Source organism: Bos taurus, chromosome 21 (assembly GCF_002263795.3).
Source record: "Bos taurus isolate L1 Dominette 01449 registration number 42190680 breed Hereford chromosome 21, ARS-UCD2.0, whole genome shotgun sequence".
Classification (NCBI taxonomy): Eukaryota; Metazoa; Chordata; class Mammalia; order Artiodactyla; family Bovidae; genus Bos; species Bos taurus.
The window spans coordinates 61132957-61421314 of record NC_037348.1 but is presented as its reverse complement, the minus strand read 5'-3'; the positions used below and the strand labels follow the sequence as shown (position 1 = coordinate 61421314).

General features: G+C 41.4%; 5 protein-coding genes and 1 pseudogene across 20 annotated transcripts; 2 read left to right on the top strand and 4 right to left on the bottom strand.

Annotated features, from left to right (window-relative positions):
• Window positions 1–9454: 9454 nt before the first annotated feature.
• PAPOLA (poly(A) polymerase alpha) lies at window positions 9455–62914 on the bottom strand. 8 transcript variants are annotated; one of them, XM_005222128.5, is made up of 22 exons: window positions 62691–62914; window positions 48212–48397; window positions 47743–47809; window positions 44893–44974; window positions 43041–43150; window positions 42537–42590; window positions 39650–39761; window positions 38911–39000; window positions 38682–38820; window positions 36762–36834; window positions 35305–35425; window positions 34269–34353; window positions 29677–29730; window positions 29030–29149; window positions 27801–27910; window positions 25267–25388; window positions 22155–22297; window positions 19728–19828; window positions 19310–19530; window positions 15561–15623; window positions 13630–13704; window positions 9455–11609 (listed from the first exon to the last, which is right to left on the bottom strand). In XM_005222128.5, exons 1-22 carry the CDS (start codon window positions 62696–62698, stop codon window positions 11514–11516), a joined length of 2232 nt encoding a protein of 743 aa, XP_005222185.1. In that variant the 5' UTR covers window positions 62699–62914; the 3' UTR covers window positions 9455–11513.
• A 15717-nt stretch (window positions 62915–78631) lies between these two features.
• On the bottom strand, window positions 78632–146818 carry AK7 (adenylate kinase 7). The gene is made up of 18 exons (NM_001104972.3): window positions 146666–146818; window positions 138629–138817; window positions 130953–131061; window positions 122019–122113; window positions 114060–114170; window positions 109702–109782; window positions 108139–108227; window positions 106047–106137; window positions 104283–104360; window positions 102648–102797; window positions 99516–99644; window positions 98185–98317; window positions 91080–91208; window positions 90778–90846; window positions 86548–86745; window positions 81763–81983; window positions 79412–79570; window positions 78632–78879 (listed from the first exon to the last, which is right to left on the bottom strand). The coding sequence occupies exons 1-18, from the start codon at window positions 146768–146770 to the stop codon at window positions 78841–78843; spliced, it is 2175 nt and encodes a 724-aa protein (NP_001098442.3). The 5' UTR covers window positions 146771–146818; the 3' UTR covers window positions 78632–78840.
• Window positions 82268–86546, top strand: LOC107131626 (small ribosomal subunit protein eS19-like; annotated as a pseudogene).
• Window positions 146819–150098: 3280 nt separating the features above from the next.
• On the bottom strand, window positions 150099–172824 carry GSKIP (GSK3B interacting protein). 3 transcript variants are annotated; one of them, XM_059879176.1, is made up of 4 exons: window positions 172058–172083; window positions 162099–162253; window positions 156679–156937; window positions 150099–151990 (listed from the first exon to the last, which is right to left on the bottom strand). In XM_059879176.1, exons 3-4 carry the CDS (start codon window positions 156934–156936, stop codon window positions 151829–151831), a joined length of 420 nt encoding a protein of 139 aa, XP_059735159.1. In that variant the 5' UTR covers window position 156937; window positions 162099–162253; window positions 172058–172083; the 3' UTR covers window positions 150099–151828. The 3 variants fall into 3 exon arrangements, with proteins under 3 accessions (XP_059735159.1, XP_005222300.1, NP_001071524.1); XM_005222243.5 differs by lacking the exons at window positions 162099–162253; window positions 172058–172083 and adding an exon at window positions 172731–172824; NM_001078056.1 differs by lacking the exon at window positions 162099–162253 and having other exon boundaries at window positions 150105–151990; window positions 172058–172080.
• ATG2B (autophagy related 2B) lies at window positions 172285–253758 on the top strand. 7 transcript variants are annotated; one of them, XM_024981789.2, is made up of 44 exons: window positions 172285–172893; window positions 180746–180908; window positions 184251–184403; window positions 185098–185200; window positions 188562–188724; window positions 189513–189692; window positions 195096–195192; window positions 195688–195873; window positions 196868–197022; window positions 197113–197218; window positions 197928–198189; window positions 199427–199577; window positions 200279–200371; window positions 200510–200698; window positions 202096–202369; window positions 203720–203822; window positions 208032–208227; window positions 208518–208660; window positions 213217–213363; window positions 214378–214535; window positions 214928–215100; window positions 215558–215708; window positions 216905–217104; window positions 217667–217747; window positions 218947–219053; window positions 219209–219301; window positions 219850–219920; window positions 220855–220931; window positions 221195–221365; window positions 222100–222117; window positions 223935–224076; window positions 226309–226511; window positions 227255–227481; window positions 228314–228422; window positions 229345–229539; window positions 231511–231612; window positions 239241–239319; window positions 240395–240602; window positions 243559–243628; window positions 243927–244009; window positions 244623–244744; window positions 245333–245487; window positions 246128–246277; window positions 248809–253758. In XM_024981789.2, exons 1-44 carry the CDS (start codon window positions 172732–172734, stop codon window positions 249037–249039), a joined length of 6402 nt encoding a protein of 2133 aa, XP_024837557.1. In that variant the 5' UTR covers window positions 172285–172731; the 3' UTR covers window positions 249040–253758. The 7 variants fall into 7 exon arrangements, with proteins under 7 accessions (XP_024837557.1, XP_024837558.1, XP_005222257.1 ...); XM_024981790.2 differs by lacking the exon at window positions 213217–213363; XM_005222200.5 differs by lacking the exon at window positions 222100–222117 and having other exon boundaries at window positions 221195–221359.
• Window positions 253759–270913: 17155 nt separating this feature from the next.
• Window positions 270914–282359, bottom strand: BDKRB1 (bradykinin receptor B1). The gene is made up of 2 exons (NM_001109999.1): window positions 282298–282359; window positions 270914–271982 (listed from the first exon to the last, which is right to left on the bottom strand). The coding sequence occupies exon 2, from the start codon at window positions 271970–271972 to the stop codon at window positions 270914–270916; it is 1059 nt and encodes a 352-aa protein (NP_001103469.1). The 5' UTR covers window positions 271973–271982; window positions 282298–282359.
• Window positions 282360–288358: the final 5999 nt, after the last annotated feature.

Here is a 288358-nt window from a genome sequence, read left to right as displayed (position 1 = left end):
CTTAATAAAGACTTGTAAACATTCCACTTAGCAAAGCTGAGCTCCCACAGTGAAGGATGTCAAGGACTGAAAGGCTTTCTGGGGGAGGACCCAGCAGAGACGTGGGCCCCTGTCTTCCTAGGTGATGTCACAGCCCCCACACAAGTGTTGGAAGGGAAAGGGCACATGGCTCACAGCCTCCGCTGGCCTCGGTGACAGATCACAAGCCTGGTGAACTTGTTTCAGGGACCTGGGACCCAGAGCAGCCACGAGAGAAGCGCTACCAACTAGTGCAGACCTGGGGGGTCGTGGGCAAGTGGAGGTGGCCGGGCTGGGAACAGTGACAGTCTGACTGCAGGGGTAGTGGCTCTGACTCCGTGCTGAGCCCCAGCGCAAGGAACAAACAGGTTCAGTCAAGACCACGGGATTTGGAAGATAATCCTTCGTGGGGCTGAAAGGGCCGTATGAGGTGGGGGTCCATAGAGCCCATCTTACAGGGCAGGGTGGTCTGCCCCCAAACACCCACAACAGGCAGGAGGAGAGTGTCCTGAGCTGTAGCCACAGAGTAGGGGTGAGCAAAATGGAAGGCTGGACCCTGGATCTGGAATGAAACGTGGAGCCAGGGCCAGGGGATGGCAGTGGGAGGGCCCGAGGTGCCCCAGCGTAGGCTGGTCACTGGCAAAGGGCTGTTCCTCCTGGCCGCCCACAGACGGTGAGGTCTGCAAGCAGAGGCAGTGGTCTGGAGGCAGGGTCATGGACAAGGCCAAGGGGGACTGGACGCGGCTGTGTTCTTTCGGTTTGTGCCCCAACCGCCACGTAGGGTATAACCCCCTCAGAGCTTGGACCGGGTTGTGGTCATGCTGAAATGTTCATGTCCCTGAGGTCCCTTCACGGCAGAGCTTCGATGTCCCCTTCTGGTTCCCGACTGACCAGCCCTGGCTCCACCTGCAACACCAACTCCCCTGCTGTTTCACCATCACGCCAAGACGCTTCTCTCAACCCCAGCTCCTGCTCACCCGGCGTGAGGAACTCTGGGACCGTCCTCACTCTGCTGCTTCAGAAAACTGTTGTCCCCTCTTGCTCTGCACCTCTCAACTGCCGCTGCCTCACTGGAAACCTGTCCACTATGAGAAAGGGCTCCTGCTATTTTGGAAGCACTGGGTTGTCTCCCTTCAGGGCCTTCTAGTGTGACCTGTGACCCGTTTGTTTTGCTGGCCATCCTTATTCCCTGTGAACGACAAGCTTGCCTAACCACAGGGGCTGTTATAATGCCATTTTTGTTGACCACAGATACCCAGGGCCTCTACACAGCTGTTGAATGAATGAGTCAGTGTCTCAAAGCAGAAAGAGCCTGGGCTTTGGAACCAGACAGGTTGCACCCATACTGGCTCCACTGCTGCTTAACTGTGACAGAGTTGTCACTGTGGCTAAGGGCGACACCCAGGAGGGCCCCAGAGCGCCCAGCACAATACAGACACTCAGCGAGTCTCAGCTACTGCAGACTCTAGGTACTCTGCTGTCTTAGCTTTAAAAAAAAAAAAAAAGCAAGAAATCACCTTCATATGGAAAATTAACATTTCTTAAAAAAAATCCTAAATTTAGACAAGCTAATTGTCAAGCGGTGTGAATGAACTAGCCACAGCCTGAACCTCCCCAGCACTAATAAATACCCCTTCACTTCCTCTAGACTCTTCCAAGTTCATCTCCCGCTGCAGACTGTCTTTGCAGATTTCCATCCCTCTCACTTCCAGGAGGCCAGCTGTAAGGACATCCAGATAGCAGAAAATGCATTTGAGCTGTTCTGAAATGAGAAGCCTAGGCAAAAAAAAAAAAAAAAAAGAGGTAATAACCCTGCTTTCCAATAGCCAAAGAAACATACTAAAAAGCAAGTGTCAAGTGGGAAAACACAAGGGCCTATTTCAGGATCAAGTCCTTAGAATAAAGCAAGTTTGCAAGGCGTTTCTCAAACTAAGCCTGGCCTCATCTGTAAATGGCGGCGCCATCTGCCATGTCGGGACCGACCTCATAGGGTGTTCTTACGACGACACCTACTGCTTGACACCAGACACTGTCCCAAAGATTGCCCAGGTCCGCTGTTTGAACCCTCCGGCAGGACCACCGGCATGCTGTGTCCCTCTGAAGCTGTGCTCTGCACTTCTCTTGGCACTCAGGCAGAGAACATTTTCTGATGAAGAGACCAGTCTGCCCCCCTTCCCACATTAATTAGAAGAAAGGAAGACAAGAAAGAGGGCTTTGCCTGACTCCAGACTTTCTCCTTTCTCTGGTCCTGCCCATTTCCTATCAGGAAGACAGCTTTGGGAATTAGGAGGGGTGGGGTCTGTCAGATATTCCTGTGCTGTCTGCAGTTGGCCTCTGTGCCCGCCTTCTACCAAATTCAAATTAGGTTTAACAAATCCTTAAAAACCTGTTTCTCTAGACATGTTATTTACTCGTTAATCCATGTTAAATTCCAAAAACAAATAAAAGAAAGAATTATGTTTTACTTGGAAGCTGAAAAGAAAGCTTTAAACAACTTGCCCAGGGTCACCAAGCTCTGGTGGACAGGACAGGATTAGTACTTCCTGAGGACCTGGGCTTTTCGTTTTCGCCACAAGACCTGGGGCTTTTTCTTTTGTTTCACCTTCAGCACCAAATATTCACCACAGGCAATGGCTTCAGAAGCATCAAGGCTCAAGATCTGATGTTGCCTTGAGTACAATTCAATTGCAAGGCCATGTTCTGGCAATATTCAACTTATAAATCAGAGGGAAACTACTTATGACCATCCTTTCCTTCCCCTCCCATTATTATAGGAAGCTTCGGTGAGGAACGTTCAGGCTGCTCACAGCTAAACAGATACAAAATTTCAAGAAACTAACTGGTGACAGTATTTGGCTCAAGTAACGATTTACAAACAAAATCCAGATGATTTTGATCTCCAAACAAAAATCAGATTGACCTGACACAAAGTTTAACAGACTCTCGCATTTAACCCTTTCTGACGTGGATTTCCTAAACCCTACCTTGGACCAAAGCTCAAACTGCCCTAAGCCATTTGGCTAAGAACTAAAATTGTCAAAACTTTAAGGCCAATTGAGTGTTGCTGAGTAAATGTTTAAGTGCAGCAATCTGACTGCACCTCTCCCAAACAGGCATTCTTTATGCTACCAGCACAGAAAAGCTGTTAGTTAAATGTTTCAATTCAGCTACATGATAAAACGGCAGTCAATTCGGATGTCTTAATGAATAGCTTTGCTGAAGACTGTTCCCTAGCATGTCACAAGCCTGTCACAGATGATCCAGTATCTTATGAGATTCAATTCCTAAACCAGGGACTAGGCACCTCTACCACAATGCCACTTTCACAAACGGCAGCTCAAGTCTTCTACTGAACCAGAAGCCTACATCTCATGTCTTACTCTCCATGAGGCTCCGCCTTCCAGTTGGCTCTGGTGTCTGGTCATGTCTCAAACACCAGGTGGGATTCTCCCTACCCTGTCTTCTCTTCATGAAAACCAGTATGAAAGGTTTCAAATAAAATACCACTCAAGTCAGAGCCCCTGACATGCTTTAACTTCTAATCCTTTACTCATGGAAGCTCCACTGACGTCAACAAACCAAAAATCACAAGAACTTAAAATAATTCTGAATGACATTTTCCTACCAGCCATTACTAATAAAAAATTAACTCACTAGGATACAAATCCCATGAAGCCAGCAAGTTAAAAGTCTGACCTAGAGTTCCCTGGTAGCTCAGCTGGTAAAGAATCTGCCTAGAATGCAGGAGACCCTGGTTCGATTCCTGGGTCAGTAAGATCCCCTGGAGAAGGGAAGAGCTACCCACTCCAGTATTCTGACCTGGAGAATCCCTTAGCAGAGGAGCCTGGCAGGCCATATTCCATGAGGCCTTGCAAAGAGTTGGGTCAGAGAGAATTTGAAAACATTACTGAATAGACAAGAGGAAAGGGGACATTATTTTAAGTTTCTGACCTCACCTTATTATAGATTTACTTCCCCTTTATCTCAACTGCATTATCCTTTTTAAAAACTACACTGTTAGCCATTTCAAAGGTCTAAGCTATTTCAAACTCTTCTGGAAATACAGTAAAATTTTCAACCTCTCCCACAGCCTGTTTGCTTAACAACAATCAAATCCAAAACTCTTCATAAAAGTACTACAAGGCTGGGACTTCCCTGGTGGTCCAGCGTTTAAGCATCCACCCTCCACCGTGGCAGACGTAAGTTCAATTCCTGGTCGGGAAACTGAGATCCCGCATGCCACAGAGCGACTAAGCCCGCGGGACTCCAACTAGAGAGCCTGTGTGTTTCAACTACTGAGCTGGCGCACTCCAGAGCCCGTGCTGTGACAAAAGACCCCAAGTAACAAAATGACGGGACAAAGACCCAGTGCAGCCAAACCAGTGAAAATGAAAAACAAGAGCTCTGAATTTAAAATTTTTTTAGTCTTGGCCAGACTACAAGGCCAAGAAGCTGATGATGGCAAACACTAGGATTCCCCATAGCTCGCCTTTCTTCTAGCCACCATAGCGTCTATTTTACAGATTTCAGTTTACAGGGCTGTGATCAGAACCAACCCTGGGAAGTCTGGCCAATGAACCTTCTTGGGAGATCCAGGGGACACCAAGAACAAACCTGGCAATGAGAGAACAGGCTCTCAGACACCCTGTGGTTCAAGAAGGCTCGCTGTATCAAGGGCCCTGCAAACACCCATCGTATTTCCTCCCAAATCAAGTCCAACAGAACAAACATGCAGGAATCCATTTTGAAGGAAGTACAGATCGGTCAGAACCTGCTTCTAAAGATAACAGTAAGATTACTGAAGATCACTTAGAGGGGTGGGGTGGGAGGTGGGAGGGAGGGGACATATGTATATTTATGGCTGATCCATGATGATGTATGGCAGAAATCAACACAATAATTGTAATTATCTAATTAAAAATAAATTAAAAAAAAAAAGAAAAAGATGGCTGCAGATTAAGGAATCACTGTGAGCCCAATCTAAAATTTTAACTACTGCCTTGCAAAGGCAAGGATGAAAGAGGGACTCCTCCCTCCGTGGAAGTGGATGAGCCTGTCATGAGTACAATGAACTAGATGCCCCGTTAGGTTCCTTCTCTGAGATCTTATCAACACATTGAAAAAAAAAATGAAAGCCTTGTGACAGATACACATACTTCGAATTCAACCGTTGACTGGCACAGGCAAAAACCATACTTGCAAAATTAACTTTTTCAAAAATTTTCATTGTCAAGAAACTAAACTATCCACATTTTGGGTCATTTATTTAACAAGACAAAGGCCACAACAATACAAAAGAGAAGTCTGTCCAAAACAGTCACATATTCAGGAAAACTAAAACAGAAGACATGTAACCTAGGATGATTTCAAAAATCATCAGCAGAATCTCTATCTTTAAAGGAGTGTTATAGAGTAACAAAAATTCTCATGGACTCTCAAGGAGACCACACAAAACAGAAAACAGCATAACCAAATACCACTCACTCAAACTTATTAGAAGTGATAGATGAAAGATATATACAATTATAATCACTATGACCAAGATACTTAACATCCCATAACCAATACTTAATGCAGCCAGTGCTTATTCTCAAGACCGTCAGAGACTTGACTCCCTTAAGACTTCAAGGACTTAGGCTTTCTGTAAGAACCTTAACATTTTCTAAATAAAACCTAATTTTACCAAATCAGATTAGAATGAATTATGAGTGCTTTTAAGAGTTTGCAAAGATAATTATTTTATAGTTGGGAAGTGTGTAACATTCACAAATATATTTGTCCTGAACATGCCACAAACATAGATTAAAAATGGAAATGTGAAACCAAGGCTAAATTAAAGAGCTGCAGTAACCTAGGAGTACACTAACGCTCCTTCTAATAGTCTTGGCATAGGGTCCAGGCACGGTCGGCTCGCCGCTGGGGGCGGCTTTCTTGGCTGTGAAGGCAGATCATGCCCTCTGTCACTCATGGGGAGTAGTTCTGCCCAACTGTCTCTTCTCGACAACTTTATCATCAATCTCTTTATTAACAGCTCCACTGCAGTCAGAAAACGCAAACAAGGACCAGTCTTCATGCCAGATTTCTGGAAATCACACAGCACCAGGCAGCACACAGTGTGAAAGTTTGTAAGGAGGGTGTTGTGCCAAGAGAAAGACAGCATCCATGAGGAATAAGCACAAAGCTGGGACATTTTACATTATTATATTAAAATACACTACCCACTTTCTTATGCCTAAAATCCTGAAAAGAACCTACTCAATATCCACGTTTGTGTACAGGGACTGGAAAGGGGCACAGTAGTGATGTAAGATCACTTTACTTCCCAGAGATAACTTTGCTATTCTGCCTTTCCATAAAATTGATAACCCCTTATATATCATGATTAGAAAACATACAGGGCTGAGACAAATGTCTGCAATGACCTGAATGAAACTCATAAAACTGACATTTTTGAACTTAAAACACGTATTTGGGGACGGAAATCTGCTGAATCAAAAAATAGCACTAATTAACGGAAGTGTTGCTAAACAGCTTATTTGTAAGAGACTTTATATATACTTTTTTTTAACTGGGTCATAATCACATGATTAATATGAAATTTAACACACCCAAGTTAAGTAAAAACTGAGTATAATGTCTGGTAGTTCTAAATATTGAGATGCATGGTACTTAGACTAAGTGATACTTCATCACTGCAAGTATTAATTACATGACACTCAGCCCACGACATAAACCCACCAAAGATCAGGATTTACCTTTAATGATTTTCCCTTTTAATCTGTTTTACATTTCAATCTATTGACAAAATTGTTTGAAAAATATTCTAGATCTATAAGTAAAACAAATTTTTATGTTTTTAAGATTCTGATACTACAACTGAATTTACACTGTTCTAAATAATGCATTTTGCTATAGTGTGTCTTAGGTAAATTGTCTTAGGGCTGTGATGTTTGTGCTCAGGTAGAAAAGGACCTGAGTGTTAAGTTCAAGGCAGGGTCAATCAGCTCTGGGGCTTCTAGAACTGTTTATTCTGTAAAGTTGAAACAAAACCAACAAACTCTTTCCCTGGTCAATTCTGGGACCCATTAAGAAAGACTGTGAAAGACTTAACATAAATCCATTCTTCCCACTAAAAAATAAAAATAACACGTGTAAACAAAAACTCTAAGCTGGGTGGCAAGGAGGAAACTATTTTTGATAAGGCATTATCTTGTACCTTGGGAATATCATAGTAAAAAATATAAAGCTTTGATTGGAGCACACACACCGACTGTTCTGTTCTTCATTTCACCTATTAGTGAAATTTGAAGAGATCCAAAACAGGAAAAAAGTGACTACATAGCCTTATTTACATTCTTGTAAAGTATGATTATTTTCAACATCAACATTTTAAGTATTAGGTGGCTAAACTCGATGAACTCTAAACAAAACTGTGCCCACTGTAGATGTGGTCTGCAGCTATCTGAAAACATGAAGCATTTAAAAAGATGACCAAAGTACAATTACAGTCACAAGCTTTCACACAAACGTGAGCTTTCTGAAACAGGAACTTGTGCACAACCGCAACTCTACCCGTTCAAGCAATGTCCTACGAACTGAGACGGGACTAGGAAAGGAACAATGTACTTAAAATTCCATCCCTTTCAGCAAATGTGTATGGTCTGATCAGCTGTAATGAATTTCCCAGAACATTAAGACAAAAGCATGTCTCTAAGGAAGAAAAGCTGAAGTTGAAATGACTTTCTAAGTATTTGAAATCATTTCTAGAATTAAGTACATAAAATCACTTCTGCAATACACGGCTCAGAACTACTGATGCCATCGTTCTTGGTGCCAGAAGCTACATAAAATGTCACAAGAATTTTTAAACTGACAAGTACGGAGAAAGGATGAATAAATCGATTTTACAAATGAGAAACATATTACACATAATTAAACAGACCACTTGTCTCCGTATGACTGAAGGTCATGTTTATTACAGAACACACAATTCCCCCGCCCAAGTTCAGGTCTGCAATTCAGACAGCATCCATTTGTGATTTTGGTTTGAAGAAAAGCTAATAGAAAAGAAATAAAGTGGAGAAGTTTTTTAAAAAAGCAAAACATACAATTCAGGGTAAAAGGCAATTAATTTTCCTTGTACTATTCTTTTATTTTAAAATAGGCCAAAGTATATCCAAAGGACTGTTCAATGCCTTTTTAGGTAAACAGTTTTATCTTTTTGCTTAAGTGCACTGAAGTGCACTAACAGTTAATATTTCCAGGGCTTGGTCTAAAGTTTGTGTATATTAATGATTTATCCTTTCATATATCAATTACTACTTGGAGCTGCTGATCATTTATTGCCACCTTGAGTGCAGCCAGAATTAATACTATGCAGAGCTCTAAAACATTTTTCTGTGTGGAGAAAAAAAACAGAGGTATTAATTAGAAAAATACAAACTTTATTCCAGAATATACTCAGAACCACAAAACACATTTTCAATGATCATTTTACTAATTCAGCAAGATGCATGAAATGTCAAAAGGCTATGTGGGTGATAAAACTCACAAAGTTGCGATATCCACTTCCATGTTAGGTGTCTTATCAAAGTAGGTATGGTAAGCTCTATTCTGTAGGTGTTAACAATGGAGTCAAGGGTAATTTTTAACAAGTTTCTCTTTAACTGAATAGACCCAAAAGTTAAATGTTCCTTAATAAAAGGTTATTCCACACTGCATGTATTATTTTTACATATAGTAAAGGTATTAGAATCTGGAGTTTCAGGGATGAAAATATGCACAACTGCACATCCTTGAAATAATTTAACATAAGGATGTCAATCCCTCCACTCAAAGCATCTAAGATAACCATACCCAAAAGCTGACCATCACATGCACACAGAATTCATTCCTAATCCATAAATTATGTATGCCTTGTTGACCATTTAAAGATTTACGAAAAGTAGAATCTGATCTGTGTTTAATAAAATGAGAAACGCAGGCTCCTCAATTCACTGAATAACAACAGTGCCACCTGCTGACATTGGAGATAAAGCAGCAGCTGCTCCGAAAACCACCAGCTTTGAAAGGAAGCACAGCAGCGGCACGTACACTGCTGACTACATGGAATAAATACAAAGAAAAGAGATGGTGTCTGTACAAACGGAGACAGTATTTTGGAGGATGGGTCAGCTGAAAATTAATTATCAAGTACTATATTCATGTTTTCCTCCCTAATGATCAATTATATGAAAAACAAATACCTGATGTGAGATGTCAATTATTAGGCTGCTACTAATGGCAAAAATTAATCAGATATAGAGCTTTCTAAAAGTAACCAAAATTAAATTCTTCAGCAAATCTTCATTTAGAGCTATACTCTAACTTACAAGTAGCAATAATGGTATCACTGAAAAAACAAAAAAATAGTCAGTCAAAAGAAACCAGCCAACTGTGGGATTGTGCTGTTTTTTTTTTTTTTATTGTGTTTTCAATGGAGAAATACATCATCTGTTTACAAAATAGCTCTTGAAAAATACAAGGAGTACAGATACTATAAAACAAAGCAAACTCCAGTCATGAGACACTACGTACATCATGCGAAAGCAACAGTCTGATCTCCAGGTTATGAAAACTAGAATTAAAAAGTCACTACACAGAAAAGGTCCAAGTTCCCAGCTTGGCAAAACTTGGGTGCAGTTACATGAAACGTTTAATAAACTGAATTCTTTTTCCCCAATGTGTAAACAAAATGACAAGACTAAATCTGTGCCTGGCAATTTCGATCTAACTCTGAAGCTACACAAAACACACAGACACCTTGTAGACTTCACCTGTTAGTCTGACCATCTTATCTTCTTAGGCGGTGGGAGGAAGGGCAAGCTGACTGTGCAGAGCAAAGATGCGGGAAGTAGGAATACTGTATACTAGACATTACAAAGTATGGTGAAAAGAAAGCCTCAATTAATGCATAGCCTAAGGGGGAAAAGACTACACTCCAACTTTGGAAAATTAATTTAGAGGGAACAGGGAAGAGTTTAAGTAATTGCAGTTTAACATGAAAAATGCACATGTGATAGAATGGAGCACAATGGAGGATCATAAAACATGCTCACCAGAAAAATGTTAGGTTTGTTTTGTCCAGATTCAGAAAGAATAAGTTTATCAACATCTGGCTTCCCTCGTATATTTGTGAAGATGAATGCTCTGCGGCGTAATTATGAGGAATTATTTACTGATAGGATAAAACAAAATGGAAAAAGGAGTAGAGAGCTGACTAGACGTCAAGTGCTTGCTAGAAATGATTTTTAAATATTTCTGCATGTAAAATTTACTGACAAGTTTTGGTCAACCATTTAAAAATAAAAATTAGTTTAAAATTCTTGGAGAAAATGCGTTTTTGCCCACGTTTAATATTGAAGATCAACTCTACTATAGACAGGAGTTCTGTGGAGTGTACAAAATTCCTCATATTTAGAGATCAAACGGCCATCCAAGATAGATACCATGTTTCACAGGCATTATTTGTAGTCACCCTAAAGTTTCAGCCATGGGACAAAAATTTAGTGTTCTGTGCCATACAGCCACAGAGTCACTGGTTTCACATCATGGCTTAAGAAAATACTGGCATTTTGTTTTTTTTTATGAAAGAAGTCCTACCTTACACATACAAGCAAAAGGGGTGGGGGAGGGAAGAAGAGGGAAGGAGCAAAAAGCTTGGTTTCAAAGACAACAGATTGAAGGCAAAAGAATATGGAGCTTTAAAAAGCTCAAAGAAAAATATTCGCTGGCTGATCGCTGATTTGTATGCACTCTAAACAATTCTATAAATAAAACCCAATATCATCTCTTAATCATGACCCCATCAAAACGAAGTATTTCCTAATTATTCTTTCAATGTCAAATATATACCCTAGTGTTGACATTTCATTTTTAAAGGTTACAGCTACCTCAGAGGGACTGACCTAGATGTACTCTTATCCTTTCTCTGAAGCATAACAGTACATCACTGCGCAACGGCATCCGATTTAAAGACTAATGGTAAAGGAAATGCTTCAGGAAAAAATGAAAATCCATCAAGCTGAAAATCTAAAATTATTTCTACTTTCTAATAATAATAATAAAAAATACATAAAAGTGCATCATCAGAATAAAGAATTCTTATGCCAGTTTGTATTGCAAATTTTCCAAACAATGCAGCAAACATAAACCCAGTTCAGATGTCAATTATGAATACAAATATAGCTTGAGGTTGTTTTTTTTTTTTTAAAGGCAGTAATTTTTTGAAATAGTTAATGCAACTGTTGCTAACACAATAATAATAGTACTCCTGGCTTCACATACTAACCTGGACTTCCGATCAAGTGCTGATTAGCCCAGTAAGGGAGGTCACAAAAAAACCCTCAATCCACTTTCAGTCACGTCTAGTCTTGCACCCTCCGTTCTCCTTTTTTAGCATTTGAAGACAACAGGTTGAGTTGGCAGACACTGTTTCTGGACCCCTGAGGTTGTTTTTACCGATTCAATCTCAGTTTTATTGAATTCTTGATAACAGGAATAGGGTTTGCAGGGAGAGCAGGGATATCAGAAAGGTCTGTACTGGATGTTTTCTGAGAATAAAAGCAAAGAACACAACACTGTTCAAAGTACTGTAACTTATCAATGAGATTGATTTTTCACTGCTCTACTTCCTAAGAAATGGAGAGGACCTTCTCAAAAGAATTAAAATCTTAAAAACACTCTAAAATGTTGTTAAAATGGAGCACAAAAAAACATGACTATTACTACAAAATTGTTTTAACACTTGTAGAAATTTTCAAATAAGGAACAATATTTTGCTAACATTTTAAGCAATATACAAAAACTAAGTAAGTTCAAAAACAGCTTTAATAAACACAGTCCTCCAAACAATAACCTATCATACACTTACTAAGTTCATGTTAAGTTAGAGCACTAACAGTCATATATTAACTGGCACTGGAGCACCACCATGTGGAAGAATACTTAAAGTTCACTTTACACACAGGAGCAGCAGTAGCAGTTAACAGTGAATGTATTATTTTCTGACTCTGTCAATTAAAATTTAAATCTACTGAGCAACAATTTGATTTATTCAAAATTTAGGGTGGCTTTATTATGTTAAAAACAATTACTCACAAAGCCTTTTTTAACAACAACAACAAAAAAAGATGGCATTTTTAATTGTTTTATTATGGAAAATTCCAAACATACACAGAAGTAGAGCCTTATATAATGAATGCTCGTGTATTCATTACCGACTTCATCAAAGCCAATCCACTGTTCTCCCACCTTTACTCCCAGATTATTCTGAAGCAAATCCCAGAGAGCCTATCATTTCTTCTGTAAATATTTCAAGTTTATCTCAAAGATTCATTGTTAGACACAGTCACAACATTAATACCTCCCTTCTATCACCAAATAAAGAGATTTAAAAAATTTTTTTTAATCGACATAACTTTTTATATTATATATATAACCTGGTGATTTTTCTCTCAACGGTTCTAGGGATCTTTTCATTACAAAGAAAATTCTAATTCCTTATAAAAATATCTAAAAGGCAAACACCCAAGGGTATGAATCACTAGAGGAATGAAGTCAACAAAACAAACTATGAAAACAGTTCCCTAGAGATTAATGTGGCTAACCTAAATGCATGCAGTCACAATCACAGAACTGAATTTTGATAAATAAGTTTGTCTGTGTATCAGTATCAAGTACAACACTTCCTAATGTTGTTGGAATTACTCCACGCCACCCCACAAAATTTTTATTAGCTAAAGGCTATGAAAATAAAACATTTCAGAAAGTAATCATAGCATTTATATATCAAGAGGAACTATGAAGGTTAACAGCCAGCAAAAACTCATCTTAAAATTATCACATTAAAATAACTCTGAGCCACAAAGCAGCGTAGTTCCACTGTCTCGTCAGTCCCGCAGCGTCACTGGCAGTAGCTTTGTGGAAGTTAACCAGTTTAATGTCTACTTAAAGGAAGTATTTACTTTATGTCAGAGCCTGACTTAGACTTTGGAGTATATTCAGTTTAAAAGGATTCGAGAAGAAAACAATTATTTCACAAACAAAATGAAGGTTCACAAATTAATGAAAAGAGTCCAAGTGTCTACTGTACACAAGGTACTGTCACAGCAGAATTTCTAGGACAAATGAAAAAATAGCTTTAAAGAACTATGCATTACACTAAATAAATAACTGAAAAGCAGAGGTGAAAAGTGAAGCAGAAACACATTTTGAAAATAAAACATTTGAAAAGCAATCCATGAAGAAGGATTTTAAGTTCTAATTTAAAGTTCACTCTCTGACTTATAACAAAACCTCCAGGTGAAGACGGCATATTGTGCAGTGAGGATTTAAATGATCTGCAATGTCAAATAATATAAAAAGGGGATGAGTTAGCATCCTGACTGTGCAAAAGAATGGTTTCATCACAACCAGTGCTCCACCTCTGAATACTATAAATATATTTGTAGGTGAGCACTTACTTTCAGAAAGATAATTTCAATAAACTTCTGATGTGGTCACTTTAATTCATTATACGACACTAATCTTAACAACATTTATAAAGTTCCCCTTGCTTTTTGCACTTAGTACCTGAGAGGCCAACAGAGAAGTCGCTGTCTGAATGGTTTCTGATTGAGTTGTACTTGTCTCTGTATCAAGTTGTTCCTGTGAGACAAAGAGGACGGGGGAGGAAAGAGACTTAAAAAAATGATAAAAGAACATAACTGGGTTTGGTGGTTAATAAAAAAGACAAATTGGAAGACAGGAGGGATCAAGAGAAAGATGTGACTACATTACAAAACCATCTATCACATCAAATGGTTAATCATCAAAAGAAAAAAACAAACCTCATAGGTTATTTATTTAACCATTTCAGATACACATGAATTTCTATTTGCCTACGTAAACTTTATAAGGCATGGTCAAAATATCTCATGACTTTCCAACCAACTTCAACCTGGACATTTTAAACAAGCACTTATTAAAGACACATATATGCATATTATGAAATGTTGCCTGGACAATAATTAACAGAGTATAAACCCAAGCTCAGCTTAAGCTATGTGAATAAAATAAAACCAATTCAGTATTATTAAATTAAATTACCCAGAAGCACAAAACTGTTCTAAGGCCTTTAATTAAAAGAAGAAAATGTCTCTAAAACAGTCCTCCTTCCTTTTGGTTTCTATTCCCCTTCTCAATAACCAATGCACTGATTCTATTTGAAAATCATCAGAAAATACAGGGTGAACTGTGTCATTCTACTGCCCTAGCCTTTTTCAAAGCAGTGCACAAAAAATAACAGAGATATGCACATGTAAGTGAAAATAAACATACAAAAATGTGAATTTCTGTAAAATATATACAATAATAAAACTACAAAACACCAAATTTCTCCTGTGACACTGAAAACGTTAACACCGGAGTAGAAATGGGAGAGCGCAGTCTCTCTGCAGCATAACCTCAGCAACACATACTGACTTTAAAACATCTGTTTCTCCCAGGAATTCCTTTCATTAATTTATCCTAATAAAATGAACAGAAATGGATGGCAGGTATTTAGCTACAGTCAACACTGTAGAAAAGGGCCAAGTTCCCTTTTTTAACAGAAACAATTGCTAACAATAGGCAACTAGTTGAATAAAATAAGGTTTAAAGCCTTAAAATAGCATTCAATGCAGCTATAAGTAGTATCTGCAGATGACGCAATGGCATAACTATTTTTCTGCTTTACAGAGTGAGTAAAGATTTGAAAGCAGAAGGCACTGGTATATGTAGGCACAAACAAAACCTATAGACACCAAAATAATATTTGCTAACATATCGATCTGGATAATATGCGGGTAAGGAGGAAGATTTGCAGTTTTTCTACAACTAGGAGAAAAAAGTTAAAAGCCTCCAGTACACTTCAATTTCTGAAAAAAATTATATTCAAAATCTAATACTTGGCTACACCAGTCTTTCCCATCCCATCTACCTTGATTCAAGCCCCCTGCATCCCAGGTTCTAGCCAGAGCTGTGTGCCAAAAACTGGCTCTGTAAATATACCACACTCTCACCTCAAGAGTGAGATGCCCTTCTCATCTTGTACTACCCTAAACCCTATGAATCCTTCAAGGATCACTCCAAATACTGTGTTCTCCCTTCTGTGATGTCTTTATTATTTCTGCAGTCTTGCCTCTCATCACCATCAACTGCTTTCATTTTAATGTAATCAACCACATCTACCTCTTACCTTCTCTACTTAAATACAAGTTCCAATACAGGCAGGAACATCTCACTATTCTATTCCATTTAGTGCGCACCAGATACCCCCACATCTAGGAGGACTTCACACACTTGAGGAATTCAATTTCGATGCCATAAATGAGTATTAAAAAGGAACAAACACATCTCTAAACACAATACTGAAAACAACCTAAAGCCTATAGAACAAAATACAGTGCAGTACTCTGAAGACATTTCTATCGCATCTTCTGTACTCTTAACTGTTTATGAATTCTGAGGCTAAATTAGTATACCTTTGTTTCTGTTTTATCATGTCCACTCAAAGCAAGACAGTTAGCATCTTCACTTGTTTCATCCTGTTTTTAAAAAAAAAAAGCTTTATTCTCTAAAACGAAAATTTAGATTGTTCTTTGCCAATGACTTATAAAAATTTTTAAAGTATAAAATAATTAACCTGTAAGATCAAGTTTGTCCTTAAAATAGATTACTGGTTTGCTTAAATTTTTTTTTCATGTTAACAAATTAGGCTTTAAAAAGAACATGAGGAACACTGTCATTGTTAATCAGTCATCGACAGAAGTATATTCCCCAAACTATGGAATTCATAAAACACTTTACTTGTAAGGAAGAGAAAAAAGAGCTCACTGATCAAACATAGGAACTTGGAATACTATCACCTCCTTTTTGGGAGATTCATATATATTAGTACATAAAAGGTTCTGAGAAGCTCTAGAAAGACTATCTCTTTTTAACTTTCCCAAACTTAATTTAACCACAGAATCCCCTTGGCTTAGTGTTTAACATATTGGAGGAGGCCTGAAAAATATTCTCTTCAGGTCTTTTTTTCCTCCCTAATTTACTGTAATTCTATTTAAAACAATTTATTTTTGGTAAAGAGGAGAAATGAGAAACCAAAAATGGCTGTACTTTCTCACTCCTGTAGTGAGTGACTTGGAATAAACATCACTTTCCTAAGAAAAACAATTTTGACCCTAACTTCTCTGCTCTCCTTAGTAGGCAGAAATAAAATTTATTTGTAAATGTGGCTTTAAAACAAGACATAAGAAACACAGCTAACTTACAAAGTAGAAAGGATTTAACACCAGTATCAACCCATTCCCTTGAGGACTTGATTTGTATCCTGCAAACATACAAACTTAAAAAATAGTAACTTAAGTCACAACTGAGAAAATTTCAATACCTGACTGGCTATGTGACACTATAGAATTATTATTACTTTCAGTAAATATAAGATAGGTGTATACATATATATGTATACATACATATACACACACGTTATCAGTATATTTACCAATATAAAATCACACACAAATATTTACGATTGAAATGACATGCTTGGGATTTGCTTCATAACAATGGGAAAAAGAGTAGATTTGTAGATGAAACAAGACTGGCCCTGAGTTGTTGACTGTTAAAAGCTTAAGTAACACAAACATAGCTTGTTCATTACAATTTCGTATATGTTTGAAATTTTCCATAACTTAAAAAAATTATATATATACATATATACACACATATATACACACAAAGCATTTAGCCATAGAATTCAGGTGATAAGGCAAACTTTTTCTATATTTATTTTACATTTCTACCAAAAAGATTTAGCATATGATAAAAATTAAGCAAAAAGCAAAACTAAATTACCTGACGATACCTAAAATATCTGTACACGTGTTAGTATATTATTGAGTAGGCCAGTGTTTGATTCCGGTTTACTCAAACCTCTAATACTAAGGACTCATTAACAAATAATGAAACACCTAGTAGGAGACCTTCAAAAATCAAAGCATTTGTAACAGACTTTTTCACCTTTAGCACCATGACATTTAGGCCTGAGTTCTAATCCTTACTCTGACTTTCATTAGTTTTATAAATGGGAAAGTTATTGAACCTCAAGCTCCTCTTCTGGGAAAGGAGATGATCTATGAGAAAACCTAAAATTCTAAGATCCATTCATTATCTTAAAATTCTACTTCTGTTAGTCAACTCCAAGAAGTTGTCCTAAGTAAGATGCAAACTGTGAGAAAATACATAGAACAAAAAATTATAAGGGGGAGAGGGCAGCGATGAATCTGTATTTCTAAAGATACTTAAAAAAAATCAATCAAGGATCTTACTTACAGAGTTGAATAAACAAAAACTACTAAAAAAAATCAATGACACAATCACAGGCATTTGAGTGCTCACTAGATATCTGACTGCTCATCTTTTTCTAGGTAGACTTTTTTTCCTTATACTTTCTTTCCTGTAATTATTACCTTTTAGATACATGATTTTAAAAATACTAATGAAATAATATGACTGAAGTCTGAGTTTTGCATCTAAATAATCCAAGTACAGGCGAAATGGAAAGCGAAAAGAATTAAGGGTACAGGGACTGTCTGAATTCACTACACCTGAAATTGCATGATGGGTACTCTTGTATATATTTGAAGTCTTATTTAAAAATTAAATGATCTCTTGTGTGTATTTATATTTTTCTATATGAAGTTAAAAAATTCTATATTCCTATTGCCTCTCTAAACTAGACGTGAAACAAGAGTATTTCCTACCAAGGTAAGCACAAATGGAATTTTAAGTATTGTGCTGATACATATTTTGGAACTCTTACAGGGAAAGGAATTAGGCCATTAACATGAAGCAACAGAATGATAGGTATCTAGAGTTATGCTTACACATACCTTACAGGCACAAAGAAACATGAATTGTGAAATGCTTTGACAACTCCAAACAAGCACCACTAGACAGAAAGTGGTATTACGTCAAAACTACATTCTTAGGTTGCTGCACAACAGTATCAGGTAGAACCGGGGTCTTTAATAAAAACATTAGTAGGTCTAATTCTTGGAGAGTCTAATTCAGTATATTTGGAGGAAGCCCTAAAATCTGTATTTTAAAAAGCAAAATCAAAACAACAAAATCTGAAAAACTGAGGCTGAAAATCAACTTGCCTTGAGATAATTACAGAGACAGATGTGTTTCAGAATACATGGTACCAAACATGATATACTATACCCATTTTTCATTCTCATTTAGCATTGTCAGAGTGACAAAATTCATTAAATTATTCATATTTAGTTAACAGTGACTGTTTCCAAAAAATCTAAACCAAAAGGATTCAGATTAAGCTTGGAATAACACTTTTAGAGACAATAATCTTTCACCATTAAAAATCAAATCACTATATAAGAGCCCTCCTTTCTTGCCACCGTTCTAAAGAAACTTTCATGTAACGAGGAGGTTCCTAAATAACAAGTTATCAGCCAAAAATCTTAACAAAATTGTTGTCTTGGGCTGTCATCTCTGGGACAATGGTGAATGCCTCATTAACAGGAAAACACAGTAATAGTGATTCCAGGAAACAATGAAAGTATGTTACAAGGCTACTTCTATTTTAAGATAAACACCAAAATCAATGTACACTTTTAGCAGTTTTCCTAAAACTATCTGAGACTTTGACGAGGTAAACTAACCACTATGAAAAGTGGAAGTACTATTAGAAAATTTCCTAAAGGGCTGGAGGATATAATCACAATCATTCAAGGTACCAAAACTAATCTAATATGGCAACTTATGGCCAGGCATTCAGTAAGAATTCCCTGAGAACCTCTCAGTGACCCTTTGATACCAAGTACAGTGCAGAAGCTCCAAAACTCCACCTGGAATACAGAATATAGAAGCAGAAAATTGTCTGCAAAGGGGCTGCTGAAGAACTGGTACATGTGAAAGACACAGTCATCAGAGAGCAATATGTGAAGATGACATGCAAACCCAGGCTCAGGTGCGTCATAGCCTAGGCATGCCGCAGAAGTTTAAACAGGAAACACAGCTTTATGCAAGAGTTAGTTACTGAAAAGAGTGGGAAAGCGTAAAAGAGCAAACTACAGCACTGAAGCACCATCTAAAATGACCGAAAAGCTTTCCTCCTCGCTGCTTCTGAATCTGGGCTCACAAGGTTTTCTCCCACTGGATATTAAAACAGGCAAGGTAGTTATTCTCAAGACTGACTAAATATAGATACCTCTTCTGTTTTGGTTTTCTTGGGGCTCTCTTCTTTATGAGGTGAGGATGTCCTCTTGACTCCTACTATAGGATTAGGTATCTTTGCTGCTGCATTTCCTGAAGGTCTTGGTGGTGGGTTTACCAAACGTGTTGAGGAAACAACTCTGGAGACCGTAGGCTTTGGTGGTGATGAAATGGCTGGTTGTGTGGCAGTTTGAGGAATGCTTTCACTCGATGTACCTAAGTAGTAAGTATATAAATACACAAGCGCTAAATTACAGAACACCAAGTTACAAGTTTTTTATTTTAAGTCTACAAGGGAAAAAAAAAAAATGGTATTAAAAAACTAAATTCAAACTACTTAACAAAGCCATTTTTCAAAATGAAGGCCAAAACCAAATATAATGTAAGTATTTCCTTATCTGGCATCTCCTTACCCCCTGAGCTTTCACTGGAATTTATTTGTGGCAGAGAAACTTCAGTAGCCTGTATGTTGGTCACAGATGCTGCTGTTACAGCTGGAGCAGGACTGTTTCTGCTAAAAATGGGGAACAAAAATTAAAAAGTGAAAAAGAGCAAATAGAGATAAATAAAACTCTAACAAAATCTAATATGTGAAGTTATTTTTAAAGTAAATGATTGATTCTTTTATTTCTCATACATATGTATACATCAGTAACTAACTTTGACCAAATATAATCAACAATCAAAAGCACAGAAACATTTTAACGCAGTGCTGCTCAACAGAATTTCTGTAACTATGATCTATGTCTACCCTAACCAGTATGGTAACCACTATACACAGGCAGCTACTCTGCACTGAAATACAGCAAATGGGAAACAAAATATTTGATTTCATTTAACATTAATTAAAGTGGCACATACAGCCAATGACTACCATATTAGAAGAGCTAAAAAAAAGACCTGTTCTTGTTTGATTTAGGGTAACTGACTTAAATGATTTGGGGTATAAAAAAATGCCATCAAAAGCTGTAAAACAAGAAAATGGTCTGAGAAATAAGATTCGATGTGCAAAACCTAAGGGTTCATGAAATCCTAAAAGGCCATCCAGTGGTCCAGATAAACAACAAAAGATCCCAAAACCCAATCTCTCCTTCAGTGTTCTGGATCCCACTCACCCTTTGTCTCAGGAAACTCAAATCACCCCTCCTTCACTCTCCTATCTCTAACTTTTCTCTCTCAAATAAATCCTGGATCTCTTGTGGTTATTCACTCTCCTTCCACTGGAACTTACACTCTCCAACTGCTGAATGCCACGTCAAGGTGGGCAAAACTAGAGGACTTGGATTTTTGATGCTTACAAGACATGCACAAGCAGCGAGAGCAGTCAGCTTATTAAAGTTTTGAGCTCTCTGGTACATGGGAGGACATGAAGTCAAGGGAGTGGGTGATGCCACACCCTCAAAGCGAATACGGAGAAGGCACACAGGACCAAAAGAGAGCCCTGAAAAGGCACAAGCATCTAATGATTAAACAGAAAAGAAAAACAGAACCACCACAGATGCAAGAGAAAACCTGAAATAAAACAGCAAAGGACAGTACATAATAAATAGTTGAGCAAAGATCTATTTTACATACATGTGAAAAAACTCAAAGTACACAAAGGTTTTTATACAACTTCTGAAATTCTTACTAAAATTTTTGCTTCTTCACTCAAAAAACAAAACAAAAAAAAAACCAGATGAAACCATTAAAAATACAAATGTGGACGTTAATGCTGTACGAATGCAGAATTGCTTTAAAACTGCAAGATTTAAGGACCAGGTTGATGCCCAAAGACTTCAGATTATGTATGACTGGCCTAAAAACACATCACACATTCAAAGCCAAAGAGAAAAAAACTAAATCCCCATCATCTATTGCACCTTGGCATTTTCTATTTCATGCTAATCCAAAAATTCACCCCAATCTGCATCTTTGCCACTGGCTATTATTTAACAATATACCTTAACAATTTAATTTTTAAAACTCCTCTTTTCAAAAAAATAATATGTAACATGCATTTAGAACAGTGTTCCTGGTTTAAGTATCAACTCACTAAACAAAGTGATCAATGTAACCATCACAATTTACAATACCAGCAGCCCCCTCAAAATCTACAATAAACAGCTCACTTTGAAAATACAGTAGTATAGCCATTAAAAAAAAATCTGCAATGATACACTATGAAGATTCACAGAAGTTAAACATAAATATGGCTTTTTCGCTCTAATTTTTGCCACCACAGCCATGTTTTTTCTTCAAGATAAAAATGTTCAGCTGCTTTGTGAAAGATGCTCAGTCATGTCTGACCCTTTGCGACCCCATGGACTATACAGTCCATGGAATTCTCCAGGCCAGAATACTGGAGTGGGCAGCCGTTCTGTTCTCCAAGGGGATCTTCCCAACCCAGGGATCGAACCCAGGTCTCCCGAATTGCAGGCAGATTCTTTACCAGCTAAGCCAAGAGGGAAGCCCAAAAATACTGGAGTTGGCAGCCATTCCCTTCTCTAAGGGGATCTTCCCGATCCAGGAATTGAACCGGGGTCTCCTGCATTGCGGAGGATTCTTTACCAACTGAGCTATCAGGAAAGCTGCTTTACATGCTCTTAAAGAGACAATTCTTCAAAAGAAATTTCCACTAAAAAAAGCGCACACAAATCTTCTCTGGAAGATCTCCAGTATTTTCAGATATTTACTCCCTGCTACATAGGTGATAAGCATCTCCAGGACAGAAATGTGATTGCGTCCCTCTTTCTGGTTCTCCTTAGCACACCGTGTAGTTCACCACAGGCAGTAGGTATTTCAACTTAAGAAACTGGTTATTCAAACAGCCACTCCACTTCCTTTCCCTTTTTCCTTACCCCTGAGAGCTGCCAGAACTGTTCAACGGACTGGTCTTCATAGCACTAGTAGGTGAAGGCACAGACATGCTGTTGTCACTGTCCATAGACAAGTCGAGGCTGCTATCATTCAGAGGTGTCAACTTGACGCCTTCTGTTGAATGCTGCAATTAATACAGTATTTAGTCAATTATACCTTTATGTTATCCAGATCTCTGAAACAGGAACATCTTTTACTTAACAGATAAATGACTTCTACTGAAAAGCACAAATCAATAAGGTTAGGATAACCAGAAGTGTCATGCCAAAATATAAAAGGCAGATTTGGGACACATACTTTGACTTCTTGGGGTCCTCGATTTAACTACAGTTCCTTGGGGGGTGGGGGGGAGGAGGAATGATATATATTAAACATACACACCATGTAAGACACACCTCAAATTAAAAAGGACTTTAATATGAAAATACAGGTAACTTAAGTCATAGGACTATAAACACACACACGTCAACAGTAAAAGATGATAGCAACAATGAATATCTCTGGTTAGTGGGATTAGAAGTAATTTTTTGTTTATAGAGTTCAAATTGTTCTACAACAAAGATAAAAAATGTGTTGATTCTTTAAAAAATTATCAAGTAGTACAGTTCAGTGCCTATTCCTAGTTATTTGTACAAGCCTCTCTGAAAAGCAAGAGATTGCCAAAGCTCTATCTGCAACTTAGGATTTTAACATGGTATATTTAATAGTATAAATTATCCTGTTAAAATAAAACCAAAAATAATTTCCTGAAAACTTAATGACCACATGTAAATCCAAATGTTGGTCCTGACTCTTAACAAAGTACTCAAAAACAGTTACTCATTGCAGGAAAACCAAAAGCTAAAAAGCTATAAACAGTACTAAGGGATAAAAGTTGATTTTAAATTAACTTAAAGTTTCTGTTTCTGCAATCAGCACTATTATAACATCAAATTCATTTCATTTTTTTCAGAACACTTTTAGTTTGTGTTCACTCACCTACAGAAACATTTTAATGGAAGTAATTTGCATTATTAAAAAAAACCCATACCCCATATGTACGTACGTGCCTGTGTGTGTGTACAATGCATGTATACCACTCCAATTCCCAAATGACAAGATAACCTAGAGTGAATGCCTCAGAGATACCACTTGTGTATATTATAGATCAATAATGACCAAGTGGGGAAGATGAGATTTAACCATCATCAAAGAAATACCAACCAGACACTTAGTATTTGTAATATAATCTGGATAAATGGTCACAAAATTGAAAGCACCCCGAAAAAGCAGGTCACAAAAGAGTAGGTATCATTAAAAACCTCTTAAAAAATGCACATGATCTGTGGTTACATACATGCACTAAGAGTCTGTATAGATATACACTAAAATATTGAGACAGGTGAAATCGGCAGTGAGATTATGGTTAAACTCTATGTGATACAATTTTTGGACAAAATAAATGTCTGATCACTAATGATACATTTTATAATCTAGAAGATTTTATCTAGGTACTATCTTAAGTAATAGAATAAAAAATTAATTTACTTTAATTACAATCTAGTTGTTCCAAATATAACACTGCCATGTAAACAGGAATTCTAAAAGTCTTTAATCTGAATTAAAGGTTTTAGTTCAGTTTTTAAAGGTTCAGGAAAACCTAATTACCTCCTTTATAAATATTTCTATTTCACTAAAATGGCTAAGCATGGAAGAACATAATCTAATAATGCACATTCATTTCTAAAAACACATAAAATGTTTATATATTTTCGTATGCAGTAAACACACATGCAAGTATAGTTGCTTAAACCCATCAATAATGTGACACCAAGGTACAATCAGAAGACAAACTTTTATTTTAAAAATTAAATAATTTAATGATAAATTATATGCTAACTTTACGAAAAAAATAATAAGCTCAATAATAGGAAATACATTTTGTCATGTTCTAGATTTGATAATTCATGAGAAGTAATAAATAAGTGTGTAGAAAGGCTTTAATATAATGCTATTTTAAAAAATGAAATATACTTTTATGCATTTTACACCTAAAAAAATAGTACCTCTATGTTATGAATGATGATGATGGTGGTGGTAACAGAAACAAATCTGAGGATTACTAGTTTTACAGGTTTAGGTACATTTTATCCTCACAGATTACATAATAAGGTAGGTAAAATTACCACAGTTCTAAGGCAAATCAAGAACATGATATTTATACACAACTTGCCCAAGTCTCACAGCTAGGAGGCAGTGGAACCTGAACTTGAACTGTGTGTAATTTCATCCCTTTCTTCCCAATCCCAGGCCCAGATAATAAACCACCATCCGGAACGCAACAGTCCTTATCCTCTAACACATCCTTTTATTTTGTATTGTATCTTAAAAAATATATTGCAAACCTATATATATATATATATATATATATGTGAATATCTGTACTTTTAACCCAACATATGTACCTCGAGCTCACGTATTTTCACTGCTGTATTTCATTTTAAAAATAAGACACTTTGGAAACCACTTAAAGTAAAAACGTTATTTCTGCACTAAAATTTTAATAACTATAATAAATCCAAATAAGAAAAACATGGCTAACAAAAGTTATCCAACAGGAAGCATCAACAACAGAAGAACATACTACAAAACATTACATCTGGTTACCACTGCCAGTCATCTTATAATAACTTCTAATTTTTAAATAATACACATGTGTAATTCTTATAAAATACAATCATTTTCATTTAAAAAGTCATATAATTTACTTGATCTACATATTATGTAATTTAACTTTCTTTACTTTTCAAAGGAAAGTACATACTAATGTGTGATGTTAAATTGATAAGAAGAGATTTCTGAAGAGAACACAAATATATATATAAAATAATGCTGTGAAGTACTTCAACTAATCTGAAGTCTAAAGGAAGTTATGTGAAAGAAACTGACTAGGAGCAAAGTTTCACGTAACGTAATTTCCCCATATAAGAGATTTTCAAAATGCTGTGATCTATATTTCAAATACAACTTACTGAGCCTAAATTCTGAAATACTGATAGGCTGGACACATAAAACACTGATTAGTAATGCCTTCTAAGTACTTTCTAAATTTACCTTTTTCTTTTTCTGAAGCACATGACTAGGCAGTAGTTGATGGAGTTGCTTTCTTTTTACATGCATCGCAGCAATTTTCATGTCCACCTCAAACATCTTGCTGTTTATTGCTTGCCTATAAACTATACAAATTAGGAAATTGTTACAAGCAAAAGAACATGCAATAAAGGCAGTTAAACTCATTCAGGAGAAGCTATTCTCAAGTAGGAACCCGTTCTTCGTTAATACTGCCTATCAGTAAAATTATCTGGTCAAAATGTCATCTCTGATCTGACATAATTCATTGCCTGAGCAAACTCTAATAAATGTCTTTTACCACAAGGTATACATAATGAATAAAAAGAGACTATATTAATTCTTCCAGTGTATTAACTCTTAGAGTAATAAGAGTTAACTCCTCAAGGAGTGACAATTGGGGAAAAGGGGTTTCTTAAATTCATACTTATTTATGCTGCCGCTGCTGCTGCTAAGTCGCTTAAGTCGTGTCCGACTCTGTGCAACCCCAGAGACGACAGCCCACCAGGCTCCCCCATCCCTGGGATTCTATTTATGCTAGCAATATATAAAATTCTAGACCAAGTATGTAACAACTGCAACAAAACAAAAGTCAGAAGGTACCCAAATGGAAAATATCATATGTTCTTGACATGGGGAATATAGCAGGAAATAAGAGACCAAAAAAACCTCAAACTTCATTCTAGTGGAGAATAAAATATAATGTATATTTCATATCAGATGGGTGATAAGTGCTATGGAGGAAAAAACTGAGTAGGGGAAGAAGACAGGAAGCTTAGCAGGGAAACAGATTACATGTGAGTGGAGACTCACATGAAAGTTGGTAAATAAGCTCAGAGTACCCTGTGGGATCCTTTCTAGGAAGCGCAAACACTAAGAACAAAAGGTCCTGAGCATGCTTGGGATGTTTGAGGAATGACAAAAAGGCCATGGGGAGAAGGGAAAGTAGAAGATCCATAAGCCCTTATCTGTAATCCTAAAGTCCCCAAAGACAAATTCTGATCTGAACTATTTGTACCTATACTGTATGTAAATATTATATAGAAATATTACTGTCTTTGACTATAGAATGTTGCTCCCCACTGGAAATATTACTTTATTACTTTCCTGACCTCAAGACACATGGATAAAGGATTCTGAACTTATTATAAGTTTTATATATAAAGAAATTATATATATGTGTACACAATCACAAAGAAATGAGGTCAAAGTCATAATGGGAAGACTAGGTCACATAAAGGCTTGCAAACCACAGTAAGGATATGGACTGATTCAGAGGGAGATGGGTACGCTTTTAGTAGGTGAGACATGATTTAGCTTAGTATCATCTGGATGCTGACTGAGAACAGATGAAGGGCAGAATAAGAAAATTACAACAATGGCAGTGATCCAAAAGACCAGTGATAAGAGGCTTGGGTAAAAGCAGGAGAAATAGCAAATAGTACCAAGAATCTCAATGTACTCTGAAAATAGGGACAAGATTTTTTTTTTTTAATAGATTAATACCAAGTATGGGGAAAACAGGATTCAAAGACTGTAAGATTTCTAACTTGAGCAACTGTAAATTCACAGCTGCCAGATCTCATTTCTCACCTGAGATTAAAAAGATTTAATGCTAAAGTAGACAAGGGCAAGAACTTGAGCTTTCAACATGTTACATTTGTTTTGTCAGAAAATCCCACAAAGTATTCCATTAAAATGTTTCAAGATACAGGACAACCAAATATTTCTTTCCCCAATATTTCTTTAATATGCTATAAAATCTTGATGGAGCATAAGTACAAAGTGTGATAAGCAGTTCAACAAGGTATAATGCACAAAATAAATTTTCTAGTCCAAGTATCTCTACATGATTTGTTACTTCTGTAGAGCCTTAGCTTCTGCTAACTACTTCTAGTAGTAAGGTTTTAGTTAAACCATACTACCTTGTATCTCAGGTCAATCCAAAATGTAACTCATACTGTATTCCCTAGTCATGAACTGGAGAAGGAAACGGCAACCACTCCAGTATTCTTGCCTAGAGATTCCTCATGGGCAGAGCCTAGAGGGCTATAGGCCACGGGGCCGCAGAGTCGGACACAACTGAGCGACTAAGCACTTTCATGAATTAAAACTTGAGTCTATAATTCACAGGATAAATAATCTCATTTCACCAAAGTTTAGCTCCAAAATTTTCTAAGGTTCAGGACTATTAAGGCAATCAGACACAGACTCAGTCTTTTAAGAGAATCAAATACCCAGGCTATTTCTAATTTCATAAAGTAATCACACACAACTTAAATTTAAAGTGGTTCAACTGTTTCATTTTAGGTATACCACAAAAGAAAAAAATTATTTAATATATTAGACATTACTGAAACTAATACCTAATCCAAAAATATTAAGGTTATTTTGATGATCACTGTAAAATATTCCCAAGTAATTACAAATTCCCAAGTTATTACAAATTCTACTATGGTATACATGAAGATGATTCAAATATGCAAGTATATGTTTTGATTATCCAAGGAGAAATATACCTGTATCTGTGAAAGACTGAATATCATAGGTGAGATCAACACTGAGATTTTCAGAGTTTTCTGTTTTTTTAAACACTAACCCAATCACCCACATCGTGCGAAATTCTTCCCTGTAAAATAAAGAGTATTATAATAATTTATAAGGATTTCATGAAAACAGTTATCAATGTGCTTCACAACCCAATGTACATGGAAAAACTCAGAATACAAATACACAAGCAAACTAAGTTATAAACCAAATTCCATCAAAACTCAAATTCCTCCTCTACATCTGCCCTCTGTATTTCTACTGTTTTATAAAAAACTGGAGTCCTACGACAAATATCCTCTTCATTATCTATGTACTAACAGCCAGTGTTTTTAATGATCAAAAGTACCAAAGGCACTTCCAAGAAAGTTACATAAATTAATGACATTTTAGAAAAATCTGAAACAAAACTAGTCTAGATATAAAAATTTAACTAGACCTTAATATATAATTCCTGAAACTTTTAAAACTCAACTGAAAAGGTAGCATGAAGTCTGACCACAGCATAACAACAAGAATAATGGGTGATTCAGCTACTTTTGAACATTTAATGATACATCTATTGAACGGATCGGTCTTTTTAATGATTAAGATTGCAGCAACAAAAAAAATGTATAAAAAACTCAAATGGCAACTCTTTTACATGAATGCAAAAGAAATTCATCTATAAAAACAGTAATAGCTATTCTATTACACCACCAACTTAAGTGATCTATTTACCAATATTTTTCAATCTTTAGTACTATATCTTGAAAAAAAAGCTATTAAAACTTCCCTCGCCCACCAAATAAAGTGGTTATAGGCAAAGCAGAATTTCATATGCTTAATAAAACTGCAACAATCAAACTGGAAATTGACCTATAAAAGATTCTTAAAATAAAGTGAGGCAGCTTTTAGTAACTTATGTTTTTAAATTCCCAGAATCCACCACAAAGCAAATTTTTGCAAGGTCAAATCAAAGCATTTTCTCTTTGTAAAAAAAATAAAAAAGCAAAGATTGATGTTTGATACAGCAGCTATTCTAAAAACCACTCTACAAAAAGGGGAGAAGGTATATTGCTAAAGTGAAGAACTGGAACTCACTGGTCTGACCCTGATGTGCTCAAAAGAATAGTGACTCGAGTTATTAAAAACTGCCTATAAAACTTCCATGAGCAAAAGCTGAAAAGATGGGGAATCCAGATTTTAAAGAATTGCTTACTTGTCGGGATTTTCTTTGGGTGCTGGAAATGACTGGGGATTCACATGAGCCAGTGTAATAAACTCATTCTTCTCCAAACTTCCAACCAGGATTCGGATTTTTGATTCCACCAAGCCCACCCTGAACAAATGTCACTCATTATTAATGGAAATTATTTTTTAATTAAAAAATAAAACAAAATGCACAAAGTCAAGTAAGTTTGTATAAAGCTATAATATGAAGATAACTTGAATACACGAGGGCAGTTCAAATGTCTCAACTCCCATAGATAAAATTAAAACCTTATGTTCTAGCTCAAAAATAATGAAGTAAAAACCGCAAGAAAAAAATCAAGTCACATTTCAAACAAGGAAGGTTACAAAAGACATCCCCAGAAATATTTACAGACAAAAATCAGTAAACTAAAAGAAAGCACTTTAAATACAGTTAAGAAATAATACATGGATCTCTATAAGAAAAAAAAAAAAAAGTTGTATATGGATCTCCAAATTTCTATACTTCCATTAAAACTTCCATTTAAGTAGTAAAGCTGTATTTATGAACAAAATCAAACTTGATGTTTTAAGGACTTCCATCTCCTACTGTGTTCTGGGGCTATCTGATTCGTTCTGAAGTATTTTTTTTGTTTTGTAAAGTCTTTTACTCACCATTCTAGGCGTTGTTTTTCAGTTGGTGCACTTGCTAGAAGTACAATATAATGCCTTTGAAGATAAAGACAACATGCTATTTATTTCATTTAAGTGCTTTGTGCTGGATATTAACACCATAATGTAATAAGCTTTGTGACAGTTATAGATCAATTCAGCAAGAGAGAATTGCAATTTCAGTTTGCACATAAAATCATAAACACTAAATTCCACAAGTTTAGCAACTACTGGGCAAGTTTAATTCTTCTGTAAAAGAAAGTAATTTTATGAAAAATTACCCCCAAAGCAGCTTAATTCAAAAACATTGACTAAACATCACTGATAATTTGGTTCAATGATTCTAGTGGAGTGCCTTATCTTTAAAGAGCCACCTCACTAAAATATAACCCATTAAAGCAAAATTGCTTTGATGGAAATAAAGCACCAAGGCTTTAGCCACAAAAGCAGGATCACTAAATATACACATACTACATCAATAATTTCAAAAATAGTATCCAATACATTATGCTTTTTAATTCAAATTAAAAGGTAGCAAAAAGTAAACAATACTTAAGTCATGCCTCATCATTTTTTTCAAACAACACTATGAATTTCTATAACAAAGAAGCAGACATCATTAACATGAGAGTAACAAAGTAATATGATTTCTATGTGGAATTCAATACCATTCAAATTGGAACAAAATCAAGTTTTCATTTCAGAAAACATGATCATGACCAAGTATCTATTTTCAAATGTTTTTGAAACAAACTATTTAAATCTAAAGTATAACTCAACTTCATAAGACTGAAAAAAAAGAAAATTCAATTCAATGTACTTTTCTACAAAATCCATTAAAATGGTGACAGAAGTTAAACTTCTCACCCAGAAACTTTACCTCAAAAAGCAAACTGACATCATTACTGAATCCAGATACTAGTTGGAAAAGTCAAGAGTATGACCACAATTTTAAATAAACTTGATGTAGAAACTTAAGGTTAACAGAGATAATACACATAAATATGAAAACATGCAGAGAGAAAAGTAAATATGCAGTCCAACTCCAGAGACCAATACTTTCTTTCCTTCACCAGTTTAATTTGTTCAGCAATTATTTAGAGCAAACCAAACATACGAAACACACACAGATGGCCCAAATAAATAGAAGTCAAAAGTCACATAAAAGCACTAAGAGCTCATGCATTTTACGTATACAGAAAATTCTCTTAGGGCCCTACATGCTCTTGTAAGTCAAACAAAACCCTAATAAGCTCAGTAACCTGAGTTCGTTTCCTGGGAGTTTGAGAATGGACAACAAACTTTATGGAGGGGGGCGGGGGTGGCGGGGAGGCAGGGGTATGGAGAAAAATTGAAAAGTATAACAACTTGTAACAGGAGAAGACAAAGTATAAAAAGCAGGCATGCACACAAAAACTCAAGAAGACAAAGTTGTCCGGGTTCACCTATTAGGACAAAACTCAGATCTCCAAATCACTCTAGCACCACACTAGTGAAATAGACGCTCTTAATGACCATCTGAGTCTTTAACAAAAGCTTAAATGATACACAGTGTTTTCTATTTATGGCAAAATATAAAGTTCACTTGAACATAATCTTGTTGGCAATTAAAAGTTTAAAGTTCTAAAGCTTAGAGAGTTCAACTTTGGTTCTTACTGAAAGCCAATGGGCCAGGGCAGGGGAGGGGTCTACTCTGCACATGGTTTACAATAAAGGCATCTGTTTAAATATAGCTGAAAGTGTTAAACCACCAACAAGTATGTACGCTGAAGTTAAATGTTCTTGACTCAGCCACATTTAAGCAAATATGAAGTGGGAGGTATAAAACACAGTAATAGAAATAATCTGCCATTAATAAGTTTCCTATCAGAGCACAGAGACTAAAAATAGCTCCAAACTTAGACTATATTTAATTTTGTTGCTGCTTCAAAAAATACTATCCTCTATTTCACAATGTCATGATTGTGCTTCAGGTACTAAAATGGAAAAATGCAAAAATGATTAACTTCTCCCCAGATTTAAAGATTATCAGTTTTCAATTAAAACCTAACTATAAAAACCTACCACATACTGAATTAAAACCTCTTTAAAAACACTTAATTTAGTTGTTCTTATTACCTCACAACTATTCATCCCCCCAAAAGCATTTTTTTAGGTAGGTTTCCTGGCCATTTCATCACATGAACATTTTCCCTGGGTAGGTAACAACTCCAGACATTATACCGAAAATCTAATTTATCTCTTTAGCAAAAATCCTTGCAGTTCCATCTTCAAGTAACTCAGGTTCAAGAAATTATAGAGTTCATTGCTCTTAAAGCTTTTAACACGTTCTGAGGTTAAATTATTCTATACATACAGACTCCTTGAAATGATAAATTATTAGTCTTATTCTTGAGAACATTTAGTTTTTTTCCCCTAATACCTTTCCTTCCTTGTTTCCTAAGGAAACTGAACATCTGAAGTAAGTCTTCACACTTCCTATGTCAATAGTGATTTACTTTACTGCTGGTTACTTATGTCAGCTTGAGTATCTTTAACGGTAGAACATGAAAAGTATTTTCTTAAGACTGTAAAATTCCACAAGGCAATGTTATCCCTTTTCCACAAGCTTTCTAAGACAACTGAAAATTTCCTTCCTGGTTTTCTCCCTTCCAAGAAAGGTAGGCAGGTAGACCACAGATGACTTAGAATCCTATACATAACAAACACAACACTTTCAGGATATACTTGAATAAGCTTAACCAACTTTGACAAGAAAAAACTAAGCGGTTCAATTCAGTTGAACAGCTAATCTTTGGAGTATTTCATATAATATAGTAAAAGAAAAATTCAAACCTGGGAATACTCAGTCTAATGATAACAATTACGAATTTTTTAAGAGGAAAATTTTTGAGAAAAATTAAGACATAAGTGAATTTGGTATAGGTAAAATCAGCTGCTTGTTGTCATTTTTTCAAATCTTTTTTCCCAGGACTCACAGCTGAAATTATCTGATACAATTTCCTCTATTTGTTGCTGCATCCTCATTTCTATGTTTCAAGTTGCTTTTAATAACCTAAAATAATTTGTTCCAAGAGAATTCAGTAAAGATAATCAGTCAACAGACCACACCTTACATGTACTATTTGGCACACGTTTTGAAGGATAACCTAAAAGTTTTAAAAGAAAGATTAAACAAGTGTCAAAACACACACACACACACACACACACCCTTCCAAGTTCTAGTAATACAAATTTAAATAGATGACAATATCAAGATTTGTTCAGCTTCAACACTAACCTTTCTTAAAGTGAAAAAAGAGAAAGAAACCACTTAAGTACGTACTTAGAAGAACTTCATTCTACCCACTTCTCATTCCTACAAGAAAATGGGACAAAAAGAAGAATCTATCTAGCTTCATCTTGGAGTTTCAGGGATTAAGAGATGCTGATACTTCTACAAGATCAGTTTCTTTATTCTCTTTACAAGTAATCATGTGCTCTCTCATGCCAGTTTTTAAAGTATCAAAATATGTTTATTAGTTTAAATGTTCAAAGGTACTTGCTCAACAGTGGTTAAAATAAAAAACGATGCAAACTTGTCCGCCAAATGGAAAAGCACAACTTATGGGGAATAGTAAACAAGAACATTCAATGTTACGCTATTTAAAATTTTTACTGACAATGCAGTGCTCCCAGAACACAACAATTAAGCTGGCTCCATTATTGCTTTTTCATGCAAAAGATACAGAAACAAAACACAGAGACATCATGAAGGTCATCATTCTTATTTTTAATTGGGGAAATAGCATAAAGCAATCTTGCTTAGGTTATTACAAAACACAATCCAACATAAGATCAAATGGTCAGGAAAGTTTCAGGCATTAAAGAAAAAAAATTTTTTTAAGTGGGACTTTGGCAAGTTTTCAGCTCAGGGCAAATAAAAGTGCAAGTCCATTTTTTTTTAAAGTCAGATTTATTATAACTTACAGTTTTCATCAAAACCAACACAATCAGGCTATTAACCTATACTGAAGTATTAAATCATTATATTAAAACCATTAGTAAAAAATATGACACCCACTGCGAGTCCATGAAAATATTTGTAGAAATACTTGAGGGGCTTTATGAACAGTAAGGGGAAATGGTAGGCCAATCATGTGCTGTAACGACTGCAAACATTTTGCTGACTACATATATTGACATATTATTAGCTCTGCCTGTGTTATAGAAAATCTTAAGAATAAGCTTCCAGAACTGGATGAAAATAATTACTTAGAAGAGAATATTAACTACAGATTTTAACAGTTCACTCCTTTGCCAAATTATACAGATTTAGAGTTTTGGTGATGACTAGCAAACCCTCAGAACTGATGTTGCTACAAATGCAGAAATTCGGTTACATCAGGCAGCAAAACTGTAGGGACTACACTGTACCTTGACAAAATAATAGTATGTTTTCTAAAACAGTATGCCCTTTGTAACAAGAAGAAAACTTGTATACATGTTTAAAGCAAAATTCAAACTACATTAGTCTAGCAAGAGATGTCACATATGCTACCATTAAAATCAATACTTAAGAGAGCAACATGTCCGACATGCCTTAAAATACATACTTGTACTTTTGAAAGAAGTTTGGAGCTTCAAAAAGTTTGGACCACTCTGCCTTACTCAGCAAAATTTCATCTGTGATAGCAAGACCTAAATTAAAAACATATTAAAATATTTGCATGCTTCAGTCTAAGAATCTAGAATTTTAAAGATCTTTTAAACATACCACATGCATTCATTATAATCCTAAAATCATAATTTTAACAGCAATTTTAGTCTACAGACTCTACAGCATAAAGATTCTTACATACGTCCACTCTTTTCAAAAACAAAAAAAGCTGGAGAACTTGAGATTCAGGTTTCTGGAAAATTGCCATTACTTTAAAATGCCATGCTCATAGAATGCCTCTCTCCTAAAACTGAAGCACTTGAGTTACCCAAGAAAAAAAAAATTTTTTTCCATAGACTTTCCTGCCCTTCTAAAAAAATTTCCTGTAAAAGGACAGTAACATCTTCCCATGAAGAGCCCCTTTAGACTACAAAAACAACTTTACAAATCTGAGTTTGAAGTTGGTAGTCATACAGCTGATTCTATTTCCTTGACTTGTGTCAAATTAAACAATCCAGTTCAAGCTACTTCCCTCAAAGATCATTTACCATAGCTACTCCTTCAAATTAGCAATACTCATAGGATTCAGAAGTTTAGAGGTTATTCTAAAACAGTGGGCAGTGTGGCCAAAATCCTACTCAAAGCTTTTTCCAAGTATACAGCCTGCTAAAAGCCTCTCATGTCAATCAATGGAGAGAAACTGATACTATTTAAAATTTCACATGGCAATAGTATGGCACTAAATCATAAAAGGCCCAGCTAAGGACACAGCTTTAAATGTTAAATCTTCCAATATATAATTAAGAGTAAATTGCTTAAAAGAAATTAAACTGAGTTTTTCAAGTTAATTCTCAAATATAATCTGTACTTAATAACACCAGAATCCACTTTGGTGAATGCTTTCTTCCATTTAATTGAATACCCGATTACTGGGTGAACAATGGTATGTAAATCCTTCCTGTATAAAGGAGAGCATAAGGATAAACACTTACCTTGTTTAAACTCCTCAACCATGACCATCCGTGTTGAAACGGACACATTGTACGTGGAGTTCTGTTGTGGGTATGCTGGTGTAATTATAGGCATAAGATGGTACCTATCACTGGGGTTTACCTACATACAACAACAGCCAATCAGTTTCTTCAAGTACATAGTCAACAGATACTTGGACTTTTTACCCCTTGTTAAACTGAACCAATGATTAAATTTTATTTCATTCATAGCTGGAGTTGAGAAAGAAAAACCATGTAAAGAGACTTTTTTTTTAAGGAATTCTTTACAGAAACTGTGACTTGGTCTTAACTAATGGGTTGTTTCAATCATTTGGGCATGACTACTCTGGTGACTGTACTAGAAACAGTGAGCCTGTTGAGCAAAATAAAGGTTCTAACTGGCACCTACTGATGTTTAGTTTTTCTTTTGTCAACAACAGAAATAGGGATGCACACACAATTACATTTTTGAGAAACGTCACATTACAGCATGTTCTGTGTAAAATGAATTTTAAACAAGCTGGAAACTTAAGTCTTTAATATACCCTTAACTTATCAGGAGTAGCTTATTAACACAGGGTACAACTACATTATCCATGTTGGTATCATTTTAAAAGATAACAAAACAATTTAATAACTATTAATCTTAATCCATATAACTAATGACGAAAGTGGCATTTTTTAACAGAAAAAATTGTAAATTCATATCCTTCCCAAATTAAATTGTCTTGAGGTTTGGAAAACCTGAAAATATACAACCTGATGTCATTAACAAGGCTTAAAACTGAAAATATTTTTGATACTATAATGAAAAAATAAACAGTGTAGATAAACAGAATTTTATAAACCTAGAAAGCCTTACAAACCTAAATTTCTTTTATCCATTAATAAAGTGCATGTTGTTAACATTTAAACTGAGTTAGCAGTGAAGGTCATAACTTCCAAAAAAGCAGAATGGAGGCTCCTCTTCAGCCCAACCATGCTTTTGTAATCTGATTTCGCCAAACCAATTTTTACAATTATATCATAGTAATTGAAGTGATATTGCTTAGACGTTATCTGTCATGATTAAACATTAAGCAACAGTTTTCCTACAATAACCCAATTTTAACAGAATATTTAGATCGAACAAAAAAAAATACAGGGATTTTTAGTATCCTTTTATTATTATTTTTTTAAGCACAAATGCCCACACAACTTTGACTTACAAGGTAGTTCTATATATAAATTGTTAGTGACTTTGATATTATAAACTACGTACAATTAAATGTGGTTCCAGGGTACATAATTATGCTTCTCACACCAGAGGACAATTCTAGTTGAGATTAAAAAGAAAGTGTGATACGAACATGTCCACTCATACGTAACAGAATGGGAAGTCTCCCTCAGTTTATGCAGATGACTTCTACTTGTTATTGCACAGTGCGAATTTGTAGGGGAAAAAATAATACACTAACCCTTGGGTCCCATACAGGCAAATTAAGATTGCATTCTTCAGGCTGTTTCAATAGGACTGGATTTGGCCATTCCCTGTTTAAAAAGATTGTAGCACTTGATAAGACTATTGGATATTACCATCTACACGTATTTTGCTAAACATACAGCATTTGTGAATGTGATTCTTCTTCATTCATTTTGCATTCTTGGTATATATAACTTTTTACTCCTCTGTCGACGTTAAGACTACTTGGATTAATTTTTTTCTATGAAATTAACTCCAACCACCTGGTAGCTTTCTCAGACTTAAGTCAAACATCTTCTCTACCTCTCAAAGAACGGATAAAGCACTATTCAAATTAAAAAGTACCACCCCAAGACAATCTGATGTGTTCATCTCAAAGTTGAACAGGATAGAATCTCCCATGAAAAGACAAAAATCCTACCTTTATGCTAGCTCCAAAGACAACCCAGGATGAAAAGCTAATTCGTTATAGGCAAAGGAGTATGAATAATTATAATCTCTATCTCATGACTTAAAGTTTATTAACATGAATATGAGTAATGATGTGAACACACTGTTTTAAAGATGTGTCCTGTTGAGTTAGCTACTTCAGTCTTTATATAAAACAAAAAAACTGGAAAACATTTGGCACCTTTAGTATCAAGATTGTTGTTGTTGTTCATTCACTAAGTGGTGCCTGACTCTGCAAACCCATGGACTACACCACACAGTATCAAGACTAGCTTCTTAAAAATATTATTTGCTATGTACGTGCAGCATTAAGAGAAATTCTGACATTTTTCTCACCAATTTTGGTTATATATAATTAAATGCTATCAAATCCATAAATTACAGGGTGTGTTCTGAAAAGTGTGACAAAGCTCTAATTATAAATTATCTCTGAATAATTCTAATTTTTATAAAACTTACTAAAACACCATTTTAGAGGGAGAAGGTAGAGAGGTTGACACAAATAGGGAAGACAAAGCTTTCAGATCAATTTGATTAAAAACCAAGAACTCTAACCTGTTGGGTCAAAGCAACTAATATGAAATAGCAATCTTTTATCTTACCTAAATAATGGCTGACAAATGTGACCAAGCTTAAATGAGGAAGAGCTTTAAAAAAACCTTTCCTGGGTTAATAATTTCAAAGGGATAATCAACTGCTTTTCAAGCACTTATAGTTACCCTTAAAAGCCATATAAACATTTATATCTTTAATATTCTACCAAAGATAAATGGGCAGCTAAAAGCAAAACAAACAACCATGAGAAACTAACGGTCTACAGATTTAGAAGAATTCAAAGAGTAAATGTGGAGAAGGCGATGGCACCCCACTCCAGTACTCTTGCCTGGAAAGTCCCATGGACAGAGGAGCCTGGTAGGCTGCAGTCCATGGGGTCACTAAGAGTCAGACACGACTGAGCGACTTCACTTTCACTTTTCACTTTCATGCACTGGAGAAGGAAATGGCAACCCACTCCAGTGTTCTTGCCTGGAGAATCCCAGGGACGGGGGGAGCCTGGTGGGCTGCCGTCTATGGGGTCACACAGAGTCGGACACGACTGAAGTGACTTAACAACAAACAACAAAGAGTAAACGAGGTGGGAAGTTTTATCCAAAGTAACTAATATCCCAACCTATCAACTCACTGGATTTTAGCAAACATTACAGCTAAAATTCAGAGTTTATTTGGAGAGTAGGTTTACACATGAAGTACAAACAGGACCTGCCTTACTACCCTGGGAAAGCTGGCAAAAGGAACAGAATTAGGCTTGTCACTTTATATGCAACACGATCTCCCCAAGGCTATCTACACTGCTACATCGTGAACTTAAATTTGAATCTGAGACCAGCTGCAGAAATGTCATAGAAATAAGACTAAACTTCAGTGTCTACAATCAATTTTATTTTAATATAATCTAAACACATACCATTTAGAAAATACCAAGAAAAATTTATGTACAAGAGTTGATGCTATTGCATTTGGATAAAGCTGGCAAGTTCTTGCTACTAGCATAGCCCAGGAAACACCACCGAGGAAACCTAATATATTGGAATAGATGTTGTGGCCTGTTGATAGGGAAAAGCAAAAAGGAAAAGTTAGTGTTGAACCAAAGCTTAAACATGTTTAATAAGCTAGCCAACAAATTCTGAACTCACGTTTGGCCCACAGTTTGATAGCTCTCAGGGTTAACCTGAAGTTGTCAATGTTTGGTACTAGATGTAAAATTTCATCGGTTACCCTGCAACCTGATTAATAGGAGTAAAAAGAAAAAAAAAAATCATATCATCAAAGGTTTAATGAGAGTATTTCTTTTAAATTTTCTGAGACTAATGTCAAATTAAATAAAAATCTGCTTCTAAAATCAGTAATGTTAATAAAGAGGCACTACAAGCACTACCCTAAACCAAAGAATCTGAACTGTACTCTGCTTCATCGCAAACTTTCAACCCAGAATTAAAATGTCTTCCAGTTCAGACACACTGAGTAGAGCATGATCCACTTAAGTTTCTCAGAACTGTTCTTTAAGAGCACTGTTAACAAGCAATGTTAAAATAAGTGTTCAAATGCAGCAATAGATGAAAATGTTATGAAGGTTATTGGGATCAAAACTTAAACAGTTACACAGTGAGACCTAAACCTCTAGCAACAGAGTACAAATGTCAGACAGTATTTAAAAGTTCCAGAGAGCAAAGAAATAATAGTGCAAGACATCGATGAGCACAACAAATTACTAGATATCTCACTGCAGTCTATTAAGTAAAAAGCTCGTTTTATATGACTCACTACAGATAATCAATAGGGCTATTAAAAGCTTCATTACAAAACCTGAGTTGAAAGCCATTTCATATTTGACCAAAACTGCTATTATGTAAAAGGAAGTAGGCTTTTACATACCGTTAAGACTTCTTATACATCTTATATCTAAATTTTTAAGCAGACTGTCATCTCTTAAGTCCAAGTCTTCTGGAATAGTCTGCAGTGCTAATCTTGCAAACAAAATATCAATCTAAAACAAAAACAAAGTTTAAGGATAAATGGAAAGAGGCAGGTAGCAGCACTCTTAGACTCTGTTAATGATGGCAAAATTGGTCAGGTTATGAGCTTTCAGAGGAATATATTGTAGATGAATCTTCTCAAAACTCAATAATCGATAAATGACCTACATATTCTTAAGGACACAAAAGAAATGTGGTATTTTCATCCAGTTAGTCATTTGACAGGAAAAATGTCACTATGCAATGTTTTGTGACAAGAACTTGGACCATCTTGTTTTGCCAAAATGATGTATGATGATACTCTTTAATATTTTTTATTGTTTGTGTGTCAATGTTTGAGTTGAGGTTTACTACGTTAAAATTCTTGTGAACACTTCAAATAAAGTTTTTTTTCTTATTAAAAAAAAAATAAATAAATAAACGACTTTCTCATGGGGGAAAAAAAAAAAGTTTAACATTCCATATCTGTCAAAACTGTTTTTTGAACTTTTAATTTTATACAGGAATATAGTTGATTAACAATGTTGTATTAGTTTCAGCTGTACAGCAAAGTATTCAGTTATACATATGCATGTACTACTCTTTTCCAAACCAGTTTAAAGACATTTCTTTTAAAAAGAAAACACTTAATACTCCTTAAAACCAGAATCTTTTCATCAGCTGTTAACATGATAATTCCAAAAGTTCAAACAAAATTCTTACCATAGGTATTTTAACCAGATCTTAAAACATGGTAATACTAAACTGAACTTTTATAAATAGTTCCCTGCCATTTTAATCATACTTACTAAGTTAAATTCACTATCCTTGCTAAATGCATACATACTGGATTACTTAGATAACTGGTTTAAGTTTCCATCCATTAATACATGAACTGTGTATTGATTATATGCTGAAAGGTTCCCAAATATAAGGCTAATATGATTAACTGTGGCCCAAATAAACATGTCAGGAAGCTTCTTGTATTTATGAACTTATGTATTTATAATATTAGTCTATTTCTCCAACTTAGTTTTGACTAACAGAAACAAAAACTGGCTAATTTTGAGGTCTATTCATAGAATGCTACTGACAAAATTGGTTTTTTTCTCCTTTTTTCAAGGAAAGATGGAAGCAAAAGAAAATTTGGCAAAGATTTGGTAATTATTCCTGAGGGCATGATTTCATGGTTCCAAACTCTGCTGCTAGAGAAACAAGTCTTTTTATAAGACTACTTTAAAAAGGTATACTTTAAGAGCTCACTGTGAAAAATCATTTAAACATGCACCTACCTATAAGATCAGGAAAAAAACTACACAAATCAAGTTTTTGGTATAGTCTAAATTTTCCAATGATACAGATACCAAAATACAGTATCTCCCCCAATTTAGACAGAAATAATAAAGACTACAGACTTCCCTGGTGACTCAGGCGGTAAAGTGTCTGCCTACAATGGGGGAGACCCAGATTCAATCCCTGTAAGATCCTCTGGAAAAGGAAATGGCAATCCACTTCAGTACTCTTGCTTGGAAAATCCCATGGACGGATGGGCGCGGTAGGCTACAGTCCATGGGGTCGCAAAGAGTCGGACACGACTGAGCGACTTCACTTTCACTTTCAATAAAGACTACAGGCTCAGAGGAGGGAAAAATGTAAACTCAAAAAGCAACTCACTGGTAACAAACACATGAAATATTTCAACTAACCATTTGACTTTTGTCTCCATTCTGAAAAATTTACACAATGAGGCGGGTCTCCACCAAAAAAAAAAAATCTTGGGAAAACAAGGAATCACCTACGTTACAGGTTGTTTTTTATATTTAATAAACTGACAGTAAGTATGGCTCAGCTGGTAAAGAATCCGCCTGCAAAGCAGGAGACCTGGGTTTGACTCCTGGGTCAGGAAGATCCCCTGGAGAAGGGGAAGGCTACCCACTCCAGTATTCTGGCCTGGAGAATTCCATTGACTGTATAGTCCATTGGGTTGCAAAGAGTCGGACACGACTGAGCGACTTTCACTTGAGTAAATCAAAACTGCCTGAACTTGATAATCCTTTACCAAATTTAACATTTTATGTCAACTTATTAGTCATATACATTAGGCACCATATGCAGCAATTACAGAAACCACTTTTTCAAAAATGAAGTATTATCTTTCTAGTTTGTAAAACTTTAAAACCACAGTTACTGTCAGTGATGCTCCAGCACCATCATGTGTGCGGAAGTAACGTGACAAATACTGAAGTTGCTGCACTGTCAGCTTTGCTGCAGCTGCTGTCACAACACACGCTGAAAACAGCAAAGAAAACGGCACACCACCTCTCAAGAACCTAAGCTCAGGTATCCTTCTCTATCAGAAAACATTTCAGCACACATAACACCAGGTCACAATTTTCTCTCAACTTCTTACATATTTCACTTAAATGAAAGTCAAGGAAAAGTTCTATTTGCAAAAACACACTGTTATATTGCTTTCAGTTCAGTTCAGTAGCTCAGTCATGGCTCTGTGACCCATGGACTGCCTTAGTGAGATTAAAAGTACACAGAATCTGCATATGGAAAACCTATCAAGGAAACTGTTCTGCAGCAGCATTTCAAAGTCAGTACATTTTTGTCTGTATTTTAACTTCTAGTTTCACAAGTCTCTTTTTTTAAAAAAGACTAAAAAGAACAGGTTACCATTTCCATTAAAAAAATTCTTATTAATATCACACCATCTCACCAATTACAAAACTCTGAAATAAATCAAGTTTTTAACCTGTATCTATCAAAATTACAATAGTAAGAACTGTCTATTTGAACCTTACCTCTATCCCATCAAAACACAGTTTGATAACTGGTACAAATGCCTCTTCAACAGCCTGTGAGAAAATTAAGTAAGTTTAGTGTCTCTGAAACTATACATTAGAATTATACTAGTTTTAGTACACTTAAATAAATGCAATACTTAAAACTGTTTAAATATAATTTACCATAATGACTGACACAAACTAGGTTCTCAATAAATACTTTAAGACACTAGAATCCTAAATCAGACAAGCCTTGGTTCAAACCCTTGATCTCTGCTACTATGATATATGATGGTGGCCAAGTTGCTTAGCCTCATTTCCTACTCTGTACATGAGATTACAGATTTATGATTTTTAGACTGCTGTAAAGAATAAAATACAAGCATGTATTATCTTAAGCTTAAAAAGGTCTGGCAAATTACAAGAGTTCAATAAAGTTGATGGCTACACCATAAAAAACTCACACAACTGACTAAACTGACTTTTTTAACTCCTCCCCTTTCACCCAGAACATTTACGTACTCTTAAATCTTTTACTTCTTCCTGTAATTTCAACTTATCATAGAATGAGGTGAAAAAATCACTTCGATCAACATGTCTTGGTGCAACACACAATGCATCAATATCAGCACCTAGAAAAAAAATTAAGCCCCAACTACTAATTAGTATTACAAGAAAATTATTTTGCACCTTATCATGGCAGTATTTGACAGTAATGAGCCTCTAAACTGCACCCCTTTCCTTAAAAAAACAAAAAGAAAAGCTACCAGTCAGTATAATAAAAACGTGACCTTAATTGATGGGATATATTTTTTCCTAAAGCAACTTCTATTTGCAGTGGCCCAGGTCAACTGGGAGTCAAAGAAACCTGACTCAGATGGGAACTTTTATGGTAAGAGAAGGAATTAGTCAAGAATACATCCAATATCTTGTTGTCACTAGTCACAGCCATGTTCATCAGGAAAACAAAAAGCATACAGTTCCTGTCTGTACATTATGACTGCTGCTTCCAGGCTCCTACCTGCACCTAAACTGGACCTATACACTGCAAGAAGCACCATCGGCAAGAATCCAAAAAGGCAGACCATGGTAAGATGGTTGCTATTAATTTAGGACTTGATAGAAGGCCAGCATTGAGTACATAAGGAAGCACAAAAAAAGATGATCAAAACCAGTAACTGGGGTCATAAACAGAGGAGATCAATATGAAATCAGGTCAACATGGTCATTTTCCTAAAAGACTCAATACCTGAGGCACTAACTCTGAAGGCAGGACATCTGGCGTATTCATGAAGGGAGAAAAGAACGTAAAATTCACAGGACACATCCAAAGCAAATGCACTGCTTCCAGCACAGAGTAGCAGGAGATGGGGAGAAGGAATAATGCCACAATACAGAGAATACTAGACTGGCAGATAACTTTTTCCAAAAGTCTTTACTGAATTTGTTACCATACTGTTTCTATTTTATGCCTTGGTCTTTTTGGCCAGGATGCAGGTGAGATCTTAGCTCCCGCATCCCCTGCACTGGAAAGCCAAGTCTTAGACACTGGACCACCAGGGACTGTCCCCTGCCAGATAGTTTTAACAGAGGGTAGTGGTTAATGGTTGAAAACTACAGCCTCAGACTGCCAGAGTTAGAATCCTAGCTCTGCCAGGAGATGGCTGGAAGCAACTGTTCAAGTTGTATTGTCTCTTTAAGTCTCAGACTCCTATCTGTTACATAAGAATATTGAAGAATAAATAAGATCATTAAGACCAAAAGCTTACTAACTACGCTCAGTTTAAAAAAAAAAAAAAAAGACCTCAATAATATTCTCCCCAACAGGGGGGAAAACCTACAAATGTGACTAAGAAAATATGATTAGTGATTGATACTGACTGAAGATAATTTTTTTGGTTTTTTCCTTAAGTATATTCCATGACTTTGTAATAAAAAGGACAAGGAAAGACACGGATTTTCCCCCCCAAACTTTAATTCATTTTTGTTCTGATTTCCAAACTGATATTCTTCAGGTACATCAAATGATATACAGAGCAGCACTGCCCCAAATCACTCCCCAGTGGCAAAACCTGTACTTTATGTGCACTTTCTAATATGATAGCCACTAACCACATGTGGTTATTCAACAATGAAAATATGGCTAATTCTACTAAGAAACAGAAATTTATTTTACTCAATACTACATTGAAGAGTACAGGTATAGAAGGCATCACTTTACATCATTCTTCTTATCAAATTTAGGCTTCCTGAAGTACTTCCATACAAACCTAAGTTGTATAATACACCATAAGTAACTGAGATGGATGTGCTGTTACAATTTTTTTTTAATTTTAAAAGTATTCTTTCTCAAGATAATTAAAACAGTATTTACCTTTTGTATGTACTCCTAATCTATAAGATCCAAATGTAAAAATTTTCCCACCAACATTTTCAATTACAGATTGTGGAAGATTCTGTTGAAGCAAACAAAAAATTAGTTATTTTGCCAGTGGAGCACAAAGGTAACTATTTCAAGTAACACTGTACATTAGACAAAAAAAAAAAAACAAAAAACACTTTCCATGCAAATTTATACACAAGGTAAATGAACTATAAGCTCTATAAAATACCAGGCCTTCACAGATCAACCTAACTTGAAATTTAAGCAATTTTCAACTTTTAATCAGTGCTAATATTTTGCCACATTTTTGGAAACTGAATTTATAATTCAGTTATACTTATATAAGTTATACTTATATAACTTCTTTATAGAAGATGGTGGTCGAGGAGATCATGTGATTCCACAGAAACAATGTTAGAATCACATATTTTAATCATGACAAGGTGTGCATTAAATCATGAATGTGAGAATATAACAGTACATTAGACTATAAAATTTTACTGTATCAAGAGTGACTTTAAAGTCAATAATGCTACTCTTAATAGTTCAGTAGGATGATTTAATAGTTTAGTGGGATGATTCTGAGAAAAACGAAACTTACTGATTTTCATTTTCCTGACCCTGGCACTACCACACTATGGAGAATACATAACTGCCCTCGGGGATAAAGATAATGTCTCAACACACACACACACACAAAATCTTCATGTGTGCTAGGTCATTGTTTCTCTTTACTTTCTAATTCCTCAGTTCAGTTCAGTCGCTCAAGTGAAGTCTTATTCAGTAGCAGAACATAAAAAAGACAACTCTTCCCCACCACCCTTTCAAAAGCAAAGTAACCAAATTGTTACTTCATACTCCAAAAATCCTAAACACAAATTGTAACAGGCTCAGGGACTCTCTTGTTTCTTAATTAATACAACATCACAGAAAAACAATTGAAAACCTTTTTTTTTAAGTGTCAGAATACAGGATGGCAAATAAATCAAACTAAGTGAAAATTCAAATTTTATATAAATTTTCCCCAAAATATTTATAAATTAATTGTAAGTAATACATTAAAAATTCTCTACTGATTTAACTGGAGATATTTTTGGTTGTCACAATTTGGGGAGACCGGACAGAAGCAGTGCATTCAGTTGGAAGAGTGCTACTTTTAACATCTTCCAGCATAATCCCCAGAAAAGAACTATATAAGGAATTCCCTGGTCATCCAGTGGTATAGACTCTGCAAGGGCACAGGTTCAATCCTGGGTTGGGAACTAAGATCCAAAGAGAGAACTATGTGGTTCAACTGTATCAACAGTGTCAATATGAAGAAATTCTGCATCAAGTCTTAAAACCAACAAAAGAAATGGCCCCTAGGAAAAGAGACATGAAAGATCAAACCTGTAAAGCCTAACCTCTCAAGTCCCATTCTCTAACCAATTTACTACTGACAGCCTACAGAGAAAAGGACACAAGTGTGACTAGGAATGAGCATTATTTCACCAAGTGAAAGTCACTCAGTCACGTCCAACTCTTTGTGACCTCACAGACTATATACAGTCCATGGAATTTTCCAGGCCAGAATACTGGAATAGGTAGTCTTTCCCTTCTCCAGAGAATCTTCTCAAGCCAGGGACTGAACCCAGGTCTCCCACATTGCAGGCGGATTCTTCACCAGCAGAGCCACCAGGCAAGCCCATGAAATTAATTTCATTAATCCAAATAATTTTTCTTACCCTCAGGAAAATGAGGAAGAAGAATTATATCAAGAATTATCAGTTAATGAAACTAACAAGGTACTCAAATTACTGAAACAAAACTATCAATGAGTTGGAACTCTTGTTTCACATTAAATAAATCTTAAGTTTTGGCCTTGTCTATGGTTTTCAACTTAAAGGTCTAATAAAAACCCATTAAAGCAAAGCTGTGTTTTCTACACAATGACGAATCACAAAGTTCAATAAATGAGTAAAAATACTTAAACCTGCACATCCTTTGCTTTAGCTCAAAAGGAAGTTCTTTTCAAAATACATTTTTACCAAAACTCTATCAATGACAAATAGTACACACAGAATCCTCAATTTTGAATAATCCAGCTGCTAAAGTTTTAGTCAAGTTCTTGAAATATATATACACTGCTTTAAGAAAACAATATTGTAAATTTGACTAAAGCTAGAAGATTTTAACTTTTCTTCTACCTTGATACCTTGCCTCAGGTTTTCTTCTAGTTCTAGTTCTCTTACCATCAATTTTTCAACTGTATTATAGACTAAATATGCATTTTCAACTACCCAGGAAAAACGACCAATATTTATGGAATTTTTTAAAAATGGCTTCTACACAACTTTTTAAGTATACATTTCCTTTACCAGAAGTCTAATCATTGATTCAACAGTTGCATTATTTATTATGAAATATTAGAAACTCAAGGAATGTTATTATAAAAAACTAAATAAACTAAATATTCAGTTTGAGTTTAGTAACTGAAGGCCTAAAAATGCTTACTGTTGCAGAATTCCTTAAAAGGTAACAAGAGTCTTGAATATTTAATATACATATTTAATACATTTTTTTAAAGCACCTTTTGGGGGAAATAATATTTCTGACATGTGTAAGTAATCACAGAATTTCAGCTTTGAAGTGTTCAACCAAAATGTATTTATGAAATCACTGAATTTAATCCAGTTTTTCCTGTTTTCAAAATAGCTAGACACCAACTATAAATTCTACTGTCAACAGTCTAAAACAAAAGATTCTAAACATTCAAGACTCTAAATTCACTCAGTAAGAATAGATAAGATAACTGCCATGTTCAGCTGATAAATTTCTTCCCATACAATTAAGTCACCTTACCTTGCTTTCACTGATTTCTCGTATCCACTCTTTTACCAGGTTATTTAATTTTCCCAAAATTAAAATCCTGTTGATAGAGGATATCAGTCAAGTATCAAGTTGTTTGTTATTCCAGATCACTTTTAATATGTGGCTTCCTAAATTTTGACCAGTTTTTAAGTTATCAGAAAGAAAGTTTACATGTAGCTACATGTAGGCACTGTTACACTGGACAAGACAATCTTTCGGCTAAGCAAGGCATTCCTCTTTCTGACAATGCTTTAGTACTATACTAACCAAAATTACTGCAAATCAAAATAAAGGAAACAGACCTTTATATAGATGGCAAGTTTTTTTGAGGTATCATTCTTGTTTGAAACAGATATATACTGGGGCGAAAAATTCTCTCAGTAAAGAATTCCTCAAATTAACCTACTATGTCAATAAAAAATTGTCCCTTAAAAGAAAACATAAACATACACACACTGACCTGCGCTGCAGTTCCTCTTCCTCTTCAAAAACCCCGAAGGGCTTCAGAGTCTCCACCAGCTTCTGTGTGAGCAGGCAGTCAGTCTCCTTGGGGGCTGCTAAGCTGATGGGAGAAGTAATGCCATAGTGCTTCTGTGGCGGCTGTGTTTGCTGTGATCCCTGTGTTGTAACTGGACTGCAAACAGAACTGGATAAAATTACTGCCAAAAAATTTCCACAATTTGAAACAAATCAGCATAACTAGAAAAAATGCATTTCTACAGAGTTGATTCACTCCAAAAACATGTTTTAAAACAAAAAGTAATGCAAAAACTAAATGACCAAGAAGAAAACTTTAGTTCTCCTCCCACTCCAAGGATTTTAACTTTGCTACTATCTAAACATCTAAATAAATTATGAATATCCGATCAAATATATTGCTAGAGAAAATGCAATCAAGGATACAGTGAACTTCTGAGAAATTTCACTTCGTGAAAAGAAGCCAAATCTGTTAAATTGTTATTTCTAAAGAGATGAGATAAATACAAAAAGTTTTACCAACACAAGAGATTCACCAAGTGGAACTTAACATCTGACTAGCAATGAATAAAACTCATAGATAATGAGGCAAATAACAGAAAAGTTACTTGGAGGGGGAGAACTATAGTCACACTAAACTAGATTTACACTTTAACAATGATTAGTCAAATGTGTTTCTGTTTTAAGAGAAATTCTAGATTTTTACAAACCAACAGGGTTTTAACATAACTAGTGAAAAGGTCCAGTATGTTCTAAATGGTTTAGGAAATTAACCTGACTCAATTTTTCTGTGTGAAAGCAATTCTTGTTTTTGTTCCCCTCCCTTTATAAGTCAATGGACAGGGATTCTAAAGTAGCACAATTATTAACTAAAAACTGCCTGGTCAAATAATGTACAAAATCAGGTAAGGAGAAAAAGCTAACATTTGAATCAGGTATTTGCCCTAAATTCTGTTCTTTAAGAAATAACTTATTTTATATACACAGACATCTCTATTTCTTTCCAAGTTCTAAATATATATATATATATGTACATATATATATTTAAATTTAAGTGCAATAGCCTACTAGAGCAATAAGGTGCAGGAATCCTATGCGGCTAAGTCCCATTATGCATTTATTCACTACTGTCCTGGGTTCTGGTTTATACTAGGTGGGACCCTGTCTTATACTGTCTTCTGATATCAACATAATACCTAAGAATGCCAGGAAACCTACAGTGTTTATTAATTAGTCAATAGGCTCTACAGCATTTACAAGTTATGCATTGTCTCAATTCTAATTCAGATCTTACAGTAACATTTGCTGAATAAATATGAATCAGATTTATCTCTTATAGCAATTAATTTATGTCAGATCACTTCCTCCTAGTAACTTTAATATAAACTCCACTGCTACACAAGACTATGATGTCAATTCAGAGCTGGGGCTCCACGTGAGCACCAAGCACTGTTAAAAGACTAAATATCTCATATTATGATTAAAATATAGAAGTTAACCTAAGTGGAAATACATTTATAGTATCTTGGTTAATACATATTTTTGTCAATCAACAAATAGCTATCCTCAGGTTCCATAAAACTGACATAAAAAAGGTAGCCCTCAAAACTGCCCAACCATTTCTTCCCACCATGCTCTAATAGATTACAGATAAATTACATACTAAGTGTAAAAAAATACACTTACCACATACCTTAGCATAATTAAATTCTCGTGCATTGTTCATTGCTTCATATGAGTTTCTCCAAGTAAACTACAGCCCTTCATGACCACCCCAGGATTATAAATATTTTATAAATGATTTTAATGTAAGTAAAGCCAGAAAAGAAAACAAATATAAAGTTCATTCTAGCCAGATTTGGTTCAAGCAAGTAATGAGAGCTTTCAAGTCAAGTATAAACTGAATTCATATTTTCCTAACTTAAACCTCTACTGATTTTTTTTCTTTTTTTTTTTTTGAGCAAGTAATAGTTCATCTGCACTCTTCTCAAGGGGCTAAATTCATTACCAGTTGAGTTTGAGTATCACCAAAATATGGGTGCCCATTCTCTGTGGCATTAAGCTTTCTTGGCAGACTCATTTTTTTCTTTCTCAATATTCAGGTTCTTCATTGTCACACAAAAAACAATGCTAGGAAAGTCCACTGTCTATTTCAATTATATTGCCAAAAATACTGGATATAGGCTCGGATTTTTAAATTCACACCAAGTAAGCTCAGACTTCTAAATTCACACCAAGTTTGCTTACTTTAATTGGGGGGAAAAATGTTGACGTCTACATTAGTTTCCTTATTAACATTCTGATGAGGAAACAAATCATACCCCAGCTGTAAATGTTTATTCAAAATGTAGTCACATCATAGAAGATAAACCACATTTATTTGACTCATCTAATGCAACAAAGAACATATATATCACCTATCTCTATATGTGTACATATTTAATACAAGTTATATATAGAATATGTACTAACTCAAGAACATGCATGAAAGAAATAAAAATAAATCACAACCAAATGAAAGGAAAGAAATAAATACATGTTCTGAAAGGTACAAGACACCTATGCCTCCAATAAAAATAGCTTAAGCTTAGCCTAAGTAGCTAGACTAGGAATTTTAGGATGCCAGATTCTCTGAACGTCTGAAATGTAGAAACATTAGCTATGATTGAATAGAAGAAGTCAAATTTTTCCATTTAATTTTAACATTAGAAATTAAGGAGAGGGACAAAATTTAAGGATCTTTTTTGCTGTCTTGTTTCTAACAAAGATAATATACACATTCTAATATTGGGTAATTTGAAAAGTTCTCCTTTACAGAATTTCTCCTGGAACCATACACCAGACAGCTAGCTATCAATCCCAAGAATGCAAAAGCTCTTCCTGAAATTCTTGAACACAGGAGCCACCTGTCCATGGTCCATCACTTTTTAGAGACATTTTTACCAATATGCAGTTTTCTTCCCACTTAACTATTTAAAAAAAAAAACTTCTACAATTATATAAAACAATAAGGAAAAAAACTAGATACAGAGCCAGGGTATTTGTGATCCATTAAAATGTCTTTCTGGTTTTCCATTTAAATATCAAGAATCCTTGTGGTTTTCCTGAATAACTGGTTCACTTTCATCTCATGAACATATTTGTGTCTACCTTTAGGCTACTGCGGAGACGGCAATGGCACCCCACTCCAGTACTTTTGCCTGGGAAATCCCATGGATGGTGGAGCCTGGTAGGCTGCAGTCCATGGGGTCGCTAAGAGTCGGACACGACTGAGCAACTTCGCTTTCACTTTTCACTTCATGCATTGGAGAAGGAAAGGGCAACCCACTCCAGTGTTCTTGCCTGGAGAATCCCAGTGACAGGGGAGCCTGGTGGCTGCCGTCTATGGGGTCACACAGAGTCGGACATGACTGAAGCGACTTAGCATTAGGCTACTGCCTGAATTCTTACAGCAAAACTGATGGTCATCCTGCAAGTTCTCTGCAAAAATCCAAAAATCACTGTACTTCTTTAAGAACTATTTTAGTACCCTAATTTCTAGTTTTATACCTCTGCCCTGATCCATCCTCTTCATCCACCTTTAATGTAAACATCTTGCCAGCTTTCAAAATATGACTAAAGCCTTTTTAAATCTTAATCCTTTCTGGATCAGAGCAAGACAGAAATTGTGCCCTACCCTTCAAAATTACAAAGGGCTCTCCCAGTGGCTCAGTGGTAAAGAATCTGCCTGCCAATGAAGAAGATGAGAGTTTGATCCCTGGATCAGGAAGATCCCCTGGAGGAGAAAATGGCAACCCACTCCAGTATTCTTGCTTAGAAAGTCCCAAGGACAGAGGAGCCAAGGTGGGCTAGTCCACCGGGTCACAAGGAGTTGGATAGGACTGAGTGAGTGAGCTCACATGCACAAAATTACAAAGGGCAGCCCAACACTCCTTCCCCCATTCTACTGTTTTGGGGGTCAGGAGGGAGGAAGAGAGCATAATACTAAATATTTTCAGAGTTCTCTCTTATAACATACGGGCATTTTCTTTATAATATTTAAAATAATGTACATCAAGGCAAAGCTTGCAAATGACACATGCCCACCTTTATTTTTTTCTTGTTTTTAAACTTCAACAACATTTTATATAACAACTCCATTCCAATACTTGTTCTGACTCTTGGCATCTTGGTCCCACTTCTTCTATTCCCTGACTATGCCAGTCTGCCATACACACTGCCTACCAAACATTACCCTCCTAAATCAGGGCTTCCTTAAAAACCACATGACTTCTGGTGTAAAGGCATTCAAAACTGGGTCCACAAAATCTGCTCTCAACCCAAAAGCAATCTGGTAAAGAGAAAGCAGGCCTGATTTCCCTTCTACTAGTTACGCTGCTCTGATTTCACCTCTGCCATTAGTTGTGTCACTTTTATTAAGTTGTACCTCTGTGGAGTCATTAAAGCTCTTCTCTGCTTTGGATGGCAAACTAAAAACTTAAATACTGTAACACATTTATGTCACAGAGGACCAGTTTCCAAACACAAAGATCCTTCCCTTCCCCATGCTAGGCTGTCTAGGATCTAAATCTAATTAGGGAACTTAGAAATGACAACATTTTTGTGAAACTGGAGTATGAATGTAGGCTGCTTGTTTTGGCTAGAAACTTGTTTCAAAAGTTTAGGCATCCAGTTTAAACAATACTTGCACTCTGAAATATTAAGAACCACTCTTATGGCACTTATACTGCCCTAACTATAAAGCTGACTCAAATGCTACAAGTTCCTATGATTTGTAAACTAGTTAAGTGATTTCCCTGGTGGCTCAAACAGCCTATCATGCCAGAGACCGGGGTTCGATCCCTGGGTTTGGAAGATCCTCTGGAGAAGGAAATGGCAACCCACTCCAGTACTCTTGCCTGGAAAATCTCATGGACGGAGGAGTGTGAAGGGCTACAGTCCATGAGGCCGCAAAGAGTCAGACACAACTGAGTGACTTCACTTAAGTAGCCATACTTTCAAACAGTCAAAGTATGATCAGTCATGGATATAGTATATTGATGACCACTTCAAGTAAGTGAGGAAAGTAAGGAACACTCCAATGAAAAACTACATTAGTACTTGTTTTCACTACCTGAATGAAATCCAAGGAGGATTTTCACTTTTACAAAAAAAGGCGAAAGGCAAAAACACTGTCTGTCTGTTTTGCAAGCTGTTTCAGAGACAGCCTGCACCCTGAGTGGCAAGAGTGGCACCACTACCAACCTCCTTTCCCAGGAAATACGTATGTTCACCATCAAACTGCTCTAACTTTGAACTGTGTCTGTGAGCCGCTATGCTTTATCTCAATTTATTCTGCGCATCTGTTAGCAAGATGCACGTAAGGTAGCTGCTTCTTCATTTTATGCCATTTTGGCTTACAAAAGGTTTCATAGGACCCCTCTACTTTCGGATAGCAAGGGAAACCTGTATCCTTAATATGTTCTTATATCAACTTTTAAAAAAGTTTCATTGCAAATCAAGGAAGCACATTAAGACAATCATTTTTTTTTCCCTGTCACATTGGAGAAAAAGAGGGCTGATGTCTATCTGGTAAAAATGAAAGACTTATAACCATCTAATTAATGTTAGCAATGGTATAAGAAAATGAGCACTCTTATCCATCACAAAGGAGGTGAACTTGGCATATAATTTTTAAAAGCAATCTGGAGTCATCAAAATTTTTTTTAAAGCTACGTCTAGCAATTTCACCTCTAACAATCTATCTTACACAAATTCACTAGGACACAAGGACTTAAACTGAAGGCCCTGAAATTGGAAGACATATGCTCTTTAATTTACAATACATTTTTAATACATAAAATGTGTACAGTAAAGCACAAATTTCTACTGCTCATGGGGTAGGAATACAATGGATTAGAGACAGGCCAAATATGGGTCCAAAATCCTGTAGAGCAACAATGATCTTGAAATGGGCAGTGCCTATTCCAGCATTATCCTTTATAAAGGGACCATGCTTGGTATTTGTAAATAAATATCTCTCTTGACCCCACAGATTCTGGAATTTGACCTTTCTCATAGGAACAGTACAAAAGATACCCAAGGTTGTTTGCTGGAACACTGTTCACAGTGCATTACAAACTGGAAACCACCTAAATATCCATTAATATGATACAGAACTGACGAATTATGGTGCATTCTTACAACTTAAATCTACACTATATAAAAAGAATGAGGTAGTAGCATGGAAAGATGCTCACCATGTTAGGTGTTGCAGGATGTAAGTATGATAATAGTATTTATTGAAACCTCAGGATATTCCAGATAGTGTGGCAAGCACTTTACATTATTCCCAACTGTTCGAATGACTCTACTATTACCTGTCTCCATTTTACAGATGAAGAAACTCAAGACAGGAAAGTTGCTCTCTTGAGTTTCTTCATCTTGAAAGTTGAAAGTGAAGTTGCTCAGTCGTGTCTGACTCTTTGAGACCCCGTGGACTGTAGCCTACCAGGCTTCTCCGTCCATGGGATTCTCCAGGCAAGAATACTGGAGTGGTTACCATTTCCTTCTCCAGGGGATCTTCCCGACCCAGGGATCGAACCCGGGTCTCCCGCATTGGAGGCAGACGCTTTAACCTCTGAGCCACCAAGGAAGCCCAGACAGGAAAGGCTGACCTAAATTCACTGGGTCAGGATATGACCTCAGGCATCTGACTATAATAGTTAAGCCTCCAGACATCTTTCACAACATACAGTCTTGTATCTTCAAAAGTCATTTGTGTATTATTACATCCATCTTGTTGTTCAGTTGCTCAGTTGTGTCTGACTCTGCAACCCCATGGACTGTGGCCTGCTAGACAAGAATACTGGAGCGGGTTGCCATGCCCTTCTCTAGGGGATCTTCCCCACCCAGAGATCTAACCTGGGTCTCCTGCATTGCAGGCAGATCTTTACCATCTGAACCACATATGTTTATTATGTCTATATGTGCATAGAAATATAACAAGCAGAATTGACTTGTGGAATAATTTCATCTTGTAACATTTTGTTTTGATTTGTTAAAGCATTTTTTTAATTGATGAAATCATACAGAAGTTGAAAATCTGATTCTTACTATTCACCATTAAGTTTATGATGGTAAAGAGGCTAAACCCCCCTCCCCCTAAATCATTCACCAACAGCAAGAGACACCAAATAACTGCTCAATTTAAATCAATAATTAGCATTTTGATTCCTGGCTCTGTAGTTTATCCTAATCAAACGGTTATTTTAATAAAGAACTGAAATAAAAACTTTAAGATGGCCTCTTCAGTGTAATGCTCTGTGATTAGAAAATTAAATACAAATCACGATTTACAGCTTTAGAGCACTGGTAAAGCATTCAAGGTTATCTATCAAACTTCATTAATCCAATTTTCCTAAAAGCACTTTTTCCTCATTTATTTTTTCCAAAAAACTATATTACTAGGCTGAAATTTACTGAATTAGGATCCCAAGTATGTATGAGAGACAATACTAAAACCAGGAATACAAAGATAGTCTCTATCCTTAGTGACAATCTCAAATTTGGTCAGGGATTCAGATCTTTAAACAACAGATGGGTGCAAAGTAAAAGCTTACAATAAATAGTACAGAAAGAATCAAGGCTATGCCAAAGGAAAAGGATAAGGAGGTGTGCACTCTCAACAACTGGAGAACTGGAAAAAAGCAGTCTCAGCAGATAACACACTAACCGAAAGGACAACAAATCACCAGGTGTTTTCGGAAATGGTTAATATTTAACGGCTTTCATCTCAATTTAAACAAAGCTCAAGCTACTGATGGATCCCTGCCTCCTCATATGGGACATTTGGAACTGGAGACCCATCATATTAACAGGGCCAATTGCCTCAAAATGTAGATACTAGTCAACAGAAAACACTCAATTCTTGTTAGTTTTAGTCAGTAAAGTTAAAACTGAAAGCTTAACTTACCTTCCTTGAAAGTAATCAGATAAATCACAATAACATGATATATATATCTTTATATATAATCTTTAGGTGTAAATTATATAATTTGCTGTTTAAAGGCCTTAACGTAAACATAATGTGTCCACTCGAGCAGGATAAAAGGACACTGAACAAAGTAAGAATATGCGATCTCTGTAAAATATCTGAATGTGCACTAAATATTAATTCTTAGCAGAAATAATACAATCTACTCTTTCACAAGAAGTTTAAAATATATTTAAATTTTACTAGTAGCTTAACAGTCAAGCTTACAGTATTTGCTAACACATTATTCTAAATGGCTGTATCACCTTCAGCCTGTGTAAGAGGTACTAAATATAGTTAGAACCTAACTACAATCTTAAAATATATAGTCCAGGTGGCTCATCCAGCCAATATTTAGTAAGCATCAGAGCACCTACAGATGAAGCAATGGTTCACCCTCAGGGGGAACAAATTATGATGAATTCCAAGGTCAAACTTTGGAAATAAACGGTTGATTATACAGAGAAAAGCACTCATTACTGAATTGTAACAAAGGCCAGGTATTTCCCTCTCTTTCCTAAGGGCACTTCTAACTGTCCCTTTGCCGTCTAAAAGGGGCTAGAAGTAAAAACAACAAAAATGGCCAAATCACAGCATTCCTGCATCAGTATTTGTCAAGCATAATTTGAAAATGAGGGAAATGTAACTAGAGAATCTAAAAAAATTTTAAAGTGTATCAGAAAAAAATATTCAACAATGTATTATATCATAGTATTACATAGTAACTCCAGGATACCCAATTTAGATGCTAATAACCAAAATGACAGGAAGACTATTTTTAAATAAAACCTTAAAAACTACGAAGACTGTAAAATACAAGAATCTGGTTTCTGAAATATAGAGGGAATAGAAATTTGAGAGACAATTCTGTAACAGAAGAGGAATAAAGATTATCTATTTTAAACTTCTACATTTTCTTCTTCCCCAAATCCTTAAGTTTTCAAATCAAAATGCTATAAAATTCTGCAGACCTGCAATCCAAAGACTGAACAAGTATTTTTCGAGAAGCCGATCTTGAAACTTAAGTATACTTAAGACACATCAACAGATGCCAATTGAGTTGAGGAAACACCAAAAACGTACACAGATGCTACAGTTCTAGGATGAGGATGAAACATGGAACCCAGAGTCGAATTTGGTTCCAATCTACAACTTAGGGGGCTTCCCCTGTGGCTCAGCTGGTTAAGAATCCGCCTGCAATGCGGGAGACCTAGGTTCGATCCCTGGATTGGGAAGATCCCCTGGAGAAGGGAACAGCTACCCACTCCAATATTCTGGCCTGGAGAATTCAATGGACCATAGGGTCACAATCAGACATGACTGAGCAACTGCCACATTCATTCATTCATTCATTCAAGAACTAGTATCTCCTGCAATGGGGCTGTTTCATGAGTCAGAAACTGAGACTGTACAGTCATTTAAAAGCTGAAGTATCAGGATGATGAACATACCAAATAAAAGACAAGTCTCTTCCACCAACCAAAAGTGAAAAATAGCTGGGACTCCAACTGGCCTCATTTTGCCTAAAGTTAGCTTTTATAAACTTGCCTACATGCAACTGAAGGTGAAATTTAATTGTAATGTTAACTTGAAGTAGTTCAGCTGCCAAGAAATGGAATATTCTGATAAAACATTTTAAAAGATGTTTTCAAGCTAGAAGGCTTAAGGGGTGGTGGTGGAGGGCAGTCAGAGAGTAGGAAGTGAATAGGCTTATAAATTTACCCAGATCCAATACTTTCCCTCCCAATTTCTCCATCAAAATAGCATGAATTGAAAACATGTTTACAGTAAAATACCACATGGGCTTTCCCATGGCTCAGTGGTAAAGAATCCACCTGCAATGCAGGAGACGCAAGCTTGATTCCTGGTGCGAGATCCTCTGGAGAAGGGAATGGCTACCCACTCCATTATTCTTGCCTCGGAAATCCCATGGACAGATGAGCCTGACAGGCTGCAGTCCATGGGGTCATAAAGAGTCGACACAACCGAGTGACTAAACAACAATTACATTTCAAAACCATAACCAGCATTATTAAGCAGTAACCAGCTCATTACAAAACCTCTAAATCTTAAAATCTGGTAATCAAAAACTCTCAGACGTCACCCTTCTTAAAGATTACCTAATACACTGTTTTTCATTGACAACAAAAAACGTCTCTATATCAGGTGTGTCCATTCCTCCAGACAGTTCAAAACCCACCAGAGATGCCGCGCTGACACCACCATTGCCAACAGCAGCCTGGGACAGCTGTCAGCTGTTACTATACATCCGCAGTTCTCAAACTTTTGGGTCTTAGGACTCTCTTACAACTCATGAAGACTCAAATAAGCTCAAGTTTACGTGGATTACGTCTGTCGCTGTTTAGTGCCTTAGAGATTGCAACGGAAATTTTAAATGCCAATTCATTTAAGTGACAAGAGATCTATCATATGCCAACGTAAATGATTTTTTAAAAAATAACTGTTTCCTAAAACCAAAGATTTAGTGATTATAACACTATTCTACATTTTTGTAAATCTCTTTAATTCTGGTTTAATCAAAAACAGCTGGATTCTCATATCTGCTTCTCCATGCAATCCTTTTTGATAAATTGTTTTCGTAGATGCACAGGAAGAAAATGGATTTACACCACTGTAAGTGGAAAGAAAGAGTATTTTAAGTCTTTTCAAATAACTGTGGATATTCTTCTTTAATACTACACCAAAATGCCCCAAGTGGTAATTTCTTAAAGCCTAGTTACAATATGAAAGCAGAAACCACAGCAAAAAAACCCTTTGTATTCGAGTATTAAAATCCATTGGTCCATCCTGCACTTAAACCTGCCTTCCAAATGTTGACACATTTTAAAAACCACAGTATTTTTAAAGTGTTCATTAATATCACCATCAAATCAGAAATATTTTTAATTATTGGAGGCTGACAAGTTCACAATGGCAGAAACAAGCATTACAAAATTCTAAGTTTTGCTTGAAAGCTCAAATTTTATCACTGACTACATTGTCAGTTGTTTTCCTTAAAGACAGACTCCATTTTTCAAGCAAATGCTAAGCTGTCAAGTACGAACATTATGGTTCATCACTTGTTCTTTGAGGTATAAACAGAACTCCATACGAAAAGCACTAGCTTAGCTCACAAATCAACCAGGTGAGCTCTTCACAAAACCACCATCCTTCTTTCTAGCAGTTTAATGTGTACTTTCCATTTTATCACAACATATTTAAAAGACAAATTCAAGGGCCAAGAGTCGTAGTAAAATTAAAATTTTTACTGCTTCATCAAGGACTTTTTTCTTTCAAACTGTGTGTCTGTGTGCATGTGTGCGGTGAAATAACATAACGACAACTAGAAGGATACGGCACCTCTGCCTCAATTCTTCCTAAAGCACAATCATCATTACAGCACCGGTGCAAGTATCAACAGACTAAAAAAGACATAACACCTCAACCCTGTGAACAGTTTGGATTTTATGTACTCTCTAAGGATCAAAGACCCCCAACGTCCAGACTTCCATAGGTCACACTCTGAAAACCAGTGCTACACAATATTACTATCCACCAAATGGTCCCAGTTCTAGCTCTTATCGCTACAGGAAACTACTCCAATTCCCCTCTTTTTGGTGACAACTCCAAGTATCTGGAAGAAAAGCTATTGTCTCCCGAAAACTCTTGCTAAATATCTCTTCCAATAAAATCCTAAAAATGTGGCATGAATATTAAATCATTGATAATGTTTATTCTCCTTGAAGTCTTTTTCATTACCAGTGACAGCCAGAAGTGAGCTGAAAAATAAATAAAGATCTGACCAGCACAGAATAAGGCAGAAATTGGAATATAGTTCCCATACGGTATTATACTTTATATTAATGCAGTGGCTCTCAACAAGATTTTGGTCCCCAGGGTACACCTGGCAACATTTGGACACATTTGTGGTTGTCATTACCAGAATATGGGGAGTGGGAATCCTGAAATCTAGAGGTCAGGGATGTTGTTAGACACCCTACAATACACATGACAGAATTATCAGCCTAAAATATCAATAGTACCAAGATGAGAAATACTGTGTTAATGGATCTAAAGACTATCAAAAATCTTGGAAACTTCATCACCATGGCTCTTAAACCATGTCAGCTTTTCAAAATTATATGTGCAACTAGGTATGCTTTGGGACAATATATGGGAGACTTGTTCACAATGTTTTCTAATGATTTTCTAATGACCTAACTTCAATAATCTGTTTTGATTTTATCCATTCTGACAACTTATCTATGGTCTATACCTTAACCCCATCCCCCATACAATTTTAACAGCCATACTGAACATGTAACTGGAAGTCAAACACAATACAGTTTGAAAATCACAATTCAAAACATGAAATAAAATTAGTGACACCAAAACATGAAAAACAAAGCAAATTAATGGGGGGTAGGGAGCCTATTTAACTTGGCTGTCTTTGGCCTTTCCAGTTTATTTCAAAAGGGCTATAGTACACTTAGGGTTAAAAATAAAAGAGGGACAGCTAATGAATATCTGTCCACATTTCAAGATACACACTAGAAAGGCAATACCCATGTGTGGGAATCTGCTGCCTTCACTGTGTCTCCCATTTTAAACATTTGAACTAACTTCCCAAAAATCTGAAGCACTTAGGTCTTTAAAAGAAATGTATACTTCCCTTCCCCAATGTTGGGAAAAAGTAGGTATAAAAGAAATGTCAATTTCTAAAATAATTTCATTAAACCACTTTAAGAACACATTTCGTATTACTGATCAATGTTTAATACTGACATGATGGATTATCAGAAAGAGAAGTCCTTTTTCAAAAACAGCAGTAAAATGTGAGCTAACACAGAGTCACATGGCATTATTGCAAACATTAAGGTTGACTTTAATAGCTGAATTGAAAAATGCCACAAAAACCCTGCTAAGACTCGGTTCTCCTAGTGACCCTTTTTATCGTTCCATAAAAGGAAGAAATCAATTAACAGGGACCTTGCAGATTACAAGACTCTAGGTCTATATATTTAATTAAAGCTAACAAATATTCTCATTACAGAAATAATATGCGATGGGCCTCTTAACAAAATGACTGGAATGGGTGAGAAGGAGCGTGAAATTCTTTTCTAAAATATCGTGTAAAGTACGACAGGTGTGTTTAATGCCTGTTTCAAAGTTAGAGCCTCACCTGTAAAGAGACACACACGTATACGTACATAAATAAAACTGTAAAACTATAATCACATATATTTGCAGAAAAGTTCATTTTACTAAAAACAAAACCTGAGGCGCTACAGTAGGTGTCAGAAACCCTAAAATTTCTCTTCTACCTTGAAGCAAAATTTCAAGGGTCGATTACATGCCTGGGGGCCAGAATGAAGAGAACGCCTCAGCCCTTCGTTTCTTACCCTTGAATCTTCAAAAATGGAAGAAATGCAGTCTCACTATTTAGGCCTCTGCACTGCTGTGTATATACGCAGGGAAAAAACGCTGTAATCTCTCTATCAACAATGAGTTCTCAAATTACATCCCAGTCTTTCAAAGAGAAAAAGAAAACTTAAAAAAAAAAAAAAAAAACCAAAACTCTACAAGGGAAAGAAAGTAAAGGATGTAGGCCTAGTAGGATTAAAAGCCGAAGACGAACTACATAAGAAAAAGTCTACCATCAGAAAAACAAAAAGTTATATCACTGCAGATGGAGAGAAACGGAAGCAGGAAGAACTCCGGCGACCCTATCAAAACAAAACCGGGAGAGCAATACGTAACGCAACACCTTTCGATGGGGGCGCCCGGGAAAATACCCCTTTTCCGGGGACTGGAAGACTGGAGGGTATTGGGCCGGGTGGAGGGGAGAGAGGTTCCAAACAGCAGGGCTCGACGCTCAAAACTGGGTTGGTTGGTTTGTTTTTTAACTCGTGTTCATGCAAGCTGGGACGTGGAAGTGGGTTAACACTGGCGCACGACGTGGGCCAACTTGGAAACGGTGAGGAGACGTAGGCCGGGAAGAGAAGCAGCGGAATGAGCCCGCCAGGCGCCGGGGTGGGGGCGGGGGGGCCAAGCCCGAACCCCGAGTGCAGACCCCGCAAGGAGCAGGGCCTTCCGCCCGGGCCGCTGGCCACCGGGTTTTTTTTTCTTTTTTTCCCTCTCGCCTCCTTTCTATTATCGGACCAAGCGCGACCAGTCGAGTTAAAGAGGTTCCTCCGGCCCTTTCCGGAAGGGGAAGGCCCCCGGCCCGACAGCCGCCAAAGCCAGGAAAGGAGATGGGGGTGGGAAGCGGGAACGGAGCACAAGGGGGAAGTGAGGCGGCGGGCGGGAGAGAGGAAACAGGAAGAGCCCCAGTCCTGCCGGCCTCCCCCGCAGGGCGAGGACCCGGCTCCCGCGACCCCTCCCCCTCCCCCGACGCCCCCCAAAGCCCAGTCGGCAAGCGAGAGAAAACAGAATACAAATCACTTACAACGGCATCGTCTCCTGCGCCGGCACCGCCCAGTCACTTCCCCCCCGCAACCGCCGCCACTGCCGCCCTGGGCATGATCCACTGAGGCGGGAGGGAGGGGGGCGGGGGCCTGCCTTAGCCCTGGGTCCTACCCCACTCCCGCACCCGCTCCCGCCGCTTTAAGCGCTTCTCCTCCTTCCCCTTCGTCCTAACATGGCGCCCGAGCGCTACCACAGCAACGTTCTAGAACCGGTGACGTCACCACGCACGCCGGGCGCGCGCATGCGCGCAGCAGCCGCTCGACGCCGCGAAGCCTCACGGGAAGGGTAGTTTAATAGCCCGCTGGCGCCCCAGCGACTTCCGGCTGGCGCCCCAGAAACTTCCGCCCGGATCCCTTTCCGCGACTGCAGTCCGGGTGCGGGACAGGGTGAGAAAGGCGAGGAGTTCTTTCTCTGAGCGACAGAGGCGAGCGGGTGTCCCCTCTTGCCGGGCCGGTCTCGTCGCCTATGCGGCCCGGACTGCGCGCGCCAGGGCCCGGAGAGGGGCGTCGCTTCTGGTGCATTGTGAGGTCGCCCAGGTCTCGCCGCCCGAGGTCGCGCTGCTACTCGGACCGGTCGGTGGAGGCCCTTGGAGGGGCCCGAGGCGCCCGCGCGGGCCCACCACCTGCCCCGGGTGCCAGTCGAGCGCGGGGCTCCGCACGGTGTCACTGAATTGTAACAAGTCACTCAGCCTGTCCTTACTTTTCTGAAGAGTGAGTGTCTGCCTGCTTCCCAGGGGACTGGCGCCTGTTGAATGCGGTAATGGAAGAGGGGTGCTTGGCATAGCCAGCAACAGAGAGGGGCGCAGGGTCACCGCTAGGACTCTCCTGCCCTGATAGACTCAGTTTAACTCTGCGTGGGGCCTTGGAGTTGTTCTGCCCACTCATGTGTACGCAGGCGCTCGAGAAATAACTGTTGAGTGAATAGAAGTTTGAAGGCTAGGACTCAGATGACCGCGGCTTCGGGAACACGAGCTCATTTTTTTTTTTTTTTGACAGCTGGGCCCTGGAACTCACTAATAAAGCTGTCACTCAGTAGAAACGTAGGTGGCCGTAATCCTTGGAATGATAGCAAAGGCCTTTTCGCCTCCAGTTTCCCCAAGGCTATGTTTTTTTCAACCCATTCTGCGCCTAAGCGGTCACTACTAACCTCCAGCCAAAGTTTCAGAAAGAATGCCCCAGACTGACTGGACTCCTGATTCTCCTTCCTTCGAATTTAGAACGCATTCCAGAGGGTCACACAGAGCTTAATGGAGGGCAGGGGAGCAGTCAAATAGGGGAAATTAAAGTTCTGAATTCTTTAAACATGTTAATATGCCCTTGTAAATTCTCAGGAAGTCTAACCAAAGATTTCCCTTTTTTTCACCAAACGTTGAGTGGGATTGGAAAACCACAAGGGTCTAAAACCCACATTGTCCAATAGGGTAGCTGTTTGTCACAGGTGGCTTGCAAACATGTGAAATGAGGCTAGTCCGTTTAAGATATGGTGTAAGTACAAATCACATGTGATGTCAGAGATACTAGTATGAACAGAAGAATAGGAAATACCTCACAGTTTTTTATATCTTGATTTAAATAGAATGCATTAAAAATATGAAAATTCCAACTGTTTCTTTTTCATTTTTAAAATGTGACTACTAGGAACTTTGCTGGTGGTCCAGTGGGTAAGACTTTGTTCACAGTGCAAGAGGGCCTGGATTCCATCCCTGGCCAGGGAACTAGACCCCACATGCCTCAACTAAAGAGTGCATGAAACAAGTGACAGCTAAAGATCCTGCATGTACAACTAAGCTCCAGTGCAGCCAAATAAACATCTTGTTTAAAACTGTGACTGCTACAAAAATATAAATTACATATGTGGCCCTCAATTGTACTGAATAACAGTAGCCTGGAGACAGACTTGTGTTTTATTCCAGTTCTACTTGTTAGGCCTTAGCTCTTGTGGCTTTAGTTGGGGGCCCAGTAATAGACTTGTCTTTAAATTTTTTGAAAATCTAAGCTCCAGTGAAATTAATAACATGTTTATAAGTTGCTCATAAAAATGGGCACTGATGATGGTCAAATACTGACCCACTTAACCTTACATTCTGAATGAGTGGGAGCAGATAAATACGTGAATGTATAAGGGAATTATAGAATAAGAATAAAAATAGATCAGTTCAACTTTAGATACTGTGGTCAAACAGTCTTTCAGAGGAGACAACTGTTGACTTGAAAAAGATGCACACCGTGAGAGTTAAGTTTTATTTGGGGCCAAATGAGAACTGCAGCCCAGGAGACAGCACCTCAGATAGCTTGAAGAAACTGCTCCAAAGGGGTAGTGCGGGAAGGTCAATATATGTGATTTTGGTGAAGGAGGAGTTTACACAATCAAGCACTTAATCTTACGAAAGGTTTTCTGTTAGTCAGGAGGAGCTGATGTCACCAGGAGGGGATTTAGTACTTTTCTAGATATGAGGAGATGCAAGGATTGGGATCATGAAATCAGTTCCTGAAAATAACGTTCTACAGACCTGTTCCACCAGTTTCCCTGGAGCACGAAATGCCTCATTCTCCACCCTGAACTCCCTTCAGATCCTGTTGGAGGTCAAGAGCTGCAGCAGCAAAGGGTTCAGTCCTGCAGAGGCAGCCGGCAAGTGCTTTGCAAGGGCCAATTTATAGTTGACATAATCTTTGACCTGAGACCTGTAGCCTTTCTGAAAGATTGGGATCTTTTTGTGAATGGGGAAGCCTTTGAAAGTTATAAAATGGGCAGGAGATTGTTGTTCAGTGGCCAAGTCATTTCCAACGCTTTGTGACCCTACGGACTGCAGCACAGCAGCCTCCCCGGGCCTTCACTGTTTCCCAGTTTGCTCAAATTCATTTCCATTAAGCGAGAGATGCTGTCTAACCATCCCACTCTCTGCCACCTTTTGCCCCCAATCTTTCCCAGCATCCGGGCTCTTTTCCAATTAATCCAATTTGAGAGAGATTTAGGCATTGTGGTTAATCCTGGTTTAGAGGTAGCAGGGCAGGAATAAAACAAAGATGATTATGAAGGTTCTAGGAAGGGGACAGAACAAATGAAATAGGAAACAAGATAACTGAGCCAGGAAATAAGATTATGAAAACGGTTTGATATGGGTTGATTTTGATGTGCCTTTGGGACCTTCAGAAAAGTCTGAAGCTATTGAAAACACTCCAGGAATTGAGATGTAAAGGCTGGAGACAGATTATAAACTCTGAAAACAACTGATGGTGTCTTGGAATCCTATTTCAGTTCTGGAATGGCTTTGCCTCACTGGGCCACTACAATCTAATCCAGCTTATATTTCACAAGTGAGTAATGAGCTAGGTGGTCACAAATCCTCAATTAAGGATGTAGTTTGAGCCATGAAAAGTGGAGAGTGAGATAAAGCCAATTATCAGTGTTTTGGTTAAGACAATATCTGTATAGTGTTAGCCTTGCCTTGCATGTCCTTGGAGCCCCAGCCCACTACCTCCAGCTGCTGCCGAAACTGCTTTATTGTAACAGCCTGCCCCACGGCCTGCTTTCCACCAGCTGCTAAGAAGAAGGGGAGATGTTTTTCTACCTGAATCTTAAGTATCATTCAAATTGCACTTTCCACACAGTGTCCTGGTGGAAAGATTCCCAGACTGGTTCTTTTAGGTACATCGGTTCAGTTCAGTTCAGTTCAGTTGCTCAGTCGTGTCCAACTCTTTGCGACCCCATGAATCACAGCACGCCAGGCCTCCCTGTCCATCACCAACTCCCGGAGTTCACTCAAACTCAGGTCCATTGAGTCGGTGATGCCATCCAGCCATCTCATCCTGGGTTGTCCCCTTCTCCTCCTGCCGCCAGCATCAGTCTTTTCCAATGAGTCAACTCTTTGCATGAGATGGCCAAAGTATTGTAGTTTCAGTTTTAGCATCATTCCTTCCAAAGAACACCCAGGACTGATCTCCTTTAGAATGGACTGGTTGGATCTCCTTGCAGTCCAAGGGACTCTCAAGAGTCTTCTCCAAAACCACACTTCAAAAGCATCGATTCTTTGGCGCTCAGCTTTCTTCACAGTCCAACTCTCACATGCATACATGACCACTGGAAAAACCATAGCCTTGACTAGACGGACCTTTGTTGGCAAAGTAATGTCTCTGCTTTTCAATATGCTATCTAGGTTGGTCATAACTTTCCTTCCAAGGAGTAAGCGTCTTTTAATTTCATAGCTGCAGTCACCATCTGCAGTGATTTTGGAGCCCCCAAAAATAAAGTCTGACTCTGTTTCCACTGTTTCCCCATCTATTTCCCATGAAGTGATGGGACCAGATGCCATGATCTTCGTTTTCTGAATGTTGAGCTTTAAGCCAACTTTTTCACTCTCCACTTTCACTTTCATCAAGAGGCTTTTTAGTTCCTCTTCACTTTCTGCCATAAGGGTGGTGTCATCTGCATATCTGAGGTTATTGATATTTCTCCTGGCAATCTTGATTCCAGCTTGTGCTTCTTCCAGCCCAGCGTTTCTCATAATGTACTCTGCATCTAAGTTAAATAAGCAGGGTGACAATATACAGCCTTGACATACTCCTTTTCCTATTTGGAACCAGTCTGTTGTTCCATGCCCAGTTCTAACTGTTGCTTCCTGACCTGCATATAGGTTTCTCAAGAGGCACGTCAGGTGTTCTGGTATTCCCATCTCTTTCAGAATTTTCCACAGTTTATTGTGATCCACACAGTCAAAGGCTTTGGCATAGTCAATAAAGCAGAAATAGATGTTTTTCTGGAACTCTCTTCTTTTTTGATGATCCAGCGGATGTTGGCAATTTGATCTCTGGTTCCTCGGCCTTTTCTAAAACCAGCTTGAACATCTGGAAGTTCACGGTTCACATATTGCTGAAGCCTGGCTTGGAGAATTTTGACCATTACTTTACTAGCGTGTGAGATGAGTGCAATTGTGCAGTAGTTTGAGCATTCTTTGGCATTGCCTTTCTTTGGGATTGGAATGAAAACTGACCTTTTCCAGTCCTGTGGCCACTGCTGAGTTTTCCAAATTTGCTGGCATATTGAGTGCAGCACTTTCACAGCATTATCTTTCAGGATTTGAAAGAGCTCAACTGGAATTCCATCACCTCCACTAGCTTTGTTCGTAGTGATGCTTTCTAAGGCCCACTTGACTTCACATTCCAGGATGTCTGGCTCTAGGTGAGTGATCATACCATCGTGATTATCTTGGTCATGAAGATCTTTTTTGTACAGTTCTTCTGTGTATTCTTGCCATCTCTTCTTAATATCTTCTGCTTCTGTTAGGTCCATACCATTTCTGTCCTTGATCGAGCCCATCTTTGCATGAAATGTTCCCTTGGTATCTCTGATTTTCTTGAAGAGATCTCTAGTTTTCCCCATTCTGTTGTTTTCCTCTATTTCTTTGCATTGATCGCTAAGGAAGGATTTCTTATCTCTTCTTGCTATTCTTTGGAACTCTGCATTCAGATGCTTATATCTTTCCTTTTCTCCTTTGCTTTTCGCTTCTCTTCTTTTCACAGCTATTTGTAAGGCCTCCCCAGACAGCCATTTTGCTTTTTTGCATTTCTTTTCCATGGGGATGGTCTTGATCCCTGTCTCCTGTACAATGTCATGAACCTCATTCCATAGTTTATCAGGCACTCTATCAGATCTAGTCCCTTAAATCTATTAAATCTATTTCTCACTTCCACTGTATAATCGTAAGGGATTTGATTTAGGTCTTACCTGAATGGTCTAGTGGTTTTCCCTACTTTCTTCAATTTAAGTCTGAATTTGGCAATAAGGAGCTCATATCTGAGCCACTATGTACGTATGATCTTAGGTACATAGTGCATGCAAATAAAAAAATAGAGGAAGTTTTAAAAATATTTATTTAATTGGTGGTCCTAATGGTAAAGAACTAGCCTGCCGATGCAGGAGACTTAAGAGATGTGGGTTTGATCCCTGGGTCAGGAAGGTCCCCTGGAGAAGTAAATGGCAACCCACTCCAGTATTCTTGCCCAGAGACTCCTGTGGACAGTAGGGCCTTACGAGCTACAGTCCGTAGGGTTGCAAAGAGTCGGAGTCTTAGCCATTGGACCACCAGGTAAGTCCCATGCACAGAAAATATTTTTTAATTTCTTCACCTATTGAGGACTACCTGGTTTGTGTTTCTGTGTTATTTAGGAGGTGATCATTGGAGACACTGTGTGATACAGAGATTTTTAAAATCCAAATAATAAACTATAATGACTCATTTGGCTACTACTGGTGTATACTTTTTACAATTTCAATCAAAAGGCAGATTTATGAGTCACTAAAGTCAAAATAATAGCAAGCACTTCCATCTAATAGTGCTGTACTCTTGAGCTATCTTTTCATTAAATTCTCACTCCCCTTTTAGATGTTGATGTTTTGAAGAATGTGTCTTCTGTCATTTGCATAAAAGGAAGGACTTCCAGGAAAGACAGAGGATGGTCACATCACAGGTCTTGTCTGAGTCCCTTGGCCACCAAGTGTGGGTTCTTGGCTTTGAGCAAGAAAGAGTTCAAGAGTAAGCCACAGTAAAGTGAAAACAGGTCTATCCAGGGAGGATAGACACTGCATAGAGTGTGGGCCCTGTCAGGAGGCAAGAGCAGCAGGGGAGTATGGGGGTTGTCAGTTTTTGTAGGGGTGGGTAACTTCATAGGCTAATGAGTAGCAGGAGTATTCCAGCTATTTGGGGGAAGAGGTGAGGATTTTCAGGAATTGGGCCACCGCCCACTTTTTGACCTTCTGTGGTCGTCCTTGGCAAGTCATGGCACCTGGGGTATGTCATTTAGCGTGCTGATGTGCTATAGTGAACATATACTGAGGTCAAACTCAGGTGGAAGTCCGCTCTTCTGCCTTCTCGGACCTGAAGTGAAGTCGCTCAGCCGTGTCCAGCTCTTTGCAACCCTGTGGACTATAGCCTCCCAAGCTCTGTCCATGGATTTTCCAAGCAAGAGTACTGGAAAGGGGTGCCATCTTCTTCTCCAGGGGATCTTCCCTACCCAGGGATCAAACCCAGGTCTCCCGCATTGTAGGCAGACGCTTTAATCTGAGCCACTAGGGAAGTCTTGGACCTAGTTGATTCTAATCAGGTTATGTTGTGGGCTGTGTCATAGGTCATTCTTTTAAAAGTTTTGCCCTGCCCGCTTCCTGTCTCAGAACTGCAGTAGCACTTTAATTAGAACTGGCCCAAACTTGTGCTTCCTCTAGTCTCTGCCTCTCTCTCAATAGTTCAGTCATCCTTTAGGCTCAAAACAAGTCAGTTTCCTGATTCCTTCCTTTTCCTCACTGCCCATACCCAATCCAACCTCAAGTCCTACTGGTTCCACCTCTCAAATCCACCTGACATCCAGACTCTACTCCTCTGCCATCACCCTAATCCCTGGTAGTATGCTGCTAATGCTAAGTCGCTTCAGTTGTGTCCGACTCTGTGCGACCCCATAGATGGCAGGCCAGCAGGCTCCGCCATCCCTGGGATTCTCCAGGCAAGAACACTGGAGTGGGTTGCCGTTCCCTTCTCCAACGCACAAAAGTGAAAAGTAAAAGTGAAGTCACTCAGTCGTGTCTGACTCTCCGCAACCCCATGGACTGCAGCTCCCCAGGCTCCTCCGTCCATGGGATTTTCCAGGCAAGAGTACTGGAGTGGGGTGCCATTGCCTTCTCCCTGGTGGTATAGTGGATAAGAATTCGCCTGCCAATGCAGGGGGCGTGGGTTCAATCCCTGCTTCGGGAAGACTCCCCATGTCGCAGGGCAACTAAAGCTTGTGTACCACAGCTACTGAGCCCTCATGCTGCAGCTGCTGAAATCCATGTGCCTAGAGCCTGTAGTCCACAGCAAGAGAAGCCACTGCAATAAGTAGCCCTCACTCCACAACTGGAGAGCAGCCCCTCCCCGCTGAGAGAAAAGCCCTCACAGCAACAGAGATCCAGCACGGTCAAAAAAGAAAGCAAGCAGGTGTGCTTAACCCCAAAACCAAGCAGGCTTGCTTAGCAACAAGACCAGGCTGCAGATGCAGGAGACATGCCCCAGAACAATGAAACAGTGGTGGCAGGAGCCCCACATCCTACCCACTGAGCTCAGTAAGTTAATGATCCCTAAGATACACTCCCTGCACACATGAAAAAGATATTTTGTAGACCTAGCTTTGTTGTTTGTAGGAACAACAACAAAAAAACCTCCCCTGCCCAACCTGGAGGATACTGACTAAAAAAGATGTACAACTTGAGAATTGAGAGTTAAGTTTTATTGGGGACAAAATGAGGACCGCAGCCCAGGAGGCAGCATCTCAGACAGCTCTGAGAGACTGCTCCAAAGTGGCAGTGGGGGAAGGCCAATATATAAGGATTTGGTGAAGGGGGAGTTCAGTACCATGAAGCACTCAATTTACAAAAGGTTTTTTTGTTAGTCATGAGGACCTGATGTCCCCGTGAAGGGATTTAGTGCTTCCCTAGATATGAGGGGACTGAGGATTCAGATCATAAAGTCTGTTCCTAAAAACATCCACCTATCTAAAGGCCTGTCCCACCAGAGTCCCTGGAGCACAGAGTGCCTCACTCTACCCTGAACTCCCTCAGGGGTTGTTAAGGATCAACAGCTATAGCAGCATGGGGTTCAATCTCCTTAGAGGCTAATGGGAAATGGCTTTGTTATTCAGTCTTGACAGTGCTCTTGGTAAGTGCCAATTTGTAGCTGACAAAGAGGAACTAATGATGGAAGCATGATGTCTACTCAAGAATGATGAAAGTTCCATGATCATGTTGACAATGCTCTCTTTAATCTCTAAAGATAATTTATAACCAGTGTCTCAAAATTGCAAATCTTCAGCCCTTGTAGTTCTGATTTATAACTGGCTTTTTTTTTTTTTTGGCCAACTGTCAAAAAAAAAAAAATGACAGAAAAGTTTTTCTTCCTCTTCCCACTTCTCCCTTGATTAGAAAGTGTAGCCCTGTAGCCTCACTGTAGAGATTGCTGGAGTGCAGCAGTCTCTCACCTGCCTGCTTGTAAGCCTCAGTTCAGTTCAGTCTCTCAGTCGTGTCCAATTCTTTGCCATCCCATGAATCTCGGCATGCCAGGCCTCCCTGTCCATCACCAACTCCCAGAGTTTACCCAAACTCATGTCCATCGAGTCGGTGACGCCATCCAGCCATCTCATCCTCTGTCGTCCCCTTCTCCTCCTGCCCCCAATCCCTCCCAGCATCATGGTCTTTTCCAATGAGTCAACTCTTCGAGTGAGGTGGCCAAAGTATTGAAGTTTCAGCTCCAGCACGAGTCCTGCCAATGAACATCCAGGACTGATCTCCTTTAGGATGGACTGACTGGATCTCCTTGCAGTCCAGGGGACTCTCAAGAGTCTTCTCCAACACCACAGTTCAAAAGCATCAATTCTTTGGCACTCAGCTTTCTTTATAGTCCAACTCTCATCCATACATGACTACTAGAAAAACCATAGCCTTGACTAGACGGATTTTTGTTGGCAAAGTACTGCCTCTGCTTTTTAATATGCTGTCCAGGTTGGTCATAGCTTTTCTTCCAAGGAGCAAGCATCTTAATTTCATGGCTGCAGTCACCATCTGCAGTGATTTTGGAGCCCAAAAAAAATAAAGGCTGACACTATTTCCACTGTTTCCCCATCTATTTGCCACGAAGTGATGGGACTGGATGCCATGATCTTAGTTTTCTGAATGTTGAGCTTTAAGCCAACTTTTTCACACTCCTCTCACTTTTATTAAGAGGCTCTTTAGTTCTTCACTTTCTGCCATAAGAGTGGTGTCATCTGCATATCTGAGGTTATTGATATTTCTCCCAGCAATCTTGATTCCAGCTTGTGCTTCATCCAGCCCAGCGTTTCTCATGATGTACTCTGCATAGAAGTTAAATAAACAGGGTGACAATATACAGCCTTGACGTACTCCTTTTCCTATTTGGAACCAGTCTGTTGTTCCATGTCCAGTTCTAACTGTTGCTTCCTGACCTACATACAGATTTCTCAAGAGGCAGGTCAGGTTGTCTGGTACTCCCATCTCTTTCAGAATTTTCCACAGTTTGTGGTGAGTCACACAGTCAAAGGCTTTGGTGTAGTCAATAAAGCAGAAATAGAGGTTTTTCTCGAACTCTCTTGCTTTTTCGATAATCCAGCAGATATTGGCAATTTGATCTCTGGTTCCTCTGCCTTTCCAGCTTGAACATCTGGAAGTTCACAGTTTATGTATTGTTGAAGCCTGGCTTGGAGAATTTTGAGCATTACTTTATTAGCGTGTACTGCTGCTGCTGCTAAGTCACTTCAGTCGTGTCCGACTCTGTGCAACCCCATAGACAGCAGCCCACTAGGCTCATCTGTCCCTGGGATTCTCCAGGCAAGAACACTGGAGTGGGTTGCCATTTCCTTCTCCATTACTAGTGTGTGAGATGAGTGCAATTGTGCGGTAGATTGAGCATTCTTTGGCATTGCCTTTCTTAGGGACTGGAATGAAAACTGACCTTTTCCAGCCCTGTGGCCACTGCTAAGTTTTCCAAATTTGCTGGCATATTGAGTGCAGCACTTTTACAGCTTCATCTTTTAGGATTTGAAATAGCTCAACTGGAATTCCATCACCTCCACTAGCTTTGTTCATAGTGATGCTTTCTAAGGCCCACTTGACTTCACATTCCAGAATGTCTGACTCTAGATGAGTGATCACACCATCATGATTATCTTGGTCCTGAAGATCTTTTTTGTACAGTTCTTTTGTGTATTCTTGCCACCTCTTAGTATCTTCTGCTTCTGTTAGGTCCATACCATTTTTGTCCTTTATTGAGCCCATCTTTGCATGAAATGTTCCCTTGGTAGCTCTCATTTTCTTGAAGAGATCTCTAGTCTTTCCCATTCTGTTGTTTGCCTCTATTTCTTTGCATTGATCACTGAGGAAGGCTTTCTTATCTCTCCTTGATATTCTTTGGAACTCTGCATTCAAATGGGTGTATCTTTCCTTTTCTCCTTTGCTTTTGGCTTCTTTTCACACCTATTTGTAAGGCCTCCTCAGACAGCCATTTTGCTTTTTTGCACTTCTTTTTCTTGGGGATGGTCTTGCTCCCTGTCTCCTGTACAGTATCACAGACCTCCGTCCATAGTTCATCAGGTTCTCTATCAGATCTAGTCCCTTAAATATTTCTCACTTCCACTGTATAATCATAAGGGATTTGATTTAGGTCATCCCTGAATGGTCTAGTGGTTTCCCCTACTTTCTTCAATTTAAGTCTGAATTTGGCAACAAAGAGTTCATGATCTGAGCCACAGTCAGCTCCTGGTCTTGTTTTTGCTGACTGTATAGAGCTTCTCCATCTTTGGCTGCAAAGAATATAATCAATCTGATTTCGGTGTTGACCATCTGGTGATGTCCATGTATAGAGTCTCTCTTGTGTTGCTCAAGAGAGTGTTTGCTAGGACTAGCGCGTTCTCTTGGCAGAACTCTATTAGCCTTTGCCCTGCTTCATTCTATATTCCAAGGCCAAATTTGCCTGTTACTCCAGGTATCTCTTGACTTCCTACTTTTCTTTCCAGTCCCCTATAATGAAAAGGACATCTTTTTTGGGTGTTAGTTCTAAAAGGTCTTGTAGGTCTTCATAGAACCATTCAACTTCAGCTTCTTCAGCGTTACTGGTTGGGACATAGGCTTGGATTACTGTGATATTGAATGGTTTGCCTTGGAAACGAACAGAGATCATTCTGTCGTTTTTGAGATTGCATCCAAGTACTGCATTTTGGACTCTCTTGTTGACTATGATGGCTACCCCATTTCTTTTAAGGGATTCTTGCCCACAGTAGTAGATGTAATGGTCATCTGAATTAAATTCACCCATTCCAGTCCATTTTAGTTTGGTAATTCCTAAAATGTCGACATTCATTCTTGCCATCTCCTATTTGACCACTTCCAATTTACCTTGATTCATGGACCTAACATTCCAGGTTCTCTTTAGTTACTTAGTATTTTCAATTAAAATAAGGATCAAAAATAGTGCAGTGAATTTGCAGCAACATGGTTAGACCTAGAAATTGTCATAGTGAAGTAAGTCGGACAGAGAAAGAGAAATATTGTATGACATCCCTTATACGTGGAATCTAAAAAGAAATGATACAAATGAACTTACAAAACAGAAAGAGATGCAAAGGCTTAGAAAATGAACTTATGACTGCCAGGGGGAGGGAATAGTTAGGGAGTTTGGGAAGATCATGTACAAACTGTTATATTCAGAATGAATAACCAACAAGGACCTACTGTATAGCACATGGAACTTTACTCAGTATTATGTGCCAGCTTGGATGGAAGCAGGGTTTGGGGGAGAATGGATACATGTATCTGTATGGCTAAGTCCTATCAACGTTCACCCGAAATTGCCACAAGGTTGTTAATCGGCTATAGTCCAATACAAATCAAAAAGTTTAAAAAATAAATAAAATTAAAGAGTAAGAAAAAAGTGAAGAATAATAAAAATGGGGACAAAACAGTGCAGTGAAGTAAAAGAAAAGTTGGTAAATTGGATATCATCAAAATTAAAAGTTTTGTGCTTTAAAGGGCATTATCAAGGGAGTGAAAAGACAAGCCACAGAATGGGAAGAAATATTTGCCAATCACATAGCTGATAAGGGTGTTCTATCTAGAATACATAAAGAACTTTTAACAATTCAGTAACAAAAAGATAAACAACCCAAATAAAAAGTGAGCAAAAGGTTCAAATATAGATTTCTCCCAAGGACATACACAAATGGTCATCAAGCGCATGAAAACGTACTTAGTCACAATGTGACACTACTACCCACCCGCTAGTCTGGTAGTTCCCCCAATAAGTCAAACAGAATTACCTTATGACTGTATTTCTACAGCTAGCTTTCTACCGAAAATTGACAACAGGGGTTCAAACAGGAACTTGTGTTCAAATGTTCACAGCAGCTCTATTCACAGCAGCCAAAAGGTGGAAACAACCCAACTGTCCATCAAGGCATGAATGATTAAACAAAATACAGTCTATGCGTAGAGTACAGACACCACTATAGAAAGGAATGAAATACTGATACATACTACAACATGGATGAAGCTTGGAAACATGCTAAGTGAAAGAGGCCAGACACAAAAGGCCACACATTTCATGATTCTCCAGAGTAGACAAATCCATAGAGACAGATTCATGTTTGCTAGAAGCTTGTGGCGAGGGGATGATGCAGAGTGATGGCTGGTGCAGGGCTTCCGCTTGGGGTGATGGAAAAGCTGTGCCGCTAGATGGTGGCGATGAGTGGACAATGTCACAGATTTACGCAGTACCACTGAATTGTACACTTCAGGATGGTTGCAATGATAAATTTATGCTGTGTGTATTTTGCCTCACAAAAACGTAGTGTAAAAAGTGTAGTGCAGTTATATTCAGATTTCATTATTTAAAGAAATGATACATGTCATTAAAATAAACGTAGGCGTGCTGCGGTCCATGGGGTCACAAAGAGTCGAACATGACTGAGCAACTGAAATGAATTGAACTGAACTGAAATCGATTTCTCATCCAGTGTAGTTATGGGAATTATAGGATTTTTAGAGCTGGCAAGGGCCACCGGGATTATTTATGCCTTCATGCAAAGATGGGCTCAATAAAGGACAGAAATGGTATGGACCTAACAGAAGCAGAAGATATTAAGAAGAGATGGCAAGAATACACAGAAGAACTGTACAAAAAAGATCTTCACAACCCAGATAATCATGATGGTGTGATCACTCACCTAGAGCCAGACATCCTGGAATGTGAAGTCAAGTGGGCTTTAGGAAGTATCACTATGAACAAAGCTAGTGGAGGTGATGGAATTCCAGTTGAGCTCTTTCAAATCCTGTAAGATGATGCTGTGAAAGTGCTGCACTCAATATGCCAGCAAATTTGGAAAACTCAGCAGTGGCCACAGGACTGGAAAAGGTCAGTTTTCTTTCCAATCCCAAAGAAAGGCAATGCCAAAGAATGCTCAAACTACTGCACAATTGCACTCATCTCACACGCTAGTAAAGTAATGCTCAAAATTCTCCAAGCCAGGCTTCAGCAATATGTGAACCGTGAACTTCCTGATGTTCAAGCTGGTTTTAGAAAAGGCCGAGGAACCAGAGATCAAATTGCCAACATCCGCTGGATCATGGAAAAAGAAGAGAGTTCCAGAAAAACATCTATTTCTGCTTTGTTGACTATGCCAAAGCCTTTGACTGTGTGGATCACAATAAACTGTGGAAAATTCTGAAAGAGATGGGAGTACCAGACAACCTGATCTGCCTCTTGAGAAATCTGTATGCAGGTCAGGAAGCAACAGTTAGAACTAGACATGGAACAACAGACTGGTTCCAAATAGGAAAAGGAGTACGTCAAGGCTGTATATTGTCACCCTGCTTATTTAACTTCTATGCAGAGTACATCATGAGAAACGCTGGGCTGGAAGAAGCACAAGCTGGAATCAAGATTGCTGGGAGAAATATCAATAACCTCAGATGTGCAGATGACACCACCCTTATGGCAGAAAGTGAGGAGGAACTAAAAAGCCTCTTGATGAAAGTGAAAGTGGAGAGTGAAAAAGTTGGCTTAAAGCTCAACATTCAGAAAACGAAGATCATGGCATCTGGTCCCATCACTTCATGGGAAATAGATGGGGAAACAGTGGAAACAGAGTCAGCCTTTATTTTTTGGGGCTCCAAAATCACCGCAGACGGTGACTGCAGCCATGAAATTAAAAGACGCTTACTCCTTGGAAGGAAAGTTATGACCAACCTAGATAGCATATTCAGAAGCAGAGACATTACTTTGCCAACAAAGGTTCGTCTAGTCAAGGCTATGGTTTTTCCTGTGGTCATGTATGGATGTGAGAGTTGGACTGTGAAGAAGGCTGAGCACCGAAGAATTGATGCTTTTGAACTGTGGTGTTGGAGAAGACTCTTGAGAGTCCCTTGGACTGCAAGGAGATCCAACCAGTCCATTCTGAAGGAGATCAGCCCTGGGATTTCTTTGGAAGGAATGATGCTAAAGCTGAAACTCCAGTACTTTGGCCACCTAATGCAAAGAGTTGACTCATTGGAAAAGACTCTGATGCTGGGAGGGATTGGGGGCAGGAGGAGAAGGGGACGACAGAGGATGAGATGGCTGGATGGCATCACTGACTCGTTGGATGTGAGTCTGGGTGAACTCCGGGAGTTGGTGATGGACAGGGAGACCTGGCGTGCTGTGATTCATGGGGTCGCAAAGAGTTGGACACAACTGAGCGACTGAACTGAACTGATATGGTAAAGTTATTTTGTTAAGAATATTCAGCTACTTTCTAATTATCACAGATGTTAAAAATTATTCATCCTGTTACATGAATTTTTATACCAAGAAGTTTATAATTGTCTCTGCCTCACAGGTTGGGTGCTGATCTTAAACTCAGAAACCACCTTGCAGAAACCAACCCTGTTTGACTTCCTGTGATTCAAAAAGCAAAAACTGTTCTGATATATTTTCATTTCTAACACCATTGGTGCAGGGGCCATAACAAGTCACATAAAATCATTAGCTCACATGTTGGAATAATATGTAGTCTGACTTTCTTCATGCTGTAAATTGAGTTACTTTGAACATTATCATGCAGAATACTCCGATGAAGAGTGAAATAGTAAATCAGCATTTATCCCATGAGCTATACACAGATACACCTTAACAATTTACCTCTCAAATGTGGTTTTAATTAGGCTTCCCAGGCGTCACTAGAGATAAAGAATCTGCGTGCCAATGAAGGAGACACAGGGGACACGGGTTTGGTCTCTGGTTTGGGAAGATCCCCTGGAAGAGGAAATGGCAACCCATTCCAGCATTCTTGCCTGGAGAATCCCATGGACAGAGGAGCCTGGCGGGTCACACAGTCGATAGGGTCACACAGACACGACAAAGCAAGTTAGCATGCAAGGTTTTAATGAAGTAGTGACTCATTACCATAGGGCTTTTTATGATTTTACTTAATAAAATATTTGATTGCAGGAAGAAAGAAAAGAATTTCCCCAAAACTAGAAAAGCATTTTTTTTTAAAGCAGTTTTTCAAATTACTATGTTAAACTCATCTTGAGCTCGGCAAAGCACATGACATGATATCTTCATAGTTTTACTGCGTTTCAGGATTATTCTTGAAAAGATATTCTGCCTATAATTGAAAAAAAAAAAGTGCCAGCAATTTAAAATGTATTATTTTTTAGAATTAATAGTACATTAGTTTGTACTATAAAAGTGAAAATTCATTGTACTTAAAAATGGAAGTTGAACAAGGAAATGACAACCCACTCCAGTATTTTCTGCTGGGAAATCTCATGGACAGAGGAGACTGGAGGACTGCAAGTCCATGGGGTTGCATAAGAGTTGGAAGCAACTAAATAAGAAATAGTCCTCATTATTAACATAGTTTCCATTACTTTAATTCTAGACATTTAATAATAAAACAAACCAACACTTAAAAACATAAAAATGCAAGTATATAAACTTTTTACTTTCAAATGAGTAATAAAAGTCTTATAAACTATGATGAAACTTATTATAAACTATGATGAAGGTATTAAAGGCTATTTCCAAAATAACCAGATACACAATTTTTCTGTCTCAATGGGTTTTTCATTTATATTTGGGTATATTTTATTTTCAAATTGATATTTAAAAAAAAAAAAGACACTTAAATCTCTTACCAGAAAATCAACAGGATCATCAGGTCTGACCTTACAACACTCATTCAGACCCTGCATAAGTGTTGGCATAACATAGGTCATTAAATAGTTTCTCAAGGGAATAGACTGGGCCTCCAATAATTCTCTTTCTTCTCTTTTCACTTCCTCTAGTCGTTTATTCTACAAATAGAACATTGTGGGTAGGGTAAATAGACGGAAAAAGAAGAACAGTTTCATACAACTCACCCCAGAGTCCACTAGAAGTAGCAATGTTCATTACGTTATGATAAAGATGGTGTTTCCAATCGGCAGAGAAAAGATGTAAATGGTGTTTTAACAAGTGCATGGTCACTTAGAAAATAATAAACTGGATACCTATCTCACTTCTTACACTGAAATAATTTCTAGCTGCCCAGATCAAGCAAAGTGAGAGAAAGAAAAGAAGGAAGGAAGGATCATAGAATTGTAGAAGTCTAATAGAAAGTCTAGAAGGTATTGGTCTGGTGGGCTTGTGTTTATGCCTTGCTCAGCATCCGGTCCCTCTCTCTCAGGACTAATAATTCCAGATTTCCTTTGAGAAATCTCCCTTTTCAGCCTAGGGGATTGGGTGGGGCTTAAGCACATCAGTCCAGCCTACTCCTGGACATTAGTTAAACAAAAGACAGCAAAAGACATTACACAGACAAAGATATAAAATATACATTGCTTTAGGCTTCCCTGGGGGCTTAGTGGTAAAGAATCTGCCCACCAATGCAGGAGACACTGGTTTGATCCCTACTTCCAGAAGACCCTTTGGAGGAGGGCAAGGCAACCCACCCCAGTCTTCTTGCCTGAAGAATCCCATGGACAGAGGGGAAATAAGTGCAAAGAGTACAAACCATAAGTGCAAATTCATTTTTGAATGAATGTGGCCATGCTGCACAACATGCGGGATCTTAGTTCCCCCACCAGGGATTGAACCCATGCCCCCTGCAATGGACGCTGGAAGTCTCAACCTCTGGGCTGCCACGGAAGTCCCAAAGGGGGAAATTTAAATGTATAGAAAGGGATATGACACGTTATGCTGAGGGGCAGGTATTGAACTTTAAATATGGTGCCCAGGAAAGATCTTATTAGACAGACTTACTTTGACAAAGACTAAAGGCTTCATTTCGGAGAAGGCAATGGCACCCCACTCCAGTACTCCTGCTTGGAAAATCCCATGGACGGAGGAGCCTGGTGGGCTGCAGTCCATGGGGTTGGTGAGGGTTGGACAGACATGACTGAGCGACTTCCCTTTCACTTTTCACTTTCATGCATTGGAGAAGGAAATGGCAACCCACTCCAGTGTTCTTGCCTGGAGAATCCCAGGGACGGGGGAGCCTGGTGGGCTGCCGTCTATGGGATCACAGAGTTGGACACGACTGAAGTGACTTAGCAGCAGCAGCAGAAAAGGCTTCATTTAGCAAAGACTCAAAAGCAAGGAGGAAGTGAATCACACAGGTGGCAAGTTGTTTAAATGACCTTAGAAGGAGCCAGGTCACAGAGGACCCTGGGGCCCACAATAAGGAGTTTGTACTTTCATCTAATGATGATGAACAGTCTGTGAAGACTTTAAACAGAGAATGGCCGCGGTGGGTCTATATATTAGATGGACCGCCAGGCATCAGCAGGGGGGCAGACTGGAGATGGAGGGGGTGGAGCTGGGGAGACAAAAAGAAGGCACCACGTGAGTCTAGCACCCTGGTCAGCAGAAGTGGAGCCCTGTGGGTGGATCTGCGTGTGGTTTTTGGAGGCAGAATAGATAAGAAGACTCAGTGGTGAGAAGGAGGGTGAAATGAGGCTGACCACCCAAGTTAGATGGGTAAATGGAGGGAAACCAAACGAAATCCCCAGATTGACAATGCCGCCAAATGGTACACTTTTGCAGCAGTACTGTTCATACTACATCAGTGGCTCATTGGCATTTTTTTTAACTTTTTTTTTTTGGCAGTGCTGGGCCTTTGTTTCTGTGTGTGGGCTCCAGGGCCTCGGGCTCAGTGATTGTGGTGGACGGGCTGAGTTGCTCCATGGCACGTGGAATCTTCCGGGACCAGGGGTCAAACTTTGTGTCCCCTGCATTGACAGGCAGATTCTTAACCACTGGCCCACCAGGGAAGTCCTAGCTGTTTTTACTTAGCAAAAGACCAAGGGCATGTTCTTTTAAATGGTACATAGGAAATAAATTTTTAAAAAATGATATATATGAGAAAATAAACAACAACAAACAACAACAAAATCGTTTGGGTTATTTGCACGACATTTCTCTATTAGGATGGGAAGCGCTACAGGCCCGGATGGCTTTGCCAGCGCCGCACCCCGCACCCCCACCCCACACACGGGCACACACTCACCCATTCCTCCCAGCGGGCGATCTTCTCAGCAGTCTCCACGGCCTCCTTGTGCTCTCTCTCTGCCTCCTCCATGGCCTCCCTGGCCAGCCGTTCCTCAGCAGCCTTCCGCTCCTCTTCCGCCTTTTCTTCATCCGTTAAGCCATAATTTCGAGGCTCCCCAACCTCCTTGATGAGCTGTTTGATGGCAAGTCTGTTCTGAGCATCTTCAAGTCTTCCTACATCTTTAATTATTAGGAGAGAGAAAGAGACCCACACAGACTTTTTCATAGTCTGGTCCCTGCTCACAATCTATCCTGAGACCAGACTTAGGAAAATTCTTCATTACTGTAATCCTGTGATGGTGAATTGTGTAAATTACTATATGGGGTTTTCCTTTTTGAGTTTACCAGCACAGTCTAGAATTTCTGGCCTGACTGGCAAATATCAAACTGGTCTCTGAGAGTTACGGGGAGCAAGCCTGGGGCTCGGGTCTCTGAGCTGTGACACCTGCCTCTGATTTGAGTGGATGGATGGGGGTGTGGACCTCCTCAAAGGAGTGAGTTCTCCACCCTGGGAGGCGTTTAAGCAAGACTAGGGCACTTCACTCAGGGGGATTTCCACAAAAGGAAGTCCTGCACCTGGATGTGGGCGGAGAGGGGGCTGAGTGACCTCCAGGTTTCTTTGGTTTTCTGTTTCTGAGAATCAGTGATTCTGGGATACATTTTCAATTCTTTTTTTTTTAATTAACTTTTTCAGTTTGCCTGATTGAATCAGAAAAAGTCCAAACTCCAGAATATGTGACTGATGTTAACAAGAAGACCAGAAGGAGAATGAGAAAAAAGAGGAGGAGGGGGAGAAGGGGATCTGGGTGGGGAAGGGGAGAGTGGGGAAGGCTTGCTGACAACAGGAAGTTCCTCCCTGCACAATTCACTGAATAGTAAATTCTACACCAGTCTCGGGGCTTGCTTGGAAGGTCTCTGCACAGAAGGGTGAGCAGTAGGTGCATTTGAGAGCTAAGCGCCTCCAGCCCTTCCTCGGGAGTAACTGCTCACCAGCCGCCAAGCACAGCCACTGCTGCACTCCCCGCCCCCCGTGTTTGGACTATAGAACCTTGACCTAGGCTAGAAGCTCTGCCAGGTTCCAACATGGGACGAGGGGAAGAACGGAGCCAAGTACATTGGTCGGTGGGTGGAAACAAGCCCATCAAGAAGCAAGACCAAACCAAAACACACACACACACATACACAAACTCACTTCCTGGTTGCCTGAGCTCTGACATTTCAATGCATTTCTCCTTGGCTCCCCTAGTAGAGCATTACACCCCTGATGTACTTGAAAGATAGAACACTGCTGCCTCCAGGAGTACTTCTGCCCTGACCTTGGGAAGGATGAATGGAGGATTAGCTGGGGCGTGCGCACCTGACCCAACCATGACCTCCCATCTGCTCGTCTAAGTATGTACAATTAGGATGGAAAGAGACACATCTAGCTACGGGCTTGGCTCCCAGTGTTAACATGGAAACTTCAGGGCTGTGAGGCAGCCTTCATTTACCACGTGGGCCAGAGAAAGGAGAGAGACCTGGTTCAAAGAGCAAAAGAGAAAAAAGATGCAGAGCGGACATCCCTGGCAATTCAGCGGTTAAGACTCCTCACTTCCAATGCTGGGGGCTCAGGTTCAATCCCTGGTCAGGGAACTAAGATGCTGCATGGTGTGGCCAAAAAAATAAATAACTAAAGGGCAGAAAGAGATGCTGAGAGAGAAGTGGGGTACAGAGGTGCAGCGACAGGACGCAGGTGCCAGCATCCTTCCAGGGCCCCATTCAAGACCCTCCAGAGGCTGGGCGCGTTCCTGACCTTGACGCCCTCCCCTATGCCCATCGCTGGGATACATTACACCCCTTTGCTTTTCCCTTGTCTCTGGTTGTGAGTGTGAAGATGAGGCCAAAAGTGACGGGCACGGAATGAGGCAGAAGACAGTGATCACTCACTCATTCATTCCACCTCATCATTTCTGCCTTGTTTCTCCCTGGGGCTCTCCTCATCATTCCATAAATAGTTTTGGGGGGTTTTACTGAAAAAGATGACAATCACTACTTTTATGAAGTTTGCTCACCACTCCTTCCAAGTTCTCTGGGTAAATCGTGTAAACTACTTCCCGTATTAGTAGGTGTAGAATCCTTAGCTTCTACCTATAGAACTTGGTGTGCAACATACACAGGCCTGTCCAGATGAAGACAAAATCCAATCACTTCTGAGGGTGCAAAACAGAGCAGAATTTGCAGACTGATAAATGTATTCTCATTTCATAATACACATCACTTTCTGCCTTACTGTTGTACTAATAATAAGATTAACTACCAGCTGTTGAACTTCACCAATGTGCCAGACACCTCCTATCTCTAATCCCCACCATTAGTCACAAGCCAGGGATTATTTTCCTATTTCACAGATGAGAATACTGAGGCAGAGCTAGAAACTGGAATCAGCTCTTCTGCTGACAGTTTCTGTCAGCTCTAAGCCTCCCAGTACTCCAGGACTGGGATGTGTCCCAGCTGGTTTGAGGGGATGGAGAGAGGCCTTGGGAGGCCCCAAAGGTCAACCTGGGCACTAAGCTGCCATCAGATTAGCAATTTTTTTCAGCAAACCCGGAGGAAGCAGAGGTGTCAGGATCCAGAAAACCAGAAAGGAAGTTCAGTGGTTCACTGAGCCAAGAGGAGGAGAAACCAGCCACAACAGAAAGGATCTGGAGGTAGCAACGATGAGGCTGCGGTGAGGCTGATGAGACAGCATGCTCACTGCATGCTTGCTGGGTGCTCAGCTCTGAGTTAAGTGTTTACAGGAAACAGGAGGAATGCGATGAAGAGCTATTTGATTTCTGAGTAGCTAAGAGTGAGTTAATGCCTAGACAGCATACCAAAAAGCAGAGACATTACTTTGCCAACAAAGATCTGTCTAGTCAAAGCTATGGTTTTCCCAGTAGTCATGTATGGACTAAGAGTTGGACCATAAAGAAGACTGAGAGCTGAAGAACCGATGCTTCTGAATTGTGGTGTTGGAGAAGACTCTTGAGAGTCCCTTGGATAGCAAGGAGATCAAACCACTCAATCCTGAAGGAAATCAACCCTGAATATTCATTGGAAGGACTGATGGTAAAGCTGAAGTTCCATTTCTTCGGCCACTTGAAGCAAAGAGCTGACTCATTGGAAAGACCTTGATGCTGGGAAAGATTGAAGGCAGGAGGAGAAGGGGGCAGCAGAGGATAAGATGGTTAGATAGCATCACCAACTCAATGAACATGCTGCTGCTGCTACTAAGTCACTTCAGTTGTGTCCAACTCTGTGTGACCCCACAGATGGCAGCCCACCAGGCTCCCCTGTCTCTGGGATTCTCCAGGCAAGAACACTGGAGTGGGTTGCCATTTCCTTCTCCAATGCATGAAAGGAAAAGTGAAAGTGAAGCTGCTTAGTCATTCCGACTCTTAGCGCTCCATGGACTGCAGCCTACCAGGCTCCTCCGTCCATGGGATTTTCCAGGCAGGAGTACTGGAGTGGGTTGCCATTGCCTTCTCCGCAATAAACATGAGTTTGAGCAAACTCCGGGAGATTGTGAAGCCTGGCGTGCTGCAGTCCATGGGGTCACAAGAGTCAGACACAACTTAGTGATGAAACAACAAACAACAGCAACCAGGGGTGAGTTGGCCAGTCTAAAGGCCAGGAGGGGCTTTGTGAAGAACACCAGTGCAATGCTATGGGAACAGAAGGCACCTCCCAAGGATGCTGGGGAAATGGTCCAATGCAGCTGGCAGCAAACCATGTAACTTTAAGTACCCTTAAAAAAATGCCAATTTGGGGACTTCCTGATGTGGCTAAGACTCCTCGCTCCCAATGTAGGGGGGCCTGGGTTTGATCCCTGGTCAGGGAGCTAGATCTCACATGCCACAACGAAGACCCAGCGTAGCCAAATGAATAAATCAAATATTTTTAAAAAATCCCCCGTTCCCCTGGCTAGCAGTGCAGAGGGCGCATCGTGCCTGGAGTTACTGTAAAAGACGTGAAGCCGCAGAAGTGCATCAGAACTCCAGCAGCCTTCCTTAAGAGGTCCGGGAAGCTGAAAGTCCCTGAATGGGTGGACACGGTCAAGCTGGCCAAACATAAAGAGCTTGCTCCCTACAATGAGAAGTGGTTCTACATGAGCAGCTGCCACAGCCCGGCACCTGTACCTCCGGGCTGGCACCGGGGTTGGCTCTGAAACCCAGATCTGTCGGGGGTGGGGGGGGTGGGGGAGCATCAGAGAATGGTGTCATGCCCGGCTACTTCGGCAGAGGCTCCAAGAGTGTGGCCCGCCGGGTCCTCCAAGCCCTGGAGAGACTGAAATTGGTGGAACAGGACCAGGATGGGGGCCACAAACTGACCTCGTGGACATAGAGACCGGAACAGAATCACACACAGGTGGCAGCTGCCAACAAGAAGCTTTACAACAAACAATACCGGGTTAATCAATTGCCTCATTCGTTAAAATAAAAATAAAAGCCAATTTGGTAAAATAAATAATGCCATTTGGCATTCACCTTCGTAATACATCCACGTTTTCGTACAACAGTAACGCTCCCCACCCCCCACCCACTCCACTAAATCCTCAAGTAGACAACTCCCCTGTCTTTTCTTGTGACGTCCTGGGCCCTAGACACACACTTGTACTGTCCTCCGCTCCCCCAGCCCTATGACAGGCATGCCCCAGGCTGGCTGGGGGTGCAGACACTGGGCCGTGGTGCTCCACGTTCACTTTATCCTTGAGTTTATTTTGTACCTATATGGATTGGGTGGATTTCAAGTTCGTCGAAGTAGTTGAGGACAGTCTCGTCTTCGGTGTTGACGTCCCGGTAGTTGCTCAGAGCCCGGAGGAACCGGTCCTGGCTGTAGTGGGTCCCTGTCACGATGCTCTCGGGGAGATTCATCACCCGCTCCTTGAGGAACTCGTCGGACGCATCCAGTGAACACACGAACTCTGGAGAGAAGGAGCTTGTGAGTTCACACAGGGGCCCTGGAGCCGGCAAGCAGGTGCTGGCAGACCCGCCACTGCTCAACCCAGACGTCTGGTTACCAGCTGGGAAATCCTGTTGCCACAGAGGGCCTGGCCAATTGGCCTTCTTGCTGCCTCTGGTGGAGGACAGATACAAATCACCATGTTTCCAGAGACCACCCCCCCAGTGAAGCCCATGCGCACGTGCTCAGTCGCTCAGTCGTGTCCGACTCTTTGTGACCCCATGGACTGTAGCCCACGAGGCTCCTCTGTCCATGGGATTTCCTAGGCAAGAATACTGGAGTTGAAGGAGGAAACAGACAGAGCTGGACTCCATCTTAGGCCAGGCTGAGAACATTAGGCTACACGCATGGTCACCCTCCCACTGCACTCTGAACTTTGTGCCCGGTGTCTATAGAAACGGCATACCAATGGGAAACCAGACCCCCTGGATAAAAGAGCCTCAGGACTTGGACTTGGACTCTCCGTTGCCTAAAAGAATACACTAATTATCTCTGTAACAGAACAAAGTCGTAAATTCCATTATGTTTATCGGGATATGACCACAGTCCTATTGATAAATGTCTACTGTTTATCTAGTCTTGTGACACATGATGGAGAAGGCAATGGCACCCCACTCCAGTCCTCTTGCCTGGAAAATCCCTTGGACGGAGGAGCCTGGAAGGCTGCAGTCCATGGGGTCGCTAACGGTCCGGCACGACTGAGCGACTTCACTTTCACTCTTCACTTTTCATGCATTGGAGAAGGAAATGGCAACCCACTCCAGTGTTCTTGCCTGGAGAATCCCAGGGACGGGGGAGCCTGGTGGGCTGCCGTCTATGGGGTCGCACAGAGTCGGACACGACTTAAGTGACTTAGCAGCAGTAGCAGTGACACGTGAATCATTGGTTAACTTTGATCGTATCTCTTTTTTACCTTGTCCAGACTAGTTTCAAGGAATTTGGGGAGGTGGGTTTGAGCAAGTACATTTAGGGTATATAAGGTTTTCACAAAAACTGGTACGGGTCCTTGGCTAAGAGGAGACTCTGCCTTGGGCCCGCTGGCATAATAAACTGCACTCCACTATCTGCATTGTCCTTCTGAGTGAGTTTGTTTCCTGGAACGCGTGGCTACAACAGAGTGGGTTGCCATTTCCTCCTCCGGGGGATCTCTCCCACCCAGGGAGCGGCTCCCGCACTGGGCACACTCTTCACCTCTAAGTCACCTGGGAGGCCCAATTAATGGGCATCTTGTAAGATCTATTGTTTTTCTTTCCCTTCCTCCGTTTCTTCCTTTCTGCTTTCCTTCCTTCCCTCTTTTCAATAAAAACAGCAAAAATTGGGAATTCCCTTGAAGTCCAGTGGTTAGGACTCCACACTTCTCCTGCCAAGAGACAGGTTCAATCTCTGGTCAAGGAACTAAGATCCTACAAGCCATGTGGCATGGCCAAAAATTAAAAAGGAGAAATTGTCAATCCAAATCTCTAATAACCCTGTGATACATCTGTTGTCAGCTGCCCAGTCAATTGTCACCTTGACACATTTCTAGCACAATATCACCATTTCCCAAAGAGACTCACAGCTATGAGCAAAATGCTCTGATGGCCAATTTGCCAAATTAATATAAACAGGGACTTCCCTGGGACTTTAATTTTTCATAGATCAACCTATTTGCTCACTTCATGCTATGAAACATCTATGTTCAGTATAACACAGTCAGTGCTTATCGAATATTTGACACATGGATCATTATTAATGACAGTGAGCATTTCATCCACCCCTCAGTGCACACTTCACGTATGCAAGCCAACCGCCCCTTTTATGTAACTTACACACCAAGTCAGTATTTATCCTGCCTTTACTCATCCCAGGGCCAGGGCCAGGGCCAGGACCAGGCAGCTAGAGACCAAAGCCCACTGCAACTACTCATACTAGTCAATCCCCTGCCTTTCCCACAGTAATCTCAAGAGAGGCTGAGTCCTAGACTTTCCCCTGCCTCCTGACCAACCCTGGTGCTTCTCCCAGTGGCCCTGGATGGTTCCCACACTCCCTTCTCTGGGGAAATATGAGGAATAAATTCTTCTTTCAATGGCATTAGCCTCTCATGTCTCTGTCATTTCCATTAATTAAAATCTCACAGTTCAAATGAGACAATGATCTGATTTTTTTCAGGAAGAGAGAAACTAATGACAATTTCTTTTTAAAAAGGGGGGAGGGGGGCTAATTGAAAAGAACAGACTAGGCATTCCAAAGAGATTTCATCATGGACGTGTTTGGACCATACCCGGCAGAGAGCAGCCCCGTGGATCAGGACTAAGAACTGCATATCTTTTTACCTCTTGTGTTTCCATTTTCTTATCTTAGGGAGGGGTTTCATTCGCTCTGGTTTTTGGAGGCAGTGGCATGAGAAGATATGAATCTGAATTCAAGCCCTCACATTTACCAGCGAAGAGGGCTTGGATCAGTCTCTGGACTTCAGGCTCGGGATCTGGTAAACAAGGGAGTAATTCCTGCCTCCCAAGCTCATGGAGAAGCTCAATAAGCTCCCCTCGCGTGTCCTGCCTGTTACGTGGCAGATGGTGGGTTGAGCTGAATTTTATCCAGCTGCCTCAGGGAGAACAGGAGGACTTACCATGGGGTTTAGAATGAATGCCTATCGCCCAGAAGTGCTAAAGTCTCATAAACTGGACAGATGGGCTTATTTAGACCAGTCGACTTTACTTTTTAACCTTTCTGGAGGCAAGTACAGAAATTAATGGGAAACCTAAGAGAACCCATTCCTCTGGCATTTTGTGATCCTGCCTCAGGCAAACAGTATATATCCATCCTTGAGGATGACTGCTCCCTGATGTCTCTGCTTCCAGAAGCTTCATCACAAGCTGTGCCTGGGCCAGGAGGAGGAAAGGATTACAGCTGTGAATTGTCTCTCTCGGGGACTTTGACACAGTGAGCAGCCTCTTCCAAGCTACATCCCTGGGCTAAGAAAATAGCTATTCTTGTATTTATCATATGACCGGAACTTGGTTAAACCTCATGCAAACTGACTTAAAAAAAAAAAAGAAGAAGAAGAAAAAAACTTTTAAAGTTGATGGCTGAGTCACAAGAAATGCCTGCTAGGTACTCAGCAAATCCTTTTTCATGGAACACATTGTTGATACTTCTCTTTCAAGGGTATGTTGTGAGAGCTCTGGGTAAATACCTAAAAGGATAAACTTGTGGTGGTTAGGGACCCGAGCAGCTTCTTCCTGCCCAGTCTCGATTCTGGATTCTGGATGTCTTCCAGAAAAGACAATGGCATGGCCAGGACCTAAAGCAGAGCAGGAAGGAAGGGCAGTGACCCAGTCCCTGGCGGTCTCACCAACTGACAACTCTCCCCAGGACACTGTAGAGCACAGGGAATAGAGGCAATATTTTGTAATAACTACAAATGGAGCACAATTTTAAAACATTGTTAAATCAAAAAAAAAAAAAGGAAAAAATTTTTTAGAAAGTGAATCAGAACTTCCCTGATGGTCTGGTGGTTAAGACTTCACCTTCCACTGCAGGGGGTGAGGGTTTGATCCCTAAGATCCCATATGCCTCATGGCTGAAAAACCAAAACGCAAAACAGAAGCAATGTTGTAACACAGTCAATAAAGACTTTTAAAAAAATTGTGAATCACTATGCTGTATTATGCTATATACCTGAAATTTATATAATGTTGTAAATCAACTATATCTCAAGTTTTAAAAAAGTACAGAAAAACAAAAAAGAAAGGAAGTCAGGGCACCAACAGATTGGCTAACTTTTCTGCTCTGTCACAGAAGGGAACAGCAGATATGAATGTTCTCATAGGGACTCTATCCATTACCCCCAGTGCATTCTTTAGGTTGGAATTTGATATTAAGGATATTGCTTTACTTTTTTCCTGATACAAACAAACCTACTTTATCAACATAAAAAATGTTGTTGTGGTACAAAAGAGATATCAAATGACGTTCCTTTAAATATGACCTTGGAGAAGTAGCTTAAACTTACCAGGCATGATTAGTTTATCATAGGGAAACATTTTGCCTCTGCCTTCTTCTTCCTCCTCCTCATCCTCTTCTAGTAAAACAAAATATACATCATTGAATTCATTACATATTATTATGAAGGACAGCTCAAAAATGTAAATGTTTTAACTGAGTCACTCATGAAAACTAGCTGTAACAAGGAAAGCTTGTATTTTAGATATAGTCCCTCTGATTTTTTTAATTGTGACCGTTATTACTCTGAACAATAAAGTTGCAACTTATCTGAATGTAAACATTCAAAACAAAAGGAACACCCACACTTACGGCTGAACAGGTCTTTGGCCTGATCATAGGTCTTTGGGAATCCATCCAAAATGTAACCTTGATTCCTGCAAGGCATGGATTTTAGCTTTTCTTTCATAAATCTAATAATATATTGATCTTCCAGGCGACCTGATAAAAAGAAAAAAAAATTACCATGCAGTCATATTCTACATATACAGGTTACATTCTAAAGTGACCTCAAAAATTCTTGTGTCGTCAAAATTACTACGCAAAAACTCTTATCTTTGCATTACAGTGAAAAATATGTGGTTCTGTATTTCAACCATGACACATGAATTCTAACGCCCTGTAAAGTACGAGAAACTAAGGAACTCGTCTGCAAGAAAGAGTGGAGGCAAATGCTGATGTCTGCACTTTCAGATTTGTTTTTTTAACCATGGTCACAACTTTTGGATGAAGTTGAAAGAGCAGTTAAGTGGAGAAATCCAGAGTGTTCTCCCTGACTGGCAGGGTTTACTCAATTCTATTTTGATATTATACTTCTATGCTTCGATACATAATAAAAAATGCTTCCATTGTGAGAATTCAGTGGGATGGTATTCATGCATCCTGCTGCCACATGATTTATTAATAGCACACGCCCAATAAATATTTGCTGCTTTTGAATAAAAATCAAGCTTGATCCTGACCCTTAAAGGCACCAGCCCTCTGCTCCCTGTCTCTTCCAGTCGGCATTTCAGACCTTGACCCCACTGGACAGTTTTCTCTCCAGCCTTGAATGTGGGATTCCTGCAGTTGCTTGGGGAGGCAAAGGAGGGAGGAGTTTGTCCAAAAACTGTCACAGTGTTTCCAAGACAGTATGATGTAACTTCTCTAAAATATTCATCTATCCTTCCATTGTTAACTGTTGAACAGCTATCACTTCTAAAAAACAGCCCTGCCTTTATATGGCTTAATATATACATTATGGTAATGCAAGTTTTGGAGAAGGAAATGGCAACCCACTCCAGTGTTCTTGCCTGGAGAATCCCAGGGATGGAGGAGCTTGATGGGCTAGAGCCCATGGGGTCCCAAGAGTCAGACAGGACTGAGCAACTAAACAACAATGCAAGTTTGGGGAGTTTAGAAACTGATCTCTGAAACTCTTCCTGGTGCTGCTGCTGCTAAGTCGCTTCAGTCATGTCTGACTCTGTGCGACCCCATAGATGACAGCCCACCAGGCTCCCCCATCCCTGGGATTCTCCGGGCAAGAACACTGGAGTGGGTTGCCATTTCCTTCTCCAATGCATGAAGGTGAAAAGTGAAAGGGAAGTCACTCAGTTGTGTCCAACTCTTAGCGGACCCCATGGACTGCAGCCCACCTGGCTCCTCTGTCCGTGGGAGTTTCCAGGCAAGAGTACTGGAGTGGGTTGCCATTGCCTTCTCCAGAAACTCTTCCTAGGGCAGCACTATACTTTCAGCTTATCAGTGGATGTATAATATAAAATAATTTGAAGCCTTTTTTATTATTCAACGACAACGAGATGATCTAATGAAAACAGCTCTCCTTTCTTCCACCTTTCATTGTCACACAAATCATTAGGTGGTAATTGATTCAGAAAATAATCACGTCTTTCAGAAACTTAAATATTATGGCAGAGACAAAAAGATAAAGATGTTATTTAACATAATGAAATTCCTCAAAGTGATTTGACATTCCTTTTCAGTAAGGTTCACAGTGCTGTCAAGAAATAAAGCCACATTTTAAAAATGTCAAGGATCCACTGATATCCAAAGATGAGTTTTATTTAAACAGTATTTCCAATTCTCAAAAGCTTCCCTGATAAGGAAAGGCACATACTCAGAAATCTAGCTTCAGCCTCCTCTGTGGCATCCCTTGGTTTATTTCAGGCAATGAGCTTGGCCATTTGTTCTGTTTGTTTCAGAACTAAGAGTTCAATATGCCAGAAGGGGGCTTGAGCAGCAGTTTATTTTATCTTTATTTTCTGCACTGGGTCTTCGTTGCTGCACGTGGGCTTTCTCTAGTTGCGGCGAATGGGGACTGCTCTTCGCCGTGGTGCACGGGCTTCTCACTGCGGTGGCTTTTCGTGTTGCGGAGCACGCCGTCCAGGCATGTGGGCCTCAGTAGCTGTGGCACACGGGCTCAGTAGTTGTGGTGCTCAGGCTTAGTTGCCCCAAGGCATGTGGCATTTTCCTGGACCGGGGATCGAACCTGCGCACTCTGCACTGGCAGGCGGATTCTTACCCACTGTGCCACCGGGGAAGCCCTGAGCAGCAGTTTATGATAACCATGGAATGTGAGTACACAAAGGGCCAAGTCCAGGTGCCTTTCTCTAGAGAACTGTGACCTCCTGGAGATACAGCCATGACCTTGGCTGGCCCGGGGCATTTTGGAAGGTGACAGTTACTTCTGCTTTAAAATAAATGAGCACAGCCCTGCTGGACAGGCCTTAAAACACCACACAGCTTCATTGTTTTCTTTTTTTGTTAAATTTTAAGTCTGCCTTTCAAATAACAGTAATATTTAAATGCTAATATTAACCCATAATTATAACTGCTAAAGACAGTTTAAACATAGATAGCAGGGAGACTTCCCTGGTGGTCCCGTGGTTAAGAGAGACTGCAATTCCATTGCAGGAGTCGCCAGTTAGTTCCCTAGTTGGGGAACTAAAATCCTGCATGCCAAGCAGTGCAGCCAAAATACAGGAAAAAGAAAAAAAAAGGTTCAACAAGGTCTTTAAAATAATCCATGCATAACAGGGTTCAATTCCTGGGTCGGGAAGATCCCCTGGAGGAGGGCATGGCCACCCACTAAAGTATTCTTGCCTGGAGGAAGCTATGGACAGAGGAGCCTAGTGGGTCACAAAGATTTGGACACGACTGAAGTGTCTTAGCATGCATGCACAGTAGAGACACTACAACGTTGATACATTTACATATTTTTCTCACCCTGTCCCCAACTTTTTAATTTCAAACCCACAGAAAAGTTAAAAGGCCAGTCTGCCGATCACCTGGAATCCCACCAACCAGATTCAACAAATCCACAATGCAAAAAGGATCTAGAACTAGTTAGTGAATTCTGTGGTTTAAACAAGTCCTTATTTTGGCTGCATAGTCAGGGATCAACGGGAGTGGAATCACGAATCGATAAGAATTCGGAGGTGCCTCCCTGCAGGACTGTGAGTTCTGTCTTGCTGGAGTTCTTAGACTCAAATGATGACACACTGGGTCAGGTGAGGACTTCTGCCTCTTCATGCTATGAAATTTCCAGAGGTTTGCACCATGGGTTCACAGGTCTTCTTTTGTTTAAACGTAACCTGGGTCTGTGTTCTAGTTTCAGGTAAATGTGAATAGGAAGGAGTTTTGAACAAGCTTGAAGAAAAAAGCACTTTCCTGGGGTTACGGGGGACTGACTGGACTATTGCCATCTTGTCAGAAGTGAGCGGGTGGGTGGGCTGTGACAGCGGGGAGGGTGGGCCTGTGACAGCGGGGAGGGTTGCCTCCCTCCCTGTGCATGCTAAGTCGCTTCAGTCCGACTCTTTGCAACCCTTTGCACTGGAGCCCATCAGGCTCCACTGTCCATGAGATTCTCCAGGCAAGAATACTGGAGTAGGTTGCCACTCCCTTCTCCAGGGGATCTTCCCGACCCAAGGATCGAACCCGTGTCTCTTATGTCTCTGGCACTGGCAGGCGGGTTCTTTACCACTAGCACCAACTGGAGACCCTGGCTACTAATCCAGTTGGCCTCTCCTGCATGCTGGGATAGATTGAAGGCAAAAGGAGAAGGGGGTGGCAGAGGATGAGACGGCTTGATAGCATCACTGACTCAGTGAGTGATAAATGTGAGCAAACGCTGGGAGATAGCAGAGGACAGAGGAGCCTGGTGTGCTGCAGTCCATAGGGTTGCAAAGAGTCAGACGTGACTTAGCGACTGAATGGCAACAACAGCATCAGTGGGAAGTACAGAATCTCCTGCCAAGGACAGGCCCTTCTTGAACTTTGGTGACGCAATGACTGCTCTCAACCATAATTCTTGTTCTGTGTGGTCACCCCCACCGGGACATGAAAAGAGTCCAGTCAGTACTTCATGTCACCCTGTTTACACAAAGTTATTGGATAAGACTTTCGGGTCTTTGCAAAGACCAACTATATGATTCTGTCAATAAACATTGTCCCGTGTCTGTCTGGTTCTGGCCTTAGACCCCAGGCTTACAGCGTATGTACACATGACCACGATCACCTGTGGATTCCTACAAACCCCAGGCCCCACCCTTCCAAGTGGCCTTGCCAGACTTCCTCCACAGGTGTCCTCACAATGGAATGTCTTGTTTTGCTTTCTTCCTCTCCCCTGAATGGTAAGAGCCGGGACACTGCAAGACTCTGAAACCAAGATAGGGATTCCCCACTGTCACAGGCGAGGCAAAGGTGAAAGTGAAAGTCGCTCATTTGTGTCCGACTCTTTGCGACCCCATGGACTATTCAGTCCATGGAATTCTCCAGGCCAGAATACTGGCGTGGGTGGCCATTCCCTTCTCCAGGGAATCTTCCCAACCCAGAGATCGAACCCAGGTGTCCCACTTGCAGGCGGATTCTATACCAGCTGAGCCACAAGGGAAGTCCAAGAATACTGGAGTGGGTAGCCTATCCTTTCTTCAGGTGATCTTCCCGACCCAGGAATCGAACCAGGGTCTCGTGCATTGCAGGCGGATTCTTAACCAACTGGGCTACAAAGGAAACAGGCGAGGCAAGGGCAGTGTCATATCTTAAAGTGTTGACCTGTGTTTTCTGCCCTTCACCTCTGGGATTTTAAATTCCATTTCCTCCACACCCAGCCCAGCCAGAGCAAAAATTCAGACTCAGATAACCAGCTGGTATAAGTGAATGCTCAGTGTTGTTCAGTTGCTAAGTTGTCTCCAACTCTTTGGGACCCCGTGAACGGTGGCACACCAGTCCTTCACTGTCTCCCAGAGTTTGCTTAAACCCGTGTCCATCGAGTCGGTGATGCCATCCAACCATCTCATCCTCTGTCGTCCCCTTCTCCTCCTGCCCTGAATCTTTCCCAGCATCAGGGTCTTTTCCAAGAGGTTGGCTCTTTGCATCAGGTGGCCAAAGCGCTGGAGCTTCAGCACCAGTCTTTCCAATGAGTGTTTAGGGTTATTTCCTTTATCTCTGGGAAATCTCTCTGGGATTCTGACTTTCATTTCCTCCCCATCTGGCCTGAAAGTGAAAGTGAAGTCGCTCAGTCGTGTCCGACTCTTTGCGACCCGGTGGACTGTAGCCCACCAGGCTTCTCCGTCCATGGGATTTTCCAGGCAAGAATACTGGAGTGGGTTGCCATTTCCTTCTCCAGGGGATCTTCCCGACCCAGGGATCAAACCCAGGTCTCCCACATTGCAGGCAGACGCTTTAACCTCTGAGCCACCTAGGTGTGGCCCCACCTGGCCTACATCAAAGCAAAAACCCAGACTCAGAAAGCTAGCTGGTTTAAGTGAACCCTCAGTGTATGCAGAAAAAAGCATATTCTCCGCCCTATAGACTGGACTGGAGTGGCCTGGGGGCAGGCCAGGAGGAAGTGGAGGGTTAAAACAGAGTTGGGAGGAGGGTGAGGAGTCCCGAAGATAAATAGCTAGTAAGAAGAGCATCTGGAGGGACAGTACGGGGAGTGTCAGAAGACCAGAGACAGACGGCAGCCCAGAGCTGTGCCCCAGGGGAAGGCGGTGGGCGGTCCTCAAGGGGAGAGCCCTTTTGCACCTTTGTCCTCCTTCCTGCAACACAGGAGACGCAGGTTCGATCCCTGGGTCAGGAAGATCCCCTGGAGAAGGGAAAGGCTACCCACTCCAGTACTCTGGCCTGTAGAGTTCAGTCCATGGCGTCGCAGAGTCAGACATGACTGAGAGACTTTCACTTTCACAGCCAATGCTAGTATTACCCGTTTGATGGAGGATCTCAATTATGTAAAGATGAAATGGTTTCTATTTTTCTAACTGCTGCTGATGCTTTCCTGCCTGGGTGGCAAGCTTCCTTAAAGACATCTCATTTCAAAACCTCATTTATGATTATTTGGCTGGAATGACCTTCTTAAAGTATGAACAAACAGAGACGCCATTTACTTATTATCTAAAAGCTGCAGTGGGACCAGCCTGAAATACCATTCCAGGGCAAGGGAAGAATGAGTACAGAGTTTACGTTTAAAGGGACACTTAACTGCAATGCATGTGTTCAACAAACTGGTTAAAATTATCATGTGAGTGAGATAATTTTTCTGTTTATTTGTATTTCTTCCTGAATGAGTGAATCATTGGCCCAAGTTTTTCATCCATGTTTTCCTATTCAGGACTTAATGATTTTCTTATTATTTTATTAACTATTAACTTTTCGTCATATTTGGTGGTAAATATTTTTTCCTGATATGTCCTTTGCTGTTTAATTACAGTTTTTGATGCTTTACAAATACTTATGACTACTTTGGCCACCTCATGGGAAGAGTTGACTCATTGGAAAAGACTCTGATGCTGGGAGGGATTGGGGGCAGGAGGAGAAGGGGACGACAGAGGATGAAATGGCTGGATGGCATCACTGACTCGATGGACGTGGGTCTGGGTGAACTCTGGGAGTTGGTGATGGACAGGGAGGCCTGGCGTGCTGCGATTCATGGGGTCGCAAAGAGTCGGACATGACTGAGCGACTGAACTGAACTGAACTGACTGATGACTACACACAATTTTTTAAAACTTAGGTAGTTCTTTCCCATCAAGTTTTTTTTATCTTAAATCAACTCTGAATATTCATTGGAGGGACTGATGCTGAAGCCGAAGCTCCAATACTTTGGCCACCTGATGCAAAGAGTTGATTCACTGGAAAATCCTGATGCTGGAAAAGATTGAAGGCAGGAGAAGCGGGCAACAGAGGATGAGATGTGATAGCATCACCAACTCAATGGACATGAATGTGAAAAAACTCCAGCAGATAGTAGAGGACAGAGGAGCCAAAAGTGCTGCAGTCCACGAGGCTGAAGAGTCAGACACAACTTAGCAACTGAACAACAACACAAGGTTGTTTTTATAACAAGGGCAAAACCCAACTGTCACAAGACTATCACTGTCACAAGAATATGACTGTTACAAGAATATCACAGAATGGTTACCTGCGTTCTGGTCCATGCTTTCCTTGATGCCTTCCAAGAGCTCCTGAGCATCCTCCACATTATCCTCCTCTTCCTCCTCTTCACCTTCTTCTTCTCCTCCTTCTGTTACATCCTTAGGTGTAATGATTGCCTCCTATATATCACAAAGATATTCAAATAGCGTGATGTCCTGCATTGATTGGCTACTCTTAAACCTTGTGGCAAATGATCCTGGAAAAGGCTGGTACCCAAACAGGGGAGGTACTCAAGGACAGGCATGCAAAAGTGGTCAAGATGCTTGTATCTATGGGACAGATGAGCATCTTGTGGGTTTCTTACTCTCTTTTAGATGAGTAATCTATTTCTGTGCTAATGCCAGAACCACTTAAGAATCAACACTCTCTCTACCCACGGACACCACCTAGTAAGCATCGTTGAGTCAGACATGACTTAGTGACTAAACAAGAACATATATCCAAAAACCATAAAAACATTAATTTGAAAAGATGCATGCACCTCAATCACAGCAGCATTATTTATGATTGCCAAGATAGGGAAGCAACCTAAGGTCTATCAACAGATATGTATTTATATCACATGATGGAATACTACCCAGCCATGAAAAATAATGAAAATTTGCCTCTTGCAATAAATGGATGGACTTGGAGGGCATTATGCTAAGTGAAATAAGTCAGACAGAGAAGAACGAATACTGTATGATATCACTTATATGTGGAATCTAAAAAATACAGCAAACTAATGAATATAACAAAAAAGAAACAGACTCAGAGATACAGAGGACAAACTAGTGGTTACCAATGTGGAGAGGGAAGTGCGGAGGGGCTACGTAAGGGCAGAAAGGTAAGAGGCACAAACTATTATTTCTAAAAGAAGATACAAGGGTATACTGTACAACACTGGGAGTATAGCCAATGCTTTATAATAACTGTAAATGGAATATAATCTTTAAAAATTGTAAATCACTTTGTACATGTGTAAGTTATACAATATTATAAATCAACTATACTATACAATTTTTAAATTGTACAACTATACAGTTTTAAAAAGAATAACAAAACCGCCAGTCAACAGAGAGAATACAAGATATATTTTGAGCAACAACTAGAGACAGACAAAAGTTTAAAGTCCACCCATGAAAGATGCTTCCACCTTACGAAGGAAAACCCTTTGGGATTCTGTGTTTTCATAATAGGGGCTGACAACAAACTCCAGTTAAAATAACAAATCTCTTTGAAGGATGCCACAGAAGATCAGTGACTTCTTAATTATAAGACTAAGAAAAGGCATTTTTAAATTATTGAAATCCCCAATAAAGTTGCTAAAATTGTTACCAGTTTCGCTATGGCTTCAGAGATGACATCTTTCAATTTAATGTGGTGCAGTTTATAGTATTTGGCTAAAACTTCAGCGACGCTGGATTTTCCCACAGCAGGAGGACCGAGAATGCAAATCTTGATCGGCTAAAAGAGGAGAAAAGGGATGACACAGGGCCTCTGAATGATCTGCAGCTAAGCTAGATCTTTATTTCAAGGATCAGCCCTTTGAAGTCTCAGGATTCCGCAGGCCGGTTCACTGCTTCATCAAGAGCCCAGAGTCACTTTCTCTTGGTGTTTAATGAGCATCTACTATGTGTCCTGATCTGCGCATGGGGGACAAGACACAGCAAACTGTGCTCAGGAGCACCCTAAAAGTACTTAAAAACAAAAAAAAGCAAAGTAGTTGAGCATTACACACTACAATTTCACCTTTGCAGTGTTACCCCTGTAAAGACAGCAAAGACAGAGAAGAGTTTCTAGTCTACTCTTAGAAAGTGCTTAATTTATTGCCTCTTGAACATTGTTTCTGGATTAAACTTGGTCTTGAATTATCTTTTCCTTTTTAAACCAGTTAATTTATTCTAGTTTTTTTTTAAAAATACACCCATTAAAAAAAAATTTCCTCTGCTGAAAAACTTGCTTGGATGCTAAAGAAGCTCACTACATTCATAACTGGTGAGCAAATGTTTATTTCTAACAGAAATAAAAATACCGGTGACAAATAAGTCATTTCTTTTGAAATGGTTCAAATGGTTGTGAAACTGAAGCTTGGTATTTTGCAAGGCAAATTTTCAAAATTTTAAATTAAAAAAAAAATCATGCCAAAGAAAAGAAATTTCCATGGGCAGAGTGTCCATGTGCTTAAAGCTTACATAATTTCATACATGGAGTTGATTATCATGATTACTGCTATCATTATTAGTACTACTACTATTGTTATTACTATTTGTCAGGCTGTGAAGGGAGTGAGCAGAGGCCCTGCAGGGGTGCTGGGTAAGGTGTGGTGGACATGAATGATCTCGTCTGCTCAGGGGCAGGCTCTCAGGGTGATGGCGATGACCAAGGTGGTGGGCATGAGAGGGTAGGAGTCAGCAGAGCAACACTGGAACTGAGTCTTGATGCACAGAGCTGGGCTCCAAGGGGCACATGGTGCCTTCACCAAGACGTGAGGGCCGGTGGTCAACTGGGCAGGTTCACCTGCCTGTGTCACCCACACACCAAGAGTGGATCTGTCTCCTGGCGTAGGGATGCTCACCTTGTGTGCTGCGTGCTAAATTGCATCTGACTCTTTGTGACTCTATGGACTGTAGCCTGCCAGGCTCCTCTGTCCATGGGATTTTTTAGGCAAGACTACTGGAGTGGATCACCATTTCCTCCACCAGGGGATCTTCCCAACCCAGGGATCAAACCCATGTCTCCTGCGTCTCCTGCACTGAAGGTGGATTCTTTACCCGATGAGCCATCAGAGAAGCCACCTTATCAGGGTACAAAGCAGGAGCTGGTAGTTTACTCGTTTATAATGACAAGTAGGGTTGCCACTGGGCTCAGGACTCTCCAAGGGCTCGTGTTTGGTATATTACCCCTCAAGGCAGACACGTATAGAAAATAGTTTGATGAGCTTTGATCAGAGTGAGGAGAGTTGGATGAATGGACTGTTGAGTGGCAATAGATCAAGGTGGCTGAATGCACCTGGCTCTGCACAGGGCCGGCTTTGCTTTGTTAAAGGAATGGGATTGTGGGGGCCATTGGCTCAATGCCACCGGCATGGCATTGTCTACACTGCCCTCGGTCGTGTTTGCTGTTCTATGCTGCCATGCTCACCAACGCCCCAGGGATGGACAGACTCACTTTAATCTTTAGGTATGCTTACTCCTTCTATCATATTCTGTCCAGTTTTGCTCATCAGAAACCACATGGTCTCTTTAAGGTGTCTTGTCCTACCTCCACTCTGACTTGGTGTTGTTCTAAGTTGACCCACAGATGACAACACTAGTCTAACCTCTTGAGTTGCTCTGTGCTTCAGGACAGTCTCCAAGGACAGCCATCGTGGGTGTCTCAGATGCTTAAAAGCATCATCGTTTCTCTTGCAAGTTGGTACATCTTTTACTGATTCTCAACAAGGCATCATTTTCCAGAGAGTATGATTTTTAGGCTACAAATGCAACTCTGCTGGCTTTTGTTCAGTATTTCCATGCACAATGGCAACCTGAGGGCACCTGTTCCTCGTGGACTGTAGTTTTCTAAATGCTTTCTCCTGTCATATTCACTCTCATCTTGGGAAAGCCTCCCTGTGAGAAATCCAAAGATCTGGGCAAGTGCTGCCTTTACCTGACTTCAGAGATGGAGCTGTGGAGGCTCCACAGTTCGGCCGTTCAAGCTAAGTTGGCATCTTAGCTAGTCTGAATCCCTGACTAGCTGTGTGACCTTGAAGAAATTGCTCCATCTCTCTGAGCTTTGGTTTCCTCATCTGGAATATGGAGATAAGAATATCTACGGCAAGTTGTGATCGCTAAAACGATCAGAAGGGCCTTCTCTGCTGATTCAGTGGTTAAGATTTTGCCTGCCAATGCAGGAGGCGCAGATTCGATCCTTGGCTGGGGACCTAAGTTCCCACATGCCTTGTGGCCAAAAAGCAAAACATAAAACAGAAGCAATATTGTAACAAATTCAATAAAGACTTTAAAAATGATCCACATCAACAACAAAAATCTTAAAAAAAAAAAAAAATTAAAATGACCAGCAAATCCCCTGGCCAATCAGAAAAGATCAAAGTAATCATCAGCCTTCCCTACCTCCTACCTACCCAGATGGATACCCAGGTGAAACATGGACCATTGAGGGACCTGACATCTTCCCTTATAGAGACGGCTCTGTGACACTCAGTCTGGGGCTCACTATCATGTTCAGCTGGTGTCAAGCATAACGGTCATCAGTGTCAACTCAAAAATTTTTAATATTCGATTGGCAAGTTTCCAATAGAATATAGATGCGGATTGTTAGACCTGAACAACGGGTCAGACCTGATAAAGAACTTGAATTTAGAAATTCAGACATGTGAAAGAAAAGTACTTCCATTGGTGTAATTACACCAAAGCCTCATGTACTTTGCTTAAATCAGAAGCTTAAATAGGAAGTGGTTATAGTTACCAATAATCTTCTGCTTTGCTTGTACTCTTTGAGGATGCTGTTGATATTTTCCACAAATCCTGCTTGAGCGAACCATCGAATGTTAAAATTCTCCTTCACAAAGAGTGCTTCCATCCTCAAATTGACCAGTAAGTGGTCAATATTCTCTTGCTAAGAGAGAAAAGGACGTCAAAGACTTGTCTCCTGCCAGCCCCCTCCCCCGACAGTTATAACAAACCTAAATCACCGAAGTTATTGAAGAAAAATATGGACGCATTTGCTAAACATGAATGTCAGTGAAGACAGCTCTAAGTTTGATACTTTGGCCACCTGATGGGAAGAGCCAACTCATTGGGAAAGACCCTGATGCTGGGAAAGATTGAAGGCAGGAGAAGAAGGGGATGGCAGAGGCTGAGATGGTTAGACAGCATCACTGACTCAGTGGACATGAGTCTGAGCAAACTCTGGAAGATAGTGAAGAACAGGGAAGCCCGGCGTGCTGCAGTCCACGGGGTCGCAGAGAGTTGGACACGACTTAGCGACTGAATGACAAGTTTTGACAGAGCACCTGCTGTGAGACTCTGTGACCCCAAAGTCTCCCCACACTTGCTCTCTTGTGATGGGCGGTGTCCTGCCTTACACAGTTACACAAACAAAGAGTAGGGAGAGGGACTCCCTTGGTGGTCCAGTGGTTAAGGCTCTGTGGTTCCACTGCAGGAGGCATGGATTGGGCCATGCAGTGCAGCAAAAAAAAAAAAAAAAAAAAATGGTAGAGAGATACTAGAAGTGCAAGTGGAAGATTTCTTCCTTTAAAAAAAAAAAGGTTTTTAAAAACTCTACCAGTTTTTTGAGTATTGCAATCTCATGGTTCAAAATCCAAAAGAACAAAAAGTGCAGGGCAAACATACACACTACTATATACACGCAGATAACCAACAAGGGCCTAGTGTGTCATACACAGAACTCGACTCAGTATTTTGCAATAACCTAAGGGGGAAAGACTTTGAAAAAAAAAATAGATATATGTATATATAACTGAATCACTTTTCTGTACACCTGAAACGAACATCACAATGGAAATTAACTATACTTCACACTTAAAAAAAAAAATAGTAGAGGGGCAAAGTGCCCCCTTTGGCCCCAGTCACCATCCACCCAGTTCTGCTTCTCAGAAGCAAGCAACGATATCAGTCCTTTCGGAATCATGCCCAGTCAACTCTTTCGCTAGAATTTATTTCTTAAAGGAAGATTATATCCTAAAACAAGCTGGAAGAATGCACTGCATGGCTAAAACTGTCCTCTTCTTGTTGCAGTGATGAGATCAGAAATTCAGCCTCCTCTTTGAATTTTAGAAAGGAGGCAAAGAGAACAGCATCCAGTGTTTGTATAGCATTTTATACATTAGACAGCTTTCAAATATATTTTCTGATCATGATCTCTGAAGGATTTTCAGAGGGAAAACAAACAAAGAAAACAAAGAAAAAAAAAAAAACAGGCTCACAGAAGAGAAGAAGTTGCTACAGGTTAGAATTTCCACTGTAAAGGAGGAGCTGAAATGAACCCGCAAGCCAGATCCTCTGATTCCAGATCTCTCAAGAAGCAATACCTTCAGGAAAAGAGTAGGAAAAACACAAAAAAAATCTCTCATATACTAACTGTTAAGTCCTTGGTTAGGAAAGCATTTTCCTTGGGTACTTTCTGGATTTTCCCAGGGCCAGTACTTTTACTGATGCACTGTTAGAGAAAAATAGAAATATTATTTTGGTTGACCTGTAAGATTTTGATGTAAAATTTCTCAAACAAATGCAAACATAACTGAATACAAAAAAAATCTGCAAAGCAACAGGGGAGAGCCCTGAGGACATGAACTGGTTTATTAGTTCCACACAGAGCAAAGGATCCTCACGGCACAACAGGAACTGGACAGAGAGATGAATAAAGCCCGATCCCTGCCCTCAGGGAGCTCCCAATCTGAAAAGGGAGAGACAGACGGGTACTCAGATGCTGGTGTGTAATGTCTGATGTTAGGAATATGGAAACGAGGTGCTGGGGCTGCAGGGGAGGTGGGGTGGAGGTAGCGAGGGTGCAGAGGAAGAGGTCTGAGGTGAATCTTTATTTACTTGTTTTGGCCACACCTTTCAGCAAGCGGCGGGCTTCCCAGGTGGCTCAGTGGTAAAGAATCCTCCTGCCAATGCAGGTGGCACAGGAGACATGGGCTTGATTCCTGGGTCGGGAAGATCCCCTGGAGTAGGAAATAGCAACCCACTCCAGTATTCTTTCCTGGAGAACCCTGTGGACAGAGGAGCCTGGAGGGCTATAGTCCATAGTGTGGCACAGAGTTGGTCACGACTAAGCGACTGAGCACACACGCACTCGGCAGGAAGTACTTCCACCATCAGGGATCGGCCTGCACCTCCTGCAGCGCGAGCTCGAGTCCTAGCCCGTGGACCAGCGCGGAAGCCCCTGAGCTGAACCGTAGAGGTGAGTAGGGGTCAGTTCCCTGGCAGTTCAGTGGTTAGGATTCCACACTCTGACTGCAGAGGGCCCAGCTTCCGTCTCTGGTCAGGGAACTAAGATCCCACATGCTGCTCTGTGTGGGACCCTCCTCCCATAAAAGATGAGCAGGGGGTGCCCTGGGGAGGGGCAAAGGAAGGCTGCACTGGCTGAGCCAGCTGGGCCACAAGGTGACCTTTAGCCAGAGCAGCCTGGAGAGGAGAGGAGATCTTCAAAGATCAGAGCTCCTGGAAGCTGCCAGTAGGTTTGGAGAACTTGACCATTATCAGTACTCTGGGGCACAGGTCACAGATTCTAGTAGTCCGGTGTGTGATTTGTGTCTGAACCCTACAGTGGCCTTTTCTGCTCCTTTCCGTGCATATACTGGGGAGAGACTATCATGGTTGTAATTTCCCAGCATATGTATGCTGCTGCTACTGCTGCTAAGTCGCTTCAGTCGTGTCCGACTCTGCGACCCCACAGACGACAGCCCACCAGGCTCCCCTGTCCCTGGGATTCTCCAGGCAAGAATACTGGAGTGGGTTGCCATTTCCTCCTCCAAGCATACATATACTGCAGATGCAAATAGTAAGCTTCGGTTTTGTTGTTGTACAGACCCCGTGGACTGTAGCCTGCCAGGCTCCTCTGTCCATGGGATTTCCCAGGCAAGAACACTAGAATGGGTTGCCATTTCCTTCTCCAGGGGCTCTTACTGATGCAGGGATCGAACCCAAGTCTCCGGCATTGGCAGGTGGACTCTTTACCACTGAGCCACCAGGGAAGCCCAAGCTTGGGTTTAAGGATATTCTATTTTAGGCCCCACCCCCACCCCACACCCAATCTTGTTAGCACCTCTGATTCCACCTTGAGGGGCTGGGGTAAAATGATTTAAGAGATGCCACCCAGCCTGGGATGACACGGCTATACCTTGACAAAGTCTTCCAGGGTGTGAACTGACTCGTCCACAGCCACCAGGTAGCGGAGCTTCGGCACGTGGTCTATGATGTTCTGTATCACTCTGCAGACCCACAGGGAGCATCATCCCCAGAGGGAGCAAACACAGGAGATGTTTGTTTATGTGAATAGGATTCGCTGATTGCTACCCCCATCACTCTGCAGACCCCCAGGGAGCATCATCCCCAGAGGGAGTAAATACAGGAGATGTTTGTTTATGTGAATAGGATTCGCTGATTGCTACCCCCACGGGCCAGGGGCTTTGACGATTTAGTGGATTATCTCACTTTCATTTTCCTACAAGGTCAAGGTTGGAATGATGGTCCCCAGGCTACAGAGGAGGAGGCTGGTAAAGAGTTAAGTGACATTTCTTGGGCTGAAGAGTTACTGGGAAGGTAGAAGGGCCAGGATTGGAAACCAGATCCATCTGCTTACAAGAGTAGCTGAGCCCTGTCAGGACTTGTGTCGATGAAGTCCGTTCACCCACTACCTCAATGAAGTCTCATGACAGTGCTTTGGGGAAGGTCTTTCACAAAGTAAGACATGAATTCACAGAAGCTATGACTCCTTAAGTCACATAGCATGGAGTGGCTTAGACTTCCCACCTTGGATTAATAATGAATGACGGCCAACATTTCTGAGGGCTTAATGCCATCAACCCTGTGCTGTGGGCTACCCCAGGTTTTACCCCACTGAATTCTCACAACACTCAAGTAAGGCTATTATCATCCCCATCTCACAAATGAGAAAATCAGACCCAGAGAAGTTAAGCAACTTCCCCAAACTCACACAGCTACTGAGGCAGAGCAGGGATTTGCACACAGATGAAAAACAATTCCCAAGAAACAACAGTGAAGAGAAGATTGTCACGAGACTGTGGATTCTACCTCTATCGTGGCTCCCTTTCTAGTCAAATGGAAATAAAACAAATGCACCTGTCTAAATCTCTATTTCATATTTGTTTTATATTAATTTCACAGAACATTGCCTCTTTTAGCTTCTTCCTTTGTTAAATATTTGACAATCTTCAAGAAATTAGCAGGGAAAAAAATTCTACCAAAAGGGCCCCTGAGTCCTTGTGTAATGGGAATAATTTAATTAATTTAATAATGTAAGATGCTTTCATATCTTTAAAACTTGATAACGTGGTAATGTAAAGTTTCTGCAGAAAAGAAGAGTCTGTCTCAGCCTCACCGTGTTCAGTGTTAATGTGGCCTGGAGCAGATTGAGGTTTTGAGTGGAGTCTGAAGCTTAGGGAATCCTTCTTTGAGAATAGTAATGAAGATTAAGTTTAGGGCTGTGGAAGGGACCCACGCAGGGGAAGGGTCCTGAAGTTTAAGTCTCATTGTTTCCCAGTAAATACTGCCTGGGATTGGGACTAAGTGACTAATGGAGAGAAAGAGAGGGATCTAGAAACCAGAGAAGGGGAATTCCCTAGCAGTCCAGTGGTTAGGGCTCCACACTTTCACTGCAGGGGGCATGGGTTCTATCCCTGGTCAGGGAACTAAGTTCCCACTAGCCACATGGCCAAATTTAAAAAAGAGAAGAGAGAGAGAGAAAGAAAAAGAAACCAGAAAGACTCTCAGAGAGGCACTGGTTCCTCCTGTGGGGTGAGCCAAGGGGATAACAGAATGAAGCTCTTGGAACTCGAAATGCAGGTGTGATGAATTGCAAATAAATTGAACCCATCTCTTACCTAGTGTTTAAGTCAGCATGTGCAAAGAAGGATATGGGGATCTGGGGATACTCTGTGAGTCTGAAAAACACTGGAAGATGTGCAACTGTGCTCCTAGGGTGAACTTGAACTTGAACTTGAACTTGCTGTCGGAAGTGGGGAACTCTTAGATAACAGACACTATTTCATCAGACACTATTTCAATAGTATTTCATCACTATTTCATCAGACAGACACTATTTCAAAGTGGAGCTGATAAAAGTACCGTTTACTTAGGGTTGCTGTGAAGAAGAAATACAATAATACGCATGAGGATCTTAGCACTTGGTAAGAAACAAACGCGTCGGTCAGTTAATTCTAGGGCAGTCACACGGCTGGGAGAACACTTACCCTGCTAGATCAAGAACGTGAATGGCTGGAATGACATTTGTACCATCTCCAAACACTGGTAATGCAGGGACTTCACCCAACCAAGCTAGCTAAAATAAAGAAAATCAAAAGCATTTTTCCCCAGTTCCATGTGCCTGACTATTACAGCTCACAAAGACAGCCATAGTTGGAGACATCCAAAAAGATCTATCTAACTGATGAAGTAATCAGCTTAAGATGTTTTATAAATCAGTTCTGATGAGATTTAGTTAATCAAATCCTATTAAAAGAAATAAAGTGCAACCTCAGGGCTGAAATACTTTTCATTAGCTATCTTTAGTAGTCATCTGCCTGTTATCTACATAGACAGAACATACTGCAGTATGTACAATGTCTTCAATTTTTATTTTTATGAGAATTAAAATTTCAAAGTACCCCCACTGGTTGGGGGTTATTATCATCAGTTTGTAGATGAAATGCTTAGTGGATAAAGTACCTTTCAGGAATTAGATTTCTGATAAGTCCTTTACACTGAATTTGAACCATGATCTTCACAGAGTCCAAATCCTTGTCTTTTCCCTTCATTAAACATTTCAGTAAATAGATAGTGTGGGTACTGTTTAATTATCCTGAGTGAAAGAGGTAGGGGTGGGGGCCTCAGCAGATCACTGGATATTTTGGACTTGGGGAAAACCATTTAAGGGCTTTAAGCAGGGAAGTGAAATGACTGGATTTGCTTTAGGATCCCCTGGAGAGGGAATGGCAACCCACCCCAGTATTCTTGCCTGGAGAATCCCATGGACAGAGGAGCCTGGTGGGCTGCATACAGTCCATGGGGTCGCAAAGAGTTGGACACGATGGAGTGACCAACACTTCCACTTTCACTTTCTTGTGAAGGGATGATAATGGGAAGTAAGAGTTTAAATGGAGAGACCTAAGCCATGTGAATGGCTGGAATGACATTTGTTTCATCTCCAAACACTGGTAATGCAGGGACTTCACCCAACCAAGCTAGCTAAAATAAAGAAAATCAAAAGCATTTTTCCCCAGTTCCATGTGCCTGACTATTACAGCTCACAAAGACAGCCATAGTTGGAGACATCCAAAAAGATCTATCTAACTGATGAAGTAATCTCGTCCAGAGAGGGTTTCGCCTAGTCAGTGGGTGGGGAGTTGGGAGTGCTGGGTTGAAGAAAGGGAAATTCTGGGGAGACTATCTCCATGGGGCTTGAGGATCTCGTGGTGGACGAGAAGGAGGGAGGAGTTGGGCTTTGGTTGGTGTAGCTGGGTGCAAGGTGGCCCACTTTTCTGATATGGGGCCCCGGGAAGAGCTGCAGATTTGGGAAGTGACCATAGATACAGTTTGGATTTGTGAAACACGCACGTTGAGGTGCTGGACCTGCAGAGGGAGAGGGAGTTCCACTGGACACTGATGTTTAAGTCAGTGGCACCAGTCATGGGATTGAATGGCCCAACCCTGGGAAAGATTTTCTTTTTAATGAAAAATAAATAAATTAGAAAAAAATAAATATTTAGAAATTTGCCATCTTAAAAAAAATCCTCATAGTTATAGAAAAGTCATACCTTAAAAAAAGCATGCAAGATGCCTCCTTCCATTCCATACTGAAGTCCAGCAGCAACTACATAAGTGGCGAATTTTCTGACCTATGAGATAAAATACAAAAGAAAAGCTAAACGTAGTATTATAAATCGCAGTGAATCAGATTATTTTAGTGATTTTTTTTTAAATGAGCAGTTTAGTAAGTCTCATCACCTCTTTCAAAAACTCCTAACATATTTTGTGTGCCTGGCCTCTTGTTAATCCTTCAGCTGATTAGAGCACGCTCATTGGTGTCCGAACTACAATTATCAGTACAGACAACCCCCACCCTACCACCACTGAGATTCGATTTGGGGCGGCTGGATGTTGCTAAGTTGAAGAGAGAATTGTGAAATGAAGATGGAACCCAAGTGAAGATGGAACCCAAGTAGAGATGGGAACACCCCCCAACCACCACCACCAGTATGAGAGAACTGGGGTCTTTGAGTGAACTTTGTGAAAAGTGAAAGTCGTTCAGTCCTGTCTGACTCTTTCCAAGTCCATGGACTATACCGTCCATGGATTTCTCCAGGCCAGAATATTGGAGTGGGTAGCCTTTCCCTTCTCCAGCGGATCTTCCCAACCCAGGGATTGAACCCAGGTCTCCTGCATTGCAGGTGGATTCTTTACCAGCTGAGCCAACAGGGAATTGTAATTGATCTATGTTCCTGTACAACTGGGCCAGTGGATAAGCAAGGCAAGGGCAAGGTGACCAGGTCCCCTAGCTCTTCCTGCCTGTCCTAGAGAACGCGATAACAAAAGTCCGCAAAGGATTTAAAAAGCTTATGAACTTGCCTCAAAATGCTAAATTGGCCCACTGCTGCTGCTGCTGCTAAGTCGCTTCAGTCGTGTCCGACTCTGTGCGACCCCATAGACGGCAGCCCACCAGGCTCCCCCGTCCCTGGGATTCTCCAGGCAAGAATACTGGAGTGGGCTGCCATTTCCTTCTCCAAAATTGGTCCATAGTCTGGTGTTTATAGTATAGTTTGTAACTATGAGTGTGATGGCTGCTGATGTGGTGACAGTAGATAAATACTGGACAACCAGCCCCAGGAACACAGTGACCACGTCTGTTTTGTTCATGGCTGTGAGACCAGCTCCTACCCACAGTGCCTGGTACACAGTAGGATCTTAACGGATGTGAGTTACAAGATTCTTTCCAAGGGTCTATCTACTTGATGAAAAACACTAGGTTAAAGAAGAGTTATTAGGATGAACACGTTGGCCAGAGCAACCTTATTTCCTAATTGTTCAGAAAAGAGTGGCTAACAAAGCTTGGGATAATTAATAGAGGAATGGATAAAGATGTGGTGCATATATACCATCGAATACTACTCAGCCCTAAAAAAAAACTAAATAATGCCATTTGCAGCTAGAGATAATCATACTTGGTGAAGTAAGTCAGAAAGAGAAAGACAAATACATATGATATCACTTACACATGGAATCTAAAATATGACCCAAATGAACTTATCTATAGAACAGAAACAGGCTCACAGACATATAGAATAGACTGTGGTTGACAAGGAGAAAGGGAGAAGAAAGAGGGGTGTACTGGGAGTTTGGTGTTGGTAGATGTAAACTATTACATTTAGAATGGGTAAACAACAGATCCTACTGTATAGCACAGGGAACTCTGTTCCATATCTTGTAATAAACCATAATGGAAAAGAAAATAAAGAATGAATGCATGTGTGTGTATACCTGAGTCTCTTGGCTGTACAGCAGAGATTGGGACAACATTGTATATTACCTATATTTTAATCAAGAAAAAATTTAAAAAGAAAAATAGGGACAAAAAACCCTAAATTTTGATTGTGTCATTTAGAGCATGGGACATATGTCATGTTCTTATAATAAAAAAAGATACTAAGATGATGCTGTTTCTCCATTTTATTTATTTATTTATGGCTACATTGCACAGGCACTCCGGATCTTAGTTCCCTGACCAGGGGTTGAGCCCATGCCCCGTGCAGTGAAAATGCAGAGTCCCAAACACTGGGCCGCCAGGGAATTCCCTTATTTCTCCATTTTAGATTGTCATTCACATTCCCTCGTAGCTCAGTCGGTAAAGAATTTGCTTGCAGTGCAGGAGACCCGGGTTCGATCTCTGGGTTGGGAAGATCCCCTGGAGAAGAAATGGCAACCCACTCCAGTATCCTTGTCTGGTAAATCCCACGGACAGAGGACCCTGGTGGGCTGCAGTCCATGGGGTCTCAAAGAGTCGGGCATGACTGAGCGACTAACACTCACTCCCATTATTTTTGCATGTGTGATCATGCCTTCTCAACCAGTGATCAAGAAATCATGGATTTTCCATTGGGACAGGTTTAATATAATATAGGATTTGGAGCTGGAAGAAATTTAGATTGTCTAGTCTAAACCCTTTTATATTGCCTGCTGCTGCTGCTGCTAAGTCGCTTCAGTTGTGCTCGACTCTGTGCGACCCCATAGACGGCAGCCCACCAGGCTCCCCCGTCCCTGGGATTCTCCAGGCAAGAACACTGGAGTGGGTTGCCATTTCCTTCTCCAGTGCATGAACGTGAAAAGTGAAAGTGAAGTCGCTCAGTTGTGTCCGACTCTTAGCGACCCCATGGATTGCAGCCCACCAGGCTCCTCCGTCCATGGGGATTTTCCAGGCAAGAGTGCTGGAGTGGGGTGCCGTTGCCTTCTCCATTATATTACCTACTTAACTCCAAAAGTTGAATGACTTGGCTAAGATCATAAGTTAATGGATTAGAATTCCTAATATCATATTTTTTTTTCTTCAAATATTTTATATTCACAGTGTTTGTATCGCCAAAGTAAAAAAGAAAAAAATTTACTAGAAGCACAGTTTTGGGAACAGAGTTCCTTGTGTAATATTCTCTGAGACCACTAGGTGTCGTCTTAGAACTATAATTACCTACCATTACTGACGGTCTCGTGACTATGGGAAAATAGCAGTGGATGAAAACTTAGAGGTTTGGGGGTTCCATACAAATGTACGTAAGTTAAATGAGGCTAATGATAGTATCACTTAATTCACAACGTTGTGAGGATTACCTATGAGGTATATGAGGATTACATGAGGTACTGTAAGTAATACATCTGGCATAGTGCCTGGTACACGGAAAGCAAGCTTTCAATTTTTAGCTTGTTATTGTTTATTCATCACCAAGGCATCCCTGTCATATAATTTGATATAGAGAAATTAAAAAATTTTACAATATATGGATTTCAAAATGATAAAAATTTTCTGCAAGTGAAGGCTAACAAGCTATTATCTTTGTTGAATTCTCAGCTAGAGGTATGTCAACAATCAGTGACATAGATGTGTCAAGATGAACTCTATTGAATGGTGGAGTTTTGGAGTCAGGAAAAAAATAACAAAACCCACAGGCTTTGGTGTCTGATGGATCCAGGTTTCAGTCACAGCTCCCTACCACTTGACACCTCTTTCCCACAAGCCTACCACTTGACACCTCTTTCCCACAAAGTCTGCATTTGTGAAATTAGAATAATTATGTACGTACACAGGGCTTTCCCTGTGTGGCTAAAACTCTACGCTCCTAACGCGGGGGGCGGGGGGGGGGGGGGGGAGGGGCGCGGCTGGTGAACTAGACCCCACATGTTGTTGCTGTTTGTTTGCTAAGTCACGTCTGACTCTTTTGTGATCCCCACGGACTGTAGCCCATCAGGCTCCTCTGTCCATGGGATTTCCCAGGCAAGAATACTGGAGTAGGTTGCCATTTCCTTCTTCAGGGGATCTTCCCGACCCAGGGACAGAAACCACGTCCCCTGCATAGGCAGGCAGATTCTTTACCACTGAATTACCTGGGAAGCCCCAAAGTGGGAATGAGGAAGAGGAAACTGCATTTCCCCCTTTTCCCAGACTCTATCTCATTTATTTCTTACAGCTACTCTGAAAAGTGCATATAAACCTCATCTTAGAGGGAATTCCCTGAAAATCCAGAGGCTAGGATTTGGTGCTTTCACTGCCAAGGGACAGGGTTCAGTCTCTGATTGGGGAACGAAGACCTTGCGCATCACACACACATTCCCACTCTTGAGTTATTTGCCTCTTCTCGACCTTTTGGATCTACACTGGGCTCTGCTGAGGACCCCACACAAGGCTTCCATCTTAGGGGGCTGGGCCAGAAGTTGGGCCAGGACACGGCCTCTCTGAAGGAGCCTGAAGCTTGGAGGTCTGTGAGTGTAAGGACGTGGGACCTAAATGCAGAGAGAGGGAGCCAGCTAAGATATGTATGCAGAGCATGTGGAATGGTCCTGAGCAGGGGCATTGCAAGCGGGTCCCAAAAGAGCTTTTCCTACTCAAAAGGTTCTACTACTTGAGACTTACGTTTTTCCCAAATTTGAGAACCATTTTTTCAGCATTTATGTGGTCCAGAAAATTAGGATGTTGCTTTCTTCTTCGATAATCCTCTTCAGTAAATGGGACCTCAGAGTCATCCTATGAGAGAAAAAAGCCCAGAGTCCATGCATTAGCACGATGGGAACTTCTTTTTTTTTTTAATAATTTTCTCTGCGCGCGCGCGCGCGCGGCCCAGGCCCCGCCCCACCAGGCCCCGCCCCCTTCTAGCCACGATGGGAACTTCTAAGCCCCAAGATGCTAGGGAAATCTGTACCATAGATTTCAGTTTATCCCTTTGATTCTCCAGGAAGAACTGCTGAACTGTCCCTCCAAGGGACTGTATAGGAATGTGAGTTGTGGAGAGACCAAGGGATGAACAGCTTAGTAGACTGTCTGGAAATATTTTTCATTCCTGATTCTTAGGATAAATTGATATCCTATCTGATGAATCCAGTTTTTAAAGCCTAAGACAGAAACTTGTGCAGGGTATGTTATTAACATGGAATTGACTTGAGGGAAAAGCCAGTATGGAAAAGAAGAAAAAAAACTTTCCTTTAAGCTCAAAGTGTTCTAAAAATTACTGCTTATTTCTACAGTGACTTAACTTCCTTGAAAATGTTTCAGCTAGTTAAATTCTACCTTTTTTTTTTTTTTTGACCACACCTCGAAGCTTGAGAGATTTCAGTTCCCTGACCAGGGCTCAAACCCAGGCTCCTGGTGGTGAGAGTTCTGAGTTCAACCACTGAACCACCAGGGACTTCCCCAAATTCTATCATTTACACTTCATCTAAACAGAATTTTAAAATTTAAATGTCTTCTTTTATTCTGTAGAGACGTGATTCTATAAAGACATTAGAAAACCTCATTTCTTAATAGTTCTTGATATGCATGTAGTTTCATTTACTCTTTTAATTTTATTTATTTTTGGCTGGGCTGGGTCTTCATTGCTTTGTGGGCTTTTCTCTAGTTGCGTCGAGTAGGGGCTATTCTCTGGCTTTGGTACTCGGGCTCCTCATTGCCACGGCTTCTCTTGTTGAGGAACACAGGCTCCAGGGCTCGTGGGCTCAGCAGTTGTGGTGCATAGGCTTAGTTGCTCCTCGTCATGGGGAACCTTCCTGAATCAGGGATTGAACCCGTGTCTCCTGCATTGGCAGGCAGATTCTGACCCACTGAACCACCAGGGAAGATCCCTGCAGTTTCATTTTTAAAATCTAAATTGTGAGGCTTTTTTTTCCTTCTTCTTCTTTTCCATACTGCCTCTTTCCCTCAAGTCAATCCCATGTTAATTAGAAGATACCCTGTGCAAGTTTCTGTCTTAGGCTTTAAAAACTGGATTCATCAGATAGGATATCAGTTTGTCCTAAGAATCAGGAATGGAAAATATTTCCCGACAGTCCACTGAGCTGTTCATCACTTGGTCTCTCCACAACTCACGCTCCTAGAGTCCCTCGGAGGGACAGTTCAACAAAAACTTCCTGTAGAATAAACGGAGAAACTGAAATCCATGGTACAGATTTCTCCCCAATCCATGCAGATTTAGAGGTCCTAATTGGAGTAGGATTTCTGATATTTTTTTTTGACCGAGCTGCACAGCATATGGGATCTTAGTTCCCTGATCAGGGATTGAACCAGTGCCCCGTGCCATGGAAGCACACAGTCTTAACCACTGGACCTCCAGGAAAGTCCAAGGATTTAAAAAAATACAGTCTAATCAGAAGCCTTCCAATCACATCACATTGCTCTAAGATAAATAACTGGACAAAAGCATCTGAGTCCAGGGCTTATCCAAAATTAATCAGAGAGGAAGAACAAACACAAGGATGAGAACCCTGAGGCATAACAATTGTTGGCAGGTTTGGGAAATGGGAAGAAGGGCTGAAATGACTGGAGCCACGCTGGGGATTGGGAGAGGAAGAGGTAGGCAGTGCCAGGCTGCCAGGGTTTGTGGACCAGGTGAAGGAGTTTAGATTCATCCTAAAGGCATGGGAAGGCATGGAGGATTTTCAGCATTTTAAGCAGGACTATAACCTTACCGACTTAATGGACATGAACTTGAGCAAACTCCAGGAGATAATGGAGGACAGGGAAGCCTGGTATGCTGCCGTCCATGGGGTCGCAAAGACATGACTTAGCGACTGAACAACAACAACAGTAGCATGATCTGAATTATATTTGAACAAGATCACTTAAGCTGTTTGTTGGAGACTGCCTTGGAAGGATGTGATGGCAGCTGCCAGTTCCGAGGCCATCCTGGTAGCGCACAGATACAATGAGAACAGGATGGATTTAGGAGACATTTCGGATGAGGAATTAACAGAACTGAGTGATGAACTGACTGATGGATGGAAGGGAGAGAAGGTGAGCAGTGGACATGGTGGACACTACTGGGAGAAAGACTGAGAAAGAGTGAGTTTTGGGGGAAGATCCAGTTAGTCCACCCCAATTCTGTGTCCATAGTAGATACTCAATGAACACATGTCATCTAATTAGCAGACCTCTTAAATATACCCAGGGACTCCTATGTAGGACTGCCAGATAAAATAGAGGCTGCTGCTGCTAAGTCGCTTCAGTCGTGTCCGACTCTGTGCGACCCCATAGATGGCAGCCCACCAGGCTCCCCCGTCCCTGGGGTTTTCCAGGCAAGAACACTGGAGTGGGTTGCCATTGCCTGCTCCAATGCGTGAAAGTGATGTCGCTCAGTCGAGTCCAACTCCTGGCGACCCCATGGACTGCAGCCCACCAGGCTCCTCCGTCCATGGGATTCTCCAGGCAAGAGTACTGGAGTGGGGTACCATTGCCTTCTCCACCCAGCTAAATTTGAATGTCAGATAAACAAATATTTTTTCAAGTATGAGTATGTCTTAGGGCATGAGATACACTTACGTGACACATTATTTGCAGTTTATCTGAAATTTAAATTTACCTGGGTGTCCTGTATTTTTAGTAGCTACATCTGGCAATCCTAGTCACAGCAGATCTATAATCAGCTTTGCTTTCAGGATGGACTGAGTGCCAGCATCTCCCTGGTCCTAGTGACAGTGACATGGTGGCCAGCCTGCCGAACTGACCTTCCTGCTCCCTGTGACTGGCTGCCCAGTGCCCTCTGGGCCTTGTAGCACCCTCAGTCCTTACGGCAGTGACAGAAACAGTTACGTTTCAGGTGACCTGGTTCTCTGGTCACAGGTCTGGACAGCCAGCCAGTGTCTCCCCTGCACTCTGAGACTAAGACTGGGCCACCCTCTCTGGCCAGCTGCACTGGGCCCGTAAGGTCTAGCCAATCCTGGGCTGCAGGCTTCGAGCTGTCATCTCCAATTCCTGGTTGGGACTGAGATCTGGTTTGTACATTTCGAAACTTCCCTACCGATTGTGGGGCTATGTTCCCTCTAGTCCTTAAATTTCCCATGTTACAAACAAATGACAAATAAAATGTCTTTTAAACTTGCATCTTTTATACAGGTTCTAGTCTCTTGCAACCATTTGTATCAGTCACTCTTCCAGTAAGTGATGAGTCGCCGTATTGTCGGCATAAAACCAGGACTCTTCTATTGTTGTGTATTGATGTGTGTTGCCATTTCTGGAAACTGCCTGCCTTATTAACACCTCATTACAATCAACAGGCTCACTGATAGGCCTCATCTTCATAGGAAGCAGAGAACTGACTCTGTAGTCATCTCCCTTTTCTTCAAGGACTTTGGGTGGACCTGTTGTCCGCTAAGACTCTGGGGGACCCTCTTTTTAATCGGTCATTGTGTTTGACTCCCCATGTGATCACTTGCTGGACTCTTTCCCCCCTGGTCATTATTCTCTTTCTCCCACCTGGTCCGTATGTGTGATGACAGATCCCATCTGCTCTTCTGGGCTATCTAGTTAAGCCAATGTCATCTCTGGTCCCCCCCTTCACTCAGTATAAAAAACCAAATACATAGCTATACTTTTATTACTATTTTTAAATTTTTGGTGTTACCCCATGGCATGTGGGACCTTAGTTCTGCAACCAGGGATCAAACTTGTGCCCTCTGCATTGGAAGATGGAGTCTTAACTGCTGGACCACTGAGGAGGTCCCTATACTTCTAAAACAGATACTATGGAAAAAACCTGGGTATATTAAGATTCTCCAACTTATTAAAATTGTATAATATTTACAAATGAAAATATTCTATTCTACTTACCCTTTTGTATTAAAACTATCTTAAATGCACCATAAAGAAAGCTGAGCACAGAACTGATGCTTTTGAACTGTGGTGATGGAGAAGACTCTTGAGAGTCCCTTGGACTGCAAGGAGATCCAACCAGTCCATTCTAAAGGAGATCAGTCCTCAGTGTTCATTGGGAGGACTGATGTTGAAGCTGAAACTCCAATATTTTGACCACCTGATGCAAAGAGCTGACTCATTGGAAAAGACCCTGATGTTGGGAAAGATTGGGGCTGGAGGAGAAGGGGACGACAGAGGATGAGATGGTTGGATGGCATCACCAACTCAGTGGACATGGGTTTAGGTGGACTCCGGGAGTTGGGTGATGGACAGGGAGGCCTGGCGTGCTGTGATTCATGGGGTCGCAAAGAGTCAGACACGACTGAGCAACTGAACTGAACTGAACTAAATGCAGTTTTGTATTTGTTTAGATGTTTTTGGCTACAAATAACAAAAACTGGAACTCAAAATGTCCTCAAAAGTGCGAGGAGGCATTGTTTCCCATGAGTAACATCCCCAAATGGAGCGCCTCCAGGTGTCGTGCGATGGGCGTCTTCTCTGCCCTCTGGACGCCTTTTTCAGCCTGTGGCCCTCAGGGTGCGGCCTTCCTCTTCAGGCACAGAAGATGTCAGCAGCAGTTTCAGGTGTCAGAGCCAGGCACGACAGCATCCCCAGAGGGACGAAGGCTGCATCTTGCTTAAGTCTCCCTTCGTTAGGGATGAGCCCTTCCCTGAGGAGCCTGGACTCAGCTGACTTCCTGGGCTCAGAGCTAGACGGCATCTCCCAGGCTTCCTTGCAGTTGGGTGTGGCCACATGACTGGATAGAACTGGAGTTGGAACAACAGACCGGTTCAAAATGAGAAAGGAGTATGTCAAGGCTGTATATATTGTCACCCTGCTTATTTACCTTATATGCAGAGCACATCATGAGAAATGCCGGGCTGGGTGAAGCTCAAGCTGTAATCAAGACTGCCGGGAGAAGTATCAACAACCTCAGATATGCAGATAATACCACTCAAATGGCAGAAAGCAAAGAGAAACTAAAGACCCTCTTGATGAAGGTGAAAGAGGAGAGTGATAAAGCTGACTTAAAACTCAACATACAAAAAACTAAGATCATGACATCTGGTCCCATCACTTCATGGCCAATAGATGGAGAAAATGAGGAAACAGCAGCAGATTTTATTTTCTTGGGCTTGAAAATCACTGTGGACTGTGACTACAGCCACGAAATTAAAAGATGCTTACTCGGAAGAAAATCTATGACAAACCTAGACAGCATGTTGAAAAGCAGAGACAGCACTTAGCTGACAGGGGTCCATATAGTCAAAGACATGGTTTTTCCAGTAGTCATGTATGGATGTGAGAGTTGGAGCATAAAGAAGACTGAGAACTGAATAATTTATGCTTTCAAGTTATGGTGCTAGAGAAGACTCTTGAGAGTCCCCTGGACGGCAAGGAGATCAAACAAGTCAATCCCAAAGGAAATCAACTCTGAATAACCATTGGAAGGACTGACGCTGAAGCTCCAATACTTTGGCCACCTGATGCAAAGAGCTGACTCACTGAAAAAGACCCTGATGCTGGGGAAGACTGAGGGAAAGAAGAGAAGGGGGCAACAGAGGATGAGACGGTTGGATGGCATCATCGACTCAGAGGACATGAGTTTGAGCAAACTCTAGGAGATGGTGAAGGACAGGGAGGCCACAGTCCATGGGGTCGCAAAGAGTCGGACATGACTGAGTGACTGAACAACAACAAAAAATCGTTTAAAAAAAAAAAAAAACCATGGTGGGAGGATGAGAACATGCCAAAGGGACACAGAAGCTAACACTGGAGCCATTTCCCCATATTTTCTTTGGAGGAACCATCTCTTCCCCACTCTTGGCCTATTTAGTTCAGGAGGCTGATCATTCCTGCCTCTAGATGTAGGTACATGATCCCAGGTCTGGTCAATCAGAGTTCTCCATTCCCCCAGTCACAGTGACTGATTCATGGTTAGGCCTGTGACGTAAGACCTGGAAGAATGGCATATTCCAGAGCTGGGAAGGGATATGGCCTAAAGGGAGAAGAGAAGTAAGCTCTAGGGATATAAGCCTGGGAGCTCCTGGGGGCCAGAAGGAGTGGAGACCTTACCCAAGAATAAGCCTAGAGGAGAAAAGAAGCAATTGAAGGGAGAGAAAGAGTAGGTTAGTTCTGAGCACTGTTTAAGCCCCTAGATACAGCTGAACCTGAAGCCCATGGTCTGACTACCCAGTTATGAGTCAATAAACCCCCGTTTTGCTTAAGTCTGTATGAGTTTGTTAATAACTGAAGGAGTGAGGACAATCAATCAAGCCAGTGAAATGATCAGCCAGTCAAGTGACCAATGACTGTTTTGTAGCAGACGCTTTACTAGATACTCTGAGGGTTGGAACTCCAACAGGAATAAAGTGACAGGCCTGCTCCTTGAGGCGATGGCAACCAAGTGGAGGAGGTGAGTGAGATTCACAAGAAACGGACAGAAACCCTCCGGTTCCTGCCCTCGAGGACCTCTGCGTCCACTGAGGGAGAGAGAATTAAACAAATAAATGACCTCTGACGCAAGGAGTGTGATAAATGCGTAAATACTTCCTTGTTATAAATAAAGCATTCCACTGAGTCTAACACGTGCCTTTTTCCCTCCCCATTTTAACATCTCTGAGATTGGAATGTGTCCTGTCATCACTGGCTTATCACAACATGCTCAGCCAGGAAGCATCCGCCGTGCCGTCCTCGTTGGAGCCCGGGTCACCTTGGGGTCGCCTTGAGCACATATCATCTTTATACTGACTTAGGTACTACACATGTTGGTCTAATTGCCTTTTAGGATGTCTTTTCAAAGATTATAGTGTGATTCAGTACTGGGATGAAAAGGCAGTTCACAGGCACAGAGGCATGGAGACAAAGCAGCAAAATCTGATATCAGCGGACAAGTCTGATGATATCAGCTTTATAGCAAAGTGTGTGCTCAGTCGTGTCTGAGTCTTTGCAACTCCACAGACTGTAGCCTGCCAGGCTCCTCTGTCTATGGGATTTCCCAGGCAAGAATATTGGAGCGGGTTGCCATTTCCTCCTCCAGGGGATCTTCTCTACCCAGGGATCGAATCTGTGTCACCTGGGTCTCCTGCATTGGTAGGCAGATTCTTGACCACTGCACCAGCCCAAGAATCAAACCCTTGCATTGTGAGTGTGGAGTCTTGGCCACTGGACCACCAGGGAAGCCCCTGAACTCTGAGTTTGAAGAAGTTTGGGGAATACTAGAACCACTGAATTTGCTTATATTTTTGCTTATATTTTGTATTTGCTTATATTTTCCCTTTTAATGTATGCATGGGAATATACACGATAAAAATATAGGTACAGGTTAAGTCTAAAAGAGCACGCTTTTAATACATTTAAAATAAAAAGTGATAAGGTTTGTTATAGTTGGACAGGCAGCATTTTCCTCTTCTTTCTCAGGGCCTTCTAAAACAACGTGGCTCCTTGGAATGGAGTGGCTTGGAGCCCATGAACTCTCAGTTCAGTCGCTCAGTCCTGTCCGACTGTTTGCAACCCCAGGCTAACATGCAGCACACCAGGCTTCCCTGTCCATGAACGCTGCGGAGTGCTTATTAAGGGGCAGAGTTCAGGAGTGTAAGCACATTGAAAACTGTAGAAAGCTCCTTCCACGTGCGGATTAGAAGGTACGGAGGCAGAAATGCTGCACAGAAGAAAAGCTAGCGCACTACTTACCGGGTCCAGGGGTTTGGACCGCGCCCAGGTCATCACCGTGGAGACCAAAATAAACACCTTCCGCTTTTCGAAATGGCTGGTTTCTTCATTCAGGGCTGGGGAGCCAAAAAGCGGAGTGGTTACTTGGATCCATGCAGAACGTGTTAAAATGCTGTGCACTTTTCATTACCAGTCTGACTTGAAGTGACTTCTCTTTCAAGCAGCGACTTAACACCAGGGGGCGCCCCCTCTGACGCCTCACTGCCCCTCCTAGTCTCTGCTCCCGGCCGCCTCACTCCAGCCATCCGACTTGCTCAGCGCCCAGCTCACAGTCCAGCCCCTTCCTATTTCCCGGCCTGCAGCGGTGTGCTTCCACCTTTAGGAGGGCCCGAGATACTAGTAATTAAAGCTGACATGGTGGTGTTTTAGTCGCTTAGTTGATGTCCTACTCTTTGCGACCCCCATGGACTGTAGCCTGCCAGGCTCCTCTGTCCATGGGATTCTCCAGGCAAGAATACTGGAGTGGGCAGCCATTTCCTCCTCCAGGGGATCGTTCTGACCCAGGGATGGAACATGCGTCTCCTGCATTGCAGGCAGATTCTTTACTGAACGAGCCACCAGGGCATGAATGGCAACAATTCATGGGCTTTAGTAAATAATTCCTGGTGTCTCAAATGGTAAGAAATCTGCCTTCAAAGCAGGCGATTGGGTTCAATCCCTGGGTTGGGAAAATCCCCTGAAGGAGGGCATGGCAACCCACTCCAGTATTCTTGCCTGGAGAATTCCATGGACAGGGGAGCCGGGCAGGCTACAGTCCATGGGGCTGCAAAGAGTCAGACAAGATTGAGCAACTAACACACACATGCACTGAATTCTTACCATCAGGAGGTAGATGCTAACAGCTCTGTTTTTATAGAAAAGGGAAGGGAAGCACACTTCCCATTTGCCCAGAGTCATGGAATGAAGCCGTGGGACAGAGTCCAGTTCTAGAAGCCTGGTTGTCTGGCCTGTGGTCCCCACTATGTCTCTTCTCGGGCTTCATGGAGAGTGGAGTGGGAGGCCTGAATCAGAAGGCTAGGCCTCTCTGTTTTTTAAAAATCTTGAAAAAAAATTTAAATATAGCTAACTTTCAATGTTATGCTAGCTTCAGATGTACAGCAAAGTGATTCAGTTGTATCCATCTATACCTATACAGCTTCCCTGGTGGCAAGTGGTAAAGAATCCAACTGCCAATGCAGGAGATGCAGGTTTGATCCCCTGGTTGGGAAGATCCCTGGGGAAGGAAACGGCAACCCACTCTAGTCTTGGTTGGGAAATCCCATGGACAGAGGAGCCTGGTGGGCTATTGTCCATGGGGTTACAAAGAGTTGGATACTCTTAGCAACTAAAAATAAAACAAAATCTATATCTATAAATTCTTTTTTTTTTCAGAATCTTTTCCATTATAGGTTATTATAAGACCGTGACTACGGAACCCTGTGCTATACAGTAGATCCTTGTTGTTCATCTAGTTTATATATAATAGTGTGTACATGTTAATCCTGAACTCTTAAGTTATCCACCCCCCACCAATCCATAACCATAAGTTTCTTTTCTGTGTCTGTGAGTCTATTTTTACTTTGTAAATAAATTCATTTACATTTTTTAGGCTTTCATGTATAAGTGATATCTTGTGATATTTGTCTTTCTCTAACTTACTTCACTTAGTATGATATTCTCTAGGTCCATCATGTTGCTATAAATAGCATTATTTCAATCTTTTTTTTTTTTAAAGGGACCAGGCCCTCTCATGATTTCACATAAAGCAGTGCTATTCAGCTTAAGTCCTTGTGGAAAGAAGTAATTTTTCACCCCCCGAACTGTCCCTGGCTGGGATAGAGCAGTCCATGAGCGGTGGCTAGGGGCTGTGGGTGGAAGGTTTTGGTAACACCTCAATGCTTGATTATGAACAATATGTAGACACTGGAATTTAGAATAGTGGTGGATTGGACCCATGAGTATTTGGTATCCAAAAGGTTTGTTATTTTCCAGGAGGGCTCTCCACACATTTAAGCATTGGAGTGGAGTGGAACTCACTGTCGTGTCTGACTTTTTACAATCCATGGACTGTAGCCCACCAGGCTTCTCTGTCCATGGGATTTTCCAAACAAGAATACCAGAGTGGGTGGCCATTTCCTCCTCCAGTGGATCTTCCCAAACCCAGGATCAAACTCAAGTCTCTTGAGTCTCCTGAACTGGCATGCGAATTCTTTACTGCTGAGCCACCGAAGAGTTCCCCATGAAAAGAATTGTGGTATCAAAGTTTGAGAACCTGGGGCAGGCGATAGATGGGTCCCTGGGGCAAAGAGTTGGAAATTTGTTCTCTGTGATCCGATGTTGTTGTTCAGTTGCTAAGTCATGTCTACTCTTTGCTACCCCATGAACTGCAGCACGCCAGGCTTCCCTGTCCTTCACTATCTCTCTGAGTTTGCTCAAACTCATGTCCACTGAGTCGGTGATGCCATCCAACCATCTCATCCTCTGTCACCCCCTTCTCCTCCTGCCCTCAATCTTTCCCACGATCAGGGTCTTTTTCCAATGAATTGGTTCTTTGCATCAGATGGTCAAAGTATTGGAGCTTCAGCATCAGTCCTTCCAATGAATATTCAGGGTTGATTTTCCAGTAGTCATGTATGGATGTGAGAGTTGGACTATAAAGAAAGCTGAGCACTGAAGAATTGATGCTTTTGAACTGTGGTGTTGGAGAAGACTCTTCAAAGTCCCTTGGACTGCAAGGAGATCCAACCAGTCCATTCTAAAGGAAATGTCCTGAATATTCATTGGAAGGACTGATGCTGAAGCTGAAACTCCAATACTTTGGCTACCTGATGCAAAGAACTGACTAATTTGAAAAGACCCTGATGCTGGGAAAGACTGAAGGCAGGAGGAGAAGGGGACGACAGAGGATGAGATGGTTGGATGGCATCACTGACTCAATGGATATGAGTTTGAGTAAACTCTGGGAGTTGGTGATGGACAGGGAGACCTGGCATGCTGCAGTGCATGGGGTCTCAAAGAGTCGGACATGACTGAGCAACTGAACTGAACTGAACTGATTTCCTTTAGGACTGACTTGGTTTGATCTCCTCGCTGTCCAAGTGCCTCTAGATAAGAGACCACCTATTTTTCTCATTCTTGAAGTCAGGAGACCTCCCTTAGTATGCACAGGATGCACAGAAAGGCTCCCTGGAGGTCAGAAAGGGAGGGGGCACCACACTGCAGTAAGTGATGCTCACTACCCATGGGCCTCTTCGGTGGATTCCATCTTGGCTGAGAGATGTGCACGCACACATGGGAGGATCCTGAGATACACCAAATATGGACTCTGAATCTGGCGAATCAAAATGATTCCACTTGTGTCTATCCACACTTACTTGTACTCTTTCCTCCTAATAAGCATTTTACTTGTTTCACTACTCTCCATCTTCATGGGAATTCATTTCTGCAAAGCCAAGGGGCCATGGCCTTGTCACTGACCCCTGGTCTAGTGGCTAGGACTAGATGCTCTCACCACCTCGATTGACCTCAATCTCTGGCCGGGAACTGAAACCCCACTCCAAGCCTCTGCAGGCTGAGGCCACCCTATCAAACCTACCATGTTCCCGTGATGATTAGTGAGAGGGATCCTACAAGGTGCTGAGGCTCATCTGTTATAGCAGGAAGTCAGTGGTTAATGTCTAAAATTCATAATCAAAGGACATCAGTGCAGGCATTTTTGTGTGTGTGTATTAAAAGGAACAAGTGGGTTAAATGAGGTTCCTTTGGGGGAGTAAGGATGGGATGGGAAAGAAATGCACGAAATTTTTTTTTTCTTCTAAATCCTCCTGTGCTTTTTTAAATTTTTGAAATACGTCCAGGTTTTATAGCAGAAAAGAATTAAAATTTAAAGAAAACTCTGAGTATGTATTAAACAGAAAAAATCAATTTCCAAAGACCAGCACAAAATGAGAACTCAGTAAACATTAGGTCTGATTATTATTTTAGGTGGTGCAATTATACATCATCTGTCGATATTTGCAAAGGGACAAAATGTGGGGAGTAGGCAATTATAAAGCTCTGTTCTGAAATATGACACACTGCTCATGTTTTTGATTTGTATCTGAATGAAACTTAGGCCCACAGTGATAAATGAGAAATCAAACATTCTAAGCTCCTGAGGACTTCCGCACAACCCAGAGAGAGTACTTTCCCATCATTATTTCTCTGAATATGGTACAGATATTCCTGAAGCTTCATTCCATTTCTTTGAACATAAGCCAAAATACAGTTCTTCTCTTTTCTTATTCAGGGGTTGGCAAGGTACTGCTTGTTTTTGTAAATAAAGTTTTGTTGGATGGAACTTCCCTAGTGGCCCAGTGGATAAGATTCCATGCTTCCAAAGCAGGAGGCCTGGGCTTGACCTTTGAACTAGATCCCCCATGCTGCAACTAAGACCTGGAGCAGCCAAATAAATAAATAAATATATTTTTTTAAGTTTTATTGGAACCCGGTTCATTCATTTACTTTTTTGTCTATAGTTGCATTTGTGCTACAATGGCAGAGAAGTTGGCTTGAAAAGCCAGGAACCTGGCCTTTTACAGAAAACGTCTGCTGACTCCTGGACTAATCTGCCAAAAATGAAGATATTGAAGTGTAAGTGATAGTCTTTCAGCTGTGTCCAACTCTTTGTGACCCATGGACTATATAGCCTGCCAGGCTTCTCTGTCCATGGAATTCTCCAGACAAGAATACTGGAGTGGGTAGCCATTTCTTCCTCCAGGGATCTTCCCAGCCCAGGGATAGAACCTGGGTCTCCTGCATTGCAGGAAGATTCGTTACAGTCTGAGCCACCAGGGAAGCACCTAACATAGAAGTAAAAAATACTGCAAAGCAAGGTGCTTGTGTCTTTTTCGCTGTCCTCCTGGTCTAGAATGACAATTCAAATAAGCTCAGTTGCTCTGGATTTAATAAGGATATGAATTACAAAGCACAAAATTGCTAAACATCACTTTGTTCCTTAGAGTTTATTACCTTTTTCAAAACATTTAAAACATGCAAGTGTTCTCTGCAACCCCTTCCCAACCCCTGCTATCAGGGAACATCTGTTGAACTGAATCGAATCTGCAGAGTTAGAAATAATTCCTCTTCTCCTAAAGTCACATCTATCTTGTGACACCTTTTGTATCAACATGCCATTCTCTGTCCTGCACAAAAGTTTCTCCTGAGTCCCTTAGCTCTCCCGTGGGCCTACAAAAGTCTTGAGGTATCCCTTTTATTTGTCTTTGTATCTTCCCAATACATTCAACCCCACCTCCTTGAGCAGTGTCTGTAGAATGAATAAAGGTTAAATTTTGAACGTTAATGTTTCATTTCTTTAAATGATTAAAAATATTCTATTCTTTGAACACACAGACCAGTGGAATAGACTAGACAGCCCAGAAATAAACCCACACACTTATGGTCAGTCTTCGACAAAGGAGGCAAGAATACCCAATGGAGAAAAAGACAGTCTCTTCCATAAATGACACTAGGAAAACTGGACAGCTACATGTAAAAGAATGAACTCAGAACACTCCCTAACATCATATGTAAAAATTAACTCAAAATGGATTAAAGACCTAACTGTAATACTGGAAACCATAAAACTCCTAAAGGAAAACATAGGCAGAACACTTTTTGACATAAATTATAGCAGTATTTTTTTTTTTTTGATCTGTCTCCTAAAGCAAAGCAAATAAAAGAAAAATAAACAAATGGGACCTAATTAAATTTAAAAGCTTTTGCACAGCCACTAACAAACTGAAAAGCCAGTGTACTAATGGGGAGAAACTATTTGCAAATGTAAAAGCAATAAGGGGTTAATGTCCAACATATATAAACAGCTCATTCAACTCAACATCAAAAAAACCAACAACACAATTTTTAAAATGTGCAGAAGTGGACAGATATTTTTCCAAAGAGGAAATGCAGATGACCAACAAACACATGAATAGATGCTCAGCATCGCTAATCACTAAGGAAACGAAAATCAAAACCACAGTAAGATATCACCTCACATGCGTTAGAATGGCTGTGATCCAAAAGACAGCAAGTAACAAGTTCCGGCGAGGATGTGGAGAAAAGGGAACCCTTGCCCACTATTGCCAGCAATGTGCACTGGTGCAGCTGCTGTGGAAAACAGTGTGGAAGTTTCCCAAAAAACTAAAAATAGAACTATCATATGACCCAACAGTTCCACTCTTGGGTCTATATCTGAAAAAACAAAAACACTAATTCAAAAAGATACATGTACCCCCTGTTCACAGCAGCATTATTTACAATAGCCAAGATATGGAAGCAATCTAAAGTCCTTCAACAGATGAAGGGATAAAGAAGAATTCATATAGATAGATATATATTTGTCTGTGTGTACATTGGAATACTGCTGCTGCTGCTGCTGCTAAGTCGCTTCAGTCGTGTCCGACTCTGTGTGACCCCATAGACGGCAGCCCACCAGGCTCCCCCGTCCCTGGGGTTCTCCAGGCAAGAACACTGGAGTGGGTTGCCATTTCCTTCTCCAATGCATGAAAGTGAAGAGTGAAAGTGAAGTCGCTCAGTCGTGTCCAACTCTTAGCGACCCCATGGACTGCAGCCTACCAGGCTCCTCCGTCCATGGGATTTTCCAGGCAAGAGTACTGGAGTGGGGTGCCATTGCCTTCTCCGACATTGGACTACTACTCAACTATAAAAAAGAATGACATTTTGCCATTTGTAACAACATGGATAGACTTACTATGCTGAGTAAAATGAGTCAGACAGAGCAGGACAAATACTGTCTAATATCACTTATATGTGGGATCTAAAAAATACACAAACTAGTGAATATAACAAAAAGGAAGGAGACTCACAGAACTAGAGAAAAAACTAGTGGTTACCAGTGCGGAAAGGGAAGAGGGAGGGGCTAGATAAGGGTAGGGAATTAAAAGGTACAAACTATTAGGTAAAGTCAAGGCTATGGTCTTCCCAGTGGTCACGTACGGTTGTGAGAGCTGGACCATGAATAAGGTAGAGCACCAAAGCATTGACGCCTTCCAACTGTGGTGTTGGAGAAGACTCCTGAAAGTCCCTTAGTCAGCAAGGAGATCAAACCAGTCAATATTAAGGGAAGTCAATCCTAAATTCTCGTTGGAAGGATTGATGCTGAACCGGAAGCTCCAGTATTTTCGTCATCTGATGTGAGCAGCTGACTCATTGGAGAAGTCCCTGATGCTGGGAAAGATTGAAGGCAGAAGGAGAAGAGGGCGTCAGAGGATGAGATGGCTGGATGGCATCATTGATGTAATGGACATGAACTTGAACAGATTTCAGGAGATGGTAAGGGACAGGGAGGCCTGGTGTGCTGCAGTCCATGGGGTCACAAAGAGTCAGACACGACTAAGTAACTAAACAATAACATTAGGTATAAAATAAGCTATAAGGATATATTGTGCAACACAGGAAACACAGCCAACACTTTATAATAATGGCAAGTAGGGTATAACCTTCAAAAATTGTGACTCATAACATTATACACTTTTATAATATTGTACATCAATTTTGGGCTTCCCTGTAGCTCAGACAGTAAAGAATCCTGCAGTGCAGGTAACCTGGGTTCGATCCCTGGGTTGGAAAGATCCCTTGGAGAAGGAAATGGCAACCCACTCTAATATTCTTGCCTGGAAAATCTTGTGGACAGAGGAGTTTGTCGGGCTACAGTCCATGGGGTCACTAGAGTTGGATACAACTTAGTGACTAAACCACCACATCAACTATCCTTCAATTTAAAAAATTCTCTCCTTCAGGAGTACCTGTTGCTAAATTAATTTAGCAAGGAAGCCAATAGACTGAGGTGGCCCTAGCACCTTAGCAGCCTCGATGAGCAAACCCAAACCTAAAGAAACTAATCACAAATAGTCGATAGACCCTCCCAAATAAGGGAAATGCTTTCGCTGCAGCCAATCAAATAATTGCATGCTTCTGGCTTTTCTCTTCCCTGGTCACCTAGATGGTAAAGAATCTGCCTGCGATGTGGGAGACCCAAGTTCGATCCCTGGGTCAGTTAGATCCCCTGGAGAAGGGAATTTCTTCTTGCCTGGAGAATTCCACAGAGGAATCTGGCAGGCCACAGTCCATGGGGTCACAAAGAGTTGGACATGTTGCTGCTGCTGCTGCTAAGTCGCTTCAGTCGTGTCCGACTCTGTGCAACCCCATAGACAGCAGCCCACCAGGCTCCCCCGTCCCTGGGATTCTCCAGGCAAGAACACTGGAGTGGGTTGCCGTTTCCTTCTCCAATGCATGAAAATGAAAAGTGAAAGTGAAGACACTCAGTTGTGTCCAACTCTTAGCGACCCCATGGACCGCAGCCTATCAGGCTCCTCCATCCATGGGATTTTCCAGGCGAGAGTATTGGAGTGGGTTGCCATTGCCTTCTCCCAGTCAGACATGACTGAGCAACTAATACTTAAGCTGTAGCCAGTCAAATAATTGCCTTGCTTCTGAGTTTTCTCAGTCTTGCCCCTAGTTTCTGTTAGTGGATCTCCTAACCACTTGGAATTTGGTGCTGCCCAACATGAATAGATTCTTTTTTTTTTTTGTCTGCCTAGCCATGGGGATCTTAGGATTTGAACCCAGGCTCTTGGCAGTGAAAGCACACAGTCCTAACCACTGGACCTCCAGGGAATTCCCAGTATGAATTGATTCTTGCTCACATAAACTCTTAAATATTTTCATATGCCTCTGGGTATGTTGTAACATTATCCATAGGTATATCCACTAGTTTGATCTCACTTCCTGTTTTAGGTAAATTTCAGATCAGTTCTCCCCTGGTTCTAATTTGCCTGGTGTTCCTGGGATGGCTCTTTGGTAAGGTATATGGCATGAAAGTCCCGCCCCTGGAGATCAAGGGTGCATCTCACTGACCAGAGACTGCCCAGATGGCTTCCTCCGCTTGCTGGGGGTTCTCAGTGATGTTATAAATGATAACATCACATTCCAGCAGGCGCAAGAGAAGGTCTTCTTGAGAGATGCCCTGAAAAAGAAAGTTGACAGTAATTTGTTGCAAGAAGCAATGTCACCTTAATATTTAGATGGGAGTGACAATTTCCAGATGAGACATGTCGCCTGGATAGTCCCCCAAGAAGAAAAAATCACAGAAGGATTTTTTTTTTTTTTTTTAATTTAAAATGAAATCTTGGCTCTCTTCTGTGTGTAGTTTTCAAATAACAAAGTTTATGAAAATAGCCGGGAACAGATGAATAAGAAAATTACATAAAGATCTTAGGTACTATTTCTGCCTTCTGTTTAAACCGTGATTCAGGAGGGAAGAATTAGAACACACTAGAAGAAAATGTGTGAAGCATTTAAAACAAACTCAATCTTTGAGGAAGTTTCTTTGAGCCGTTATAGATCATGAATGACTCAGAAGTGCTGATAAGTGATTAATGTGGATTATTTCAGAATCCTCAAGGTGGAACAAACCTGGTCTCAAAATGTAAGGTAACTTATCACAGTTGACAGCTGGGAGTATTTAAAAAATACAGAATTTAAAAAAAATTTACTTATTTTTGGCTGTCCTGGGTCTTTGTTGCTCTGTGGGTTTTCCTCTAGTTTGGAGAGCGGGGGCTAATCTCTAGTGGCCATGGGCAGGCTTCTCAATGCACAGGCTCTAGGGTGTGTGGGCTTTAGTAGTTGGAGCTCCTGGGCTCTAGAGTTCTGGGCTCTGGTTCTCCATGGGCTTAGTTGCTCCGTGGCATGTGGGATCTTCCCAGATCAGGGATCAAACCCGTGTCTCCTGCATTAACAGGTGGATTCTTTAACCACTGAGCCACCCAGGAAGCCCCACAATACAGAAACTTCTAATGTTAAAAAGAAAATTTCTTATACGATATGAAAGTAACTTTGATGATATTGTGTTTAACTAGTTATTCCCTGCTGTGCGGTGCCAGCAGATTTTGGGAGTACCGTACCGAGGGTGGGTATCAACCATAAAAGGACCAGGATCTGCACTGGCTGCTATTCCTCCTGTCTCAGGGGTCAGATATTCCTCCATAGATCCTTGATTGGTTGCATGAGGGCAGGACACTTCAGATCAAACTTGATCTCTTTACCACAACTTCTTCTGGAGAATCACAAGAGGGGAGAAGCCTTTCATCAGAGGTTGTGTGCGTGTGTGTGTTCAGTCGCTAAGTTGTGTCTGACCCTTCGATCCCATGGACTGCAGCACAGTTAGGCTTGCCCGTCCTTCACTGCCTCTGGGAGTTTGCTCAAATTCATGTCCCTTGAGTTGGTGATGCTATCTAACCGTCTCATCCTCTGCTGCACCCCCCGACCCACCCCATCTCCTTTTGTCTTCAATCTTTCCCAGCATCAGGGTCTTTTCCAATGAGTCAGCTCTTCTCATCAAAGTATGGGAGCTTCAGCTTTGGCGTCAGTCCTTCTAATGAATATTCAGGGTTGATTTCCTTTAGGACTGACTGGTTTGATCTTCTTGCAGTCCAATGAACTCTCAAGAGTCTACTCCAGCGCCATAGTTGGAAAGCATTAGTTCTTTGGCGCTCAACCTTCTTTGTGGTCTAACTCTCACATCCATACATGACTTCTGGAAAAACCAAAGCTCCGATTAGATGGACCTTTGTTGGCAAAGTGATGTCTTGCTTTTTAATACACTGTCCAGGTTTCTCATATTCTTGTTAAATTCAACAGCAACATCCTAGCTTCTGGTGGTTCCCTGGCAATATTTGGTGTTCCTTGGCTTATAGAAACATCACCCACATCTTTACCTTCATCTTTACATGAAATTCTTCCTATACTCTGTCCAAATTTCCCCTTTTTTATAAGGACACTGAGCATACTGGATTAGAGACCCACCCAAATGAGCTCCTTCTAACTCGATTTCTTCTGTAAAGACCCTATGTTCAAATTAGGACTTCACGTATTTTGGACAGGATTCAGCCCATAATATCATCCATTTGATTTCTTTTCTGGACTGAATGTGCAAGAGAGAAGATACTCTGAAAATCCTGATTCAAACATGGATTTTTGGAACTCCCTGGCTGGCCAGTGGTTAGCACTTTGCACTTTCAGTGCTGAGGGCCTGGGGTTCAATCCCTGGTCAGGGAACTAAGATCCCACAAGATGCACATTACAGTAAAAAAACAAAACAAAACAAAACAAACCTCTTCTTAAAGAAACAAAGATGGATTTTCACCTTGTCAACAGCATGACAGGATACACCACGGTCCTGGTATACCTGGGACTTACCTACAGTCAGCAAGGACACAGTGAGAAAGATTGGGGGATGGGAAGAAATTGAAGCCATGTGTTCCTGACACAGTGTGTTCTAGATCTCTTCCAAGACAAAGAAGATGAAGCATCTGTGAGTCCATGAAAGCATGTGAGATGTGTCCAGAAGAAAACATGTACACCCTGTAAGTCACAGTTGGACTGATTTAAGCTGAAACCGGCACATTTTCAAGAGAATGGTCATCCTATCAGATATGTGCATTCATTTGTTCCCCCAATAAATAATTGTGAGCACTGATTTTGACCCTAAGGAGAAAGGCAAAAAATGACTGATGTATGACTGTTGATAATATGGAGCATTGGGTGTGCGTGTGTTGTTGGCAAAATTTTAGCAAATAACTATGGTCTAATGTGGACAAGGATGCAACTAAGCACATGAAGCTTTTGTACAAAGTAGAAAAAGGTAACCTGCTCTTGGACAAATGATGTGCCGCCCACTCCAGGACACACTGCAGCCAGCAGAACACGGTTCAGCCCCTACTCACGGCCACAGCTGAACATCCTTGTGCAGTGGGCAGCCTGTGCATTCTTTCAGGGCAGCCCCCAGTGTAGAAAGGGCTATCATAGAGGTACATTTGAGCTCTGATGGACCAGGCGAGTATGTGATTATGACTCATAGGGACTGACATTTGAGCTGGGCTGACAGGGTGAATACAAGCTCCCTGAGCAGAGCCTAGAAAGTTCACAGACTAGCAGGCCGTTTGCTGAGCCAGGAAGAAGCTCCTTTCACAACCTGGGCCAGCCTGCTATCTTCCATTCTCCACTCTGTCTCACCTTTTATGCCATACTTGCTTCTTCCCTTGGCTCCCCTAGAATCCAAGCTCTAGCTGTACTGATGCTTTCTGTTCCAAAGCACACCATACCCTCACCTAGGTGTCCCCTTACCTGCTTGGTAAGTTCTACTCAGCCCTGCAGGCTCAGCCTCAGTCCCAGCATTTCCAGCAGTCCCCAAACTCCAAAAAGGAGGGCCAACTGTGTTGGATCTCCAGATCAGAGGAGCTGGGATGGGTCTTGATCTGCGGGATGGGGAGAAGTTTGGAGCTCACTTGTCTGGCTCTCTAGATAAGACTGAAAACTCAAACTGACCTTTGCAGAGTGCTCTGGACACGGCTATACGCATGCCTCAGTCATCAAGTCACCGTCCTGCCTGGAGCTGCTAGTTTAGATCGAAGAGTCCCTGCTAGTCTGTGAGCCCTGCAGTCATCTTTGGGCCTTTAAAGTACTCCAGGGACATCCCTGGCAGTCTAGGAGCTAAGACGCTGTGTACCAAGGCAGGGGGTGCCGGTTGGATCCGTGGTCAGAGAACTAAGATCCCGCTTGCAGTGTAGCAAGGCCAAAGAAAGAAAGGGCTCAATACTAATTCACTGAATCAAATTCAGGTATAAATAGAGATCAGTGGTGAGGACCTGAACCAATGCAATTAGCCAGGAGAATGGAAAGGAGACATTCTTTAGAGAGCTATTCAAGAGATGGGTTGAGGCCTCCCTTCCCTCAGCTGGGTTAAGCTTCTCGGTCTTTCCAGGGAAGCTAAGACCGCGTTAGAGTGAGACCGTCATTTCACCCTGCGCTAGCACCGTGCCTGGCACCTGGGCCTAGGGCTCGCCCTCACCACGGCCTCGGTCTTGGAGCCCATCAGCGTCTACTCGGCCCTCATCCTGCATGAGGATGAGGTGATGGCTGCAGAGGATAACAATGCCCTCATTAAAGCAGTCAGTGTAAATGTTGAGCCTTCTGGCCAGGCTTGTTCACAAAGGCTTCGGCCAATGTCAGCATCGGGAGCTTCATCTGCAATGATGGGGGCGGGGAGCGGTAGGGATGGCAGGGGGCAGGGCTGGTAGACCTGCCCCAGCAGGGGGTCCTGTCCCCCCACCCCCACCACTGTTGCCCCAGCTGAGGAGCAGAAAGCAGAAGCAAAGAAGAATCTGAAGAGTCTGATGATAACATGGGCCTTGGTCTTTTTGACTAAGCCTCTTTGGTAATACGTCCAATAAAAAGCTGAGCTCTTAAAAATTAGAGAGAGCTGGGTTGAGGATCTCATGACCAAGAGGATATGAGATGCAGTGGTGCCAGCAAGGACGTCACCAGCCATCCGGCTCTACAAGGATGAGGTCATTAGCTATTGCGCTTGCTGACCTCCAACACCCCTGAACGGAAATCAGCGGGGAGGTCAGGAAGGAGGCATCTCGTGCTCAGGGAAAAACCAACAGAACAGGCCTTCAGAGAGATAAGTATTTTCAGGAGAAATTTTTATGACCCCATTATCTTGCATGTTCTAATACCTAGAAAAGCACCGAAATCAGTAATGGAGACATCTGCTCCTCCTGACTAGCAGCGACATTTTACTGAGATGTGTTAATTGCACATACTTAATTGCATGTGTTTAATTGCACTTACTCCCCCTTCACTCAAATCACATACATACTGCTTTGACTGTGTGGATCACAACAAACTGGAAAATGTTTCAAGAGATGAGAATACCAGACCACCTGACCTGCCTCCTGAGAAACGTGTGCAGGTCAAGAAGCAACAGTTGGAGCCAGACATGGAAAAACAGACTAGTTCAGAATTGGGAAAGGAGTACGTCAAGGCTGTATGTTGTCAGCCCTGCTTATTTCACTTACATGCGGAGTTAAATAAGCCACCTTAATGCCACCTACATCTTTGGAGCAGGTCCTCAGAGCTCTCTGTGTGTTTCTCAGGTTATAGTCATCAGTAAACCCCAAATAAAACTGAACTCACAGCTCTCACACTCTGAGTAGTATTTTTTTTTTCCCAGTTAATAGTAGGGAGGCAGAAGCCCACAGCAATACCAGGCTCACAGCTGTGATGGGGGCAAGTGCATGATGAATGGTATAAAGGACACTTGGTTGTCTACAAACATCCATTCCCTCTTCCTCTTTCCCAACAGATCCCGAATTTTGTTAAACTACTCCCCTTCTCAGCCTGTGGGAAATTAACTTCATCCTCTAACTTCAAGTAAGGGCCTTACTGATTCCAGATAAGAGACTGGTTCAGGAACAGGCAAGTGACTCAACTGCAGACAGTGAGTGTGGGGTACTGCTGGAAAGTTCACCCTCCTTTCTATAAGAACTTCTGAAAGTTTTCTTCATCAGGGTGTGGCTGTGTAGGTGTGCAGAACCCTGGAATGCTGCAGCCTTGCTGCCAACCTGAGGAATGAAGTCACCCTCAGAGAAAGACAGAGCCGAGGAAAGGGCTGGAAAAGGGCTACCATCCCTGGATCACACCAGGCCTGAAGCAGGTTCTTCCTTGAGACCACCAGCCACATAAGCTAATGAATGTCCTTACTGAATAAGCCAGTTTACATCACCCCTTTCCCCACTATGACTCGCAACCCCAAATAGTCCAAAGAGATACAGACAGTGAGGCCCCTAACACAAAGCAGGGCAGAGTGGTTTTGTAGAGGAGTGTGAGAGACTTCGTTTTGGATATGATGATGTAAAAGTGCTGCCGGACATCTGGGGAGAGGCTACAAAGCAGTTGGATGTGTGCTCAGTCAGCAGGGCTGGGAAAGGATCAGAAAGGCATTGTCTTGAAGCTGAAGCTACAGGACTGGATAAGAGTTAGGAAGAATGCCTGTTAGGAGAGGGGAGGGAGCTCTGGAAAAAAACATTTAAAGAGAAGGAGCGGATGCACGTGGGCAGTCAGCCAGGTGCTGCTGCAGGGAAGTGGGGAAGAGAGACCATGGCCAGGATACGTCCTGTGAAGGGGTGTGGGCTGGAGAGTGCAGGAGTGAGGCCTGGGAGGGTGCTGAGCCCTCTCCCAAGCCCAGTGGTGGCAGGGCCAGGGGCAGAGAAGAGGCAGGAGGTGTGTGTGTGTGTGTTTCCCAGTGGGAAGATGTCAGCATATGTGGAGGTAGAAAGAAAAAAGTGGCAAGTGAAGACACAGAAGAGGGCTTCCCTGGTGGTCCAGGGCTTCAGACTCTGCTTTGCAATGCAAGGGACACCGGTCAGATCCCCGGGCAGGAAGAGCCCACATGCCCCGGGGCAACACAGTCTGTGCATCATGGCTACCGAGCCAGCACTCTAGAGCCCAAGAGTCGCAACTACTCAGCCTGCACACCCAGAGCCTGTGCTCTGCGACAAGAGAAGCCACTGCAAGGAGAAGCCTGAGCAACTAGAGAGTAGGCCCCCACTCGCTGCAACTAGAGAAAGCCTGTGCTCAGCAAGGAAGACTCACCACGGCCAAAAATAAAACAAATAAACCTTTAAAAAAAAGAAAGAGCCAGAGAGGGTGAAAAGGGGTTAAGTGGTGAAGTTCCCAAAGTTGGTGGGAGGGGATGCATTCATTCAGTTATGAGTACTTATTAAGGGCCAGTGCTGTCTGTCACCATTCACGGATACACATAAGAATAAACGGGGTGCTATGTCCACATTCAAGGAACAGATAGTCATAGTCAGAGTCAGTGTAATCCACAATAGACACATAATAACAATGGGGTGTAAAAAGTGTAAAAGGATCTAGACAGGCAAAGGGCTCAGAATCTATACTAGGAGTGGGGAATCATGAAGGGCTTCCTGGAAGAGACAACATTCTGTGTTAAAGCATGAAGGATATATAGGGAGGGAAGAGGGAAGCCTATTTCAGGGCTCAGAATGTGCAAAGCTGTCCCTTAGGATCTGGAGAATGGCAGGCAGGGTGATGGGAGAGGTTAGCCTGGGAGGGCTGCCCTCCCTGGAGGTACTTAAATGTCTCAGGATGAGGGTTGTATAGACTCTGTTTTTTAAAGGCAGCATTACTTCTCAATAAGACAGCAATGTAATGGTATGTTGCTCTCCAGTGGCTTATTACCAAAGGAGGTGTCTTTCAAAATAACACCCTTCATGGTCCAGAGTCATGTTAGGGTGAGGCAGGGCAGAATGCATTTTAAACACAGGATAGAGAATTTTATGAGTCTGAAAGTTCAAGTGAGATCCACACCTTCTAACCTTCTAAGAATATCTCATTTATATCATTTAAGTTTTTTGCTGCTTTTTCCTGGAGGGCATGGGGGGAAGGGGGTGCTCCCTGCAGCTTGCCAGCCCAGGAATGGAAGCTGTGCCTCCTGCAGAGGAAGCTCAGAGCTTCCTGGACCACCAGGAAGTCCCTGTAGGCAAACCTTTGAAGTGGAGAGATGAGAGGTGTTAGCCTCCATTACAGGGAGACCTGCTCCCTCCCACCTTTCCCAGGGTCTCGCGTTGGCAGGAGAGGAGGTGAGAAGCAAACACATTGGCAGGGCATTTGAGCAGAGGGTGGTGCTTTCCTTTGTCCCCTCTTAGCAGCCCCCCTGGACTTACACAGTAGGTCTCCACAGCAAACTCGGGTCGGGGGATGTCCAGCTTGGAAACTGTGCCCACGATCTGGAACGTGCCTTCCTTCAGTTTGGCCATGGAGGCTTCTGGCATCGCTGATTTATTTTCATCGTCCTCTTCCTCCTCCTCTGTAATTTCTTCAAGTGAAGCCCCGACAACACAGTTAGAAAGAAACTGCAACAAAGAGAAATTTCCTGAACACTAAGAACAGCTCAGAATGGAACCAGAATGAATGATGATTCTAAAAGCTGACCTTTATTGAAGGCTTGATAGTGGTTCCACTTGTGCAAAGCCAGAGCTTTTGACACTGGTATCTCACTGAAACTGGTTTAATTCCCACAAGAATACAGTGAAACGGGTACTATATTATGAGTCCCCATTTTATAGGCAGGGAACTCAGGCTCAGAGAGCTTTAAGAGCTCATTAATGACATATTTAAAATTTTTTTAAAATTTATTTGACTGGGTTAGGATCTTCAGTTGCAGCATGCAGGATCTAGTTCCTTGACCAGGGATAAACTCCAGGGAAGCTGCATTGGGAGCACGGAGTCTTAACCACTGGATCACCAGGAAAGTCCCTCATTAAGGACATTATCCTGCACTAGCAAAAGGCGGAGCTGGGCTAAATTCACCATGATGATTTTGTCTAACAGAAATGTAGACACGTGATGGGATCTGCTTAGGGAACTCAAATTTGCTAGTAGCCACATTAATAAAAATAAAAAGAAACAGGTGAATGTAGGTAATGCTTAAATTTTAAAAGAATTTAAGTATGTTTTAACTCAAGGTATCCAAGTTATTATCAGTTTAACATACCAATATAAACATTACTGAGATATTATATATTCTGTATTTCCCACAGTAAGTATTTGAGATTTGATGTGTATTTTACTCTTACAGCACAGATCCATTTAGACTAGACACGTGTAAACATCCAACAACCGCATGTGGCCAGTGGCTATGAATAATGAAAGAGAAGGAGGTTGGCAAAGTTTCTTTTCTTGTGTTTATAAAAGCTATCTTTGTGAGTGGTTTATGCAATGTTCATGAGTTTCATATATAAATAGAAGTAATTTTAATTTATAGATTAAACATATAATTCTTAGATTAAACATATGTAAATACTCATGATGATATTACTTCTTGGGAGTAAAAACATTACAAAACCAAATAAACAAAAAGTCCTTCCCCACTTATTTTGATTAAAAAAAACAAAAACAGTCCAAGTTAGTAGGCAAGATGTCAGGTTCAATCTCTTATTGGAATATATTTTCCCCAAATATGACATATATACTTTTGTTTACCTCTCAAACATGCAACTTCAATTTTATTATCCCATTTCACAGACGAGGAGACTGAGGCCCAGCAGTAAGCAATTTGCCCAAGATTGCATGGGGAAGGAGGGGGTATGCCAGATCTTCTGATACGATATTCTAAGTTGCACGGTTGCCACACGGCCCCTTTCCAGACTGGAGAAGGGGCTGGGGTGCATGGTCCAACTGAGGTCAGGAGACATGGTTTTCATGCCTTTTTTTTTTTTTTTTAATGCTTTATATTTCTACTCCCATGTTGCTTAGTGCAGACAATGCAATTACTTGTAATTTGAGAAATTCAAGTCCTGCTTTGTTTAGGAATAACCAGAAAATTCTGTTATTGATCAGCTTTTGAAAAAATCTCTACAAACTAAAAGTTTTATTATAAAAATATGCTGTTGTAAAAAATAATCAGTGATCAAAATGGGGTAAAGTAAAAGGTTAAATTCTCTTCCCTCCCTCCCTCCCTCCCTCCTAATTTCAATCATGTCACCTCTATTTTTAAGTACTCCAGTGACTATCATTGTATTTAGAACATAAACTAAATTCCTGACAAAAGCCCCACAAGTTGTCAGTCTTTATGCTTGACTTTGCTTCACTGGGGCTTCCCTGGTGGCTCAGCTGATAAAGAATCTGCCTGCAATGTGGGAGACCTGGGTTCAATCCCTGGGTTGGGAAGATCCCCTGGAGAAGGGAAAGGCTACCCACTCCAGTATTCTGGCCTGGAGAATTCCGTGGACTGTATAGTCCATGGGGTCGCAAAGAGTCGGACACGACAGTGACTTTCACTTGCTTCATTGAGCTTCCCTGAGACTCAGTGGGTAAAGGATCTGCCTGCAATGCAGGAGACACAGGAGACCCTGGTTTGATCCCTGGGATGGGAAGATCCCCTGGAGGAGGAAATGGCAACCCACTCTAGTATTCTTGCCTGAAAAATCCCAAGGACAGAGGAGCCTGACAGGTGTAGGCCAAAGGGTCACAGAAGAGTTGGACGTGACTAAGCACACACACTTTGTGAATTCACACAGCAAATACTGATGAAGTGCTGGCTTTGTGTGAAGCACTGATTAGTTGCTGGGCAGGGCCACCTTCTGACTTTCCTCCATAAAATATATTATTAATAAAAATGAAACTTTATGACGGTATTTTTATAAAGACACACAATCTTTGTTGCTAAATTTTAAATTTGCTTCCTTCCAATTTTTTTTTTTTTTTGCTTCCTTCCAAATTTAAGAGAAATTAAAACATTTTTATGGGCCCCAAAGTCCCATGGGTCCTGGACACGGTGACTGCTGTCCCCTGGGGCCCCTGATTCACTGCACCCTCGCCACTTTGACCTCTGCAACCTTTACTGTGCCCTGTGGGAGCTAGTTCCTCGGGCTGGACCTTCATTCTGTACATGTCAGATTAAATGTCACCTCTCAAGAGTGCCCTTCATGCAACTCTATTTAAAGCAGCCACCCTCTCCTCCCCAAGTCTACAATTTCTATTCTCTTTCCTGCAGAGTACTTAGTAGGGATTGAAATATCTTGTTTATGTTAAAAATTATTTATTGTCTATTTCCTTCCAGAGAGGAAGGAGCCTCAAGGGCAAAAACTTTGTTGGGTCTTATTAACTGTGAATGCCATTTAGTAGGATGTAATGAATAAATGCAGATGACAGCACCCTTGTGGCAGAAAGTGAAGAGGAACTCAAAAGCCTCTTGATGAAAGTGAAAGTGGAGAGTGAAAAAGTTGGCTTAAAGCTCAACATTCAGAAAACGAAGATCATGGCATCCGGTCCCATCACTTCATGGGAAATAGATGGGGAAACAGTGGAAACAGTGTCAGACTTTATTTTTTTGGGCTCCAAAATCACTGCAGATGGTGACTGCAGCCATGAAATTAAAAGACACTTACTCCTTGGAAGGAAAGTTATGACCAACCTAGATAGCACATTCAAAAGCAGAGACCTGGGACTTCCCTGGTGGTCTGGAAGTTAAGACTTCACCTTCCAATGCAGAGGATGCAGGTTCGACCCCTGGTCAGGGAGCAAGGATCCCACATGCCTCGTGGCCAAAGGACCAAAGCATAAAACAGAAGCAATATGGTAACAAAAATCAATAAAGACTTAAAAAATTAAAAAAAAAAAAAAAGCAGAGACCTTACTTTGCAAACAAAGTTCCGTCTAGTCAAGGCTATGGTTTCTCCTGTGGTCATGTATGGATGTGAGAGTTGGACTGTGAAGAAAGCTGAGCGCTGAAGAATTGATGATTTTGAATTGTGGTGTTGGAGAAGACTCTTGAGAGTCCCTTGGACTGCAAGGAGATCTAACTAGTCCATTCTGAAGGAGATCAGCCCTGGGATTTCTTTGGAAGATCAGATCAGATCAGTCGCTCAGTCGTGTCTGACTCTTTTCGACCCCATGAATCGCAGCATGCCAGGCTTCCCTGTCCATCACCAACTTCCAGAGTTCACTGAGACTCACGTCCATCGAGTCAGTGATGCCACCCAGCCATCTCATCCTCTGTCGTCCCCTTCTCCTCCTGCACCCAATCCCTCCCAGCATCAGAGTCTTTTCCAATGAGTCAACTCATCGCATGAGGTGGCCAAAGTACTGGAGTTTCAGCTTTAGCATCATTCCTTCCAAAGGAAGGGCTGATCTCCTTCAGAATGGACTGATGTCACCGTCTGCAGTGATTTTGGAGCCCCCAAAAATAAAGTCTGACTCTGTTTCCCCATCTATTTGCCATGAAGTGATGGGACCGGATGCCATGATCTTCGTTTTCTGAATGTTGAGCTTTAAGTCAACTTTTTCACTCTCCTCTTTCACTTTCATCAAGAGGCTTTTGAGTTCCTCTTCCCTTTTGCCATAACGGTGGTGTCATCTGCATATCTGAGGTTATTGATATTTCTCCCGGCAATCTTGATTCCAGCTTGTGTTTCTTCCAGTCCAGGGTTTCTCATGATGTACTCTGCATATAAGTTAAATAAACAGGGTGACAATATGCAGCCTTGACGTACTCCTTTTCCTATTTGGAACCAGTCTGTTGTTCCATGTCCAGTTCTAACTGTTGCTTCCTGATCTGTATACAGATTTCTCAAGAGGCAGATCAGGTGGTCTGGTATTCCCATCTCTTTCAGAATTTTCCACAGTTTATTGTGATCCACACAGTCAAAGGCTTTGGCATAGTCAATAAAGCAGAAATAGATGTTTTTCTGGAACTCTCTTGCTTTTTCCATGATCCAGTGGATGTTGGCAATTTGATCTCTGGTTCCTCTGCCTTTTCTAAAACCAGCTTGAACATCAGGAAGTTCACAGTTCACATATTGCTGAAGCCTGGCTTGCAGAATTTTGAGCAGTACTTTACTGGCGTGTGAGATGAGTGCAATTGTGCAGTAGTTTGAGCATTCTTTGGCATTGTGTAAAAGTGCAGCACTTTTACAGCATCATCTTTCAGGATTTGGAATAGCTCAACTGGAATTCCATCACCTCCACTAGCTTTGTTCGTAGTGATGCTTTCTAAGGCCCACTTGACGTCACATTCCAGGATATCTGCTTCTAGGTCACCATCGTGATTATCTGGGTCGTGAAGATCTTTTTTGTACAGTTCTTCTGTGTATTCTTGCCATCTCTTCTTAATATCTTCTGCTTCTGTTAGGTCCATACCATTTCTGTCCTTTATCGAGCCCATCTTTGCATGAAATGTTCCTTTGGTATCTCTGATTTTCTTGAACAGATCCCTAGTCTTTCCCATTCTGTTGTTTGCCTCTATTTCTTTGCATTGATCGCTGAGGAAGGCTTTCTTATCTCTCCTTGCTATTCTTTGAAACTCTGCATTCAGATGTTTATATCTTTCCTTTTCTCCTTTGCTTTTCGCTTCTCTTCTTTTCACAGCTATTTGTAAGGCCTCCCTAGACAGCCATTTTGCTTTTTTTGCATTTCTTTTCCATGGGGATGGTCTTGCTCCCTGTCTCCTGTACAATGTCATGAACCTCATTCCATAGCTCATCAGGCACTCTATCTATCAGATCTAGGCCCTTAAATCTATTTCTCACTTCCACTGTCTAATCATAAGGGATTTGATTTAGGTCATACCTGAACGGTCTACTGGTTTTCCCTACTTTCTTCAATTTAAGTCTGAATTTGGCAATAAGGAGTTCATGGTCTGAGCCACAGTCAGCTCCTGGTTTTGTTTTTGCTGACTGTATAGAGCTTCTCCATCTTTGGCTGCAAAGAATATAATCAATCTGATTTCGGTGTTGACCATCTGGTGATGTCCATGTATAGAGTCCTCTCCTGTGTTGTTGGAAGAGGGTGTTTGTTATGACCAGTGCTTTTTCTTGGCAAAACTCTATTAGTCTTTGCCCTGCTTCATTCCGTATTCCAAGGCCAAATTTGCCTGTTACTCCAGGTATTTCTTGACTTCCTACTTTTGCATTCCAGTCCCCTATAATGAAAAGGACATCTTTTTTGGGTGTTCTAAAAGGTCTTGTAGGTCTTCATAGAACCGTTCAACTTCAGCTTCTTCAGCATTACTGGTTGGGGCATAGACTTGGATTACTGTGATATGGAATGGTTTGCCTTGGAAACGAACAGAGATCATTCTGTCATTTTTGAGATTGCATCCAAGTACTGCATTTCGGACTCTTTTGTTGACCATGATGGCTACTCCATTTCTTCTGAGGGATTCCTGCCAGCAGTAGTAGATATAATGGTCATCTGAGTTAAATTCACCCATTCCAGTCCATTTCAGTTCGCTGATTCCTAGAATGTCAACATTCACTCTTGCCATCTCTTGTTTGACCACTTCCAATTTGCCTTGATTCATGGACCTGACATTCCAGGTTCCTGTGCAATATTGCTCTTTACAGCATCGGACCTTGCTTCTATCACCAGTCATATCCACAGCTGGGTATTGTTTTTGCTTTGTCTCCATCCCTTCATTCTTTCTGGAGTTATTTCTCCACTGATCTCCAGTAGCATATTGGGCACCTACTGACCTGGGGAGTTTCTCTTTCAGTATCCTATCATTTTGCCTTTTCATACTGTTCATGGGGTTCTCAAGGCAAGAATACCGAAGTGGTTTGCCATTCCCTTCTCCAGTGGGCCACATTCTGTCAGATCTCTCCAGCATGACCGGCCCATCTTGGGTTGCCCCACGGGCATGGCTTAGTTTCATTGAGTTAGACAAGGCTGTGGTCCTAGTGTGATTAGATTGACTAGTTTTCTGTGAGTATGGTTTCAGTGTGTTTGCCCTCTGATGCCCTCTTGCAACACCTACTGTCTTACTTGGGTTTCTCTTACCTTGGACGTGGGGTATCTCTTCACAGCTGCTCCAGCAAAGCCCAGCCATCCCACGCTGAAGGTCAGGAAGGGTGGCGGTGAGGAGATACCCCTTGTTCTTTGGAAGGAATGATGCTATAGCTGAAACTCCAGTACTTTGGCCACCTCATGCAAAGAGTTGACTCATTGGAAAAGACTCTGATGCTGGGAGGGATTGGGGGCAGGAGGAGAAGGGGACAACAGAGGATGAGATGGCTGGATGGCATCACTGACTCGATGGACGTGAGTCTCAGTGAACTCCAGGAGTTGGTGATGGACAGGGAGGCCTGGCGTGCTGCAATTCATGGGGTCGCAAAGAGTCAGACACGGCTGAGCAACTCAACTGAACTGCACTGAATGAATAAATGAATCCCATGCACCAGAGGTGATAATAGTTAAATGTCCTGTGTATCCTTTGAGACATTTTCTGTATGTAGATTATCTATCTATCTATCTATCTTCTTTGGGCTTTCTAGGTAGCACAGTGGTAAAGATTGTGCCTGCCAATTGCTGGAGACCAGGGTCTGATCCCTGAATTGGGAAGATCTGCTACAATAGGAAATGGCAACCCACACCAGTATTCTTGCCTGGGAAATTCCATGGACAAAGGAGGCTGGCGGGCCCCAGTCCATGGAGAGCTGGCCACAACTGAGCGCACACACACACACACACACACACACACACACACACACACACACACTCATATACACATCTTCTCTATATTTGTATCTTTTTGAAAGATACAAATAATTTCATACTACCGGCTTCTCTGGTGGCTCAGTGGTAAAGCATCCGCCTGCCAATGCAGGAGAGGTAGGTCCCATTCCTGGATTGGGAAGATTCCCTGTAGAAGGAAATGGCAACCCACTCCAGTATTCTTGCGAGGGAAATCCCATGGACAGAGGAGCCTGGCGGGCTATACAGTCCATGGGGTCGCAAAAAAACTGGACACGACTTATCAACTGAACAACAAACACAACCCCTATCTTTTTGACGTTTTGTTACTGCATTTGGTTTTGAACTTTATCCGTCACTTTCCTGCTTGAGACTCCTCAGCGGGAGTGGAAAGAGAACCTGGTTAGAAGCCGGAGATCTGAGCCCCCAGCTCGCTAAGTAGTCTTGGGCAAGCCCCCAATTCCTTCTGAGCTTCAGTTTCCGCCCCTAAACAAGGGAGAAACCCGGACTGGACCGGCTGTCTCCAAAACCCTGGTCTTCCAGGTCGGGCGCTGGTCTAGCCTGGAGGCGGACTGGGGAGCCGGGGCACTGCCTGTGTCCCGGACGATGGAGGGTCCCTTAGGGGAGACCCTGAAAAAGTCCGCGGCTAAGGTGCAACCGGGTTTGAGGGCCTGGAGCCGGGACTGGGGGAGCTGGGGGCTGGGGTTCGGCTTTGACCCACCGCCGCTTACCTTCCCGATGTTTCTGCTGCTGTATGAGTCCACCAGGTTTATAAACACCCTCTGGATCCGGATAGCTTTCTCCGCAGGGGCAGCACTTTCCTCTTCTTCAGCCATGGTGGGAGCCGCGCTGGTTGCTAAGAAGAAAGCGTCCCTTTGGTTGCCAAGGAGGTGGGTGGGGCCGCGGCCCTAGAACCTCGGAGCCCAGGCGGCCCTTCCGGGGCGGGGCCTAGGGCGCGAGGCGGGGCCTCCGCTTTCCCGCGCCCTGAGTTTTCCCCCGCTAGGGCGCAGGGCTGGCCCGCCGTGTCCCCTCCCGAGAGCTTGCAGCTGGGGCCCCATTCTGCTCTGCTTCTTGCCGGTGCCGTCGGGCTGTGCTTGCCCTCTGTTCCCTTTCCTCTCTTTCATTCGAAAACTCCAGAAACACGTCCCAGTGACCCCCAGACTCGGAGCACTAAAGATATTGATGAATCAGAGGAGAAGGTAAAAAGTCCGTAGCCTAGGCCTTCCCCGAAATGTTGAAGTGAATTAACATGCCCTTTGTAGGATGGTCTGATCCGGAGGGTTTGACTTAATCCTCTACTGCAAAGGAGGGCTGTTGCCATGGAGTTTCAGGGTCAGGACCCAGGATCCACAGCGAGTGTGGTCCCCACTGCTCTTGCCAGTGGTGGTAGTCCACTGGGCTTTAGAGGTTCAGCAGTTCCGGGGCTGCAGTGGGGGTAGCTGGAGGCCATTTGTGCTGGGATTCACCCTCTTTCACAAAGGGATAGAATGTAGACTGCCCTTTCCAAATCAGGTTGTACATGAGGTTGCCGCCGAATTAAAAAGATGTTAACACAGAACCACAAAGGTCATGGTGGACTGAATATATAGCCTGTTATCTTAGACTGGGAGATATTTTTGTGCTTTAAATATTAACTTCTTAAATGTAAATATGTAACACATGGATTTTTTTTTTTTTTTTTAATGTTTCCTTGGTGGCTCAGATGGTAAAGAATCTGCCTGCTGTGCAGGAGACACGAGTTTGATCCCTGGGTTGGGAAGATCCCCTGGAGAAGGGAATGGCTACCCAGTCTTGCCTGGAGAATTCCATGGACAGAAGAGCCCGGCACAAACAGTCGGACATGACTGAGTGGCTAACACTTTACTTTCTCTTAAAAAAAAAATACTAATTGCCTCAAAAAATGGAAATGGCCAGGGAGCTGGACAGCCTGGGGATTCTGGACACTTGGGAGACTTGGCTTCGACTTCCACGTCGGCACTTATTTGTGGGAGACTGGAGCCAAACTTTTAACCTTACATGAGCTGTTAAAGTGACTATAAAACAGGGGTGAAACCACCAACCTAACAGGGCTGTCAGGATTAAATAAGATATACGTAAGCATTTTCTGAAATGGTCTCCAAAAGTGAAATTGCTTTTTTTTCTGTGATGCTAAAGCACACTTGCACAAATGGGAGCCTTTTCATTCCTTTTTTTGTCCCCTCTCCCTTTCCTTTTTATACCTTTGTCTCATTGAAACTTATTTGTTTTGATAACACTTTGAAATTCTGGAAACAATTTGGGAACAGCTTGCTCACAGCAACATTTTTTTTTCTTTTTAATTATTAAAATGAAAGTGCTGTCAATTTAAATGTAAAAATACTCTTGCAAGACCAGTACAGAACTTGGAATAAATATTGTTCATTTTTTATAAAGGCCTGTTAGATGGAATATTCTAAAATTCACTAGATGCCTCATTTCCGGATTTTCAGTTTGTCCCAAATGAAATGCTGTTAAGCAGGTAAATACTTTTATTCAACCGGTCATGCTACTATAAAATATTACTGACTTGTTTCATTCTGTTTACATTATGGTAACAGGTAAATGAGCTAGTGCCATAGTTACAAGGGGATGCCTTCCAGAGAATTGTATAGCATATTGGTAGGTTAGGAAAGGAGATACTATTGATCAATTCTATTATGCCAGTTATCTTTTACTATTATTCCTTTTAAAAAATATATTTTTAGTTTTTAAGTATAGTTGATTTACTGTACAATCTTGTTAGTTTTAGGTGTATAGCAGTGATCCAGTTACATACATAGATTATTACAAGATACTGAGTGTAGTTCCCTGTTCCTTTCCTCTTCAAAATTAGCTTTCACACAACCACAAAGTTCCGGGGATGCTTTTATTGACATACTGTATGGGGATGATTGACGGAGTCAGAAGACCTGGGTTCTAACCTTCCTTTCCTGCTCACAGGTAGGCTGCTGAGCAAGTGCCACAATCTGTCCAAGTTTCAGTGGAACATGTCATACACAAATGAAGGGGTAGAAGGCAGAATTCTGAAGTTAAAGTGGCACATATCAGAATCTCCGTGTTTTCCTATCCTGTTCCCCTGTAACAATCGGACTGCGTATTTTGTGGTTTTTGAACACTGGGGGAGAGAACAGTGCAGCGTTGTGTCGGAAGACGCGAATGAAGGCTCAGAACTCCGGTAACTGCTGCTGAGCTGTGTGGGATGTGTAAAGATTGATTCTGGACCTGGAGGAAAGGTGGGAAGAGTTATCATGGGAAATGAGGTGTGTGCATTCTCTTCACAAACATACTGCCTCTTCAAGGATCCTGGGAGCAGGTTCAACTCAGCACAACTTGTGCTTTTGCTAGAAAGCAGAGTTCTTCAGCTGGTTTGGACACCATCGTCTGTTGCATTTCCCCTCTCTAATTAGTATACTTAAGGTAACGTAGAATATATGCAAAAGAAAGTGAAAATAACCTATCTTACCGCCTAGTGATTACTATGTTAACTGCAGAATATTTTTTATTCCATTTTTGTTACGTATACAATTATTTTCAAATATTTCTAAAAGCTTATTTTTTTCCTGTAGTATAACTTTCCCCAATTTTTAATGGCTGCATATTTTTCCATCAAGAGGATCTGATATAGCTTAACCACTTTTATAGAGACTTCTCAATTTTTCATTAGTGAAAATGACATCCTTGTTGTATATATTCTGCTGAATCATGTCCCTGTTCTAGCCTGTGAGGCTATTACCAGCATGTAATTTATAAGCTTTGTAAAGGCTCTATTACCAGTATCTTCCAGAAAGGTTTCACCAACATAGCCTCCATGAGAAGGTAACTGTGTGTCCTTCACTAAATCTTTATTGATATAATTTAAACTTGACACATTATTAAATTATTAGATAAAATGACTCAAATAGCTAAAACCTATTTTCCTTTCCTGAGTTACTGGTTTGATTGAATGTCTTTCAAGTGGCTACTGGACATTTGTATATTTTCCTGAGTTGATCATATATTATTTGCCCCTTATTCTTTCTTTTCTTTATTGATTTATAATAGTTACTTATCTGGAGGTTCTTTTTCTTTTGGAAGTGAAATTAAGGCTTAATTTATCTGGTTAAAGTCTTTAAAAAACCTAAATAAAATGAAGGATTTAATAACTAGTGGAGGTTTTAATATCTGTAGTTTTATTAATGTCTTCTCTCTCTGTTGCTCTTTCATAGTAATAATCACTTCACAATGAAATGGAACATCAAATTCAAAAATGGAAGCTCTTGGAATCAAATATTTATCACAAAATGAACACTTTCAACTTTAAACATACAATCACTTTTCTCCATACTTAACTCAAAATTAGTAAACAGAATTTTATTCAAACTGTACAAATACCCTTTACATTTAGCCTGAGATTAAGCATGAGAAAGTTCAAGCTGAAGTTAGACTTCATTACCCAAACACTTAAGCATGTGAAAATAAAGCTGAGGATGAATATTCATTTGTCAAACATAATTTAAGCATTCCAATGAACTCTGACAATGAATAATGACCCAAACCAAACTTTAAACTTGCTCTGGTCTACATGATCTTCAAGAGTCTAAAATACTATTGTTTAATAATGATTTATAAAAGTCTTCAAATGACAAATTATGAAGGTATGTCCAGATGCAGAATTTTAGTTCAACATTTGTATAGCTGCTGCTTTGACTAGTATTAAAAAAACAACTTCCCAATTCTTAATATTCAACATGTACTTGAAAAGATGTAGCAGCATGGTATAGTTTATTATAAATATTAGTACCTGTAATAAAATATAAAATACAGAGTCTCCCTTTTTCAAATAGTAAGTCTCTGAATGCTTCATTCATCCTTTGGTTTCAAACCTATACAGTGCGTTCATGTGACATTGTAGATTTTGCATCGAGACAGAACACTGTACATCTGTTGGGAAGGAGGGGTGCTGTGGGAATACCAAAGCACTACATCATAGAAAGTAAATGCTGAAGCAAAAATACTTTCTGAATATATACTGTACATCATGTAAACAAACATTCATAATAAGAATCAACACAGGCCAAAATATCATTTTCTAGGAAATCAGAATCTCCTTTCTTTTAAATCACACACGCTGAAGATGCTTTTTGTTAGGAAGAGAATGGAGCCTGTTCCTGTATTTGTTTATGTGCTTAAATATCTTGGAAACAAGTAATTGTTACATTCATTTGCTAACGGTTTGTCCTCTTCGTTGGCTGGCTGTTGCAAACAAGGAATACAGTACTATTTCAGTACTTGTTTTTCATGTAAATACTAGCTACGTAATATATAATGAACTCATTTTTATCAGTCCATATTAATAATATAAATAGATTCAATGAAGCAGTGAATTTAAAAATTTGTGCCAGGGAAACTAGTTGATAATTTGTTTCCAATAAGGCTAGTAGCAAGATAATTACTACAAAGTTAGTCTGAGCTAGTAGTAAACCCCTGATTTAGCGAGCTGAATCAAAGTCTGAAGTTAGATCATTTTATTTCCTCTATTACTGTGCAAATCTAGAATTTCCTAGGTAAGAGAGAGCGCTGGCAGCCTCAAAGTCCTGTAATAAGCTAATGAAATACTGCTTAGGTTTCTGAAATGCAGAGATACTATATGAAGAAATCTGAATGTCTTAATGACGGTGTCACAGCAGTGACCTTAGGATTTCTATTTCCTAAATGAATCAGAAACTAAGAAAGACAATTCATTGATCAATCATCAATCAAAAGCCTACATGTGAAGCAAAAAAAAATAAGATACAAAATCAAAGATGCATTTTCTGCTATGACCATATGCAGCAGTTTCAAGCTGTATGTCAACCTTGTGTACCAGCAGCAGCCCCCTCTAACAGGAAAAAGCTTAGTCATGACTGTCCCTCTCTTTTCAAAGCTTCGAGTCTTTGAAGAAGCGCATTTCCAAATGCTTCTCGGTACGCAGGGCTGAGCGTATCCAACAGGGAGTAGACTGTTTCGTGGTAGGGAGTCTGTAAATGATCGTCCACCTGGTCGAAAGCATACCCTACCACCTATGAGAAAAATGCAACAGTGAATTAAATAATCAGATTTCATCTTGGTACAGAAAGCAAAAAAAACACAAGTTTTTACATGAGTCGTTCTCTAATGACATTATGCATTTCTCAATCAATAGTCAGAATACACATATTTTAAATATCCATTCAACCTATAATATTTAAGCAATTTATAACATAAGGAACATCACCAGCAAAATGCTCTACCATTTTTTTCCTCAAAAATTAAAAGGTTTGATTTACCCACTCTTGATCCTGAAAATCATGAGAAACGCTGGTCTGGAAGAAGCACAAGCTGGAATCAAGATTGCCGGGAGAAATATCAATAACCTCAGATATGCAGATGACTCCACCCTTATGACTGACAAGGTCATTTATGAGAAGGCATTTATGACTAAAATGCCTCTTGATGAAGGTGAAAGAGGAGAGTGAAAAAACTGGCTTAAAGCTCAACATTCAGAAAACTAAAATCATGGCATCTGGTCCCATCACTTCATAGGAAATAGATGGGGAAACAGTGTCAGACTTCATTTTTTGGGCTCCAAAATCACTGCAGATGGTGACTGCAGCTATGAAATTAAAAGACGCTTACTCCTTGGAAGGAAAGTTATGACCAACCTGCTGCTGCTGCTGCTGCTAAGTCGCTGCAATCCTGTCCGACTCTGTGTGACCCCATAGACGGCAGCCCACCAGGCTGCCCCGTCCCTGGGATTCTCCAGGCAAGAACACTGGAGTGGCTTGCCATTTCCTTCTCTAGTGCATGAAAGTGAAAAGTGAAAGTGAAGTCGCTCAGTCATGTCTGACTCTTAGCGACCCCATGGACTGCAGCCTACCAGGCTCCTCTGTCCATGGGATTTTCCAGGCAAGAGTACTGGAGTGGGGTGCCATTGCCTGCTGCCAAGTCGCTTCAGTTGTGTCCAACTCTGTGCGACCCCATGGACTGCAGCCTACCAGGCTTCTCTGTCCATGGGATTCTCCAGGCAAGAACACTGGAGTGGGTTGCCATTTCCTTCTCCAATGCATGAAAGTGGAAAGTGAAAGTGAAGTCACTCAGTCGTGTCTGACTCTTAGCGACCCCATGGATTGCAGCCTACCAGGCTTCTCTGTCCATGGGATTCTCCAGGCAAGAACACTGGAGTGGGTTGCCATTTCCTTCTCTACTGCATGAAAGTGGAAAGTGGAAGTGAAGTCACTCAGTCGTGTCTGACTCTTAGCGACCCAATGGACTGCAGCCTACCAGGCTCCTCCATCCATGGGATTTTCCAGGCAACAGTACTGGAGTGGGGTGCCATTGCCTTCTCAGATAGCACATTAAAAAGCAGAGACATTACTTTGCCAACCAAGGTCCGTCTAGTCAAGGTTATGGTTTTTCCAGTGGTCATGTATGGATGTGAGAGTTGGACTATAAAGAAAGCTGAGCGCCAAATTGATGCTTCTGAACTGTGGTGTTGGAGAAGACTCTTGAGAGTCCCTTGGACTGCAAGGAGATACAACCAGTCCATTCTAAAGGAAATCAATCCTGGGTGTTTATTGGAAGGACTGATGCTAAAGCTGAAAATCCAATACTTTGGCCACCTCATGCGAAGAGTTGACTCATTGGAAAAGACTCTGATGCTGGGAGGGATTGGGGGCAGAGGAGAAGGGGATGACAGAGGATGAGATGGCTGGATGGCATCACCAACTCGATGGACATGAGTTTGAATGAACTCCAGGAGTTGGTAATGGACAGGGAGGCCTGGTGTGCTGCGATTCATGGGGTCACAAAGAGTTGGACGCGACTGAGTGACTGAACTGAACTGAACTGATCCTGAAAATACGGAAAGAGTTGAAAAAGCTATACAAAAACAGTATTTCATTTTCATAGTCTAAAACATGTTTCTACATAATTCTACATATACTGAGGGCCTTTTATAAAAGCACTATAATAATTATATTTACTATAATTAATAATTATAATACCATGGGGCTTTTTTATTCTTATTAAAAAAAATTATTTATGTATGACTGTACTGAGTCTTCACTGCTGTAAGTGTGTTTTCTCCAGCTGCAGTCAGCAGTGGCTACTCTCCAGTTGCAGTAAGCAGGCTTCTCATTGCGGTGGCTTCTCTTGTTGCAGAGCACACGCTCTAGGGCTCCTGGGCTCCAGTAGTTGGAGCACACTGTTTCAATAGTTGTGGGACATGGGCTTAGTTGTCCCATGGCATAAGGAATCCTGTTGGATGAGGGATGGAACCTGTGTCCCCTGCATTGGCAAGTGGACTGGACCATGAGGGAAGTCCCTATTAGTTCATACTTTTATCATTATTTATGTGATTTGGGCTTTTTTTTAAAATAAAGAATTCTAAAATTTACTTACAGTTTTAATTCTGGTTTATAATTAGTTATCTGAAATGCCACTTTCATGTTACTAATACATGACTTATCTGCTCAATTCTGTGAGATAAAAGGCAATGCTATCCTGTGTGTGTGTTTTTCCTGTTTGTTTTTTCCTTTAAACACAGCTAAAGCTTTTTTTCCAACAAGATTATAAGACCTATACCCTGGTTCACCAGCACAGTGTAGGGCAAAATCAACATCGGATTTGCTGACTTCACTAAAGCCTGTGAATTCCTCATACAAACTCTAAATTTTTATGACATCTACTCAAGCCATAGGAGATGGATGTTTATGCTAGAAACAGAAGCAGTGCTGTTGTTTCTAATGAAAAGCAGAGGCAGACACCTAAGGAAGATGAACTGCACCACTGTGAACCCGTGCACACTCTGTCTCAGTCCAGTCTACAGCGTACTATGATTTTGTTTGTTCCTCTCTTATGCCTGGTATCTGTGGTCTTCCTGGGAACAGGGATCATGTCTTATTTACATGGTTTGATGTCTAATTTCCGACACAGGATAGTTACTCAATAAATGTCAACTGAATCAGACAGAAAAAAATAAATATTTGAGTACCTACATGCCAGGTTTTATAACTGACCCAGATCTTTGTGCAAACTTTATTCACATAACATCCCCCAAATCTTTTTTCAGTTTTTGTTTTAAATCTCCAAGTTACAGATAAAGAAGCAGGGACTCAGGCTGACTGACTCACCCAAGGTCACTAATTCACAAAGATTTCTAACTGTCAATAAAACCTTTCCTACCTTACCAGAATGAAACAGTGTCAGAGAAAATGAATTTACCTAGGGTTATTTATTTCTACTTTTGCTTTGCCTATTTCTATTTAAGGTCCACTTCTAAACACTGCAAGTTTGGGGTACAAATTTAGGGATTTAGGAAGGGAAGCATAAAGATTAGTTAATTCCAGGATTATTCTCAAAGCCAAGATGCAGTTGTGTGGGAAATGAGAGTAGTTACAACTCGGCTTTCAACGTAAGTGAGCCTCCACCAGGGGACACACAGAACATGTGACTCACACACATCTTAGGGAAACCGAATCCAGTGAAATAAAAGAGATGCTCACATGCTTGTTTAATGTATCACATGACATTCTTACTTGCTTAAACCATGTGCTCTACTACTTCATGATCCTGTGCAACTTTGGGAGAACTACTCTTAATGGATTTAGAAACAGAAAAGTCAGAGATTTCTGACCAAGCTCGAAGGCTATTTGTTTATTTAGGATGTGCTGTGTGACTTGCAGGATCTTAGCTCCTGACCAGAGGCTGAATTTAGCTATGAAATCACTGAGTCCTAACCACAGGACTGTGTGGGGAATTCCCAAGGTTAATTAGTAAAGTTAAATAGACATTAGTATTGGAGGAGGAAATGGCAACCCACTCCAGTGTTCTTCCCTAGAGAATCCCAGGGACGGCGGGGCCTGGTGGCCTGCCGTCTATGGGGTCGCCGAATCGGACACGACTGAAGCGACTTAGCAGCAGCAGCAGCAACATTAAACTAGACATTTCTAATGTTCATTCCTTTGTTCCACAGGTTAAAATTAAAAAAAAAATTTTAATAAAAAGTTATTCTCAGGTAGTGCTTTCTATTATTCTAAAGTCAGGATTCTGGTTTAAAGGATGCAGAGAGGTCATTCTGCCTAGAAAAGCTTACATGTAATAAATGGAAATTTATTCTTGGAAATTTGGAGGCAGAGCATTCTGCTGTGACTTAATTCTGATCTAACAGCTAGTGAATGGCTGAGTCAAGTATGATCTATCTATTTCTCTATGCATGGCTGAGCAGCTTGTGTGATCTTACTTCCCTGACCAGGGATCAAATCCGAGCCCCCAGCAGTGAAAGGGTGGAGTCCTAACCACTGGACCACCAGGGAATTCCTTCTAGTATGTTGTTTTAGTAGAAGAGATATTTATAGGAGGTGGAAAAAGATTCAACACAATGACTGAAAAATTCATCCAGTGCAGAGAATGCATAATTCTGGTAGACATGCTTAGCAAGAGATAAGAAATCTGTTTATTCGGGGGAAGACAATTATAACAAAATACTCAGAATCAAATCTGTTCCCCCCTCCCCCCCCAAAAAAATCTACTCTTATGTTGACTGAAAGACTTCAGAATTAATAAAAAAATTCCTAGGGGGGGAGAAAAAAAACTCTCTTAAAAAAAAAAAAAATCTTGGAAACTACTGGGTGTCAAGTTCTCACCTAAAACTCTTTCTCATTCCCTGATTCCCGAACCTTTTGGATCAAGTGGTAAAGATTTTTTTTTTCTAAAGGGAAAAGGAACTTACCCTGAGCCCTGCTTCAGTGAGCTCCAGGCAGTATCTGTTCCTTTCTCTTGTTTCCACATTGATATAGGCCACATCGTCTGCACAGCGCAGGGTTTTTGAGACAAACATGGTGTTAACAGCAAAGAGAACATCATTTACAACTGCTTCGGCTTCCAGCCTCATGTCTTTCATATCAGTTCCTTCAAAGCCATTAAGCTCAGCTTCTTCTTCAAATCCTGACACGCCGCTCAGTTCCATGGGATTACAGTCTGTTTCCATTCTGCAGAAAACGGGGTATGAAACAGGCTTATAAAAAGATATTCACACGTTAATGTTTGATTAAAAAGCAGTTGTGCCTTGCAACTGCCATTTATTAGAAAACATCATAATGAGCTAACAATTTTTAGGAAAAATATTGCCTAAAACCATTTTCAGTAGTTTTTCATAGCACAACTACAGATACTTATAGGTTAAAAAAAAAAATCTTCTCCACTTCTTCCCAAAAGGTTAACCCCATATTGGTAAGAATTCAGAATATTAATTTTTAGCTATTTCAAACAATGCCAGTGTAAAAATCTTAGTACCTATTTTTATGAATGTGAAGGATGTTTAGAACTGGACTGCTTTTAGCTATTTCAAACAATGCCAATGTAAAAATCTTAGTACCTATTTCTTTATAAATGTGAAGGATGTTTAGAACTGGATTGCTGAGTCAAAGTACATGCTCATTTTAACCTTCGATAGATACTGCTGATTCACCTTCAAAAAAGGCTGCATGATTGATACTCCACCAACAGAGTACGAGGGACTGAGTTCTTTTTCACGGCACCCTTTCTGACTCTTTTTAATATTTGCCAGTATGAGAGACAAAGAATGATGTCTCATTGTTTGAATATGCATTTCCTTGATTAAACAACTTTTGGGGTATTTATAAGATTTTATTTAAAGTTATTTTTTATGGTATATTTTTAGTTCCAAGATCATATAGCTGTGAAAAAACAAAACAAAACAGAAATGGTAATGAACTAAAGTTGCCTTAAGTCAGAGCTTAAGTCTTTACCTACTACAGGACACTCAATAGTTCCTTTTGTGACTTCTGGATTTGGGGTTTTGCCTAAGAAGCAACCTGCCCCATTCCATGATTATATTTTAAAGCCCTCTAAATCATCATCTTCTGAATTCTCATTCTCTATCTCTATAGTTAACTCTCTGATTGGTCTGGAATTTATTCTGTATAGCTTTATTTTCCAAGTGGATAGCCTACTGTCCCAACACCACTTATTGAATAACTACTTTTTTTTTTTTTTTTTTACTGTTTGCTTGAATTGGCTCGTATATTATACTTTCAAAAATATTATTTCCTGTGTTAATTTGATCCAATATTATTGCCAGTCTGCTTCTGCCTCTCTCTTCTGTGACTAGTGGAACAGTTGAGGACTGTTAAAAATTAGAAATATATGAATAAGTGAATGTGAAACTGCTTTGGAATGTAAAAACAGCTTTTCAGAATAAGATATAATTTCTTTTTACCAGTAGACTTTATGAAAGTAAATTAAGATTTTATTTTTCTATATGGATTAAGCATCAACTGTCCTAACTGTCGGACGACTCTTCAACTTGCTATGAACATTTACTTGTACTGTTTTTCTATTACTTTACAAATTCCATCCCTTTTCCTAAAGTTACCAACTTGTGCTCTACTTGTGTAGTGTTCAAAATTAGTGGTTCTCAACTGTGGCAGAAACCCCATCTCAGAGAAAACTGAACCAAAACCTCTGGGAGGTATTTCTGGGTATTTTTTCAGAGTTTCTGGGTGATTCTACTGTCAGGCCAATGCTCTGAATTATTAGCAAACCTCTTAAGGGACTAGAGTTTCTAAAACTGCAGGTTATTTGCATATTATAAAAGTCAAAACTATTTGCTAAAGACCGTTTATGATAAACTATATGAAGCTATTTCAAAAAACTACTTAGCAAATGCACAAATAATATAATCCTTCAACTCTATTTCAAGTAATGATATGTTGTAACTGGCCCTTTATCTTGTTTCCCACAACACTTGACAGAATTAGTCACTAACAATACAATTATAAACTTATCAATTATTGCTAGAGGAATTTGTCAGATAACTGAAATCTCACATTGACTTACTACATATGAAAGTGAAAATATTTGATTTTCTAAAAATCTCTCCCTTCTCTAGAAATAATCATTATATTCCTTAATATTTTACTTGGCTTTACGTATAAGAAATGAGCCCATTTTTTTCCCCCCACAAAGTCCGGTTTGAAGATTTTGAAACATGCCTGTCTACTATAAATCTCTCAATATCCTGAATGCCAGACATCTTTATTTTGCTCAAGCAATCAAGTATCTCAATTACAGATGTCAGAAATAATAACTTACATGAAAAAGATGTTTACATGAGAAAGCTTGACAACAACCAAGCTTTTAAAGAGTCTAATTCATCGCAACTAGGACCACGAGGACACGGAAAGCTGAAGACTCCAGTACTAGAATGTAAGAAATCCTCACAGGCCAGTAAAGCAGGTCATCAAACTGTTGTGGAGTAATTAGCACCAAGGGGGCAAAAAAAGAGAAAGACACCTTTCCCAAGACTGTAACTTAGATGTTTCTCTGAAATGCTTCTGAATGATGCATAAAAGAGCAGACATATCCAGAACTTTCGATGATACATATAAATCAATAGATTTTCATACTGAAGCATTATATAAGTTAATAACATTTTAAGCTATCATTATTTTAAGGTATTATTACAATTATCTTTTGTTGGTTATGACAAGCTTTTGATTATTCATCAATATCATTTCCCCTTCCAAATAGTACCCAGATTTTCCAAGTGGAATTATAATACCTCCCCTTCTCCTACTGAGTAGAGTCACCAAGAAATTTGAGCAAGATTGACCCCAATCCCATTTGAAGACTGTCCTGAACTTAACACACAGAAATCTTCCCAGTCACTTTCATGCAGAATAGTTGGCAGCACCCGGGCCCGGCTGCTCCTGGTACGCACCCCAAGACAAGGGAAATCTGAGGATGATGCTGACAATGGGGAGAGAACAGAGGCAAGAGATGCACAGAGAAATGAAGCCAGAGCCCTGGATGCTGCCCAGTCTTCGCACTTTTCAGTTTGTGCAGCCAATAAATTCCTGTTACTTTACTGGCAACTGAAAGCACACTGAATTAGGCGCCTCCCCCAAATGAAAAGCACTCATAACCCAGCACTTCATCAGCTTTACAAAGAGGTTTAAAAAAAAAACCCCAAAAACAGCCCTGGGCTTCCCTGGTAGCTCAGTGGTAAAGCATCAGCCTGCCAATGCAAGAGACTGGGGTTTGATCCCTGATCCGGGAAGACCCCACAAGCCACGGAGCAACTATGCTCGTGTGCCACGAGTACCGAGCCTGTGCTCTAGAGCCCAGGAGCCACAGCTACTGAGTCCACGCACCTCAACTACTGAAGCCTGTGTGCATAGAGCCCGTGCTGCACAGTGAAGCCACCACAATGAGAAACCCATGCACCGCAACTAGAGAGAAGCCACTGTTGGCCACAACTAAAGAAAGCCTGCTCGGCAACGACGACCCAGCACAGCCAATAAATAAAATTTTTAAAATATTTTTTAAAAAAGGAACCCTGATATTTTTGTGCCTGTTATGTAGAAAGTGCTTAGTGAAAGCTTTGTAGAATGTGAGTATCAACATGTATATTAGTTTCCTATTGCTGCTGTAACAAATTACCACAAACTTAGTGACTTAAAATACAAATTGTCCTTGGATTCTGGAAGTGTGAAATCTAAAATCAAAGTGTTAGCAGGGCTGCAGTCTTTCTGGAGCCTTCGGGGGAGAATCTGTTTCCTTGCCTTTCTAGCTTCTAGAAGCCACCTGCATTTCTTGGCTTATGGTCCCTTCCTCCACTTTCAGAGCACATCACTTCAGTCTCTGGTCCTGTGGTCATATCTCCATTTTCTCCTGTACTCCCTTTTATATTGGGCCCAGCTGAACATCCAGCATATTTCCCCAGCCGAGGCTTAGGGTTGGTGCTGCTGCTGCTGCTGCTAAGTCGCTTCAGTCCTGTCCAACTCTGTGCGACCCCATAGATGGCAGCCCACCAGGCTCTGTTCTTGGGATTCTCCAGGCAACAACACTGGAGTGGGTTGCCATTTCCTTCTCCAATGCATGAGAGTGAAAAGTGAAAGTGAAGTCGCTTAGTCCTGTCCGACTCTTAGCGACCCAAAGGACTGTAGCCTACCAGGCTCCTCTGTCCATGGGATTTCCCAGGCAAGAGTACTGGAGTGGGTTGCCATTGCCTTTTCCGAGGCTTAGGGTTAAGGAACTACAAAGTTCCTCTTGTCACAGCAAGTAATAAGTCACAGTTTCCGGGGACTAGGACGTGGACATCTTTGGGGAGGGGGGGTCGTCATTAACCTGCCTATCATTGTCCATATCCTATAAGCAGGGAAAGGAGTATACAGGTAGGCAAAGAATCTTCCTTTTCTGACTTTCCTTTTTGGAACAGTCGTAAGTTACTTTCAAAAGGAGTACCTGTCCAGTCCACTGCCTTCTTTGGGAAGGTTCCTTACTCACAGGTTTCATGACCTGTATTCTGTTAACTCCAGCACCATAATCACAGAGAAACATACTGGGGATGCCTGTTTTACTTAAGGGCAACATTTTGAGGCTTGTAAGGGGTTTATGAATTGTCCTGAATCAGGAGCTCTGTTCAATCATCTGATTTGGACGGTGACTGGCTCATCCAACCAGATCCTCTCTAGAGTGAACAGAGAGCCAAAAAGCATGAACTCAGTGTGTGATGACAGGAGCCATGGAAGCGCAGCAGGGAGCCTTATGGATGGGGCACTAGAGAAGAAGTTTCTACATTTTGATTATGCATCCCAGTAACTAAAAGTATTTTGAGCAGGTACCTCATTATATGTATTTTTATTTATATTTACTACTACAATTAGCCTATCAAAACATAGAAATATGGATTTAAAGAGAAGGTAAAAAGTTTCACATTTCATATTTACATATGAAAATTTCAAAAATTTCATATTTTTACCTTCTCTTTAAATTCATATTTCTATGTTTTGAGTTCTTTACCTGTGCTGTCCAACATAGTAGCTACCAGGCATATATGGCTTCTACTCACTTGAAGTCTTGCTAGAGTGACTGAGGAACTGAATTTCAAATTTTATTTAATTTTCATTCATTTAAATTTAAAAAGCCAGTGGCTACTATATCAGGTAGCACAGGACTAGACCTCTGTGAATACTTGTGGATAACATAATGAATTTGTTGTTGTTCAGTTGCTAAGTCCTGTCTGACTCTGTGACCCCATGGAATGCAGCATGCCAGGCTCCTCTGTCCACTATGTCCCAGAGTTTGCTCAGATTCATGTCCATTAAGTCAGTGATGCCATCCAACCATCTCATCCTCTGTCGTCCCCTTCTCCTTCTGCCTTCAGTCTTTCCCAGCACCAGGGTCTTTTCCAATGAGTCGGCTCTTCACATCAGATGGCCAAAGTATTGGAGCTTCAGCTTCAGTATCAGTCCTTCCAATGACTATTCAGGGTTGATTTCCTTTAGGATTGACATTGTTGAAAAAAATCAATAGACATAAGGTACTAAATTCAGCTTATTTTATATATGAGTAGCAAAATTCGGAAACAAGCATGTTAGAAAATCTATCTTAGCTATTCTATGGAGGGAAATTAAGCACCAGTGTTTCAAATGGTAAAAACTAATGAATTACTTCTAGTTTTTAATTCTTGTCAATTTAGACTCTATGTATCCAGCATTTTTCTAAGCCTTAGAAGATTAATTATGTTCACTGATAGTTTACAGCCTCATTTGGGATATATGACAAGCACATCAAATATGTACACAAATATTAATGCCATATACATGCAACATAATTATAACATAAGAAATGTATAATTAGAGAACACAATGACATGCCTTGGTTCTACTACAAACTTACCACTAAACATGTATAAACTTGGGCTGGCCATACAACCTCAAAGGGTTCATGGTGTTCTTGTTTATAGAACAAGGGGGAATGAACAGGAAATTCTTGACTGTTTTTGAGAGCTCTGACATTCCATGATTTACTACATAATTGTTAGTTACTATGGAGCTTGACTCATGAAAGAGGTCAGTCAAAACTGGGCTTGAATGGGCACAGATAAAGAGATATTAATAGGCAGAGAAGACTTGAGAGTTGTGAGGGATTCTTCAGAGGGAACAATGCATAAGCAAAATCCAGGGAGTGCCAGGAACTGTAAGGAGACTAACTTAGGTAGTCTACAACAAGGAAAATGCTAAGGGAATAGTAAATGTGAATGGCCCAATTTGAGAGGGAGCTAATGCCTAAAACAACAGAATTTGATTTTTATATAATTGGCTGTTTTAAGCTCTTGACAACGCGAAGAGTGGTGTCTTTAAAGTAGGTTTCCTATAAGCAACAAATAGTTTGGTCTTGCTTTTTCAAACTGATAACTCTACTTTTAATTGGACTGTTTAGACCATTTATGTTTAGTATTACTATGATTGATGCGGTTACTATCTCTTTTGCTGTTCTCTATCTGTCCCACCTGTACCTTATTTCCTTTTCTTATTTTTCTACTTTTGAACTGATCACTTTTTAGGATTCTATTTTAAACCTATTGATGGCTTTTAACTTTTGAATGTTTTTGGTGGTTGCTTTAGAGTTTACAGTATACATCTTTAACTTATAATATCTTCAACTGTTCTTTTATTTAGAATTAACTTCTTAGTTGCTATTTTTTTTTTTAATTTATTTTTATCTGTGCTTATTTTTTACTCTCTTTTCCTCTTTGTGTTTCACTTTGAACAGTTTCTATTGCCATGTATTCACATTCTTTTCTTTTTTTTTTTTGCAGTATCTAATCTCTTCTACTTGGGTCCTTTTTAAAAAACACAATTTCCATGTCTCTTCTTAATTTGTTCAATCTTTTCTCTATTTTTTGAATATATGGAATAATTGTAATAAATGTTTTAATGTCATGGATATTTCTGGGTTAGTTTCAACTGATAGTTTTTCTAGTTGCTATGGGTTGTATACTGCTCTTTACACGCATTTTTTGACTGGATGCCAGACTTCACGGATTTTACCTTGTATTTGCTGGATATATTTTTTTATTCCTATATATATTATTGAGCATTGCTCTGGGATGCAGTTATCTGTGAAAAGCTTGATCCTTTCAGGTTCTGCTTTTAGGCTTTTTAAAGCAGCAGCAAAACTGATTTAGTCTCTGGTTAATTTTTTCCCCACTGTGGTGGTAAAACCTTTTTGGGTACTCTACCTGATGGTCTATGAATTATGACATTTTTTTTCATTCTGGGTGAGAGGAACTGGAACTATTGCTGGTCCTGTTTGAACTGTGAAAATTCCTCTAATTCTTTTGGGTAGCTTCTTCACACCTAGTTGTTGATCAGTGTGTTTAGCTGCAGACTGGAAGGGATCCTCTGTACATATCCATGGCACTCACTAAGAAGCTCTCTACCATCTAATACTCTTTCCCAGCTGCCTGGCCTTCCTGGACTCCTAGCTTCATATCTTCAATTCAAGTAGACCCCTGGGTTCTACCTGGGCTTCTCCTCCCAAGGCCATGCTTAGACATTCTCTCCAGGCATCACTGTCCTTTGCTGCTTAACGTCCAAAATCTTAAGACCATTGTTTCACATTATTTCTGCTCACTGTTTTGATTCAGGTGGAAGCGTAAATCTGGTCCCTGTCACTTTATCTTAGCCAGATGTAGAATCCTATTACCCAGTTTTGAGCTAATTTTGCAATCTTTTTTTAAAAATTTTATTTATTTGGCTGTACTGGGTTTTAGGTATGGCATGCAAACCCTAATTGTGGCATGTGGGATCTAGTTCCCTGACCAGGGATTGAACCCAGGCCCCCTGCATCAGGAGCTCGGAATCTTAGCCACTTCCAGGGAAGCCCCTGCAGTCTTATTTCATCAGTTCTTTCATTGATTTTCGTCTCTCTTATATGACTTTGAATCAACTTTACCATATTGTTTGTTGTTTCATCAATGAGTTAATTACATTTTTGACACATGCTTACTATATATTTGTATAAGACCCATACTATTTTACTTAAAAAACTGTATTTTAACACTGCTTTAAGACTTTTTAATCCTTCCAAATTCAGCTCTGACACATGTATTTTAGGATTCTCTATCTGATCTTAAGGTGGAGTTAACCACTATATCCTGCTTCCTTTCTGTACATATCATACTTCATGGCAAATGGAGGTCTGTGGTATGACTATCATGAGCACAGTGTCTGGCATAAAGCAGGTCTTCAATGAATACTTTCTGGATGAATAAACCAAAGAAAAAGTACTTTCTGCTTTTCAAGCTATAGTACTTAAGTTAGCTCCATGACACTGGGCAAAAAGCTACAGGATAAACATGGTAGACACTTCTGGAAATATGTATCACTGTTAAAGTAACAATATTATGAAGTTTGATGCAAAATTGCCTAAATTTTAAAGCAAATGGCAGTTTCAAGCCATGTCCTCTTTAGGTTGGGCTTCCCTGGTGGCTCAGGGTAATGAATTCGCCTGCCAATGGAGGAGACACGGGTCAATCCCTGGGTCAGGAAGATCCCCTGGAGAAGGTAGTGGCAACCTTCTTCAGGATTCTTGCCTGAGAAATTCCATGGATAGAGGAGCTTGGCAGGCTACAGTCCATGGGATTGCAAACAGTCAGAAAGATTTAGCAACTAAACAATAACAACAAAGCTAGTTTAACCTTTATTTTCCATAACACATAACATTTAATGTTTTCAAGAGCTCTGAGATGTTTATTTTGAAATTAAAAAATTTAAATCAGTATCACTTGCAGCATTACTAACGCACAGTACTTGTAATTTAGATAAAAACGGCTTATTTTTCCATTTATACACTCATTTATAAAATTACTCTGCACCCTACTTTCAACAAAGACGCACATACACAACCTAGTCATAATAAAAATCAAGCCGAGTGCTTCAGCTGATTAAGGAAGAAGGTGAGGGTAAAGAAATACATAGTGTTCATTTGAGAAGTTTTTTTTTCTCTCGAGATTTAATTTAATTAGGCAGCTCATGAATCAGGCAGAATTCCATCTGGCAACGAGAAGTACACTCCTGGAGAAGTTTTTTTAAACTGTAAATAAGCAACCAAACTATAACCCCATAAACAACCTTTCCTTCAAAACCAGAAACTAAATGAGATTTCTAAGAAAAGACTAAAAAATGAATGCGTAACCACCAAAACCAAGATAACACTGGGAACTAGCTTTTTGTTTTTATATAACCCTCTAGGTTATATAGAGGATTGGTACTATATTTAGTATAAGGTACATTCTAACTAAAAGAGATTTATATCTAAAGAGATAGAGAAATAGAAAACCTCTTTGTTTTCCATTTAAAATCTGGCTGTCTACCAGACTCTGGGCAATAGTCTGTTGCCAGCACCTTCAAAAATTGGAATACCTTACAGGCATTTTAATCTGGTACATTGCATCACCTTGCATAAAGTTTCCAAATGATTCCTTATAACATCATACATAAATTATTTAGGAACCAGCTCTTACTTCATCCGTTGGTATAATTTGGGGGCTGTGTTAGCAGTTTGGGGAGAACTCATGAAACTAGTTATCAAGATATCTAAAACCAAGATATCAAGATCACAAAGTTCTTTATTCTCCACTTCTTAATTCAGTGGACTTTGTTTCATCTCAAATTTACAGCATCAAAGAGCCAGCAACAGACTGTAGATTTTTCCTTGATGGCAAAAGAACGGGCCTAGAAAGAGTCATACATACAGCATAATCAAAGAACAGAGCCAGAAGGATTTCAAGGCAGTGTACAGACATGAAACTTACATTTTGAAAGAAAGTTTGATTTTCCAGTTGCCATTACAACAGTCAGCTGAGGGCTAGAATGTAATATCTTAATCATGATCACAGTTGACCCTTGAACAACACAGGTTTGAATCGCACATGTCTACTTATGTGCAGATTTATTTTCAATAATAAATACCACAGTACTACATAATCTGTGCTAAGTGAACTGGTGAATGTGCATTGTATATTTAGAGAACTGATTTAAGTTATGGGTGAATTTTGAATTTTGGGAGGGTTGGTGTTCCTAACCACAGTGTTGCTCAACGGTCAACTGTACTTTTATTTGTCTCACACGTCACAGTCTGGAAAAATCCTCTTGTGAACAAGAAGTGGCCACATGGTGTGATGTTTAAAGGGCTCTTCTGAACAGACTGATCAGGGCTGGAATCTCAGCCCTGTCACTTGTTCGGAGACTTGGGGAAAGATCTTAATCACTCTAGTCACACATTCCTCCTCCCTAAAATGAAGCCAAAAGGAGCAACTACCTTAAAGGGATCCTGACAGAGCTAAATAAGTGACTATGCGGAAAGCGCTTGGCATGGTACTGGGCACAGTAAGCAAGAAATATTATCTGTTAACTATTATACATTAAAAATAAAAGTACTTACATATCTTTAAAGAAGAAAGATTGACCTTTTTAAAAAAATAAAAATATTTATTTGGCTGCGCAGGTTCTAGTCGCAGCATGTGGGATCGAGTTCTCTGACCAGGACCATACCTGGGCCCTCCACACTGGGAGCTTGGAGTCTTAGCTACTGGACCACCAGTGATGTCCCAAGGCTGACCTTTGACCTAAGCTCTTTGACTCCAAGTTCAGGGCTCCTTGGGCTTCCCTGGTAGCTCATTCGGTAAAGAATCTGCCTGCATCAGTGTCTCTCTGTGGGAGAGGGAGAGGGTGGGAAGATTTGGGAGAATGACATTGAAACATGTAAAATATCATATAAGAAACGAGTTGCCAGTCCAGGTTCGATACACGATACTGGATGCTTGGGGCTAGTGCACTGGGACGACCCAGAGGGATGGTATGGGGAGGGAGGAGGGCGGAGGGTTCAGGATGGGGAACACATGTATACCTGTGGCGGATTCATTTTGATATTTGGCAAAACTAATACAATTATGTAAAGTTTAAAAATAAAAAAATTAAAAAAAAAAAAAGAATCTGCCTGCAGTGCAGGAGATCTGGGTTCAATCCCTACGTTGGGAAGATCCCCTGGAGAAGGGAATGGCAACCCGCTCCAGTATTCTTGCCTGGAGAATTCTACGGAGCCTGATCACAAAAGACTCGGACACGATTGATGGACTATCATTTCCACTTTCAGGGCTCTTTATAGTATGTGAAGTGGCTATGGCTTTGGCCTCTTGTGGCTCTGAGAAGCATGTGACATGGAACACTACCATCTTACTCCTGTCACCGCAGGCGCAAGTCTTAAAAGGCCAAAATCATCTCAGCTTTTATTTTACATGTTAACATGGATTCCTTGCAAGGATGATTTTTTTGTCATAACCATTCAGCCTCTGGTATGTAGCCTCTGACCTGTCATTACAATGTTTGGTTGCTAATTACTTTCATCACCCTCACTTAATTAATGATTAACTGTTAGCATTTTGTGATAGTTCTTTGTCTTTGATAAAACATAAAACGCTGTTAGGATGAGTTTGTACCCTATTTGAGCTAGAGGTAGAATTAACGACAGATCTTGAACCTTAATAATTTATGCTGAATTTCTCCTAGGAAGCATAAAACGGACCCAGCAACACACTTAACACTCTTAAGACAGTATGTTTGTTTTTACAAAATCTCCCAGTTTTTATTTTCCTTTTCTGATATTTGAAATTTCACACATTCTGTGGACAGTCTGAATGTAATTCTATATTCCAAAAAGAAATCAATTATTTAACATTTCAACTTGAAAAAGTAAACTCTGTCCATTCATCAAAAGTCTGGTTCAAACCTCCCCAAATCTTGACTCCCTGTCAGGCGGGCTCCTGCACTTTCATATTATTTTGTTTACTCTGCTTTTATGGGAAGCATTAGAATTATTCATAAGTACAGTTTTTTATCTTTCAAATATATCCAGAATCCAACTGTTTTTTTCCCATCTTCACTTCTACAGCTCTCACCCAAGCCACTGTCACTTCTGCTGGGAAGTGAAAGTCTCTCAGTCGTGTCCAACTCCTTGCGACCCCATGGACTTATACAGACCATGGAATTCTCCAGGCCAGAATACTGGAGTGGGCAGCCGTTCCCTTCTCCAGGGGATCTTCCCAACCCTGGGATAGAACCCAGGTCTCCTTCATTGCAGGCAGATTCTTTACCAGCTGAGCCACAAGGGATGCCCTCAATCATTGCAATATCTTTCAAACTGGTCTTGCTTTTTCATCTGTGGGCCTCTTACCTCCATATAAGTCTATTCTCAACACAGCAGCCAGCATGATCTGCGAAGACTTTAGCCAGGTTATGGCACTTCTTTCCTCAAATCCATTCACTGACTGAGTAAAAAGGCAAAGTCCTTATAGAGACTGCCCCCTCACCCCCAAGCCTCCAGCTTCTCTTTCCTTCACTACCTCCCGATGTTCCTTGAGCTCGCTAAGCATCTCTTGCCATAGGGCCTTGCACGCTATTCCCCCTGCCCAGAAAACTCTTCCCGGCATCACCCACCTTGCTCCCCAGCTTTCTCTAAGTCTCTGCCAAAATGTCACCTATTAAACAAGAGAGGCCTTCCCTTACTCCCTATATAAAAGTGGCAAACCTATCTCCTCTCCTTTATATTATTTTTTTCTATAGCGTTTACTACTGCATATATTTGTTGTTTGCTTCCCCCTCCTTCAATAAAATGTAAGCACTCCACGAGGGCAGGGACTTAATCTGGTCAATGCTGTACCCCCCAGCACCTAGAACAATCCCTGGCACACAGTAGGCAATCGATAAATATTTACTGAATAGAGGAATGACCCCTTCACTACAGATCATAGCTCCCTGAATTCCTCTGTACCTTTTTCACATCACCGATTGTGAAGACTTTCACTCAGTGGACCCTGAACAAACATTTAAAACTAAAGAACAAAAGAACTGAAGTTACCAAGAAAAGAATGCGTGGGACAAATCTACAGAGAATGCGGGGGACTAGAATCCCAGCACCTACACACACTGGAAAGCACAATGGTTCTCAAATGAAAAGATGGTTGTGGAAGGGGAACCAGAGCTTTCCCCACCTGCCAACATTTCTGGGCTCCATTAGTATTTCTAAGGCAATTGTGAAAGTTATCCTGTCTGCCTGCAGTGCGGGAGACCCACGTTCAATCCCTGGGTTGGGAAGATCCTCTGGAGAAGGAAATGGCAACCCAATCCAGTACTTTTGCCTGGAAAATTCCACGGACTGAGGAGCCTGGTAGGCTACAGTCCATGGGGTCGCAAAGAGTTGGACAAGACTGAGCAACTTCACTTTCACTTTCAAGGCAATTGTGAAAGTTATCCATGTGTAAATAAAATCTTAAACCAGTATTCTTAATTCACTAATCTTTTTTTTTTCCTTTCCACAGTTGGTATTTATTAATGAAACCAGGATCCTTTTAACTCAGACAGGACAAATCAACAAAGTGATGGCAAATTTACAATCATTTACTAAAGCTTACTTGAAGCAGGCCTTGAGGCAACCATCCCAGCTTTTAAGCTCTCTTCTAATGAAGTGATAGATTCTGAAATACCAAATAATTTAAGCAAAACCAGGCCTCTAAGAGAATTTATAACTTATTAAACTTTTTACACTCTGAAAACTAGAACCTCTTAGTGACAATCCCACAAGACTTTCCAGTAAGTTTATACAATTAGTTTCCTCTGACAGGTTATAAGACAAACATCCAGTTTGCTTGAGTTTTTAAGATATTTATTTATCTGGCTGCATTGGGTCTTAGTTGCCACACGTGGGACCTTAGCTTCCTGACCAGGGATTGAACCCAGGCCTCCTGCACCCGGAGCAAGGAATCTTAGTCACTGAACCACCAGGGATGCCCCCAGACTGCTTGAGTTTTAAAAGGATATTTCATTTACCCCACCTGAATAACCAATAAAGACATAACTTGGCAAAGGGAAAGAAGGGTTTAATTTACTATTCTTGATTAAACTGCATGTATCAAGCCTGGTTTCTTAATTCATATTCATTTTTACATGCTCATCTTACTTCCTCCAGTTCTTCCTTGAGTCTGTGCTCGTGACCACACATTTTTCCTTGTTATTCCTGATTTAAATCAAAATAATGGGTATCTTCCCATTATTTTGGCTCAGTGGTCAAGAACCCACCTGCCAACGCGGGTTCGATCTCTGGGTCGGGAAGATCTGGAGGAGATGGCAACCCACTCTACTATTCTTACCTGGAGAATCCCATGGACAGGGAAGCCTGGCGTGCTGCAGTCCATGGGGTAGCAAGAGAGAGGGACGGGAGCGACTAAACAACAACAATCGGGACCCTACGGAAATCGTTTAAGCATCCTAACAATCTCTGGAGATAAGATATTACTAACACGCTTAAGAAGAGGGCGTCAGAGCATGAGAAGTGGATGGCATCACCGATGCAATGGACATGAACTTGGGCAAACTTCGGGAGATGGTGAGGGACAAGGAGGCCTGGCGTGCTGCAGTCCATGGGGTCGCAAAGAGCCGGACGCGACTGAACAACAACATGCTTAAAGGTGGCAAGGACTCAGACAGGGCGGCCGGTGGCCGGCTCAAGGAGCTTCCTGAACAAACGCCGGGCTAACAGGCGCCGGGCACAGGGTTCTAACCCGGGACACCTGGCTTTCGGGCCACCGAATACCGACCGACACACGCAGGCCTCCTCTGGGTGGACCAAGTTGGGAGCCGGCTCCGCCTCTGCAGGAGTTGCCTCCTAAAAGGCAGAAACACGATTGCGCAGACTGCCAGACCAGCACACGTACTTTTGCCCAGGTCTCCGCGGGGTCGGAAGGCTTTGGCATGGATCCGAGAAAGCGGTTCTGCCCACAAACGCCTCGGAAACTCAAGTTTTGGGGTGAGGGATGAATAAAGCGCTTTGGAAGCTGCAAGCCACCAGATAAGACGGTAGAGAACAGGAAGCTTCGGAAAACAATACCTGGACGAGGCGGGCAACGAATAACTTGCTGACAACGGACACCGGTCAATAACTGGGGGTAGGGTTGGGGGGGGCAGGGATGCTCCCGAGAGGCTGCAGCCCTTCCCCGGGGAACCGGAGGCGCCCCGAGCGCCCGTTTCCTGCGTCCAAGTCTAAGGTGAGCGGGAACGGCCCAGGCCAGAGCCGTCCTCAGAGCCCCCTCAGCCCGGGCACAGGACCCCCTTCTGCAAGCCGTCCCCTCACGGCCTGGTCCTCCGCGCTGCGTCCCCCTCAGAAGGCCCTCGGCTCATCCCCGAAGCCCTCCCACTCGGTCGGCCGGTCGCCAGACGCCCGCCGCCGGCCCCAAGCCCGCTCACCTGCGCGCCCCAAGTCCTTCGTCTCCTCCCTCCCCCGGCGTCTGGAACCGACCCGCGGCCCCGCCCCCTGCCCTCCCAGCCCTCACCCCGCCCCCTCGGAGCCGGAACTGCTCCCTTCCGGGCCCTTTTCCCCGCCTCCCTGGCCCCCCAGTGTGGCGTCACTTCCGCCTGTGCCCGGCGGCGCGCCGGCTGTCCGGGTCTCGCGCACGCGCCGCGCCGGGAGCGTCACAGAGCCGGGAGCGCGCGCCCCGCGGATGACAACAAATTCGTCGTGCGGGCGCTGTGGAGGTGTCCACCTCACTGTGGCCTTAGGCCCTGCCGTCTCCCCGCGTGCTCTCTTGTACCCTTCTCTACTGCCGCCAAGGACCCTCCTCGGAAAACCCCCCGGGCTTGGGACTAACGGGGACTCCTCCGCGACTTGTCCCCCCCAGGCCTAACGCGAGCGGCGCCGCACAGGCGATGGGGTCGCCCTGAGGGACGCTCGGAGCCGAACGGGCATGGAGGGGCCTCCCCGGGCTTAGGCTTCGCCGAGGCCTGGGCAGGCCGGCCCCGGGATCCGAGGCGCCGCCACCAACGCCGCCGCTGCCCCCGGCGCGGCCTGGAGCCGGAGCCTGGCCGGAGCCCCCAGGCCGGAGCCGCCCGCTGCCCTGCCAGCCCAGCTGCCAGCCCTCACCATGCCTTGGCCGTTTTCGGAGTCCATCAAGAAGAGGGCCTGTCGGTACCTCCTGCAGAGGTACCTGGGCCACTTCCTGCAGGAGAAGCTGAGCCTGGAGCAGCTCAGCCTGGACCTGTACCAGGGCACCGGGTCCCTCGCTCAGGTCCCCTTGGACAAATGGGTAAGAGGTGCTGGCGGCCAGCCGGGGTGGAGGGAGGGGGACACAGTCTCCTCCTCAGGGCGATCTGAACCAGTGTCATCGAGGACGTGTGACGTTCCGTCCCTCCCTGGGTGTTGTTTGGCTCCAGGTAGGGTAGGACTCCGAGAAATGTGTTAACAAGTGTCGTTCAGTCCGTTTCTAGCAAGTTTGCCCTTCCAAATCACGTGTTCCAGAAACTCAGCAGAGGTAATGGAGTCCACACTGCGGCAATCAGTGGAATCCGTGATTTGGGATGGGGGGTCTGTGAAGCTGGCTGAAAGGAGTCCGTGGAAGGAAGTGACCCGTGCTCTGCTGCCCCTTTAGGGTAGGAGGGCTCTTGGGGTTGTGTGCGGACAAGTAGTATTTCGTGGGATGACACTCCCCAGAAAGACCGAGGGTGGGGAGGACCTGTGGGGATGTCAGAATGCCTGGGGTATTCCTTTATTTATTTGGGGTTGGTCGCTTTCACCCCACGGCCTCAGTCCAGCGTCTGGCATTTAGAAGAAAGTTAGGTCTCCTTTGCCGGTTTGTTTGCTTTGGATCCTGTAAAGGCCAATCGCACGATGGTCGTGTGGCCCTAATAGGGATGCTTGGTTGTGCTTGTTTGCTTCACTGTGACAGATCGTAAAAGTGGGTGTTGCAAAAGCGCTGAAGCTGCACTCTTGTGTTCTGCTTGCCATCCAGAGGTTGTGAATTGACTCATATTAACAGGTGCTTCATGTATCGTTGTTCCTGCATCCGTGTGCTCAGCGCATAGTATTTTACTTCATGTATATTTCAGCTTTGAGTTTGGCAAGAATGAAGGGGTTCTCCCAAGTTTCCAAACTCTTTATTTGTTCCCCTAGAGTTTGCTGCTCACAGTTTGAATCGGTTTTACTGTTCTGAAGTATCACTGTTCTGTTACTATTCTAAAACCTTTCCAACAGGGTTTACATTAAGGAAATCATCAATATAGGTGACTTTTCTGTGGTAATTGGGCAAAAGAAAAGGAAACTTTTTTTTTCTTTTAGTGTAAGTTGTGTAAAAAGCTCAAGTGTTTTGTCTTTTCCTTTTATTTAAAAGCATTTTAACAGAGTAATGACTTTCTTAGTCATAGAAACCCAAAAAACTCACATTATGGTAACACCTTATTATGACTGTTGAATGAATTTGTACTGTTATAAATAAGCATATAATTTTATCAGCAAGTGGATGACCTCAACTAGGGAGAGGACACACAGAAGAGTGGGAAGAATCCTGGCTTGAGTAACAGAAGGACCACGTCCTCCTCCCACCCTCCCAGGCCAGCCCATGCTGCCACAGTTATCATGGTGACAGTGGGTATAGTAATTCACCTGAGTTCAGTAAATATTAATGGAGTATCCTCTCCTCGCCAGGCACTGTGTCAGGGAACTCCATTGCTGTAATTCTTACCAAAAGATAGGGATTCTGATGAATATTTTAAAATTCATTGACCTGTAAGTCTGTCCTTTTGGTACAGTTATGACTAGGCTATCTTGAAGGAGAAGGTTGGACATTTATTAACAGTCTTGTTTAGGTCAAATGACTTTAGTGCATTATTTTTTAATTTTTAGTATTCATTTATTTATTGAAGTATAGTTGACTTACAGTGCTGTATGTATGCGTTATTCTTTAATGACTTTTCATGTTAACCCTGTAAGATGGGTATTCATATTTCCATTTTACAGATGGAAGTAAATAATATGCCTGAGATTATTATATCACACATATAGCGAGGGGAATAGTGAGAACTCAAGTCTAATTCCTAAGCCTACTATTTCTTCATTAATCACATGGCTTCAAGCCAAGGAAGGAGCAGTTAATATAATTGAGCATTTGTTTATTTCAGGCACTGTCTGGGCACTCTCATTTGTGAGGTTTTATTTAATCCTCATAGGAAAATCACAAGTGGTAATATTTGAATTTTGCAATTTGACTTCAGGATCATTGGAAAAATAACTTATGGTTGGACTTAATCCGAAGGTGATGTTTTATTCTGCTTCTTGAAGGTGAAGAATATGCCCAGCCAAAATGATAATGTCGAATAAAATATCCAGTACACACTGGCTGTTGCTGATTTCTTTAATTATCATGTGCTGTGTTCATGACTAAGATAAATCCTGGTGTGACATTTAGATATACCTATTTAAACTTCTGATTCCAAATTCATGTACTTCTGACATTTGATTTTAATGACTTTCATGATTGAAAAAAAAAGATACCTCACAGAGATTCGTAGATCCAAATGGGGGAATACTGTCACTGACAACGTTCTGAGGTTTCAATTCTCAACTGTCAGTTATGCACAAGATTGTGTTGAAATCACTTTTGACATTCCCTTCTTCCTTGATCTCAATCAATTATTCTTGCTAATTAGTTGGATGATGCTACGTTTATATATGTATATATTATAAACTTTAAAACCCCATTTTAAGAGCTTTGTTCAAAATACTTTAAATTTATTGAGATAATTTTTCATGTTTTCAAACCTTTGTAACCTGTCTAGATGATGACTTAAAAAATAGGGTTTTAATAGATATTTTTTCAGCTACAAAATCATATAACAGTGGAAACATTTCCAAATGTAAGTTTTAAAAATGTTCTCCATAGTAGAAATACCCTTTCAGAAGCTACTTTTCTCACTCATTAATGAAGTGGTATCTTTACTTTTAAATGACAGATTGTGGGCTGCCAGACTCACCCTCTGCAAATGGTCCACACTCTGTCTGTGGAGTGTGTTTCTCTCTAAATTACTTTTTACCTATCAAAAAAAAAAAGTTATGTTTGGTTTTTTGGAGTATAACTGCTATTGAAGTATAATGGCATATACTACTGATAGTCAAGTGTCATCACATAAAAGGTAAGTGTATTTAAAATTCTAATCTTTGTGAAGAGGAAAATTGCTTATTATCTTTAAAGTCAACTTCTAAATGTTTGATCATAAGAAAATCAGAAACTTACTGTCATTTTCTGTCTGTCACAGAGATTCTACTGTGTGAAGGTCTGTTTTTTTATGTAGACTGTATGCTCAAGTGTCAGTGCGTTGAAATGGAACATCCAACCAAGGGTGCCGCTCTTCACCCTTCCCATTGTCTTCTCTTGGTGCCGGTCTGGTGTGAGGCCTGAGGCAGAATGCAGATATCTATTTGTATATTAAGTATAGTACCACTTTTACATCTGCTCTAACTTTATTTGAATGGTGATGCCTGGGTTTAAACTAGTAAGGATGTATTCTTTTCCGAGTTAGTCTTATGATACGTATTAAAAAGAAGCGTACAACTTAACTGTTTGCTTTTCTTCTTCTGCCAAGCACACCTTAAATTCCTAATAGTGCTTACCATTGTGCTAGCTAGGCACTGGGGAAGACAAGAAACAATAGTTGGCATAAAGTATTGACTTCGTACCAGGAACCACGTTGGTACCTTTACGTGTTATTTCATTTACACTCACAGTAACCTTGAGAAATTGGTGTTTTCCCTGTTCTATGGATGGGGCTTCCCAGCTGGCACAGTTGGTAAAGAAGCTGCCTATCAGTACAGGAGACACAAGAGATACGGGTTCAGTCCCTGGCTTGGGAAGATCCCCTGGAGTAGGAAAGGGCAACCCACTCTACTATTCTTGCCGGAATGGTTGCAGCGAGTTGGACATGACTGAGCATGCGCTGGCGGGCGGGCTGGTTGTTTTATGGATGAGGAAATTGAGACTCATGTTAAAAACTTGTCCAGAACCACCCAGCTCATAAGTGACTGAGCTACTGTGTTTTGTTTTCTTTTTCTTTTTTTTTTTGAGCTACTGTGTCTTAAAACTACTATATACCTTGTCCATTTTTAAATTGACTTAAAACGTTTTCATTATAAGTTTAAATGTGTGTGTGTCTGTCGTGTCCGACCCTTTGCAACCCCGTAGACCACAGCCCACCAGGCCCCTCTGTCCATGGGATTCTCCAGGCAAGAACAGTGGAGTGGGTTGCCACTTCTTCTCCAAAAGGAACTATAGAAAGAAAGAAAGTGAAGTCACTCAGTCATGTCCAACTCTTTGCGACCCCATGGACTGTAGCCTACCAGGCTCCTCCATCCATGCAATTTTCCAGGCAAGAGTACTGGAGTGGCTTGCCATTTCCTTCTCCATATAAGTTTAAATAGTTGAGGATAATTTTTGTTGTGTTGTAAATACTTATATAATAAAAATATAGTTTTTTTTAACCCAGTAAGATCTAAATTCCCACCATTATATATATAAACATATTTAAACAAGGTCATCATTAGTAGCTGGAAATTTAACAGTGTATATTTTTCTGTTGAACTCATATGTCTGTTCAACTTCTCTGCACAATTTTTTCATAATTCATGTATTTTATCCTAATTCATGTATTTTGTTCTTGTATCTTTTATTGATCATGCTGTCATTTCTCTATAATAAGACATGTAACTAAATTTAAATTATCATATTGAAAATTTTTGTCACAAGCTTTCTTTTGCATTAAGTGAATATTTTTCTAGTGTAACATTTTAATTCCCACAATGATTTCTTCACTATTTTTTCTTTTTCTTTTTTTTGAATTTTTTTGGTCATTTAATTGGTTTGCTCCAGGACTTACCATGTTGATCTTACCAGTATCTCCTTCACATATCATTAAACTTTTAAGTATTAAATTTTTCTTCTGGATTGTTTTGTTATTACAGTTATAAGTGCAGTTGATCAAAACAATATAATATATTTTACATTTGAATAACTAAACATAAGAACTTTTATTAGAAATATATTTATTGATGTTTTGGGTGTGTTTTCTCCTTTCCCCTGCTTTCTTCAGGTATCCTTGGATGAATATACTTACAACTAGAATTTGATAGGGTTCAGCATAAATTGCATTCTAAACTTTTAAGATAGTCATAAGCTTGAGAAACACTTGTCATTAATAAGTAGATGAGAATTGTAGGGATTTTGCAGTAACAGAATCACTTAGTTCTTTGATCTTTTTTATGGCAATGCCAAAAAATGTGTGTCAAATGGGAAAAGGCCAGAAGACTTAATTGGTGGTTCTGCCTGAAGATTTTTATATCCTAGACAGTGCCTAAGGGATGATTCAGGAGGGGGAAAAGATAGCGCGTTTTTTTGGCTCAGTGGGAGAGGGGGACTGTACAAGGGAATGTGGGAAAGCGGACCCAACCCCATGCCGCTTCTCAGAAGGTCCATTTTAGGAAAGAACATATTTGGAGACTGCGTGTGTGCTCTGTCTCTCAGTCATGTCCTGCTCTTTGCAACCCCACGGACTGTTGCCCTCCAGGCTCCTCTGTCTGTGGGATTTCACAGGCAAGAATACTGGAGCGCCTTGCCGTTTCCTCCTCCTGGAGATCTTCCCAACCCAGGGATGGAACCCAAGTCTCCTGCTTGGCAGGTGGATTCTTCACCCCTGAGCCACCAGGAAAGCCCATTTGGAGTTTAGGGATCTGGATACTTATACTTTAAAACCAGCCAGGCTCATGTACTCTTTAGGAAATCTGTAGGATCACACAAATACCAGTGTGAAGAAAGCCTGTTAAAATAGTAACCTCCAGTGAAATAATGTGCGCCATTCTAAATCTCCACATTCAATGTGAGCTTTGTAGATGAAGAATTACAACACTGCCCTTATGCAACATGGCATATAGGAAGCATCTTCATGTAGACTGGCATTTGATAAATATTTATTGCTTTAATGTAAAAGTATATTGTCTGTTAAAAAAAGCCCATTTAATTATTCTTCTAACTGTGTTTATATCCATCTGTCGTCCTTCTGTTGTAGTTAACCCTTTACTGAAATTGCTCTCAGTGGGATCACCTAAACCCTGTCACTAAGTTCAGTGGACATTAAAAAGGTCTTTGACTTCTTGTAGTTTTTGTTGCACTTGATCATTCTTTATGTTATGTTTCCACAATTTTCTGGGACAAGAGTTTCTCTTGATTTTCTTTCTACTTCTCTGCTTATTATTATTTTGTTGTTGTTCACTTTGCAAGTTCCTTTTTCTTGACTTGTTTCTTAAATGTTGGTGTTTATCAGGATTCTGTCCTAGGTCTCTGGCCTTTTTACTCTATGTTAGTTGTAAAAGTCTGTCTCTCCTCACTCCTGTGGCTTCATTTACCTTCTGTGTTTATAAAGCCCCTCTGTATAACAGGCCCCCATGGCTCTCCTGAACTCTAGACCAGAGCACCCACTTGTGTCCTGGACATCTCCACCTGGGAGTCTGCTCAAATACACTCTCTGGAACTGAGCTTCTCACCTCTCCCTCCCCTAACTCAGTACATGGCATCACTGTCAAAGCCGTTGCCCAGGCCAGCAACTTGGGAATTATTTTTGATTCTTTTCTTTTCCACTCATTATGCCAGTTATTTCTACTTCTTAATATGTTATAAAAAATATCCATCCACCTCTTGCTCTTCTCATTGTCCCTATCCTTGCCAAGCCAATTTCTCTTAGTTTCTCTTATTTGTAACAGCCTTTCTGCTTGAGTTTTGCTTCCTCCTGTGAGTGGCCCATGGGATAGTTCTTTTCTCATCATGGCGCCCTTGCTTAAAACCTTTCAGTGGTTTCACATTGCCCTTGAGATAAATTTCAAACTCTTTAACATTAATTACAAGGGTTTTTGGATCCCGCTCACCCTTATCTGTGTAGCCTTATCTCTGGCTCATCAGCCTGGCATGCTACACTGAAGCCTAAAGCAGCTTTTTCCCTCTGCCCAAATACTCTTGTGTCTCAGATATATGTATTTGCACATACTGACCTCTGCTTTTCTTGAATCCTTCTACATGCTACTGTATCTGTCTGGACCATTGTGTGCAATTAACTCCTCAGCTCTTTGGTCTCAGCTTTAAATAGCACTTCCTCAGGTGGCCTGCCTTGAATCTCCAGACTAGGTTCTTTTACAAGCTAAAGTAGTACAGTGTATTTCCTCTGTCATTCAACTCATCACATATGTCTTTCGTAGTAAGCTATTTTGTCAGCTTACTGAGGACCAGGAATCATCTGTGTCTTGGTCTCTGATTTCTTTATCCTTAGTGCCTGAGACATGTATAAACGTATTTGTTGTTCAGTTGTTCAGTCACTAAGTCGTGTCCACCTCTTTGTGATCCAATGGACTGCAGTATGCCAGGTTTCCCAGCCCTTCACTGTCTCCCAGAGTTTGCTCAGACTCATGTCCATTGAATTGGTGATGCCATCCTGCCATCTCATCCTCTGTCGTCCCCTTCTCCTCCTGCCCTCAGTCTTTCCCAGCATCAGGGTCTTTTCCAGTGAGTCGGCTCTTTGCATCAGGTGGCCAAAGTACTGGAGCTTCAGCTTTAGCATCAGTCCTTGCAATGCAGATTCAGGGTTGATTTTCCTTAGGATTGACTGGTTTGACTACCTTGCTGTCCAAGGGAGTCTCAGGAGTCTTCTCCAGCACCACAACTCGAAAGCATCAGTTCTTTAGTGCTCTGCCTCTTACATCCATACATGACTATTGGAAAAACCATAGCTTTGACCATATGAACCTTTGTTGGCAAAGTGATGTCTCTGCTTTTTAATATGCTCTCTAGGTTTGTCATAGCCTTTCTTTTAAGGAGCAAGTGTCTTTTAGTTTCATGGCTGCAGTCACCATCTACAGTGATTTTGAAGCCCAAGAAAATAAAATCTGTCACTCTTTCCACTTTTTCCCCATTTATTTGCCATGAAATGATGGGTCTGGATGCTTTGATCTTAGTTTTTTGAATGTGAAGCTTTAAGCCAGCTTTTTCACTCTTCTCTTTCTTCTTTGAGTAAGTTAACAGTTTTACTTTCTTGTTCTTGTGATTTCAAAATGCACTTGTTTTTTCTCTTTAGTGTCTCAATGAGATCCTGGAGTCAGCAGATGCACCTTTAGAAGTCACAGAAGGATTCATACAGTCAATTTCTCTGTCCGTTCCATGGGGCTCCTTGTTGCAGGACAATTGTGCACTGGAAGTGAGGGGGTTAGAAATGGTCTTCCGACCTCGACCCCGCCTAGGTAGGTGTGTTAGGTATTTCTGTTTGTTTCTATTTTTACTTTTCAGAGATTGGGAAAGTAGTCTAATTGCATTAAGTTGAGTATTTAATTTAGTACCTTGCATGTATTTGTAAGATTCTCAGTAGGTAAAATTTTAGGATGTGGCCCATGTAGGGGGGTGGGTGTGATTGTATCTTCAGAGTTATTTCTCTCTCTCCTTACCCATAAGAACTTGAGTATATAGATGATTGGTTTAGTTATTGGTTTCCAGTTATCTAAAGTGACATATGCTTTTTTTTTTTAAGTATAGTTGATTTACAATGTCAGGTATACAGCAAAATGATTCATTTATCTGTGTGTGTGTGTACATGTTCTTTTATATAGATCTATATATTTTTTCAGATTCTTTTCCATTGTAGGTTATTATAAGATATTGAATAAAAAGTGATTTATGTTTTCAAAGTTCAAAGTATTGTGCCAGAAGCAAGGAAGTGCTCAAAGACTGATGGAGAAATGTTAAAAGGACACAGGATTGGGTTTGAAGGGGCTCCCATTGGCCAAGTCTGGAAAATTTGAGTATCAGAAAGGATAATGACAATAATGAATTATAATGCACTAAAAGAAAAACCAAAACCCAAAGTCCATGTTACTACGAATAAGTAAATAAGTACGTAAGGGGGGAAAGAAGAAGGATTGCCACTACTGATAAACATATAAAAAATAAAAGATGGAATATCACCATGTTTTCAAGCACCATAGTAGAAATTAATGCAGGTGAGGATCATCAGTTGATGCTGACACCATTCTGAAGGGTTGAGGATCTTGATATTTAGACAGTATCAGAATATCTCCTTCCATTTACGTATTATTTGCAGAGAGAAAAAGTTTCTTCTCAGTGGAGAAAATTGACAGTCACCACCATAACTGAGTGAGCAGACTTGATCTCATCATCAGTGGGTCACACTGACGGCACATGTGTTCTGAGGTGATGGACCGAGAAGGAGGGGCTCACTTATGTACTGTTCTTGCTAAAAGTGGTTAGTCTGAGTCAGACACTGAGGAAGCAGTCAGGCAAATCCAAAACGAGAGAAAGCCTGTTAACTAGGTGGTCGGTACTGTTTTTGTTTTTTTTTTTTTAAAGGTTCAGTTATGAAAGACAGTGAAGGTAGAGGAACTATTTAGATTAAAGGAGACTAAAGACTTGATAACTAATTGCAATATGTAACTTTTTTTCTTTTTTCCTGTGGAGGGTATGTTGAGGCAGGTGGGAAGATTGGGGTATTGAATGTATGGTGGTGATAGTGGTGGCTTAGTAGCTAAATCGTGTGCGACTCTTGCAACGCCCTGGACTGTAGCCCGCCAGGCTCCTCTGTCCGTGGGATTCTCTGGATAAGAATACTGGAGTGGCTTGCAGGATTCTTGCTTCCTCCAGGGGATCTTCCCGACCCAGGGATTGAACACATGTCTCCTGCATTGCAGGTAGATTTTTCACTGCTGAGCCACCTCACTGAATGTATATAATATATTGTGTTGATGTCACATCACTTGGGTGTGTTAATGGTACTGAGCTTTTGCAGGAGACTGATCTCATTCTTAGGAGTTACATACTCCAGTTGTTAGGGATGAGTGTTACAAAATCTAGTTTAGCGAAAGCTTGTGTGTGTGAGTCTATGAGTGTGTGAGTGTGTGTGCACGTATGTGTAATCTTGATGAATCTAGGTGCAGGGTATGCATTGTACATATCTTAGGACTGAACATTTTCAAAAGAAAACTTTGGGAGGGAAAGTTTTAAAGTAGTAGTAAGCCGTTGTTCACGAGTATATACACATAGTAGCTTTAATTATGCATATGATGGGTTCTGATTTATCAAACCTGGATATTGTGCTTCTTGCATGCCAGATGCTGTTCTGAGTAGTTTACAAGTAGTATCCTCACAATAACTCTTTGAAATAGATCCTTTTAATTGTATTCATTGGACTGAATAGGAAATTGATGCATAAATTGTCATTTAATAACTTGACCAAGGTCATAGCTAGTTAAGTGGAGAAGACAGGGTCTGGACCCAGGGAGTCTAGTTCTGGACCGGCTGTTCTTACCACTGTGCTGTGCTGTGTACTGGACTTACTGAAGAGTAGTTGTGTCTGGCATGTTATAAGCTCGTAAGGTTGTGATGGTGAATCATCTTAAATTATGAGCGTAAATGCTTCCAGTGACAATTGATGTTTGTAAAGATGTTATGTTTGAAGAGTTATGATCCCAAGTTTTGCCTAAAACATCTGTGCATGGAAATTATTAGTAACCTGGTATTTAATTAACAAGAATACTTTATATGTTAACCAAGCTGAGGAGACATACTAGTACATTCCTATGGAAAGTGAAATATTTTACCCTTATTTTAAAAATATTTCATTAGAAGGACTTTTAACTTTAATTTTAGAAGGCAATAATTCTAGTAATCTCTTGTCAGTTTGTTTTAGATAACATAAGGAAGTGTGATAGAGTTCTTTTATAAGGATATACCTGGAAAGGACTTTACACAGTTTGTGTGTTCCTTCTCCAAGGCTGCTCTTCTGGTTTGTCTGCATTTATACTAACCTTCTAAAGCCCACGTCGGCTGCTACCTCTACTTTCCGCTGAATTCCCTTAACTAGAAGATTTAGCCTCTTCTCTTACCTGATATGATATTTTCTGTTGACACTCTGTGGTTGTCTATTAATTCTTCTTATTTATATCTCGTTTCTTCCACTATCTTGTAGTCTCTTTGAGGGCAGATTTAATAATTATTGTATTTTTCTACCCTATAAACGGAGTCAGCCAACTATGGCCTGCAGATCAAGTCTGGTCTGTTACCTGTTTTTATAAATAAATTTTTATTGAAATATCACCTGGTGTACGTATTCTCTCATTCATTAATTCTCTCTGGCTGCTTTTGTACTAGAGTGAGAGAGTTGAGTAGTTGTGATAGAGACCATATGGCCTCAAAGCCTCAAATATTTGTTATCTGATCCTTTGCAGAAATTTTGTTGACCTCTGTTCTACAGCATTTTGAACAATACCACCCATATAAAATATCCATTAAATACTTGAGTAAATATGTGAATAAGTATTTGGCAGATATATACCATGTAATGAGAACATGTGTCTCAACTTCTTTCTGTGATTTTTTTCCTCCCTTCTTGGATATTATAAGGTGATGTTTAAATCTCAGGAGTAAGTTCTAGAATACTGTATCCCTGGGTGATACCATGATGCTAAATATCTCTTGGGGGATTAAGAACTTATTAGTTTGAAATGTGTAGTTTTAAGGAATGGCTTAGTTGTAACCATGAGAAGTTATTGAGGATTTGTCTGTATTTTCTGCAGCATCTGCTTCTGAGCCCATGTATTGGTCAAGCTTCATGACCAGCAGTATGCAATTGGCAAAAGAATGTCTTAGCCAGAAACTAACAGATGAACAAGGAGAAGGATCTCAGCCTTTTGAAGGACTTGAAAAGTTTGCTGAAACCATCGAAACAGGTTTGGCATTATTGAGTATTTAAAAAAATTTTAGATTGTATTTAATAATTTAGTACCTTGATTTAGTATGTATTGTGTAAGAAAAACTCATTGGAGTAGTTTTTTAAAAAATTGCTATTCTTACTTCAGAACTTTAGAATTGAAGTTATTTAAAAAATTATACAGTATTTGGACTTCCCTGGTGTCACAGTGGATGGAAACCCACATGCCAATGCAGGGGACATGGGTTCGATCCCTGGTCCAGGAAGATTCCTCATGCTGCGGAGCAACTAGGCTGCTGTGCCACAGCTCCTGTGCCCGTGTGCTGCAACTGCTGGAGCCCATGCTCTGCCATGAAGAGTAGCCCCGTCACGCCCCACCTAGACAGAGTCTGAGCCCAGCACTGAAGACCCAGCACCACCAAAAGCAAACAAATAATTTAAAAAATTACACAGTATTCAGTTTAATTTCATGTTGTTTTTTCACCCTAGTTTCTCCTTTATTTTATTACGCTTGCATAATGAAGGGATTAGAATTCAACAGACAGTGTTAGTCATTGCCCCAGGATGAGATGTAACACGCTGTATGTTCTCAGCCCACAAAATATTTATTACAAAACTCAAAATTTGGGGCTTTTTTTTTTAAGGTACGAAATTCAACTTTTATTTTGTAAGTTCTTATTAAACTAATTTAGTATTTATTTGGTTTATTCTAGTACTAAGAAGAGTAAAGGTCACTTTTATAGACACTGTCTTGAGAATTGAACACGTGCCAGAAAATTCCAAGACTGGAACTGCACTTGAAATTCGAATAGAAAGGTAAGACTTCTTATATCTGAAAACAAATTACCCAGTTCTTTTCTTTATAAATAATAAGATCTGACTCATCAGATTCAGGATACTTTAGGAGATTCAGTCAGTCAGTCAGTTCAGTCGCTCAGTCGTGTCTGACTCTGCGACCCCATGAACCGCAGCACGCCAGGCCTCCCTGTCTATCACCAACTCCCAAAGTCCACCCAAATCCATGTCCATCGAGTTGGTGATGCCATCCAACCATCTCATCCTCTGACGTCCCCTTCTCCTTCTGCGCTCAATCTTTCCCAGCATCAGGGTCTTTTCAAATGAGTCAGCTCTTTGCATCAGGTGGCCAAAGTATTGGAGTTTCAGCTTCAACATCAGTCCTTCCAATGAACACCCAGGACTGAGCTCCTTTAGGATGGACTGGTTGGATCTCCTTGCAGTCCAAGGGACTCTCAAGAGTCTTTTCCAACACCACAGTTCAAAAGCATCAATTCTTCTGTGCTCAGCTTTCCTTATAGTCCCAACTCTCATATCCATACATGAACCACTGGAAGAACCATCGCCTTGACTAGATGGACCTTTGTGACAAAGTAATGTTTCTGCTTTTTAATATGCTGTTAGGAGATTAGATGTGATTATATTCAGTTAATATATTACATTATTTCAGAGTAAAGTGTTGTTCTCCAAGTTGTGTTCCAATCCAGTTATTAAAAACAAAGTACCAGTTGGGGTATAACTATTTGAATATTTGAATTCACAAAGTAATTCTCATTTAGCTGATACCAAGTCAAAATAATGACTATTTGAGTGATACTAAATTTAAGGTACCCTGTTGGAGTATTTCAGGTTTTTCATATGAACAATGTACTATTTAGATGTATCTCATTACTGTGAAAGGATTTTTGCATTGCTTCCTTTTATCTATTTGCTGCTTTAGGCTAAGACTGCTGTTTTCTTGGGGGATTCTGTGAGGGTATTTTAAGGTCAGTATGTACAGTAGAGATTAGTTAAAAAGATATAAATACATCACTTTTAGTTTTCACTGTATGACCACCTGGAACTCCTATAAATAGACTAAAACAGGGATTGATTTACATACACACTGCAGAGTGTTGTTTTGAGGTTATGACTCTTCACCAGTGTCTTAATGCCACATGAACTGCCAGCAGAGATGAGCAGAGTGAAGTATGTACACCGAGCACCAAAGACACTTTGTTTGTGGATATGTTGGGAACCTTTACTGAGCTTTAAACAGATATGTTCTGATTTCTGTCTTTGACAAAATATACCTATTAGTGAATCAGTTACTGTTAACAGATCTTTGAAATTAAGTTGCATTACCTTAAAATGGTGTATTTAAAAAGTATCTAAAATCTTCTGCATTTAGAACAGTATTACTTTGGAAACAGTGACAGATTTTATTTTCTTGGGCTCCAAAATCACTGTGGATGGTGACTGCAGCCTGGAAATTAAAAGACACTTGCTTCTTGGAAGAAAAGCTATGACAAACGTGCTGTTAAGTAACTTCAGTCGTGTCCGACTCTGTGCGGCCCCATAGACGGCAGCCCACCAGGCTCCCCCGTCCCTGGGACTCTCCAGGCAAGAACACTGGAGTGGGTTGCCATTTCCTTCTCCAATGCATGAAAGTGAAAAGTGAAAGTGAAGTCGCTCAGTTGTGTCTGACTCTTAGCAACCCCATGGACTGCAGCCTACCAGGCTCCTCCGTCCATGGGATTTTCCAGGCAAGAGTACTGGAGTGGGTTGACATTGCCTTCTCCAATGACAAACCTAGACAGCATATTAAAAAACAGAGACATCACTTTGCTGACAAAGGTCCGTCTAGTCAAAGCTATGGTTTTTCCAGTAGTCATGTACGTCTGTGAGAGTTGGATCATAAAGAATGCTGAGCGCTAAAGAATTTATGCTTTCAAATTGTGGTGCTGGAGAAGACTCTTGAGAGTCCCTTCGACAGCATGGAGTTCGAGCCAGTCAATCATAAAGAAAATTGGTCCTGAATGTTCTTTGGAAGGACTGATGCTGAAGCTCTAGTACTTTGGCTACCTGATGCAAAGAGCCAACTCATTTGAAAAGAAGATGGAGGGCAAGTGGAGAAGGGGATGACAGAGGATGAGGTGGTTGAACGACACCACCAACTCAATGGATATGAGTTTGAACAAACTGGGAGATGGTGAAAGACAGGGAAGCCTGGCATGCTGCAGGGCACACAGCATGTGCTGCACAAAGAATCAGGCACTACTTAGCTACTGAACAACAACAACAACAGTTTAATTTAAGCTGAAGATGAGTGGTAAGGACTCATAGAATAGTTACAGAAATTCAAGCAATGACACATCACACTCGTGTTTAGAGTCAAGTGCTGTCTCAGTGTTTCAAGAGATGTTTGTGAGAGAGCACAGGAATTATTTTCCTTGGAGCTAACTTTAGGAAGTTATTCATTTTTTCCCCAAATTTAGGAGCCTCAAAATAGTACCTTCTTGGGGTTAATTTAATGTTTCTTCATGAAAATATTTACGAGAGTAAAGCATGATAATGCTGACACATATGTGATAGGTATATTCTAAGAAGAGCTAACACTTGAAAAATTTCTTTAATTTCAGCAGCTGTGTGTATTTCTTTTTTTTAATTTAATTTTATTTTATTTTTAAACTTTACAAATTGTATTAGTTTTGCCAAATATCAAAATGAATCCGCCACAGGTATACACGTGTTCCCCATCCTGAACCCACCTCCCTCCTCCCTCCCCATACCCTCCTTCTGGGTCGTCCCAGTGCACTAGCCCCAAGCATCCAGCATCGTGTATCGAACCTGGACTGGCAACTCGTTTCATACATGATATTATACATGTTTCAATGCCATTCTCCCAAATCTTCCCACCCTCTCCCTCTCCCATAGAGTCCATAAGACTGTTCTATACATCAGTGTCTCTTTTGCTGTCTCGTACACAGGGTTATTGTTACCATCTTTCTAAATTCCATATATATGCGTTAGTACACTATATTGGTGTTTTTCTTTCTGGCTTACTTCACTCTGTATAATAGGCTCCAGTTTCATCCACCTCATTAGAACTGATTCAAATGTATTCTTTTTAATGGCTGAGTAATACTCCATTGTGTATATGTACCACAGCTTTCTTATCCATTCATCTGCTGATGGACATCTAGGTTGCTTCCGTGTCCTGGCTATTATAAACAGTGCTGCGATGAACATTGGGGTACACGTGTCTCTTTCCCTTCTGGTTTCCTCAGTGTGTATGCCCAGCAGTGGGATTGCTGGATCATAAGGCAGTTTATTTCTTATAATTGCAAATAGGTCTTCCTAAGAGTTTTATGCAAATGCTCTTTTTGTTTTTAACTTTCAGAACCATGTACTGTGATGAAACTGCTGACGAGTCCTCAGGAATTAACGTACATCAACCCACAGCTTTTGCTCACAAGTTACTTCAGCTCTCTGGAGTGTCTCTCTTCTGGGATGAGTTTTCTGCATCTGCAAAATCCTCCCCAGTGTGTTCAACTGTGCCAGTGGTAAGGAAAACAAATCAGAGAAGCCAGAAAATGAATTCACAGATTTTCAGAAGGTTTACTTGAGAACTATTAAAATTTCCTAGGATGTGTGATGTGTACTGATGGGTTTCCTTGTGATCTGAGAGTTAACACAAATATTCAGTAATGGGGACATATATTTCAGATTTAAAAATACATTTGTAAAAAAAATACATTTGTAATTAATGCCATTTCTACCAGAAATACATTTGCTGTGTATTAATTTAATAGAGAAACATTGGATTTTATGTCCTAGGGAGAAATGGCATATTAACATCTAATATCTTTTTTATAATAAAAACAGGCAACTAAGCAATATTCACATTTACCTTCCATGATGCATGTATTGTTGAAAATGTTATGTTACAAGTCATATCTTGTAAGAATTTTATAATTAAGGAAAAAGAACTGTGTTCATCCCTTCTTAGATTGGAGAGCCCTTTTATAAATCAATCACCTCATAATTTGTCTTTTACTTTATTTCACAAATCGTATTTTCTTAATTATTGGATGTATATTAAATTTTCTTATTATGTAATTTGAACAGATGCTGTGCTTTTTTTCATAAAGTACTTTTCCATAACTTGCCTTTATTAAGCTACTGTGCTATGTTTTATGCTAGTTCTGCAATACTGGTTTATCCATTGTCACAATATAGTTGTCACGTAAATACTGTATTCTTCTTAAATTAACAGTCATGTTTTACATCTCAGTTTACTTACACTAAAGTATTGGAAGGAATTACATTTTTTCTTCTTGCGTTACTGTAGGAAACAGAGCCAAAGCTGTCACCTAGCTGGAATCCAAAAATTGTTTATGAACCTCACCCACAACTAACAAGGAACTTGCCAGAAGTAGCACCTTCTGACCCAGTGCAGATAGGAGGGCTCAATGGTAGGCTGGAGTTGAGTCTCACATTGAAACAGAATGAAGTACTTCCTGGAGCTAAGGTCAGTATTTGTTTTATTTTCTGTAGATAAAGTAAACCTGGAGGCATTCTTTATGCTGTGGCCCTCTGACTGGTTCACATAGACTGTCCTGTGACCAGGTTACCCACTGCCTTGGAGTCAGCATTTTTACCCGCAGTTGGTGCCTCTGTCTGCATATCTTGGAGTTCACCTGAGGCCCACCTTTGCCCATCTGCTGCAGCTCAGGGTTTGAAACTGTCTCCTGTGCTCAACTTTCCCCCACTTTCAAAAATGTTCATTAGTTCAGATAACTAGGAGTTTCTTAAAGAATCATTTTCATCATGAAATTAAAAAGTTAAAAGAAGGAGAAATTAAGAAAGCGTGTTAGCTGAAAGTGAAAGTTAGTTGCTCAGCCATATTCGACTGTTTGCAACCCCATGAACTATAGTTGCCAGGCTTCTCTGTCCATGGAATTCTCCAGGGAAGAGTACTGGAGTGGGTTACCATTTCCTTCACCAGGGTATCTTCCTGACCCAGGGATCAAACTTGAGTCTCCTGCATTGCAGGCAGATTCTTTACCATCTGAGCCACCGGGGAAGCCCCCGTGTTAGCTGAAGGAGATGTTTAATTATGTGTATATAAAACTATCCACCTATGTGTATTTTGAACAGAATGTCCATGTTTATAATTGTATAATATTTATGAAAAGAGATGAGTTTTTTCCAATGTTGCATAGCTTGTAGAAGTCACTGTAAAGACAACTGTACCTCTTTCTTAGGGAGCAATACTGAACAGTCTGGAGAGTCAGGAAACTTGAATTTTTTTAGTTAGTTAATTATGTGTCTTTCAGGTTATTGTTTTCAGGTTCTTAAACCTAATTTTCCACAGTTTATTGTGATCCACACAGTCAAAGGCTTTGGCATAGTCAATAAAGCAAAAATAGATGTTTTTCTGGAACTCTCTTGCTTTTTCGATGATCCAGCGGATGTTGGCAATTTGATCTCTGGTTCCTCTGCCTTTTCTAAAACCAGCTTGAACATCTGGAAGTTCACAGTTCACGTACTGCTGAAGCCTGGCTTGGAGAATTTTGAGCATTACTTTACTAGCGTGTGAGATGAGTGCAATTGTGTGGTAGTTTGAGCATTCTTTGGCATTGCCTTTCTTTGGGATTGGAATGAAAACTGACCTTTTCCAGTCCTGTGACCACTGCTGAGTTTTCCAAATTTGCTGGCATATTGAGTGCAGCACTTTCACAGCAGCATCATTCAGGATTTGAAATAGCTCAACTGGAATTCCATCACCTCCACTAGCTTTGTTCATAGTGATGCTTTCTAAGGCCCACTTGACTTCACATTCCAGGATTTCTGGCTCTGGGTGAGTGATCACACCATCGTGATTATCTTGGTCATGAAGATCTTTTTTGTACAGTTCTTCTGTGTATTCCTGTCACCTCTTCTTAATATCTTCTGCTTCTGTTAGGTCCATACCATTTCTGTCCTTTATTGAGCCCATCTTTGCATGAAATGTTCCCTTGGTATCTCTGATTTTCTTGAAGAGATCTCTAGTCTTTCCCATTCTGTTGTTTTCCTCTATTTCTTTGCAGTGATCGCTGAGGAAGGCTTTCTTATCTCTTCTTTGGAACTCTGCATTCAGATGCTTGTATCTTTCCTTTTCTCCTTTGCTTTTTGCTTCTCTTCTTTTCACAGCTATTTGGAAGCCCTCCTCAGACAGCCATTTTGCTTTTTTGCATTTCTTTTCCATGGGGATGGTCTTGATCCCTATCTTTGGCCACCTCATGCGAAGAGTTGACTCATTGGGAAAGACTGTGATACTGGGAGGGATTGGGGGTAGGAGGAGAAGGGGACAACAGAGGATGAGATGGCTGGATGGCATCACTGACTCGATGGACGTGAGTCTCAGTGAACTCCGGGAGTTGGTGATGGACAGGGAGGCCTGGCGTGCTGCGATTCATGGGGTCGCAAAGAGTCAGACACGACTGAGCGACTGAACTGAACTGAACTGAAACCTAATTTTACCATATAATCTGTGTAAAATGCACTTTAGGAAAATATCAGGATTTATTCATTTGTATTTTCACAGATATAACTAGCTCTAGACATTTGACTGACTACTGTATGCCAGAGCCTGTGCTGGTTGTTGGGACAGACATAGAAATGAAAGGAATGCAATCTTTGTCTTAATAAAAGTATAAGAGGCATAGACATGGCTGTGGGAATGTGTAAGAGGGAACCACTCTATACATGTGAACACACATAAAAAACTTTTCAGAAGATTGAAGGATCCCTGGAACTCTTTCTCTGAAATGGAGCACCTGATTAGAGTTGGAGGGGGAGGAAGGTGCAGATTGAAATGTTGATGTTCCTATTACTATGATTGGTTTTCTTTTTTTTTTTTTTGGCCACATTACGTGGCTTGTGGGATTTTAGTTCTCTGACCAAGAATTGCACCCCGGTCGACAGCAGGGATTGAGCCTGAGTCCACAGCAGTAAAAGCCCAAATCTTAACCACTGGACCACCAGGGAAATTCCCTGATGTTATTCTTACTGATTATCCCTCCTCCTCTTTGATTACTGTTCTGTTCTCCTTCAGTAGAGTTCAGTTCAGTGGCTCAGTCGTGTGCAACTCTTTGCGACCCCATAGACTGCAGCGTGCCAGGCTTCCCTGTACATCACCAACTCCCGGAGTTTACTCAAACTCATTGGTGATGCCATCCAACCGTCTCATCCTTCTGTTGTCCCCTTCTCCTCCCATCTTCAATCTTTCCCAGCATCAGGGTCTTTTCAGATGAGTCAGTTCTTTGTATCAGGTGGCCAAAGTATTAGAGTTTCAGCTTGAGCATCACTCCTTCCAAAGAATATTCAGGACTGATTTCCTTTAGGATGAACTGGCTGGATCTCCTTGCTCTCCAAGGGACTCTCAAGAGTCTTCAATACCACAGTTCAAAAACATCAATTCTTCTGCGCTCAACTTTCTTTATAGTCCAACTCTCACATCCATACGTTACTACTGGAAAAACCATAGCTTTGACTAGATGGACCTTTGTTGGGAAAATAATGTCTCTGCTTTTTAATAGGCTACCTAGGTTGGTCATAACTTTTCTTCCAAGGAGCAAGTGTCTTTTAATTTCATGGCTGTTCTACCTCAGGTGGTATGAAACCCTTTCATAGGTCTTAAGCCTCTTCACAGCATAACAGGATGGAATGGTTAATGGAGCAGAGAGCCACGGGTATGTGTAAACACTACAGGAATCCTTACTCTGTGCCAAGATCCTTGGGAAACTGAGTACATCCATGCCTCTGTAGAATGCATTTTCTAATCCTTTAAGAAGGAAGAACCATGGCGATACCTTCTTGGGTTGTTTTGGTTAATTATTGCTAGTTCTCAACATTTGTATTTTTGATTTTTGTGCATATCCAAACTTATTGCACATTATGAACTGATTTATATAAATGCCTTTTAGGTGTTACTTTTGAACATCTGTGTATTAGGTGACAGATGAACCTCTGGAACTATTAGCCAGGGTTTAATATTTGGAGATAACTCTTCTTGCCTATATGGTAATTTTTTTTGTAGCAACTGGAATATTTGAGTACATTTTGTTCTTGATGAAAATGAGTGCTAAACAGAGAAATTAAAGTTCTGAATAGCAGCATCCAGAAACAGACCTCCTGAACTTTAGTCTCTCTCTTTGCACTTAAGTCTTTCAACTATGGGATCAAAATGTTACGAGAGATTTCATGTTACTTTTTCAGTTCTCTGAGACTATTCACCACTCAAATTGTGTGTAAGTTTGGTGTTTCACATATTTAGTTTTATCAGATGTCTTCAGAAATACATTATATATGAAAATAGGGCCCTGCCTCAATTGAATTTAGAGACATTTTGTTTTAATTGCTGTGTTACACTGAGTTTGAAATTTGAAGCCTGACATGCTTCAGTCCATTGGGTCACAAAGAGTTGGACACGACTGAGTGACTGAACAACAACAACAAATTTTAGTTGTTAAAATGTTTTATCTTTTATATTTCCAGAGGAAAGTTATATGTACTTTTTTCTTTGTATGCCAAACTCAGAATGACTAATAATGACATATTTCTATGACAATTAGAAGTGAAACTCTTAATCATGTATTCTGAAAGCATATTAGAGACTATGTTTTCAATGCTAAGAAATTAAAAATCAATTTTTAAGCTCAGCATATAATCACAAAGAGATTTCCCCACTGTCCCCAGCCATAACTCCTTGCTGATTTAAGGACTGGGAAGTCAGCAGTCAGTAAGGAGCCCCGTAAAACCAGTACTTTGTGGGTCAGCCTAGGTTAAAATCCTGGCCCTGAATCTGTTATATGGCCTTGTGTGAATCAATTAATCTTTGTGAACCTGTTTTCTCATTTGTAAAACAGGAAAACTACTAAGAATTAGAGGAAATAAAATAAAAACATCTAACACAGTGTCCCAATACTCAAAAAAAGGTGATAATAATGATTATTATTGGAGAATTTGTTGCTTTATGAGTTATACCATGGAAATTTCTCAAAGTCACTATGTAATTTATTTTATGTTCTTAGAATCAGAAATTTGTTTTTCTCCTGTAAAAGATGCCATATCCTGAATATAAGTGTTTTCTTAATTGAATTATTTTTAAATTGTAAAATGGCATAAAGATCATAGGAGTCAGTATTAACATTAGGACTAAGAAGAGACGAATGAAAAGTAAGGCAGGAATATTTAGCTTTTCAGAATGTGACTTAGGGAATAGAATGTTTGTTTTTGTCAGAGTGTATGCTACGGAAGTCAAGAGTGAGAGTGGGATTGGGCTTTTATTTTTAGAAGGAAAGACGGACAAAGAGGTGGAAAAGAGAAGGGAATTCCACATGAGCATCCTCTCTGCTGTGGCTTCATGTCAGTGGAGAGAAGGTTTCGTGGGCATTTGGAGGGGCACACTGTTGATAGAGAAGGTCCTTGCTGTTCTAGATAGGAGTGTGATTGATCCATGGGCAAACTTAGGAAGGCTACATTTATTGTCCTTGGTTTGAATCAAGCTTTAAAGATTGTGATTTGAGTCTTTTGAAACCATAATGGGAATGAATACTAGATTGTTGCTATCTTTATTTTCTTGGAGACTATGTCTTAAGGCCTCCTCAAGCACCTTAAATACTCAGAAAACTCAGAGACACAAAGAGTGACATTGGTCTTTCTGACATGGAATTTCTCAGGAGGATTTTCCCTCTTAAAATAAAAGTTGATGACCTTATATGTCTTTTCATTTAGATTGTGTGAATTAGTAGAGAGAATCTGAGGTGAAGGAATCCAAGGCTAACTAATTAGTATTCCTCTCGGTGTTCTGAAAAATACTGGGATTTATGGTGATGAGTTTATAAAGAGTGTTCATTCTGAGTAGTTTCCTTTCTTTCTTTTTTTGAAGCTGGATATTGATGGGCAGATAGACTCTATACATCTGTTCCTGTCACCCAGGCAGGTGCACTTACTTTTGGACATGTTAGCAGCTATTGCTGGGCCAGGCAAGTATAATTGTTGTTACTTCTAGTTCTTTAAAAAAATTTAGTTAAAATATATAGCATAGAAATGGGAAATTATATTATTGTATAGGAATGTATGAACTTAAAGATGTATTGTGAATTAGAATCCTCAGTAGTTAAATTTGATTCTTTCAAATTGCATTATGATGCAACAGATTAGCATTCAGACTGACTGACTTCCTTGGTTGGAGGTAGTACTTCATACAACTGAGAAAGTATAATTGTTAAACTCAGTAAATAGCACACACTTAAAAAATTTTTAATGACATGTATATTTAATAATAGATAAGATCTTGTGATTCCTAGCTAGCTGTTTAGAGCTATTGCCTAGATCTCCGAATAACATTAAATACTGGTGGTTCTGCACTGACTGGTACTGAGTTGCCATTGGCATTGGATAAGTGGGTTGGGAGAGAATGCTTAGTTAAGTAACTCCAAATTTAATTACTCTTTTGCTTTTCTTTTGTATACACATAGAAAATTCAAGCAAAATTGGATTAGCTAATAAAGATAGAAAAAACCGACCCATGCAGCAAGAAGATGAATATCGAATTCAAATGGAATTGAACCGGTATTATTTGAGGAAAGACTCCCTCTCTGCCGGTGTGTCCTCAGAGCAAAGCTTTTATGAGACAGAAACGGCTCGTACACCTTCTAGCCGGGGTAAGCAACTCAAAAACTTGACTCTAGATTGATACATCATCATCATAGAGCAAAGTACATTTGACTTTGGCCGCCATAAAATGGAGTTGAGTAATGAAAAAACCAACGGTCTACACTTTAAGAACGTTTAAATGTATAAGTTGATCGAACCACAGCTTGATAGTGACTGGCACACAAGTGGTGCGGGATCCTTTTTTGATTGTGTAGTCTTGTTTTGTAAAACATGATTTATTCTAAGGAAAGTCAATTAAAAATGTGGGTTTATGCAAAAGATAAAATGGGAATAATTGTTCATTTTGTCAAATTATGTGCTTACGTAATGATTTACAGTAGATTCCTTTAAATAAAAACCTTTGTCCATTAATCTTTCTGTCAGTTATATGTAAATAAACAACATAATGTTTACCCAGTTTACTTTGCATTTATAGGTGTGTCTTAATGTGTAAGCACTAATACAAATCAATTTAAATAATAAGAATCAATTTCAATATGGAATGTTGACCTAAGTAAAAAATTAAAATCTATTCAAGAAATTTTGGCCATAACAAACTTCATTTGCCTGAAGGTAAAACAATTTGCAGAAAGAAGTAAAACATAAATAGAATTGTAAATAAAATTTACAACTCTTTTTTTTTTCTTTCAAGAAATAGCTGTATCCATGACACCAGAGATTACAAGATACTATCTGAAAATCATATGACACTTAATGACATCACATTATACCACGTGAAGCAGCTTATCATATATTTTTTTAAAAAGTTCACCAGTGGGCTAGCTTAACGTTTTGTTAATCTATGTTCAGCTGAGTTTTTACTATGACATTAATATCTTGAATGCAAAGAAGTGACCCCATTGGAAGTAACATAAAATTTAGAACATCACTATATCTCAGATGATCTGAGGGAACAATATACATTAATATATGTGAAGATCTTATTTAAATATGTGAATTGGTGGAATTATAATAAAACTGACAAAGTTTAATTCTCTCTAGAAGAAGAAGTCTTCTTTTCCATGGCTGATATGGACATGTCGCACAGTCTCTCTTCTCTTCCACCCCTTGGGGAACCCCCAAATATGGACCTTGAGTTATCATTAACTAGTACATATACAAACACCCCAGCAGGATCTCCATTAAGTACTACTGTGGTAAAGTATTTAATTTTTTGTTCTGTTCTTTAACAAGTTACTTCTAAAATTTTACACCTTATTCATATGCTTAAAAAAATTATACTTTAGCTTCAGCCAACATGGGGAGACTTCCTTGATCATCATAAGGAACAGCCAGTCAGAGGATCAGCGTTACCCTCCAACCTGGTTCACCCAGCATCTTTACAAAAGACTGGTATGTAAGAAAAAAGAAAAAAAGACATTTGTTGATAGTTTCCACTGGAATCTAAAAATAATTATTAAAAAAATATGCCATTCTACTGATTCTTTTCTCTTTCTTCATAAATATTTTTTTGGTGTAGACCTTTTAACAAAGTTTAGAAAGAAAATGAAGCACTGTTGAACAATTCACTATGAAATGTTTTAGAACAGTTGCCTATTTATTGTATTCGTGTATTAAATAATTTAGTAAAAAGTACACCCTAAGTTTCATATTATTATTATAATTTAGGAGTCTCAATCAACTGGTCTAATTTTTGTTTCTCTGTTTACACATCCCTTAAAAGAGAACCTCAGGTTTCCTTTTGGCAAAATTTAATTGAAATAGACACAGGATTAAAGGAAAATTTGATGAGCAGCTTCTAGTTAATCTCTGACTTATTTCCACAGTATAGTTTTATTAATTCAAAAGTTTTGTTTGTATTGTAGCAGGGTTTTTTTTGTACTTCACATATCAAGGATCTTGCATATCAAATGTAGAAAGATTACAGTTTATTATTTTCCTTTTTTAATATCACTGAAACTGTGTGTGATCATATGTTTTGAAGACTAAAATCTCAAGTTTAGTTTTAAAACTAACACATGAGTAAATGTTTTATAGCTTTGATATAATGGATTGTTTACGTATTAACTTTCTAAATATAATTTTAACACATGTATTTCAGCTCTCCCCTCTAGGTCTGTTTCAGTGGATGAATCCAGGCCTGAACTTATTTTTAGAGTAGCTGTGGGAACGTTTTCAATCTCTGTGCTTCACATTGATCCTTTATCTCCACCTGAATCATCACTGAATGTTAATCCATTGACACCAATGGCGATAGCTTTCTTTACTTGTATAGAAAAGATTGATCCAGCACAATTTTCAACAGAAGATTTTAAGTCTTTCCGAGCAGTATTTGCAGAAGCTTGCTCACATGATCACCTTAGGTAAACTCTTAAATTTGTTAATAATCCTTGAAAAAGAACCAGATGTGAATTTTACATTTATCTATCTACCTATCTCCATTTGTTTTTTTAAGTCACATTTGATTTGTAAATGAGTGGAATGAATGAGGATTTCTTGCGATACTGTAAGATGTTTACCATAGACTCTCCCATTCAGGTTATTTGGCATGTGAAATATATAGATGTAAGATCTATTTGTTTGGAGTTGTCTAAGTTATCTTTAGCTCCCTGAGGTGCCCTTCTCAGGTTTCTTTGACCACATTTTGCCATCATTCTCCACTGACACCATTATGATCATAAAAATAGTTCTTACTGTCAGTGGCGTAGCGGAGATGGCAGTGGTGGTGAGAGTAGATGGACTAGAGAAAAGGGACTCGAGAGTGATTCCTGTGCCACTAACTGTTGGGTGGGAAATGATAACTGAGGCCCATCCTGAGCATGGATGCTACATTTTCAACTTCTGCTTAAAAAAAAAAACTAAAGCTATTCAAATAGCTACCTGTCTTTCCATAGGTTGAGTCCTAATAGATAAGGAGATAACGAAATGTATACTATGTGTAATATTGTTAGCATGTAACTACTATTTTAACTTCAAAGTAGCCTATAAATTGTCCTGTCATATATAATGACTTAGGGACATATATTAATATTTTTAGAAAACACTTTGGGCTTTTGTTTTATCTTTAACTATTTTAAGTATTTAAATTAATAGGTTAAAACCATGATATTTATAATAAAACTGCAAAAGTGTTTTTTTTCCTTCCCATTTTGGACAGTTGCAAATATCTACCAGTAGGAAATACAATAAAAGCAACAAAAGCTAGAGCTAGGCCTTCATTTGAGTTTTACTGACTTTAAAGTTTTTAAAATACTGCATGATCCTTCTAGATATTTTTAACAAACTATATGCATATGTTTTCCAGATTTTAAAGATACTTTTCACTGCAGTGTAAATTTTAAAATGTAGAAGAGGGAAGGACAATGTTGGGGGAAAAAATCCTGGATAATTTCCTATCAACGGATATGATTTTTTATCTTATATCAGGGAACAGGGAATTTAAAGTAATCTTTCTGGTTAATATCCTTAAGAATATTAGTTATTACTAACTGTTTGAACTTGGCAGCACAGGTAGGCCTTAACAGCTGTACAGTATTCTTTGACACATCATTTAATCTAGAATTATACGGAAACTCTCAAATGCTGCATTTTTTATGACAGATTTATAGGCACTGGCATCAAAGTGTCCTATGAACAAAGACAAAGATCGGCGTCCCGATATTTCAGTACTGATATGTCCATTGGGCAAATGGAACTTTTGGAATGCCTGTTTCCAACTGATTCTCATTCTGTTCCTCCTCACTATACAGAGGTAAATGCTGATACTTTTCCTTTAGGGTTATTCTTTGCATCTGTCTTGCTTTTTAAGAATTGTGTGAACAGCAGTGATTTTCTTAAAAAGGCATAGGAAGTTGTATCGGCAGAAGTTTATTGTGTGTGTTTGCATTTGTGTTTTGTGGAAACAGATTTTTAAGTGTGATATTCAAGGCCACTATTGGAATGTGTTACATTTTTAGAGTTGACTTGTTCTAGAGTCAGACAGGTTTATGACAGATGATTTAATTTCACTCATTTTTCAAGCATGCTTAATTTTAGAAGATTCTATTATTCAACAAATACTATTGAATGTCTACTATGTGCTAAGCACTGTGCAAGATAAGTGGAATATCTTGTGCTCATTTATTATTAATCTGATTTTTTCCCCTGTCTTTAATAGCATGTCCTAGAGAAACTTAAAAGCTATCAAAGTAACATTTTTATTGCTTTTACCTTGTCCTGGTGACTTATTTTCAATGTGTTTTATTTGAACATTTGCATACATTTTGCAAATGTGATGCTGAAGATTGCAGAAGCTCACTAGTTTGTGCAAGAGTCACATTGCTGGTAAGCGACAGAACTGAAGCTTAAACCAGCCTTTCCAACTTCAAAAAACTCTCCCCACTATTATATTATCACCTCTGTTAATTCATCTTAATATTGTACATTTAAGTTACCGTCCTCTTTGTTTTTAAGCTTTTGATGTTCCATTCCAAAGAACGAACTGATTCTCACCTCCCTGTGTGTCTTCAGCTTCATTATAAGCATTCTGAGAATAAAGGACCTCAGGTAAGAGGTCTTTTTGTGTGGTCACCACCGGTAAATTTTCATTTGATGTCTAGTGTATCATAGTCACAAGGATTTAATTTTATAGAATTATCAGTGATCATATTAAGTCTTTCTTTTTCTTCTCTCTCTTTTTTTAAGGCTGGTCAAGCAAGACTTAGTTCCATTCCTCAGAAGGCAGAATTACAGGTTAAGTTAAATCCAGTGTTTTGTGAGCTGGATATCAGTATTGTGGACAGGTTAAATTCCTTGCTTCAACCACAGAAACTCACTACAGTGGAGATGATGGCATCGCATATGTATACTTCATATAATAAGCATATTAGTTTGGTAAGTGTTTCAAAAGTTGCAAATACTCGTCATAATTATAACTAGCTAATAGACTTATTGAGATGATTTCTGAGTTAAGTAGTCTTAATAGATTAAGTAGCATTTGTTATTAAAATAGCATTATATGTAATAATGAAAAAATGGAAGCATCTTTTATGTCTAGGTAGTAGAATAGCTGAATGAGTTGTGATCGTGTACTGAATGGGATGTTATGCTGCCTCTTTAAGTGACGGTTACGAAGAAGGTATAGCAACAGGAAGACGACTCCTAAAGAAATATGAGGTGAAAAAAGTAGAATACACATAAGCTTCTATTATAAATGTGTAAGTAAGATCGTGTAGAAAAAGACTGAATGGAAGTATATACCATTCGGTAGCATCGATTACAGTAGAGTAGTAGAATTAGATTTCCTTTTCTGTGTTTATCTGAGTTTTATAAACTGTGACTATAATATCCTCACAAAACTTCATTTGTTCACGCCTATAGTGAACCGCTTGAATCTCCTATAAAAGGAGCAACTTTTGCTGAGAGTGGGGATTAATATATGAAAGTCATAATAGGGGAGAGAAAGAATCAGATCAAGTCTTAGCATAAAAGCAGAACTTTCTAATCTAGGCTGTCAGAGACTGATCCATGAAATTGAGGAGTGTTGTCATCTACACTGTACTCTGGACTAAAGCTTTACAAGTTGTAATTCATTGCAGAGAAAAAAATATGAATAGACTTTTATCTGAAAGGCATGTACTTTGACTGTTTTGTTATAATGTGGCTTTAAGTCAATGTTGCATGCATATTTGGGCTTCTAAGGGTCATTTGATGGGGTCACATCCTTGGGTTGGATGGGAGCTCAGAGTGAGTCATTTAGGGAATATTTATTTCAAACCTTTGATGTGCCAGGCTTGGACTTAGTTCTGGAAATATAAGGATGAATCAGGAATGGGCCTTTGCATTTGGCATAATTCACCTGATTTTACATTGGAGTCTTTGAAATAGCATATTGGTGGGGAAATCCTTCAGATTGAATGCTCAGTTCTGTAGTGATTTTTAATCATACTGAGTTTTTTGATAAGCTAATTTACACATTGCCCCTTAGTCTGTAGTAAAATATTATATACATCTAACGCACCTGCATCTTCTCCTTTGGTTCAGTTTTTATTTGAATTAATTTCTTTATATGAGGGTGTAACTTTTGCCAGTAGTTCTGACTTTTGTTGGTAGCTGTTGCATTATAAATTTCATTACACTAAAGTAATATAGTACTATTAATTGTATTTTAATGCATTAACCTAAATGAGGAAATAGTGATTATATACATCGTAATGTTAAATGCCAGTGTCATTTGTGTTTATTTGCTTAATTTAACATTTTGGCATATTTTTGATGTTTTTGTATTTCAGCACAAAGCTTTCACTGAAGTATTTCTAGATGATTCACATAATCCTGCAAACTGCCGGGTATCAGTACAAGTTGCCACGCCAGCATTAAACCTTTCTGTTCGCTTCCCAATACCTGATCTTCGGTCAGATCAAGAGAGAGGACCATGGTTTAAGAAGTCACTTCAGAAGGAGATTCTTCATTTAGCATTCACAGATCTAGAGTTTAAAACTGAATTCCTAGGAGGATCAACCCCTGAACAAGTTAAATTGGAACTTACATTTAGAGAACTAGTCGGTAAGATTGACTGTGTCTTTAAAAGAGTCAGAATAGAAACAATTGCTATTGAAACTTAAAGTAAGAAGTATATGATAGTCCCCAAATATAATAAAATTAAAGGACATATGTTAGAAAACAAGAGTAATGACTGTTTTCCATTATTGTATACAAATATGATATAGGTCCGTTTTTTAAAAGAAACTACAGTGCATGAGAATTTATTCACTTTGTGAATAATAGTGCTTCAACGGCACCCCACCCAGTACTTTTGCCTAGAAAAATCCCATGGATGGAGGAACCTGGTGGGCTGCAGTCCATGGGGTCACTAAGAGTCGGACACAACTGAGCGACTTCACTTTCACTTTTCACTTTCGTGCGTTGGAGGAGGAAATGGCAACCCACTCCAGTGTTCTTGCCTGGAGAATCCCAGGGATGGGGGAGCTTGGTGGGCTGCCGTCTATGGGGTCGCACAGAGTCGGACACAACTGAAGTGACTTAGCAGCAGCAGCAGCAGCAGCAGCTTACTTTTAAAAAAGATTTATTTATTTTTGGCTGTGCTGGGTCTTCATTGCTGCATGGGCTTTTCTCTGGTTGCAACGGGCAGGGGCTACTCTCCAATTGTGGTACACAGCTTCTCACTGTGATTGCTCCTCTGGTTGTGGAGTGTGGCCTCTAGGTGTGTGAGCTTCAGTAGCTGCGGCACATGGGCTCAGTAGTTATGGTGCACGGACTTAGTTGCTCCAGTAGCCTGCCTTTCAGTACCACCTACCACTTTCTTATTGTAGGGTTAATAGTAGTCAAAGTTTTTCACTGTCACTCTATTTGCTGTGTGCTGAACACTGCACACACCTGATCTTGTTTCCTTTAATCATCATAGTTACAGGAGGCTTGTTATTTCCAATTATTTTTATCATATGTGAAGAATCTGCAGATGTCTTAAGAGGTACGTCCCAAGGTCAGTGTAGTAGATGGCAGAGTCAAGATTCAAACCCAAGTCTCATTCTAGAGCTTGAACTTTGAACCATCATACTAATCTCCAGTGAGTTTTCTTTGTGCAGTGGTGATCGTAAGTGGCACTCAGTAAGTGGCAATTACTATATTTAATATGATTATGCACCTTACACCATTGGTTAACCATCAGTGCATAAGAATTTGAGTTTGTACAGAATACAGCGTCTTTAATTTATCTGCTCATCCTGTCTCCTCATGTGTACATGTGCAGCAGAAACAAATGCATACATGTTGTTGGACTTAATGCTGCACCATGTCCCTGATTTAGAGGATCTGTGCTCATCTAAGGAAGCAAGTATCTTTTCTCTTAATGTGGGAGAAGAAATGCATTTCCATTAATCAGTCTTGTTTTATTAGGGTCATTCCAGGAAGACAAAGGAGAACCATCTATTAAGTTTTTCCATGTGGCTAGTGGAGGAGATGGAGATACAACGTCATCAGATGACTTTGACTGGCCGCGGTGAGTAAGCCAGTGTATATGACACACGCATTTAATGAGACTTCTCTTTTAAAAATAAGTTACTGTAGCTTTTTTGACTGACATTTTGGCCATAAATTTAAGCTAAAAGTATCCAGCCTTGATGAGAGAACCCAGAGGAAAATGGAAAAATTAAAGATATGTAGTGAGTACTACTTTATCAGAGGTGACTGTGAGATAACTGGCAGAGATGGACATACATAGTGTGTTCTCTGCCTCAGGTTACCCAGCCTAATTAGATGGACAGCAGAATCATTAACCATTCTAAAAATAGTTCATTTTTATAAAGGGCTTTAGTAGAAGAGAAATCATACAGCACTGTTTGGTTAATTGTCAGATGAATTTTGTAGTCAGCGGTTATTTCAGAAAAGTGTTTTCATATCTGGGGAGCTTTTTCAAAACAGATTCTTGGGCTCCACCTTGAGATTATGAGATAGAGCCTGTGTATCAGTATAGTTTAAAAATTATACCAGGTGATATGTTCATAGCAGTACTATTAAAAATAGCCAAGACATGGAAATAGCCTCAATGTGCATAGACAGATGAATAGATTAAAAAAGATGTTCCACCTGTATACCTTCGACTACTCAGTAAAAAAGAATGAAATGATGCCCTTTGCAGCAACATGGATGGAACTAGAGATTGAGATACTGAGGGGAAGTAAGTCAGAAAGAGAAAGACATATCATATAGTATCACTTATAAGTGGCATCTAAAATATGACACAGATGAACGTATCTAGGATACAGGAATAGACTCAGAACAGTCTTGTGGTTGTCAAGGGGGAGGGGCATACGGGAGGAATGGAGCGGGAGTTTGGGATTAGCAGATTCTATTATATACAGAATGGATAAACAAGGTCCTACTGTGTAGCACAGGGAACTGTATTCAGTATCCTATGTAAACCATCATGGAAAGAATATACAAAAAGAATGCATGTACATGTATAACTGAATCGCTTTGATGAACAGGAGAAATTAACACAACATTGTAAATCAACTACACTTCAGTGGGAAAAAAGTATACCTGGTGATTTCAGAGTGCAGTTGGATTTAGAGAACTACTGCTTCAGGGTTTCTTAGGCAGGAGAAATGATTTTTTAAAATTAAATTAGCCTGATAGTGGGCTTCCCCAGTGGTTGAGCAGTAAAGAATCCACCTGCAGAGCAGGAGCTGCTAGAGATGCAGGTTCGATCCCTGGGTCGGGAAGATACCCTGGAGAAGGACATAGCAACCCACTCCAGTATTCTTGCCTGGCGAATCCCATGGACAGAGGAGCCTGGCGGGCTACAGTCCATGGGTTTGAAGAGACTCAGACATGACTGAATTGACTTAGCAGGAATGCAGCAGCAGGAATGATCCTTTATTATACTGAAAACTTAGTATGTGAATAAAGAAAACTGAGTCTATGATTAAAAAATTACGGTGATCGTGGGACTCACCTGACAGTCCAGTGGTTAGGACTCTGCACTTCCACTGCAGGGGATGCAGATTCACTTCCTGGTTGGGGAACTAAAGATCCCACAAGCCACGTGGTGCAGCCAAAGACAAACAAACAAAGCAAACAATTGTGCTCGTTCCTGTGCCATTTTTCTGCCTGCCTTCTTCCACACCCCCATGCCCTGTGTATGAGACCTGTCAGACCCTAGGACAGGCACGTCAGTGCATGGCTGATAACAACCAGGGGTTTTCATCATGAATGAATCTATTTCAGTTAGGTAATTTGAAAGCACAGTTCACATTAGCATATCTATAAATTAGGAACCAGTTGTTTTAATTTATAACTAGTAGCAACTGGCACCGCCTTCTTAGGAAAAACAAGGGAACTGTTGTAGATGCAGCAGAGCTGATTTGTTTGAGAGTGCCGTGCCTCGTGGCGCAGGCTGGTGTGGTGAGAAGGAGACCACAGAGCCTGGTGCTAGTGATGTGCCACAGTGGGTTAGGAAAGGACTGGCCTTATTCTGGACAGAAGCGCCTGTCTTCAAAAACTGTTAGCTCCTGATGTTTGGGGTTTGTAGCTGTAATAAAAACACCCCCAATTGCCGGCGTCCAGCCCCGGCTGATCCAGGGTATTCGAAGGAGAGACGGCATAGGTGACCTATTTATTTAAATATTTATCAAAGATATAAAGAGTAATAGAATGAGGACAGCTCAGTGAGGAAATTCAGTGGAGAAAAGAGGCTGAGTAGCTTGGTTTACTCGGGAGACCAATAAAACTTCAAGACAAGAAGTTTGCACCACTTACGTAGGCCGCAGGCGTCCTTCCATTCTCCCGAAGGAGAGGAGACACTGAGGCCTCCCCGGTTGGATCTTAGAAGCCCAGGCGTAATTAGTAAGCATGGTGGGTTCTGCGTTCCAGATGGAGACTCAGCCAGAGTGAAAGAGAGCGCAACATGGGGAGACCAAGTTTCGGTGAACAAGGGCCGCACTTTATTTTCCAAAGTAGTTTTTATACCTTAAGTTATGCACAGAGGATAATGGGGGAAGGGGTAGAGTCATGCAAGGACAGCAGTTCCTGATCCTAATCGAAGCCAGACTTTCAAACTTATCATATGCAAAAGTTCAGGTGATTTACATCATCTTCTGGCCAGGAGGCCTGTTAACATTTTAAGAAACTTATTTTTCTCTAAAGGTGATTATTCCAAAGTCAGGAGCCACCCTCCAAAAGCATTAGATAAAGTTGCATTCCTATAGGGAAAAGGTGTGGTGGGCTCAATCAAGAAAAGAATTAACTCAAGGGTCCAAGGTTACAAACATTAAAGCTACTACTTACACCAATTATATTAATCAATATACTGCCAGGGACACAGCAGGTAAGGGATATGGAGACTTAGCAGCAAACATTGGCCCAACAAGTGAAAAACCCTTTACCAATACAATTTCTAATCAATCTTTTAACTGCTCAAAGGACTCTGTATTTAGACAGTTTAGAACATTTCATGCCTCTCACAGTTGGGAGGCTCTGAGCGATCACATGTGGCCGGAAAAACCTATTCAGGCAGGCTAGAGGACTTCCAAAGGAGTATGTAGGTTGAAACACTATCACACCCAGGAACTTTATTAACTGGAGCTGTAAGCTAACTCTTTTTTCAGAGAGAGGTAGTGGGGGACAGCCACCCCCTCCTCCCCCCCTATAAAGTCAGAGGTGTAGGTGAGAGCACAAAGCAGAAAGTAGGCAGACTCTGGTTTTGGGGGTAGGTGCTCGAGAATTTCCAGGAGGACTCCTGAGGCTCGATCCCGCCTTTGCGTATGCCGAGCCTCCTTCCTTATGACCTTTGCCACAGGTGGAGTTCCTCACGCTGGCTCCCGGCAGTGATAGAATTCTAGTTGAGCTATTCCAGATCCTGAAAGATGATGCTGTGGAAAGTGCTGCACTCAATATGCAATATGCAGTATGCACTCAATATGCAATATGCCGGCTCCTGGCACCCAATAACACTAGCCTTTTATTACTGAAATTTCTAAAGGGGAAGATTACTCTTGTTATTGCAGTTCTAAAATACTCCCCTACCAATCTCTCCTTTTCCATTTGAGCAGTGTATATAAGATGAGGTTTCTTAGGTATGCGAGAGTATTCCATGATAGCCAAATAGCTGGCATGCAGGATTTGGTTTAATGATAATACATAGAATTCTAAGGTAAATGTGCTAGTTGTTAATGAAATTTAAAAATTTTTTATTGATTTATAGTTGATTTATAATATTCTGTTGATTTCTGGTGTACAGCAAAGTGATTCAGTTACACACACACACACACACACACACACATATTCTTTTTCATATTCTTTTCCATTACAATTTATTACATTGAATATAATTGTCCTTGCTATAAGTAGGAGCTTGATGTTATATATACTAGTGTGTATCTGCTAATCCTAAATTCTTCATTTATCTCTCCCCCACCTCCTTACCCCTTTGGTAACTGTAACTTTGTTAATGAAATTTTCAGTATCCCTTTTATTCTCAAAAGATGAGTGTTTCCGGTTATTCAAGTGTAAAATGTTAATGCCTTTCTTTTATTTGCTTATTTTATCAATTCCACTTTTAAGATTATAGGAGTGGGTTACATTCGACATAATCAAACTTTACGCCTGTTGTTAATGATTTAATCAGTGGCCTTTGTGTTAGTTGTATACAAGTTAGTTTTGCAGTTTACACTTAGATCTTGCTTTTTAAAATCCTCTTTGCTGTCAGAATTGTACTAAAAGTGAACCCACCAGCCATGCATTCCATTTTGGAGAGAATAGCAGCTGAGGAGGAAGAGGAAAGTGACGGCCACTATCAGGAGGAAGAGGAGGGAGGCGCTCATTCCCTGAAGGATGTCTGTGATCTGAGAAGGCCAGCTCCGTCTCCCTTCTCTTCCCGTAGAGTAATGTTTGAAAATGAACAGGTAAAGTAAAAGTGTGAGCAAGCAACAACAGATTTGCCCCCTCTGTCAGATAGCCATGGTTTTAATGCTTTATCTTTTAAAAAATACTTTGTATACAGTTTTTGCTAGATTTTTAGCTCCAAAATTGAATAACATATGTTTTTTCCCCCCTTGGTTAAAAGTTACATGCTTATTTATTTGCTCACATACCATGTCATATGGGTAGGATAAGCAGATACTATTACTCTTTTAAATATAAAATGGTTATTTGATGCTTTTTTTTTTTTTTGCACTAAACTGTTATGTTCTAGATGGTGATGCCAGGAGACCCTGTAGAAATGACAGAGTTTCAGAATAAAGCAATCAGCAATTCTCACTATGTGCTGGAACTTACATTACCCAATATTCATATAACACTACCTAATAAAAGCTTTTATGAGAAGCTTTATAATAGGTGAGTTTAAACATGTTAATTTAAATCTTTGGGATTGAACTTTCCTGCCTCACTGCCTCTTTCCCACCCTACCTCGCTATTTCCCTCTTCCCTCTTTTCTTTTCCTGTTTTAATATTGTTGACTCTTTCAGTGTACTTTGTATGGTGTTGATTATAGAACCAGTACTGTTGTGGTGGGCTATTGTCACAGCAGAGTTTCCTAACCAGTGCATCTGGTAACAGGGTTTCTTTGTGTGAAGTATTTATTCCCTCCACCCTAGGTCGCCTGGTTGCCCTCTGTCCCTTTACTGCAGAGTACTGAGAAAATGCCTCTGTGTACAGTGATACGACAACGCGCTGAGGCCTGTACAAGTATCACTGCCATTTTATAGCTGAGGAAACGGAGCTCATGGGGACTAGGTAAACTATCCAAGTTCTTCAGGGTCTATGATCTTTCTACTCTAGAAGGCCATTTATTTCAAAATACTTGCTTGGTATATATGTTTAAGGGTATTTAAATATGGTAAATTTAAGTTTTTATACACAAGTTATAAATTAGAGCTTCTAAGTTTAACCAGTCCTTTGGATTACAAGGAGATCCAGCCAGTCCATCCTAAAGGAAATCAGTCCTGAATGTTCATTGGAAGGACTGATGCTGAAGCTGAAACTCCAATACTTTGGCCACCTGACGCGAAGAACTGACTCACTGAAAAAGACTCTGATGCTGGGAAAGATTGAAGGCAGGAGGAGAAGGGGACGACAGAGGACGAGATGGTTGGATGGCATCACCGACTCGATGGACATGAGTTTGAGCAAGTTCCGGGAGTTGGTGATGGACTGGGAAGGCTGGGGCACTGCAGTCCATGGGGTCGCAGAGTTGGACACGACTGAGCAACTGAACTGAACTGACAGTGATGTGAAAAGAGTTGAAAGATACTTGGATAGAGGGCCAAGAGACACTGGTGTAGAATCAGAGTCCTAGAGTCTTTGTACAAGGAGTGTCCCTCCTGAGAGTTTAAAACACCCACACCCACACACACACACACACACACACACACATCTTGTTAGAATTAGAAACTCTTAACTTACAACTTGTGTATAAAAACTTAAATTTACCATATTTAAATACCCTTAAACATATATACCAAGCAAATATGTTGAAATAAATGGCCTTCTAGAGTAGAAAGATCATAGATGAAGATCTTGGACAATGTACCTAGTTCCCAGGAGCTCCATTTCCTCACCTATAAAATGGCAGTGAGACTTGTACAGGCCTCAGAGGCTGGTTTGGAGCATTAGATGATATAACGTTTGGCAAGTTCTGAGAACAGCGCCTGGCAAAGAGCAAACACCCCGCAGCCCTCTAATATTGCCATTCCCATCCACTCTGGCAGAGCTGAAAGGTGGCGATGTGGGTTTCTAGAAAAAAAGATGTCCTTAATATCTGTTATTGTAGCTTCCCACATGTAAACAAGTTTTCCAAATTTTTGTTAATCTTGAAACTGCACACTGTTGTTTCTGCTATAGATTTGCGTGTATGTGTACTCAGTCACTCAGTTGTGTTCAACTCTTTGTGACCCCCATGGACTGTAGCCTGCCAGGCTCTTCTGTCCATGGGATTTCCCAGGCAAGAATACTGGAGTGGGTTGCTATTTCCTCCTCCAGTGAATCTTCCCAGTCCAGGGATCGAACCTTCATCTCTTGCGTCTCCTGCTTTGGCAAGTGGATTCTCTACCATTGTGCTGTCAGGGAAGCCTGCTGTAGATTTAGTGCCAAATAGGATTTGGATTTATACATGATCTAAAGTTTGGAAATCACTAATCTCTAGATCACTCTCCTTATTTTTTGGCTGAGGAATGTCTACCAAACTAACTAATGTGCAGGGCTAAGACTGAGCAAAATGAAACAGTTAGTGCAAGGTCCAGCCCAGAGGTCAGAGGCCTTCATCCGCTTCTGTCTCCTGCACTGATTGAGCAGGTTAAATTGGGACATCAAAATTGTAATACACACCTGAAACATTGCATTTACAAATATTTGTTCATTTACCACCTCTTTTTAAAATACAGGCCCAGGCCTTTTTTGATTATGAGCCACTGGTTAGAATTTTTTTTCTTGATGTATACTCAAGGCTTTGGCTACAGCTATCAGTTTCAATTTCTTTAACGTAGAGTGAAAAAATAGTTTGAAGCCAGTCTGAGTGCAGAATCCTTTCAGGTTTTTAAGATGTTTTCCCTTCATTCTATATACTTAAAAGTCATCAGTTAGCACAGTACTGAATTAAACTGCTTACAATTGCATATAGCTGGTATGAGCAGATCTGGGGCCAAATGCAATGGACCCAAGGTGACTATACAAGGAGTATAGTCATTGATGACTAGACGAAGCATACAGTACAGCTCTGGAGGCAGAAGTTCTTAGGTGGGCTGGGGAGTCGTCCACCAGCAGTAGACAGGTAGCATCTAGAGGGCCGGTCAGTCTGGCAGCTGGGGTAGTAAATTGGCAAACTGGAGATCACCTGTTCATCTGGGGAGCTGGTTAGGTAGGGTTGCTTAAGAGAGCTTCTGTTCTCTCTTACTCTGCTCTCTTCTCTGTCTCTGAGGCCCCTAGGGTTGTATAAATACTGCAGTGTTCCCACCCTCTGGATCATAGAAATCATGTATCTCAGTTACTCAGTATGAATTCTTTGCCCTTCATTTGGCTTTGTATTTACATTTTTTTATTTTAAAAATTTTCAGACATTCTCAAACTTATAGGAATGTTGCAGGTACAGTATAAAGAGCTTTTTATCCCCTCAATCATTTGAGAGTAAGTTGCTGAGTTTCTGTCCCTTCAGCCTTGAGCAGTTGAATGTGTATTTCTCACAAACAGGGACATTCTTCTACCTAACCATAGTTCAGCCATCAGAATGAGAAAATTAATATTATGCATTAACATCTAACTCTCCGACCCCATTAACATTTTGCTAAATGTCTCAGTAATGCCCTTTACTATATATAAAATTTAAAAATATCTTTCTGAGCAGGAGTTATAACCAACTCTGCCTTTACTGCATACATTTAAAATAATGGTTTATTCCTTTAGTCTTGGAGGAGAAAATGGCAACCCTCTCCGGTGTTCTTGCCTGGAAAATCCCATGAACAGAGGAGCCTGGTGGGCTGTAGTCCATGAGGTTGTAGAGTCGGGCATGCCTGAGTGACTGAGCATGCATTCCTTTAGTGCTCTCACTCTTCTTAGAAAGACAGTCTTAAATACAGGAAGATTTTTTTTTCTCCTATGTCAAAAGTCCTTTAGAATAGAATACAAAAAATTCTCTACCTGGTTTATTAAATCAGATATTTACCAAGCCTTCATTATGTTTCAGGCTCATAGCCACAAAACCACGGTGATATCTCTAAATATCTTAAATGTTTCCTTTCTTTTTTTTTTTTTATTTGTTTATTTTTTTTATTTTATTTTTAAACTTTACATAATTGTATTAGTTTTGCCAAATATCGAAATGAATCCGCCACAGGTATACATGTGTTCCCCATCCCGAACCCTCCTCCCTCCTCCCTCCCCATACCATCCCTCTGGGCCGTCCTAGTGCAACAGCCCCAAGCATCCAGCATCGTGCATCGAACCTGGACTGGCAACTCGTTTCCTACATGATATTTTACATGTTTCATTGCCATTCTCCCAAATCTTCCCACCCTCTCCCTCTCCCACAGAGTCCATAAGACTGTTCTATACATCAGTGTCTCTTTTGCTGTCTCGTACACCGGGTTATTGTTACCCTCTTTCTAAATTCCATATATATGCGTTAGTATACTGTATTTATGTTTTTCCTTCTGGCTTACTTCACTCTGTATAATAGGCTCCAGTTTCATCCACCTCATTAGAACTGATTCAAATGTATTCTTTTTAATGGCTGAGTGATACTCCATTGTGTATATGTACCATAGCTTTCTTATCCATTCATCTGCTGATGGACATCTAGGTTGCTTCCATGTCTTGGCTATTATAAACAGTGCTGCGATGAACATTGGGGTACACGTGTCTCTTTCCCTTCTGGTTTCCTCAGTGTGTATGCCCAGCAGTGGGGTTGCTGGATCATAGTCTTAAATGTTTCCTTTCTTGATTTAAAACATCACTTAATGTATTAATGGTGTCAAGACTGTGTTTAGACCAAAATGTAAAATCATATGAAACTTAGGTTTGCAGGTCTCATACTACAAACTCCAGGTTTTATTCAAAGTAATAATTTCTCTTTAACCTATAGCTGTAGGGAATAAGGTAAAGGAAAATTTCCTGAGGAAATTCTTCATTTTATACTTTCACTGTTTCTTCATATAGGAGTTTAGACTACGACCTGGATTTAGACTCTTGTTTCTTTGTCCTGTGAGTAATGTGCCCAAGAGACGATGAGCCACATGAGTACCGAACAGGTGTGGGCATCGCTGTCTGTGTCTGAGAGGACATGCTTCTGCCCTGAGTGTCTGGTGTTCTTTACCCAGTGATGCTTCCAAAAAGAGCCCTTTTGGGTTGGGATTGCAGTTTATGGAGAGTGACAGTACTCAGTCCTGGCTTGTACTTTCTAGGGCCTCAGAAGCTCAGGAGTTGGCCCAGGAAGTTCCTAGACCAGTGGCTTCTCGCAGGAAGGGGCCAGGGTTTGCGTCATCGCTTGTCACCTTGCTGGCATTCACACTAGGCTTTACGATGAGCCTGTGCTTTTGGCAGTCCTTCATGTGAGTCATCCGCTGGTCCTCCCTTCAAACCTTCAGTGCCCGCTGTGTCACGGCCACCGTGCTCGGCACATGTAAAGATGACTAAGGCACAAGTCCCTCTCTCTGAGGGGCTTCAGTCTAGGGAAGGGAAACAAGAAAATAGAGTATTCTAGGTGCAGTGACTACTGCATTATGCCTGTGAAGGATACTCAATGGGTCCAGGCCTAACAAAAATCTTTGTAAAGGGCATTTTAAAGTCTCAGTTTTCATGACAACGTGGAGGTGAGTGGTGGGGCTGGGGATATCTGAGAAATGACAAATATCTCTTTCAAAAAGTGGGATGTGATATTAGCCTGGCTGAACATGTATCACCCCAGTAGTTATCAGTATTAACTTGGCTGTTCTGTGAGTTAGAAGAGTTTCCTCTCTTTATTCCCTGTTCTATATGCTTCTTCATCTCATACAAATTTCCCAGTGAAGCTGTGCTTTCTCTTGAAGAAAGAAAAAGCAGATATCCCTAGAGACCATGAGCAATGGAAAGAACTGAGCAGGGAGCCAGACGTAATCTGGGCTCTGGTCCTGGCTCTCCCGTTAATTAGCTTTGTGACCTTGGGCAGGTCACTTAACCTTTATGAGGCAGTTTCTTCAAGTGTAAAATGAAAATAATTCTCCCTTGGCTGTCCCATAGGTTTGAGGCTGTAGTTTACAGAGTGTTTTCATATACATGTATAGTCTTCCTTTTGTTATTTATGTGTTTTTATTTTTAATAAACCTCCTTTAAATGCGTTCAGATGTATGTAATTTGATCTGTATTAACACTGGTAAAACTAGGCAGATAGCTAACTAGGTATGTAATTGTACAGCTGCCTTTCTCACTGCCCTGAAAAATATATCAATTATTTTTCCATTGAAAGAAATTTCATTTCACCCTTTAGAAAAATTGCTATTCATGTGACTTCTTAAAGGAGTATCCTGTGGTTTGCCTTTAGTTGAAGTAGGAGTTATGTATTTATTTTTCAACTTTTGTCTTCATAGGATCTTCAATGATTTGCTGCTCTGGGAACCAACAGCTCCTTCGCCAGTAGAGACATTTGAAAATATTTCGTATGGTATTGGGCTTTCAGTAGCCAGTCAGCTGATTAATACCTTCAGCAAGGATAGTTTTAGTCCGTTTAAATCTACAGTTCACTATGGTAATATATTTTAGATTTCTTCTGAATTAGAATGCCTGGTTTACCAGTAAACAAAGTAGTAACCTTTTAAATTGATGGATTTAAAAATGTTTGTTTGGTGTTCCCCATTTATAACAATATTTTATTATATCTTTTACTGACATAGTATTTTCCCATTTCTGTTTATTAATAATGTTATTAATTAAATGTTATATTTATAGTGATAGTATATACACTGTCTGAAGTTCAGTGGTAGCGAAAAACATAGAAGGTACATTTTTATTATCATACCTGATTCTTTGTAAAAATAAACAGGTAAAATGAATATTCTTGTGATAATGTTCAAGTTTGAATGTCCTTTTATTTTAATAAGCTGTTAGAACAGCTGTAATTGTGCCATTTATTTCTCATAGATGAGGAAAGTGGATCTGAGGAGGAGACTTTGCAGTATTTTTCTACTGTTGATCCCAATTATCGTTCTCGTAGGAAAAAAAAACTAGACTCCCAGAACAAGAACTCACAGAGTTTTCTCTCAGTTCTTCTGAGTATTAATCATGGGTTAATTGCAGTGTTTACAGATGTAAAGGTAAGGATTTACAGATCTAAAGTGATTTTTCAAGTGCACCTCATTTTAAAACTACCATGATACACCCAGTCAGTCATTGAGGTAGTTTGAGGTTGTTTCAGTGAGTGATAAAAGTCAGTTTTCTGAGGTGTGCCATGATGACAGCAGCTTTGGAAATTTAGCTTTCATGGCAGATCAAAAGATAGACATTATATGAACCTTCTAAACATGGCAGTTGTACTCTTGAAGTGGTAACAGTAATTTACCTGTTGTAAAGGAGGATGCAGGACGGGATCATTTGGCTGAAGAGGCCTGACCTAGCATTTTTCATACCGCCATGTTGGATGGTTCAGGAACCAGACAGCTTTGCCGCAGTGGGGAGATCCTCCTGACCTGAATCAAGGAGCATCTTGAGGGTCCTTCTTACTTTTCTGCACTTAACTAATGACTTCTCTGTGTTTTCTGATCTTCTTATTAGCAAGATAACGGAGATCTGTTGGAAAACAAGCATGGTGAATTCTGGTTAGAGTTCAGCAGCGGCTCGTTACTTTGTGTGACGAAGTATGAAGGCTTCGACGACAAGCACTACGTGTGCCTTCACTGCGGCAGTTTCAGCCTCTACCACAAAGGTGGGGCAAGTGTGGAGAAGGTGTGCTTGTTCACTGCTGGTTAGACGCGTTTAAATCTTGCTTAATAAAGAAAATTTACTGAGAACAGAAATAGATATTAGAAATTATTTTCCATGGGGTGTCCTATTCCACTGGCAAAGTAATAATTATTGTAAATTAAAAGTTGGCTTTTATGTTCTTTTTTTGCAATGACTTTATTGAGATATAATTCACATTCCATGCAATTCACCCATTGAAAGTATACATTTCAGTGGTTGTTAGTATTTCATAGAGTTGTGTAACCATTATCATAGTCAACTTGAGAACATTTTCATCACCCCCAAAAGAAAGTCTGTAACCTTCAGTTGTAAACCCCTGAAGTCCTGAAGTCCCCTCTGGCCTTAAGAAGTGTTAGTCACTCAGTCATGTCTAACGCTTTGTGACCCTGTGAACTGTAGCCCTCCAGGCTCCTCTGTCAATGGGATTCTCCAGGCAAGAAATCCCTCAGTCAGTGGGATTCTCCAGCCATTCCCTTCTCCAGGGGATCTTTCCGACTCAGGGATCGAACCTGTGTTGCCTCAATTGCATGCAGATTCTTTACTGTCTGAGCCACCAGGGAAGCCAGCCTTAAGAAACCACTCATTTATTCTCAGTCTGTATGGATTTGCATATTCTGGATGTTTCATGTAAATGGAATCCCACAATAGATTTTTTGTGATTGGCTTCTTGGCATGATGTTTTCAAGGTTAATCCAAATGTACCAGTGTTTCATTCCTTTTTTACTGCCAAGGGATAGCCCATTTTATGGATATACCATATCTTATTATACACTGATCAGTTGATTATTTTCTCTCAAGTGGTATTTCCTTTTGGTAGTACATACAGAATATACTGGTCTTTCAGTACATTCCTTGTGTTACTTCATGAATAGAAGTGGGATACTTGGACATTCTTAATGTTTATCAGATTTCCCTATTTAAATGTAACTTCCTTGACATTTCAAATCTCAATTTTTTGTTTGTAAACTTGAAGATTCACTTATTCCAACATTAGTAGAGAAGAATGAATTATTAATGCCAAGCTAGTTCTTGGTCATTTTGCCTCCAGGGTTATGTTATGTTCAGTGGAAGAACGTGGATTTTTGTTTGGGTTACAGAAGTTCGTGAGTTAATTTCATGTAATCATTCTGTTATATTGTCCCCTCATTGTGGATATAGGCATAGTGGATGGAGCAGTTCCTTCTACAGAAACACGACTGCCTAGTTCAACCCGCCCACATTGGTTAGAACCTACTATTTATTCCTCTGAAGAAGATGGCCTCAGTCGAGCTTCTTCAGATGGTGTTGGAGGAGACACTTTGAATATGCTGTCTGTTGCAGTTAAAATAGTGTCTGATAAATCAGAGTCCAATACAAAGGTGTGTATTTTATACCATCAAATACTTGTTCTTGATTTGATTCACTTCAATTTAGTCTCTCAGTCATGTCTGACTCTTTGCAACCCCATGGATGCAGCACACCAGGCTTCCCTGTCCATCACCAACTTCCAGAGCTTGCTCAAACTCATGTCCATTGAGTCAGTGATGCCATCCAACCATCTCATCCTCTGTCATCCCCTTCTCCTCCTGCCCTCAATCTTTCCCAGCATCAGGGTCTTTTCAAATAAGTCGGTTCTTCACATCAGGTGGTCAGAGTATTGGAGCCTCAGCTTCAGCAGCAGTCCTTCCAATGAACATTCAGGACTGATCTTCTTTCAGAGGGACTGGTTTAATCTCCTTGCAGTCCAAGGGACTCTCAAGAGTCTTCTCCAACACCACAGTTCAAAAGCATCAATTCTTCAGCTCTCAGCTGATTCAAGTACTAGCTAATAAAAATGATTGCATAAATATAAGATATTTGTTTTCTTAGAAAAATTTTTCAAGTTTTGAACTAGAAGGTCATGTAGGTAATAAACATACCTTTTTGTGTTGTTCTGTGTAGGAGTTTCTCATTGCTGTAGGGCTAAAAGGAGCTACTCTCCAGCATAGAATGCTTCCTTCTGGGCTTAGCTGGCATGAGCAGGTAAGACAGCTGGGACGTATGTATTGATTTATTTTTTACTCTGTTAGTATGTACTGCACTTACTGAAGAGTTCACAAATCATAAATGTTCAGTGCTCGTTGAATTTTCATGAAGTAAATACTCCTATATAAACATTGCCTCTTATGTTAGAAAATAGGACATTATCACCACCCCAGAATGTAATTGATTTTTTACCTTAATGTTTGGTTCTTAAACATCTCGAAAACAGAGTTATCTTCTGTCATTAAAGGGACAGGACCAATACAGTGCCTGTCATAGAGGAAAATAAATGATGTGTTGACTTGCACTTATAACTGTATATTCTTTTTTTTCCTTTTTTAATAACCATATATTTAAGTATCATAGTTTCAGAATTATTCCCTAGGCCAACAACATACATTGAGGCATTTATAAGGATTTATGTAATAAATTTCCAATGTAATAACTGTATTTGGTTAATTATATTTTTTCAGAGGAAACTTTGGGTAAAGTTCACTCTTCTTTACCTGAGAATAAAAACTGTACTCTATGTAATTCTTGTTCATTTTTCTTAGAAAGAGAAACCTTTTCTTTGCTTTTGGAAAATAAGTTGTTTTAAACTTAAATGCTTTCAGAAACATCCTGAAACATAAAGTGTATATAGAGAGGGGATAGAGAGATGGTTAGTCTGCTGGCTGTCGGTAAGAGAGAGATTCAGCCTAACCTTTTAATTTAGATAGAAATATAGGAGGGTAAATGGTGGTGAGAGGACTGGTTTTCAGACCGACCTGGGTATAAATGAACGGGAAAGGAACTTCTCCCCACAGTGGGTTTACGAAAAACCAGAAGGAGAGTTTTAAACAGACTTTAGGGAAAAAAAATTTTATTTATTTATTTTTTTTTCAAAAAAAATTATTCCAAGCAAAATCATGTTGATGGTAGATTATACATACTTTTGTAGTTTCATAGGAGATGATTTTTCCAAGATCCCTGTAGCAGTGTGATTGTTAGATGAATCTCTTCATTTCAAATCCTAGTTTTGCAAATACTTTTTGAAGTAAATTCCTTCAAATGATGATTTTTTTTTCTTCTAACATGATTTTTCATTAAATGGTTGATTTTTTTTATAAGCTATTTTATTTCATGTTGGTATTAAGGATATCATATCAAAACTCTTTTTTTCTTCTAAAGCAGGGCATTTTATATTTTTGTGATTATAGATTTTATACTTCTTGAATATTGCTGATGAACCTGTTCTGGGATATAATCCTCCAACTTCATTTACAACCTTTCATGTTCATCTCTGGAGCTGTGCACTTGATTATAGGTGAGTTCCTAAGTGGAGCAAAATAAAGTTTTACTCTTTAAGATATGTATTGAGTTTTGAAAAAAATATTCAGTAGAGTTAAGGTTCAAAATGCTCTTAAAGGGGTTTCTTTTGTTGTGACAGACTAATGTTCTCTTGTTTCTGTGTCATATTAGGCCTCTTTATTTGCCAATCCGATCTCTTCTTACTGTTGAAACATTCAGCGTTTCAAGTAGTGTCGCCTTGGATAAATCATCTTCTACTCTCAGGTACCATATAAACCTCACTGTCCACTGAATGCAGCTGTTCAAAACATACCTTTAATTAAAGTCTCAATTGTGTGTTAAAAGCAACATTCTTTTACTGTTAGTCATGTTCCTTTATCTAAGTTTTCCATTTTTCTTTCTCAGGTGATTCATCACATCTCTTCAGTTCATTACTGTATTTCATTTTTTAGGGTGAAAATTAACTCTTGAGATTGTTAGTTTACTTTTTAAAACATTTATGTATAAACTTCCTATAAGACTTGATGCACTTTATTTTCCTAATTTAAACTTTGTGATTTGGTCATCTATTAAAACTGCTAAAAATTTAGAATTAATTTGAGCAGATGTTTAATCTCAGTCACACCATTTAAATATTTGTTACTCATAAACAGTGAGTTTTAAAGAAAATGTTCGATGACATTTATAAGTTAGAGTCTTCATATGACTTTGATAACATTTATATGAGATAGAATGGTACAACTAAGTGATCATGCAGCGTATATTTGAGGTTAGTTTTTCAGGTCTTGATTTTATCTTTTTTTTCTCCCCAGAATAATTTTGGATGAAGCTGCTTTACACCTGTCTGACAAGTGTAATACTGTTACTATAAATTTGAATAGAGGTGAGAGTTAAAAAAAACAGTATCTAGGATAGATGAATGCAGTTTTATTTTTTGTATCTCAATATTTTTTAAATATTTTAACTCTGAAATAATGCCATGAAATTAAAAGATGCTTACTCCTTGGAAGAAAAGTTATGACCAACCTAGACAGCATATTCAAAAGCAGAGACATTACTTTGCCAACAAAGGTCCGTCTAGTCAAGGCTATGGTTTTCCCAGTAGTCATGTATGGATGTGAAAGTTGGACTATAAAGAAAGCTGAGTACCGAAGAATTGATGCTTTTGAACTGTGGTGTTGGAGAAGACTCTTGAAAATCCCTTGGACTGCAAGGAGATCCAACCAGTCCATCCCAAAGGAAATCAGTCCTAAATGTTCATTGGAAGGACTGATGCTGAAGCTGAAACTCCCAATACTTTGGCCACCCCATGCGAAGAACTGACTAAATTGAAAAGACCCTGATGCTGGGAAAGATTGAAGGCGGGAGGAGAAGGGAATGACAGAGGATGAGATGGTTGGATGGCATCACCAACTCAACGGACATGAGTTTGAGTAAACTCCAAGAGTCGGTGATGGACAGGGAGGCCTGGCGTGCTGCAGTCCATGGGGTGGCAAAGAGTTGGACACGACTGAGTGACTGAATTGAACTGAAGGGTCTTATCAGTTTGAATATTGTAATACCAGTTTGTAATATCACTAACATTGATGAAATGTATCAAATTATATATACTTAATTAATATAAGGCAAATTTTGTTTCTAACTAAAAATAAAGAGAACTGTAGGATTTTTGTAGGTTGAAGCTGTATTTCCATTATAAGTATTTGCAGTACTGCCTGCCACAAATTTTAAAGAAATGCTAGTTTTATTAGATGTCTGTTGGATAAGCATTTTTTAAAAGTTATACTCAGATATTTTATTAATTAAAATTTGTTTAGATTATGTTCGTGTGATGGATATGGGACTTTTGGAATTAACCATAACTGCAGTAAAGTCTGATTCCGATGGAGAGCAAGTAAGTTATTAAAATAAATAGATATTTTTACTTGAGTATTTTTATTTTATAGAAGAGGCTAAAAACATACTGAACTTTTTTCTACTTGCCTAAATTTGGTCAGAAATAGATAAAATATTTTAAAATTAAGATTGAGTTATTATAAATACATATTTCCTGTGGCAAAACAAATTATATTTTATTTAATGTAAACCTCTGCGAAAATGTTTCTTCTCTTGTTTTGGTAAACGTTCTTATCCTTTTTTTCCCTCTTTCCTGTCCAGACTGAACCGCACTTTGAATTGCACTGTTCGAGTGACGTCGTCCATGTTAGAACGTGCTCAGACTCTTGTGCTGCTCTAATGAATCTAATTCAATATATTGCAAGCTATGGGGACTTACATGCCACTAACAAGGCAGACGTGAAGCCAGGAGCTCCTCAAAGAAAGGTGAAGGTACAGCCACCAACCATATTCTTAAGAAATCACTAGCCCGGCCCGGTTCCATCCAGATGAGTGGCATGGGGACATTAGCGAGGTCTTCTTGGCAGTTGTAGGGTAAAAAGGAAACTGAAAAATCATCTGTCTGTTCCTTAGTTTTAAGGCAGTGGGGCCTAGAAAGGTGATTCCACAGGCCTTTTGGGAAAACAGTTCTGCTGTTTGATGCTCTTGATTTTAGAACGTTCATCTTCTCAACCAGCAAACATTTTCCCAGACTTACGTTATTTTTGTATGTCCTCAGGGAAGAAAGAAAACATTTATCATCATGCGAGAGCCTGTTATATGCAAGTTGTATGTAAAAATGCTATGAGAAAGTAGATGGCAGGAATTAGTATTATTACCAGAAGACTCATTTATGTGATATTCTCTTTCATGTTTGAAAGGATCCAATTTTGAGTATACTTTCTCAATGTGATTTCCTCTTACCCAGTACAGTCAACAGGTTAAAGGTTATTATCTCTATTTTGTAGATGAATAAGTCAAGACCCAGAGAATTTAGGGAATTTACCCTAATTAAGAGCAGATACAGCCACAATATGCCTATGTTTCGATTCCCAGTTCAGGGCTTTCCTGTGCCCCTAGCTGTCACTTCTTTGCCCTCTATGTCCAGATTGAACAGTGTCCGGTTTGTTTAGCGTTTTCTGTTTTTCAGTGTTTTCATTCTTCTTCGTGGCCTCTTCTGTGGACAGAATTCTCAGCCCCCTCAGGTCAGTAGTCTCACTAACGATCTGACAGGCCTCGTGTCACCTTTCCCTCAGGCTGATCTTACTCCTCATTTAGGTGACACTTCTGTTTTTGTTTCCTTGTTCCTGCTATTGTCTCGTTGATAATAAAGTGATTGATGACATACTCTCCCTACTGGTTCTTCTCTTTTTAAAAACAATTTCCAGTTTTTTTGTTGTTGTTCAGTTGCTCATTTATGTCCGACTCTTTGCAGCCTTATGGACTGCAGCACACCAGGCTTCCCTTCATTGTCTCCTGGAGTTTGGTCAAACTCATGTCGGTTGAGTCAGTGATGCCATCCAACCATCTCGTCCTCTGTCGTTCCCTTTCTCTTCTCACCTTCGGTCTTTCCCAGCATCAGGGTCTTTCCCAGTGAGTCAGTTCTTTGCTTCAGGTGGCCAGAGTATTAGAGCTTTAGCTCCAGCATCAGTCCTTCCAGTGAATATTCAGGGTTGGTCCCCTTGAGGATTGACTGGTTTGATATCTTTGCTGTCTAAGGGATTCAAGAGTTCTCCAGCCCCACAGTTCAAAAGCATCAGTTCTTTGATGCTCACCTTTCTTTATGGTTCAGCTCTCACCCCCACACATCACTACTAGAAAAACCACAGGTTTGACTCTACGGACCTTTGTTGGCAAAATTATGACTCTGCTTTTTAATGTGCTGTCTACGTTTGGCATAGTTTTTCTTCCAAGGAGCAAGCATCTTTTAATTTCATGGCTGCAGTCATCATCTGCAGTGATTCTGGAACCCAAGAAAATACAGTCTGTCACTGTTTCCAGTGTTTCCCCATCTATTTGCCATGAAGTGATGGGACTGGATGCCCTGATCTTCATTTTGAATATTGAGTTTTAAGCCAGCTTTTTCACTCTTCTCTTTCACCTTCATCAAGAGGGTTTTTAGTTCCTCTTGCTTTCTGCCGTAAGGGTGGTATCATCTGCGTTACTGAGGTTTTTCATATTTCTCCTTGTAATCTTGATTCCAGCTAGTGCTTCATCCAGCCCAGCATTTTGCATGATGTACACTGCATAGAAGTTAATCTACAGTTTATTAGAAATTATTTTAAATTATCCCTTCCAAATGGAGAAGGAAATGGCAACCCACTCCAGTACTCTTGCCTGGAAAATCCCATAGACGGAGGAGCCTGGTAGGCTATAGTCCATGGGGTTGCAGAGAGTCGAACATGACTGGGCAACTTCACTTTCACTTCCAAATGAAATCTTTCCATTTTAGAGTCATGCTGACATTTTAAATGCATGATTTGGATTTAATGAATCCATAGTTCGTTAACATAAATTGTTAAGCATTGGTGCTAGAATTTAACCTCATGAACCACCATTTAGTAGATCTCCCCTCTCATATATTCCCCCTACTGTCTTTAGGTATATGTTTGTTCCAAGAAATGAGACTTGGCTCTGCAGTGGCTTTGCCTCCAAGGTGAAGGTCATGGCAGCAGTCAGATTTGAGCAGATCAGACTCTGCAGAGAGATCCCTTATCCCCCAGCTTCAGTGCAGCGTTTTTCACCTTTCTTCTCTTCTAATCTGTTACCTCTTCAAAATTCAGTTAAACTGTGCTGGCATTGAGATGATAACACACTTATTTCTATTTGCCAGCAGTCATTGGGGTGAAAACAATGATACTAAAGACTTAAAAATGTAACAGCTGTTGAGTAGAATATAGAAAAATGAACACGTTTCTGATGTTTGTATAAAACGTGGTCTATTTCCAGGACAAAATAACTTTCAAGTAGTGTGCTGTTTAGAGCATTTTCAGTTGTTTCTAATTAGTGTTTTTGGCTGTAGGTAGATTCTGTTGGTCGGTCATCCTCACGTGGTCCAGTACTTCCTGAAGCAGATCAACAGATATTACGAGATTTGATGAGTGATGCTATGGAGGAGATTGACATGCAAGAAGCAGCTTCATCTGTAAAACCACAGTCTAATGGTGAGACAGACCCAGGACTTTTTCCCCGAGAGCTGCGATGTAGTTGAGGCTGACATTGTTTGCATTCTTACAGATTGCTCAATAAGTAACTAAAAGACAAGTCTGAGTTTTGGTGGGTATTTATTAGTCAGTCAGTTTGTGTTTATTGAGTATCTAGTAAATAAATAAATAATACTGGCTAGAGGCTTCCCTTGGACAAGGAAATGGCAATGCACTCCAGTGTTCTTGCCTGGAGAATCCCAGGGACGGCGGAGCCTGGTAGGCTGCCGTCTATGGGGTCGCACAGAGTCGGACACGACTGACGTGACTTAGCAGAGGCTTCCCTGGTGGCTTAGCAGTAAGGAATCTGCCTGCCAATGCAGGAGATGTGGGTTTGCTGCCTGGGTGGGGAAGATGCCCTGGAGGAGGAAATGGCAACTCACGGCTAGTATTCTGGCCTGGGAAATCCCATGGACAGAGGAGCCTGGCGGGCTACAGTCCGTGGGGTCACGAAGAGTCGGACGTGACTGAGCAACTGAACAACAACAACAACAGATTTTTATAGGAGACACAGATAAGTTGCAAGACAAAGCTTATGTTTTCTGGTAGCTTATAGTTTAGTAAAAGAAACTGGCGCTAAACCAGACTGATGCTAGTATTTAGAATGATTGAGAAATGATCGAAGAAGACACTTCAAAAGGTAGTATATACTCTGTAATCAGTTTGGAAAAAATTTGGAATCCTCTCTTTAGACTCGTGAAAGCTGAGATGAGTTGGCTTTGAAAAAGTAGATAGGACTTAGGTGTGTAGAGTAAAAGAGAAGATAATTTTAGCAAGGTCATTAATGCCAAGAATCACAGATAGGCGTGTGTGAGCCTTAATGATGTAGTAACTCAGGCTATTAATACTGTAGCAAAAGTTCCCTTCTTATTGAGAAGAATTAGCTAATAACATTAGATAATTGGGAGGTGCCAGACGGAGAATTCTGAAAGCCAAGTGAAGTGTCTAAATATTTTTGAAGTATTTATATAGAAAACATTTTTTTCTGTTTAGATGAGCATTCTAATTTCTACATGTTGTGAAATCTTAATTTTAAAAAATTGTTTCATAATGTGATAAAAGTCTCACATTCAATTTTGCTTACATTCTAATTTAGAATAAATCAGAGCTAAGGAAGCAAATGGGAATTTTTAGCTCCCTATGTACTAGGCATTATTTGTAATAAATGTTTGCAACTAACCTACTTATACTGGAAAGAACATTTAATGAGTATTTATTGAGCAGCTTCATTACCCAAGATTCTGTACTGAGTGCTGGGCACTTACAAGTGTGAACGGGTTCAACATGCTGCCACAGAAGAATTTAAAGTCTAATTTGTGAGCCTTGTGAAGCTAAGATGTCACCATATTCATCTTAGTGTCTTTAGTCCATATCACAGGATTTGGTTTGAATGAGTGAATGGGGAAAGAATTAATGTGTCTAATACGCGATATAAATGTGTAAAAATAAGTGTTCACATACAGATTTTTTTTTTTAATTTTATTTTTTGGGTGCACCTCTGCAGCATGCGGGATCCTAGTTCCCCAGCCTGTGCCCCCTGCAGTAGAAGCAAGTCTTAACCACTGGACCAGCAGGAAATTTCCTACATACAGATTTTTGCACACATGCAACTTTTTGTCTTTATATTGAGATAGCTGATCTGTGTCCTGTTTGTGTATCCAGTGCCCCAAGGAGTCTTTTTATTGCTCAGAATCATTGCCTGGCTGAAGACATGCTCGGGAACTGTTCCAATCCCCCCACCCCCGGACCCCAGGTAGAGATTTCCCGCAGTTGTAAGTGAGGCACCACTGGGTGCAGCGATTTCCCTTCCCCTTGCTATATCGTCCAAGGAGAGTTTGTTCCAGAACGCCACCTACAGGACATAATTCAGTATGCAATTCTGGCCAAAGTAGAACTGCAATCAACACTCACTGCCTGCTGCCGAATTCCTGAACTTCTCTGACACTGAATAACTTTGAGGAGATGTCTGTAACTTTATGAGTTCATCGTTTGCTGTTTTCTTAGGAAACTTAAAACTTATTATTAGTCTTTTTATTAGAAGTCAGAAGATTATTGTAAGAAATAAATGAGATACTGTGGGTAAGAGCGCTAACATAATGCATAACTGACTCATGACTAAAGTGTTTAATAAATGTTGTTATTATTGATGTTCCGAAATGTGCCGAAATTGACTGTTGTAATCTTTTCCCCTAGGTGTTTCTGATGAAAAATCTCAAGTTCAGGAACCATGTTGTTCAGACCTCTTCCTGTTTCCTGATGAGAGTGGAAACGTGTCCCAGGAGCCTGGCCCCACTTACGCCTCATTCACCCACCACTTGATTAGTGATGCAGTGACAGGCGTGCCCACGGAAAATGACGACTTTTGCATTCTTTTTGCACCAAGAGCAACTGTTCAGGTAGTAAATTGATAACAAAATTAAAGTCTTGAAATAATGTTACAAATAGAAGTGACCAAAGGTCATCTGAAAAAGATTCTTTAGATTTTGTTAACTCTTCACAATTCAGAATTACTTGCTTTTGTAATTTACTGTTGATGCTTTGTAAATGTTTGTTATACTTTACCCTTTTTATGACACGTCTGTGAGGGACTCGGAAGAATGCTATTTTTAAAATCTCCTGCATGGTTTATTGAACTACAGAGGAAGTGTGTAGTTTGTACCCTAAAGTACCTCTTCAGGGTAATGAAATTAAATGGCAGGAGAGTTCTATACAGAGGTGTTAACACAAGAATGGGGAAAGATAAGATGTGGTTTGTGTGAAGGCTGATGGTTGACTAATAGATGTAATTTCCACTTTATTGTCATGCTTACATTTAAAAAGCATAGTCTGGATTTAATGAATCCACAGTTCACTAAACAAAATGGTTAAGCACTGACTCTATGCCTTTTTATTATCAAACAAGTAGTAAAAGCCAAATTGTAGACTATAAAAAATTCTTAGGAATGATTCACATAGAAGAGCAAGTAGTGAAGGAAGCAAAGTGTATTATGTGACAATTATTGTCAGTATTTAGTGTCCACTTTATATAAGGAAATTATTCAAAAGAATGCAGAGTCAAGAATTTCCCTTGAGAAGGGAATGGTACTCAATGGTTTCTACTTAGATAAGAGAGTATGTATTAACTGTTCCTTTGTCTTAGGAGAAGGAAGAAGAACCAGTTGTAAAGATAATGGTTGATGATCCAATTGTGATAAAAGAGAATTATTTTAGTCTGCCTGTTAAGAAGACAGATACGAGCAAAGCCCCGTTACACTTTCCCATTCCTGTCGTTCGGTACCTGGTTAAAGAAGTCTCTCTTGTTTGGCATCTTTATGGAGGAAAAGATTTTGGAACAGCCCCTCCTACTTCTCCAGCTAAAAGTTACATGTAAGTTAATTTCTACATACGTCTATTTGGCAGGCCAATATATTCTTTTCATTAAAAATACATAGGATTTACTCTTTCAAGAATTATTAATAAGTATGACCCAGAGCCTGTCTGTGTTCAAAAGGGAGAAACAGTTACATGAGCAAATGAGGGCAGTGAAGTGAAGGGTCTGTCAGGAGTTAGGGACCTCGCGTGCCCCTGTTTCTCTAGCATCCAGCACCCGGCAGGGTACCAAGCACAGAGTTGATGCCTCTGAAGTACCTATTAAAAGTGAGTGCGTTATCCTTTAGTTCTGAAAGAAAACTAGACAGAGAGACTAGGTGGAGACTGGGGGCAAGCGTTCTCTTGGGGTGGGAGGGTCAGAAAAGGCTTCATGTAGTGGGAACCTCAGACACGACATTGTGAGGACTTTTTCTATTTAAAAGTGCTTTTTAAGAAACTTGACACTTTCCTGTAATTCTTTTATGTATTAATTGGAATTTCTCGGACTTGTCTTCTGATTCTCGGGTTTCTGAAGTAATAGGGACTTATAAGGAGGTCTCATTTCTAAGTCTGTCTGTGATATGCACACCAACATCATAGTTAGATTCTTCTGTAGTTTTAAATACTTAGCAAGTAGATGATTGCTGTGATGACAGTAATAAAATTTATGCTCTCAGTGCCTCCAAGGTATAAAAGATGTAGTTTAAATGTATAACAATACAGTTTTTGGCAATGTTTTGATAGGTCTGTAATCTTGTTTTCTCTTTTCATCTTGTTATTTTTCCTGATGTTATTCGTTGCCTTCCTTTGACTATTCCTTTAATAAAAGGTTTTATTTTTTCATTTATAGTAGTCCCCATAGCTCACCTTCTCACACACCTACAAGACATGGACATAATATGGTTTGTGGGGGAAAAGGAAGAAACCATGACTTTTTAATGGAAATACAGTTAAGCAAGGTAAGATGGCATTTTAAAAGGAAAAATCCACTGAAGTAAGAGCATTAGTGACGGTTCTTTGGTTCTATCCTGCCCCCTGCCCTGTGTGATCTTGGAGCCTAAGTGGAAAAGTGCAGCGGACTTGTATAAATCTTACCTCTTACTCTTTTTCAGATATTCTGAAAAGATTTAGTTTTTGTTTTTCCAGGCTACCCTCCAGAGCAATGTCTCAAAGTTGAACAAGCACCAGAATCCCCCTGAGGACTTAGTAAAACACAGGTTGCTGGGTCCAGAGTTTCTAGTTCACTAGGGCTGCAGAAGGGCCCATGAATTTGCATTTTTAATAAGTTCCCAGGTGATTCTGATACTACTTTACCCAGGACCACACTTGGGGAACCACCGCCCTGGAGTGTCTCTGGGGAGGCCTGCCATGGAATAAGCACACAGGTCAGGTCCTGTGTGAACATCTAGAGACCAGGAGGGCCAGGCTGCCAGGGACACTGATGCATTTAATTCTGTCAGCTTGTCTGGGGTTCTGATAGGTGTCATATGTTAGGGTGCTTAATATGGCAGTGGTGACAGCTCCATATACTTAACTGTATCCTTGCCCCTTTTTGGAACTTGAACCTTGCCTCCAAGCAGTTTCATTAGGGGAACAAGATGATAATTTTATGAGTTAATCCTATTGAAGGTTTTGCTTGAAAAGGATGGGGATTTTACTAAGGTCAGATAGGAAATGTCAGTCAGGCTTATCCTTGTATGATCCAATACACGTGGATTAATAAGTAAATATGTGAACAAATGGAGGATTGTTACACTGTTCTCTGAAAGCGGAATCAGAAGCTGAGAATTTAATGAAAATGTGTGATATTTTACATTTTAAAGAGAAAATCTGTTTTAAATAGAGTGTCGAGGTGGTTCTGTATTCTTTCCGTCTGTGAAGGTGAAGTTTCAGCACGAGGTGTACCCGCCCTGCAAACCAGAATGCGAGTCGAGCCTTGTGGAGCACCCGGTGTCCCGGCAGGTGTTCATCGTGCAGGATCTTGAAATTCGAGATCGTCTGGCAACGTCACAAATGAATAAATTTTTGTACCTGTATTGCAGTAAAGAAATGCCTCGGAAAGCTCATTCCAACATGGTAAAATTTAAAACTTCATATATTTTGTTGCTATATTTGTTTAGGGAAAGTATTTCTATTATATCTAAAATATATGTAAATTATACCTATTACAACTGCAGAAGATTTGGGGAAAATTATGAGATTTTCATTTTACTATTAAAATCCCTTTTAAATATGCTGCTTAAAGTTTTATTTTTAAAAAATTATTTTGTGACTTCCCTGGTGGCCCAGTGGTTAAGACTTTGCCTTCCAACACAGGGTGTGTGTGTGTGATCCCTGGTCATAGAGCCAAGATCCCACATGCCTCACAGCCAGAAGACCAAAACATGAAACAGAAACTCTGTTATAACAGATTACCTGAGGAAAACCAGAAGTCCGTTGTGATCTACACGAAACACGTGCACAAGGAGCTCCCTTGTGGTCCAATAGTTTGGACTCTGAACTTTCGTTGCCAAGGGCCCAGGTTTGATACCCTAGTTAGGGAGATAAGACCCCACAAGCCACACAGTGTGGTCAAGCACGCCACACACACACACACACACACACACACACACACACACACACACACACACACGATATTGACACAGAGGGAAATAAGACCCCACAAGCCACACAGTGTGGTCAAGCGCGCCACACACACACACACACACACACACACACACACACACGATATTGACACAGAGGGAAATAAGACCCCACAAGCCACACAGTGTGGTCAAGCGCGCCACACACACACACACACACACACACACACACACACACACACACACACGATATTGACACAGAGGGAAATAAGACCCCACAAGCCACACAGTGTGGTCAAGCACGCCACACACACACACACACACACACACACACACACACACACACACACACACACGATATTGACACAGAGGGAAATAAGACCCCACAAGCCACACAGTGTGGGTTAGGGTTAGAGATAAGACCCCACAAGCCACACAGTGTGGTCAAGCGCGCCACACACACACACACACACACACACACACACACACACACACGATATTGACACAGAGGGAAATAAGACCCCACAAGCCACACAGTGTGGTCAAGCGCGCCACACACACACACACACACACACACACACACACACACACACACACGATATTGACACAGAGGGAAATAAGACCCCACAAGCCACACAGTGTGGTCAAGCGCGCCACACACACACACACACGCACACACACACACACACACACACACACACGATATTGACACAGAGGGAAATAAGACCCCACAAGCCACACAGTGTGGTCAGGCGCGCCACACACACACACACACACACACACACACACACGATATTGACACAGAGGGAAATAAGACCCCACAAGCCACACAGTGTGGTCAAGCGCGCGACACACACACACACACACACACACACACACACACACACGATATTGACACAGAGGGAAATAAGACCCCACAAGCTACACAATGTGGTCAAGTGCGCGACACACACACACACACACACACACATGATATTGACACAGAGGGAAATAAGACACCACAAGCCACACAGTGTGGTCAAGCGCGCGACACACACACACACACATGATATTGACACAGAATTGTTAGCAGTGTTCCAGATTTCTAACTTTTTCAATTTTAGTAGCATAGAAATTCTCAGCTGAGGGCTTTCAGAAGAAAACATTATAGAGGTTACCTTTGGAGTATGGATCTATGGATTTAGATCCAGGGGCTTAGCAGACTCCTCTGAGACTGCAAGTACAACATTATCATTTGCATTTTTTCCCCGCTAAAGAGAATCCATATCTTTCATCAGATTCTTAAAAGAGTATCTGACCAAAAAAAGTTAGATTCCGGATTCTAAGGAAAGAGGGTAAACCGACTTTCTGTCTAATATAGGGACTAGATATAGCATGGTTTTCTTCTCTCTTTTTTTTTTTTTTTAATGAAAACAAGGTCATAATGTCATTGGAGAAAAACGTGTTTCTCTTTCTCGCCTTGCAGTTGACAATTAAAGCACTACACGTGCGTCCAGAGTCTGGCAGGTCCCCACAGGAGTGCTGCCTCAGAGTATCACTAATGCCACTTCGCCTCAATATTGACCAGGTTTGTATTGCAAGCAGAATTGCATGGAGGTATGATTAAATAGATATCCTGTGTTCAGAGTGAGAAATTTAATTTATTAGAATTATAATGTTGTTTATTATTTAAAGTTTATGGAGTTTGCATAATTAAAACAGACTTCTGCTGGTAAAGGACAGGACAGATTCATTCGGTGTTTGAAATCTGAACTGTGAGTAAACATTAGATGTTATCCTTCTGTCTCCTACTTGCTGTCTACGTGACAGAGCACTTAATACCTGCCTCTTACATTCTCTGATCTTTACACACATACTCCTGATGCAGATACACAGGTGTTTTCAGGAGATGGAAGGACTCCCTGATATATATTATTGAAAGGTATAGGGGGCTGTAATCACAGCACCTGTAAAGGAATTCCTGGGCAAAATGACAAATTAGTAGATTGGCACTTAAACAGGTCACAAACAAAACAAATTTATGGAAATAAAGAAATTCATTTTCCTATATTCTAGCAAGCACCCCATCAAACAGTTCTGAGTTTTGCATTCACCCAGAGAGCAGTCTAAGGCATAGTTGGTGCCTCCTCTACAAGCTCTGTTCAAGGCCTCTGAAGACGGGATGTTTTGCAGTGTAGTGGTGAAAGCATGGGTTTGCGGTCAGACCTGGGCTCACATCTCAGTTCTCTTTTACTAATTGTGTGGCTTTGGGTAAGTAACTAACTCTCTAAGCCTCAGTTTCTTCGCTGATAAAATGGAAAACATAGTACATTTAGCATCATTTTTTAAAACATGAGGATCGGAGAAGGAAATGGCAACCCACTCCAGTGTTCTTGCCCGGAGAATCCCAGGGACAGGGGAGCCTGGTGGGCTGCCATCTGTGGGGTCGCACAGAGTCAGACACGACTGAAGCAACTTAGCAGCAGCAGCAGCAGCGTCTGTAAACGGAGAAGGCAATGGCACCCCACTCCAGTACTCTTGCCTGGAAAATCCTATGGACGGAGGAGCCTGGTGGGCTGCAGTCCGTGGGGTCGCGAAGAGTTGGACATTGCTGAGTGACTTCACTTTCACGCATTGGAGAAGGAAATGGCAACCCACTCCAGTATTCTTGCCTGGAGGATCCCAGGGACGGCGAAGCCTGGTGGGCTGCCGTCTATGGGGTGGCACACGGTTGGACACGACTTAGGCGACTTAGCAGCAGCAGCGTCTATAAAACACTTACCTTGATGCCTGGCACACAGTGTTAAAGATCACAGGTGTTACCTGTTACCGTCATTAACTGAAGCATATAACAACTGTATAAAATAAATGGAGTTTTTATAATGATCTGCTTTTGAAATAACAAAGCCTTCCTGTTGTATCGTATATATTGGTGTGAGCTCAGGTTTGGAAGCAGCGTATATGTTGGGTAATATTATTTGTTTGCTCAATAATATTGATTAATGCTGATTCACTATTTAAATAAGTAGCAGATATATCAGGAATAATCTTAAAGGATGTTTATATTGTAAACAAACTATAGGCCTAGCTCAGAGAAAATGTATTGTGAAGCACAGACGTGTAGCACAACTTTACATTACTATGTGTAGCTTCTGAGCTGGGTCAGACTTGCCAGTGTGTACTTAGATTTATGTTTTCTCATTATGGTAACAATCTTTTGAAATCTGTATTTTAATTTAATTTATCCATATTGGCCTAGTAGGAATATGATGCAGTATTTATGGGAAATTCAGTCTGAAAAATCACCAGTGTGAGCAAGAATTTGAATAAGATTTATCTTTATGGCATGACTTTACCAAACTTAGTAAGCCCAATTTTCTCTAATAAGCCTTTTCTTTAATATTGAATGTTAATTTCTAATGTAGAACTATTAAACAGTATGATTTTAAAATGGAGAAATGTTAATCTTAGAAAAAAAAAATCAGGGAAATAAATGTTACGACTAAACTGAGGAGGAATGGGAAATCATTTCCCAAGATGTGAAACCTATGGAAACAAAGCCATGCTACAAATGTATGACTTAGTGAGGAATATTACAATACAAAAGAGTCCTTTCTTCTAAGACTGACATACTATGCCAAGCAGTCATTTGAATAGCAAGCCAAATTTGTATTTTTCTTTTAAAAACAAATCAGTTGATGATGATAATGTTTTGAGTAATATGTTTTTTACCAAGCATATCTCTGACTTTATCTTAACTGGATCAGAGCAACATGTTGTTTGCTCATGTTTTTAAAAAGCTGCATTGCTGTTGACATTTGGTGCAGTTGATTCCACAGCTCAGGGTACCTGTAGAACAGGCAGGACACTGGGGTGACTAAGATGGAGTGACTTCCACGTGGGGAGGTGAGGAGATGATGGAGGTTGTGTAAGTAGGATGCTGGAGATTCAAAATCTGAAGGGGCCAGATTTCCTGACTTTCTTAGTCTGGTGATCATTTTAGTATTGAACTGCCTGTAAATCTGTGTAGGGAAGACATCAGTTCAGTTCAGTTGCTCAGTCATGTCCAACTCTTTGTGACCCCATGGACTGTAGCATGCCAGGCTTCCCTGTCCATCACCAACTCCCGGAGCTTGATCAAACTCATGTTCATTGAGTTGGTGATGCCATCCAACCATCTCATCCTCTGTCGTCCCCTTCTCCTGCCCTCAATCTTTCTGAGCATCAAGATCTTTTCCAGTGAGTCATATTAATTCCAAATCATTTGCTGAGTAACTGTCCCAGGTCTGAACTAGGATGCTGGGAATACATAGATGAAGAAACATCCCTTCCTCAGAGATCTCTATGTAATAGAGAGAGTACCAAAAAAACAGAGGACTTGAACACCCTGTGATGAAGTAGGCATAAAGATAAGTCCCATTGAAAGAGGACTTTTAGCCTGGGCTGGGAGTTTGGAAGATGAGGGGTGATTAGGAAAGGCTTTCTGGAGGTAACACTCAAGCTGGTCCTAAGGAATGTGCAACTGTGAATATTTGTAAAGGCATTGACGGCCTAATGCAGGTTATGAGATGAGACGTGAGGCCGTTGGGTAGGACAGGTGCCCAGTGGAGGTCGGAAATGGTGAGCATGTAGCAGCGCCAGTTTGCATGTTTGTGACTTTTTTCAGCATCACCTGAGTATGACATTGAAAGTAATTCTTTTAAACCTTAAGTCGTATCTCACTGATAGTAGCCTTTATCATAGGACCTTAAAGCTAGAAATAACTGTTTTATAGTTCAAGTTTAGTATAAATAAACCATACTTTTTAAAATTAAAAAAAATGATTGCACTGAGGTATAATTTATATATAATAATAGGCAGAGATTTTTAGGTATACAGTTTGAGTTTGACAGATATATACACTTGAGTAACTACCGCACCAGTTGAGATATAGAACAATTTTTTTACTCTGCAAAATTCGCTTGTGTCCCTTTGTGGTCAGTCCACCATCCCAAAGCAACCGCTGATCTCATTTCATCACTGTAGAGCAGCTTTTTTTGTTCTACAGCTTATAAATGGAATTGTATCTGGCTTCCTGTTCTCAACATTATGCCCAGGAGATTTTTCTGTGTTGTAGCATGTATCAGCAGTCCATTCATTTTTACTCCTGAGCAGTGTTTCATTGTATGGGTACAACACTTGTTTATTCATTTACTTACTAATTCACAGTGGATTGTTTCCTTGTTTTTGGCTCTTAATGGATAAAGCTGTTATGAAATTTGAAGTCTTTTAATGGACATATTTTTCAGTTTTCTTCGGTAATGATAAACAGGATGTCTAGGTCATAGGGTGAATGTGTGTTACGATCATAAGAAGCTGCCAAATAGTTTTCCACAGTGGTTGTACCATTGCAGGTTCTTGGCAGTAAGAGATGAGAGCAACAGCTGCTTCATGCTCTGACCAAACCTGGTGTTGTCTTTTTAATTTTGGCTCTCTTATTTGGTGTTCATTGCCATTTTAATTTGGATTTCCCCGATGACTGAAGAACTGTACAAAAAAGATCTTCATGACCCAGATAATCATGATGGTGTGATCACTGACCTAGAGCCAGACATCCTGGAATGTGAAGTCAAGTGGGCCTTAGAAAGTATCACTACAAACAAAGCTAGTGGAGGTGGTAGAATTCCAGTTGAGCTATTCCAAATCCTGAAAGATGATGCTGTGAAAGTGCTGCACTCAATATGCCAGCAAATTTGGAAAACTCAGCAGTGGCCACAGGACTGGAAAAGGTCAGTTTTCATTCCAATCCCAAAGAAAGGCAATGCCAAAGAATGCTCAAACTACTGCACAATTGCACTCATCTCACACGCTAGTGGCAGTGGCACCCCACTCCAGTACTCGTGCCTGGAAAATCCCATGGACGGAGGAGCCTGGTAGGCTGCAGTCCATGGGGTCGCTAAGAGTCGGACACCACTGAGCGACTTCACTTTCACTTTTCACTTTCATGCATTGGAGAAGGAAATGGCAACCCACTCCAGTGTTCTTGCCTGGAGAATCCCAGGGACGGGGGAGCTTGGTGGGCTGCCATCTATGGGGTCGCTCAGAGTCAGACATGACTGAAGCGACTTAGCACTTAGCACACGCTAGTAAAGTAATGCTTAAAATTCTCCAAGCCAGGCTTCAGCAATATGTGAACCGTGAACTTCCTAATGTTCAAGCTGGTTTTAGAAAAGGCAGAGGAACCAGAGATCAAATTGCCAACATCTGCTGGATCATGGAAAAAGCAAGAGAGTTCCAGAAAAACATCTATTTCTGCTTTGTTGGCTATGCCAAAGCCTTTGACTGTGTGGATCACAATAGACTGTGGAAAATTCTTCAAGAGATGGGAATACCAGACCACCTGACCTGCCTCTTGAGAATATATGCAGGTCAGGAAGCAACAGTTAGAACTGGACATGGAACAACAGACTGGTTCCAAATAGGAAAAGGAGTATGTCAAGGCTGTATATTGTCAGCCTGCTTATTTAACTTCTATGCAGAGTACATCATGAGAAACGCTGGGCTGGAAGAAGCACAAGCTGGAATCAAGATTGCCAGGAGAAATATCAATAACTTCAGATATGCAGATGACACCACCCTTATGGCAGAAAGTGAAGAGGAACTAAAGAGCCTCTTGATGAAAGTGAAAGAGGAGAGTGAAAAAGTTGGCTTAAAGCTCAACATTCAGAAAACGAAGATCATGGCATCTGGTCCCATCACTTCATGGGAAATACATGGGGAAGCAGTGGAAACAGTGTCAGACTTTGTTTTTTGGGGCTCCAAAATCACTGCAGATGGTGACTGCAGCCATGAAATTAAAAGACACTTATTCCTTGGAAGGAAAGTTATGACCAACCTAGATAGCATATTCAAAAGCAGAGACATTACTTTGCCAACAAAGGTCGCCTAGTCAAGGCTATGGTTTTTCCTGTGGTAATGTATGGATGTGAGAGTTGGACTGTGAAGAAGGCTGAGTGCCGAAGAATTGATGCTTTTGAAGTGTGGTTTTGGAGAAGACTCTTGAGAGTCCCTTGGACTGCAAGGAGATCCAACCAGTCCATTCTGAAGGAGATCAGCCCTGGGATTTCTTTGGAAGGAATGATGCCAAAGCTGAAACTCCAGTACTTTGGCCACATCATGCGAAGAGTTGACTCATTGGAAAAGAGTCTGATGCTGGGAGGGATTGGGGGCAAGAGGAGAAGGGGACGACAGAGGATGAGATGGCTGGATGGCATCACTGACTCAATGGACGTGAGTCTGAGTGAACTCCGGGAGTTGGTGATGGACAGGGAGGCCTGGCGTGCTGCGATTCATGGGGTCGCAAAGAGTCGGACACGACTGAGCAACTGATCTCATCTGATCTGATCTGATGACTGATGATGCTGAGCATCATCTCATGAGCTTATTCAACACTTGTACATCTGTTTTGAAGTCTCTGTATCTTTCTAGTTTCAAAGTTAGGTTGTTTGTCTTACTGAGTTGTAGGAAAGATTGAGGGCAGGAGAAGAGGGCGACAGAGGATGAGATGGTTGGATGGCATCACTGACTCAATGGACAAGAGTTTGAGCAAGCTCCAGGAGATGGTAAAGGACAGGGAAGCTGGCGTGCCGCGTGCATTCTGTGGGGGTGCAGAGTCAGACACGACTGAGCGACTGAACAGCAAAAGAGTTCAGCATAAATACCACAATCAACCATTTGGAGAACATTTTGAAAAGCTGATGATTAATATATCTTTGTCTGTTGTTTGTAGTAAAAACGTATAAAAACCACTGCCTTGTTAGTTGTCCTTTTCTCTTTTTTTTGAAGGCAGTCATAGAGGCAAAACATTTATAGTATTAAAATATTGCCATTTGGTGGCAAAGGATAACATTTTATATACTATTAACATGTAATATTTGATACATGTATATATCATATCTGGGCTTCCCAGGTGGTGCTAGTGGTAAACAACTGCCTGCCAACGCAGGAGACGTAAGAGATGCAGATTCAAACCCTGTGTTGGGAAGATCCCCTGGAGGAGGGTGTGGCAGCCCACTAGTATTCTTACCTGGAGAATCCCATGGACAGAGGAGCCTAGAAGCCTACAGTCCATAAGATCGCAGAGTCGGACATGACTGAAGTGACTTAACATGCACATGTACCATATATATAGCAGTTTCTAATAAATGTATAAAATGTAAATAACATATAAACATCTACATAAATACATATGTGTAAAGAGTAATAATGTAATGAACAATTCACCAACTTACTCCCCGACTGCAGAACCAGAATATTCTAATACTATTGAAGCTGTCTGCTTGTTCTTCAGTCCAGCCCCCAGTTTCTCATATGCAACATTACCTAAAAAAATACCTTTTTAGCATTCGTCATTGACACCTCTGACAAGTGTGATCAATAGATCAGACCCTTTGGAATGCCACTCAGGCTTTCAGTGTGCTGTGGCATATTGTGACCCTGTAATTCACTTTCACGTTGTGTTTTGGTGCAGTTTTAATGTTTTATATTAATTTAAGATTGTTTTTAATGGAAAGGAAGAATAAGAAAGAACAGGCTCAGGTATTTAATTTTCATATTCTCCAAAATGGATTTGTCAGTTGCTGTGAAGCTGCTAATAATGGGCAAATATGGCTTGCGTATACAACATCAAGACCAGTCCAATTTCAGAAGAGACCACACTGAGTGGGTGATTTTATTTACTTTTAGTTTTTATTTTGAATATCATGTCCAGTGAAGAAAATGTACTCAGGCAATATAACATAGTGTTAAAAGCAGAAATAAGACATTAAGAACTTTTAAGTGACATCTAAGTATTGAGTACTTGCTAGCTGCTATTATTATTGTTAGTAATACTACTGCTACCAATTCAGAGACCCAATGCCAAATAAGAAAGAGACTTCTATATTTCTATGAAAACTAAAATGTTCTTTGATTTAGAAATGGCCATTTAATTTCTAACTCATCTGTACATTAATTTCCACATCTATAAATTAATTTTCTGAGAGTTGTGAGAATTAACAAGGAAGAGTGAGAGAGAGAAAGGAATTGAGAATAGGCACAGCGCTGGCACTGGATAAATTATAGCTGTATATGAACAATGAGTGAAATGAGAGACTTCACGTTACTTCCTTTCACAGTTTTAAAAATAGCTGCACCTTTTTAAACCCTTTTAGTTATAATTACATCTCTCAATTTTAGGATGCCTTGTTCTTCTTGAAGGATTTCTTCACAAGTCTTTCTACAGAAGTAGAGCTGCTCATGACTCCAGATCCAGAAGGTATTAAATATGTAGAATCTGAAAAAGTCTGTAATGTGTACTTGGATTGATTGGATTGTTACGAGACCTTTTTGAGAATGGACTTACAGATCTTTTCTCTCATTTATATAAATGTGTTCCATGATTATTTTTCTTAAGTTGTGCATATGCAGTTCATGTAAAAGTACTGTTGTCCCCCCTTATCCTCAGGAGGTACGTTCCAAGACCCCCAGTGGGTGCCTGAAACTGCAGATAGTACCAAACCCTAAATGTACTAAGTTTTTTCTTTACATACTAGCCTATGACAAAGTTTAATTTATAAATTAGGCACAGTAAGAGACTAACAATAATAACTAATAAGAACAATTGTAACAGTATACTATAAGAAAACTTAGGTGAGTATGATCTCTTTCTTTCTTTGAAAATATCTTGTGCAAATTTAATGCCTTTTCCATCTTAGCTAAACGCTTACCATGCACTGTAGCTATAACCTTTGTAGTTTGAGGTATGACAGCAAAATGGGCACGAATTCCTTTTTCCTTCATCACAGTTTTACAAATTTGTTCTTACTGTAGATCTTAGCAAGCTGAGCATATGGTTTTTTTTTTTTCCTTATTAAGAACTTTCATCTTTTCACTTAATATATTATGGCTTTTCTTTGGTGTATTGGAATTGCCAGCATCATTGTTCTTGCACTTTGGAGTCATTATTAATAAAATAAGGGTTACTTACCATAAGCACCGACCTGATAACCGAGACGTCCACCCAGTGACTCACGGGCGGGATATGCTGGACAGAGGGCTGATTCACCTTCCGGTGGGGCAGGGAAATGGTGCAAGATTTCATCATGCTGCTCAGTGGTATGCGGTTGAAAACTTAGAAGTTGTTTATTTCTGACATTTTCCATTTCGTATTTTTGGACCATAGTTGGAAAGTGAAACTAAAGATGGAGAGGGGGCTACTGTGAAAGATTTATCTGTAGCAGTAGTTATATTTATTAAACGAAATACTGTAAAACAAGTTAACTGTAGCTTGGTTTAAGTTGCTCTAAAGAAGCATATACCTAATTTTCCAAATGTGCACATTACCTTTTCAGTTAAAAAGTCTCCAGGGGCTGATGTCACCTGCAGTTTGCCAAGGCATTTAAGCGCCTCAAAAGAGCCAAATCTAGTTCTTTCTTTCCCTGGGCCAAAGCAGCCTTCCCCAAATGGCAGTGCCAATTCAGTGCAAGCGGTTAATGGGGAAGAAGAGAAGGACTTCTCTCCTGAAGAAGCGTTGTTTAGTGATCAGCCTGTGTTTTTTAGGTAAATCATTTAATTTTGATAACAAAAGACGTTATTTTAGAGTTTGAAAGTTGTTCTTGAACGTGTTTGTGTGACAGAAATCGTGGAATTACTTTAGCTTTTCTCTGCACTGGCAAATAATCAGTGGGTATGAGTCAGAATGACTGAAACGACTTAGCATACAAGCATGCATACTTATTTACATGGGGCTTCCTGGGTGCTGTCAGTGGTAAAGAATCCACCTGCCAGTGTAGGAGACACAAGAGATGCGGGTTCGATCCCTGAGTCAGGAAGAGGAAATGGCAGTCCGCTCCAGTATTCTTGCCTGGAAAATTCCATGGTCAGTGGAGCCTGGTGGGTTACAGTCCATGGGACTCGAAAGAGTTGGACATGGCTGAGCCCGCACAAACACAGACACACACAGACACACACACACACGTTTATACGTGGGCCCCCCCACTTGCACCTTTCATTTACACATAATAACCCTGGCTCAGGACTCAGCCTCCTGTTGAACCTGTAGCAGAAATTTTCTCTTCACTTAGTCTCTTCCTTTTTCCTCTTTCTGTCCGTCTCTTCTGATCACTCTCAGAGCCTGTTGGTGTCTCCATGACCATGATGCTGTCTTTTTCCCTTACACACCTCACCTTCAGCACCCCTCCCTTTTCCCTTACGGGGATTTTCTGTCTGATTTCTCTGCCCTTCCCTATCACTGCTGTGTCTCTTGTGACCCTCTGTCCTCTGGCTAAGTTGGCATCATAGGGAAACCCAGGTCCCTATACTGCTGCTGGCTGCTGTGACTACAGCCAACCACTAGCTTGTTGTCTGTCATTTCCAGTTTCATTCATTCTTCCCTTCTTTCTTTCCCAGCCCTTGATGGTGGGGATGGAGCCTAGGATCTCTATCAGAAGGAAAGAGGTCAAAGATCAAAACCACCTCTGTTATGAGAGACAACTCCCTTCCCTGGTTTTCTGTACTCCTCTCCTGCTGACATCAGTGTCCCCCAAGTTCTGTCTTTCTCTCTAAGGTTAGACTTTAGGTATGGCCCAAAGTGGGCAGTTGTTGTCGTTCAGTCGCTGAGTCATGTCTGACTCTTTGCAACCTGATGGACTGTAGCCCCCCAGGCTCCTCAGTCCATGGGATTTCCTGGGCAAGAATCCTGAAATGGGTTGCCATTTCCTTCTCCAGGGAATCTTGCTTACTTAGGAGTCAAATCCATGTCTCCTGCATTGGCAGGAGATTCTTTACCACTGAGTCACCTGGGAAGTTCTAAGTAGGCAGTACAACTATTTTAAAGTGTTTTCATGTTTTGAATATCTTGTGTATTGATGAAAATAGTCAGAAAATATAATAGAATATGAGAATTGGAAAGATCCTGAGATAGAGGTTCTCTGGTGATTCTTAACTTTTCCATCATAAAGGAAGAGCCTCTTTTATTATTTTCCTACTTTGCTTTTTTATTAAAATTTTTTTCTACCAAAAAACTGTGTATCCTAAGAAATAATTTGAACTCTCATTTTATATTAATCACGTATAAGCTGCCGATTTTTGTTTTTTGTGAACACTGGATAACCGTTATTAAAAAAAATCAAATCGTTACAATTTTGGTCTGAGAACATGGAAACTTGGCACTTTCTAATCAGTTTGTATAGCCTCACTTGCTTAGGTAAATATGTGTTTTTTCCATTAGACTACTTAATAGCTTGTAGATTTCTGTTTCTGCTCTCAAAAACTGCTGGAGTGCCTCGGACCCCGGTGTAGTCCTTAGTGACGTGGTTTAGATTACTCACTTCGCTGGTGAGGAGCTTAATGCGAGAGAGGAGAGGTGACTTGCTCAAGGCCACACAGTTGCCAAGCCAGGACTAGAATGGAGGTTTTCTTAATCCCAAATTCAGTACATTTTCCAATTAATGACATAATAGTCTCCTCTCCTACAAACATTTATTCACTCCACAAATATTTATTGAACACAGTATATGTATGTCAGATTTTGTTCTAGGTACAGTGAACAGAGTAGAGAAAAATCTCTCTTGAGTTGAGCTTACAGATAATTAAGATATTTGGTCTACCCTGTTACATGCCTTGGAGGAACAGAGTGAGAAAGGTGACGCAGGTGTTGAGGGGCTGTTGGCACAGAACCAGATACAGACGGCTGTTTGGAAGATGAGGGGTGACCTGGACCCCAGACTCCTGTAGTCACTGATGTAGATTTAGCACTTCCTTTTTAGAGTCAGTTAAGGACTTTTCCAGGATGACTTGGGATAACTTAGGATATAACCACTGACATTAATTCTGTAATAAAATGTGTTTCAACTTACAATTTACAGTCCAACTTTTGGAAGCCAACTGCTTTTGTTTGATGTGTATAATTGTAATTTCATTCAGAATTCCCAAGTGTGTCAGTATCCCGTTTACAAGCATTAATTTCAAGAGTGTAAAAATTCACCAATGTAGATGGGGTTTAAAAATTAACTGATGAAGACACTTAGGCTCAGAGAGTTTAAATTACTTGCCTTGACTGTATCCCATATAACTGATAAAACTAGGGTTCATGTCTGGGTCTTCTGGAGGTTTGTTTCATCATGGAACTAAAATAAATACCTTAGCTCTTCTTTTTTACTTCTTGGTGATGATTATATTATTTGGTTTAATCTTGAAAGTTATTTTTGTTAGTTTACTCTCTGTATGAATTGAATACCTGCCAGAATAAATTTCTCTAACTTAAGTTTTGTTTAGTAAACAAGGAAAGGGTTTTTAAAATAAAATAAATAAAATTTATAAGATTAACATTGTTTAGTTGGTATATTGTCTTAAGAAGGTATACGGCTGAAAGACATTCTCTTTTATTTAGATCTTAATATATCCACATTATTTATTTTGTGGTTTTTATTCTCCAGTTGAAAAGGTTAATTTACATCTAATTTCAGCTATTAGTAATTTTTAATATAAATAACTCCCCTTCTTTCTTTATCTTCAGAGAATTTAGATTCACATCAGAAGTTCCTATTCGACTTGATTATCATGGGAAACATGTATCAATGGATCAGGTCTGGAAATTTTGCACAAATATACTCTACAGAATTATCTCATTTGTTTTTCTAGTGGACTCAGTTTTTAGGAAACTTTTTCGATCGTAGTTTATGTGTTTGAAATGAAGTGTAAGATTTTAAAATTTAATTCTATTTTTAAAGTAAATATAATTTACTTAAGGATCCAAATTTTACTTAAGTAAATTTACTTAAGTAAAATTTGGATGTCAGTTGGGTCTTATAAAATACATATTTTTTTTGCTATACATATTTTAGGTGTTTTAGCTTAATTAGTGAATTTTTTTTTATTTTAAAGGGTACATTAGCTGGGATTTTGATTGGTCTCGCCCAGTTAAACTGCTCTGAACTAAAGCTGAAGAGGCTTTTCTATCGGCATGGGTAAGTTGATTTATCATATGAGACTTTAAGATGTAGTTACTAAAGTTAGTTTACAACTAGCCAACATACATAAGTTAATTATTTTACAATGTTATTTGCAGAGAGCTCATTTTTAGAGGATTTTTACCGGCTAGGGGCTATTTTTTTTATTCTGAGAGAATAGTAGCAGTTTGAAGAGAGCATTTCCCCCAAAAGCAGCTATAGTTAGGACTTTTTTTATAATTTCCCAAAGTTATAAATTAGCCTATATGGAAGTTCACAAGGTAATGGTCCTTAGTAGCTAAGAACTGTGTGACAATTAGAGACGTTGAATTAATCCTTTAGATGTTAAAGCTTTAGATGTTAAAGCTTTAGATGTTAAAGAAGTAAAAACAGTGGAAATGCACACTTGTATATATTACCTTAGCCTTTTATAGAAATTATTAGCATTACAATTAGGTTAAATGTATGTATATACACACATATATATAGTAAAATTCAAAATCTATAAAATTTCATCCATGTAATTTGTAGATTTTTTTGTCTTAAGTAAAAAAAAAAAAAAAATCCCCCAAACTGTGTAAACCTATAAATGTCACTCTTCTTCCCATATACTAATAGTCATTTTCTCTAGTTTGCTAGGTGTGGACAAATTATTCTCATACGCAATCACCGAGTGGCTTACTGACATTAAGAAGAACCAGCTGCCAGGAATCCTGGGAGGTGTTGGGCCTATGCATTCACTAGTACAGCTAGGTGAGTGTTCTTTTTTTAATTAGAAGATAATTTATTTTACCTGATCAGTGATTCTTTACCCTTTCGGGACTATGGATGCCTTCGAGAATCTATGTGAGGATCATCTTTCTAGAAAAATCTACCTGTTAGTGATACACAAAAAATGTTGCCTCGCATTTTAGGGGTTAAAAATCCTAGGGTTAGGATATAGCAGAGATTTGAGCTCCAGTGCTCCTGTTTTTCTTTTTACATGTGTTCTGATTGTGGTAAAAGTCACATAATATAAAACACACTGTCTAAACCGTATTTAACTGCGCTTCAGTGGCGCTGAGGACGTTCACGTTGTTGTGCAGCTCTCACCATCATCTGTCTCCTGAACTTTCCACTTTCCTAAACTGAACTCTGTCCCCATTAAACACGTAAGTCCTCATTCCTCACCACCCGCCTAACCCACCTCCGACATCTGCCAGTGTATTTTCCCACTCTATGAATTGAGGAATATACATTGCCTGTTCTAGGCACCTTGTATAAATGGAAGCAAGCAGTGTTTGTCTTCACCTGCTGTACTCCAGTACTCTATTAATTTCTGCATGTTGACTGCTGTTCTAGTGCAAGGCCTCAAGGACTTGGTCTGGTTACCAATTGAGCAGTACCGAAAGGACGGCCGCATTGTCAGAGGGTTTCAGAGAGGGGCTGCCTCCTTTGGCACCTCGACAGCAATGGCTGCTCTCGAGCTCACGAACAGAATGGTTCAAACCATACAGGTAACTTTCCATAGACCAGCTTAATCTCCAGAAAGAGGGAGAGTCATTAGAAACACTTGACTTATCTTGGTTTTAAAATGGCACCATGAAAATGTATAAAATACTGAGAATATTTTATTTGTAATGACTTAGTATCATTAAAATTTTTTTTGATTAGCTGTCCATTGTTAAATAATTAGTAGAATAAAGTGGTGGACTACAGTGTCAAATTTGTTTGCCTGTTTCAGGTAAATTATAACTATTAAGTTAGCCAAAGATTTATTTCAGCACATTTATGTGGAGAGATCATAGCTGAATGTAATGAAGGCACTAGAGAGCCGATAGTAGTTGTATGCAGGTTTGCTAGTAAGTATTAAGCTCCAGTTGGCCTTACCCAGTTGTGCACAGACCATGCATTCTTGTCTAGCCTGGTAACAGAGTGTTCTCAGAGAGATGAGGAACTGAAAAAAGCTGCTCAACGCAGATACTAATGTATACGTTAACGTTCTTGTTATAAAAGGAATACGTTCTGGTTGTAAAGAATTCCGTCGCTGCAGAATTCCTCTGCCGCTCCTCACTCCCCTTAGGAAGTGTGCTGCTGGAGCGTAACTCCCCAGACTTTGTTCTGACTCACTGTTTCCTCTCTGATGAAACGATCCAGGCAGCAGCGGAGACTGCGTATGACATGGTGTCTCCAGGCACCCTTTCTATCGAGCCCAAGAAGGTCAGGAGGTTCCCCCATCACCGGTTAGCCCACCAGCCAGTGGACCTGAGGGAAGGGGTGGCCAAGGCCTACAGTGTCGTGAAGGAGGTGAGTGGCTGCCCCAGGGGATGGACCAGGAGCAGTTTGCGTCCTTCCCTGGAGTTTGTCTAAAGAGCAGCAGGGCTTGGGCTTTGTTCTGAAGGACCCTAGGGTGGCTTTGGGACTGTTTTGCCACTGATGAGTGCAGATGTGTGTGTAGGGAAGAGGGGAGGGCTACGTCCTGGCCTGCAGGCTCTCAAGAAGACTAGCAGTCTCGTGGGAAGACTGGTCTCTTTATGGACAGAAGAAAGCAAGGGGTGGTAGAAACACACCATGAACTCACCAGGGAAGTTTACCCATGTTTGTATTTTGCTGTTTTCCTCAGATTTGTTTAAAAAGCAAATTTTTTTTAGGTTAATCGCAAACCCTAATTCCGTTCCCATGCGTTCACAATCCTGAAGATGGTACATTTTTTTTCTGTGCATATTTTTATAGTTTCATATAAGTATGGCATCATAAGCAAATACTATTGTTTATATTTTAAAAGTTAGCATAAATGGTATCATATATATCTGTATATTTTGTCTTTAAAGATACATCCTTGTTGATATGTGTAGGTCTGATTTAAACTTTTATCGTGTTTCATTGTGTGAATATAGCATAATTTATTTATCTTTGTGTTGGTGGACAGTTTCCATTTTTTCCCCTAAAATACTTCTATTGGAATGTCATTTAAATGCCCCTTTGTTCACATGTGCAAGAGGTTGTTAAAGGTAGAACTGGTGATTTCTAACCGTTTGAATCCTGAGACTTATTAAACGTTGCCCGATTTATTAAGCATTGCCAGATTGTAGTTTAGTTGCACCAGTGAATCCTGGTTCTTTATGGATGTTGACAGGAGCATTCCCTCCCTGTCTTAATCTTTTTCTTTTTTTCATTGACATATGAGGAAGTTTGAGGTCATTTTACTTATGATTTGTGTATTAGGATTTCATTAACGATATTTTCCTCTGTCATATTCCGACAGACAGAAGTGCCTTAGGACAGTCTTTTACCTGACAAAAGTAACCTCTGTGGTTCCAAATGCAGGAAGACCATTGAAGTAAGGATATGTATTAGTGGCTAAATAAAGGCAAGGCCATTGGTCACCTCTCTTAAAAAGAGATTTAGTTGTTAGAATAAAGAGAGCTGATTACCTGTCAGTTCTGTTCCTATAGATGTCAGGATTGGGCCAGTTATCAGTAGACATGTTAGAAATCAGGTTTGTAAAAACGATCCTGGGCTTTCAGGCATAGCAGGGGCAGCTGGCAGCAGGATATTATAGCACTTGGGTATGTAGCACTTTGGGCTTCCTGGGTGGTGCAGGAGTAAAGAATCTGCCTGCCGGTGTAGGAGACACAGGAGACGATGGTTTGATCCCTGGGTCAGGAAGATCCCCTGGGAGAGGGAATGGCTGCCCACTCCAGTATTCTTGCCTGGAAAATCCAATCCAATGGAGGGGCTTGGCAGGCTACAGTCCATGGGGTCACAAAGAGTCAGGCACAACTGAGCAGCTAACACTTCACTTCACAGATTGTGAAAGTGAGGACTAGATTTGGGGCCAGGACGAGGTTCCTTGATTTCCCTGAGAGTGTGAAGTTCTTCTCTCCAGGCCCTTCACTGAAACCATCACAAGAGGACACTGCTTTGTGGCCCTTAGGGGTCCTGAGTTAGACAAAAGGGAGAGGTTTGAAACCCATACGTGACGACTGACCAGTGACAACAGCGTGACGTTTTACCACCCTGGCTCGACCTACACATTTACATAGTCAGCTCTAAAGCTCAGCAGTCATGATTATTTTCATGTCACACAGTTGTAAGAAGGATGAAAAATGCTACAAAAACTTCATTTGTGGTTATTAAACATGTTCCTGCTTTGTGTTCTCAGAGTTTTCTCTATTTAATAAAGTGTTCTATTTAGTCTCTTATCTTAATTGAATGTTCCAGTTATCTTTTCTAGTGCATAGCCAGTAATTTAAAACTAATTAAATTATTTTATGGAGCTCAGTAGAATTAGGTTTTCCTGTTGCAGTTGAGTCACAGGAGCTATCGCCATGTTCATTTAGTGATTGTATTTATTCAGGAAGCTTTGTTTGCTAAATTTGATTTAACCAGAGTGATTAATTGTGCCAGAGAAGCTATTCTTGGAGTATTAACTATTTCCGTGCACATCCCTGTGTGAAACTGTAGTCTAGCTACATTTTCTGTATATAAGTGTCATAACAAAATGCTGAATTGTAATTGTCCCTTACTTTCCCTTTGGAGAAGGAAACGGCAGCCCACTCCAGTATTCTTGGCTAGAGAGTTCCATGGACAGAGGAGCCTAGTGGGCTATGGTCCATGGGGTCACAAAGAGTCGGACACAACTGAGGGACTACCACTTTCCCTTAGAATTGTCATAAAAGTAATTATCCTGGGTTACCTCAAAAGTACAGTTTCTGCTTTGATTTCCGTTTGGTTACAGACCTGCTCTTGATGAACTCTATAGTTAATGTGTTACGAGATTATTTAGAGAGTCTTCTGAGCAGTGATTTACTCCCTTCTCTCCCCTCTTTCCTCAGGGAATCGCAGACACGGCTCAGACCATTTACGAAACTGCTGCTCGGGAACACGAGAGCCGGGGGGTGACGGGCGCCGTGGGGGAAGTCCTGCGCCAGCTCCCCCCGGCCGTGGTGAAACCTCTGATCGTCGCCACAGAAGCGACATCGAATGTCTTGGGTGGCATGAGAAACCAGATCAGACCAGATGTTCGGCAGGACGAGTCGCAGAAGTGGCGCCATGGGGACGACTGATGTTTCAGACGAGATTCTTGATGAAGACGAGGGGGGAGATGTGGAGCAGAGGGCCCCACCGGCGACTTCAGAGGGAACTCATTTACTGTTACCGTGCTCATCTCAGGAACAAAACCATTTCTTAGTGAGATAATATAGTATCAAAGCAACATGCAACCAAAACCTTTTGACATTTTAGGGCTAGTTGGTACTTTCCAGTAGACATGTTTGGTGGCTGGTGTCAAAAGTCCGTAAAGCATTTGCTGCCAAGTTAGTGGAATGCTTGCTTTTATTAAAATGACTGTAATCTTCCTTGTTACAGACAAGCTATCATTGGAAACCTCCTTTTACAGTACAGGGTGCTCAGAAACGTTTTGAGTACTTTGAAAGCACTATATTTATGTTGCTCCAAGGAGTTGATTTTTCTCCAGGTTTAAAGAGAATCACAGCTTCGAAACTTTCATTAAAAATGAGAGACAGAAGCCACAGGGAAAATAAAGCAAATAGGATTTTCAATATAAATATCAGTGAGGAAAAAATATCCCAGTCTGTTGGAGTTAGTGTTCACGCAGTCAAGAACGTCGTTTCCATTTGCTCAGAAAATCCTTCCATGGGAGTTTGAGAACATGAATGTCGCAGACTTGTTCTGTTGTGTTGCACTTTATTATGTGTGTGTGTGTGTGTTTGTGTGTTTAGATTAATACAAGTCATGTGCTATATTCTACATGTAATTTACAGAGTTACACAAACTATAAAGAGGACTAAGTCTGAAGGTTTTTGGCAAAGGAAGGTAACTCAAATGCAGTAACTTTCATTTATTCTAAGTATAATGAAAATGTGCATTCTGTGATGAACTGGGGCCCATATAATTGTTTATTTGTTCAAATTTAAGCAGGTATAGTGCAAGCTTATTAGGCGTATGTGGAAAGGGAGATTGAACGTGGTTTTTACTCTTTTGAAATTAGCCAAAAATCCTCCAGATATGCCCTAGTCAGCTATTTCGAAGCACCATTTTTACTTGGTTAACAATGTACATTTTGATATTCTGTCAGGAATGAATAAAGTATTTTTATTTAAAGGTAAAGTTGTTTTATGCTTCCATGAATATTTTGCTTCTCTTAGAGCATATTCATAGATGCAATGCTAGGGTTTACTCCAAAATCCTTGGGAACACTTTCTCAAAATTGATTTTGCTTAATGTTAAGCAGATCATTACCTAGATGTGAGAAGGAAATGGTTCTCCAGAACTCTGTCTTTGACTTTAGATTAATCTAGCAGAAAGAAAACATAGGACTTTGTATTCATCCTCTAAAGTGTCATGATGTGAACGCTCTCATTTCCTAGAATAGGGAGATGCATTCGAGTTGAAGTTGAATTTCAGAACTACTTTCAGTTTGGGGTTTGAAAAATGACATTGAATCAGTTTCATTCTTGAAACTTTCTACAAGAAAGCAAAAATCCGAACATTTAAAATTTGTAAAATTTTGTTAAGTAGCATGTAATTCTGTCTTGTTCTCTTTTTACTGCTGGAAAACTTGAAAGGCTAGTGCTCAGAAAACCACCTACTGAACCATCAGAGGACCATTTGTTACTGGAGCCCAGCTGGATGGAGCCCACCTAGAATGTGGTCCTGAGTACACACGAATCATGGCTGTTTACTGTATGAAGCTTCAGCCTGCTTCTGGGGCGCTCTCTGGGCACCCTTGCATCAATCCCAGCATTTTCCCTTACATGGAACATGCTGGGTATGGTATCTGTGATGAGTAATCAAACTGAAAACCACTCAAATTTAAAAATATAAAATCTCCTTAACTTTTAAATATATTTTCCATATTGTATCTAATTGAACTTAATTAGTATAGGGAGAAATAATCATCCTCTTCTCTGAACTCTGAGTTGCAGATGGACCGATTTTTTGACAAATTGGGTTTATAAGTCCCATTAAGCATATCTTTATTATGTAATTTCCATGGCTGTCTCTTCTGCCCTCCTGCACCTGCTTTTGATAGAATCTACCTGTGTGATCAGAAACCTTGTGTCTCAGAAAGATTTAGTGTCAAGGGTCTGTTCATTGTCACTTTAACCAAGATTCTGTTTACCTGAGGTGTTTACGTGGAAGAAGTGTGTGTGTTTGAACTTTGCCATTGTTAAATATCCTTAATTTTTTTCTTTTTTAATAGCGTCTTTTCAAACTTTTACACCATGCCGATACAGTAAAGAGTGTTGGCAGGATGCTTGTGCGGCCAGGTCTGTGACTTACCAAGTGACTTTGCCAAGGCATTCAGCTCTAAACCTCAGTGTCCCGTCTGTAAATGAAGGGGCTTCTTATGACAGCAGAGATTTTCAGATGATTGGAGCATGCACACGTGTGCGAGCAAGCATGCAAGTGGGAATGACGGTGTGGGATGAAGCACTTAGTCGTGGGCCCCAGGCCTGGGACACCTTGAATAGGTGGCATTGTCTAACAAGAGCCCTGGCTGCATGGCACCCACGGAAGCCCCAGCTCCTCCAGGTCTCTCATCTCTTAGACTAATGTGTTTGTGAACGGTGCCTTCAAGGCTGACCTCTTCATGGGGCAGACTGAGCATGTCTGTGTATCACTGCATTGAGTCTGTGTGTGTATCTCCCCGAGGGTCCAGGTAAACAAGCTTGATCAGGAAGCATCAGTGAGTTTCAGAACCTCCCAGGGTTACAGGAACACAGTAAGACCGCCTTACATTATAAAGGCAGCAGGGGCCATGGTGACGTCTTCTCTTGATTCGGGTTGATTGGGATCCCCTGGTTTCCCTTCCTGTCTGTCCACAGATGGCTATCATTTACAAGTACAATGTCCGCTCAGCACTCGCCTTTTAGGACAGATAGGATGGCATATTTTTTTGTAGATATCATAGCAAAGACTTCCATTTTAGTAAAGCTTGAGTCCAACTTGGATTCCCATTAAGCACATGTATGTAACATCAATATTTTTATAATACAGAACTCGAGAAAAAAAAAAAATCTTCCCAAGTAGCCATGTGCCTAAAATGGCAAAAAGACAAAACACTAGTATCTCTTGCTCCTGCTATGTGTCACTTTTAAATGCTGTTGAAATAGTTTCAGTTTTAAGGGAATAACTTTTTAACCATCTCCTTAAAAACTGTGTCGTGTAGGTTTGGTGCCTTCGTTCAATTCTCGAACAGGCCAAACAACTACGCCCACTACCTGGGGGCCACTCGCCACCCGCGGGCACTGTCGAGTCAGCTCGTGTGCCCCAAGCTTGCCCTCACCAGAGACGAGACAGGGCAGAGGTGGAGTTCAGCAGTTTTAAACCGGAAGTCCACACTTGCACTAAGTAGTTTTAGGATTAACAATTTATTATCTTAACATTAATTTAGATCTTATATATATATATATATAAAAGCCACATGACCTGACTTAAGAATAATCATTTAACTCTGCTTTGCTTCAGTTTTCTCAGACCTTCGTGGGGTGTGTGTCCCCAGCTTCATGGGGACTGTGGCAGGGGTAGTGGTCTGTGGTGAGCAGTCTATTCCCTGCTTCCCTTCACGTCCTCTTGACATGACCTAAGACATGAGAGAAAACGTCTGTAAAGTTCTTTAAGCCTCTTGAAAGTAAAAGGCCCTATGCAAATACAAAGTGATACTTGGTATCGGCAGATGCATCAATTGGAGGGACCCATTGGTACCAAATTGAATAAATCAAATACAAGTTTGTGAGTCTCAGGTAGAAAAGGAAAGTTGTTTAGATAGTGTTTAGATAGTGAAGGGGGAGAAAAAAGATTTTTTTTTCCCCCTTACCACCAAGAAATCTTGTTTCTTTTTATGGAAAATACAGTCAGTCTTTTCATTGAGAATAACTGAGTGCTTTAATGCATTTTATTTTTATCGCAATAGTTTCAGGATCATGCTAGGCACTCTGCTCCCTGTAATAGACTTTATATGCACAGTTGCAAGTCAGTCAGTTTTAATCAAAAGAATTTCCTTTTCATGGTAGTGTCTACAAGTCAAAGAGAAGGCCGTCTAGTACATCACAATTAGTTTCTTTGTGGCGAGGGATAAGAAATTTATGTGAGTTTCAACAATTCATATTTTGAAATGTCAGTAGTTTTGAAAAACAGAGGTGTTACACATTTTTTTGCCTCCTGTACCCAGTGTCAGCCCCTTGGTTTCAAGCACGTAGCCTCATAGAAGACACCAGAGTGCTATCTGATGTATTATTTCAGGAGATTGTAGACTTGATACTGGCTGACTCAAGGACATCTCTAGTGCTGTGTGTGTTGGGAGGGAGGGGAGGTGGGGTTGAAATGGCAGCCCCTCCTTTAAGAGTATGTTTACTTTGCTGTTTCACATGTATTTTGTGTATATGAAATGGCAGCTTCCAATTTCTAGTTGGATTTGTCTTATGTTGTTTGTATAATTTGCCATCACACAGGACTGTTTGCTTTTCCATTGTGAAATTTGGTAGGGACTCCAGTTCAGCTCTTAATGTTAATCCATCCCGATTTATTTTGGACATTGAATTGATCTCACCACAAGTAAAAAACACGTCGTGTATGTTGACTGTCGTCGTTGCTGTTTCCTCATGGAAGTAATTCTAAATGTAAATACTTTAAGAATACTGATGCTGTATGAGTATTTTTGTGGCAATGTTAACTTGTTAGTGTGACTATTTAAAGTATTATGAATTTAAGGATATTCTTGAAGAAAATTAAAATATTTACTCTTTGGAGTTTGCTTTAAACACTATGGTCTCTCTCCAAGAAATGCTCCCTGTATAAAAAACCTGTATAACATTTTTCGAAGCAGAGGGTAGGTCTGTGTCAGATCCTGTTCTTGGGAAATGGTCTTCCTCTGATCCCGGTACTTAGAGCTTACCTGCTACCAGTTTCTGAGATGTCAGTATATAGGGCATATTCTGTTAGAGTTTGCCAACCCTTCCCCCTTTTGGATATTAATTGCTGCATTAGTTGTTTTATCTCTAAAATGTAGACTTGCAGCAAACACATAGTTTTGGTCTTAGGGACCTAGATAAATACTTGAAAAAATCTGTTCTTTTTGGAGGAATCTTATTACTTAGGAATATTTTAAAGAAATATTTAAAGACAATACTTTGAAAGATGCTTTGATGACAGATCTCATTACATGACCGTTCACTTTGCACCATCAGAGAAAAGTCATGGGTCACAACACACCTCACACATGACTTTTTTTTAAAACTTTTTATTTTACATTGGGGTATAGCCAATTAACAAACAATGTTGTGAGAGTTTCAGGTAGACAGCAAAGGGACTCAGCCATACATATACATGTATCCATTCTCCCCCAAACTCTTGTGAGAGAGAGGGAAGCGAAGCTTTGTGAGGTGCCTGCTGTGAGCCAGGTATTGTATTATTTGCATAACCTCGTAGCCCCTCTGAGGGGTGGTTATAATAGTCTTTGTTTTCCAGAGGAGGAGACAGGTTCAGAGAGGTCAAGGTACTTGCTCACAGTCTCATGGTTTGACTCCCAAAGCCCATGCTCATTCTAGGATTTCATTTAAGAGGTGCAGTTGTCTAAATTAGTGAAAATTCTTCGCTAATAAGGAAACCAAGAAAGAAGTTTTGCTAAAAAGTTGAGGTTAAAGGCTCTTTGAATACTTAAGTCTGACAAAGTTGCTTATCCTGCATCTTCACCCCTCTCTCCTCCCCTGGTTGGGCTCCAGTCACAGTCATAAGTCTGGGAATGGGGCTAAATTAGAGTCCTTCCAGTTAAAGAATCTTGCCCTTGGGGCTGGTTACATTCTGTGGGTCTGTCCTGCACATTGTGAAATGTTTCACAGCGTCCTTTGGGCTTACTCAGTACATGCAGGTAGTAGCTCCTCCCCAGCTGTGTGAACCAAAAGGTCTCCAGACATGGCCAAATGTCCCCTGGGTGGCAAAAAACCCCTGGTGCAAATGGCTGGGTTAAAAGCTTCCCTGGTGAAAATCACATGCAACCTGGAGTGAGAACAGTGCCTAAGAGCTTCCCCACGTTACGTTCTAGAATATTCTGCCTGGTTCCTCTTAGCTTAAAGATTATAATTTTCAGACAGGCCCAGCCACCCTCACCTCTTTACGATAGCACACACTCCTGTCAAGACACTTTGTGGCACATCTCTCATTTTAAAGTCAATGAGTGTTAAGTATTTGCTATGTGACTACTACTTTGTTCAGCCCTCAACAACATGGCATTCACATTTGCTATCAGCTGGAGTCCTGGCAGGGAGCAGATGGCTACTGAGGTGACTGAGGGCAGTGTAAGGAAGGGACTTAGCATAGGTGAACAGGGGCACAGGAGACCCGAAGCGCCTTGAGAGCTGACTCTGGGTCTTCCCCAGGCCTCAGGTCTGTGACTCAGGTGATGGCTGACGTTTTCCTGCTCCCCTTGGCTGCAGGAATGTGAGGCTCCTTCTCTTCCTCTATTCCATCCTTCGGGATACTGAGGCTAAGCCTCCTCGCAGGCCTGAGGGACAAAGCAGTGACTCACAGAACCTGTAGCTGAAGGACAGGGCTGCCGGACAGTGGCTGTGGCCTTAGGTGGAGCCAAGGAGCCAGAGGGATGTGACAACTATTTGACCTCCTTGGGCTCCCGCCCTCCCATCTCCTGCTGGAGCTTCTCACAGGTTGAGCCTATAGTTCAGTATCTCAAGCTTATCCTGGCAGAAAGCACAGTGGAAAACAGAGCAGAGGGGTGGAGAATGGATCTGGAGGGGGGCAAATGAAAGCTGTCCAGCATTCAGACACAATTTGCATTTATACCATTGTCTTCATTCTGCACATGACAACACAAGAGGCTTAGGATAAGTAACCTACCCAAAGCCATACAATGTGCTAGTGAACAAACAGTAGTCACTGCTAACAGTTCAGTTCAGTTCAGTCACTCAGTCGTGTCCTACCCTTCACAACCCCATGAACCGCAGCATGCCAGGCCTCCCTGTCCATCACCAACTCCCGGAGTTTACCCAAATTCATGTCCATTGAGTCGGTGATGCCATCCAACCATCTTATTCTCTGTCGTCCCTTCTCCTGCCCTCAATCTTTCCCAGCATCAGAGTCTTTTCAAATGAGTCAGCTCTTCGCATCAGGTGGCCAAAGTACTGGAGTTTCAGCTTCAACATCAGTCCTTCCAATGAACACCCAGGACTGATCTCCTTTAGGATGGACTGGTTGGATCTCCTTGCAGTCCAAGGGACTCTCAAGAGTCTTCTCCAACACCACAGTTCAAAAGCATCAATTCTTCAGTGCTCAGCTTTCTTTATAGTCCAACTCTCACATCCATACATGACCACTGGAAAAACCATAGCCTTGACTAGACAGACCTTTGCTGACAAAGTAATGTCTTGGCTTTTTAATATGCTGATGACAGATAAACCCCCAAATCCTAGCAGTTTAACAAAAAAAGTTTATTTCTCATTTACATCAAGTCCAGTTAGTGTTCCTGAATATCTGGCAGCCCTCCTCTAAGTGGTGATGGAGGAGCCCTGGCTCCTTCCATCTTGTGGCTCTGCCTCACAGGAGAGAGAGGAGACTTGGGCTGGAGACTTTTGCCCACGTTCTATTGGTCAGAATCCTATCATATGATCCCATCCAGCTGCAAGGGAAGCTGGGGAATGTAGTCTTGCTGTGTGCCCAGGAAGGAAATGGGGGTTGTTGAGAAGTAGCAGGACTCCTGTCCGGAAAAAAAAAAAAACAAAAAAAAAACACAACCTCAAAGTCGAGAATTACTTTTTATTTTGTAGCCTTTCTGAGCATTTCAAGCCTAGAAGACAGCCTCTCAGATAGCTCTGAGCGACTTCTCTAAAGAGGTATGGAGGGAGCCAAGGTAAATAGAAGTTTTTGCAAATACCAGGTGGTTGGACATCTAAAGATAGCTGTTAATTGAAGACAAACGTCTGAAGTTAAGGACTTTAGCAGTTTTCTGTGTGTGGGGTGGAAAGGTGCGAGAGTCTAGACTCCTTCGAGTCACTCCTTTGGTGTGCACCTCAGCTGTCTGGGGTCACTGCCTGGTGTTTTCTCGCCCTGAGTTCCCTCGGGGTACACACAGTAGGGGCAGCCACAGTGGCTGCGGGCAAGGCAACAGGCAAGGCAACGGGCAACCCCTTTGTCTGCATCCTGCATTTCCTCACCGCCAGGGCAGCTGCAGCGACTAGGTGGCTGTAACACCGTTTGTTTACTGATCGGCAGGCAACATTTTCCACTCACACCCTGCTACATGCAGAGATTTTAATCAGAGAATGTCTGACTCCAGACCCCTGCTCTTAGCACATGCTCTGCTGGAATTACAATTTGTTACACTCCAAGGTAATTTGATACAACCAAAGTTGGACATTTTTTTTTTCCCCTGCTTGTTTGTTTACCTCCTGAAAGCAGTTCCTCATGGAGCAAACAAATTAAATTCAGCAAACATGGGCTGCGGGATGAGGCAGGATAGTATAATGTAATGGTTCTCAAAACTTGCCAGTATATTGGAATCACCCGAGGAGCTTTTAAAAATTCCAAAACCCAAGACCAATTAAATCACAGTTCAACGTATTAAATGTCCTTTTTGAAGGTGTGTTTTTGAAGCTCTCCAGGTGCCTGCTGTGCAAGACACACTGGGGGCCACCGGGGTAGTGGCTAAGAATGTATATTTTTGAGTCAAACTGCCTGGATATGAAACCATGCTCCACTGCTTGTTAGCTGTGTGGCCTTGGGGAAGTTGCTGAATCTTTCTGTGCATCAGTTTCCTCCTCTATAAAATGGAGCTAATAATAGGATTTTATGAGGATTATCTGAGTTCACCTATGCCAAGTGCTTAGAATAGTGTCTGACACATAGTAAGCACCATCTAAGTGTTAGATATTATGGTTACTGTTTCCTGAATGCCGACTATGAGTAATCCCCTGGGGTAGATATGAAAGATACGTGTGTGTGTGTGTGCTTGTTTTGTCCGACTCCTGGTGACCCCATAGACTGTAGCCCACCAGGCTTCTCTGTCCATGGGATCCTCCAGGCAAAAATACTGGAGTGAGTTGTCATTTCCTCCTCCAGGGGAAACTTCCCGACCCAGGTATTGATTGAACCTGCATCTCTTGTGTCTCCTGCATTCATTCTCAAGTGGATCCTTTACCAGTAGCGTCACCTGGCAAGTCCTATGAAAGATATGGTCCTCGACTTTGGGGAACTTGGAACCCCCGAGAAGATGTCAAAATCTAATATAAGACAGATTAGACATGGCTAATTATTCCAGCCTTTTGTTCCGTATAAAATCAGTTTGTCTTGCTTCTGAGAAATTGGGTGGCATTTTATGAAGCCAAGGAAAGGAGAAGTCACTCAAAATAGTCTTAGAACTGGAATTCCTGATTATGAAGATGCCACCTGGTCCCCTCTTTCGCTGCCATCCAGACATCTGCTTTCCTGGCATTAAACACAGAGCCAGGGAAGCCTTGGGAAAGCCAGAGAAGCCAGTTCGCTTTTCAGCCTGATGTTCGGGATTGACTGGTTCCAGGGAAATTTGACTTGAAGGGTACATCTTGGGTAGCATGTGGAAATAAAAGTCAAGGAGGGTGCTGGAGGCAAAGTCTTTGCAGTTTTGGGTTTTCTGAGGAAAATGAACATTAGCACATCTTTACAGTAAGAATTTCTAAGGCTGTCAGAAGAGGGCAAAACATTCTCTTACATTTAGATTTCATTGAGGTATAAAGGAAAACATGACTGCTCACTGCCAAGTATTAACGTTGCTTCCAAAACCTAACGTGAGCCTTTGTCAGCCCAGATGTGACCTATTTATTTTTGAGCAATGAAGATCTCAAGGCTATGACTTGAAAAGCACTTAACATTTAGTAAAAGTTCTGCACAATCCTCGCACCCCTCAAAAAACTATGCTATTTAAAAAGCATTATCAGTATCATCAATACTGTCTGCCTACTCCAGTATTCTTGCTTGGAGAATTCCATGGACTATCTTAGTTCAGTTCAGTTCAGTTGCTCTGTCGTGTCCGACTCTTTGCGACCCCATGGACCACAGCACCCCAGGCCTCCCTGTCCATCACCAACTCCCACAGTTTACTCAAACTCATGTCCCTCAAGTCGGTGATGCCATCCAACCCTCTCATCCTCTGTCATGGACTATCTATGGGGTCGCAAAGAGGTGGACACGACTGAGTGACTTTCATTTCACTTCATTTCATCAATATCATAGCTCAATTGTTAGAGATTCTCTCTTCATATATGTAACAGAAATGTTATAATGAACATTTCTAAGGCCAAATAAATACCTCCCTTTATTTAAGTTTAAACTGGTTTTACTTATTTCCCCCTCACCCCACCTGTTTTCTTTTAAATACTATTTTCTTCAAAACTCTCCTTAATCTTTCATACCGGATTTTGAGTCATCTTTTTAGTCTTTATGTCCTGTTTGCTGAACTGGGGTTTCAGCCCACTGTCTACCCCAAAGACTGACCTTGAGCTAGTCCCCTAACTTGGCTGCACCTCAGTTTCTCAGTGGTTTTCATACTAATCGGGCTTCTCAGGTGATGCTAGCAGTAAAGAATCTGCCTGCCAATGCGGGAGATGTAAGACACACGGGTTCGATCCATGGGTCAGGAAGATCCCCTGGAAGAGGAAATAGCAACCCACTCCAGTATTCTTGCCTGGAAAATCCCATGGACAAGGATTCTTGGCCTTCCCCAATCAGTAGAAATTCAGGCAAGGCTTTATTGGGGCCCCTGCAGTCGCAGGAGGGCGTGAAAACATGCAACAGGTTTGCTTGCTCGCTCTCAAGCGGGGGCAAGCTTGTTCCTTATCTGGGGTGAAGGGTAGGGGTGTGTCCAGGGATCAAGCCGGAGGGCTGGTTTAGGTGGTGTGCCCCCCTCTTAGGTGTATGTGCAAGGGGCATCGCAGGACCCTGATTTTTCTCCCAACACCTTGTTTTTGCTCAGAAGTGGCAGTTGAATTTTTCGTCTTTTCTATCTTTTGTCCAGAATTTGCCCCACCTATAGCATGCATGCAGGTTTTTTTTTTTTTTTCAAGCAGTTATTTTTAGTCCCATATAGTTTCTTTGTATTTTGTAGCTCAAGGAAACATTTTTCCTGGTGTAAGCTTTGCAACTGTAGGAAACATAAGAGATGCCGGTTCAGAAAGATCCCCTGGAGGAGGGCATGGCAACCCACTCCAGTATTCTTGCCTGGAGAATCCCATGGACAGAGGAGCCTGGCAGGCTGCAGTCCATAGGGTCAGACAAAGTCAGACACGCCTGAAGTGACTTAGCACACACGCAAGTTTTGCAGCACTGCAGCAAAGGGTCCAAGGTCCAAGCCTGTCTCAGTTGATCTGCACCATCTTACTTTATCTCACAGATGGATCACTAACGAGGGGAAACACCGAATCAATGATATGTGACATCCATTTAAAATTTGAATGGCTGTTGCCAATTTCCGTTTTGTAGAAGTTGTACGTACGTAAGTATCCACCAACAGGGCTCAAGAGAAATTGTCTCTTCACATTTCGTGTTTTGTTACGTTTTGGAACATATCTGCTGTAACCCATTCAAGGACTTGGCTTTAAAAATTTGTGCAGAAACATTTCTGGGGAAAGAGTGCTCCTCCTTGGAGGCCAGCAGGGGGCGCCCGCTCCCCTTCTGAGTGGAGTTTTGATTTCTTGCATTTGCCCCACAAAGCCCCCGCAGCCCAGCTGAATCTGAGCAAATCCTGGCCCCACAAAGAGTGGGAAGGTTTTGGAAAAGTCCTAATTATCCCAACCCTTTCACAAGGCTAGTCTGTGGCAGCTTCCTGTTAGTCGAGGACATGACTTCAAATTGAATATAAAAATGTCATTTGATGTCACGATTAATTTCTCCCTGTAAATACCAGGTTGGGTGATAAAGTACACCCGGCCCCTCTCTCAATCCCCAGGGCTTGTGAAAGTTGCCAGTGTTCACAGAAAGTTGATAAGGGAATATTTGGGACCTGAGATAATTGAAACGTGCTTTATATTCAGATAAAGATCTTTTGTTGTGTTTTCCTTGCAAGGTGGGGGAGTGGGTACGTAAAAGTGAGTCTGAAATAGGAGCTTCTCTGCTGATTCATTCCTCTGGGAAAATGCAACCCCCGTCCCCGAATCCCACTACTCAGGGCTGGGACTAAGTTGAGGCGGCCGGGGTCCTCCCCTTGGGCACAAAGTTTAAGAAGGGGGTCGTGTTCAGAGGCACTGCAGTGACCAAGATAGTAACTGAATGCCATGTGTTTTTTTTAATCAGTTAGGCTGTGCTGGGTCTCTGTGGTTGTGTGCAGGCTTTTCTATAGTGGCAGTGAGTGGAAGACACTCTTGGCTGCCGTGCATGGGCTCCCGGGTGTGGTGGCTTCTCTTCCTGCAGGGCGCAGGCTCCAGGCACACGGGCCTCGGTAGTTGTGGCATGTGGGCTCCGGAGCGCAGATTTAGTAGCCATGGTGCATGGCCCAGCTGTTTCACAGCATGTGGAATCCTCCCGAACCAGGGATCTAACCTGTGTCCCCTGCATTGGCTGGCGGATCCTTATCCACTGTACCACCAGAGAAGCTTCAGAATGCAATGTTTTTAAAAACTCAGAATGCATGCAAAACACCCATGATGAACAAAGCAGGAACATTTTAAATAAAGACAACATGGCCCCTGCACCTCCCTCCTCATCTCAGTGGCCTCCCTCTCAGCCGAGTCTGCCGGATCCTGTCTTTCCTTAAAATGTGGTATTTTGCTCATTATGACTGAATCGCATTCCTGCCTTTTCTCCTTCTTTCCTGATCTTATCCACCCCCGCACATCACAAGGCTGGCTATGGTGGGATGCAGGGAAAATGATACAGGAACAGCTACAAGGTGTGGGTGGAGGGGGGATTCATTGTTCAACCCTGGGGAGTGATGCCAGAATCAGTGATGGCTAGTTGCTATCAACTGATGTCACTGTTTGGACTGGAGGAGAGCCTCTGCTGCAGTGAGATTAGCAAACGCTGACCGTGTGTGCAATTCTGAGTGATTCTCTGTTTGGTGATTTAATTGTCCCAACGGTGGCATGTGTGGTACCCGTTCCCCAACCCCTTATCTCCGCTGGCCTTCCAGCCTCCCTTTGCACACGCTTTCCTAGGACCGTGGCCCCTCCCCTTCCCTTTGTTAAGTTCAGTCCTTCAGGGCTGAAGTCCTCCCCCTCCGAGAAGTCCCCCCAGTTTGCTAGCCTTTCCTTGAGGCCATTGTCGACATAACTGAATCACATTAGCCAAAATGTGGTTCTCAGCTGGGGATGGAAGGTGATTTTGCTCCCAGAAGACATTCGGTCACATCTGGAGACTTTGAGGCTGTCATACTGGGGACGGCGGGCGCTCCTGGCATCTAGTTGTTAGAGGCCTGAGACTCTGCCGAACAGCCTACGATGCCCAAGACGGCCCTCCCAACCAAGAGCTGTCTGCTCTAAGTGTCTGGTGTCAAGAACATTCGCGCCAGCTTTGCCAAGAAGTTTTGTGGAAACTCTCAGGAATCAGATTTGCATTTCAGCATCAGTCTTCGCACGTGGCCTAGTGGTGAAGAAAGTGGAAGTGAAGTCGCTCAGTCGTGTCCGACTCTTTGCGACCCCACGGACTGTAGCCTACCAGGCTCCTCTGTCCATGGGATTTTCCAGGCAAGAGTACTGGAGTGGATTGCCATTTCCTTCTCCACCTGCCAAAGCAGGAGAGGTAAGAGATGTGGGTTTGATCCCTGGGTCAGAAAGATCCCCTGGAGGAGGGCACGGCAACCCACTGCAGTATTCTTGCCTGGAGATCCCATGGACAGAGGAGCCTGGTGGGATACCATCCTGCTGCTACTGCTGCTGCTAGGTCGCTTCAGTCGTGTCCGACTCTGTGCGACCCCATAGACAGCAGCCCACCAGGCTCCTCTGTCCCTGGGATTCTCCAGGCAAGAACACTGGAGTGGGTTGCCATTTCCTTCTCCAGGGATACCATCCATGGGGTCGCAAACAGTCAGACAAGACAGAAGTGACATACACAGTAGGCTTTCATTTTTGGGGGATTGCACTGAGTCTTTGTTTCTTCGAGTCTGCTTTCTTTCGTTTTGGCGAGTGGGGGCTACTCTCTAGCTGAAGTGCCCAGGCTTCTCACTGCAGTGGCTTCTCTCATTGCCGAGCATGGGCTCTAGGCGCTTGGGGTTCAGTAGTTATGGCTCTCATACTCTAGAGCGTGGGCTCAGTCGTTGTGGAACATGGGCTTAGTTGCTCCACGGCATGTGGGATCTTCTCGGACCAGGGATTGAACCTGTGTCCCCTGCACTGGCAGACAGATTCTTATCCATGGTACCAGGGAAGTCTGAATTGTCCATGTTTTTATCCAAGATTTTTGGAATTTGAGTCCCTTGGAGTATGGGATGGGCAGGAAACTAGGAGCTGGGGTTTGAGGACAGTCCTGTTTTCATGTCTCAGTTCTGAACAAAAGGAGGCAACAAGAGTCAGCAGATGGGGCTGCCATGTTATCTTTGTTTCTGAGAAGACCTCGATCAGACAGTGTCACTCAGGCGTGTGGCCACAGTGGGCTTCTTAGTTCTGAATCCCAGAGTCAGGTGGACTTACCCACACAGGCCCAGGCGATGCTGAGTTTCCCCTTCTGGGGCAGAACCTCATGGCTAAGAGAAGCCCAGCGTCTGCAGACAGCACTTTCCAAAGAGTGAATATGGACGGGGGCGCTGAGCTATGCAAGTTCAATTCTTTTTTTCTTGAAACTGGTCAATAAGCTAAGTCAGTTTTCTTCCTCAGAGAGGAGTTAAGGGCTGGGCAAGAGGCCCAGAAGTTGGGAACAACCCCTCCTCATTGAAACCTGGCGAATCAGTGAGGATGGGCTGGATTCTGGTCCAGTAACAAACATCCTCCAGCTCTCTGGCTTGAAACAGCAAGCATAGATTTCTTACTCATGTTTAACACAGGGCTGTCGGTAGGTAGTCCCTCAGGGATCCGGGCTGATGGACTCCACCTCTTAATGACACCACTGTCTGGGTTTGCTATAGCAGAGGAGAGGAGAGCTGTGCTCTGAAATGCTCTTGCCTAGAAGGGACACACAGGTTGCCTTCACACTGGGCAAAGGAGTGCAAAGACAACACTTAACTCCAACAGGGTGAGGAAATTCAACCCTCCCACTTCCCAGAAGGATGGGAGAACTGGCATTGTTGGAGATCAGCAGTCATGTCTCTCCCAGGAGAGTGAAGAAGGACTTCCTGTCCTTCCCACCACCTCCGTCAGCACTGCTGCTGCTGCTGCTGCTAAGTCGCTTCAGTCGTGTCCGACTCTGTGCGACCCCATAGACGGCAGCCCACCAGGCTCCCCTGTCCCTGGGATTCTCCAGGCAAGAACACTGGAGTGGGTTGCCATTTCCTTCTCCAATGCATGAAAATGAAAAGTGAAAGGCAAGTCGCTCAGTCATGTCCGACGCTCAGCGACCCCATGGACTACAGCCTTCCAGGCTCCTCCATCCATGGGATTTTCCAGGCAAGAGTACTAGAGCGGGGTGCCATTGCCTTCTCTGTCCATCAGCACTGGGCAAGGGCAATTCCACTGGAAAGACAAGGAGTTCTCAGGAAGTGTTTTCCAGGGAGCCACTTGCCTGGGCTGGAGGAATAGACATGGCGGGAGAAGAGCTGACTCTGACCCCAGACGCCGCATGGATGGCGTCACCATGCGACAGGCAAAGCATTCCGGGCCTCAGTTTTTCCATCAGTACATTGAACAGGTTGCACTGGATGGTCTTTTCCGCATCCTGTGAACCCTCTGAAGAGAGGAAAGCTCTTATTTACTCTGCACCCCATGCCTCACACAATTATTGTTGTTGTTGTTTAGTCGCTCAGGGGTGTCTGACCCTTTGCGACCCCGTGGACTGCAGCATGCCAGGCCTCCCTGTCCCTCACCATCTCCCGGAGTTTGCCCAGGTTCATGTCCATTGCATCGGTGATGCCATCCAGCCACCTCATCCTCTGACACCCTCTTCTCCTTCTGCCCTCAGTCTTTCCCAGCATCAGGGTCTTTTTCAGTGAGACGTTTCTTCACATCAGGTGGCCAAAATACTGGAGCTTCAGTTTCAATATCAGTCCTTCCAGTGAGTATTCAGGGTTGATTTCCTTTAAGTGTCCATACTGGACACTAGTATGTATAGTCAAAGCACTGAATGAATTACCTGCTCTGATTCCATCTGAGTTTGGGTAGGTCAGAGTTGGGGTATTCCCCAGCCCCCCGTCATTCATTACACCTAATCCATTGTGGGTTTTGACTCCATCTGAGGTCAGCTCTGTGTCTACTGCGCCTCCCTACTCAACCCCTAGAAGCAGAGCTACCAGGTAACTGGCTGCTGACCACAGGTGGGCCCGGTGAACCTAGCCAAGACCAGAGGAGGAGCTACCCAGCTGCACCCAGCCCAAGTGGTCAGCTGCAGAACTGTGAGCCAAGGTGCTTGCTTTAAATCATTGTTTGGGCTTTTTTTTTTTTTTTAATGCAGCAGCAGATGACTGATACATTCTTCTGGCCATTGTCCTATGTTCTTGTGAAATGATCTCTCTGAAATGCAGCCTGAACGTGACATCCCTGTTCAGCATCTCTGTTGACTGGCATGGCCTTCTGATATCTTCTCTCTCCCAAATCTCCTGGAAAGTAAGTCTGGCCTCCTGCCCACTGCTTTAAATACTACCCCAGATACAGGGAGCTCTGCCACCATCAAGGCAACTCAGATGGTAGGATCCCTGGTGCTCAGGCCTTTTCTCTGACCTCCCAGTCTCATGGGCATCCCTGGTCTGGACCGAGCCCTGCTTCAGGAGTCCTGCTCACTGAGTAAGTTTCCACCCATCTTGGGGCTGGGTTTCCCGATCACTGAATGAATTTCCACCCATCCTTATCTGTGAAAAGAGGTTGAGCTTGATGATATTTTCTTTTTTAAAATTTTTATTAGATTCATACATCCCTTGTACTCTTTACTCACCACCCACTATGGGTAACGCCTGAGTATGATATGATATCACAGCCAGGAAGCTGACCATATAATTTTTCAGATTGCACCAGTTTGACATGCACTCATTTTGATGATATTTAAAGCCTCTTCTAGTTCACAGGAGGAAACTTCCCACCTGCTCCTCATGAAACCTGTGACTCATCTCCGGAGAACAAGAGAACGTCTGTGTCCATTGCAACACTTGGGAGACTCCTCAGGCTGGGATTTAGGGGGGGCTTAGTGCTGCTCATTTTCCATGACAGTTGGGGTGATGGATGCCACAGGGGAGGGCAGCTGGCAGCCGTGGATTCACAGGACAGGCTCGAAGCTGGAAGTGGGCTGGAGAAGAAGCTGTACTCAGCCCTTCAGGAGAGAGAGAGAGAGAAAACAGGGGCGTGGAGCTGGGCGGGTGGGTCTTTTCTTAATTAATAGGTTCCATTAGCTTTTATTTACTTAATTTTTGACTGTGCTGGGTCTCTTGCTGTGCGGGCTTTTTCTCTAGTTGCAGTGAATGGGGCTCCTCTCTAGCTGCGGTGTGCGGGCTTCTCATTGCAGTGGCTTCTGTTGTCGAAGAGCATGGGTTCTGGGGCACGTGGACTCCTAGTTGCCTGATCTTCCTTGATCAGGGATCGAACCAGTGTCCCCTGCATTGGCAGGTGGATTCTTTATCACTGAGCCACTAGTGATAAAGCCCATCAGACGAATGGCTGATTCATCCGGCTATGCCAGGTGTGAGCCCTACAAGGTGAGCCTGGGCCTGGACCCAGGTGTGAAATACCCCAGGTGAGCACGTCAATGAGAGCCATGGGAACTCAGAAATATTCATTTCTCCCTCAACCTTGATCCTTTTAACGCAGGTAGGAATTTTTCTACCTGCAAATGAGTAATTGACCTTCCCAGCAGAAGGACAACAGAATTCTTACAGTGGGTTGGCCTACAGCTCCCCAGCTGTAGGAGCGAGCACTGTGCTTTGGTTAATGTGACAGGCGTCCCATAAATCATCTGTGCTTATCAGAGCCCCTGTTGACCATCTGCTGTTGAACTTCAGGTCAGTGAGCAATGCTGTGACTTCTCAGGCCAGCACGCTCTTCCATAGCATGTGGGATTGTTTTTCGTGAGCCTGTCAGGATTTTTGAAGCCTCAACTTTAAATCAGGGCCCGAGAAAGAAGAGGACATGTTGGGGTCAGTGCACGAGAGACTGGGTCTTATTTTCTCTTTCCAGCTCTCCCTGCCTGCCTGGATGCTTCTGTCCATTCTGGCCACTATGCTGTTGGGGCTTTGCTCACTGGGTCCTATGCAGGGGCTCAGAAACTGCACTGCATTGGAGTCAAGCAAGCTGGCTGAGTCCAGCCTCCACCCTTGGGGAGGGAGCCTGCCTGTTGGCAGCAGCGCTGCTACCCAGCTCCAAAGAACTGACGTCCTGGGGAAGCCCCAGGAGGTCAGCCCTAAGAGGACCAGGCTTGTGCCTTGGCCTTGTCTCCTGCTTCAGATCCCGCCTTAAGCGCCTGGAAACAGCAGATGCTTAATAAACTTCAGCAAATGAACAAAGGAGTGCAGACTCTGCACTGCAAGAGCTTCCAAGTGCTCAAGCAAAGCCCCAGGTTGGGGACTTTTTATGGAATTGAAATATTTGTTAAACTGGTCCAGAGTAGATATGTGGGGAGGCAGGATCCTGCCTGTTGACCTAAATCCAGGCCCCCTGAACCTCTCTCTCTGCTCTCTAGGAAGCCAACAGGAGCTGGGCTGCCAATCAAAGGGCTGTCCCTGATGGCATAGTGGTCTGGCGGCCCACCCCCTGCCTGCCTCTCCATCACCAAGCTCCAGGAACACTGCCTCCTTGCCATTTCCTGAATGAACCTGGGTCTTCTTTGATGTCCCTTGAGGACAGCTCCTTCTCGTGCAGCAGGAGAGATCCCCTCTCCCCAACCCTTCCTTGGAGACTGTCCTTGGCACCAGGCCCAATGACCTCTCCTCCCCAGGCCCTTCTAGCACCTTGCCTGCCTGACTGCCCACCCCTCACCTCACTGGTCTTATCTTAATGAAAGTGAAAAGTGAAAATGAAGTCACTCAGTCGTGTCCGACTCTTTGCGACCCCATGGACTGTAGCCTACCAGGCTCCTCCGTCCATGGGATTCTCCAGGCAAGAATCCTGGAGTGGGTTGCCATTTCCTTCTCCAGGGGACCTTCCCGACCTAGGGATTGAACCCAGGTGTCCCGCATTGTAGGCAGACGCTTTACCGTCTGAGCCACCAGGGAAGTCTTAATTAATAGATTCCATTAAAGTTTACTTATTTATTTACTTTTTGAGTGTGCTGGGCCTTTGTCGCTGTGCAGGCTTTTTCTCTAGTTGCAGCGAGTAGGGGCTCTTCTCTAGCTGTGGTGTGCAGGCTCCTTACTGCGGTGGCTTCTGTTGTCACAGAGTATGGGTTCTGGGGCACGTGGGCTCCTAGGTGTGGCTCCCCGGCTTTGTTGTCCTGTGGCAGGTGAGATCTCCCTAGACCAGGGATCGAACCAGTGTCCCCTGCATTGGGAGGTGGATTCTTTACCACTGAGCCACCAGGGGAGCCCGCATGGCCACCCTTGATCCTTGTGCTATCCTGGGGTGGTCCCCCCTGTGGAACGTTCAGTGCAAACCTTCCTACTTTGTGGCCACAACCTCCTATTTTTCCTGCCTCTATCTTGCTCTGGATGCTCCCTTTAACCCCTGTCCTTTAACCATATCAGTGTCACTCTGCTTCCCTCATCTCCTAGGTTCATTTACTTCCCTAATTTAGCCATTTTCCATAGTACCACCAAAATCCCCAACACCCTTACTCGATGGCTGCCCATCTGACAAATCCCACCCTGGAGCAGTCCACTGTCCACCATACCTGGGCCCACTGAGCTTGGCCAGAGTGATTCATTCACATGAGAAATGCATGCGGGCTCCCTGGTGGTCCAGTGGTTAAGAATTCACCTGCCAACGCAGAGGTCACAGACTCCAACCCTGATCCGGGAAGATCCCACATGCAGAGATGTAACTATGCCCGTGTACCACAGCTACTAGAGCCCGCTCACTCCAGAGCCCGTGCTCTGCAGCAAGAGGAGCCACTGCCACAAGAAGCCTTACACTGCAACTAGCGAGGAGCTCCTGCTTGCCGCAACTAGAGAGAGCCCTAGAGCAGCAATGAAGACCAGCACGGCCAAAAACAAACACACAAAATGATCATCTAGAAAAAATGCACACCTCCATCCAGGCGCTCACAGCCCCTGAAACACCTCCATGCTTCCCTCCTGCCCTTGACCATTAGAGATCCTCCCAACATCTGCTTCTCCTCAAACCTCAAACCCCTCCCTCGCAGCCTCATCCTTCCTTCCTTCCACCTCCTGCTTAACCTGTGAATCCTCCTGCCTCTGGGTCTGATTTGTTTCTTTTCTCGAGAGCACTCCTTTCCCCCATTTTGCTTGTCTTTGGGGGATTTTAGGTCTCTTCCTCCAGGAAGCCCCTCTGGATGGCTCCCTCCCCGCCCCCGAGGCTGGACGCCCCTTCCGTGTGTTCTCACCTGACAACAGATGCTCCTGCTCTGTGACGCTTTCCTAACTCTCATCCCTGTTGCCTTGAGCTCCTGGAAGGCAGACCCTCTCAGGGTCACCAGTGGGACCCTCGCAGCAAGAAAGGCATGGAAGCATTCAATTCTCTTTCACCTGCAGCCCACACTTCCAACCTGTGTGTCCCGGTTCTGCCTCCCTCTCTCCGTGTACCAGGTTCCTGTTGTTGTTTAGTCAATTAGTCGTGCCCGACTCTTTTGTGACCCCACAGACTGGTAGCCCTCCAGGCTCCTCTATCCATGGAATTCCCCAGGCAGGAATACTGGAGTGGGTTGCCATTGTCTCCTCCAGGGGATCTTCCTGACGCAGGGATCGAACCTGCATCTCCTGCGTCTCCCGCATCCGCTGAGCCCCCAGGGACGCCCGTATCAGATTCTACCCCTTGTCAAACTCAGCTCACGGTTACTGCCTTTGCAACCTTTATTTTGGTAACCCTGGAAGGAGCCCATCCTCTTTCCCTCTGAACGCCCCAGGCACGGGTCTGTGTCACCTGCATGCGGTTTCTCATTTACTTTTTTTATACTGTAATTATTTTGATCTCTGTAAGTTCCTTGCAGATAGGATCTCTAGCTATATCATCTCTCTGTTCCTGGTAGTTAACCTAGAACATTTTGGAAGGACAGTTGGAATTGCAGTAAGAGATGCTTATTGAAAATTTGTTTCCTACCACTGTGACAAATTAACCATAAACTCGGTGACTTATTAAAAACAGCACAGATTTATTATCTTCTGGTTCTGGAGGTCAGGCCTCCAAAGCAGTGTGTCTGGGCTGCAGTCAGGAGGTCAACACAGCTGGTTCCTGCTGGAGGCTCCAGGGAGAGTCCATTTCCCTGCCATTTCATCTCTACAGGATGCCTGCAGTCCTTGGCTTGTGGACCCTTCATTGCATCCTTCCAACCTTCTCTGACTTGGACACTTCCGCCTGCCCTTTGTAAGGACCTTTATGATGATACTAGACTCATCCAAATAGCCCAGGGTAACCTCCTCATCTCAAGATCCTTATCTTAATCACGCCTGCAAAGTCCCCATTACCACATAAACATTCCCAGGCTCCAGGGATGAGGTCCTGGTTATGTGGGTGGGTGGGTGGGGACATCATTCAGTCTACTGTTGCTGTCCAGTCACTAAGTCGTATCTGACTCTTTGTGACAGAATGGATTGCAGCGTACCAGGCCTCCCTGTCCCTCACCAACTCCCAGAGTTTGCTCAAACTCCTGTCCATTGAATTGGTGATGTCATCTAACCATCTCACCCTCTGTTGCCCCCTTCTCCATATTTATGATGTCAGTAATAATGGATAAGGAAGCCACACTTCCTGGCTCCCCACTGTGTTAATTCCGCCAGAAAAGTTGGAGGATCTCTGTCCTATGAGACGAGGCTACTGGAGTAAGACTCCCAGGAATGCATTGTTTATAAAGTTCCCAGACTTTGGTCCTGAAAAGCTGGCCCCAGAAGACATAAATTACTGGATTCAGGCAGCTGTTGACGAAAGCAAAGAAGTTGGCACATTGCAGGCCCAGATCGATGAAATTCTCCCAGAAGCAGCCTCTGACAGCCCTCACCTGGAACAGAAATTCCAGGAAGGCAAAGAAGTGGTAGGGCGCCCAGCAGAGCAGGAAGGCGGACACGAGGGTGAGGATCAGGGCGGTGGTCCTGCCCTCCCTGGGCCCTCCACACCTCGTCCTGCTGATCTGCCGCCGCCCCCGCAGGGCTGCCAGAATGTGACAGTTGAAGAAAACGATCGCAGCCAAGGGGAGGAGAAAACTCAGCAGGGTTAACTCCACCATCCTTACAAAGGGCCAGGCGTCGTGGGGGTACCGCAGCACGCAGGCGGAGACATTCAACTCTGGCACAGCCTTGACAGAGCGCAGCAGGAATGTGGGGAGACTCAGGAGGGCCCCCACGGCCCAGATGAGCAGACAGGTGCCCTGGGCCCGCCGCCGCCGCCGCTGCCTCCGGCTGGCCATGGGGTGCACCAGCACACAGTATCGGTCCTGGCTGATGGCCACGACCAGGAAGACGCTGATGAAGAGGTTGGCCTTGATGATGCCGTTGACCAGGCGGCAGAGGAGCGCTCCGAAAGGCCAGTTGAATTCGTTCCGGATGTTCTCTGCCCAGAAGGGCAAGCCCAAGACGAACACCAGGTCAGAAGCCGCCAGGTTGGCCAGGTAGATTTCTGCCGTGTTCAGACGCCGTCGAGCCACGAGGAAGACGGACAACACAAAGAGGTTCCCCAGCAGCCCGCAGAGGCAGATGGAGAGGACGCAGGTGGGCAGCACTCTGTGCAGCAGGGCCCAGGCTTCCCAAGCTTCGTCACAGGATGTGGTGTTCGGGGGCAGGGGCTGGCTCTGGTTGAGAGTCTGGAGCTCCAGGAGGGCCCAGGACGCCATCCACGGTGACCTGCAAGGAACAGCACACGGAGCATCACGCAGGAGGCAGCCTACTCTAATCTGTGACCTATCCAGTCTGCCTCCTGTTTTGGAAAATAGTTTTATAGGCACACGGCCACACCCATTCATTTACCTTTTGTGTTACAGAGTGTTTTTTTTTTTTTGTAAATTAATTAATTTATTTTAGTTGGAGGCTAATTACTTTACAATATTGTAGTGGTTTTTGCCGTACATTGACATGAATCAGCCATGGGTGTACAGAGTTCAGTGGTTGCCACAGTGGCCATTTGGCTTGCAAATATTAATCATCCATTCCCTTAGAGCTTCGCTAGTGACTCACATGGTAAAGAATCCACCTGCAATTCAGGAGATCAGGGTTCGATCCCTGGGTCAGGAAGATCCCCTGGAGGAGGGAAGGGCTATCCACTCCAGTATTCTTACCTGGAGAATTCCATGGACAGAGGAGCCTGGTGGCTATAGCTCATGGAGTCTCAAAGAGTCGGGCAAGACTGAGCAACTAATGACTAACATTTCACTTTTCCCTTAGAGAAAAAGCTTGCCAACTCTGAGTATAAAGGAAAAGATGACCAAGGCTTTGAACCCCAAGTTCAAATCCTGACACAACCACGTGGTGTGGGCTACTTAGACCCCCTGAGTTTTATTTTCCTTTTTGAAAATTGGAGCTAATCGTATCCTTCTTGTGGGATTATGTCTAGAACTGTATCTATGGAACACTTGACTTGGTTGCCTGGTTTAGAGGCAGCACTCAGTGGAAGGGAAGGATGAGTCATATTTACAACTATACTATTATGATTAGCAGTGCAACAAATATTTAATGAGCACCTACTTTGTGCCAGCACTTTGCCAGGCACTGGAGATACAGGGCCCAGCCCCCTGAAAGTGGCAGACAGGAGACAGTGGTTGATGGCTGAAGACAGAATGAAGCAAGGAAGAGACCTGGCCAGTGGAGATGTTGGTCCATTGGAACTGGGACCAGTAGGATGGAGAGGGTGGAGTCAATAGTAGAAGATGTGGAGTTTCTGGGGCTTCACACCTAAAAATCCTCCCTCCGTTTGGATGAGCTAATATTTGCACAGTGCTTCAAATGGTCTCTGGCTCTCCATAGGCACTTGCTACCTGTTAACTATTGTTATCATCTTGCTTATCCTTAGTGATGTTTGAGAGATCTTGAGCTGGGCACAACTCACAGTATCCAACATAAGATACCGTATAAGAGAGCTGATCTCCAGAGAATCTCTTTGGCTCTGCAGACTTAGGTAATCGCTTTGTGACTCTGAGCCTGACTTTCCTCATCCAACCTTCTCGCTGTGACACTGAAAACCACATGCTGCACCATTCACATCAGGTCAAAACCACGGGTCCCTCCACTCATTCATCCACTGGACAAGTACGTACTGAGCACCCACTACATGCCAGGCACAGTTCTAGGCACTGGGACAAGCAGTAACAAACAGCCAACCTACCTGCCCTCAAGGTGCTTCTAGCCTCGTGGGAGGAGACAGGAAGCTCAGTGAATAAACTCGTTAGCCCGGGACGGGCAGCCGTGGAGGCAGTGAGCTGAGGCCAGGCTTGAGAAATATTCCAAGGGTAGGACCACCATGATTTTCCAATTGTGTATGTGTCATGAGAAAGGAGGGATTGCATGATGCCTAGATTTTGGGCCTGAGAACCTGGAAATGGCAAATAGATGGGGAAACAGTGGAAACAGTGGCTGACTTTATTTTTAGGGTCTCCAAAATCACTGCAGATGGTGACTGCAGCCATGAAATTAAAAGACGCTAACCCCTTGGAAGGAAAGTTATGACCAACCTAGACAGCATATTAAAAAGCGGAGACATTACTTTGACAACAAAGGTCTATCTAGTCAAGGCTATGGTTTTTCCAGTAGTCATGTATGGATGTGAGAGTTGGACTGTGAAGAAAGCTGAGCACCGAAGAATTGATGCTTTTGAACTGTGGTGTTGGAGAAGACTCTTAAGAGTCCCTTGGACCGCAAGGAGATCCAACCAGTCCATCCTGAAGGAGATCAGTCCTGAGTGTTCATTGGAGGAAATGATGTTGAAGCTGAAACTCCAGTACTTTGGCCACCTGATGCGAAGAGCTGACTCATTTGATAAGCCCCTGATGCTGGGAAAGATTGAGGGCAGGAGAAGGGGACGACAGAGGATGAGATAGTTGGATGGCATCACTGACTCAATGGACATGGATTTGGGTAAACTCCAGGAGTTGGTGATGGACAGGGAGGCCTGGTGTGCTGCAGTCCATGGGGTCGCAAAGAGTCAGAAATGACTGAGTGACTGAACTAAACTGAACCTGGAAATATGAAATCGCCATCAACTGAGATGGAGATGATGGAGTGGAGACAGGGCAAGTTTTTTGGGGGGACAGTCAGGACTTGACCTTTGGACATGTGAGGCGAGCTGTCTGTTGGACGTCAGGTGGGGATGTCAAGGTAGTAAGCTACACAAGATTGGTGTTAAGAGACCAAGTCTGAGAGAGTGATACATCCTCATCCTTGGGAGGTGGTTTTTTTGTTTTTGTTTTTGAAATTTATTACATTTATTTGGATTCACTGAGTCTTAGCTGTGGCATGAGCGATCTTCGATCTTAATTATGGCATGCAAACTCTTAACTGTGGCTTGGGAGATCTAGTTTCCTGACCAGGGATCAAGCTCAAACCCCCTCAAACTCAAATACTAGGAGCTCAGAGTCTTAGCCACTGGACCAGCAGGGAAGTCCCCATCACTGGGAGTTGTAATCACATGGATGGTATTTAAAGCCACAGGACCGGGTGAAATCACCAAGGGAGAGTGTAGGCAGAGAAGAGAACCAGCTGCTAGGCTGCCAGTTGACCTGTCAGCAGAGGACACGGGAAGTGAGGGGTTAGGAGGTGGCTTAAAGATGTCTGCGGCTTAAAGAGTTCTGACCTAGAGCATAAAGAATAATAGGAATGCTCTTATTTCATCACTGATTTCAGGGCATAAATCCACAGCGAAATATTTATTTTGTTATTTGGTGATACTTTTCAATTTAGCAGTAAGCCCTTCTGGCAGCAACAAGCAAGAAAAGTTTAATGACAATTTAAGCCCTGAACTTCTGTCTCTCGGAAATTGATGATGAATGTGTAACTTGCACAAAATATTGACGCTTACATCACAAAGGGGGCCTTTAGCGATTTCTCTGACCGGAAGGAAACCCAACACAAAGCTGCTACTTCAGAAACTGTTATTTTTCAAAGATCAGCCTGAAAACATTAATTCCACTTTATCACTGCAGAAGATACTGTCATAGGTCACGCTGGAAGGATGACTTTTCACTTAGAGCAGACAAGTATTCTTTACGTCAGCTCATTTTTAGCGTCATGTTATCTTGTACCCACACTACAATAGAAGTGATAGCTGGTTCATGAGAAAGCCCCCTAAGAAATCCACAGGCAGTGAAACGGAGCCAGTTTGATAACTGTCTTCAAACAGAAAAATCAGTCAATTTCAATCACGATTCAATTTTTTAATCCAGTTCATGGAATCAAAGCCAAAACTTATGAAAGTTCACCCTGGCAAAGTGAAACAATGGACATTTTTGTGAATGCTATTCTAAATTCAGTTTAAATTGTTCACATTGGAAAGAAAGTTGTGTTTTTCTGATGATCACACACATTTTGGTGGGGCCCAGTGTCCCAGAGAGAACAATACTCTTGCTAAAATAAGAGACCAGTGAAGCAGAAATGTACTTCCAACAAGCTGCAGTGCAGACCCAGTGTGTAATCGCATATAAATAATCTCATTAAGTGTGTGTGCACGCTCAGTTGCTCAGTCGTGTCAGACTTTTTGTGAACCCATGGATTCTAACCTGCCAGGCTCCTCTGTCCATGGAATTTTCCAGGCGAGAATACTGGAGTAGGTTGGCATTTCCTCCTTCAGGAGGCGATCTTCCCAACCCAGAGATCGAACTCGCATCTCTCGAATCTCCTGCATTAGCAGGTGGATTCTTCTGCGCCACCTGGGGGGCCCTGAATTTCATTATAGTTGACAAGAGTTACAAAGTTTTACAGCATAAGTTTTGTGGTTCAGACTTACTGAACTACAAACTTTTGTGATGAAGTTGATGAGGAATTAAAAACAACTTTAGCATGTATTTTCTTTCTCTGCTGTCCTTCATCAATCAATTTTAGAAGACGTGGACTCTAAGTGCCCTAAAATGTTATTCAACTATTTGTTATAGCAGAGTTGAGAATTTTTGCTGAATTTGTTCTAAATCAATGAGGAACGCAGCACCAAACAACAGCTTCTAGAGCTTTAGCAGAGCGTAGTTAGTGAAAATGAAGCTTTATGCAGGAAATAATTGAAATGTATAGCCAAAGGAGGAAAGGAGAAAATGATCAAACTGAGAAGAGGTCAAATGACACAGAAAATTTAATTTTTGAGTTCTATAATGAGCTTTGGAATATCTCAATTTGTGGGAAGAATCTTTTCAATTGGAGAAGTTCATATTCTGCACAAAAATGAGATGAAATTGAGAAAGCCCATAATTTGCTGTATCTGAATTTGACAAAGCATTCAAAACTTTCAAGTAGCTACAACTTATTTGAAGATATGTGCTAAAAATATCTGTTGAAGGAGCTCAAATTAAGGCACCTGTGAAGATATCTGGGTTGAAATATTTACATAATTCCATATGCAAAGTATCAGACTTGAGAATAGCTTCTGCTTGGCAGAATTTGCTCAGAGTTTGTCAGACACCTCAACACCTGAACAGAGACCATCTTCATTAAATGTATTCTGGTCTAAGAGAAGAGACAATTGAAGGTGCTTCATTTCAATTTATTAACCATAAAATTTGAAGAAAAAATTCAGGCAATTATATGAGACCATTCAAAATAATAAGACCATACTGAAAGAAAAATACATTCTTTTGAAAATGCCAGTGACCTGTGAGAGTCAGGTACAAGCCTAAGAAACTGATTGCAGCACATAGATATGTACCCAAACTAATTATCTTGCTTAAAATATTTTGTAATGTTTAACATAAAGAAAATGTTTCATTTTGCTATTATATTTGTGTATGTATTTAGATATTTTGGGGGAAAATCATTTACTAGAACTACTTTATAACTCCATCAATATAATATTTATAACCTCAGATTTGCAGATGACACCACCCTTATGGCAGAAAGTGAAGAGGAACTAAAGAGCCTCTTGATGAAAGTGAAAGAGGAGAGTGAAAAGTTGGCTTAAAACTCAACATTCAGAAAACGAAGATCATGGCATCTGGTCCCATCACTTCATGGGAAATAGATGGGGAAGCAGTGGAAACAGTGTCAGACTTTATATTTTTGGGCTCCAAAATCACTGCAGATGGTGACTGAAGCCATGAAATTAAAGGACGCTTACTCCTTGGAAGGAAAGTTATGTCCAACCTAGATAGCATATTGAAAAGCAGAGACATTACTTTGCCAACAAAGGTCCTTCTAGTCAAGGCTATGATTTTTCCAGTGGTCATGTATGGATGTGAGAGTTGGACTGTGAAGAAAGCTGAGCACCGAAGAATTGATGCTTTTGAACTGTGGTGTTGGAGAAGACTCTTGAGAGTCCCTTGGATTGCAAGGAGATCCAACCAGTCCATTCTGAAGGAGATCAGCCCTGGGATTTCTTTGGAGGGAATGATGCTGAAGCTGAAACTCCAGTACTTTGGCCACCTCATGCGAAGAGTTGATTCATTGGAAAAGAGTCTGATGCTGGGAGGGATTGGGGGCAGGAGGAGAAGGGGACGACAGAGGATGAAATGGCTGGATGGCATCACCGACTCGATGGACATAAGTCTGAGCGAACTCCAGGAGTTGGTGATGGACAAGGAGGCCTGGCGTGCTGCGATTCATGGGGTCTCAAAGAGTCGGACACGACTGAGCGACTGAACTGACTGACTGACTGACTGAAGCAATTTGTTAGTGTGTGTGTATATATGCATATACATTCATACATACATAGTTAAATACATAATTTTTTTGAAAATAGATTTTTTTTTCTTTTTAAATTTGGCAGTGCCAAGTCTCAGTTGTGGCATCTGGGATCTAGTTCCCTGGCAAGAGATTGAGCCTGGGATGCCTGCATAGAGAGCGTGAATTCTTAGCCACTGGATCACCAGGAAAGTCCTTGAAGATAGTTTTTAATTAGAACTACTTTATAACTGGCTTCCCTGGTGCCTCAGGTGGCAAAGAATCCACTTGCAATGCAGCAGATGTGGGCTCAGTCCCGGCTCGGGAAGATCCCTGGAGGAGGGCATGGCTACCTACTCCAGTATTCTTGCCTGGAGAATCCCATGGACAGAGGAGCCTGGCGGGCTACACTCCATAGGGTCACACGGAGTCAGACATGACTGAAGCTACTGAGCACACACGCAAGCACTTTATAACTGTATTAATATAACTAATTCACTGGTGAATGTATATATGCATATACATACACGACTGAAGTGACTTAGCCCGCATGCATGCACATATATATTGCATTGGCCAAAAAGTTTGAGTTTTTCTCTAACCTGAAAGAACTTTCTGACCAACCCAACCAATGTAATTTAATATGCATATTTTTTGAAAATAGCTTTTGATTGAACTGCTTTATAACTCCATCAATATAATACGATCATTGGAAGTGTTTTATAGTGATTTGCTATTGTAGCCACAGGAAAGCCACACACCCAGGAAACCTGACTTCTCAGGAACTTGGTGAGCACAGGCTCGCACCTCCAGCCCCCTTGTACCACACACACGGGTGGGAGCTGCCTCCTAAAACCTCCAGTGGGTGTCATGCCATTCCTCCCTGTGTGCTTCTCTGTTCACGCTGAGGAAGCTCTGTGTGCCACGGAAAGCCCGCATATCGCCTCACCACCATCTCCCCAGATGCTGGGGTGCAGAGTGAGGCCCTGGCACCAGACCTGACCCTTCACTGGCAGCCACATGGGTGATCTGTGGGCTGTGCTGGGCTTTAGGTAGCCCAATCCTGACAACTTGCCTGGGAGGAGGATGGCTGTCTGTGCCCATTGTACAAATGAGCAAACAGAGCTGAAGAGAAGTGACTTGCCCAGGTTCACCCAGTGATGGGAGCCAGTCTGTTTTATGCATGGCTCTTCTTCCAGGCTCAGCTCAGAGTCCAGGCCTCTTTCACCCAGTGTGCTGTGACCATAAAGAGAACACACCTGGAGTCAGGGAGCCTGGGCTTAGGTCCTGGGGCCCCCAAACTGTGATTTGGGGCAAGCCAGGTAACTTCTCTGAGCCTCTGTTCATCTGTAGAATGGGAGTAACAACAATTATTATGAAGCGTCATGGTGAGGATGGAATGAGATCCAGCCTGTAGAATCCCCTTGCAGGTTGCAAACCATCCAATATGAGGCTCGAATAGTGATAAACTGCACAACAACAATAATCACAGTGATGAGTACAGTAGCAATAGTAGTACTACTAACGATGATGTTAAGTATCCTGGTCCATCCAGTGTAAGCAGCCTCTCCACGTGGGCTACTCTGCTGTTGGAACACTAGGTTAGAAAGTATCAAGAGAGCCCTTTACTGCTTTTTCAGAGCTGTGGATCAGTTCAGGGGTTACCTGGCACCCCGCATACTAAGAAACTAAGCAACTAAATTCGGAAAGCTGAGCTCTGGGAGGCCTGGTTTCTTGGCAGTGGGATTCTGATTCATCTCCAGCCTCGGAGTCTTCACCCCCAAGAGGTTTAAGAAGGAGCTGGAAGGAGGGAAGGGGTTTGTTGTGGGCACCGAGAGAGTCCCCTGATCACTCTGCTTAGCTTCTCTCCCCTTCCTCCTCCAGGTCACCTTGAACATGTGAGACAGGAGGCTGAGTCCCCTCTGAAGTGTGGGACAGTGCAGGAAAGGGTGGCCTTGGGGAGCGGTGGATGGGGCCCGGCTCCTGTGTGCTCCTCAGGGACCACAGGGTAGCAAGAAGCAGGAGCTGCCCAGGCACCACCAGACCAAAGCTGGGGCCAAACCCCAGGGATGTGGGGTTGGCAGAACAACAGTCCACAAAGATGTTCACGTCCTGGTCCCTGGGACCTGCAGATATGTCCCCTTACATGGAAGAAGGGACTTTGCAGATGGGATTAAGAATCTTGAGATGGGGAGAAGATGCTGGATTATGGAGGTGGGCTTGATGTCATCACAGGTGAAAGTGGTTCCATTTATAAGTGAAACAGGGAGGTGGGGGACGGGGTCAGAGTCAGAAAGAGATTAGAAGATGCTATGAAGATGGAGAAGGGGCCATGGGCTAAGGAACACAGGCGGCCTCTAGAAGCTGGAAAAAGCCTCCAGAGGGAGCCCAGCCCTGCCAACACCTTGACTTGAGTCCATTGCAGCTGATGTTAAAGTTCTGACCTGCAGAACGGTAAGATAACTTTGTGCTGTTTCAAGCCACCGTGCGTATGTGCTCAGTTGCTTTAGTCATGTCCGACTCTTTGCGATCCCCTGGACTGTAGTCCACCAGGCTCCTCTGTCCATAGGATTCTCCAGGCAAGAATGCCGGAGTGGGTTGCCATGCCCTTCTCCAGGGAGTCTTTGACCCAGGGATCGAAGCTGCGCCTCTTACGTCTCCTGCCATTGGCAGGCGCGTTCTTCACCACTGGCACCCCCTGGGTTTGTGCTAATTTGTTCCAACCCCAGTTGGATACTAATACAGGGGGCAAGGCTTCACCCCGCCCAGAAAACCAGGGGCTGTCACCTGTACCATCTGCAGAGACCTCTTACTTCAGCCCGAATCTGACTGGCTCAGCAGACAGCCCCCTCCATCCCAGGGGACCCGGCTGTGTCTGTGGCTGCTGCAGCCACAGCGTGAGTCTGCTCAAGCCGAGCTTATTTTCAGAAGGGCTTTACCAGCTGCTGTCCATGTTTATGTAAAGTTGGCCAGAGAGCAGAAATCTTCTTTTGTTTGCTCCGAGTTTTAGCTCTGATATTTGCCTGGCACATAGTATGTGGTCAGAATCCAGCAGCTATTGATATTATTAGTCATATTTGATCCTAACTGAAAAACTCACAAGTGATACTGGGCAAATATGTTAGAGATGACTTATTCTGTAATTTCCACCTGGTATTTTCTGAGTTCCCCACACGAAAACATTGTCATGTGCTGCTTCTTCAACAAAATAGCCTCCTTCAAATTAATTCCAGTTTCAACAGTGAGGTGACGATAAAGGCATTTGAAATACAGACATAGATATTAAAGGATGTCAACCCAGTGACAACATAAGATACTGTTTTTTTATTTTGAATTTCTCTTTAATTTTCATCTATTAATTCAGCAAGAAGCAGTTCTGAAAAATAACATCATAGCATATCATTTAGCAAAACTATTCCTCAGTTTCATGCATTTTTCTCTTCCATTTCCTTTTGATTTTCTCAAACGTTTAAAGTTGAGGGAAAATGTACTAGAATCAAAACTTCAAAAAATTGTTCAATTTTTTTTTTACATGATGTAATCCTTATCTTTGAATATCTATATAACAATAGACTCATATTTTCAAAGGACAATTTTTGTAAAAAATAAAAGTTTAAATATTTTATGAATAGTAAACAGATATTTAATATTCATTATATTTTCCTTTTTAAATTTTTCAAGAAGGCTTCATCTAATTTAAAAAATCATAAAACCTTGATCATGTTCCACCACAAATGGCCAGATAACACAATTTCTCTTAGTAGAGAAGTAGGCTTATTTTGTCTAATATGTTGTACCATTGTAAAATCCTTATATGTTTGTTTCTGGCTATCTCCATTTTAACAAAGTAACCAACACAACATTTCTTATAAAGTTGAACCTGTGAAGTTATCTCCCTTCCCTCCCATATTTACGTGACATAAAATACCTTGTTCAATATAAGATGCTGTTTTCAATCCACAAATAACCCAACCAGCTATTAGTGTTATGAAATTTTGTAAGTGATCCTTGGAGACCAATTTGATTTTTATAAATCAGAATTCGTAGACTGTAACTGGTCAGAGTCCACATGGGGCTCTGATGGCTGTATTCAGCCTCTACATGTTTCATGTGAGTTTGCGGTAAACAGCTGCTGGAAATAATCTCTTATTTCAAATGTCCTCTCTCCTCTCTTCTGGAAAAGCAGCTAAAACCCAAAGGAGGTATGGGATACAGGTCTCTTAAATTGATTTAAAATTATGTTTAAAAAAATACATCCAAAGAATGTTGAAAACTCTGCCAATTTAATTTGTAAAAGGAAACGTTTTTCTGAGATATGGATCTTCTATTTTACTTTTGTAAGAGAGAGAAAAAAAGATGCTCATTTACTTACTCAGGCAAAATGAAAGGGATCACAACTTCAGCTGGGCTTTCTGATGGTGAGAGCCGTCTTTGGAGATGTTTTCTGTTCTGGGAAGCACCGTGGAAGTGTGGTGGCCTTAAATTACATAACCCCCGCTCTGATGATGATGTCATTGGCTGGACTGCTGAAAAAATAAGTCTTTCAGATGGAGGAAGCAAACTGGGATTTTGAAATTAAAACTGCTTTGCACTTAGGGGCTGGCAAGCGATTACTCAACTACCATCTCCATCTCTACTTTGTCAACATCTGGAAAGACCTGCGATCCTGCCCAAAAATGGTATAACGGTCAACCAGCCCTGGAAACACATTTTGGTATCACTGAGTCCCACAAGCCTCGCCGGGCACTGTTGGACACTGAGTGATGACTTGTTCTGTTCACACGGGGGACCTGAATGCCTGGGGTTCTGCAGCAAATTTCTTGGGAGCTGACTTGAATGCCTCCTTTTGAATTTTGATCATGAAGGGTGTGTTGCCAAGAATCCATCACTGTGGACCCCATTAAGCAAACAGCGAGCCACAGAAAGCTTGACTCATGTGGTATGCAGAGCTGAGTAAGATCAGATGCACTTTCCCCTAATCCTCCCGGCAGTTCTGAAGTCCGTTTTTGATGTATATTTGCAGATGCCAAGTTGAACCATTCAGGACCTCATGTTCAGACAGAAATTTCAGGCTTTCTTTCAGAGTCAAACCTCAAGAATCTTGGGCCAAATGTCAAATACTTTTTATTTTAGCTCCTAAAACTGAAAATGCTCTTAAGCTCCCTCTCTGATGGCAGGAGAATGCCTCCACACCAGGGCTTGATTCCCACTTCTGGGGAGTGACCCCCAAATCTCAGGCCCTAGTGCTCCCCAAACCCCAGTCCTGCCTTTCGGATGCTCTGCTTGTGTTTCTTGATGTGACTGTGAACCTGGAGTGTCTGGAGCAGAAAACGTCCCCTTTGTTTTCAGAATCTGGCCTTTTTGCCGCATCTCCTTTTTCTGATAATGACGTCTCAGTGGGGACAAACTGCACTTGCGAACTTGCCAGCGGTTTTCCCACATCGCCAGACATCTTAAACTTGTGGAGGCAGGTTTTGTAGTTTTTTTTTTTTTTTAAGGGACACTCCATGAAGCAGATGTGTATTTTCAGGAGGAAGCTGGAATCTATCTCTGGGGAAAGACCTTCGTGTCAGGAAAGGTTTGAGACTATAAAGTCCCGAGGATGCCTGTCATCATTTTGGGGTAGATTTTGACCAGAGGAAGTTCCCCAAATCCCAGTGCTTCCTGATTAGTAACGTAAATCGGGGTCTCACCTGCCAGCCCTCCTAGCCACAGAGGGTGGTTAGTTTTTTCTCCCTTTGCTATGTGTTTAGACAGGACTGTTTCTGAGAAGCATCTGGTCTCAGGAGATGTCCACCTGCTCCAGCACAGGGGTACCCACAAGAGATGATGACACCAGTCTTGCCCAGAGGTGGGGCTTGCAGGCCCGGATGTGGCTTCATCTCATGCCAAGGACGGACCGTGGGAAATGGCCTGTGTATGGCAGGGCCACATGGCCGGGACTCTCAGTGTGTCACAGGCATTAGAGAAGGCCGAGTAAGTGGCCCTGTGGCCCCAAGGTCTTGGGGACTCCACCCATGTGTGTGATGAAAAGTTTTCTAAAAAAAAAAAAATGGATGCTCCCACAGTCACTCGCTTGCAATGCAAAAAGGGAAGTGGATTTCCCAGGAAGACAGGATTTCCTTCTGCCTCTAGGGCTGTGGGGTGCGGGAGCCTGAATTCTGAGTACAGGATGCAAGAACCCCACGTGTTGGAAGGGACCACGGATTGCTGGAATGTGGAGAAGATGGGAGGAGGCTGACAGTGGTGTGGCAGGGCCCTAGTGTGAGCTGCTCGGGGTGAAAGCCCCCTGGGTACTGGGACCTTGTGGGTATAGGTGTAGGTATTCATAAAAGCAACAGATAGAAATCATAAATACTAGTTTACATGGCTGACATGGAGACATCCTCACAGATATCCAAGATAAGTATAGGTAACCCATCCCTTAAAGGTCATAAAATTAATGTACATCCATGTTTACTAAAAAATAATTAGCCCCCATTTCATAAACCATAGAAATCACAATCCTCTGATCATTATATCAGAAGAATAAAGAATGCTTCAGAATTCCTGTAGTCTGTATTCTGATCAAGAATCACGCAGTGGATTGTGAAAGGCTTTGTTTAGACTGTTTGTGAACTTAATATACATTAATTAATAAAACTGACTTTTAATGTGCTCAGTCATGTCCGACTCTGTGACCCCATGCACCGTAGCCCGCCAGGCTCCTCTGTCCGTGGGATTCTCCAGGCAAGAATGGGTTGCCATGCCATTCTCCAGGGGATCTTCCTGACCCAGGGATGGAATTCATATCTCTAGTGTCTCCTGCATTGGCAGGTGGGTCACTGATGCCACTGATGCCACCTGGGAAGCCCCTAAAATTATTTTAACAGGTTTAAAACGATTATTGTAACCAATTTAAAGTGATTGATTACAATGAGGGATTTCCCTGGTGGTCCAGTGACCACCAGTGGTTAAGAATCTGCCTTCCAAGGCAGGGTACGCAGGTCTGATCCTTGGTAGGGAAACCAAGATCCTACATGCTGCAGAGCAACTAAACCCGCGTGCTGCAGCTGAGACCCGATGCAACCAATAAATAATTTTTTTTTTTAAGTCATTACAACAGATACCATCTTAAGGCACAAAGAGGCGGCCGGTGGAAGACCCAGGGCTGCAGTCCACAAACAGAGGATAGCCCGGCCAGCTGGGTGGTCAGATGACCTTCCCTGGGATTGTCCTTAATGCTAACATGGAGGGACCCCAGGCAGGTACGGTGGGCTCAGAAGACATTCGAAGCAGATTCAAGGAAAGGATGAGCTGGAGTTCGAGGTTGGGGACACACAGGTCATGTTCCCACCGTGACATCAAGTGTCACTTTCCAGCTCTTCAGCAGCTAAACCTTGGAGTCACTGGTCTCTTCTCCTTTCTAGTCAAATCCAGCAGCTTCTTCAAGGTCAAAGACTGGTATATTTCACCCAGCACATCTGTACGAATGACAACTATATGCTAAGCATCTGGGGTGGGGGTCCCCATTCAGTCCTTACAACATCCAGCATCTCTCTGACTGTCTCCACTGCAGATAAAGAAAGGAAAAGCACCACGGTGCAACTTCCCGCCGGGATGAGAGGCAGTGCTCTCGTTTCTGTCCAGCTAGCGCGCTTCACCCCGCCCGAGCATTCCTTCCCATCTGAGTTTTAAACACTCCTGCAATCAACAAGTCTGCAGCAAAGAACCCCAAACCAATCCCCTTGCTTTATGATTTTTCTCCTTTCAGTCTATTCTTGGGCGAGATGAATATTCCAGAAGCACTTAGATTTTGTCACTTCACCGGCCCAACTGTTTGGAATGCATAGGCTCCTTGTTGGTCTTGCTGTATCGCCTGGAGCCAGCCTCGACCTGGGTCTTGTTCCAGCTGACAGGGGTGTCCCATGGACCTAGTACATCTGGACTCGCCTACCTGTGAGCATTCGCTAGAAATCACATCCCAGTCCTCTGTCTCTGCTTCAAGTCCATCCATCACTCAAATCCCACTGTAACCTTTGCTCCTCTGTGAGCACAGGTCTGGTCGCGTTTCCTCCTGTCCTGCAAACATGTAGGGAGCAGCTCCCTGGGGCCAAGTGCAAGCTGGGAGCCAAAGGCAGAGGAGACGGCTCAGTGTCCACCCTGGGTTGTTCACGCTCACACGGATAAGGCAGGCGTGCAAGAGACACTTGCAGCCAAGTGTGGCAAGCGTCACGGTAGAAGAGAACCCAACTGTAGCACCGGGGGTGGGAGGGCAGGAGGGGTGGGGTCAGAGTAAGGGGTCATGATGTCAGGGGGATACAAATAAAATCCTCCATGTAGGTTTACCAAAGCACAAAGACCCGGAAATCTATGGGGGAGACAGCTACCCACCTGTGTGTCCTGGGCATTCAGGCAGCCACAGGCGCTGCCCTGGCCTGAGTTCATGGCCATTTAGAAGCCAAAGGCTCTGGGCACCGGTCACCCTGCAGAGAAAACTCTGCCAGGACAGGGGTGCCGTGGACCAGGAATGTTTAAGAAAATCCACAGAAAACTCTCCATCCCCACGTTGGCCTTGCTCGAGGAGATCAGGTTCTCTTAGCTGGGCAGTGGGCTTACCAGACCCTCGTCTTAGGGAAGCTGGGAGGATCCCAGGAGCTAACATAGCCCAGACCTGGCATGTGCTGGCATTCAGGAAGCCTCCCAGGGCAGCACTCGGAAGGGCCTGGCCAGAGGGGGCCGGCTATGCTCCTGTGTGTTGGAAAGCTGAAGTCGGACCATGGCGTGTCCTGTCTCAGGCCCAGGAGGACACTAAGATTGGACAGAGGTCCTCAAGGCCACGGTGGCCCGCCCCCTGCTGCATTTCTGAGTGCCCCTCTCACTGTCTCTGCCTGCTCCCTGGCATCCTTGCTCTGTATTTTTTTTAAGATTTTTTTTTTTCATGTGGACCATTTCTTAAAGTCTTTATTGAACTTGATATAATATTCATTCTCTTTTGTTTTGGCTTTTTGGCCAGGAAGCATATGGGATCTTAGCTCTCCAACCAGGTATCAAATCCACAACCCCTGCATTGGAGGGCCAAGTCTTAACCACTGGCCCACCAGGGAAGTTCTTTCCTCACTGTCTTGAATAAGCCACTCGTCTCCTACCTCAGGACCTTTGCACTGGCCAGTCTCTCTGGCTGGAGTGCCCTTCTCATTGGGACCTGCATGCTCACTCCCTCAGGTCCTTGTGGTCCGCACACACCCACCCTTATCAGACAACCCCTCCCTGAAATATCCCTCCTCCACTTGCCTGGCTTCACTGTTTGTTACAGTGGCTATCACAACCTGGTTCAATTCATCTGTTTATCTTTTACTTCCTCTTTCTCTCACCAGAATGTGAGCTGCGTCCAGCAAAGGGTTTATTGCTTTTGATTAAAGTCATGTTCACAACTCCTACAACAGGGCTCACGTGCTTAATAAATTTTGCTGAATGACTTCATAAACCTATTTATTGTGTTGGCCAGAAAATTCATTTGAGTTTTCTGCAACATCTCACAGAAAAACCCAAATACACTTCTTGGATGACACAATATTTATATACAAGAATATCAACAGCTTGCCTGTATATCAACATATATGTCCCAAATTACGTGTGGGTGCCAGGCTCTTTGTGGGCACTGGAGAGACCGAGATGAACAAAGCCCTCACTGGTTCCATAAACAGCTCTTGGTCTGGCTGAGGACAAAGACAGACAGACACCTGGGGACTATCCTTTGCAGAATGCAAAGTGGCAATGAAGTGCCAAAGTTCCGTGAGTGTCAAGATTGAAAGGATTTAATTCTGCTCAGGGGAGAGCTGGGAAAATTCATGGGGGAGGGATATTTGAGCTGGGTTTTGAGAGATGAATAGGAGTGTGGATGGCAGGCAAGCTGAGAAAACCACTGTAGAAGAAAGGACCCACAGGCATATCATAAATGCCCAGATACACCAGAGGTATTTGTGGAAGACTCACCTGGAACTTGGAGCCAGAAAACCCAATTCTAACCCCTACCTCTGTTCTACCCCATTTACTTATTCTTTCTGTGAGATCTCATAGGTCCTACGCTGGGGCAGGCCCTGTGCAGGTGGCCCCTAAAGGCTCTTGGTTTGAGCAGAGAAGGAAATTAAACAGTTTTAGAGGGACTTCCCTGGTAGTAGAGTAGATGGGAGTCTGCTTGCCAATGCAGGGTACACGGGTTCGATCCCTGCTCCGGGAGGATCCCACATGCCTCAGAGCAGCTGGGCCCATGCGCCACAACTACTGAGTCTGTGCTCTGGAGCCTGGGGACTGCAACCACTGAGACCATGGGCTGAGCCACTGAAGCCCGTGCACCCAGGGCCCATGCAACGGGAGAGGCCACTGCGATGAGAGGCCTGCGCACCGCAGCTAGAGAGTGGTCCCTGCTCACTGCAACTAGAGAGAAGCCACAC

Excerpts from the sequence above, each read along its gene's own strand:
- PAPOLA (XM_059878948.1), bottom strand. The coding sequence starts at position 49,947 with ATGCACGAGAATTTAATTATGCTAAG. Across the intron at positions 44,975-47,742 it reads GAGAAATCAGTGAAAGCAAG|AATCTTCCACAATCTGTAAT; the intron begins GTAAGGTGACTT and ends TTGCTTCAACAG. Across the intron at positions 15,624-19,309 it reads AGAAAACCAAAACAGAAGAG|GATGAAACAAGTGAAGATGC; the intron begins GTATCTATATTT and ends TTTTAAAAACAG.
- AK7 (NM_001104972.3), bottom strand. The coding sequence starts at position 146,770 with ATGGCTGAAGAAGAGGAAAGTGCTGCCCCTGCGGAGAAAGCTATCCGG. Across the intron at positions 122,114-130,952 it reads AGCCATCTGGGCAGTCTCTG|CCCTGAATGAAGAAACCAGC; the intron begins GTCAGTGAGATG and ends TTGGCTCCCCAG. Across the intron at positions 98,318-99,515 it reads CTGAAGCCATAGCGAAACTG|GAGGCAATCATTACACCTAA; the intron begins GTAACAATTTTA and ends TGTGATATATAG.
- GSKIP (XM_005222243.5), bottom strand. The coding sequence starts at position 156,936 with ATGGAAACAGACTGTAATCCCATGGAACTGAGCGGCGTGTCAGGATTT. Across the intron at positions 151,991-156,678 it reads TCACTGAAGCAGGGCTCAGG|GTGGTAGGGTATGCTTTCGA; the intron begins GTAAGTTCCTTT and ends TTTTTCTCATAG.
- ATG2B (XM_024981789.2), top strand. The coding sequence starts at position 172,732 with ATGCCTTGGCCGTTTTCGGAGTCCATCAAGAAGAGGGCCTGTCGGTAC. Across the intron at positions 214,536-214,927 it reads TAAATCTACAGTTCACTATG|ATGAGGAAAGTGGATCTGAG; the intron begins GTAATATATTTT and ends TATTTCTCATAG. Across the intron at positions 219,054-219,208 it reads AGCTGTGCACTTGATTATAG|GCCTCTTTATTTGCCAATCC; the intron begins GTGAGTTCCTAA and ends GTGTCATATTAG.
- BDKRB1 (NM_001109999.1), bottom strand. The coding sequence starts at position 271,972 with ATGGCGTCCTGGGCCCTCCTGGAGCTCCAGACTCTCAACCAGAGCCAG.